The sequence below is a fragment of the Somniosus microcephalus genome, chromosome 4 (genome assembly GCF_052327205.1).
Source record: "Somniosus microcephalus isolate GS21.2 chromosome 4, FLI_Smic_1.0, whole genome shotgun sequence".
NCBI classification, from domain to species: Eukaryota; Metazoa; Chordata; class Chondrichthyes; order Squaliformes; family Somniosidae; genus Somniosus; species Somniosus microcephalus.
The window spans coordinates 122,879,233-123,167,590 of NC_140990.1; the positions used below are offsets into that span (position 1 = coordinate 122,879,233).

The 288,358-nt window shown below is 48.6% G+C and overlaps 1 long non-coding RNA gene and 5 pseudogenes across 2 annotated transcripts; 3 read left to right on the plus strand and 3 right to left on the minus strand.

Annotated features, from left to right (window-relative positions):
• The first annotated feature begins 12,041 nt into the window (after positions 1–12,041).
• Positions 12,042–190,114, plus strand: LOC147119731 (uncharacterized; annotated as a pseudogene).
• Positions 77,539–84,299, minus strand: LOC147119732 (uncharacterized; annotated as a pseudogene).
• On the plus strand, positions 173,092–187,588 carry LOC147119733 (uncharacterized). The gene is made up of 3 exons (XR_015078072.1): positions 173,092–173,336; positions 181,897–181,970; positions 185,660–187,588. It is a non-coding gene; the product is annotated as an uncharacterized LOC147119733 (long non-coding RNA).
• An 18,545-nt stretch (positions 190,115–208,659) lies between the features above and the next one.
• On the minus strand, positions 208,660–236,186 carry LOC147119734 (uncharacterized; annotated as a pseudogene). Its single transcript, XR_015078071.1, has 3 exons — positions 235,954–236,186; positions 226,218–226,841; positions 208,660–216,386 (listed from the first exon to the last, which is right to left on the minus strand). The product of XR_015078071.1 is annotated as an uncharacterized LOC147119734 (transcript).
• An 11,366-nt stretch (positions 236,187–247,552) lies between these two features.
• LOC147119735 (uncharacterized) lies at positions 247,553–248,735 on the minus strand (annotated as a pseudogene).
• Positions 248,736–260,254: 11,519 nt separating this feature from the next.
• Positions 260,255–261,332, plus strand: LOC147119736 (uncharacterized; annotated as a pseudogene).
• The last annotated feature ends 27,026 nt before the right edge of the window (positions 261,333–288,358 follow it).

Sequence of the window (288,358 nt, forward strand, 5' to 3'; positions counted from 1 at the left end):
CCTCAATCACCCCCAACAGCCCCTCCCCTCCCCATGGTACCTTACCGTGCAAGCACAGGAGATGCAACACCTGCCCTTTTACCTCCTCCCTTCCCACTGTCCAGGGCCCCAAACATTCCTTCCAGGTGAAACAGCGATTTACATGTACTTCTTGTAATTTAGTGTACTGTATTCACTGCTCACAATGTGATCTCCTCTACACTAGGGAGACCAAACGTAGATTGGGTGACCGCTTTGTGGAACACTTTGGTTCAGTCCGTAAGGATGACCCCGAGCTTCCGGTCGCTTGTCACTGTAACTCTCCACTCCGCTCCCACTCTGACCTCTCCGTCCTCGGTCTCTTACACTGCTCCAAAGAAGCTCAACGTAAGCTCGAGGAACAGCACCTGATCTTTTGTTTAGGCACATTACAGCCTTCTGGACTCAACATTGAGTTCAACAGTTTCAGACTATAACCCCTGCCCCTATTTTTTCAGGCAGCAGGTGTTGATGATTCTGCCATCCCCATTTGTAACGTTTAACCACTCCTGCCTTCCACCCAATCACAGACCGTCCCTTTTATTCTTTCCTCCCCTCCGCCTTCCCCTGCCTCAGCACCTGCTTAAAATCTGTTACATCTCTAACTTTTTCCAGTTCTGACAAAGGGTCACAGACCTGAAATGTTAACTCGGTTTCTCTCTCCACAGATGCTGCCTGACCTACTGAGTATTTCCAGCATTTTCTGTCATTATTCCAGATTTCCAGCATCCGCAGTATTTTGCTATTGTTCAGTGTATTGAATATTTGATTTCTCCATGTTTAGAGGAGACACATTGATGTTCTGTTACCGACTGTTCCTTTTTGGGGCATTTCTTACTCCAGATTATAATGATTCTCACCTGGTTCACTTTCTACCACATCTAACCCCAAGCTTGTTCTGGTTGAGTGCATGGTTTGTGGGTGTTATAGACTGAACTGCAGTGTCCACCCCTTTATAGAACTATCCTGCAAAAGATTTGAAATTCGTTATTTTCTGTATCATTTAACCCTTTTTGGATCAGATTTAGTAAAAACTCCTCCACACATATTGCATGTGATCGCCTTTGAAATGTTCTGTTCTTTGTAATTGTCATTGCTGATTTTGATGGTCTCTTTGATTTAATCTCTTGTTACTAATATACCTTGCACTATTTCTTTATTCGAGATAATTGTTTCAAATACTTCCTTTATCCGGTCTTTAGCTCCTCCATTGATCCCTGTCAGTAATCCTTGGTTAGGATTTAGGGGCTGGGGTTCGGGTTAGGATGTTAGGCTGTGAGACAGTGATTAGGGGTAGAAACCATGATTGACAACGCCAGTGTCACCAGACGTGCTCTCTTTCATTTCATGGTGTTTTAACCTCACGCAGATGAGTCAGAAAACAGCCTCATGAATTGTTCATTCAAGGAACCTTCTTTCTGGCCCGAGCCTGATTTCCTCCCTTCTTTCACATCTCTATATTTGCCACAGAAAAATAAATCAGGGTCATTAGACTTTGGACAGGAAAAGGTGGATCCAGGTGTTGCTCTGGTTACATCCAATCATCAGCCAGCCTGAAAAGGTCGTGTGAGAATAATCTGTCACCAGGCCCCACCAGTCACCATCTGATTCCACCATCATATCTTCTTCCATTACCCGCCTTTCACCCTCACTGGAGCTGATTTCACCTCCATGACCGTTCCCCATACTGAGGCTTTCTGATTCACATTTTATAGACTCAGTGTAAGTGGTCCCTGGATTTGGTGTCTCAGTGTAAGTGGTCCCTGGATTTGGATCTCAGTACAAGTTGTCCCTGGATTTGGTGTCTAAGTGTAAGTGGTCCCTGGATTTGGTGTCACACTGGAAGTGGTCCCTGGATTTGGTGTCTCACTGTAAGTTGTCCCTGGATCTGGATCTCAGTACAAGTTATCCTTGGATTTGGTGTCTCAGTGTAACTGGTCCCTGGATTTGGTGTCACACTGTAAGTGTTCCTTGGATTTGGTGTCTCAATGTAAGTTGTCCCTGGATTTGGTGTCTCAATGTAAGTTGTCCCTGGATTTGGTGTCTCGGTGTAAGTAGCCCTTTCACAGACTGGCTTCCCCAGGCCCCGCCCCCACACAGAGCGTGTTCCCCAAGCCCCGCCCACATACAGTGCATGTTCCCCAGGCCCCGCCCCCACACAGAGCGTGTCCCCTAGGCCCCGCCCACATACAGTGCATGTTCCCCAGGCCCCGCCCCCACACAGAGCGTGTTCCCCAAGCCCCGCCCACATACAGTGCATGTTTCCCAGGCCCCGCCCCCACACAGAGCGTGTTCCCCAAGCCCCGCCCACATACAGTGCATGTTCCCCAGGCCCCGCCCCCACACAGAGCGTGTCCCCTAGGCCCCGCCCACATACAGAGCGTGTTCCCCAGGCCCCAACTCCACACAGAGCGGGTTCTCCAGGCCCCGCCCCCACACAGAGCGGGTTCCCCAGGCCCCGCCCCCACACAGAGCGTGTTCCCCATGCCCCGCCCCCACACAGAGTGGGTTCCCCATGCCCCACCCCCACACAGTGCGGGTTCCCCAGGCCCCGCCCCCACACAGAGCGTCTTCCCCATGCCCCGCCCCCACACAGAGCGTGTTCCCCAGGCCCCGCCCCCACACAGTGCGGGTTCCCCAGGCCCCGCCCCCACACAGAGCGTGTTCCCCATGCCCCGCCCCCACACAGAGCGTGTTCCCCAGGCCCCGCCCCACAGTGCGGGTTCCCCAGGCCCCGCCCCCACACAGTGCGGGTTCCCCAGGCCCCGCCCCCACACAGAGCGGGTTCCCCATGCCCCGCCCCCACACAGAGCGTGTTCCCCAGGCCCTGCCCCCACACAGTGCGGGTTCCCCAGGCCCCACCACCACACAGAGCGTGTTCCCTTTGCCCCGCCCCCACACAGAGGGGGTTCCCCAGGCCCCGCCTACACACAGAGCGTGTTCCCTTTGCCCTGCCCCCACACAGAGCGGGTTCCCCAAGCCCCGCCCACATACAGAGTGGGTTCCCCAGGCCCACCACACACAGAGCAGGTTCACCCTGGGTCTAGGTATAAAGTGACCATGCGCTGTTCCTCCTCCCACTGCCAATGGGCTAGATATTTAAAGGGACAGGGACTCAGTGTAGGTGGTCCCTCAATTTGGCATCACAGTGTAAGTGGTCCCTGGATTTGGTCTCTCAGTGTAAGTGGTCCCTGGATTTGGTGTCACAGTGTAAGTGGTAGTTGGCTTCGGTGACTCAATGTAAGTTGTCAAGGAACATGGTGTCTCGATGTAAGTGGTCCCTCACAGAGCGGGTACTCCAGACCCCGCACCCACACAGAGTGGGTTCCCCAGGTCACACCCCCACACAGTGTAGGTTCTCCAGGCCCCGCCCACACACAGAGCGGGTTCCCCAGGCCCCGCCCACACACAGAGCGGGTTCCCCAGGCCCCGCCCCCACTCAGTACGGGTTCCCCAGGCCCCGCCCACACACAGAGCGGGTTCCCCAGGCCCCGCCCCCACACTGAGTGGGTTCCCCAGGCCCCGCCCCCACACAGAGCGGGTTCCCGCTGGGTCAGGATATAAAGAGACCGCGCGCTGTTCCTCCTCCCACTGCCTGGGGGAATGGGCCAGATATTTAAAGAGACAGGGACTCCCCTTTCTCTGCCTATTTATAGTTAAAGGGACAGACCCGTTTATCTTGGAGTGTCAGCGGACTTCACTAACAGAGCTCCCATTAACAGTCGCTCCCTTCTGTCCTGTGCAGTGATTGTAACCCTGTCTGTTTCAGTGACTTGAGCCTTTCTAAAATGTTTCACTATTTTTGACGAGCCATTTGACTTACTTGTTCAATATTGAAAGTCTTCCGAATTTTGCAGTGTGATGAAGGTTTTGTTTAAAGGTGGAGTGATATTTCATTCTAAATATTCTGTTCTCCCCCTCCCCTTTCCACTTTAAAACACTCTGCACTACTGACTAGGAAGGTACCAAGTTCAATCCTTGGTCTGGGCTGTTAGTTGACCTCTGACAAGGCAGCAGTTCAGGGGCTATAATTATCCTCAGTACCACTGGGCTCACTAAGGGTGAGAATCAGGCACTGCCCCTGCTCTTGATGGAGATCCAGTGACATCAACTGGGAAGTGTATGGATGTCCATTGAGGGCAGGATTGGACTGCTGTCACTGCTGACACTCACTGAGTCGGCTGATGGTGAGGCTCTAGAATCATCGAATCATAGACTCGTTAGAGCCCAGCAGGAGGCCCATCGAGCCTGTGCCGAGTTGCAAGAGCACTTCTGCTAGTCCCACTCCCCCAGTCCTTTCCTCGGAGCCCTGCCAACATTTTTCCTTCAGGTACTTATCCAATTCCCTTTTGAAAGCCACAGTTGAATCTGCCACCACCACCCTTTCAGGCAGTGAATTCCAGATCCGAACCACTCGCTGCGTAAAAAAGTTTTCCCTCATGTCACCTTTGGTTCGTCTGCCAATCACCTTAAATCTGTGTCTTCTGGTTCTCAACCCTTCTGCCAATGGGAACAGCTTCTCTCTATCTACTCTGTCTAGACCCCTCATGATGTTGAACATGATGTCTATCAAATCTCCTCTCAACCTTCTCTGCTCCAAGGAGAACAACCCCAGCTTCTCTATTCTAGCCACGTAACTGAAGTCCCTCGTCCCTGGAACCATTTTTTCTGGTACAAATGTTTTCCGCACTATCTCGAAGTCCTTCATATCTTACCTAAAGTGTGGTGCCCAGAATTGGACACAGTTGAGGTCATAAGAACATAAGAAATAAGAGCAAGAGTAGGCCATATGGTCCCTCGAGCCTGCTCCGTCATTCAATAAGATCATGGCTGATCATCGACCTCACCTCCACTTTCCCTCCCGATCTCCATATCCCTTGATTCCGCTAGAGTGCAAAAATGTATCTATCTCAGCCTTGAATACACTCAGCGACTCAGCATTCACAGCCCGCTGGGGCAGAGAATTCCAAAGATTCACAACCCTCTGAGTGAAGAAATTCCTCCTCATCTCGGTCTTAAATGGCCGACCCCTTATCCTGAGACTATGCCCCCTAGTTCTAGACACTCCAGCCAGGGGAACAACCTCTCAGCATCTACCCCGTCAATCCCCTTCAGAATCTTGTATGTTTCAATGAGATCACCTCTCATTCTTCTAAACTCCAGAGAGGTCGGACCAGTGTTTTATAAAAGTTCATCATAACTTCCTTGCTTTTGTAATCTATGCCTCTATTTTTGAAGCTCAGGATCCCATATGCTTTTTTAACCGCTTTCTCAACCTGCACTGACACCATCAATGATTTGTGCACATATACCCCCAGGTCTCTCTGTTCAGGCACCCCCTATAGATTTGTACCCTTTAGTTTATATTGACAATCCACGTTCTTCCTACCAAAATGTAGAGGTTAACTAATTGCACCCAGCCAGATTCAGTTCCTTCTGGAGAGAAGGGGAGACACAAAATCCCAGACGATGTAATGAATGTTATTTTTAGACAGTAAGGATGAAGGGTGAGTGCTTGGAATGGGAATTTACAGCATAGGAGGGACAGGAGGGGAAAGAATAGAAACATAGAAGATAGGAGCAGGAGTAGGCCATTCGACCCCTCGAGCCTGCTCCACCATTCACTGGGAGCATTGCTGATCATCCAAACTCAGTACCCTGTCCCTGCTTTCTCTCCATATCCCTTGATCCCTTTAGCCTTAAGAAATATATCCAACTCCTTCTTGAATATATTTATTGAATTGGCCTCCACTGCCTTCTGTGATAGAGAATTCCACAGGTCCACCACTCTCTGGGTGAAGAAATTCCTCCTCATCTCTGTCCTAAATGGCTTATCCCTTATCCTTAGACTGTGACCCCTGGTTCTGGACTCTCCGGCCATCAGAAACATCCTTCCTGCATCTAGTCTGTCTAGTCCTGTTAGAATTTTATAAGTTACAATGAGATCCCCTCTCATTCTTCTAAACTCCAGCGAGTATAAGCCCAATCGAATCAATCTTTCCTCATACATCATTCCTGCCATCCCAGGTATCAGCCTGGTGAATCTTCGCTGCACTCCCTCCATGGCAAGAACATCCTTCCTCAGATAAGGCAACCAAAACTGCACACAATACTCAAGGTGTGGTCTCACCAAGGCCCTGTAAAACTGCAGCAAGGCATCCTTGTTCTTATACTCGAACCCTCTCGCTACGAAGGCCAACATACCATTTGACTTCTTGACTGCCTGCTGCACCTGCATGCTTACCTTCAGTGACTGGTGCACAAGGACACCCAGGTCTCATTGCACCTCACCTTCTCCCAATCTATTGCCGTTCAGATAATAATCTGCCTTCCTGTTTTTGCCACCAAAGTGGATAACCTCGCATTTTTCCACATTATACTGCATCTGCCATGCTTCTGCCCAATCACCCAACCTGTCCAAATCATTCTGGAGTTTCTCGGCATCCACCTCACAGCACACACGCCCACCCAGCTTTGTGTCATCTGCAAACTTGGAGATATTACATCTAGTTCCCTTGTCTAGATCATTTATATATATTGTGAATAGCTGGGGTCCTAGGACCGAGCCCTGCAGTACCCCACTAGTCACTGCCTGCTACGCAGAAAAAGAGCCATTTATTCCAACTCTTTGCTTCCTGTCTGCCAACCAGTTCTTTATCCAAGTCAGTACCTTGCCCCCAATACCATGTGTCTTAACTTTACATGCTAATCTCTTATGCGGGACCTCATCAAAAGCCTTCTGAAAGTCCAAATACACCACATCCACTGCGTCTCCCTTATCTATTCTACCAGTTACAACCTCAAAAAATTCCAATAGATTAGTCAAGCATGATTTACCTTTTGTAAATCCATGTTGACTTTGTCCGATCCTGTCACTGTTTTCAAGTGCTCTGCAATTACATATTTTATAATGGACTCTAGCAGTTTCCGCTCTACCGATGTCAGGCTTACCGGTCTATAATTCCCCGTTTCCTCTCCACCACCTTTTTTGAATAGTGGGGTAACATTAGCTACCCTCCAATCCATGGGAACTGTTCCAGATTCCATCGAATGTTGGAAGATGACCAGCAATGCATCTACTATTTTTAGGGCCACTTCCTTAAGTACCCTAGGATGTAGATTATCAGGCCCTGGGGGTTTATCAGCCTTCAATCCTGTCAATTTCCCAAACACCATTTCCCTACAAATACAGATTTCATTCAATTCCTCCCTCTCATTAGACTCTATGTTCCCCGACATCTCTGAGAGGTTATTTGTGTCCTCCTTTGTGAAGACAGAACCAAAGTATGTATTTAATTGGTCTGCTATTTCTTTGTTCCCCCTTATAAATTCCCCTGATTCTGACTGCAAGGGTCCTATGCTTGACTTCACCAATCTTTTTCTCTTCACATGTCTATAAAAGCTTTTACAGTCAGTGTTTATGTTCCCTGCAAGCTTACTCTCATACTCTATTTTCCCCCTCTTAATTAATCCCTTTGTCCTCCTTTGCTGAATCCTAAACTGCTCCCAATCCTCAGGTTTACTGCTATTTCTGGCCAATTTATATGTCTTCTCCTTGGATCCTATGCTATCCCTAATTTCCCATGTTAGCCACGGTTGAGTCACCTTTTTTGTTTTATTTTATTGCCAAACAGGGATGAACAAATTCTGTAGTTCATCCATGCGATCTTTGAATGTTTGCCATTGCCTAACACCGTCAATGCTTTGAGTAACATTCCCCAATCAATTCTACCCAAATTACGACTCATACCATCGTAGTTTCCTTTATTTAAATTCAGGACCCTAGTCTCTGAGTCAAATACTTCACTCTCCATCTTAATGAAGAATTCTATCATATTATGATCGCTCCACCCCAAGGGAGGAGAGGTAGGGGAACCAGTGAGTGTAGAACTGAACCCTGCCAGAGTCAGCACCTTCAGGGGAGGAGAGGGAGGGGAACCAGTGAGTGTGGAACTGAACCCTGCCAGAGTCAGCACCTTCAGGGGAGGAGAGGGAGGGGAACCAGTGAGTGTGGAACTGAACCCAGCCAGAGTCAGCACCTTCAGGGGCGGAGAGAGAGGGGAACCAGTGAGTGTAGAACTGAACCCAGCCACTGTCAGCACCTTTATACAGTCATGACAGCACAGAGGAGGCCATTTGGCCTATCGAGTCCATGCCAGCTCTCTGTACAGCAATCCATTCAGTCCCATTCCCCTGCTCTATCCCCGTAGCCCTGCAAATTTATATCCCTCAAATGCCTATCCAGTCTCCCCTTGAAAACATTGAGTGTCTCCGCTTCCACCACTTCAGTTGGCAGCGAGTTCCAGGTCCTCACCACTCGCTGCGTAAAAATGTTTTACCTCACATCCCCCCTGTATCTCTTTCCCAAAACCTGAAATCTGTGTCCCCCAGCCCTTGTACCATCACTAGTGGGAGCAGCCTTTCCCCGTCTAGCCTATCCAAACCCGTCATAATCTTGTACACCTCTATCAAATCACCCCTCAACCTGCTTTGCTCTAATAAAAACAAATCCATCTTCTCAAACCTGTCCTTGTATCTAAGATCCTCCATCCCCGGAGCCATTCTGGTAAATCCCCTCTGCACCCTCTCAAGGGCCTTCACATCCTTCCTAAAGAGTGGTGACCAGAACTGGATGCAATATTCCAGTTGTGGCCTAACCAGCACTTTATAAATGTTCGGCATAACTTCTCTATTTTTGTACTGAATACCTCTATTTATTAAGCGCAAGATCCCATATGCTTTGTTAACCACTCTCTCAATATCTCCTGGCACCTTCAGGTACTATTGCACATTAACTCCCAGGTCCCTCTGACCCTGCACACTCTTTAGAATGGTGCCATCAAGTGTATATTGCCTCTCCCTGTTCTTTCTGCCAAAATGCATCACCTCACATTTCTCTGTATTAAATTCCATCTGCCACTTGTCTGCCCATTCTGCTAGCCCATCTGGTATTTGATTCAAACTCTCCACACTTCGGATTTCTCAACATCTCTCCTGAAGGCACTGGTAACAGCAGAGCATACGGTTAACATCCCAAACAATTGTAACAGAAGAGCCCCAGAGCTGGCCCCCCTTGTACAGTCCCAGGGTTGGGATCCCTATGTACAGTCCCAGGATAGGAATCTCCATGTACAGTCCCAGGGTTGGAATCCCCATGTACAGTCCCAGGGTTAGAATCCCCATGTACAGTCCCAGGGTTAGAATCCCCATGTACAGTCCTAGGGTTGGAATCCCCATGTACAGTCCCAGGGTTGCAATCCCCACGTACAGTCCCAGACTTGGAATCCCCATGTACACTCCCAGGGTTGGAAACCCCATGTACAGTCCCAGGTTTGGAATCCCCATGTACAGTCCCAGGGTTGGAATCCTCCTGTACAGCCCCAGGGTTAGAATCCCCATGTACAGTCCCAGGGTTAGAATCCCCATGTACAGTTCCAGGGCTGGAATCCCCATGTACAGTCCCAGGGTTGGAATCCCTCAGCAACACCGAGTGCGGGTCTCAGGCCCTGAGTCAGAGCCGGTGGACATGCGGCCAGGACCCCGGCACCATTAACCCCAGGGTGGAGCCCCTCCCCCAGACAAGAAACACAACAACTTCCATTTATACAGCAGAGAGAGCTATTCAGAGCCAGTTAGCATCAGGGTGGGCGGTGGGTGTGGAACTCGCTCCCTGGCCTCCTGTGTTGGTCTTTCTTGTTGCATCAGTTTGAGCTGGAGTGGAGAGGGTGGAGAAGCTGCTGGGTTTAACCCCCAGTACTTCTGAGCCCAGTGGGACCCAACAATTTCCAATGTGGGACTGTGAAGGGAGGTGGATTCTAGGGGAGATTAAGTTGCTAAACAGACAGTGTCCTTACAGTGTACAAGATTATCATTTTAGGAACAAGTATTTCTGTAGAGGCTTTCAATCCATTTTATATATACACATTTTTTAACTTCATTCGATATGGGTGTCACTAGCAAGGCCAGCAGATATTGCCAGTCCCCAGTTGCCCATTGAGAAGGTGATGCTGGGCCTTCTTCTTGAACCTCTGCAGTCCGTGTGGTGAAGGTACTCTCAGAATGGTGTTAGGTGAGGAGTTCCAGGATTTTCACCCAGCAACAATGTAGGAACGCGATATATGCCCAAGTCAGGATAGTGTGTGACTTGGAGGGGAACTGGGAGGTGATGCTGTTCCCATGCACCTGCTGCCCTTGTCCTTCTAGGTGGTGGAGGTCGCGTGTTTGGGAGGTTCTGTCAAAGCTCGAGTCGAGTTTTTAAAAATTTGTTCAAGGGATGTGGGAGTCACTGGCAAGGCCAGCATTTGTTGCCCATCCCTAGTTGCCCCTGAGAAGGTGATGGTGAGCTGCCTTCTTGAACCGCTGCAGTCCGTGTGGTGATGGTACTCCCACAGTGCTGTTAGGGAGGGAGTTCCAGGACTTTGACCCAGTGACGATTAAGGATCGGTGATATACTTCTAAATCAGGATAGTGTGTGACTTGGAGGGGAACTTGGAGGTGGTGGTGTTCCCATGTGCCTGCGGCCCTTGTCCTTCTAGGTGGAAGAGGTAGTGGGTTTGGGAGGTGCTGCCGAAGAAGCCTTGGCGAGTTGCTGCAGTGCATCTTGTAGATGGTACACACTGCAGCCACGGTACGCTGGTGGTGGAGGGAGCGAATGTTTCAGGTGGTTGATGGGGTGCCAATCAAGCGGGCTGCTTTGTCCTGGATGGTGTCGAGCTTCTTGAGTGTTGTTGGAGCTGCACTCATCCAGGCAAGTGGAGAGTATTCCATCACACTCCTCACTTGTGCCTTGTAGATGGTGGAAAGGCTTTGGTGAGTCAGGAGGTGAGACACTCGCTGCAGAATTCCTAGCCTCTGACCTGCTCTTGTTTTGACAGTATTTATGTGGCTGGTCCAGTTAAGTTTCTGGTAAATGGTGACCCCTAGGATGTTGCTAGTGGGGGATTCGGCGATGGGAATGCCATTGAATGACAAGGGGAGGTGGATAGACTCTCGCTTATTGGAGATAGTCATTGCCTGGCACTCCTGTGGCGCGAATGTTACCTGCCACTTATCAGCCCAAGCCTGAACGTCGTCCATGTCTTGTTGCATGCGGGCATGGACTGCTTCATTATCTGTGGAGTTGCAAAAGGCACTGAACACTGTGCAATCATCAGCGAACACCCCCATTACTGACCTTATGTTGGAGGGAAGGTCATTGATGGAGCAGCTGAAGATGGTTGGGCCTAGGACACTGCCCTGTGGAACTCCTGCAGCGATGTCCTGGAGATGCATAAAGTTGCTCTCCTTCGCCCCTCCCCCTCCCACCTCACCCTCTCTCCTCCCCTAGAGACCAGAGTTTTGTGTAGGCCCAGACCGGGTGGCGGGTTCCCTTCCCTGAAGGACATTAGTGAACGAGTTGTGTTTTTACGACAATCCGGCAGCTTTCATGTTCACTTTTTTCTAGGGCCGGCCCCACAAATTCCCAGATTCATTCAGCTCAATTTCACAACCTGTGGGTTCTCTCTCACCCTCCCTTTGTCCTGTTTTAAATTCATTTTACAGGGTATTAGAAGGGAAGGATTTTCAGACGGGAAACTCAAACCAAACATCTCCAAGATCTGACAGAGTTGCTCAATTAATCAGGAACTTTGAGCATGGAAGCAGAAAGCACCGTTCAGAGCGGGGAGAAACCGTACACATGTTTTGTGTGTGGACAACGTTTCAGCCAATCCTCTGGCCTGTCGAGACATGAGCGCCATCACACCGGGGTGAGGCCATTCACCTGCTTCGAGTGTGGGAAAGGATTCACTCGTTCATCCCACCTGCTGAGACATCAGCGAGTTCACATTGGGGAGAGGCCGTTCAACTGCTCTGAGTGTGAGAAGGGATTCTCTCAGTCATCCGACTTGGTGAAACACCAGCGAGTTCACACTGGGGAGAAGGCGTTCACCTGCTCCAAGTGTGGGAAGAGATTCAGGTGTTCTTCCCACCTGCTGACCCATCAGCGAGTTCACACTGGGGAGAGGCCATTCATCAGCTCCGAGTGTGGGAAGGGATTCATGTATTCATCCAGCCTGCTGACACACCAGCGAGTTCACACTGGGGAGAGGCTGTTTAACTGCTCTGAGTGTGGGAAGGGATTCGCTCAGTCATCCGACTTGGTGAAACACCAGCAAGTTCACACTGGGGAGAGGCCGTTCACCTGCTCCGAGTGTGGGAAGGGATATAAGTGTTCATTCAATCTACAGACACACCAGCGAGTTCACACCGGGGAGAGACCGTTCAACTGTTCTGAGTGTGTGAAGGGATTCACTCAGTCCTCCCACCTGCTGATACACCAGTGAGTTCACGCTGACGAGAGACCTTTTAAATGCCTGGACTGTAGGAAGTGCTATAAAAGTTCCGGGGAACTGATGTGTCATCAGCGTGTTCACACTGACGAGAGACGGTTCAGGTGTTTGCACTGCGGGACTGAGTTCAGGCAATCATCTCACCTCACTGTACACCAGCGCACTCACACTGGGGAGAGGCCGTTCACCTGCTCTGCATGTGGGAAGGGATTCACTCAGTCATCCCACCTACTGATACACCAGCGAGTTCACACTGGGGAGAGGCCGTTCACCTGCTCTGAGTGTAGGAAGGGATTCACTCAGTCATCCCACCTACTGATATACCAGCGAGTTCACACTGATAAGGGACCTTTTAAATGTTCTGACTGTGAGAAGAGATTTAAAAGCAAAAAGGATCTGCTGGAGCACCAGCGAGTTCACAAGTGTTGGATTCTGCTGTTAATGCTGCTGTTAATCACATCCCAGACTGAATCGTGTTCATTCTGACAGCTGGGGTTTGTTTCTGCTGATGTTAATAACCCCTGTAACTGGGCTGGAGTTTAATAATCTGGATATATGTCAAATAAATCAGCTTTGCTTTAAACACATTGTTGTGGATTTTTGACATTCCCACCTGAGTGTTTAGCATCACCTGGCTGGAGCTCAGAAAGGACAATCTGGGGGGAGGATCGTATGGTGGGAACAGAACTACAGCCTGGGCACAGTCCTTCAGGGCCACACTGAGGGGCAAATGGCACTTTGGTCTTTCTCGCCTCTCTTCACTGACAGCAATGTCCCCGTGCAGGTTAATCTTGAGGCCTGTAAGGAATGTGTCCCAGCCGCTCTCTTCCATGGGTCAGAGCTCCTGGGCACGGAACAGAGGGCGCCTTTACAACTGTGTTTAGAGTCAGGAAGAACAGCAGTGAATGCTGGAAACGTGCTGTCAAATCAGAGATTGGTGTGAAACTGCAATCTGTTCCTGACTGAAAGTGAAACGGCTGGGTTAAGTTTCCAGTCTAAAAATTACTGGTAATTATTCTATGAAGGTTTAACGTGTTCGTAGAATCATAGAATGGTTACAGCACAGAAGGCGGCCATTCGGCCCGTTGAGCTCGTGCTGGCTCTCTGCAAGAGCACTTCAGCTAGTCCCACTCCCCCACCCTTCCCTCGTAGCCCTGCAAAGTTTTGTCCTTCAGGTACTCATCCAATTCCCTTTTGAAAGCCACGATTGAATTTGCCTCCACCACCCTTTCAGGCAGTGCATTCCCGATCCTAACCACTCACTGCATATAAAGGTTTTCCCCATGTCACCTTTGATTCTTCTGCCAATCACCTTAAATCTGTGTCCTCTAGTTCTCGACCCTTCTGCCAATGGGAACAGTTTCTCTGTTTAGACCCCTCATGATTTTGAACACCTCTATCAAATCTCCTCTCAATCTTTTCTGCTCCAAGGAGAAGAACTCCAGCCTCTCTAGTCTATCCACGTAACTGAAGTCCCTCATTCCTGGAATCATTCTCGTAAATCTTTTCTGCACTTTTTCTAAGGACTTCACACAGGAGCAGGAGTAGGCCATTCGGCCCTTCGAGCCTGCTCTGCCATTCAATATGATCATGGCTGATCCTCTATCTCAATACCATATTCCCGCTTTCTCCCCATACCCCTTGATGCCTTTTGGGTCTAGAAATCCATCCATCTCCTTCTTAAATATATTCAGTGACTTGGCCTGCACAGCCTTCTGTGGTAGAGAATTCCACAGGTTCACCACCCTCTAAGCGAAGAAATTTCTCCTCATCTCGGTCCTAAATGTCCTACCCCGTATCCTCAGATTGTGACCCCTCTTTCTAGACCCCCCAGCCAGGGGAAACATCCTCCCTGCATCCAGTCTGTCTAGCCCTGTCAGAATTGTATACGTTTCAATGAGAGCCCCTCTCATTCTTCTAAACTCTAGTGAATACAGGCCTTGTCGACCCAATCTCTCCTCATACGACAGTCCTGCCATCCCAGGAATCAGTCTGGTGAACCTTCGATGCACTCCCTCTATGGCAAGTATATCATTTCTTAGGTAAGGAGACCAAAACTGCACACATTTCTCCAAGTGTGGTCTCACCAAGGCCCTGTATAACTGTAGTAAGACATCCTTGCTGCTGTACTCAAATCCTGTTGCAATGAAGGCCAACATACCATTTGCCTTCCTAACTGCTTGCTGCACCTGCATGTTTGCTTTCAGTGACTGGTGTACAAGGACACCCAGGTCCCATTGTACATCAGCATTTCCCAATCTATCACCATTTAAATAATACTCTACCTTTCTGTTTTTCTTACCGAAGTGGATAACTTCACATTTATCCACGTTATGCTGCAGCTGCCATGTATTTGCCCACTCACTCAACTTGTCTAAATCGCCTTGAAGCCTCTTTGCATCCTCCTCACAACTCACAATCCCACCTAGTTTTGTGTCCTCAGCAAACTTGGAAATATTACATTTGGTTCCCTCATCCAAATCATTGATATATACTGTGAATAGCTGGGGCCCAAGCACTGATCCCTGCGGTACCCCACTAGTCACCACCTGTCACCCCAAAAAAGACCCATTTATTCCTACTCTCTGTTTCCTGTCTGTTAACCAATTTTCAATCCATGCCAGTATATTACCCCCAATCACATGTGCTTTAATTTTGCACACTAACCTCTTATGTGGGACTTTATCAAAGGTCTTCTGAAAATCCAAATAAACCACAACCACTGGTTCTCCCTTATCTATTGTACCAGATACATCCTCAAAAAACTCCAGTAGGTTTGTCAAACACGATTTCCCTTTCATAAATTCATGTTGACTTTGTCTAATCCCGTTGATATTTTCTAAGTGTCCTGTTATCACATCCTTTATAATAGACTCTAGCATTCTCCCTACTACTGATGTTTGGCTAACCGGTCTGTAGTTCCCTGTCTTCTCTCTCCCTCCTTTTTTAAATACCTCGTCTTTATCAATTTTTATCCCATTCAGTATCTCCACCATCTCCTCCTTTACTATGTCTATGGCAGGATCCTCTTCCTTGGTGAAGACAGATGCAAAGTACTCATTTAGTACCTCAGCCATACCCTCTGCCTCCATGCATAGGCCTCCTTTATGGTCCTGAATTTGCCCCACCCCTCCTCTTACTACCCGTTTACTATTTATATGCCTATAGAAGACTTTTGGATTACCTTTTATGTTGGCTGCCATTCTATTCTCATTCCCTCTCTTTGCCCCTCTTAGTTTCTTTTTCACTTCTCCTCTGACCTTTCTATATATAGCCTGATTCTCAGATGTATTTGCAATCTGACATTTGTCATACATGGTCTTTTTCTGCTTCATCATATTCTCTATCTCTTTCGTCATCCAGGGAGACCTGACTTTAGTTGCCCGACATTCTAAAATACATTTCCTGATTCAATTACTTCGAGTCCATATAATCAATTTTAATTTCACAAACAAATTATGCCCAGACTATGTGATTTTACAAAGAAGACAAAATTAACAATTGCGTTTGGATCCGAGTCATTTATCCTCCCCTTCGAGCAATATGTCTTGGAAAATAGGATTACACAGGATATACGGCACAGAAACACACCATTCGGCTCAACCAGTCCATGCCAGCATTTATGCTCCATGAGAGCCTCCTCCCGTCTTTCCTCATCTAACTCTATCAGCATAACCCTCTATTCCCTTCTCCCTCATAGGCTTGTCTAGCCTCCCCTTAAATGCATCTATACTATTCGCCTCAACCACTCCCTGAGGTCGCGAGTTCCACATTCTCCCCACTCTCTGGGTAAAGAAGTTTCTCCTGAATTCCCTATTTGATTTCTTGGTGACTATCTTATATTGATGGCCTTTGGTTATGCTCTTCCCCACAAGTGGAAACACTCTCTCTGTATCTACTCTATCAAAACCTTTCATCATTTTAAAGACCTCTATTAGGTCACCACTCAGCCTTCTCTATTCAAGAGAAAAGAGACCCAGCCTGTCCATCCTTTCCTGACAGGTATACCCGCTCATTTCTGGTATCATCCTTGTAAATCTTCTCTGCACCCTCTCCAGTGCCTCTATATCCTTTTTATAATATGGTGACCAGAATTGTACGCAGTGCTCCAAGTGTGGTCTAACCAAGGTTCGATACAAGTTTAGCATAACTTCACTACTTTTCCATTCTATAACAATTCAATTCTATAACAATCGATCCCAATAATTTAATCCAATAGGTTAAAGTCTTAAGTCCAATTTTGTCAGCACGCTGCGACATTCGATGTCTGCAGATAACGGGAGATAAATTCTTAAAACTGCTGGATCTCTTGCTCTGCCATCAACCTCTTATCAAACTGGAGCTGGCATTGCCTAATATGGTCGTCTCTGGCTACTGCACAGTCCAGAGACACAAGTCTGCATTTTCTTCAACACACATCAACAACGTTAGAAGCAGGTAAAACACTTTGACCTTCCTGGGGCAGCACAAACCACTCGTCTCCAGACTTTTCTTATCCCAACATCATATTTCTGATTGAAACATTCTATGATGAAAATAGCCAAGGCCAGTTGGTTGTAAACACCAGCTGTTGCTCAGTGAAATCTCTCTCTCTCTAATGATACCAACCATATTTTCCCCAATATCGAATGAACTAAAGATGAACACCTTTCAGAAGCTGAATTAACCGAGGTCCATATGCCAACACCCCTCTCATCTTCCATTCACTTCAATTGAAAGGAAACCGACAGATTGGACCAGTCAGGATTTGAAAGATATCTTATGACCTACACCAGTTGCTTATGAAGCATCCTTGCCCACCCGCCAGGCCAATACTCCGCTCCTTCCGCCGACATCTTACCGATGTATCCGGAGCCCATCCCAAGGCTGTGCCATCTGCGATTACATGCACTGCACATGCTCCAAACCCAGGCGGGTCCTGCGCCTGAGCACTGGCCTCCTGTAGTCCGGGTGTGGCACATTCTCCCCCGCAGGGACTGCTGGGTAAAAGCCCCACCATTGAAGGGCCGCATTAGTGATTAGAACAGGATTTACTGGGATTGCATTGAGCACTGAATCATGTTCGTTCTGGCAGTTAGAGTGTGTTTCTGCTGATCTTAATAACCCTTATACCTGGGATGGAGATTGTTATTCTGTATAAATATTGAATAAATCAAAAAGAAAATACTGCAGATGCTGGAAATCTGAAATAAAAACAGAAAATGCTGGAGGTACTCAGCAGGTCAGGCAGCATCTGTGAAGAGTGAAACAGAGTTAATGTTTCAGGTCGATGACCTTTTGTCAGAACTGGGTCTGAATAAATCAGATTGGTTTCAAACTGACAGTGTATCGAATATTTGATTTTTCCATGATCAGAGGAAACTAATTGTTGACAACTGTTCCATTTTTTGGCAATTTTCTTACTCTAACTTGTATCATTTCTCATCTAGTTCACTTTCTCCCACATCTAACCAGAAGTTTGTTCCGTTTGAGTACATGGCTTGTGGGTGTCATAGACTGAACTGCAGTGTCTCTCTTTACACTCATCTTAAGGCCTGGCCAAAGTGGCCATTAACAGGTCCAGGCAGCGGGCGGTCATGGGGGTTGTTCGGCCCAACTGCCTGCCTCTCTTCCACTGCAACATTTGCGCCTGTGTTATCCTAGAGATGGAGCACGCAGTGTCCGCCGGCACGCTCGAGGCCTTCCGCGACCGATGGGCACTGTAGGGGCTAAAGTGCATCATCACCCCCGGCAATCAAATTTTAATTTAATGTATTAAGTTTAATTTAATGTATTTTTGTTAAGTTACAATTTATTTGTTTATGGGTTGCTCAAAAAGAGTACACTCATCTGAAATTCCTTTGAACCACTCTTTTATAGAACTGTCTTGCATAAGATTTGCAATCCGTTATTTTCTGTATCATTTATCCCTTTTTGGATCCGATTTAGTAAAAACTCCTCCACAGATACTGCATGTGATAGCCTTTGAAATGTTCTGATCTTTGTAATTGTCATTGCTGATTTTGATGGTCTCGTTGATTCAATCTCTCATTACTGACATGCTGTGCACTATTTCTTTATTCAAGATAATTGTTTCTAATACTTCCTTTATCAGGTCTTTAGCTCCTCCATTGATCCCTGTCAGTAATCCTTGGTTAGGGTTTTGGGGCTGGGGTTCAGCTTAGGATGTTAGGCTATGAGACAGTGATTAGGGGTAGAAACCACTATTGACAACGCCAGTGTCACTCGGCATGTTCTCTTTCATTTCATGGTGTTTTAACCTCACGCAGATGAGTCAGAAAACAACCTCATGAATTGTTCATTCAAGGAACCTTCTTTCTGGCCCGAGCCTGATTTCCTCCCTTCTTTCACATCTCTACATTTGCCACAAAAAAGACATCAGGGTCATTAGACTTTGGGACAAAAACAGGCAGATCCAGGTGTTGTGCTGCTTACATTCAAACTTTGGCCTGCCTGAAAAGGGCTTCTGACAATAACCTGTCACCAGGCCCCAACAGTAACCATCTGATTCCAACGTCATATCTTCATCCATTACCTGCCCTCACTGGAGCTGGTTTCACAACCATGACCATTCCCCATACTGCGGCTCTCTGATTCCCATTTATAGGCTCAGTGTAAATGATACCTGGATTTGGTGTCGCAGTGTAAGTGGTCCCTGGATTTGGGGTCAAACTTGTAAGTGTTCCCGGGATTTGATATCACAGTGTAAGTGGTCCCTCGATTTGGTGTCTCAGAGTAAGTGGTCCCCATATTTGGTGTTGCATTGTAAGTGGGCCCTGGAATTGGTGTCACAGTGCAAATACTCCCTGGATTTGGTGTCACAGTGTAAGTGGTCCCCGCATTTGGTGTCACAGTGTAAGTTGTCCCTGGATTTGGTGTCACATTGTAACTGGTCCCTGGATTTGGTGTCACAGTGTAAGTGGCCCCTGGATTTGGTGTCACACTGTAATTGTCCCTGGATCTGGAGTCACAGTGTAAGTGCTCCCTGGAATTGGTGTAACAGTGTAAATGGTCCCTGGATTTGGTGTCAAGTTGTAAGTGGTCCCTGGATTTATTGACTCGGTGTAAGTGGTCCCTGAATTTTGTGTCACAGTGTAAGTGGACCCTGGATTTGGTGTCTCAATGTAAGTGATCCACACACAGAGGGGGTTCCTATATGTGGCAGCCCATCTGACGGGGCCCATTGGATGGGCTGCCACATCCAGGCAAGTGGAGAGAGCGTATTCCATCACACTCCTTACTTGTGCCTTGTGCCTTTATGATGGTGGAAAGGCTTTGGGGAGTCAGGAGGTGAGACACTCACCGCAGAATACCCAGCCTCTGACCTGTTCTTGTTGCCACAGTATTTATGTGGCTGGTCCAGTTAAGTTTCTGGTCAATGGTGACCCCCAGGATGTTGATGGTGGGGGATTCAGCAATGGTAATGCCATTGAATGTCAAGGGGCGGTGGTTAGACTCTCGCTTGTTGGAGATAGTCATTGCATGGCACTTGTGTGGCACGAACCTACCTTCAACCAATCATCTAACCTGTGAGACTCATGTGCCCACCTGAATCACCATTGTAAATGTGGGGATTGTAGAAATGGATTCGGTTGCTCTTATGTGGTGGAAACTCATGGATACAGTCACGCCGGGGAGAGGCCATTCACCAGCTGAGTGAGGAAAGAAATTCACTCGCTCATCTCACCTATTAGCACACAAACATGTTCATAAAGGGGAGAATCCATTCAGTGGTCTGTATGTGGAAAGGGATTCAATCGATCATCCCATTTACTGACACACCAGCACAGTCACACTGGAGAGAGACGGTTTAGATACTTCACGTGTGGGAAGGGATTCACTCCATTGTCCTGCCTGTTGACACTCCAGAGTGTCCACATTGAGAACTGTTGCTGTAAACACTCTGACTGTGAGAAAAGTTTTCAAAGTTCAAAGCAGCTGATGCCTGATCAGCACATTGATACTGCAGAGAGGGAACCCTGGATGTCAAGGGATATACAAGAATGGATTAGGAAAAAAAAGGGAGGCTTTTGGCAGATACAAAGGACTAACAACAGTGGAATCCCTAGAGGAGTATAGAAAGAGCAGAAAATAAATTAGGAGAGCGAAGAGGGAGCATGAAAAAACACTGGCGGGCAAAATAAAGGAAAATCCCAAGGTGTTTTATAAGTATATTAAGGGCAAGAGGATAACCAGGGAAAGAGTAGGGCCAATTAGGGACCAAAGTGGCAATCTGTGTGTAGAGCCGGAAGATGTCGATGTGGTTTTAAATAAATATTTTGCATCTGTGTTTACTATGGAGAAGGGTGATGTAGGCATAGAAATCAGGCAGGGGGGTTGTGATATACTTGAACAAATTAGTATTGAGATGGAGGAGGTACTAGTGGTTTTAGTGAGCTTAAAAGTGAATAAATCCCCAGACCCTGACGAGATGTATCCCAGGCTGCTATGTGAGGCAAGGGAGGAGATTACAGGGGCTCTGACACAAATTTTCAGAACCCCTCTGGCCACAGGGTAGGTGCCAGAGGATGGAGGACAGTAACATATTACCAAAACAACAACAGAAAATGCTGGAAATACTCAGCAGGCCAGGCAGCATCCGTGGAGAGAGAAACAGGGTTAACGTTTCAGGTCTGGGACCCTTCATCAGAACTGGAAAAAGCTGGAGATGTAACAGATATTAAGCAGGTGCAGAGACAGGGGGGAGGGTGGGTTTAGGAGGGGAGGAAGGAATTGAAAGAACATACTGTGAAAATGTTGCAAATGGGAATGGCAAAAATCATACTGCATGAAAAATGGGAGCAGTGATTATTATCAGAAATTGTTGAACTCCATGTTGAGTCCGGCAGGCTGTAAAGTGCCCAATCGAAAGATGAGGTGCTGTTCCTCGAGCTTACGTTGAGCTTCATTGGAACAATGTATTAGGCTGAGGACAGAGAGATCAGAGTGGGAGTGAAGCGGAGAATTACAGTGACAGGCGACGGGAAGCTCAGGGTCACCCTTACGGACTGAATGGAGGTGTTCCGCAAAGTGGTCGCCCAATCTGCGTTTGGTCTCCCCAATGTAGAGGAGACCGCATTGTGAGCAGCGAATACAGTATATTAAATTGCAAGAAGTACAAGTAAATCGCTGTTTCACCTGGAAGGGGTGTTTGGGGCCCTGGACAGTGGGAAGGGAGGAGGTAAAAGGGCATGTGTTACATCTCCTGCACTTGCACGGGAAGGTGCCAGGTGAAGGAGAAGGGCTGTTGGGGGTGATTGAGGAGTGGACCAGGGTGTCGCAGAGGGAGCGGTCCCTTTGAAATGTTGAAAGGGGAGGTGAGGGGAAGATGTGTTTGGTGGTGGGATCACGTTGGAGGTGGCGGAAATGGCGGAGGATGATCCATTGAATGTGGTTCAAGAAGGGCAGTAGGGATAAACCAGACCCCAGCATCTGCAACATTTGACCCCTTGTGACCCCACCTCATTGCTCTTTGTTGTAATGTTTTCCTGACTGACGGGTTGGACACCATTTACACCTTTGATTGCTGTGATTATCTCTCTGCCGAGGTGTGATAAATGGCAGTTAGAAAGATTACCTGTAAACATCTGACATTATTCTCTGACTATATAAGCTGTGTTTTTATGCATCTCTCCACTTCACCTGACGAAGGAGCAGCGCTCTGAAAGCTTGTGATTTCAAATAAAGCTGTTGGACTATAACCTGGTGTTGTGTGATTTCTTACATTTGTCCACCCCAGTCCAACACCGGCATCTCCACACCAGGGAATTACAGGCCAGTGAACCTAACATCAGTGGTAGGGAAATTATTGGAAAAAATTCTAAGGGACAGTATTTGTCTCCACTTGGAGAGGCAGGGATTAATCAGGAATAGTCAGCATGGCTTTGTCAGGGGGAGATCATGTCTGACCAATTTGATTGAATTTTTCGAGGGGGTGTCTAGGTGTGTGGATGAGGCTAGTGCAGTTAATGTATGTAATGTATGTACCTTTAAGGGGGGGAACTACTTTCTTCAGCTCATGTATACTGTAGTACCGGCAGTGACCACACCTGTATATAACGCTGTGTAGTAATCTGTTGTTTCAGTTGCAGTTTGATCCATGTTGAGTAAACACCTGTTGTACCGTTCTCTGCAGTCCTTTTCTTATTATTACACGGACATAGCAGTGGCAATGAGCAAGTTCGAACCTACCTGCAACTCTGCATCACCTCCCAGGGATTCGCTCCTGGAGACCAGTGGAAGAAAGTCAAGTCCAGGAGCACGGGCGTCGACCACGGGCAACCGCCCAGTCATCCAGCGGAGATTTGAGCATCGCAGGGGAGGCTGTCGAGAGCCAGGCATCGCTTTCCAGTCACGGTGGTCCAGCGAAACAGGCTGGCAACAGGTACTGCGCAGACCCTTCCCGGACAGCGACGGGCTAAAGCCCGACCGAGCGGCGTCGACGGGGGAGAGAGAGAGGGCAGAGCGCACAGGGCGCAGCCGGTGCTCAGGACCGAGCGGCGTCAACGGGGGAGAGAGGCGAGAGAGAGCAGAGCACAGCCGGTGTTCAAGGGCTGAGCAGCATCAACAGGGGAGAGAGGCGCGCAGGAAAACGCGAGGCGCTGCCATTGCCACGAGGACCGCAGAGAGCGGCGTTGGCAGCAGCGCAGGAGCAGCGCACGAAAGCCACAGGGCGTCGCCATTTGCCACGAGGACCACCGAGAGTGGCGTTGGCAGTGCGCGAGACGCCATTTTAAGCCAGTCTAACCAAACCCAAAAATGCCGAAGAGTGGCAGTATCACAGCGTTCGGCAATGAAGTCGAAGATTGGACGCCATATGTCGAACGCATAGAAGTATACTGCAAGGCAAATGAAGTGCCAGATGACAAGAAAGCGCTGGTATTGTTGAATTCAATGGGTGCAAAAACGTATGGCTCACTACGAAACCTAGTAACCCCAGAGAAGCCAGTAGAAAAGGATTTTTAAAACATAGTGTCAATCCTACAGGACCACTTAAACCCCACACCGCTGCTGATAGCAGAAAGATTTAAGTTTCACAAAAGGAACCAGCATAAAGATGAAAGTAATGCTGAGTATTTAACGGAACTGCTCAAGCTATCGAAACACTGCCAGTTTGGAACGGGACTAGCAGATACCTTAAGGGACAAGTTTGTGTGTGGGCTTCAAAGTGAAGGAACCCAGAAACGGCTTTTATCTGAAAAGGACCTTACGCTGGACAAGGCTTTCAGCATTGCGGTATCATATGAAGCAGCAGCACAGGGCGCTGCAGAGATACAACAGAGACCGCAAGGATATGGCACAAACGAAATGTCATATGGAACAGAGAAGTGCTATCGCTGCGGCAGAACAACACATGACCAGATTGATTGCTGGTTCAAAGACAAAGTGTGCAGACAGTGTGGAAAAGTAGGACACATAGCACGAGTCTGCAGGTCGGGAAAGAAAACCAGCAATAAGAAACCAACCAAAGGGAAGTACAAGAAGGTACATAAGATAATGGAGAATAGTTCAGATGAACAAAAGAGTGATAATGACTCCGAAAGCAGGGAACTGAGTTGTCTGAAACTACATAATGTGATCACAACGGAGGATCACTGAACCATTTGGGTCACTCTCAAGATAGCAGAAGTCCAGGTAAAGATGGAATTGGACACAGGATCAGCTCTAACAGTCATAAACCGATGGGACTACGAGCGGCTATTCTCACACATACGCTTGAGAGACACAAAAATTATTTTGAAGACGTACACGGGGCAAAAAGTCTACCCCAAAGGAAAAATAAGGGTGACCGTTATATATAACAGTAAGGAAACACCAAAACTAGACCTGTATGTATTGCAAGATGGAGGACCACCATTACTGGGACGTGAATGGATCCGGAAAATACAACATATTGGCATTCCATACAGGCACTGACTGTGGCTGACAAAAAGGATGATGACGTCACACCTGGGCGGCTGTCAAAGATCCTAACTGATGTGAAAGAAGTGTTCCAGCAAGGACTCGGAACACTATAAGGCATGACAGCGACGATTAAAATTGAAGAAAACGCAAGCCCAAAATTTTTTAAGGCCAGCCGTCGAAGCAGAGCTGGAGAGTCTGGAACATTGAGGTGTACTGTCCAAGGTTGGCTGGAGCGAGTGGGCTACACCCATCATCCCTGTGATGAAAAAGTCATTGAGCAGCACGCCTGGGGATCCAAGGAGGTTCGCATCTGTGGGGACTTTAAGGTAACAGTGAACCCAGTCCTTCACACCGTACAATATCCACTTCCACGGATTGAAGATATTTTCGCCTCGCTATCTGGAGGGAAACGTTTCACTAAGATTGATCTAGCCCAGGCGTATCTGCAAATGGAGGTAGAAGAAGCATCAAAAAAATACCTCACAATCAACACCCATAAAGGTCTCTACCAATACAACCGGCTGGTATACGGGGTAGCATCAGCTCCGGCTATTTGGCAGAGGGCAATGGAACAAGTCCTGCAAGGGATCCCAGGGACCCAGTGTTATTTGGACGACATCCTGGTCACGGGCGAAAATGACAGTGATCACCTTGCCAACCTGGAGCAGGTGCTCACTAGATTGCAGGAATATGGGCTCCGAGCTAACCGCCCCAAATGCGAGTTTTTTAGAAAACAGATCTCGTATTGTGGCCACGTTATCGATAAAGAGGGGTTACATAAGTCCCCAGAGAAGATTGAGGCAGTAGTCAAGGCTCCAGCACCGGAAAATGTGTCACAACTGATGTCGTTCCTCGGGCTGGTAAACTACTACCATAAGTTCTTGCCAAATTTGTCTACAATACTACACCCACTGAACACCCTACTGCAAACTGGGGTGCCATGGAAGTGGAATGACGAATGTAGGCGAGCTTTCCAGAAGAGCAAAACACTAATCACATCAAAAGAGGTATTGGCCCATTACAACCCAGCGTTACCAATTCGGTTGGCTTGTGAAGCGTCACCCTACGGCATTGGAGCGGTGCTGTCGCGCAAATTCTCGGATGGCTCAGAGAGGCCAATAGCCTTTGCGTCACGATAACTAACCTCAGCCGAGCGTAACTATGCCCAGATTGACAGGGAGGCACTCAGCCTAGTGTGGGGAGTGAAAAAGTTCAATCACTATCTGCATGGGCAGAAATTCACCTTGCTGACTGATCACCAGCCTCTTGTCTCCATTTTTAATCTGAAGAAGGGCGTTCTGGTGATGACTGCGCAACGACTACAAAGATGGTCACTTTTTCTAGGGGTGCACCACTATGAGATTGAATATAAGGGCACAAAACAGCATGGAAATGCTGATGGGCTATCGCACCTGCCACTGCCTACTGCGGAGGAAGCACCAGCAGTGGATCCTGTCGAAATATTCCATTCAACTATAGTTGAATACCTACCAGTAACTAACACTTGCATCGAAAAGGAAACCCGAAATGACCCGACACTGTCTCGGGTATATGATTTGACGGTGAAGGAATGGCCAGCATATAGCGACTCACTGTTGCCAGCATTCTCGACAAGGAGAGAACAGCTGTCAGTGTGCCGGGAGACCTTGATGTGTGGATCCCGAGTGGTAATTTCACCCAAGTTAAGGGATAGAGTGCTCAATGAGCTTCATGAGGGTCATCTGGGAGGGGTAAAAATGAAAAGCCTAGCCAGGGCTTATGTGTGGTGGCCGGGAATCGATAAACAAATCGAGGACCTGACCAAGAGCTGCTCAGGATGCCAGAAAGTCCAAAATGCACCACTACAGGCCCCTCTACACCCATGGGAGTGGCCCTCATCTCCATGGCAACGGGTGCATATTGATTTTGCTGGTCCATTCATGGACTCAATGTTTTTAATAGCCGTGGATGCGCACTCGAAATGGCCTCCACCACCACAGAGAAAACTATTGCAGTCCTACGGACCATTTTTGCCAGGAATGGCTTGCCAGAACAGATTTGCTCCGACAACGGACCACAGATTGTGTCCGAAGAGTTCCAGAGGTTCTTGAAAAAGAATGGGGTAAGGCATTACACATCCGCCCCGTATCATCCAGCCATAAATGGATTGGCTGAGAGGTTCGTACAAACCTTTAAGAAGGCGATAAAGGCTATGTACAATGACAACATTCCACTGCAGCACAAGGTGGACAATTTCCTGTTTGCCTAATGGAATGCGACACATGCAGTCACCAACCAGGCCCCAGCCATGATGTTCTTTAACCGAAGGTTAAGATCTCGCCTGGATTTGCTCAGACCAAACGTACGAAGAGATGTTGAGAGTAAGCAATTCCAGCACATCCATGAGAAGCCAACAAGGAGTTTCAATGTCAGGCAACCAGTCTTGGCCCGCGACTACCGAACAGAAAAATGGCAGCCAGGAAAGATATGCACACGGCAGGGCCCACTAATGTACACAGTGGACATTGGGGAGAGCATCGTGAGACGCCATGCAGACCAGATCCTAAAGTCACAGGAACAAGTCAACCCCATGCCTCGCCCATACGTACCTGGTGATGAACCCGACGTACAGGTAGTATCTACCCAAGAAACAGTAGCATTGGAAGCTGATGAACCAACCGACGACAGGGGGCCAGAATCGCCTCCGCACCAAGAGCAAGACACTCGGGAAAGGCGCTATCCAGAAAGGATCAGGAAGCCTCCCCAAAGACTGAATTTATAAATAGACTATTTTCAGCTAATGTTGCATGTTAAAAGTGTTCATTGCAATTAGTTTGATATTTAACTGTTAAATGAGTGTTATGGTACTGTTAATCTAAAAGGGGAGGAATTGTAATGTATGTACCTTTAAGGGGGGAACTACTTTCTACAGCTCATGTATACTGTAGTACCGGTAGTGACCACATCTGTATATAATGCTGAGTAGTAATCTGTTGTTTCAGTTGCAGTTTGAACCACGTTGGGTAAACACCTGTTGTACCATTCTCTGCAGTCCTTTTCTTATTATTACATGGACGTAACAATGTACTCTACATGGACTTCAGTAAGGCTTTTGATAAAGTCCCACATGGGAGACTGATCAAGAAGGTAAGAGCCCGTGGGATCCAGGACAATTTGGCACATTGGATCCAAAATTGGCTTAGTGGCAGGAGGCAGAGGGTGATGGTCAAAGGTTGTTTTTGTGACTGGAAGCCTGTGTCCAGTGGTGTACCGCAGGGATTGGTGCTGGATCCTGTAGTGTATGTAACCTGTACTACCTTAAGAGGATACCTTAAGATGATGGACTACTTTTTGATGGCTCCTGTACATTGTAGTACCGGTGGTGACCACACCAGTATATAAACCCTGCGGAGCAAAGTGTACCTCAGTTCCGCCCTGACCCTCAATCACTAAAGACCTTTTTACTTACTTCTGTAGTCTGTGTCCTGTTATTCAGTATAACTGCATTTGTAAACACAGACTCAACAGATCCTTTGCTGTTTGTAGTGTACATGAATGATTTAGATATGAATGTAGGTATGATCAGTAAGTTCATGAAAATTGGTGGAGTGGTAAATAGTGAGGAGGGAAGCCTCAGGCTACAGGACGATATAGATGGGTTGGTCAGATGGGCAGAACAGTGGCAACTGGAATTTAACCCTGAAAAGTGTGAGGTGATGCATTTTGGGAGGACAAACAAGGCAACGAATACACAATGAATGGTAGGACCCTCGGAAGGACAGAGGATCAGAGGGAACTTGGTATGCATGTACATAGATCCCTGAAGGCAGCAGGACAGGTAGAGAAGGTGGTTAAAAAGGCATATGGGATACTTGCCTTCATTAGCCGAGGCATAGAATATAAGAGCAGGGAGGTTGTGATGGAGCTGTACAAAACGCTAGTTAGGCCACAGCTGGAATACTGTGTGCAGTTCTGATCGCCACACTATAGGAAGGATGTGATTGCATTGGAGATGGTGCACAGGAGATTCACCAGGATGTTACCTGGGCTGGAGCGCTTCAGCTATGAAGAGAGACAGGACAGGCTGGGGTTGTTTTCCTTAGAGCAGAGAAGGCTGAGGGAGGACCTGATTGAGGTGTACAAAATTATGAGGGGCATAGACAGGGCAGATAGAAAGGAATTTTTCCCCTTAGTAGAGGGGTCAATAACCAGGGGGCATAGTTTCAAGGTAAGGGGCAGGAGGTTTAGAGGGGATTTGAGGAAAAACTTTTTCACCTAGAGGGTGGTTGGAATCTGGAACACGCTACCTGAAAGGTTGGTAGAGGCAGGAACCCTCACAACATTCAAGAAACATTTAGATGAGCACTTGAAACGCCATAGCATACAAGGCTACGGACCAAGTGCTGGAAAATGGGATTAGAATACACAGGGCTTGATGGCTGGCGCGGACACGATTTGCCAAAGGGCCTATTTCTGTATAACTCTATAACCCAGAAATTCAGGTTGGGGGCTGCCCGTGGGTGCAAGCCCCCGATCTGCACTTACCTAGCGCGCCGGCCGTTGAGCTGTGGGCCCCCGTGGAATTCCGATTTGGGGTCTGGTCCAGCTGCTGGCACGCAGTGCTGGCGTATTCCAGGGGCGCAGTTAGTTCGAAGCATCCCCTGGGATCACGTGGGCCATGGGGAGCCAATCAGAGCAAGGAGTGCTCCATTCATAAGTCTGACAGGAAGTGCTGTCAAACTTAGAAATACTACGGGCCCTTTCTTCTTACAAAAATCACTAAACCTTCAAATAATTTTTTTTTTAAATCACATTTTTAAATAAACTATAAATTAAATGAAATAACTATTTTAAACAATAATTTAAATTTTTGAAAAAAATAATTTTATTTTCTAACGGGGCTAAAAATAAACTTACCTTGCTTTACAGTATTTAAAAATAATAAACCTGTGGAAAAAATGTTTTAATTTTAATTAATTCACCACTTAGCTTGTAAAAAGTAGGCCTTACGCCTGCTTTTTACATTTCTAAATTCTGCAGACTTACCTTCCCGGGAAAACCTGTAAGTTCGATACGCACGCGCAGCCTCTCCCGCGCACGCGTTCGAACTCTGAACCTCTGCTTTCAGGGGAACGGAAGTGCCGGTTTCCCGCGCATGTAGGAAACCGACACTTCCATTGGGCCTATGGGTGAGTACCCCGTGCGTACTCACCCGTGGAGACTCGAATTTCTCTGTATCCTGTGTGTAAGAAGGAATTCACCCCACCTGCTGAGACTCCAGTGAGTTCACTTGTGACTGCAGGGGTTTGGATTCGGTTCTTCTTCACATCCAGGACTGAACCATGGCAGTGTCCGTGTACTTGGGTTTCTGTGTGAATTATTGATGATTTTGTTCTCATTGGGATCACAGAAACTCATTCTCCAGTCACTAATTGGGGCTTTCAATGGCGCTGCTGTTCCCCAGCATGCCCCACGGCGGAGAATTTGCCCTATTCACACAGGAGGAGCCCAGCGCGCAGGCGCCTCTACTTGGAGCATGCGCAGTGTCAATGTGAACCGAACTCTGCGAGTGCGAAAAACGGACAAAGGTGGGAGACGAAGAAAAGTTGCAGACGCGATCTTACGCCAATTACGAATCACAGGGATGCAGAGAGGTAACGCAGCCGGCGGGTGAACTTCATAAGCACCTGATGTAGGCCGCAAGCCCCGAATGAGAACCTGCAGGTTCTGCGTTTGTAGCTCCGGGGCTTTTTCCCGGTAACAGGCCCGGGTTAACGGCCGCCATCTTTGCAAAAGAAATCTGAGGGTTTGTGCGCCGCCATTTTGGTTCACCAAGCCCTAGAGCGCATGCGCGGCCATCTTTGTAAAGCGACCTCTAGTGGGCGGGGCTTCAGGATCCCAGTGAGTTAACTGAACCCAGCCAGAGTCAGCACCTTCAGGGGAGGGGAGGAGAGGAGAGGGAGGGGGAACCAGCGAGTGTAGAACTGAACCCAGGCAGAGTCAGCACCTTCAGGGGAGGAGAGGGAGCGGAACCAGTGAGTGTATAACTGAACCCAGCCAGAGTCAACACCTTCTGGGGAGGGGAACCATTGAGTGTGGAACTGAACCCAGCCAGAGTCAGCAACTTCAGGGGAGGAGAGGGATGGGAACCAGTGAGTGTAGAACTGAACCCAGCCATATCTGCACCTTCAGGGGAGGAGACCCAGTGAGTGTAGAACTGAACCCAGCCAGAGTCAGCACCTTCAGGGGAGGAGAGGGAGGGGAACCAGCGAGTGTAGAACTGAACCCAGGCAGAGTCAGCACCTTCAGGGGAGGAGAACCAGTGAGTGTAGAACTGAACCCAGCCAGAGTCGGCACCTTCACGGGAGGAGTGGGAGGGGAACCAGTGAATGTAGAACTGAACCCAGCCAGAGTCAGCACCTTCAGGGGAGGAGAAGGAGGGGAACCAGTGAGTGTAGAACTGAACCCAGCCAGAGTCTGCAATTTCAGGGGAGGTGAGGGAGGGGAACCAGTGAGTGTGGAACTGAACCCAGCTAGAGTCAGCACCTTCAGGGGAGGAGAGGGAGGAGAACCAGTGAGTGTATAACTGAGCCCAGCCAGAGTCAGCACCTTCAGGGGAGGATTAATGTCAACAGCATAGAAGGAGGCCATTCGGCCAATTGAGTCCGTGCCAGCTCTCTGCAGAACAATCCAGTCAGTCCCATTCGCCCTCTCTATCCCCGTAGCCCTGCAAGTTTATTTCCCTCAAGTGCCTATCCAGTCTCCCCTTGAATAAATTGAGCGTCTCTGATTCCACCACTTCCATCGGCAGCGAGTACCAGGTCATCACCACTCGCTTCGTAATGAAGTTTTTCCTCACATCCCCCCCATATCTCTTGCCTAAAACCTTAATTCTGTGTCTCCTAGTCCTTGTACCATCAACTATTAGGAACAGCCTATCCCCGTCTAGCCTACCAAACCTGTCATAACCTTGTACACCTCAATCAAATCACCCCTTAACATCCTTTCCTCTGATGAAAACAAATCCAGCTTCTCCAACCTGTTCTTGTAGCTAAGATCCCCCATTTCCAGAACCATTCTGGTAAATCTCCTCTGCACCCTCTCAAGGGCCTTCTCATCCTTCCTAAAGTGTGGTGACCAGAACTGGACGCAATACTCCAGTTGTGGCCTAACCAGTGCTTTATAATGGTTCAGCATAACTTCTCTACATTTGTACTCAATACCTCTATTTATGAAGCCCAAGATCCCATATGCTTTGTTAACCACACTCTCAATGTGTCCTGCCACCTTCAGGGACCTATGCACATTAACTCCCAGGTCCCTCTGTCCCTGCACACTCTTTAAAACTGTGCCATTAAGTGTATATTGCCTCTCCCTGTTCCTTCTGCCAAAATGCACCACCTCACACTTCTCTGTATTAAATTCCATCAGCCACTTGTCTGCCCTTTCTGCCAGCCTTTCTATGTCCTGTTGCAGTCGATTGGTATCATCCTCACTGTTTACTACACCCCCCAAGTTTGGTGTCATCAGCAAATTTAGAAATTCTACTTTGTACTCCAATATCCAGGTAATTTATATATATCAAAAAAAGCAGTGGCCCCAGCACAGACCCTTGGAGAACACCACTGTCTACCATCCTCCAGTCTGAAATACAGCCATTTACCACAACTCGCTGATTTCTGTCCTTAAGCCAATTCCCTATCCAAGCTGCCACTGACCCACCTATTCCATGAGCCTCAATTTTCTTAACCAGAGGAAGCGAGGTGAACCAGCGAGTGTAGAACTGAACCCAGCCGGAGTCAGCACCTTCAGGGGAGGAGGGGGAGGGGAACCAGTGAGTGTAGAACTGAACCCAGCCAGAGTCAGCACCTTCAGGGGGGGAGGGAAACCATTGAGTGTAAAACTGAACCCAGCCAGAGTCAGCACCTTCAGGGGAGGAGAGGGAGGGGAACCAGTGAGTGTAGAACTGAACCCAGCCAGAGTTGGGGGAGAAAACTGGGAGCAGAAGACAAACTGTCTTGAGATGTGTGATAGTTTTGGATTTCAGCACAGGGAGGAGGGAGAATGTGTGGGACGGGGATTTACAGCTTTGGAGGAACGAGAGGAAAGAATGTTCTGTAGAAACTAGAATTGTCTGTTCTGAATTTCTGTCCTGTACTTACAGTGATGAGTTTTGTAAACACCTTTTACAGGGTATTAGAAGGGGAGGATTTGCAGACAGGAAACTCGAACTAAACACCACGTCAAGATTTGACAGAGTCACTCGATTCATCAGGACCTGAATATCATCGGCCTTTGAATGTGGAAGGAGAAATGTTTGTCTGTTCTGCCTGTGAGAAAAGATTGGAAAAGCACCGAGACACACACACACACACGAGTGGGAGTTTTCAAGTGCACTGCCTGTGGGAAGAGCTTTAACCAGTTACACAGCCTGAAAAAGCATCGTACCATTCACAACGGGGAGAAACCGTAAACGTGTTCTGTGTGTGGACAAGGTTTCAACTGATCGTCCAACCTGGAGAGAGACAAGGATACCCGTACCATGGAGAAACCGTGGAAATGTGAGGAATGTGGGAAGGGATTCAGTTCCCCGTCTCAGCTGGAAATTCATCGGCGCAGTCACACTGGGGAGAGGCCGTTCACCTGCTCTGAGTGTGGGAAGGGATTCACTCAGTCATTCAACCTGCTGTTACACCAGCGAGTTCACACTGGGGAGAGGCCGTTCACCTGCTCTGAGTGTGGGAAGGAATTCAGTTGTTCATCCAACCTTCTAACTCACCAGCGAGTGCACACCGGGGAGAGACCGTTCACCTGCTCTGTCTGTGGGAAGGGATTCACTCAGTCATCCCACCTGCTGTCACACCAGCGAGTTCACACTGGGGAGAGACCATTCACCTGCTCTGAGTGTGGGAAGGAATTCACTTGTTCGTCCAACCTTCTAACTCACCAGCGAGTGCACACCGGGGAGAGGCCGTTCACCTGCTCTAAGTGTGGGAAGGGATTCACTCGGTCATCCAGCCTGCTGACACACCAGCGTATTCACACTGGGGAGAGGCCGTTCACCTGCTCTGAGTGTGGGAAGGGATTCACTCTGTCATCCAGCCTGCTGAAACACCAGCGAGTTCACACTGGGGAGAGACCGTTCACCTGCTCTGAGTGTGGCAAGGGATTCACTCAGTCATTCAACCTGCTGTTACACCAGCACGTTCACACCGGGGAGAGGCCGTTCACCTGCTCTAAGTGTGGGAAGGGATTCACTCTTTCATCCACCCTGCTAAAACACCAGCGAGTCCACACTGGGGAGAGACCGTTCACCTGCTCTGTCTGTGGGAAGGGATTCACTCAGTCATCCCACCTGTTGTCACACCAGCGAGTTCACACTGGGGAAAGGCCGTTCACCTGCTCCGTGTGTGGGAAGCAATTCACTTGTTCATCCCACCTTCTAACTCACCAGCGAGTTCACACTGGGGAGAGGCCGTTCACCTGCTCTCAGTGTGGGAAAGGATTCACTCAGCCATCCCACCTTCTAACGCATCAGCGTGTTCACACTGGGGAGAGGCCATTCACCTGCTCCGAGTGTGGGAGAGGATTCACTACTTCATCCAGCCTGCTGAGACACCAGCAAGTTCACAAGTGACTGCAGGGGTTGGATTCTGCTGTCATTGCTGCTGTTAATCATATCCCGGACTGAATCATGTTCATTCTGGCATTTGAGGTTTGTTTCTTCTGATAAGCTCCAGCCCATTTATAGGGGTTATTAATATTTTCATATTTCAAATAACACAGTGTGTTGATATTTGATGTCTCCAAGATAAGAGAAGACTATTTGATGTCCTGCTACCTACTGCCCCATTTTTGGGCCTTTTCTCCTTTCTAACTTGAGATTATTTCAGTTCTCATACCTTTGGTTACACTCATGGACAAGTCCCAGCTCCCCATACCTTCCAGAGTGCCTTTCCTAGCCTTGGTATCGAGGGAAGGTCTCAGTAACATGCCCGGGATCACTAAACACAAAACCCAGTCTGTCAATCACTTTCAGCTACTGGATTTAGCGTATGTCCCACACCTTCGATGTGTGAATAGAGCATCATGCCTGCAAACCTGCTTTCAATTTAAATTTGAATCCACTCAGCAAGTGTATTTAAAACAATACATACAAATAAACAGATCACATCAAATAATTGGCAAAGATTTAGAGTCAACAAGATGAACTAGTGAACACATCACGGCCCAATACCCCAGCTGTATATTCACAGCAGAAAGTCTGTTATCTAACTCCTTGAGTGGACAGAATCGAGAAAGATCCCAATTCTAAGAACATCTAAAATCTGTTGTAAATATCTTTCAAATCCTGACTGGTCCAATCTGTCGGTTTCCTTTCAGTTGAAGTGAATGGAAGATGAGAGGTGTGTTGGCATATGGACCTCGGTTAATTCAGCTTCTGAAAGGTGTTCATCTTTAGTTCATTCTATATCGGGGAAAATGTGGTTGGTATCATAAGCGAGAAAGAGAGATTTCACTGAGCAACAGCTGGTGTTTGCAACCAACTGGCCTTGGATATTTTCATCATAGAATGTTTTGATCAGAAATATGATGTTGGGATAAGAGAAGTCTGGAGACTAGTGGTTTGTGCTGCCCCAGGAAGGCCACAGTGTTTTTACTGCTTCTAATGTTGTTGATGTGTGTTGAAGAAAATGCAGACTTGTGTCTCTGGATTGTGCAGTAGCCAGAGACGACCATATTAGGCAATGCCAGCTCCAGTTTGATAAGAGGTTGATGGCAGAGCAAGAGATCCAGCAGTTTTAAGAATTTATCTCCCGTTATCTGCAGACATCGAATGTCGCAGCGTGCTGACAAAATTGGACTTAAGACTTTAACCTATTGGGTTCAATTATTGGGATCGATTGTTGTAGAATTGAATTGTTATAGAATGGAAAAGTAGTGAAGTTATGCTAAACTTGTATCGAACCTTGGTTAGACCACACTTGAAGTACTGCGTTCAATTCTGGTCGCCATATTATAAAAAGGATATAGAGGCACTGGAGAGGGTGCAGAGAAGATTTACAAGGATGATACCAGAAACGAGAGGGTATACCTGTCAGGAAAGGATGGACAGGCTGGGTCTCTTTTCTCTTGAAAAAAGAAGGCTGAGTGGCGAACTAATAGAGGTCTTTAAAATTATGAAAGGTTTTGATAGAGTAGATACAGAGAGAGTGTTTCCACTTGTGGGGAAGAGCATAACTGGAGGCCATCAATATAAGATCGTCACCAAGAAATCAAATAGGGAATTCAGGAGAAACTTCTTTGCCCAGAGAGTGGTGAGAATGTGGAACTCGCTACCACAGGGAGTGGTTGATGGAAATAGTATAGATGCATTTAAGGGGAGGCTAGACAAGCATATGAGGGAGAAGGGAATAGAGGGTTATGCTGATAGAGTTAGATGGGGAAAGACGGGAGGAGGCTCGAGTGGAGCATAAACGCCGGCATGGACTGGTTGGGCCGAATGGTGTGTTTCTGTGCCGTATATCCTGTGTAATCCTATGTTCCTATTGCTCGAAGGGGAGGATAAATGACTCACACCCAAACGCAATTGTTACTTTTGTCTTCTTTGTAAAATCAGAAAGTCTGGGCATAATTTGTTTGTGAAATTAAAATTGATTATATGGACTAGAAGTAATTGAATCAGGGAATGTATTTTATAATGATGTGCGTTTTGAAATTGTACTTGGAACATCTCCTCATTAAAGATCACCCATTGTTCCATTACAGTTTTTCCTGTCAGTCTTTGGTTCCATTTTACCCTGGCTAGGTCCTTTCGCATCCCAATGAAGCTGGCCCTATTCCAGTTTAGAAGTTGCACTCTAGGTTGTTCCTTGCTCCTCTCCATTGCTAATCTAAATCTTATGATACGATGATCACTCGTACCCAAGTGTTCTCCCACAGACACTTGGTCGACCTGGCCCACCTCATTCCCCAGCACCAGATCCAGCAATGCCTCCTTCCTAGTTGAGCCAACAACATACTGTTCCAGGAAATTCTCCTGAACACATTTCAGAAATTTCCTACTCCTACTTTGCCTTTACCCCAGCATTATCCCAATCGATATTTGGGTAATTAAAGTCCCCCAATATCACCACTCTTTAGCTCTTGCATATCTCTTCGATTTCCCTGCAGATTTGCTCCTCTACGAGTGTTAAAAAAACAAGCCTGAAGGCTTTGTGTCTTAATGCGAGGAGCATTCGTAATAAGGTGGATGAATTAGCTGCGCAAATAGAGGTAAATGAATATGATTTGTTTGGGATTACGGAAACATGGCTCCAGGGTGGCCAATGCTGGGAACTCAACTTCCAGGGGTATTCAATATTCAGGAAAGATAGGCAAAAAGCAAAGGGAGGTGGGGTAGCATTGCTGGTTAAAGAGGGGATTAACACAATTGAAAGGAAGGATATTAGCTCTGATGATGTGGAATCTGTATGGGTAGAACTGAGAAATACCAAGGGGCAGAAAACGTTAGTGGGAGTGGCATGTAGACCTGCAAACAGTAATGTGGAGGTTGGGGGTGGCATTAAAAGGGAAATTAGAGAAGCATGCAATAAGGGCACAGCAGTCATCATGGGTGACTTTAATCTACATATAGATTGGGCTAACCAAATTAGTAACAATACTGTGGAGGAGGAATTCCTGGAGTGTTTATGGAATGGTTTCCTGAACCAATATGTCGAGGAACCAACCAGAGATCAGGCCATCTTAGACTGGGTATTATCTAATGAGAAAGGATTAATTAGCAATCTTGTTGTACGAGGCCCCTTGGGTCGGAGCGATCATAATATGATAGAATTCTTCATTAAGATGGTGAATGAAGTAGTTGACTCAGAGACTAGGGTCCTGAATTTAAAAAAAGGAAACGACGATTGTATGAGGCGCGAGTTGGGTAGGGTTGATTGGGGAAGGTCACTCAAAGGATTGACGGTGGATAGGCAATGGCAAACATTCAAAGACCGCATGGCTGAACTACAGAATTTGTTCATCCCAGTTTGGCATAACATTTTTTATAAAAGGTGACTCAGCCGTGGCTAACAAGGGAAATTAGGGATAGCATAAGATCCAAGGAGAGGACATATAAATTGGCCAGAAAAAGCAGTAAACCTGAGGATTGGGAGCAGTTTAGGATTCAACAAAGGAGGACAAAGGGATTAATTAAGAAGGGGAAAATAGAATATGAGAGCAAGCTTACAGGGAACATAAAAACTGACTGTTAAAGCTTTTATAGATATGTGAAAAGAAAAAGATTGGTGAAGTCAAGCGTAGGTCCCTTGCAGTCAGAATCAGGGGAATTTATAATGGGGAACAAAGAAATGGCAGACCAATTAAATACATATTTTTGTTCTGTCTTCACAAAGGAGGACACAAATAACCTCCCAGAGATGCCGGGGAACATAGGGTCTGATGAAAGGGAGGAACTGAAAGAAATCAGTATTTGTAGGGAAATGGTGTTAGGAAATTGACGGGATTGAAGGCAGATAAATCCCCAGGGCCTGATCATCTACATCCTAGGGTACTTAAGGAAGTGGCCCTAGAAATAGTAGATGCATTGATGATCATCTTCCAACATTCGATGGAATCTGGAACAGTACCCATGGATTGGAGGGTAGCTAATGTTACCCCATTATTCAAAAAAGGTGGTAGAGAGAAAACGGGGAATTACAGACCGCTAAGCCTGACATCGGTAGTGGGGAAAATGCTAGAGTGCATTATAAAAGATGTAATAGCAGAGCACTTGGAAAACAGTGTCAGGATCTGACAAAGTCAACATGGATTTACAAAAGGTAAATCGTGCTTGACTAATCTACTGGAATTTTTTGAGGATGTAACTGGTAAAATAGATAAGGGAGAACCAGTGGATGTGCTGTATTTGGACTTTCAGAAGGCTTTTGATAAGGTCCCGCATAAGAGATTAGCATGTAAAGTTAAGGCACATGGGATTGGGGGCAAGGTATTGACTTGGATAGAGAACTGGTTGGCAGACAGAAAGCAAAGAGTTGGAATAAACTAGTCTTTTTCCGAGTGGCAGGCAGCGACTAGTGGGGTAACGCAGGGATCGGTCCTTGGACCCCAGCTATTCACAATATATATTAATGATCTAGACAAGGGAACTAGATGTAATATCTCCAAGTTTGCAGATGACACAAAGCTGGGTGGGCGTGTGTGCTGTGAGGAGGATGCCGAGAAACTCCAGGATGATTTGGACAGGTTGGGTGATTGGGCAGAAGCATGGCAGATGCAATATAATGCGGATAAATGCGAGGTTATCCACTTTGGTGGCAAAAACAGGAAGGCAGATTATTATCTGAATGGCAATAGATTGGGAGAAGGGGAAGTGCAACAAAACCTGGGTGTTCTTGTGCACCAGTCGCTGAAGATAAGCCTGCAGGTGCAGCAGGTGGTTAAGAAGGCAAATGGTATGTTGGTCTTTGTAGTGAGAGGGTTTGAGTACAGGAACAAGGATGTCTTGCTGCAGTTGTACAGGGCCTTGGTGAGACCACATCTTGATTATTGTGTGCAGTTTTGGTCACCTTATCTGAGGAAGGATGTTCTTGCCATGGAGGGAGTTCAGCGAAGATTCACCAGGCTGATACCTGGGATGGCAGGAATGACGTATGATGAGAGATTGTGTCGATTGTGTAGTGTATGTACCTTTAAGGGGAGAACTACTTTTTACAGCTGCTGTATACTGTAGTACCGGCAGTGACCACACCTGTATATAAACCCTGAGTAGGGATCTGTACTGTTAGTTTTAGAGTAACCCTCACCCAGTAAACACCTGTTGATTGTTCCTCTGCAGTCTCTGTCTATTTATTGAAGGACATACCTCAAGATACACGGATTTAACATTGGCGACGAGTCGATTCGAACCTACCTGCAACTCTGCATCACCTCCCAGGGATTTGCTCCTGGAGAACAGTGCAAGAAGAAGGCCGAGTCCAGAAGTGCGGGCGTCGACCATCCAGAGAAGACTTGAGCATTGCAGAGGAGGCTGTTGAGAGCTGGGCTTGGTTCTCCAGTCACGACGATCCAGCGCAACAGGCTGGCAACAAGTATGGCGCAGACCCTTCCCGGAGAGCGGAACATGAAAAGGCATAACAGCGACGATCAAAATAGAGGAAAATGCAAGCCCAAAGTTTTTTAAGGCCAGACCGATACCTTATGCGATCCGCCCAGCCATCGAAGCAGAGCTGGAAGGTTTGGAACATTCAGGAGTACGATCCAAAGTGGACTGGAGCGAGTGGGCTACACCCATCGTTCCTGTAATGAAGAGGTCGTTGAGTAATACGCCTGGGGAACCAAAGAAGGTTTGCATCTGTGGGGACTTTAAGGTGACAGTGAACCCAGTCATTCACACTGTACAATATCCGCTTCCGCGGATTGAAGATATTTTTGCCTCGCTATCTGGAGGGAAATGCTTCACTAAGATTGATCTGGCCCAGGTGTACCTGCAAATGGAGGTAGAAGAAGCCTCGAAACAGTACCTCACGATCAACACTCATAAAGGTCTCTACCAATACAATCGGCTGGTGTTCGGGGTAGCATCAGCTCCGGCTATTTGGCAAAGGGCAATGGATCAAGTCCTGCAAGGGATTCCAGGGACCCAGTGTTATTTGGACGACACCCTGGTCACAGGCGAAAAGGACAGTGATCACCTCGCCAACCTGGAGCAGGTGCTCACTAGATTGAAGGAATATGGGCTCTGAGCTAATCGCCACAAATGCGAGTTTTTCCAGAAGCAGATCTCGTATTGTGGCCACGTTATTGATGAAGAGGGGTTACATAAGTCCCCTGAAAAGATTGAGGCAGTAGTCAAGGCTCCAGCACCAGAAAATGTGTCACAACTGAGGTCGTTGCTCAAGCTGGTGAACTACTACCATAAGTTCTTGCTGAATTTGTCTACAGTACTACACCCACTGAACACCCTGCTGCAAACGGGGGTACCATGGAAGTGGAATGACGAATGTAAACGAGCTTTCCAGAAGTGCAAAGAATTGATCACGTCAAAAGAGGTGTTGGCTCATTTCAACCCAGCACTACCAATTCCATTGGCGTGTGATGCATCACCCTATGGCATTGGAGCGGTGCTGTCGCACAAATTCCCGGACGGCTCGGAGAGGCCAGTAGCCTTTGCGTCTCGGTCACTAACCTCAGCCGAGCGTAACTACGCCCAGATTGACAGGGAGGCCCTCAGCCTATTGTGGGGAGTGAAAAAGTTCAACCATTATCTGCACGGGCAGAAGTTCACCTTGCTGACCGACCACCAACCACTTGTCTCCATCTTTAATCCAAAGAAGGGCGTTCCGGTGATGACTGCACAACGGCTACAAAGATGGTCCCTTTTTCTAGGGGCGAACCAATATGAAATAGAGTATAAGGGCACGAAACAGCATGGAAACACAGATGGGCTATCACGCCTGCCACTGCCTACTGCGGAGGAAGCACCAGCAGTGGACCCTGTCAAAATATTTAATTCGACTATAATTGAACGCTTGCCAGTAACTAACATGGATATAGAGAAGGAGACCCGAAATGACCCGACACTGTCTCGGGTATATGACTTGATGGTGAAGGGATGGCCAACACATGGTGACTCACTGTTACCAGTATTCTCATCCAGAAGAGAACAGCTGTCAGTATGCCAGGGGACCTTGATGTGTGGATCCCGAGTGGTAATTCCACCCAAGTTAAGGGAGAGAGTGCTCAATGAGCTTCACGAAGGCCATCTGGGAGGGGTAAAAATGAAAAGCCTTGCTAGTGCTTATGTGTGGTGGCTGGGGATCGATCAGCAAATTGAGGACCTGACAAATAGCTGCTCAGGATGCCAGAAGGTCCAAAGTGCACCACCACATGCCCCTCTACACCCATGGGAGTGGCCCTCCTCTCCATGGCAACGGGTGCATATTGATTTTGCTGGTCCATTCATGGACTCAATGTTTTTGATAGCCGTGGATGCGCACTCGAAATGGCCTGAGGTGATCAAAATGTCCTCCACCATCACGGAGAAAACGATTGCAGTCCTACAGACCATATTTGCCAGGAACGGCTTGCCAGAGCAGATTTGCTCTGATAACGGACCACAGTTTGTGTCCGAAGAATTTCGGAAATTTATGAAAAGGAATGGGGTAAGGCATTACACACCCACCCTGTATCATCCAGCCACAAATGGATTGGCTGAGAGGTTCGTACAAACCTTTAAAAAGGCAGTAAGGGCCGTGTGTGATGACGACATTCCACTGCAGCATAAGGTGGACAATTTCCTGTTAGCCTACAGACATGCGACACATGCAGTCACCAACCAGACCCCGGCCATGATGTTCTTTAACTGAAGGTCTGGATTTGCTCAGAACAAATGTGCGATGAGATGTTGAGCATAAGCAATTCCAGCACATCAATGAGAAGCCGACAAGGAGCTTCAATGTAGGGCAACCAGTCTTGGCCCACGACTACCGAACAGAGAAATGGCAACCAGGAATGTTATGCACACGGCAAGGGCCACTAATGTACACAGTGGATGTTGGGGAGAACATTGTGAGATGCCATGTCGACCAGATCCAAGAGTCACAGGAACGAGTCAACCCCAGGTCTCGCGTACCTGGTGATGAACCCAACATACAGGTAGCATCTACCCCAGAAACAGTAGCATCGGAAGCTGATGAACCAACCGACGACGGGGGGCCAGAATCGCCTCCGCACCAAGAGCAAGACACTCAGGAAAGGCGCTATCCAGAAAGGATCAGGAAGCTGCCCCAAAGACTGAATTTATAAATGGACTATTTTCAGTTAATGTTGCATGTTAAAAGTGTTAATTGTTAAATGAATGTTATAGTACTGTTAATGTAAAAGGGGAGGAATTGTAGTGTATGTACCTTTAAGGGGAGAACTACTTTTTACAGCTCCTGTATACTGTAGCACCGGCAGTGACCACACCTGTATATAAACCCTGAGTAGGGATCTGTACTGTTAGTTTTAGATTAACCCTCACCCAGTAAACACCTGTTGATTGTTCCTCTGCAGTCTCTGTCTATTTATTGAAGGACACCATACCTCAAGATACACGGATTTAACAGATTGGGCTTATACTCGCTGGAGTTTAGAAGAATGAGAGGGGATCTCATTGAAACTTATAAAGTTCTGACAGGACTGAACAGACTAGATGCAGGAAGGATGTTCCCGATGGTCGGAGAGTCCAGAACCAGGGGTCACAGTCTAAGAATAAGGAGTAGGCCATTTAGGACAGAAATGAGGAGGAATTTCTTCACCCAGAGAGTGGTGAACCTATGGAATTCTCTACCACAGAAGGCAGTAGAGGCCAATTCTTTAAATATATTCAAGAAGGAGTTAGATATATTTCTTAAGGCTAAAGGGATCAAGGGGTATGGGGAGAAAGCAGGGACAGGGAACTGAGTTTGGATGATCAGCCATGATCTCATTGAAAGGTGGAGCAGGCTCGAGGAGCTGAATGGCCTACTCCTGCACCTATCTTCTATATTTCTACCTCCCTCTCACTATTTGGAGGCCTGTAGAAAACCCACAATAGCGTGATCATACCCTTCTTGATCTTCAATTCTAACCAAATGGATTCTATCCTTGTCCCCTCGAGAACATCCTCCCTTTCCAACACTACAATGTCTTCCTTAATCAGCACTGCCACCCCACCTCCCTTTTTTCCTTCCCTATGTTTTCTGAACACCTTGTACCCTTGAATATTGTGCCCAGTTTGAAGCCACGTTTCCGTTATTGCCACAACATCATATTGCCACACAGCTAATTGTGCTCACCAACCTTATTCACCACACTTTGTGTGTTTACGTACATGCATTCTAAACCCATTTTTGAATTTTTTGTAGTCTTTCTTAGTCTGCTCCAATCTAATATGGTAATAGATCCACCTCTAGTACACAGTCAGGGTGTGTTTTTGCTGATCTTAATAACCCTGGGCTGAAGATTAATATTCTGTATCAATATTGATTAGAGCAGCTTTGTTTCAAACACAGTGTATTGAATATTTGATTTCTCCATGATCAGAGGAGACTTATTGATGTTCTGTTACCGACTGTTCCATTTTTGGGTTTTCTTACTCTTGATTATTTCACTTCTCACCTAGTTCACCTTCTACCACATCTAACCCCAAGCTGGTTCCGTTTGACTACATGACTTGTGGGTGTCATAGACTGAACTAGTTTCTCACTTTATACACATCTGAAATTCCTTTCAACCAACCATTGAAAGAACTCTCTTGCTTCAGATTTGAAATCAGTTGTTGTGTGCATGGTTTAACACTTCTTGGATGTGGTTAGTACAACTCCTCCACAGGTCCTGCATGTGACAGCCTTTGGAATGTTCTGATCTTTGTCATTGTCTTTGCTGATTGTGATGGTGTCCTTGATTTAATCTCCTGGAACTAACACACCGTGCACTATTTCCTGCATCGAGATCATTGTTTCAAATACTGAGCTTGAGCACAGAGCTTGGAGACAGAGCCGGGAGATTCGCAAACACAGTGATTCACAAGCAGAGTGGGCGCAGGAATTGGTGGAGAGGAAGAAGGCGGTGGAGACGTCTGAGTGAAAAGGAGGAGTGGAGCCACAGAACCCAAGTTAATAGGCACGAGAGCGGAGCTGTTGGACAGCGAGAGGAGCGGCCGCAGATAAAGACAGGCCCAAGAGCCTGGAGGGAGCGCCAGTGTCAGGGAGCGAGGTAAGTGACCTCAGCACAAGGGAAGGAGCAGATTGGGGAGGGATTGTTTTAAGTCTCGAGTTTATTTCTGTTAAGTTACTTAAAAAAAAGAAGTTAGTTAATGGTCGAATAATTAAAGGCACAGCAGGGCACCTCGGTTCAGCGGATGCACATCCTGTGCCTTTCCACCATCTACAAGGCACAAGTTAGGAGTGTGATGGAATACTCTCCACTTGCCTGGATGAGTGCAGCTCCAACAACACTCAAGAAGCTCGACATCATCCAGGACAAACCAGCCCGCTTGATTGGCACCCAATCCACCACCTTAAACTTTCACTCCCTCCACCACCAGTGTACCGTGGCTGCAGTGTGTACTGTCTACAAGATGCACTGCAGCAACTCGCCAAGGCTTCTTCGGCAGCACCTCCCAAACCCGTAACCTCTTCCACCTAGAAGGACAAGGGCAGCAGGCACATGGGAACAGCACCACCTCCAAGTTCCCCTCCAAGTCACACACCCTCCCGACCTCGAAGTATATCACTGATACTTCATCATCACTGGGTCAAAATCCTGGAACTCCCTCCCTAACAGCACTGTGGGAGTTCTTTCACCACACGGACTGCAGCGGTTCAAGAAGGTGGCTCACCACCACCTTCTCAAGGGCAACTAGGGATGGGCAATAAATGCTGGCCTTGCCAGCGACACCCACATCCCATGAATGAATAAAAATAAATTGTGGGAACTACAGGACGCTTCCCGTATCCTGGACAACCACGTGTGCAGGAGGTGCCGTCAGCTGGAGGAGCTTGAGCTCCGGGTTTCGGAGCTTGAGCAGGAGCTGGTGTCACTGCGGTGCATCCGCGAGGCTGAGAGCTTCGTGGATAGCACGTTTCAGGAGGAGGTCACCCCGCAGCTAATGAGTGCACAGGCAGAGAGGGAATGGTGACTGCCAGGCAGAAGAGAAGGACCAGGCAGGTAGTGCATGAGTCCGCGGAGTGCATCTCGCTCTCCAACCAGTATTCTGTGCTGAGTACTGGTGAGGGTGATGGTTCCTCTGGGGAGTACAGCCAGAGCCAAGGCCATGGCACCACGGGTGGCACAGCTGCACAGGGGTGGAGGAGGAAGACAGAGAAAGCAATAGTGGGAGGGGATTCAATAGTTAGGGGAGCAGACAGACGTTTCTGCAGCTGCAGACCTGACTCCAGGATAGTATGTTGCCTCCCTTGTGCCAGGGTTAAGGATGTCACTGAGTGGCTGCAGAATATTCTGAGGGGGGAGTGTGAACAGCCAGAGGTCACTGTCCATATCGGTACCAACAACGTAGGTAGAAAGAGGGATGAGGCCCTGCAGACAGATTTTAGGGAGCTCAGAAAGAGATTAAAAAGCAGGACCTCAAAGGTAGTAATCTCTGGATTACTCCCGGTGCCACGTGTGAGTGAGTATAGAAATAGGAGGATAGAGCAGATGAATGTGTGGCTGGAGAGATGGTGCAGGAGGGAGGGCTTCAGATTCCTGGGGAATTGGGGCCGGTTCTGGGGGGGGGTGGGATCTGTACAGGCCGGATGGGTTGCACCTCAACAGAGCCGGGACCAATATCCTCGCGGGGAGGTTTGCTCGTGCTGTTGGGGAGGGTTTAAACTAAGTTGGCAGGGGGATGGGCACCAAGATGTAACATTAGAAAGGGGAAATAAAGTGCTCAAAGGATTGGGAGAGGCAGAGAGCACTAAAGTAAGAAATAGTAAGGTATTAGGTGGGGTCAAACTAAGAGAATACAGGATGGTTTAAGATGGGTTTACAGTGTATGTATGTGAACGCACGAAGCGTAGTAAACAAGGTAAGTGAGCTGCAGGCACAAATAGCCACATGGGAATATGATGTTGTGACAATAACTGAGACCTGGCTCAAAAAAGGGCAGGATTGGGTATTAAATATTCCTGGTTATAAAGTGTTCAGGAAAGATAGGAGGTGGTGTGGCAGTATTGGTCAAGGAGAATGTTACAGTGCTGGAGAGGGGGGAGGCCCTGGAGGGGTCAAGGACAGAATCTATATGGTTAGAGTTAAGAAATATTAGAGGTACCATTACACTACTAGGAGTATTCTATAGACCACCAAATAGTGGGAAAGATATAGAGGAGCAAATTTGCAGAGAAATTACAGAGAGGTGCAAGAACTATAGAGTAGTGATAATGGGGGACTTCAACTGTCCCAATATAGACTGGGATAGTAATAGTGTTAAGGGCAGAGAAGGGGAAGAATTTCTGGTGTGTGTTCAGGAGAACTTTCTTGATCAGTACGTTTCTGACCCAATGAGGGAGGAGGCATTGCTGGATCTGGTTCTGGGGAATGAGGTAGGTCAAGCGGAGCAAGTGTCAGTAGGTGAACATTTAGGGAACAGTGATCATAGTATCATAAGGTTTAGATTAGCTATGGAAAAGGATAGGGAGCAATCTAGAGTAAAATGTTTAACTGGGGGAAGGCCAATTTCAGTGGGATGAGAACGGATCTGGCCCGGGTAAACTGGAATCAAAGATTAGCAGGCAAAACTGTAATGGAACAATGGGCTGCCTTTAAAGAGGAAGTAGTTCAGGTACAGTTGAGGTACATTCCCACTAGGGGAAAGGCAGGGCAACTAAAGTTAGGGCTCCCTGGATGAAAAAAGAGATAGAGAATATGATGAAACAGAAAAAGAGCACGTATGACAGATATCAGGTTGCAAATACATCTGAGAATCAGGCTATATAAAGAAGGTCAGAGGAGAAGTGAAAAAGAAAATAAGAGGGGCAAAGAGAGGATATGAGAATAGAATGGCAGCCAACATAAAAGGTAATCCAAAAGTCTTCTATGGGCATATAAATAGTATACGGGTAGTAAGGGGAGGGTTGGCGCCGATTAGGAACCATTAAGGAGACCTATGCATGGAGGCAGCGGGTATGGCTGAGATACTAAACGATTACTTTGCATCTGTCCTCACCAAGGAAGAGGATGCTGCCATAGACATAGTAAAGGAGGAGGCAGTGGAGATACCTGATAGGTTAAAAATTGATAAAGAGGAGGTATTAGAAAGACTGGCTGTACTTAAAGTAAATAAATCACCAGGAGTGGATGGGATGACTCCGAGGATGCTGAGCTAATTGAGGGAGGAAATCACGCAGGTACTGGCCATAATATTCCAATCCTCCTTGGATATGGGGGTGGTGCCAGAGAACTGGAGAATTGCAAATGTTACACCATTGTTCAAAAAGGGTGTAAGGATAAACTCAGCAACTACAGGCCAGTCAGTTTAACCTTGGTAGTGGGGAAGATTTTAGAAACAGTAATCAGGGACAAAATTAATAGTCACTTGGATAGGTGTGGATTAATTAAGGAAAGCCAGCATGCATTTGTTAAAGGCAAATCGTGTTTAACCAACTTGATCAAGTTTTTTGATGAGGTAACACAGAGGGTTGATGAGGGCAATGTGGTTGCAGTAGTGTACATGGATTTCCAAAAGGCGTTTGACAAAGTGCCACATAATAGGCTTGCCAGCAAAGTTGAAGCCCATGGAATAAAAGGGACAGTGACAGCATGGATACGGAACTGGCTAATTGACAGGAAACAGAGAGATGTGGTGAACGGTTGGTTTTCGGACTGGAGGAAGGTATACAGTGGTGTTCCCCAGGGGTCGGTACTAGGACCACTGCTTTCCATTGATATATATTAATGACTTGGACATGGGTGTACAGGGCATAATTTCAAAATTTGCAGCTGACACAAAGCTTGGAAGTATAGTGAGCAGTGAGGAGAGTGATAGATTTCAGGAAGACATAGACAGGCTGGTGAAATGGGTGGACATGTGGCAGATGAAATTTAACGCAGAAAAGTCTGAAGTGATAAATTTTGGTGGAACGAATGAGGAGAGGACAAATAAATGGTACAATCCTAAAGTGGGTGCACAAACAGAGAGACCTAGAGGTATGTGTGCACAAATCCTTGAAGGTGGCAGGGCAGGTTGAGAAAGCAGCTAAAAAGGCTTACGGGACCCTGGACTTAATAAATAGAGGTATAGAGTACAAAAGTGTGGAAATGATGATGAAACACTGGTTCGGCCCCAACTGGAGTACTGTGTCCAATTCTGTGCACCACACTTCAGGAAGGATGTGAAGGCCTTAGAGAAGGTGCAGAAAAAATTTACGAGAATGATTCCAGGGATGAAGGACTTCAGTTACCTTGATAGACTGGAGAAGCTAGGGTTGTTCTCCTTGGAGCAGAGAAGATTGAGAGGAGATTTGATAGAGGTGTTCAAAACCATGAAGGGTCTAGACAGAGTAGATAGAGAGAAAGTGTTCTCATTGGCAGAAGTGTCGAGAACACAGATTTAAGGTGATTGGCAGAAGAATCAAAGTTGACATGGGGAAAACCTTTTTACGCAGTGAGTGGTTATGATCGGGAATGCACTGCCTGAAAGGGTGGTGGAGGCAGATTCAATCATGGCTTTCAAAAGGGAATTGGATGAGTACCTGAAGGACAAAAATTTGCAGGGCTACGAGGGAAGGGTGGAGGAGTGAGACTAGCTGAAGTGTTCTTGCAGAGAGCCGGCACGGACTCAATGGGCTGAATGGCCACCTTCGGTGCTGTAACCATTCTATGATTCTATGAACATGTTAAACTTTCATAGAATAATTACCAGCCATTTTTGGACTGGAAACTTAACCCTGCCGTTTCACTTTCAGTCAGGAACAGATTGCAGTTTGACACAAATCTCTGATTTGACAGCACGTTTCCAGCATTCACCGCTGTTCTTCCTGACTCTAAACACAGTTGTAAAGGAGCCTTCTGTTCCGTGTCCAGGAGCTCTGACCTATGGAAGAGAGCAGCTGGGACACATTCCTTACAGGCCTCAAGATTAACCTGCACGGCGACATTGCTGTCAGTGAAGAAAGACGAGAAAGACCAAAGTGCCATTTGCCCCTCTCAGTGTGGCCCTGAAGGACTGTGTCCAGGCTGTAGTTCTGTTCCCGCCATACGATCCTCCCCCCAGATTGTCCTTTCTGAGCTCCAGCCAGGTGATGCTAAACACTCAGGTGGGAACGACAAAAATCCACAACAATGTGTTTAAAGCAAAGCTGATTTATTTGATATATATTCAGAATATTAAACTCCAGCCCAGTTACAGGGGTTATTAACATCAGCAGAAACAAACCCCAGCTGTCAGAATGAACATGATTCAGTCCGGGATGTGATTAACAGCAGCAATAACATCAGAATCCGTTCCCTGCAGTCACTTTTGAACTCGCCAGTGCTGCAGCATGTTGGATGAACAAGTGAATCCCTTCCCACACACGGAGCAGGTGAATGGCCTCTCACCAGTGGGAACTCGCTGGTGTGTCAGCAGGCTGGGTGACCAAGTGAATTCCTTCCCACACTCAGAGCAGGTGAACGGCCTCTCCCCAGTGTGAGCTCGCTGGTGTGTCAGCAGGCTGGGTGACCAAGTGAATTCCTTCCCACACTCAGAGCAGGTGAACGGCCTCTCCCCAGTGTGAGTGCGCTGGTGTACAGTGAGGTGAGATGATTGCCTGGACACAGTCCCGCAGTGCGTGCACCTGAACGGTCTCTCGTCAGAGTGAACACGTTGATGGCGCATCAGGGCCCCGGAACTTTTATAGAACTTCCCGCAATCCGGGCACTTAAAAGGTCTCTCATCAGTGTGAACTCGCCAGTGCTGCAGCAGGTTGAATGAACGAGGGGATCCCTTCCCACTCTCAGAGCAGGTGAACGGACTCTCCCCGGTGTGAACTCGCTGGTGTGTCAGCAGGCTGGATGACCAAGTGAATCCCTTCCCATACTCAGAGCAGGTGAACGGCCTCTCCCTGGTGTGAACTCGCTGGTGTCTCAGAAGGCCAGATGAACATGTGAGTCCCTTCCCACACTCGAAGCAGATGAATGGCCTCTTCCCAGTGCTAACTCGCTGGTGTTTCAGAAGGCCGGATGGAAACATGAATCCCTTACCACACTCGGTGCTGGTGAATGGCCTCTCCCCAGTGTGAACTCGTTGGTGTCTCAGAAGGCCAGATGAACACGTGAATCCCTTCCCACACTCGGAGCAGGTGAATGGGCTCTCGCCAGTGTGAACTCGCTGGTGTCTCAGAAGGTCGGATTGACATGTGAATCCCTTCCCACACTCAGAGCAGGTGACTGGCCTCTCCCGCATGTGACAGTCCAGAGGATCGGCTGAAGGCTCGTCCACACACAGAACACGTGTATGGTTTCTCCCTGTAGTGTCCGCGTATCAATAATACACGGACTGCAGGAGAACAATAATAACAGGTATTTACTGAACAGAGGGTAAGCTTAAACTGAAAGTACAGAAGCCTGCTATGGCTTTATATACCGGTGTGGTCACTGCCGGTACTACAGTATAAAGTCAGTTCTCTCTTAAAGGTACATACACAACAATTCCTCCCCTTTTAGATAAACAGTACATAACATTCATTTAATAATTAAATAATAACTAATTACAATTACAATTTTCTCTGTACTATATACATCAACTGAAATAATCATTTATAAGTTCAGTCTTTGAGGAGGCTTCCTGATCCTGACTGGATAGCACCTTTCTCGAGTATCCTGTTCTTGCGGCGGAGTTGATTCTGGCTCATTGTCATTGGTTGGTTCGTCAGCTTCCAATACCACTGATTCTGAGGTCGACGCAATCGGTACTTCGGGTTCATTACCAGGTGCACATGCTCATGGTATGGGTTTGGCTTGTTCCTGTGACTCTAGAATCTGGTCAGCATGGCATCTCACGATGCTCTCTCCAACGTCCACTGTGTACATTAGTGGTCCCTGCTGTGTGCATATTGTTCCTGGCTGCCATTTTTCTGTTCGGTAGTCGCGGGCCAAGACTGGTTGCCCTATCTTGAAGCTCCTGGTTGGTTTCTCATTGATGTGCTGGAATTGCTTATCCTCAACATCTCGTCTTATTTTTGGTTTGAGCAAATCCAGGCGACATCTTAGCCTTCGGTTGAAGAACATTATGGCTGGAGCTTGGTTGGTGACTGCATGTGTTGCATTCCGGTAAGCAAACAAGAAATTATCCACCTTGTGTTGTAGGGGTATGTCGTCGTTATCCATCGCCTATATTGCCTTTTTAAAGGTCTGAACAAACCCCTCAGCCAATCCATTTGTGGCTGGATGATATGGGGCAGATGTGTAATGTTTCACCCCATTATTCCTCAGAAACCTCCGGAAATCCTCAGACACAAACTGGCCCATTGTCGGAGCAAATCTGTTCTGGCAAGCCATTCCTGGCGAAGATGGTCCGTAGGACTGCAATAGTTTTCTCCGTGGTGGTGGAGGACATTTTGATGACCTCTGGCCATTTCGAATGGGCATCCACGGCGATTAGAAACATTGAGTCCATAAATGGACCAGCAAAATCAATGTGTACCCGTTGCCATGGAGATGAGGGCCACTCCCATGGGTGTAGCGGGGCCTGTGGTGGAGCGTTTTGGACCTTCTGGCATCCTGTGCATCTCTTGGTCATATCCTCGATTTCTTTATTGATTCCCGGCCACCACACAAACGCCCTGGCTAGGCTCTTCATTTTTACCCCTCCCAGATGATCCTCATGAAGCTCATTGAGCACTCTATCTCTCAACTTGGGTGGAATTACCACTCGGGATCCACACATCAAGGTCCCCCAGCACACTGACAGCTGTTCTCTCCTTGGTGAGAATGCTGGCAACAGTGAGTCGCCATGTGCTGGCCATCCCTTCACCGTCAAATCATAGACCCAAGAGAGTGTCGGGTCATTTCGGGTTTCCTTCTCTATACTTGAGTTTGTAACAGGTAGACATTCGACTATGGTCGAATGGAATATCTCAACAGGGTCCACTGCAGGTGCTTCCTCCACTGTAGGCAACGGTAGGCGCGACAGCCCATCAGCGTTTCCATGCTGTTTCATACCCTTGTACTCTATGTCGTACTGATGTGCCCCTAGAAAAAGTGGCCATCTTTGCAGCCGTTGCGCCGTCATCACCGGAACGCCCTTCTTTGGGTTAAAAATGGAGACCAGAGGCTGATGATCAGTCAGTAGGGTGAATTTCTGCCCGTGCAGATAGTGATTGAACTTCTTCACCCCCCACACCAGGCTGAGGGCCTCCCTGTCAATCTGGGTGTAGTTACGCTCGGCTGAGGTTAACGAGCGTGACGCAAAGGCTATTGGCCTCTCTGAACTGTCAAGGAATTTGTGTGACAGCACCGCTCCAATGCTGTAGGGAGACGCATCACATGCCAACCGAATCGGTAGTGTTGGATTGTAGTTGGCCAATACTTCTTTTGAAGTGGTTAGGCATTTACATTTCTGAAAGGCAAGCTTACACTCATCACTCCATTTCCATGTTACTCCAGTTTGCAGCAGGGCATTCAGTGGGTGCAGAATTGTAGATTAATTCGGCAAAAACTTATGGTAGTAGTTCACCAACCCAAGGAACGACCTCAGTTGCGACACATTTTGCAGTGCTGGAGCCTTGACTACTGCCTCAATCTTGTCTGCGAACTTATGCGACCCTTCCTCATCAATCATGTGGCCGCAATACGAGATTTGTCTCCTGAAGAACTCGCATTTGGGGCGGTTGGCTCATAGCCCATATTCTTGTAATCTAGTGAGCACCTGCTCCAGGTTGGCAAGGTGTTCATTGTCATTTTCGCCCGTAACCAGGATGTCGTCCAAATAACACTGGGTCCCCGGGATCCCTTGCAGGACTTGTTCCATCGCCCTCTGCCAAATAGCCAGGGCTAATGCTACCCCGAATACCAGTCGGTTGTACTGGTAAAGACCTTTGTGAGTGTTTATCGTGAGGTATTTGCTAGATGCTTCTTCCACCTCCATTTGTAGATACGCTTGGGCCAGATCAATCTTCGTAAAGCATTTCCCTCCAGATAGTGAGGCGAAAATATCTTCTATCCATGGAAGTGGATATTGTACTGTGTGCAGGACTGGGTTCACAGTTACCTTGAAGTCCCCACAGATGCGAACCTTCTTCAGCTCCCCAGGCATGCTGCTCAATGATTTCTTCATTACAGGAACGGTGGGTGTGGCCCACTCGCTCCAATCCACCTTGGACAGCACACCCGAATGCTCCAGACTCTCCAGCTCTGTTTCAACAGCTGGGCGGATCGCATACGGTACCAGTCTGGCCTTAAAAAATGTTGGGTTTGCGTTATCTTCGATTTTTATCATTGCTGTTACTCCTTTTAGACTCCCAAGTCCTTGTTGGAGCATCTCTTTTGTGTCAGTTAGAATTTTTGACAGTCGTCCAGGTGTGACGTCGTCATCCTTTTTGTCAGTCACAGTTAGCGCCTGAATGGAATGCCAATCCAATTGTATTTTTTGGATCTATTCACGTCCCAATAATGGTGGTTCTCCATCTTATAGTACATATAGATACAGTTTCTGTGTTTCCTTGCCGTTGTATTTAACTGGCACCCTTCTTTTTCCTCTGGGGTAGACTTTTTGACCCATATATGTCTTCAAGACAATGGACGTGTCCTTCAAGGGTATGTGTGAGAATAGCCGCTCATAGTCTCGTCGATTCATGACAGTTAGGGCTGATCCTGTGTCCAATTCCATCTTTACTTGGGACCCTGCTATCATGAGGATGACCCAAATGGTTCGGTGATCCTCCTTTGCGATCATGTTGTGTAACTTTAGACAACTTAGTCTCCTGCTCCCGGAGTCATTATCACTCTCCTGACCTTCTGAACTACTGTCTGTCATTTCTTTTACTTTCTTGTACTTTTCCTTAGTAGTTCTTTTAGTGTTGGTTTTCTTTCCCGACCTGCAGACTCTTGCTATATGTCCCATTTTCCCACATTGCCTGCACACTTTGTCCTTAAACCAGCAGTCCTTCTGATCATGGGTTGTTCTGCTGCAGCGATAGCGCTTTTCTGCTCCATACGCCATTTCGGTAGCACTGTATTCTTGTGGTTTCTGTTGTATTACCGCAGCTCCCCGTGCTGCTGCTTCATAGGATACTGCCACGCTGAAAGCCTGTTCTAGCGTCAGGTCCTTTTCCGAAATTAGTCGTTTCTGGGTTCCTTCACTCTGGAGCCCGCAGACAAACTTATCCCTTAAGGTGTCTGCCAGTCCTGCTCTGAACTGTCAGTGCTTCGATAACTTGCGTAGTTCTGTAAGATAGTCAGCATTGCTCTCATCTTTGTGTTGGTTTCTTTTATGGAACTTGAATCTTTCTGCTATCAGCAGCGGTGTAGGGTTTAGGTGTTCCTGTAAGATATTAACAATCTCTTCAAAACTTTTCTCCATTGGTTTAGCTGGGGTAATTAAATTCTGCAATAGGCCGTACGTTCTCGCGCCCATCAAATGTAATAATACCGATGCCTTCTTTCCATCGGCCACCTCATTTGCCTTGCAGTACACTACAATTCTTTCCACATACGTGGTCCAGTCTTCTACCTCATTGTCGAAAGCAGTGATACTGCCACTCTTCGGCATCTTGGGTGGTTTAAAATGGCGCCTCCCGCGCTTTCTCTTCTTCCCCAATGGATTAAAATGGCGCCTCCTGCGCTTTTCCTTCTTCCCCAATGGAATAAAATGGCGCCTCCCGTGCTTTTCCTTCTTCCCCTTGCTGCCACGCTGCTCCTAGCGTTCTACAGGGTAATGGTGGCGACCCACGGCTTTGGCGCGTCTCACTTTTCCTTCCCCTCATTTTATTTTCCCTACGCTGCCCGGTTCTTGAGCACCGACCGCGCCCTGAGCGCTCCACCCTCTCTCTCTCTCTTTTCCTCCCAACGACGCTGCACGGCCCCTTTGCAGAGCCGCTCGATCGAGCTCGAGCCCGCCACAGTCCGGAACGGTCAGTGTACTACCTGCTACCAGCACGATTTGCTGGAACACCTTGACTGGGGAGCCAAGCCCAGCTCTCCACAGCCTCCCTTGCAATTCTCCGAACTCCGATGGATCCCTGGGCAGTTGCCCACGGTCGACGCCCATTGCTCTGACTTCGACTTCCAAGAAGCTTCTTTTCAGGGAAAGATCCCCGTGAGGTGATGCAGTACTGCAGGTGAGTTCGAACCTGCTCATCACCAGTTTAGTGTCTGCGTGATGCGCTATCAATTACTCATAAAAGACTGAGAGTTAGAAGAGTAACCAAAGGCTTTTATTAACAACAGAATGGAGGTCTGCCTCGAGTGGTCGACCGGTCCAGGATACCAAGGGCTGGGGAGCAGTCACCTTTATACTAGGACCTGTGGGAGGAGTCAGCCGAGGCATGTCCAGGCATGTACACAGTGGAATACAAACAGGACAAACAGGAATACAAACAGTGGTTTACCACATTCACCCCTTGTTTAAAATTGAGTCCGGCGGGGTGAAGTGTATTAAAAGTTAGTGTATTGGAGTCTCTCCGGAGGTCTTGTCTGCCGCTGTGATCGGCGTGGCGACGGCAGGGGTAGTGAAGCTTCCGGCGTCGAGTCCAGCGTAGGCTGTGGCACAGGCGTGTCGTCCTCGTAGATGTCGAGCGGGTCGCGGGGCCCAGGCCTGCCGTCTGCTGGGGCTGGATATCGGATCGTGGGGGGGGGGGTGGTAGTGGGTAGTGGGTTACTGTGGTCCCCGAGGGTGCAAGGTCTCTTATGGAGACTGTGTCCTCCCGCCCGTCCGGGTATGCGATGTAAGCATACTGGGGGTTGGCGTGGAGGAGGTCGACCCTCTCGACCAGGGGGTCCGTTTTATGGGTCCTCACGTGTCTTCTCAGTAGGACCGGCCCTGGGGACGTCAGCCATGGCGGTAGCGATGTCCCTGATGTGGACTTCCTTGGGAAGACGAACATTTTCTCATGAGGGGTGGCGTTAGTGGCAGTGCAGAGCAGTGACCGAATAGAGTGGAGCGCATCGGGGAGCACATCCTGCCAGCGGGAGGTTGGAAGGCCCCTAGACTTTAAGGCTAGCAGGACGGCCTTCCAAACTGTCGCATTTTCTCTTTCCACCTGTCCGTTCCCCCGGGTGTTGTAACTGGTGGTCCTGCTTGTGGCAATACCCCTAGTTAGCAGGTACTGACGGAGTTCGTCGCTCATAAACGATGAGCCCCGGTCGCTATGGATATAGCTGGGGAAGCCGAACAGGGTGAAGAGGTTGTTCAGACATTTAATGACCGTGGCACTGGTCATGTCCGGGCAGGGGAAGGCGAACGGGAAACGGGAGTACTCATCAATAATATTGAGGAAGTACACATTGCGGTCGGAGGAGGGGAGAGGCCCTTTAAAATCAGCGCTCGAAGGGGCGAGTGGCTTTTATCAGGTGGGCCCTGTCTGGTCTATAAAAGTGTGGTTTGCACTCAGCGCAGACTTGGCAGTTCCTGGTCATGGTCCTGACCTCCTCAATAGAGTAAGGCAGGTTGCGGGCCTTGATGAGGTGGAAGAACCTGGTGACCCCCGGGTGGCAGAGGTCATTGTGGAGGACCCGTAGTCTATCGATCTGTGCGCTGGCGCAGGTGCCACGCGATAGCGCATCCGGGGGTTCATTTAGCTTCCCGGGCCGGTACAAGATCTCGTAGTTGTAGGTGGAAAGTTCGATTCTCCACCTCAAGATCTTGTCATTTTTGATTTTGCCCCTCTGCTTGTTGTTAAACATAAAAGCAACTGAACGCTGGTCAGTGAGCAGGGTAAATCGTTTTCCGGCCAGGTAGTGCCTCCAATGACGCACAGCCTCCACAATCGCCTGGGCCTCCTTCTCAACAGCGGAGTGTCTGGTCTCCGGGCCTTGGAGGGTTCGTGAAAAGAAGGCCACGGGTCTCCCCGCCTGATTGAGGGTAGCGGCCAGGGCAAAGTCGGACGCGTCGCTTTCCACCTGGAAGGGGATGGATTCGTCCACTGCGTGCATGGTGGCTTTGGCAATGTCCTCCTTGATACGGTGGAAGGCTAAGCGGGCCTCTACCGTCAAGGGAAAAGAGGTGGACTTGATCAGCGGACGGGCCTTGTCCGCATAGTAGGGGACCCACTGGGCGTAATAGGAGAAAAATCCTAGGCACCTCTTCAGGGCCTTGAGGCAGTGGGGCAGTGGAAGTTCCATAAGGGGACGCATCAGGTCGGGGTCGGGGCCGATGACCCCGTGTTCCACAACACAGCCAAGGATGGCGAGGCGGTTTGTGCGGAATATGCACTTCTCCTTGTTATATGTCAGGTTTAGGAGTTGGGCGGTGCGGAGGAATTTTTCGAGGTTTGCGTCATGGTCCTGCAAGTCACGGCCGCAGATGGTCACATTGTCCAGATATGGGAAAGTGGCCTGCAACGCATTTTGATCTACCATCCGGTCCATCTCCCTTTGGAAGATGGAGACCCCGTTGGTGACGCCAAAGGGAACCCTAAGGAAGTGATAGAGGCGGCCGTTTGCCTCAAAGGCAGTGTACTGGTGGTCCTCAGGGCGGATGGGGAGCTGGTGGTACGCTGATTTCAGGTCAATGGTCGAGAAGACGCGGTACTGCGCGATCTGGTTGACCATATCAGCTATACGGGGGAGTGGGTAGGCGTCCAGCAGGGTGTAGCGATTTATTGTCTGGCTGTAGTCGATGACCAGGCGCTGCTTCTCGCCGGTCTTAACGACCACAACCTGGGCTCGCCAGGGGCTGGTGCTGCCCTCAATAATCCCTTCTTTCAGGAGCCGCTCCACTTCGGTTTTAATGAAAACCCTGTCCCCGGCACTGTATCGCCTGCTCTTTGTGGCGATCGGCTTACAGTCAGGGGTGAGGTTAGCAAACAGTGGTGGGGGGGTGACTCTGAGTGTGGAGAGGTTGCACCTTGTGCGCGGCGGGCAATTTGGAAGCTGCTGGCTGCGGACTGTGAGTGGGGGTAGGGGTCCACCGTACGCCATCGTAACACTTTTAAGGTGGCACTGAAAATCTAACCCCAGCAGGACGGCAGCGCAGAGGTCAGGCAGGACCAGAAGTTTAAAATGATCGTACACGGTCCCGTCTACTACGAGTGTCACCACGCAGTAGCCGCCGATGTCCGCCGACTGGGACTCGGAGGCCATAGAAATCCGCTGTTGCGCAGGCAGGACTGGGAGAGAGCAACGCCGCACCGTGTCGGGGTGGATGAAGCTCTCCGTGCTCCCAGAGTCAAAAAGGCAGATTGTATCGTGACCATTTACCTTAATGTCCATTGTGGAACTGGCCAGTTGGTGCGGTCTCGCTTGGTCCAGTGTAACGGATGCCAGCGTAGGGGTCGGTGTGTCGCTGCGGGTATCAGATGAGGCGGTGTCGGGGGCCTGCTGCATCCCGGCTGTCGTCCAAGATGGCGGCGTCCATGATCCCCATGTGGCTGGAGGCGTCCAAAATGGCTGCTGTACCGGTGATTCGCACACGGCCGGGGAGGTCCAAAATGGCGGCCCGCATGGCCCACACGCGGCGCTGCTGGGGTTCGGGGTGGCTTTGGCCCTGCAGACGCTAGCGTAGTGTCCCTTCTTCCCGCAGCCCGAGCAGATCGCGTTTTTCGCCGGGCAGCGCGCTCTGGGGTGTTTTGCCTGGCCACAGAAGTAGCATTTCTGGCCTTGGGGCACTGCTGTCTGGCCTTGGGACACTGCTGCGGTAGTTGGGCCGTTGTTGGGGTGTGGCTGGGGTGGCACGGCGCTATGAGGCGGTCCTACCGTGTCCCAGGCTGTCATTCCCCGCGGCGTCCACGGTGCAGAGGAGTAGGCATCCATGCCCTGGTAGGCTGCATCCAACGATAGTGCGAGTTCAGAGGCCTTGTTGAGGTCGAGGTTACTCTGCTCCAACAGTCGCTGTCGTGTGTAATTGGATCTGTGGCCCGCTACAAAAGCGTCCCGGATAAGTTCCTCTGTGTACACGGCGGCCTTTACATCCTTACAACCACAGGCCCGGCCAAGCACAGACAGTGCCTGAAGGTATTCCACGGTCGATTCCCCAGGTTGTTGTTTACGACTCCCCAGGAAGTGCCTGGCGTACACTTCGTTCACTGGGCGCGTGTACTGGTCCTTGAGGAGCTTGATAGCATCCGCGTACGAGGTCGCGTCTTGGATGACCGAGTACACTCGGTGGTTCACTTTGGAGGTCAGGACATCCAGTTTGTCCTCGCCCGATTTGATTGCTTCGGAGGCGGTCAGGAATTTTTCAAAACACTTAAGCCAGTGAGTAAACTTGGTGGATGAGTCCGCCTCCCGATGATCTAAGTCCAGGCATGCTGGTGTGAGGATCTTCTCCATTATAAAAATGTTGTTAATAAAATTGATGCGCTATCAATTACTCATAAAAGACTGAGAGTTAGAAGAGTAACCAAAGGCTTTTATTAACAACAGAATGGAGGTCTGCCTCGAGTGGTCGACCGGTCCAGGATACCAAGGGCTGGGGAGCAGTCACCTTTATACTTGGACCTGTGGGAGGAGTCAGCCGAGGCATGTCCAGGCATGTACACAGTGGAATACAAACAGGACAAACAGGAATACAAACAGTGGTTTACCACACTGCGTATCAATAATACATGGACTGCAGGAGAACAATAATAACAGGTATTTACTGAACAGAGGGTAAGCTTAAACTGAAAGTACAGAAGCCTGCTATGGCTTTATATACTGGTGTGGTTACTGCTGGTACTACAGTATAAAGTCAGTTCTCTCTTAAAGGTACATATACAACACTCCCCACTCTGAATGGTGCTTTCTGCTTCCATGTTCAATGGTCCTGATGAATCGTGCGACTCTGTCAGATCTTGAAGTGATGTTTGTTTTGAGCTTCCCATCTGTAAATCCTCCCCTTCTAATACCCTGCAAAATTAATTTAAAACAGGAAAAAGGGAGGATGAGTGAGAACCCACAAAAACACAAAGGCAGTTGTGAAATTGAGCTGAATGAATCTGGGAATTTGTGGGGCCAGTACTAGAAAAAAGTGACCATGAAAGCTGCCGGATTGTCATAAAAACTCAACTGGTTCACTGATGTCCTTCAGGGAAGGGAACCCGCCACCCAGTCTGGGCCTACACAAGACTCTGGCCTCTATGGGAGGAGAGAGAGCGAGGTGGGAGGGGGGTGGGTGAAGGAGAGTGAATTTATACATCTGCAACTCGACTAGAACTTTGACAACACCTCCTAAACACGCGACCTCCACCACCTAGAAGGACAAGGGCAGCAGGTGCATGGGAACACCATCACCTCCTGGTTCCCCTCCAAGTCACACACTATCCTGACTTGGGCATATATCGCCGTTCCTACATCATCGCTGGGTGAAAATCCTGGAACTCCTCACCTAACAGCATTCTGAGAGTACCTTCACCACACGGACTGCAGAGGTTCAAGAAGAAGGTCCAGCATCACCTTCTCAATGGGCAACTGGGGACTGGCAATATCTGCTGGCCTTGCTAGTGGCTCCCACATCGGATGAATTAAAAAATCTGTATATATAAAATGGATTGAAAGCCTCTACATAAATACTTGTTCCTAAAACGATAATCTTGTACACTGTACAGACAGTGCCTGTTTAGCAACTTAATCTCCCCTAGAATCCACCTCCCTTCACAGTCCCACATTGGAAATTGTTGGGTCCCACTGGGCTCAGAAGTACTGGGGGTTAAACCCAGCAGCTTCTCTCCCCTCTCCACTCCAGCTCAAACTGACGCAACAAGAAAGCCCTACACAGGAGGCCAGGGACCGAGTTCCACATCCACCGCCCACCCTGATGCTAACCGGCTCTGAGTTGCTCCCTCTGCTGTGTCAAGGCCACTTGTTGTTTCTCCTGTCGGGTCACTCAGTCTCCGCCACCGCCCAACAATGAGCCTCTCCCGCGCATGCTCAGCTCACGCTGCCCGGGTGATTGACGGGAGCTCCGGACCAATAGGAAGAGTGGGGCGGGGCTGGATGGCCGAGTGGGCGGGGCTGAGCCCGGATTTCCCTCATTGGCTGAAACTCTGCCTCATTGTTGAAGCTGATTTCTCTCAAACTCCAGGAGAAAACTGGACCTTTCTGTTGTGGCTTTGAACAGATGGAACTCTGTTGGGTGGAGCAAACATTGCAACATTTGGCAGTGAAATTGATTCACTCAGGAAAGACAGCAGGGTTTATTTCCGGAATAACACAGTGTAGTGAGAGAGGAAATGCAGTGGGTGTTGTTGCTGTGTCGGTACCTTTCTACCTGGACACAATTAGAACTCAGAACTCAGAGATTCAAACATGAGGTGCTTTATTCAAAAAGGAAGGTTCTGGAGAGTACCGAACAAAGAGAACTAAACTTAACCAACAGAACAACCCCAACCATTTATCTGCTGTGACAGCGCCACCGCAGGTGGGAGGAGAACACACAATACATAACATATTCCTCCCCTCTTAAATGAGAGGTCCACATTATTCCTCAACAGGTAAGTTACTTTCAATGCACTCAACTAACCAAGGGTAGAGGTAGACTGCCTCAAACCCTGACTTTACCCTGGGGTTTATTCTGCCCCAGTCTTGTGGGTAAGTCACTAAGCCTACAGATCCAAGCGTCTTGGAGGCCGCCGCTCTCTGACAGGATACCGGCAGTCATCGCTGGCTTCCACAGCGGTAGGCATTGACACAGGTCTAGATAGAGAAGGTGCCTGTGTCAGTCGAAAGTCAGGAGTTTGCACAGGTGGAACAGTCTCTTTGACTTCCTGTGTTGGAGAAGAGCACTGTGGCAAAGGATGCTGGTTTGCGGTATCATCCGGAAACAGTTCAGGCCAACCAGCCGTTGGAGCCTCTGTGGCTGTCTCTGCTCCTAGCAACAGTTGATCTGTGTGTCTTCTCCAGACGATGTCCTCAGCAGTCTCAACCATGTAAGACACAGGGCCCGTCTGTGCGATCACCGTAGCAGGAACCCATTTCGATCCAGTGTTGTAGTTTCGAGCTAGGACGTGCTCTCCCGGATGAAACCATCTCTCCTTGGCTCTTTTCTCTCTCCTTTCAACTTGAGCTTGTTGTTGAATTTGGACAACCTGCTCTGCCCTTGGAGGTTTGAGTAAGTCAAAACTGGTCTGCAACTGCCTCTTCATCATGAGCGAAGCGGGGGAAGTTTTGGTTGTGGCATGCGGCTCGTTCCTGTAGGACAACAGGAAGCTGTTCAGATGTTGGTGGATTGAGCCCTGACCTTGCGATGCCTTCAAGGCGTGCTTCAAAGTTTGCACGAACCTTTCTGCCAGGCCGTTAGTAGAGGGATGATAGGGTGCAGACCTGATGTGTTGGACATCATTCACTTGCAGGAAGGTTGCAAACCCCTGTGATACAAATTGTGGACCGTTGTCACTTATGAGTTGTTCTGGTGAGCCATAACAGCTGAACATCTCACCAAGTTTCTCAATTGTTTTCTCTGCCTCAGATGGTAGACCTCATCACAGCAACCTCCGGCCACTTGCTATGAGCATCCACAACCACCATAAACATCTTCTCTTCAAAAGGACCGGCGAAGTCCACATGTATTCGCTGCCACACTTCTGCAGGCCAATCCCAGGGGTGTAGGGTTGCCAGCTGTGGAATATTCCGGACCCTTTGACATGGGGAACATGTTTTGGCTTTCTCCTCAATATTTCCATCGAGACCTGGCCACCAGAACTAGCTTCTTGCCATTTCCTTCATCCGAACCATCCCACTGTGGCCTGTATGAAGTTGTTGCAGTATAGGTTCCCTCAGAGGTGGCGAAATGATGACACAGTGTCCCCAAAGAAGACAACCTGCCTGGACGGAGAGCTCATTTCTTTTTGAAACATAAGGTTTCAAACTAAGAGAATCTCCTATAGCTCTCCCTTGAATTACATCGTCCATTACCTCAGACAGGACTGGATCATTGCGGGTGTACCTTCACACCTGAACTGCAGTGACAGGTGCTCCCTCCACTTGTCTAAAGTAGAAGATGTCTATCTGATGAGGCTCTGGGGGAGCAACAGGCAAGGGCAGCCTCGAGAGATCGTCTGCGTTGCCGTGCAAGTCTGATTTGCGATATTTGATGTCGTATGTGTGTCCTGAAAACAGTAAAGCCCACCTTTGCATCCTGCTTGCAGCAAGAGAAGGAATTCTGGTGTGGGACCCGAAGATTGAAGTCAATGGGTGGTGGTCCATCAGGAGTGTGAACCTTCTCCCAAACAGGTACTGATGAAATTTTCGAATTCCAAAAACGATTCCCAAGGCCTTGCGCTCAACCTGTGCATAGTTACTCTCGGCCTTGTTCAAGGTGCGTGATGCGAAGGCGATAGGTTTCTCTTCACCAGAAGGCATGATGTGGGATATGACTGCTCCCACACCATATGGTGATGCATCACATGCTAGCTGCATGGGTAGCTTTGGGTCGAAGTGTGTCAGGATCTCCGACTTCAGCAATGCTTCCTTTGCTTGGATGAAAGCTTTGTTGCACAGTTCAGTCCATTTCCATGTTTTGCCTTGACATAGCAACTGATGTAGCGGCTTCAGCAATGTTGCTAAGTCTGGAATAAACTTTCCATAGTCGTTAAGAAGCCCCAGGAATGAACGTAACTGGCTCACATTCTGGGGTGCTGGGGCCTCCACGATCGCCTTGACCTTTGACGGCGCCTTATGCAGGCCAGTAGCGTCAATCACATGCCCCAGGTATACTCAACTGAAGACTGAAAGAATTCACATTTGTCCTTACGAACTCTGAGTCCGTACTCTTTCAGTCGCTGTAGTGTCGCATCCAAGTTCAGAAGATGATCCTCCTCATTTGTCCCAGTGACAAGGATGTCATCCAGGTAGCACTGGACTCCTGGCAGTCCACTCAAAATTTGATCCATTGCCCTTTGGAATAGAGTAGGGGCCGACGTAATTCCAAATGGAAGGCGGCAGTACCTGTAGAGCCCCTTGTGTGTCACAATTGTCAGCAGCTCCTTTGATTTGTCATCGACATGCATTTGTAGATAAGCCTGGCATAAGTCTATTTTGCTGAACTTTTGCCCTCCGGCCAGGCCCGTAAAAAGATCACCAATGAGGGGAAGAGGGTACTGTTCCACAGACAGCACCAGGTTAATAGTCACTTTAAAATCCCCGCAGATTCGAACAGATCCATCCTTTTTCAGGACAGGAACAATGGGTGTGGCCCATTTGCTCACACTCACAGGCTCCAGGACTCCATTCTCGACTAAGGCCTCCAAGTTAGCCTCAACTTTTGGCCTAATTGCATAGGGTACAGGTCGGGCTTTGTGAAACTTCGGCTTGCTGTCAGGTTTAATGTCCAGTCTCACGCTGATCTTTTTCATGCTCCCAAGTTCACCATTGAAGAGTTCTGCATGTTTGTTTAAAACTGCAGTCAGACCTGACTCCCCTTTTGACATCATGCGGACTGCAGGCCAGTCCAGCGTGATTTTCTCTAGCCACGCACGTCCCAGTAGAGATAGGTAATTTCCCTTTACCACATATAGTGGCAGTTTCGCAGTCTGTCCATTCAATTTAACTGTCACCTCAATGGCGCCTCTCATGGCCACAGGTTCGCCGGTATACATCTTTAGCACAATATTTGTTGGCTGAAGGGTAAGATGCTTTAGCATTTTGTTGTAGACAGTGTCTGAAACAAGGGACACAGCCGCACCTGTGTCCACCTCCATCCGCACTGATTGTCCCTCCACCAGTGGTGACACCCAGTAGCCATTTGGACCACCTGCAACCGTCAGTATGTGCACCTCTTCCTCCTCAGAGGTGTCGCTCCCCTTTGTTTTGCTTGCTCCATCATACTGCACTGAATGAACACTCTTTTTCTTCTCTTGTCCAAATACAGACATTTTGCTTTCATGCTTCCCAGCTCTGTCTGTTCTTTTTTTACCTCTACAGGCACGTTCAATGTGACCCTTTTTGCCACAATTTCGACATTCCAGCTCTGTACACCAGCAGTCATTAGCGTGATGGCCCGTTTTCCCACAATGGTAACATGTACCGTTCCGCGCACCTTCAGGCTCAGATGACACCTTGTGAACTCTCCCTGTTGAACTAAACTGGCGAGCCTCCTTTTCTGCCATCTCCATGGAGACACTAACTTCAATGTACTTTTCAAGAGTAAGGTTGTCCTCAGTAAGAAGGCGCTTCTGTGTAGCTGCACTTAGCAGACCACACACAAGTCTGTCTCTCATGGTATCATTCAGCACCTCCTTGAACTCGCAGTGTTCTGACAACCTTTTTAAAGCAGCAATAAACATCGTCACTGATTCCCCCTCCTCTTGATTCCGTTTGTGAAATCTAAATCTCTCAGCAATAACCAGAGGTTTTGGTGAAAAATGTGCTCCAAGAATTTCCACTAGTTATTTATATGTTTTAGTTCCTGGCTTATCTGGCTGTACAAGGCTGCGAAGTAAATTGAATGCCTTTGCCCCATTATACTCAAAAAGGTAAGCACGACCTTTTCGTTTGCCACCGTATTCGCCAAAACAAAATAGTCAAAACGTTCCATATAAGCGCTCCATTGCTCCACATTTTCATCAAAATCACCGATGTTTCCTAATATAGTAGCCATCTCACGTTTCAAATTTTAATTTCTGTTTACTCACTGCACCCGTAACGTTAATGTGATGCTGCAATATCTGTTCCGAGTGTTTTGTAGTCGAAAACAAGAAAGTTCCCACAACGCAGATTCATTCGATCCTCGTCGCCACTTTGTTGTGTCGGTACCTTTATACCTAGACACAATTAGAACTCAGAACTCAGAGATTCAAACATGAGGGGCTTTATTCAAAAAGGAAGGTTCTGGAGAGTACCGAACAAAGAGAACTAAACTTAACCAAGAGAACAACCCCAACCAATTATCTGCTGTGACCGCGCCACCGCAGGTGGGAGGAGAACACACAATACATAACAGTTGTGTAGATGGATTGTCAGAAGGTGTTTGATAAGGTGCTGGACAGGAGGCTTGTTGATCAAATGAAGGCTGACAGTATTAAAGGGAGTGGGGCAGCGTGGATAGGAAGTTGGGTAAAGGGCAGAAAACAGAGAGTACTGGTTAATGGATGTTCTTCAGACTGGAGGGATGTACACAGTGGTGTCCCCCAGGGTCAGTGTTGGGAGCACTGCCCTTCTCAATATAGAGAAGTGATCTGGGCTTGGGTATGTGAGGCACAAGATCAAAATCTCCAGATGAGACCAAAATAGGGAGCCTGGCCAACTGTGAAGAGGACTGTAAGTGACTTCAGTGTGAATACACAGGTTAGTAAATGGGGCCGGGAGATGTCAGCTGAAATTTAACAGAGAAATGTGAGGTGATGCATTTTGGGAGGAAGAAAAAAGTAGGAAATCGCCATTAAATGGTAAAAGTTTAAAAGGAGTAGAGGAACAGAACAGTAAAGAGGTGTAAGATTCTAGCTGATGCCTTGTCTTATTAATAAGCAGGTTCGAGAGTCTCGTGTCAGCAACTTTAGTGCCTTATTAGAAATATAAAATGAGCAGATTCTCTGTCCTCTACCGTACCTTACATTGATCCATTAATCAGAGTAAACTTGCAAGTCCCACGTGTCCACAGTAACTTACACGAGGTCAGCCCGCTGGATGGAACCTCGGGCACCCTGAGCTTGATCTCCAGTGTCTCCAGTCCCGACTGCCCCCTTACATCAGGATCCCCTCACTTTTATACCCTGTAGTGATCCATCTCTGGCACCTGACTCTTCTTTGTCTTCTCTGCTGACTTTCGGCAGGAGGTGAGGGAAAGACAGCTGGAACTTCTCCAATCTGTGATTTAGAAGGACACTTTCCCTGGTTCCCAGCAGTTACTTTTCTTCAGTAATTTTCTCATTATCCCTAAAATACCCTGCCTGCTGTTAATGATGTTGCTTTACAGTTTCACAGTTCTAGGTTTAAACATCACACATTATAATCTAATGTATTCTTGTACTCACTGTGGTTTAAGCTGATATTAACAGACAAATTCTGTTCTTTCCCCTGATCTGATTAGAGTTCCACCCAGTGGATTTAAAGGCCCTAGAAATAGTAGATGCATTGCTGGTCATCTTCCAAAATTCGATAGAATCTGGAACAGTACCCATGGATTGGAGGGTAGCTAATATTACCCCACTATTCAAAAAAGGGGGTAGAGAGAAAACGGGGAATTATAGACCAGTAAGCCTGACATTGGTAGTGGGGAAAATGCTAGAATCCATTATCTATATATATAAAAGGATCGTGGTGTCTGTCTGTCTGTGTGTCTGTCTGTCTGTGTGTCTATCTGTCTGTGTGTAGGTCCGGGCTTCACTCAAAAGTTATAGAGTGTACCTACACATATGTTATATCAAAAGAAAGGTTATGATTAGGGGAGTGTCAAAGGCATATTTACTTTTAGGTCAGACAAAAATTGTTCTGACGGTATACAAAAAACCGACAAAATCCGCTCATTAGCAGTTGACCAATCCTACCGCTCATTAGCGTTGAGTGACGTGATGGTTGACCAATCCGCGCACTGCGTCACGGGGGGCGTTTCATGCCGTTTGTGGGCGGGGCCTAATCCTTCAAACTGCCGTTAGTGAGGTGATTGGCGGCCATTAAAGACCAGCCAGGCCTGAAGCTAAAAAAATGGTACTGCAGGTGAGTAAATTGTTCATTCATTAGTATTGATTCAGGAATTTCTCTGTCTCTCTCTCTCCTTCCCACCCCCCCTCTCTCTCTCTCTCTCTCCTTCCCCCCCTCTCTCTCTCTCTCTCTCTCTCTCCCGAAGTGGGAGCTCAGCTGAGGTGAGTCGCGGGCCGAGAGCAAGGCCGGACCTGAGGCGCTCCTTCCTCCCCTCTCTCTCCAGGCTAATCCCGGCAGGGGTCCATCGGGCCGGGCCTGAGGTGCTCATTCCCCCCCTCTCTCTCCAGGCTAATCCCAGCAGGGGTCCATCGGGCCGGACCTGAGGCGCTCCATCCCCCCCTCCCTCTCCAGGCTAATCCCGGCAGGGGTCCATCTGGCCAGGCCTGAGGTGCTCCTTCCCCCCCTCTCTCTCCAGGCTAATCCCGGCATGGGTCCATCGGGCCGGGCCTGAGCTGCTCCTTCCCCCCCTCTCTCTCCAGGATAGTCCCGGCAGGGGTCCATCGGGCCGGGCCTGAGGTGCTCCTTCCCCCCTCTCTCTCCAGGCTAATCCTGGCAGGGGTCCATCGGGCCGGGCCTGAGGCGCTCCATCCCCCCCTCTCTCTCCAGGCTAATCCCGGCAGGGGTCCATCGGGCCGGGCCTGATGCGTTCCTTCCGCCCCTCTCTCTCCAGGATAATCCCGGCAGGGGTCCAACGGGCCGGGCCTGAGGCGTTTCTTCCCCCCCTCTCTCTCCAGGCTAATCCCGGCAGGGGTCCATCGGGCCGGGCCTGAGGCGCTCCTTCCCCCCTCTCTCTCCAGGCTAATCCCGAACTAAATCCAGCAGTCTCTCTCTCTCTCTTCCCCCCAGTCTCTCTCCCTCTCTTCCCCGCAGGCTCTTTCTCCCCCCCAGTCTCTCTCTCTCTCTCTTCCCCCCAGTCTCTCTCCCCCCCCAGTCTCTCTCTCTCCCCATCTCTCTCTTCTCCCCCCAGTCTCTCTCTCTCTCTCTCTTCCCCCCAGTCTCTCTCTCTCTCTTCCCCCCAGTCTCTCTCTCCCCCAGTCTCTCTCTCCCCGCAGTCTCTCTCTCTCTTCCCCCCAGTCCCTCTCTCCCCCCAGTCTCTCTCCCCCCGTCTCTCTCTTATCCCCCCAGTCTCTCTCTTCCCCCCAGTCTCTCTCTCTCTTCCCCCCAGTCTCTCTCTCTCCCCAGTCTCTCTCTCTCTCTCTTCCCCCAGTCCCTCTCTCCCCCCAGACTCTCTCTCCCCGTCTCTCTCTTCTCCCCCGGTCTCTCTCTCTCTCTCTTCCCCCAGTCTCTCTCTCTCTCTCTCCCCATCTCTCTCTTCTCCCCCCAGTCTCTCTCTCTCTCTTCCCCGTCTCTCTCTTCTCCCCCAGTCTCTCTCTCTCTCTCCCCCCAGTCTCTCTCTCTCTCTTCTCCCCAGTCTCTCTCTCTCTCACTCCCCCATCTCTCTCTCTCTTCCAGCCAGCCTCTCTCTCTCACTCTCTCCCCCCAGTCTCTCTCTCTCCTTCCCCCTCTCTCTCCTTCCCCCTCTCTCTCTCTCTCCTGCCCCCTCTCTCCTTCCCCCTCTCTCTCTCTCTCCTTCCCCCTCTCTCTCTCTCTCTCCTTCCCCCCCCTCTCTCTCTCTCCTTCCCCCCCCTCTCTCTCTCTCTCCTTCCCCCTCTCTCTCTCTCTCCTTCCCCCTCTCAAAGCGAACAGTAAAAGCTTTTTCATAAATGTATTAAGAGGAAGAGTAATAATGGGGAATGTGGGGCCGTTAAAGACAGGTGCAGGCTCGCTCTCTCTCCCCCAGTCTCTCTCTCTCTCTCCCCCAGTCACTCTCTCTCTCCTCCAGTCTCTCTCTCCCACAGTCTCTCTCCCCCCAGTCTCTCTCTCTCCCCTCCAGTCTCTCTCTCCCCCAGTCTCTCTCTCCCCCCAGTCTCTCCCTCTCCCTACACTCTCTCCCTCTCCCCATCTCTCTCTCTCTCTCCTCAGTCTCTCTCTCTCTACCCCCCCACCCCCCGGTCTCACTCTCTCCCCCCCAGTCTCTCTCTCGCTCTCTCTCTACCTCCCCAGTCTCTCTCTCCCCCAGTCTCTCTCTCTCTCCTCCAGTCTCTCTCTCCCACAGTCTCTCTCCCCCCAGTCTCTCTCTCTCCCCTCCAGTCTCTCTCTCCCCCAGTCTCTCTCTCCCCCCAGTCTCTCCCTCTCCCTCCACTCTCTCCCTCTCCCCATCTCTCTCTCTCGCTCCTCAGTCTCTCTCTCTCTACCCCCCCCCACCCCCCGGTCTCACTCTCTCCCCCCCAGTCTCTCTCTCGCTCTCTCTCTACCTCCCCAGTCTCTCTCTCTCTCCCCAGTCTCTCTCTCCCTTCCCCCATCTCTCTCTCTCACTCTCTCCCCCCCAGTCTCTCTCTCGCTCTCTCTCTACCTCCCCAGTCTCTCTCTCTCTCCCCAGTCTCTCTCTCCCTTCCCCATCTCTCTCTCTCTCTCTCTCTCCCCCAGTCTCTCTCTCTCTCCCCGTCTCTCTCCCCCAGTCTCTCTCTCTCTCCCCCTCAATCTCTCTCTCTCTCTCTATCTCCCCATTCTCTCGCTCTCCCCAGTCTCTCTCCTCTCTCTCCCCCCAGTCTCTCTACTCTCTCTCTCTCTCCCCCATCTCTGTGTCTTGGGCCGCGCGGTTGACAGCCACCCGCTGCCGCTCCCGCGCTCTGTGTCTCGGGCCGAGCAGTTGTGATGCCTGGCCCGAGTGACCCCAACTCACCTCCCACTCCGGCGGGCCGACGCAGCTGCCCTGCTCGCTGTTGAGGAAAAGCAGGGGAAAAAATGGCGGCGACGTTTCAGGAGGCTGCAGGATTAGGTCCCACCCGTGACGCACCGATTGGTCTACCATCAGGTCACTGAACCGTATGATTGGTCAACCATCACTTCACTCAATGCTAATGAGTGGTAAGATTGGTCAACCGCCAATGAGCGGATATTTGAACGTTTTTTGTATACACTCTCCTTCCCTCTCTCTCTCTGTCTCTCCTTCCCTCTTTCTCTCTGTCTCTCCTTCCCTCTCTCTCTCTCTCTCTCTCCTTTCCTCTCTCTCTCTCTCTTTCCTTCAGTCTCTCCCTCCTCCAGTCTCTCTCTCTCCCCCAATCTCTCTCTCGCTCCACGTCTCTCTCTCTCTCTCTCTCTGTCTCCCAGTCTCTCTATCTCTCTCTCTCCCCAGTCTCTCTCTCCCTTCCCTGTCTCTCTCTCTCTCTCTCTCTCCCCCAGTCTCTCTCTCTCTCTCTCTCCCCATCACTCTCCCCCAGTCTCTCTCTCTCTCTCCCCCAGTCTCTCTCTCTCTCCCCAGTCTCTCTCCTCTCTCTCCCCCAGTCTCTCTCTCTCTCCCCCCCCCCACTCTCTCCCTCTCCCTCCACTCTCTCCCTCTCCCCCCCAGGACTCTCTCTCTCTCTCCCCCCATCTCGCTCTCTCTCTCTCTCTCCCCCCCACCCCCCCCGTCTCTCTCTCTCCCTCCCCGCCAGTCTCTCTCTCGCTCTCTCTCTCTCTCTCTCTCTATCTATCTCCCCGGTCTCTCTCTCTCTCTCCAGTCTCTCTCTCCCTTCCCCCGTCTCTCTCTCTCTCTCTCTCTCTCCCCAGTCTCTCTCTCTCTCTCTCCCGTCTCTCTCCCCAGTCTCTCTCTCACTCCCCCAGTCTCTCTCTCCCTATCTCCCCATTCTCTCTCTCTCTCCCCAGTCCCTCTCCTCTCTCTCCCCCCAGTCCCTCTACTCTCTCTCTCTCTCCCCCAGTCTCTCTCTCTCCCCCTCAGTCGCTCTCTCTCTCCCCCCTCAGTCTCTCTCTCTCTATCTCCCCAGTCTCTCTCTCTCTCTCTCCCCCAGTCTCTCCCTCTCTCTCTCTCCCCGTCTCTCTCTCTCTCTCCCCCCTCAGTCGCTCTCTTTCTCCCCCCTGGTCTCTCTCTCCCCCAGTCTCTCTCTCCCCAGTCTCTCTCCTCTCTCTCCCCAGTCTCTCTACTCTCTCTCTCCCCTGTCTCTCTCTCTCTACCCCAGTCTCTCTCTCTCCCCCCTCAGTCGCTCTCTCTCTCCCCCCTCAGTCTCTCTCTCTATCTCCCCAGTCTCTCTCTCTCTATCTCCCTGTCTCTCTCTCTCTCCCTCTCTCCCCCTAGTCTCTCTACTCTTTCTCTCTCCCTGTCTCTCTCTGTCTCTCTCTCCTTCCCTCTCTCTGTCTCTCTTCTCCCCCCAGTCTCTCTCTCTCTCTTGCATCATGGGGGGCATTTCATTCCATGTGCGGGTGGGCCTAATCCTGCAGCCTCCCGAAAAGTCACCGGGGAGCTCAGCTGGGGTCCGTCTCGGCCCAAGAGCCCGGCCGGGCCTGAAACGCTAGGCCCCGGATGGCCGATATCACAATGGCACCGGGTCTGAGGCGCTAGGCAGGGAGAGGGGAGGGAGGGACATAGACTAAAGCAGGGAAAGACAGGGGGAGGGACACAGAGAGGGGGAGGGAGAGGAGGGAGGGAGAGGAGAGGAGAGGGACAGGGGGGGACAGACAGGGGCACCGAGACAGAGGCGGGGGAGAGAGGGGACAGTGAGATGGGCAGCGACAGAGAGGGTCAGGGAGAGAAAGAGTGACACACAGCAGGGGACCGGCAGCGCCCGGCCGTAAACCGCGTGGCCCAAAATTGCCCTGGCAACGCCGGGCACCCCCAGCTAGTATGCAGTAAAAGGATCTGTCCGTCTGTCTGTCTGCATGTCTGTCTGTGTATATGTCCGGGCTTAACTCAAAAGTTATAAAGCGTACCTACACATATGTTATATCAAAAGAAAGCTTATGATTAGGGGAGTGTCATAGGAATATTTACTTTTTGCTCAGATTCAAAAAACGGACAAAATCCGCTCATTAGCATTGAGTGATGTGAAGGTTGACCAATCCTACGGGGGGAGCGCGCTGCATCACGGGGGGCGTTTCATGGCATGTGTGGGCGGGACCTAATCCTTCAAACTGCTGTTAGTGCGCGAGCGGGAAAAACCAAAGCGGGAGCTCATCATGCGTCAGCCCGCCATCATCAGGGGCCCGGAGCGGTAGCTCACCAGGGGTCAGCCCGACCGAAATCCAGCAGGTGAGCGGCGCCGGTGGTCCACAATGGCAGCCACCATGCACGGGGGCACTTCTTCCTTCCTTCGGCCGCCAGAAAAACCGAAGCGGGAGCTCATCAGGTGTTAGCCCGCCGTCGTCGGGGGCCCGCAGCCGTAGCTCTTCATGGGTCAGTCCGACCCAAATCCAGCAGGTAAGCGGTGCCAGTGGTCCACAGTGGCAGCCGCCGTGCATGGGGGCCCTTCTTCCTTCCTTCGGCCACTGCGATTCAAACTTCCCGCCCACCTCACAAAATGGTGGGTGCCCTTCTTCAACCGCCGGGTGCTGAGTCCAGCCCCTTCCCCGGGGTGTCTTCCTCTCTTCTCTATCTCCTTCCCTCACTCTCTCCTTCCCTCTCACTCTCTCTCTCTCTCTGTCTCTCCTTCACTCTCCCTCTCCTTCCCTCTCTCTCTCACTTCCCTCTCTCTCTCTGTCTCTCTCTCCTTCCTCCCCACTCTCTCTCTCTCTTTCCCTCTCTCTCTCTGTCTCCTTCCATCTCTCTCTCTCTTTGCTTCCCTCTCTCTCTCTCCTTCCCCCTCTCTCTCTCTCTCCTTCCCCCTCTCTCTCTCTTTCCCTCTCTCTCTCTCTCTCTCCTTCCCTCTCTCTCTCTCCTTCCCCCTCTCTCTCTCTCTCCTTCCCCCTCTCTCTCTCTCCCCCTCAGTTGCTCTCTCTCTCCCCCCTCAGTCTCTCTCTCTCTATCTCCCCAGTCTCTCTCTCTCTCTCTCCCCCAGTCTCTCCCTCTCTCTCTCTCCCCATCTCTCTCTCTCTCTCCCCCCTCAGTCGCTCTCTCTCCCCCCCCTGGTCTCTCTTTCCCCAGTCTCTCTCTCCCCTGTCTCTCTCTCTCTACCCCAGTCTCTCTCTCTCCCCCCTCAGTCGCTCTCTCTCCCCCCTCAGTCTCTCTCTCTATCTCCCCAGTCTCTCTCTCTCTATCTCCCTGTCTCTCTCTCTCTCCCTCTCTCCCCCTAGTCTCTCTACTCTTTCTCTCTCCCTGTCTCTCTCTGTCTCTCTCTCCTTCCCTCTCTCTGTCTCTCTCTCTTTCCCTCTCTCTCTCTCGCTCTCCTTCCCTCTCTCTCTCTCTCTTCTCCCCCCAGTCTCTCTCTCTCTCTTGCATCATGGGGGGCATTTCATTCCATGTGTGGGTGGGCCTAATCCTGCAGCCTCCCGAAAAGTCACCGGGGAGCTCAGCTGGGGTCCGTCTCGGCCCAAGAGCCCGGCCGGGCCCGGAACGCTAGGCCCCGGATGGCCGATATCACAATGGCACCGGGTCTGAGGTGCTAGGCAGGGAGAGGGGAGGGAGGGACATAGACTAAAGCAGGGAAAGACAGGGGGAGGGACACAGAGAGGGGGAGGGAGAGGAGAGGAGAGGGACAGGGGGGGACAGACAGGGGCACCGAGACAGAGGCGGGGGAGAGAGGGGACAGTGAGATGGGCAGCGACAGAGAGGGTCAGGGAGAGAAAGAGTGACACACAGCAGGGGACCGGCAGCGCCCGGCCATAAACCGCGTGGCCCAAAATTGCCCTGGCAACGCCGGGCACCCCCAGCTAGTATACAATAAAAGGATCCGTCCGTCTGTCTGTCTGCGTGTCTGTCTGTGTATATGTCCGGGCTTAACTCAAAAGTTATAAAGCGTACCTACACATATGTTATATCAAAAGAAAGCTTATGATTAGGGGAGTGTCATAGGAATATTTACTTTTTGGTCAGATTCAAAAAACGGACAAAATCCGCTCATTATCATTGAGTGATGTGAAGGTTGACCAATCCTACGGGGGGAGCGTGCTGCATCACGGGGGGCGTTTCATGGCATGTGTGGGCGGGGCCTAATCCTTCAAACTGCTGTTAGTGCGCGAGCGGGAAAAACCAAAGCGGGAGCTCATCATGCGTCAGCCCGCCATCATCAGGGGCCCGGAGCGGTAGCTCATCAGGGGTCAGCCCGACCAAAATCCAGCTGGTGAGCAGCGCCGGTGGTCCACAATGGCAGCCACCATGCACGGGGGCCCTTCTTCCTTCCTTCGGCCGCCAGAAAAACCGAAGCGGGAGCTCATCAGGCGTTAGCCCGCCGTCGTCGGGGGCCTGCAGCGGTAGCTCTTCAGGGGTCAGTCTGACCCAAATCCAGCAGGTAAGCGGTGCCAGCGGTCCACAGTGGCAGCCGCCGTGCATGGGGGCCCTTCTTCCTTCCTTCGGCCACTGCGATTCAAACTTCCCGCCCACCTCACAAAATGGTGGCTGCCCTTCTTCACCCGCCGGGTGCTGAGTCCAGCCCCTTCCCCGGGGTGTCTTCCTCTCTTCTCTATCTCCTTCCCTCACTCTCTCCTTCCCTCTCACTCTCTCTCTCTCTCTGTCTCTCCTTCACTCTCCCTCTCCTTCCCTCTCTCTCTCACTTCCCTCTCTCTCTCTGTCTCTCTCTCCTTCCTCCCCTCTCTCTTTCTCTCTCCTTCCCTCTCTCTCTCTGTCTCCTTCCATCTCTCTCTCTCTTTCCTTCCCTCTCTCTCTCCTTCCCTCTCTCTCTCTCTCCTTCCCTCTCTCTCTCTCCTTCCCCCTCTCTCTCTCTCTCCTTCCCTCTCTCTCTCTCTTTCCCTCTCTCTCTCTCTCTCTCCTTCCCTCTCTCTCTCTCTCTCCATCCCTCTCTCTCCTTCCCTCTCTCTCTCTCTCCTTCCCTCGCTCTCTCTCTCTCCTTCCCTCTCTGTCTCTCACTCTCCTTCCCTCTCTCTCTCTGTCTCACTCTCCTTCCCTCTCTCTCTCTCTCTCTCCTTCCCCCCCTCTCTCTCCTTCCCCCTCTCTCTCTCCCTCCCTCTCCTTCCCCCCTCTCTCTCTCTCTCTCCTTCCCCCTCCTCTCACTCTCTCCTTCCCCCTCTCTCTCTCTCTCCTTCCCTCTCTCTCTCTCTCTCCTTCCCTCTCTCTCTCTCCTTTCCTCTCTCTCTCTCCCTCCCCCTCTATAAAAATATTTTTTTCTTTTTTCATAACAGCATGCCCTCAAGAAGACGTAGCAGACTTGGATGCACCACTTCTGACTGGCGATCTCCATTAACAAAAAACAAAGTTAAAGAACCACCTCCTGGGTGCTTAGGAAGAGTTCTTCAATCCCAACAGTCCCATAAACTGTTTTATAAACATGGCACAGGGTCCCTGAGTTCCCTCGGCACTGCCGGGCAATCCAGCTAGTAACAGATGTAATAGCAGAGCACTTGGAAAACAATGACAGGATCGGACAAAGTCAACATGGATTTACAAAAGGTTAGTCGTGCTTGACTAATCTACTGGAATTTTTTGAGGATGTAACTGGTAGAATAGATAAGGGAGAACCAGTGGATGTGGTGTATTTGGACTTTCAGAAGGCTTTCGATAAGGTCCCACGTAAGAGATTAGCGTGTAAAGTTCAGGCACATGGGATTGGGGGCAAGGTATTGACTTGGATAGAGAACTAGTTGGCAGACAGAAAGCAAAGAGTTGGAATAAATGGGTCTTTTTCTGACTGGCAGGCAATGACTAGTGGGGTACCGCAGGGATCAGTCCTAGGACCCCAGCTATTCACAGTATATATTAATGATCTAGACAAGGGAACTAGATGTAATATCTCCAAGTTTGCAGATGACACAAAGCTGGGTGGGCATGTGTGCTGTGAGGAGGACGCTGAGAAACTCCAGGATGATTTGGACAGATTGGGTGATTGGGCAGAATCATGGCAGATGCAATATAATGTGGATAAATGCGAGGTTATCCACTTTGCTGTCAAAAACAGGAAGGCAGATTATTATCTGAATGGCAATAGATTGGGAGAAGGGGAAGTGCAACAAGACCTGGGTGTCCTTGTGAACCAGTCGCTGAAGGTAAGCATGCAGGTGCAGCAGGCGGTTAAGAAGGCAAATGGTATGTTGGCCTTCATAGCGAGAGGGTTCGAGTACAGGAACAAGGATGTCTTGCTGCAGTTGTACAGGGCCTTGGTGAGACCACATCTTGAGTATTGTGTGCAGTTTTGGTCGCCTTATCTGAGGAAGGATGTTCTTGCCATGGAGGGAGTGCAGCGAAGATTCACCAGACTGATACCTGGGATGGCAGGAATGATGTATGAGGAGAGATTGGGTCAATTGGGTTTATACTCGCTTGAATTTAGAAAAATGAGAGGGGATCTCATTGAAACTTATAAAATTCTAACAGGACTAGATAGACTAGATGCAGGAAGGATGTTCCCGATGGCCGGGGAGTCCAGAACCAGGGGTCACAGTCTAAGGTTAAGGGGTAAGCCATTTAGGACAGAGCTGAGGAGGAATTTCTTCACCCAGAGAATGGTGAACCTGTGGAACTCTCTACCACAGAAGGCAGTAGAGGCCAATTCATTAAATATATTCAAGAAGGAGTTAAATATATTTCTTAAGGCTAAAGGGATCAAGGGATATGGGGAGAAAGCAGGGACAGGGTACTGAATTTGGATGATCAGCCATGATCGCATTGAATGGCGGAGCAGGCTCGAGGGGCCGAATGGCCTACTCCTGCTCCTATCTTCTATGTTTCTATGTTCCTATGTATGTCTTATCAGTGTTGCCATGGCGACCTGTCTGCAGTGAAACATCTGTTTGAGTTTCTAACTCAGACTAAACTTCCCTCTCCTATAATACACATTCTATCAGACTTTTAATGGCAATTTGCATTTTAACCATTTTATGTTAAAACATGTTTGTCTCTGAACATTATTGCCCCAAACCCTACGTAGATTTCAGCTCCATTTGAGATAGTTGTCAGTATTTGGGAAATCCCTTTAAAGAGTATTTGGCAAAAGTAACAATAAACTCCATTGGAGGGAAACACAATCAGCAGTATTTTTACCCCCCTTTCAGGGACAAGAGTGACTCTGACCTTTCACCCTTTGATTTATTTGACAGATATCCAGAATATTGAACTCCAGCCCAGTTATAGGGTTTACTAACATCAGCAGAAACAACCCCCAACTGTCAGAATGATCGTGAATCAGTCCGGGATGTGATTAACAGCATCAATAACAGAAGAATCCAACCCCTGCAGTCACTTGTGAACTCGCTGGTGTGTCAGCAGGAGCGAGGACTGGTTAAATCCCTTCCCAGACTGGGAGCAGGTGAAGGGCCTCTCCCCAGTGTGAACTCGCTGGTGTGTCAGCAGGAGCGAGGTCTGGTTAAATCCCTTCCCAGACTGGGAGCAGGTGAAGGGCCTCTCCCCAGTGTGAACTCGCTGGTGTGTCAGCAGGAGCGAGGACTGGTTAAATCCCTTCCCAGACTGGGAGCAGGTGAACGGCCTCTCCCCAGTGTGAACTCGCTGGTGTGTCAGCAGGAGCGAGGTCTGGTTAAATCCCTTCCCAGACTGGGAGCAGGTGAAGGGCCACTCCCCAGTGTGAACTCGCTGGTGTGTCAGCAGGGAAGAGGACTGGTTAAATCCCTTCCCCACACACGGAGCATGTGAATGGTCTTTCCCCAGTGTAAACTCGCTGGTGTGTCAGCAGGAGCAAGGTCTGTTTAAATCCCTTTCCACACTGGGAGCAGGTGAAGGGCCGCTCCCCAGTGTGAACTCGCTGATGAGTCAGCAGGGAAGAGGACTGGTTAAATCCCTTCCCACACCCGGAGCAGGTGAATGGTCTCTCCCCAGTGTGAAGTCGCTGGTGTCTCAGCAAGTGGGATGACCGAGTGACTCCCTTCCCACACTCAGAGCAGGCGAACGGTCTCTCCCCAGTGTGAACTCACAGGTGTGTCAGCAGGGGTGAGGACTGGGTAAATCCTTTCCCACACCCGGAACAGGTGAACGGCCTCTCCCCAGTGTGAATAGGCAAGTGCCTCATCAGGTGGGATGAGTTTGTAAACCTCTTTGCACAGTGAGAACATGCGAACAGGCTCTGATCAGTATTAATACGCTGGTGTCTAACCAAGTGGGATCGCTGAATGAATCCCTTCCCACACATGGAAAAAGTGAATGGTCTCCCTAATGGACCCATTACCACTTCTGCTTCATTTACAGACACTCCCTGACCAGTCACCATTTCTCCTCCCTTTACACATGCTCCCTGACCACTCACCATTTCTCCCTCATTTACAGACGTTCCCTGACCAATCACCATTTCTCCATTTACAGAAGTTCCCTGACCACTCACCCTTTCTCCTCCATTTACAGGCGCTCCCTGACCACTCACCCTGCCTCCTCCATTTACAGACGCTACCTAACCACTCACCCATTCTCCTCCATTTACAGATGCTCCCTGAAAACTCATTTTTTCACCTCTATTTACAGACACTCCCTGACCAGGTACTCTTTCTCCTCCGTCTACACACGCTCCCTGACCACTCAAAGCTTCACCTACATTTACAGATGCTCCCTGACCACTCAGTTTTTCTCCTTCAGTTACAGATGCTCCCTGACCTCTCACCATTTCTCTTTCATTTACACATGCTCCCTGACCACTCAACCTTCCTCCTCCATTTACAGATGCTCCCTGACCACTCACTCTTCTCCTCCATTTACAGACGCTCCCTGACATGTCACTATTTCTCCTTCATTTACAGACGCTCCCTGACCAATCATTATTTATCCTCCATTTACATACGCTCCCTGACCACTCACTCTTTCTTCTCCATTTACAGACGCTCCCTGACCACTCACTCTTTCTCCTCAATTTGCAGACGCTCCCTGACCACGCTTTCTCCTCCATTTACAGATGCTCCCTGACCATTCACCATTTCTCATCCATTTACAGATGCTCTCTAACCGCTCACACTTTCTCCTCCATTTACACACGCTCCCTGACCACTCACTTTCTCCTTCATTTACAGACGCTCCCTGACCACTCACCTTTTATCCATCATTTACAGACGCTCCCTGATCCATCACCATTTCACCTTCATTTACTAACACTCCCTGACCACTCACCATTTCAACTTCATTTACAGACGCTCCCTGACCACTAACCATTTCACCTCCATTTACAGATGCCCCCTGCCTACTCACCATTTCTCCTGCATTTGCAGAAGCTCCCTGACCACTCACCATTTCTCCTCGATTTAAAGATGCTCCCTGACCACTCATTCGTTCTCCTCCATTTACAGACGCACCCTGACCACTCACCATTTCTCCTCCATTTTCAGATGCCCCCTGCCTACTCACCATTTCTCCTCCATTTACAGAAGTTCCCTGACCACTCACTATTTCTCCTCCATTTACAGATGCTCCCTGACCATTCATCCTTTCTCCTCCATTTACAGATGCTCCCTGACCACACATCATTTCTCCTACATTTACAGATGCTCCCTCACCACTCATCCTTTCTCCTCCATTTACAGACACTCATTGACCACGCACCATTTCTCCTCCATTTAAAGACACTCCCTGATTACGCACCATTTCTCCTCCATTTACAGACACTCCCTGGCCACTCACCATTTCTCCTCCATTTACAGAAGCCCCCTGACCACTCACCATTTCTCCTCCATTTACAGAAGCCCCCTGACCACTCACCATTTCTCCTCCATTTACAGAAGCCCCCTGACCACTCACCATTTCTCCTCCATTTACAGAAGCCCCCTGACCACTCACCATTTCTCCTCCATTTACAGAAGCTCCCTGACCACTCACCTTTTCTCCTCCATTTACAGGTGCTACCTGACCACTCTCCCTTTCTCCTCCATTTACAGACGCTCCCTGCCCACTCTCCCTTTCTCCTCCATTTACAGAAGCTCCCTGACCACTCACCATTTCTCCTCCATTTACAGAAGCCCCCTGACCACTCACCATTTCTCCTCCATTTACAGAAGCTCCCTGACCACTCACCTTTTCTCCTCCATTTACAGAAGCCCCCTGACCACTCTCCCTTTCTCCTCCATTTACAGAAGCTCCCTGACCACGCACCTTTTCTCCTCCATTTACAGACGCTCCTTGACCACTCTCTCTTTCTCCTCCATTTACAGACGCTCCCTGACCACTCTCCTTTCTCCTCCATTTACAAATGCTCCCTGACCACGCACCATTTCTCCTCCATTTACAGGTGCTACCTGACCACTCTCCCTTTCTCCTCCATTTACAGAGGCTCCCTGCCCACTCACCATTTCTCCTCCATTTACAGATGCTCCCTGACCACTCTCCCTTTCTCCTCCATTTACAGAGGCTCCCTGCCCACTCACCATTTCTCCTCCATTTACAGATGCTCCCTGACCACTCTCCCTTTCTCCTCCATTTAAAGACGCTCCCTGACCACTCTCCCTTTCTCCTCCATTTACAGATGCTCCCTGACCACGCACCATTTCTCCTCCATTTACAGATGCTCCCTGACCACTCACCATTTCTCCTCCATTTACAGACGCTCCCTGACCACTCTCCATTGCTCCTCCATTTACAGATGCTCCCTGAACACTCACTCGTTCTCCTCCATTTAGACGCTCCCTGACCACTCACCATTACTCCTCTATTTATAGACAATCCCTGACCACTCTCCATTTCTCCTCCATTTACAGATGCTCCCTGACCACTCTCTTTCTCCTGGGGTTTATTGACCTGCCTCCCTTTCCCCGCTGGAGCCGCGCATGCTCAGCTCACACTGCCCGACAATCAGCCTCTCCCGCGCCTGCACGCTGAGGTCCGCTGATCAGATAGGGCGCTTTCCACCCCCGGTGCATGCTGGGAGTGGCACTCCGCCATTGACTCCATTCACCGATTGGAAAGCCAGTCTCTCTGATAAGTTGGACCTTGGGCTCGGAAGAAGCGGGTTTGGTGAGGTGGAGCAACAAACTGAGATTGATAGAGGAAAAACCTGTTTATGTAACGAGTGGTTTGGAATACACTGCCTGATAGTTTGGTGGATAAGATTCAACAGCAGCCTTCAAAAGGGAATTGGATAAATACTTGAAGGAGAAATAATTGCAGGGATATGGGGCAAGAGCCGGGGGTGGGGAGTGGGACTAACTGGATTGCTCTTCGAAAGAGCCGGTGCATACTTGATGGGCCGAATGGCCTCCTTCTGTGCTGTACTATTTGCTGATTCTATGACAATCTCTTTCTATTTTAATATTGCTGATGTTATTGTCGACAGCACATCTCACAGCCAGAATCTGAGCATCATCCACAGGAGTGTAGACTGATGTGAAAGTCATTTCACAGCTCTGCCACAGCTTGGGCATCTGTTTCAATCTGCCCTGAACTGTGGCACTAAACCATCTTTAACAGGCTTCTGACTCCTGATGTAGCTGGAAAAGCATTTGCTATTACCACAATTGTGCACCATCTTCTTTTCTAAAGATCGCTTTGCTTCGAAAGTTTCAGAAGGTTGTGGGTTGGAGTCCCACTCCACGAACTTGAGCACAAAAATCTAAACTGACACTCCAGGGCAGTACTGAGGGAGTGCTGCACTGTCAGAGGTGCCGTCTTTCAGATTAGACATTAAAACGAGGCCCTGATGCCCTCTCAGGTGGATGTAAAAGATCTCATGACACTATTTTGAAGAAGAGCAGGGGAGTTATCCCTGGTCTCCTGGCCAATATTTAGCATTCAATCAGCATTACTAAAAGCAGATTATCTGGTCATTATCACATTGCTGTTTGTGGGAGCTTGCTGTGCACAATTTGGCTGCCACAGTTCCTACATTACAACAGTGACTACACTTCAAAAAGTATTTCATTGGTGGTAAAGCACTTTGGGACATACGGTGGTGGTGAAAGGCGCTATATAAATGCAAGTCTATATTTTCCTTTCTTCTCTAATGGCTGCTTGTGCCTCCCTCCATTGTGGATGATATTTGTCCCGATTCTCTTGTAAACTCAATTCATCTTGTTTCAAACTGGGTTCAATGTGAGACAGATCAGCGAGTCAGGAATCATTTACCACTAGACCTACGCTGGTAGATAAAACCTCAGATGGTTCCTTAGTAAGGATTCCTCTGGTTCCTCACCATATGTGTGTCAGGATACTGAAACCCAGCTTTCTCACAGTCCACTCCTGGAGGCCCCACTCCCTGAGCCTACAACCTTCAGCAGGGTCAGTGGTGGAGTTCCGCAGCGGGAGTGAGCCCGGAGTAACTGTTGGGATTGCACCCCGTGGATGTTCCAGGTCGTGTATTTTTAGTTATCCTGGTGTCTAACATGCACACATCAATAAAACAGGGAATTCCTGGAAACACGCTGCAGGTCCTTCTTTATCTGGAGATCAAATGTCTGTTGTATAATTGTACCAGCAGTTAACAGGCTCCTGTGAACTCCTCCCTCTGCTATTTTAATGCAGACTTTAACCAATTTATGTTAAACGGGTTTATTTTAAATGAGCTAACACCTGTCTTAAAATGGTAGACTCAGGACTGTCACACACACATATTAAATCTTCGTGCAATAATTACCACACATTTTTAGACTGGAAACTTAACCCTGCCATTTCACTTTCAGCCAGAGACAGATCGCAATTTGACGCCAATCTCTGATTTGACAGCACATTTCCAGCATTCGCTGTTGTTCTTCCTGACTCCTAATGCATTTGTAAAGGAGCCTTCTGTTCCGTGCCTAGGAGCTCTGACCCATGGGAGAGTGGCTGGGACACATTTCATACTCAGGTGGGAACGATAAATATCTACAACAATGCATTTAAAACAAACAGATTTATTTGACATATATCCAGAATATTAAACTCCAGCCCAGTTACAGAAGTCATTAACATCAGCAGAAACAAACACCAACTCTCAGAATGAACATGGTTCAGTCCAGGCTGCGATTAACAGCAGCAATAACAGCAGAATCAAACCCTTGCAGTCACTTGTGAACTCGTTGGTATCTCAGCAGGATGGATGACTAAATGAATCCCTTCCCACACATGGAGCAGGTGAACGGCCTCCCCCCAGCGTGAACTCGTTGGTGAGTTACAAGGTGGGATGAACAAGTGAATTCCTTCCCACACACAGAGCAGGTGAACAGTCTCTCCCTGGTGTGAACTCGCTGGTGTCTCAGCAGATGCTTTTTGCTTTTACATCTCTTCTCACAGTCAGAACATTTAAAAGGTCTCCCATCAGTGTGACCACGCTGGTGTGTCAGCAGGTCGGATGACTGAGTGAATCACATCCCATATTCAGAGCAGGTGAACGGCCTCTCCCCAGTGTGATCTCGCTGATGTGTCAGAAGGTGGGGTGACTGAGTGAATCCCTCCCCACACACAGAGCAGGTGAACGGACTCTTCCCAGTGTGAACTCGCTGGTGAGTCAGCGGGTGGGATGACTGACTGAATCCCTCCCCACACACGGAGCAGGTGAACTTCCTCTCACCAGTGTGAACTCGCTGGTGTGTCAGCAGGGTAGATGACTGAATGGATCCCTTCCCACACAAAGGAGCAGGTGAATGGCCTCTCCCTGGTGTGAACTCGCTGGTGTCTCAGCAGATGCTTTTTGCTTTTAAATCTCTTCTAACAGTCAGAACACTTAAAAGGTCTTCCATCAGTCTGAACATACTGGTGTTTCAGCAGGCTGGATGACTGAGTGAATCCCTTCCAACACTCAGAGCAGGTGAACGGCCTCTCCCCAGTGTGACTGCGCTTGTGTCTTTCCAGGTTGAATGATTGGCTGAAGCCTCATCCACACACACACAACACGTGAACAGTTTCTCCCCGCTCTGAACGGTGCTTTCTTCTTCCATGCTCAAAGGTCCTGATGAATTGAGTGACTCTGTCAGATCTTGAAGTGATGTTTGGTTTGAGTTTCCCATCTGCAAATCCTCCCCTTCGAACACCCTGTAAAATGAATTTAAAATGGGAAAAAAGGAGGGTGAGAGAAAACCCACAAAAACACAAAGACAGGTTGTAAAATTGAGCTGAATGAATCTGGGAATTTGTGGGGCCAGCACTAGAAAAAAGTGACCATGAAAGCTGCCGGGTTTTCATAAAAACCCAACTGGTTCACTAATGTCCTTCAGGGAAGGGAACCCACCACCCGGTCTGGGCCTACACAAGACTCTGGCCTCTATGGGAGGAGAGAGAGCGAGGTGGGAGGGGTGAAGGAGAGTGACTTTATACATCTCGACTAGAACTTTGACAGCACCTCCCAAACATGTGACCTCCACCACCTAGAAGGACAACCCGAAACTTCTTCACCCAGAGCCGAGAGGCGGCGGACCTGTGACGGAGCACCAGAGGTGGCGGAGAATAAAAGGAGTAGCCCAAGGCAGCGAGGCCCAGAGCCCCAAGAGTGGAGAGGCGGCGGACCTGTGAGAGAGCACCAGAGGCGGTGGAGGATAAAAGGAGCAGCCCGAGGCAGCGAGGCCCAGAGCCCCGAGTGCGGAGAGGCAGCGGACCTGCGAGGGAGCAGCAGAGGCGGTGGAGGATAAAAGGAGCAGCCCGAGGCAGTGCAGCCCAGAGCCCTGAGAGCGGAGAGGTGGTGGACCTGCGAGGGAGCACCAGAGGTGGCTGTCACGGGACCGTGCATTCACGGGGCCGTTATGCTAGGGTTTTCGGTAGTGGACCCAAGCACAGGAAACCTATCCAAGGACTCGAGACCGGGTAGAACTCGAAAGATGCTTAACTTGATACTCGAAAACACAGAGACATGGTAACACTCGAGAGATGGTTCCTTGAGACTCAAGAACATAGAGACAGGGTAACACTCGAAAGGAGATTCACTTGAGACTCGAAAACATAGAGACATAGTAACACTCGAAAGAAGATTCCTTGAAACTCGAAAGCACAGAGACTCGAGAAAGCTGCTACCTGCAGGCAGGCGAACCCAGGACTGAGCAAAGAGGACAAGAAACAGGAAGCTTAAATACAGGCCAGAGTGGTCACGTGACATAATCAAATGAGACAGGAGACAAATACATTAACAACACACAGGTGAGGCCAGAGGCACAGAGAAACAAGACAAGGGCCAAAACGAACAACTCTATTCAGTCTCTGTCTTGCTCTCTGTGGTGCTGGTCAAGCTAACAGCAGAATGGAAAGTGGTGGTCGCCTTGACCAGGGAGTGGAGGGGAAGGAGAGACCCCAGGCCACCACTGCCATCAGCCAACTTCATTTACCGAGGTGCCTGGAGAGAGAGGAGGAGAGGGGAAGAGGGGAAGAGGAGGCGAGGAGGCGGCCAGCATTTACAACTGGAGAGGGCTTTCCATCACTGCCTCCCCAAATTGGCCTCCATTCCCGGAGAGGGAGAGAGGGGAGAGGAGCTGCATTCAACACCCACTGCTTGGAAGGAGGGTAGGAGCAACTTCCTTTTCTATTTGAACTTCTGCAGGGGGGTGTCATTTGGTGCATTCCCCAAAGACTTTGTATTGTGGGTAGGGGGAGGAAAGAAGACCGGGCCGGAAGACCAAGGGGTGTCAAAAGCCCCTTCCATTGCCTGGCCTGGGTTAGCTGGAGCTGCCCAGGTGAAGCCTTTCCAGCACATCAAGAAGACCTGGTGTGGGGCTGAGCCTGGGCTTTTCTCCAGCTTCCCCAGGCGAAGGCATCTTTCTCCCCCTGCCTGAAGACCACCCGCAGAGACTTTATTTATTTTTTTCCATCGGGGAGTGCACCCCCTGCCGACACCCACCTGCCATCCTGAGTGGCGCCCCTGCCTTTGCGGTCTCCCTCCTTCCCACCACCACCCCCCCCTCTCCCTCTCTCCCTGTCTCTCTCTCTCCCTGTCTCTCAGGAGGCACCTCTTTCTCCAAACTTATATTAATTGCCACTTGAGCAGAGAGAAGAAGGCCCCTCTCCCAATTACCTTCAACAAGGGGAGAGGCGGGCCTTTAATTTAACAGCTCCCTCTGCTCAAGGGAAGACTTTAAAAACTGGAGGCCTTTTTTAACTCCTTCAGGCCTGTGATTTGGGGTGAGTGTAGCTTTTTCTTTTAAAAAAAAGAACCACCCCATAATGGCGACTACATCTTCGCTGGTGGCGGGGTCAGTCAGGAACTACATGAGAGTGGCAGCCACAGCCACAGCCGCTCTCACTTCTTCTGCTGCCCCGTCACCTTTTAAACTTATTACTAAAAAGCTTGGGGTGAAGAGCTACACCCACCCCAATATGACAATTGAGGCGTGCGTTAAGGCCATGGCTGGGGTTGTCGGCCCTTCAGCCATCCTTGCCACCTCATAAATGTACGGGAAGGCTGTGTTCTTCCTGGGGTCGGAGCGGGCGGTGTCCTTGGCCATCACAAAGGGGCTCACTGTGGGCGGGACCTTCCTGGCGGTGGATCCTCTCGAGGCCACCGTGAGGAGGATCGTTATTTCTAACGTCCCGCCCTACATTCCTGGTGAGCTCCTCCTCCCCCACTTGCACCAACTTGGGGAGGTGGGGTCGGGGATTGCGCCTATCCCGCTCGGCTGCCGGGAAGCCAGCCTTCGACACGTCTTCTCCTTCCGGCGCCAGGTTTACATCCAGCTGGCGCGGGAGGAGGACACCGATGGGGCTTTTGTCGTCCCCCATGAGGGGACCGCCTACCGCGCCTTTTGGACGTCGGACGGTGTGCGGTGCCATGCCTGTAAGGAGGTGGGGCACATTAGAAAGAACTGCCCCGCCTCCAAGGCCGCCAGATCCTCTGGCATGGCCGAGGCTGGCGCCACCACCGCTCCTCTCCCCGGGTTTGGCCGCGCCCCTCAAACAACTGATGCGCGGTCGTCGTCGGAGGCCGATGCCATCAAGGCCTCCGGCGGGGGGGAGAGAGCCCGTCCATGCGGAAAGAAGGCGTGGGGGAAATCCAAACATCTCAGGGTGGGTCCCCCTGCGGAGGGCAAGCCCTTGAACTTAGAGCCCCTGACACCCACGCTCATCGCGGAGTTGGTCGGGGCAGTCGAGGGTGGGAGGGGCCTCGTGCCCGAGCCTGTGGCCGCCGCCGCCGAGGCGGAAACGTTAATACCTGCGGCCGGGCTCGGGCCCAAGGAACCCGATGAACCTGCCCCACCGGAGGGAGCAGAGGAGGAGGCCCCTGCAGGCATGGAGTTCTCCCTCGCTCCCTCCGTGTTAAAAAGAAGGCGCGACCCCCTGGACGAGGAGGAGGACCGGGAGGAGGAAGGTCCCTCTGAACAGGGGGAGTCGTTGCCCGCTGCGGGTACTGCACCCCCCCTCCGCTGTCACCATCTCCGGCAGTCGGCAGGGGTCGCCTGTCCCTCGGGAGGCTGAGGCAGATGTGCCTGTCCAGCACGTGCCTCCCGGGGATGGGGACGAGACCCTGCCCGTGGGGGGGGGGGTCGCGGAGCAACCCACGGCTGAGGTTGATTATCTTTCGGTGCCTTTACCCCTCGACGGGGCAGGCGGCCTGGGGTCTGGGTCGGGCGAGCTCGATGAAGGTGAGTTCGCCCAAAGCGACCCGGACTTTTCCCAGGGGCTGCTCGACCTGGTCGAGGTTTCAGTCGAGGTCACCCCATCTGCTGGGTCGGAGGCCGGTGGCACGGAAGAGGAAGGCCCTCTGACTGTGTCTCCAGCGCCGGTCGACTTGCAGGAGTTCGGTTTTGTATATTCTCCGATTTCTCCAGTTGTTCCGGCGTCTGAGGCGGAGGGGGGCTCCGAACTGCCGCCGTCTTCTGGCCCGGCCCCCCCAGAGGAGCCCAGGGAGGATTCCTCTGCCACCGATCCTGGGGGTGGGGTCCAGGCAGAGGCGGGGTCGGCTGTTGTGGCCGAGCCGTTCGCTGCGCACTGCGTGACGGACGGGTTGGCCGCCAGCGACAACTCCCCGGAGGAGGATGGGGACTCGGTGATGGGCATGGAGGACGAGTTGGAGTTCATCGCCGATGAGGAGATGGATGACCTCGTGCCACTCGTCAAGTCCCCTCTCATTCCCGTCAGGGAACTCCGGGATTTTGTGGCCGGGTGCCAGGGTCATCGGAACAAGACCCAGCTGGCCCTCGCCAGGTGGTCAGAGCTGGCGCTGCTCATCGGGTCGGTCCGCGCCGCCGTCAAGGCCATGGGCGCGGGCGCGGACATGGGCCCGCTCGAGCTGCGTCAGCTCAAGTCGTTCCTCACTGGGCTCCTGAGGGAGTTGCGGTCGACTAGCGGCTGCGCTCCCTCCCCCCGTTAGTTGTAGGTAGAGGTTGCACTATGCTTCTGAGATGAAGATAACCATAGCCAGCCTCAACATCAATGGCAGCAGGGAGGCTCGCCGCAGATTTAATAACCTTTCGGTCCTTCGGGACGGGAAGTATGCGGTGTGCTTCCTGCAAGAAACCCACACTGTTCTGGGTGACGAGGCCACGTGGCTCCTGGAGTGGCAAGGAGGGGTCAGCATGAATCACCTCTCCAGCGTTTCCAGCGGGGTGGCTATCTTGCTGGCCCCGCATTTTCAGACGGAGATCTTGGGGGTCAAGGAGCTCATGCCGGGCTGCTTGCTCCAGGTCACTGTGCACCTGGGGGGTGTGCCGCTCCATCTAGTGAATGTGTACACCCCTCGGGCCGGTGCGCAGCAAGTGCGCTTCTTTGAAGAAGTGTCCGCTCTTCTGGGCTCCATCGACGCGGGCGAGTGCGTCATCCTCGGGGGGGATTTTAACTGCACCCTCGAGGCGAGGGATCATTCGGGCCCCCAGCGATGCCTGGCGGTGATGGAGAAGTTGAGGGACCTGGTTGGGTCCTTCGACTTGGTGGACGTCTGGTGACATCTCCACCCCGACTCCAGCGCCTTCACGAGCGTGAGGTCTGGCGGAGGATGGTCCAGAATCGACCGCCCTTATATTTCCCGGGCGTACGTCTCCTGCATTCCGGCAGCTTCCATGCGGCCGGTGCCGTGCACGGACCACCACCTGCTGTGGGTGGAGCTCGTTCCGCTGCGCGCACGGTGGGGGTCCGCGTACTGGCATTTTAATAACCTGCTGCTGGGAGACACGCGGTTCCAGGATTCGTTTCGTCGTTTCTGGGCCAACTGGAGAAGGAAGCGGGGGGGCTTCCCCTCCTTGAGGCTATGGTGGGATGTGGGCAAGGCTCACATCCATCTCTTCTGTCAGGAGTATGCGAGGGGGTCGACCAAGAGGCGGGAGGCCCGGGTCGGGCGGTTGGAGAAGGAGGTGCTCGACCTGGAGTCCCGTCTCGGTCAAGTCTTCAAGGACCCGGCCCTGCGGAAGGTGTACGAAGAGAAGAAGGGCGCGCTGAAGGACCTGCAGCTTGTCGGGTCCCGAGGCGCGTATGTGAGGTTGCGGATCCAGTTCCTGCGGGACCTGGACCGCGGCTCCCCCTTCTTCTACTCGCTGGAAAAAAGACAGGGGGTCCGTAAGCAGCTCTTGGGGCTGCTGGCCGACGACGGATCTCTGGTCTCAGATCCAGAGGGAATCAGCGCGGAGGCCCGTGCCTATTACGGGGCTCTGTTCTCTTCGGATCCGTCCAGCGAGGCTGCGTGTGGAGTTTTGTGGGAGGACCTGCCGAAGGTCGGCCTGGAGGGCGCCGAAAAATTGGACGCTCCTCTGAGTCTGGAGGAGCTGACCGGCGCCCTCCGCCAGCTCTCCAGGGGAAAGTCCCCAGGGTTGGACGGGCTGACCGTGGAGTTCCACAGGGCGTTCTGGGATGTCTTGGGGGGCGACTACGCGCGGGTCCTGGGGGAAAGTTTGGCGACCGGGGAGATGGCCCTCTCTTGGCGCAGGGCGGTTATTGTCCTGCTGCCTAAGAAGGGTGATCTCCACCTCCTTAAGAACTGGTGCCCGGTCTCCCTCCTCAGCACGGACTATAAAATTTTTGCCAGGGCTATGTTTGCTCGCCTAGGCGCCGTGCTGGCCCACATGATCCACCCCGACCAGTCCTATACGGTCCCGGGCTGGACCATCCATGATAACATCCATCTGGTCCGGGACCTGGTCCACCATTCCCAGAGGGCTGGACTGTCGGTCGCCTTCCTTTCCCTGGATCAGGAGAAGGCGTTCGACAGGGTGGATCACGAGTATCTCTTCGGGACTCTGCGCGCATTCGGGTTCGGGACGCATTTTGTCACCCGGATCCGACTTCTGTATGCTGCCGCAGAGTGTCTGATTAAAGTTAACGGGTCCTTGACAGCGCCCCTTTGCTTCGGGAGGGGGGTGCGTCAGGGATGCCCCATGTCCGGTCAGTTATACGCCATTTGCATAGAGGCTTTCCTGCGCCTCTTGCGGAAGAGGTTGGCGGGACTGGCTCTGCAAGGGCCGGGCGTGGAGGTGGTCCTCTCAGCTTATGCCGATGACGTGCTCCTCACGGTCACGGATCCTGCTGACTTGCGGAGGATGCGGGTATGCCAGCAGATTTACTCGGACGCATCCTCCGCCAAGATCAACTGGGAGAAATGTTCTGGACTCCTGGTGGGTCAGTAGCAGGTGGGCTCCCTGCTGGAGGAGTTCAGGCCCTTCGCCTGGAGCACCACGCACCTCCCCTACTTGGGAGTCTACCTCAGCCCTGCCAAGGACACCTGGCCGGCGAACTGGCAAGAGTTGGAGGCCAAAGTCACCACTCGCTTAGGACGCTGGACAGGATTGCTCCGAGTGTTGTCCTACAGGGGTCGAGCGATGGTCATAAATCAACTGGTGGCCACCATGTTGTGGTACCGGTTCGTCACTTTGATCCCTCCCCCTGCGTTTGTCACCAAGATACAGAAGAAGCTCGTCGACTTCTTCTGGGACAAAAGGAAGCACTGGGTCGCTGCCGCGGTTCTGAGTCTCCCGCTTAGGGAGGGCGGTCAGGCATTGGTGTGCCTCCACACCCAGGCTGCGACTTTCCGTCTTCAGATGCTGCAGAGATACCTGTACGTCGAGAATCCTCCAAGATGGTGTGCGCTGGTGACGTAATTTTTCTGCCAGCTACACGGCCTCAATTACGACATGCAGCTCCTGTTTTTGGGAGTGGGCGGCAGGTGTGTCAGCCTGCGGGAGCTGCCTGTCTTCTACCAGGAACTGCTATGGGTTTGGAACTACGTCGCCTCCAGGCGGAGCTCTCCCCGTCAGGAATGGCGGCTGTCCTTCGGGAGCCGCTGTTCAGGAATCCGCACCTCCACGTCCGCGGGTTTGGGTGGCTGGCGGAATGCAGGGCTGTGCCTGGCAAGGTGACTAGAGTCGGGGACCTGCTCGATGGCGGAGGAGCGGGCTGGATGGCGCCGGAGGAGTTGGCGCGACGCATGTCTTGGGACAACGTCCGGCTCGCGGTCGATGCCATCGAGTCGGTGAAAGCGACGCTGCACCCCGGCGCCACGAGGTGTATCGAGGCAGCTCAAGCACGTGGGGCGATCCCGCCCGAGCTTTTCCCCGTTCGGACGGAATTCCTTATCGGCGCCCTGCCCCGAAACCCCCCTCGGGAACCGGCGCCTCACAACTTGAGCCGTTTCGAGGAGATACCCTCCGTGCCTTTTCATTCCGCACAGAGGGGTTTCCTGTACGGGCTGCTCCTGCACACTTTCCACTTTGCCATCTTCGCCTGCCGTCCGGACACGCCGTGGCGTACCGTTTTGCCTTCCGGCGGAGGCGGAGGTCCTCAATGGAGGGCTCTCTATGCGGGAGTCCTCCCTTGTTCTATTGGGGACTTGGCCTGGAGGGTGTTGCATGGAGCAGTCCCGTGCAATATATTGTTAAATAGGTTCACGGACTCCCAGACCGCCTGTTTGTTCTGCGGTTTGGAGGAGTCCGTGTTTCATGTTTATGTTGAATGTGAGAGGTTGCAGCCCCTCTTCCATTTTTTGAGGGGGCTGCTCCTCGATTTTTGGTTGCACTTCAGTCCCACGCTCTTGATCTACGGTCACCCGGTGCGGAGGGGAGCGGGCAGGTTGGAGGACCTCCTCGTGGGTCTGCTCCTGGGCCTGGCAAAAAAAGCCATCAATTGGTCCAGGCAGCGGGCGGTCGAGGGGGTCGTCCAGCCAGATTGCCTCCCTCTCTTCCGTGGCCATGTTCGCGCCCGGGTGGCCCTGGAGATGGAGCACGCGGTGTCCGCCGGCGCACTCGAGCACTTTCGTGACCGGTGGGCGCCGCGGGGACTGGAGTGCATAATTGTATTGGACAACCAAATTTTAATTTGATTTACTATGGTTTATTTAAAGTTCCTTTAGAGGTTGATTTACAGTTTATTTGTTTAATTTATTTGGTTCTACCAAAAAGAGAAGGACAAAAACGAACAACTTTATTAACTAGCCTAATTACTCTGATGAGATCAATTACTCGAGAAACAGGTGAGGAGAGGGGCCCAAAAGGCACGGCAGCAGTGCACCGAGGCTTCAAAACTGCCCTCAGGCAGCGAGCAGAGGGAAGTTCCGCTGCAGCCGTTAGTGGCGGAGGATAAAAGGAGCAGCCCGAGGCAGCGAGACCCAGAGCCCCGAGAGCGGAGAGGCGGTGGACCTGCAAGGGAGCAGCAGAGGCGGCGGAGGATAAAAGGAGCAGCCCGAGGCAGCGAGGCCCAGAGCCCCAAGAGCGGAGAGGCGGCAGACCTGCGAGGGAGCAGCCGAGGTGGTGGAGGATAAAAGGAGCAGCACGAGGCATTGAGGCCCAGAGCCCCAAGAGTGGAGAGGCAGCGGACCTGTGAGGGAGCACCAGAGGTGGCTTACCAATCCAGGTTCCGGGAGAGGGAAGCAAAAAGTAATCGAAGTGCGACGTCACCAAGAAGCAGGTAAGTGATTGGTTGGTGAGTATTTTCTTTCTAAATTTTTCTAAACTTAAATTTTGTGGTTTCTAAGGTCTCTGTTGTGTAGTGGGGACTACTATTAAGCAAGGGCCTTTGAGTATATCATTTCATTGAAGTGAAATTGGTGGGATTCATTTAATTTTAATTAATGAATTAAAGGGTAAGTCATGGCAGGACAGCCCAGCCCCATAGTATGCTCCTCCTGCTCTATGTGGGAAATCAGGGATGCTTCCTGCGTCCCTGACGACCATGTGTGCAGGAAATGTGTCCAGCTGCAGCTACTGACAGACCACATTGTGGCACTGTAGCTGTGGATGGATTCATTTTGGAGCATTCGCGATGCTGAGGACATCGTGAATATCACATTTAGCAAGTTGGTCACACCGCAGGTAAAGGGTGTACAGGCAGGAAGTGAATGGGTGACCAGCAGGCAGAGTAAGAGGTGCAGGCAGGTAGTGCAGGAATCCCCTGTGGCCATCCACCTCTCAAACAGATATACCACTTTGAATACTGTTGGGGGGATGACTCATCAGGGGAAGGCAGCAGCAGCCAACTTCCTGGCACCATGGGTGGCTCTGCTGCACAGGACGGGAGGAAAAAGAGTGGAAGAGCTATAGTGATAGGGGACTCAATTGTAAGGGGAATAGATAGGCGTTTTTGCGGCCACAATTGAGACTCCAGGATGGTGTGTTGCCTCCCTGGTGCAAGGGTCAAGGACATCTTGGAGCGGCTGCAGAACATTTTGGAGGGGGAGGGTGAACAGCCAGTTGTCGTGGTGCACATAGGCACCAACGATATAGGTAAAAAACGGGATGAGGACCTAAAAGCAGAATATAGGGAGTTAGGAGGTAAATTAAAAAATAGGACCTCAAAGGTAGTAATCTCAGGATTGCTACCAGTGCCACGTGTTGTCAGAGTACAAATAGGAGGATATTTCAAATGAATACGTGGCTAGAGTAATGGTGCAAGGAGGAGGGATTCAAATTCCTTGGACATTGAAACCGATTTTGGGAGAGGTGGGACCAGTACAAACGGGACGGTTTGCACCTGGGCAGGGCCGGGACTGATGTCCTAGGTGGAGTGTTTGCGAGTGCTGTTGGGGAGGGTTTAAACTAAAGTGGCAGGTGGGTGGGAACCTGAGCAGGGAGACAGAGGAAAGGGAAACAAGGAAAAAAGCAAAAGACAGGAAAGAGAAAAACAAAATTAGAAGGCAAAGAACTCAACGGTCTAAATCAAACATGGTCACAGTAAATAATAATTCATATACGTCTGAGAGCGTTAAAAAAACAAGCCTGAAGGCTTTGTGTCTTAATGCAAGAAGCATTCGGAACAAGGTGGATGAATTAGCTGCGCAAATACAGGTAAACGAATATGATTTGATTGGGATTACAGAAACATGGCTCCAGGGTGGCCAAGGCTGGGAACTCAACATCCAGGGGTATTCAATATTTAGGAAGGATAAGCAAAAAAGAAAGGGAGGTGGGGTAGCATTGCTGGTTAAAGAGGGGATTAACACAATTGAAAGGAAGGATATTAACTCTGATGATGCGGAATCTGTATGGGTAGAACTGAGAAATATCAAGGGGCAGAAAACGTTAGTGGGAGTGGTATATAGACCTCCAAACAGTAATACGGAGGTTGGGGATGGCATTAAATGGGAAATTAGAGATGCGTGCAATAAGGGCACAACAGTCATCATGGGTGACTTTAATTTACATATAGATTGGGCTAACCAAATTAGTAAAAATACTGTGGAGGAGGAATTCCTAGAATGTTTACGGGATGGTTTTCTGGAACAATATGTCGAGGAACCAACCAGAGATCAGGCCATCTTAGACTGGGTAATTTGTAATGAGAGAGGATTAATTAGCAATCTTGTTGTACGAGGCCCCTTGGGTCAGAGCGATCATAATATGATAGAATTCTTCATTAGGATGGAGAGTGAAGTAGTTGACTCGGAGACTAGGGTCCTGAATTTAAATAAAGGAAACTACGATGGTATGAGGCGTGAATTGGGTAGGATTGATTGGGGAATGTCACTCAAAGGGTTGATGGTGGATAGGCAATGGCAAACATTCAAAGACCGCATGGATGAACTACAGAGGTTGTTCATCCCAGTTTGGGATAAGAATAAAACAAAAAGGGTGACGCAACCGTGGCTAACAAGGGAAATTAGGGATAGCATAAGATCCAAGGAGAGGGCATATAAATTGGGCAGAAAAAGCAGTAACCCTGAGGATTGGGAGCAGTTTAGGACTCAACAAAGGAGGGCAAAGGGATTAATTAAGAAGGGGAAAATAGAACATGAAAGTAAGCTTGCAGGGAACATAAAAACTGACTGTAAGAGCTTTTATAGATAGGTGAAGAGAAAAGGATTAGTGAAATCAAGTGTAGGTCCCTTGCAGTTAGAAGCAGGGGAACTTATAATGGGGAACAAAGAAATGGCAAACCAATTAAATGCATATTTTGGTTCTGTCTTCACAAAGGAGGACACAAATAACCTCCCAGAGATGTTGGAGAACATAGGGTCTGATGAGAGGGAGGAACTGAAAGGAATCAGTATTTGTAGGGAAATGGTGTTAGGGACATTGACGGGATTGAAGGCCGATAAATCCCCAGGGCCTGATCATCTACATCCTAGGGTACTTACGGAGGTGGCCCTAGAAATAGTAGATGCATTGCTGATCATCTTTCAAAATTCGCTGGAATCTGGAACTGTACCCATGGATTGGAGGGTAGCTAATGTTACCCCACTATTCAAAAAGGGTGGTAGAGAGAAAGCGGGGAATTACAGGCCGGTAAGCCTGACATCGGTAGTGGGGAAAATGCTAGAGTTCATTATAAAAGATGTAATAGCTGAGCAGTTGGAAAACAGTGACAGGATCGGACAAAGTCAACATGGATTTGCAAAAGGTAAATCGTGCTTAACTAATCTACTGGAATTTTTTGAGGATGTAACTGGGAAAATAGATAAGGGAGAACCAGTAAAAGTTGTGTATTTGGACTTTCAAAAGGCTTTCGATAAGGTCCCGCATAAGAGATTAGCGTGTAAAGTTAAGGCACATGGGATTGGGGGCAAGGTATTGACTTGGATAGAGAACTGATTGGCGGACAGAAAGCAGAGAGTAGGAATTAACGGGTCTTTTTCTGAGTGGCAGGCAGTGACTAGTGGGGTACCAAAGGGATCGGTCCTTGGACCCCAGCTATTCACAATATACATTAATGATCTAGACAAGGGAACTGGATGTAATATCTCCAAGTTTGCAGATGACACAAAGCTGGGTGGGCGTGTGTGCTGCGAGGCGGATATCGAGAAACTCCAGGATGCTTTGGACAGGTTGGGTGATTGGGCAAATGCATGGCAGATGCAATATAACAATAGCGAGGTTATCCACTTTGGTGTCAAAAACAGAAAGGCAGACTATTATCTGAATGGCAATAGATTGGGAGAAGGGGAAGTGCAACTAGACCTGGGTGTCCTTGTGCACCAGTCGCTGAAGGTAAGCATGCAGGTGCAGCAGGCGGTGAAGAAGGCAAATGGTATGTTGGCCTTCATAGTGAAAGGGTTTGAGTACAGGAGCAAGGATGTCCTGCTGCAGTTGTACAGGGCCTTGGTGAGACCACACCTTGAGTACTGTGTGCAGTTTTGGTCGCCTTAACTGAGGAAGGATGTTCTTGCCATGGAAGGTGTTGTATCCGTGTGTTAATGAAGACACGGAATGCAGGAGTTGGTTTACAGGTGTTTACTGGACAAAGTCTGGAGGTGAACTAACAGATACAAGACACTATACAGGCTTATATAGCCCGAGTGGCCACTACCGGCATTACAGTACACAGGGGCTCTTAAAGGCACATACACCACAATTCTTCCCCTTTTAGATAACCAGTACATAACATTTTAAGTAATTGTTATTAACATGTGTACAAGAACAATAATCTAAACATTTGCTGCAGTTAATCAATTATAAGTCAGTCTCTCTGGAGGCTTCCTGACTCGGTCCGGATAACGCCTCGGTGGTGTAGTAGTTTTCGGTGGTGTAGTAGGTTCTTTTGGCAAGGTCGATTCGGCTTGAATGCCAGTGTCGGGTTCATCTGGTTCCAGTATCACCGGATCGGAGGTAGATACTATGGTTATCTCTACTTCATCATTAGGCGTATAGAGTGGTGGTGTAGGTTGTCCCTTTTCGGATGACTCTATGATCTGGTCAGCATGGTGCCTTATTATGCTTTCTCCAATGTCCACGGTATACATCAGTGGTCCTAGTCATGTGCAAATAGTTCCAGACTGCCATTTCTCGGTACGGTAGTCCCGGGCCAAAATTTGTTGACCTATCTGGAAGGTTCTAGTTGGCCTTTCATTCATGCCTTGAAATTGCCGGTTCTCTACGTCCCTTCTGATGTTTGGCTTGATCAAATCCAGCCGGCATCTTAGTCTTCTATTGAAAAACATCATGGTGGGAGTTTGGTTTGTAACCATATGTGTTGCATTCCGGTAGGCAAACAAGAAGTTATCTACCTTATGCTGTAGATTAATGCCTTCATTACCCATAGCCTTTATGGCCTTCTTGAAGGTCTGGACAAACCTTTCAGCCAATCCATTGGTGGCGTGATGGTATGGGGCGGATGTATAGTGCTTAACCCCATTGTTTTTTTAAGAACTTTCTGAATTCTTCGGACACAAATTGTGGTCCATTATCAGAACAGATCTGTTCAGGCAGCCCATTCCTGGCAAATATGGTCCTTAATACTGTGATGGTTTTTTCCGTGGTGGTGGAGGACATCTTTATTACCTCTGGCCACTTGGAGTGTGCATCAACCGCGATTAAGAACATTGAGTCCATGAATGGACCAACAAAGTCGATGTGTACCATTTGCCATGGAGATGAGGGCCACTCCCATGGATGTAGAGGGGCTTGTGGTGGGGCGTTTTGGACCTTCTGGCATCCTAGACAGCTCTTGTTCATTTCTTCGATGTCTCCATCGATACCTGGCCACCACACAAACGCTCTGGCTAGGTTCTTCATTTTCACTCCACCCAGATGCCCCTCATGAAGCTCCTTTAGCACTTTATCCTGGAGTTTGGGTGGAATCACCACTCTGGATCCACACAGCAAGGTTCCTCGGCACACTGACAGCTGTTCTCTTCTTTGCGAGAATGCTGGCAACAGTGGTTCGCCATGTGCTGGCCATCCCTTCACCGTTAAATCGTAGACTCGAGAGAGAGTCAGGTCATTTCTTGTTTACTTTTCAATGGTAGAATTTGTTACTGGTAGACAGTCCACTATGGTTGAGTGGAACATGTCCACTGGGTCCACTGTAGGTGCCTCTTCTACCGTTGGCAATGGTAGGCACGATAAACCATCAGCATTTCCATGCTGTTTTGATCCTTTGTATTCTATGTCATATCGGTGTGCCCCTAGGAAAAGGGACCACCTCTGTAGCCTTTGTGCTGTCATAATGGGAATGCCCTTTTTAGGGTTGAATATGGAGACGAGGGGTTGATGATCAGTCAACAAGGTAAATTTTTGTCCGTGTAGGTAATGGTTGAATTTCTTCACTCCCCATACCAGGCTGAGTGCTTCTCTGTCGATCTGGGCATAGTTACGCTCAGCGGAGTTCCATGAGCGTGAAGCAAAAGGTATCGGCCGCTCCGAGCCATCAGGGAATCTATGCGATAATACCGCTCCGATGCCATAAGGGGATGCATCGCACACCAGTGTAATTGGAAGTGATGGGTTGTAATGAGCCAAAACTTCCTTGGACGTGATCAAGCCTTTACATTTATGGAAGGCACGTTTACAGTCCTCGCTCCATTCCCAAATTACTCCCGTTTGTAGCAGTTCATTAAGAGGGTGTAGAACAGTTGACAAGTTCGGTAAAAATTTATGATAGTAATTTATCAATCCCAGGAACGACCTTAATTGTGAGACATTTTCAGGTGCTGGGGCTTTTATGACCGCTTCAATTTTTTCAGGGGACTTATGCAACCCTTCTCATTAATTATATGGCCACAATATGATATTTGTTTCTGGAAAAATTCACACTTGGGGCGGTTTGCTCATAGGCCCCGTTCTCTCAGCCTAGTGAGCACCTGCTCCAAATTGGCAAGGTGCTCGTTGTCATTTTCTCCTGTTACAAGGATGTCGTCTAGGTAACATTGAGTCCTAGGAATCCCTTGCAGGACTTGTTCCATAGCTCTTTGCCAGATAGCTGGAGCTGATGCTACTCCGAAAACCAATCGATTGTACTGGTACAGGCCTTTGTGTGTGTTTATTGTTAGATACTTTTTAGAGGTCTCCTCAACCTTCATCTGTAGATATGCCTGTGCTAAGTCAATTTTTGTGAAACGTTTCCCTCCGGATAGTGAGGTGAAAATATCTTCTATCCTCGGAAGAGGATACTGTACCGTGTGAAGGACCGGGTTTACAGTCACCTTGAAGTCCCCACAGATGCGAATTTTTCTGTTCTTCAGATTTATCAGTATTCAAAATTTTCTTCATGACCGGGATGATGGGTGTTGCCCACTCGCTCCAATCTATCTTGGATAACATGCCTGTCTTTTCCAAATTCTCCAGCTCTGCCTCGACTGCTGGACGAATTGCGTATGGCACCGGCCTTGCCTTAAAAAACTTGGGAATTGCCGCATCTTCCACCTTTATTGAGGTGGTGACACCTTTCAAGGTTCCTAGTTCCTGTTGGAACACTTCTTTGGCGTTGGCCAAGATGTCTTTCAATCGTTCAGGTATGACGTCATCATCATTTTCTTTCTTACTGGTCACCGTCAGTGCCTGAATGGCGTGCCAGTCTAAACGTATCTTTCTGATCCATTCACGTCCCAACAGCGGTGGACCACCATTTTGCAGAACGTATAAATACAACTTCTGTATTTCCTTGCCGTTGTATACAACAGGCACCCTTATTTTCCCTCTGGGGTATACTTTCTGCCCCGTATATGTTTTTAAGATAATGGATGTGTCTTTCAAGGGTATATGCGGAAATAGCCACTCGTAATCCTGTCGACTTATGACGGTCAGAGCTGATCCTGTATCTAGCTCCATTTTAACTGGGGACCCTGCTATCGTGAGGGTAACCCAAATGGTCTGGTAATCTTCTTTGGCAATTACATTATGTAATTTGAGACAGCTTAGTCTCTTGTTTCCGGAGTTGCTATCGCTCTTCTGGTCTTCGGAGCTACTGTCCATCATCATTTGTACCTTTTTGTACTTTTCTTTATTGATTTTTTTTTTGTCAGTGGATTTTTTGTTTCCAGATCGGCATACACGTGCAATGTGTCCCGTCTTTCCGCATTGCCTGCATGCTTTGTCCTTGAACCAGCAGTCCCTTTGGTCATGGGTGGATCTGCCACAGCGATAACATCTCTCGAAACCCTGTGTCATTTCATGGGTGCCGAAATCCTGTGGCTTTTGCTGTATCTCTGCAGCTCCTCTCACTGCTGCTTCGTATGATACAGCCATACTGAAAGCCTTGTCCAGTGTTAAATCTTTCTCAGAAAGTACCCTTTTCTGTGTTCCTTCACTTAGGAGACCGCAGACGAATTTGTCTCGAAGAGAATCTGCCAGTCCTGCTCCGAATTGGCAGTGCTTTGATAGCTTCCTTAATTCGGTGAGGTAATCAGCGTTACTTTCATTCTTGTGCTGATTCCTCCTGAAGAATTTGAACCGTTCCGCTATCAGCAGCGGTGTTGGGTTTAAGTGCTCCTGTAGGGTATCAACAATTTCCTTTAAATTCTTGTCCATCGGTTTGGCTGGACAGCCCGTATGTCTTTGCGCCCATTAGATTTAGGAGTATCGATGCCTTTTTATCATCCTCTATTTCATTTGCTGTGCAATATACCTCCACTCTTTCCACATATGTGGTCCAATCCTCTACATCATTATCGAAAACAGTAATATTGCCAGTCTTAGGCATCCTGAAAAAAAATGGCGCCTCCCGCGCTTTCCTTTCTTCCTTGCTGAAAAAAAATGGTGCCTCCCGTGCTTTCCCGCCGCTGTTGCTGCTGACAACGCTGTTCTCCACGGTTTTTATTTATACAAATATTTTTAATAGTTGGAGACTTATTCCCGCCGGACTCTCTGGGACAATGCCTGCCCTCTGCGTGGTCCGAACACCGACCTGCTTTGCAGAGCTGGCCGTCTCCCGAGTGCTCCACCCCTCATCTTTGTTTGCCTGTGCCTTCACTGCTTGGCCCCGCTATAGAGCCAGCCGAACGAGCCCCAGCCTGCTGCCCAGGAAGGATTATTGCAGTACCTGCCACCAGCCCGGCTAGCTGGTGAAACCAGTTTTTTTTTCCTTTTTTTTTTTCTTCCTTCGTCTGAGGAATCGATCTCCTTGAGGTGCTGCCGAAGTGCAATTAAGTCCGTTTCCAATTCGTCGCCACTGTTGTATCCGTGTGTTAATGGAGACACGGAATGCAGGAGTTGGTTTACAGGTATTTACTGGACAAAGTCTGGAGGTGAACTAACAGATACAAGGCACTATACAGGCTTATATAGCCCGAGTGGCCACTACCGGCATTACAGTACACAGGGGCTTTTAAAGGCACATACACCACAGAAGGAGTTCAGCGAAGATTCACAAGGCTGTGTGGTAAACCACTGTTATACCTGCCTGTGTGTGTGTTTGTATTCCACTGTGTACATGTCTGTACATGCCTCGGCTGACTCCTCCCACGAGCCCAGGTATAAAGGTGACTGCTCCATAGTCCCTCTGTATTCTGGACTGGTCGACCACTCGAGGCACACCTTCATTCTCTTGTTAATAAAAGCCTGTTAGTTACTCGCTTAACCTCAGTCTTTTGAGTAATTGATAGCACATCAGGCTGATCCCTGGGATGGCAGGAATGACATATGAGGAGAGATTGGGTCGATTGGGCTTATACTCGCTGGAGTTTAGAAGAATGAGAGGGGATCTCATCGAAACTTATAAAATTCTGACAGGTCTGGACAAACTAGATGCAGGTAGAATGTTCCCGATGGTCGGAGAGTCCAGAATCAGGGGTCATAATCTAAGGATAAGGGGTAAGCCATTTAGGACAGAGATGAGGAAGAATTTCTTCACCCAGAGAGTGGTGAACCTGTGGAATTCTCTACCACAAAAGGCGGTTGAGGCCAAGTCTTTAAATATATTCAAGAAGGGGTTAGATATATTTCTTAGAGCTAAAGGTATCAAGGGATATGGGGAGAAGGCAGGTACGGGGTACTGAGTTTGGATGATCAGCCATGATCTCATCGAATGGCGGAGCAGGCTCGAGGGGCCGAATGGCCTACTCCTGCTCCTATCTTCCATGTTTCTATGTTTCTATTCATTAAGAACCATACCCACGTCTTCCGCCTTCACACGCAAGCTTCCATTTTGGTCTCTAATAGGTCCGACTCTTTAGTTATCCGCTTGCTCTTTATGTGTTTATAAAAAATCTTTGGGTTTTCCTTGATTTTACTTGCCAAAGTTTTTTCATGCCCTCTCTTTACTTTCCTTATTTCCTTTTTAATTTCACCCTGTAGGAACGGAAGTTCCTATCCAAATAACGAATTCCAACGCAGATAAACGAAGTAATCAACTTATAATAAACTCAATACTTTAACTTTTAAGCTACAGGAGCAGAGGTCAGCAGGTCTGTTAAGGTCTCCAGCCTTTCTCAGACTGCCCTTAAATACTGGAACCTGACGTCATGACGTCATCACGTTTTCCGCGCCAACTGGGGGTCACGTGATCGGCGTCATGACGTCATCACGTGAAAATACAAGAAGCTGCATAAAGCTTAAAGGTGCAGTCCACAACTGCACTACAGAGTGTTTAAAGGAATTATTACAGGTTGTTCAGTGTCTCTTGGTGGCTCTGCCACAACCCTGCACTTTCTATACTCCTCTAGGCTTTCTGCAGTATTTAGCTCTCAGTATCTGACATAAGCTTCCCTTTTTTGCCTTATCAAATCCTGTATAGATTTGGGAGCCCCACCCTTTTTCTTTGTGGGAACATATTTGCTCTGAACCCTCACTATTTCCTCCTTGAATACCTCCCACTGCTCTGACACTGATTTATCTACAAGTAGCTGTTTCCAGTCCACTTTTGCTCAATCGCATCTCAGCTTATTAAAATTGGCCTTTCCCCAATTGAGACCTTTTACTCCTGATCTATCTTTGTCCTTTTCCATAAATACACTAATTCTAACTGAATTATGATCACTACCACCAAAATGCACTCGCACTGATACCCCTTCCACCTGTTCATTCCCTAAAACTAAGTCCAGAACCACCCCCTCTCTTGTTGGGCTTGCTACGTACTGGTTAAAAAAGTTCACCTGAATGCATTTTAAGAATTCTGCACTCTCTATACCTTTTATACTGATTCTATCCCAGGTAATGTTAGGGCAGTTGGAATCTCCTACTATTACTGCCCTATTGTTTTTGCACATCTCAGAAATTAGCCTAATTATTTTCTCTTCTATCTCCCTCTGTCTATTTGGGGGTCCCAGCAGTGTAACTGCCCCTTTACGTGATGTTTGGTCTGAGCTTCCTGTCAGTAAATGATCCACTTCTAAAACTCTGTAAAATAAGTATAGAAAGGGGCAAGAGGGAGCATGTTGCCCATGTTCCCCTTTCCCAGCCCAGGGGCAGTGAAGCCGATTTTCAGGCCCCAGCTGCTGCACAGGTTGGTTGGAAGGATCAACGGTAATGGCGGCTGCAATACCCACAAGCCCCCATGCTCCAGCCGCCACGCTAAGTTGACGCTGACACCATGCATACGCCACTATCGATGGAACTTTCTCAGCGCCGCACATGCTCACCTTCGCATGGTCCATCTCCGACACTTCTCTTCATCAACTTCTCTGTCTCCATTTCTGGGGATAGGCTATCGATAAACATCCACTACAAGCCCACTGACTGCCACAGCTACCTGGACTATACTTCCTCCCACCCCGCTTCCTGTAAGGACTCTATTCCATTCTTCCAGTTTCTCTGTCTCTGTCACATCTGTTCTGACGATGCCATTTTCCTTACGAGTGCTTCGACATGTCTTCATTTTTCCTCAACCGAGGATTCCCCTCTAACGTGGTTGCCATTTTCTGCACTTCAACTCTCACCCCTTCCCCTCCCTCCATCCCAGAACCACGATAGGGTTCCCCTTGTCCTCACCTTTCACCCCACCAGCCTCCACATTCAATGGATCATCGTCCGCCATTTCCGCCACCTCCAGCGTGATCCCACCACCAATCGCATCTTCCCCTCCCCTTTCAGCATTCCAAAAGGACTGCTCCCTCCGCAATACCCGGGTCCACTCCTCAATCACCCCCAACACTCCCTCCCTTTCCCATGGCATCGTCCCGTGCAAGTGCAGGAAATGCAACACCTGCCCTTTTACTTCCTTGCTTCCCACCATCCAGGGCCCCAAACACTCCTTCCAGGTGAAACAGCGATTTACTTGTACTTCTTACAATTTAGTATACTGTGTTCGCTGCTCACGATGTGATCTCCTCTACATTGGGGAGACCAAACGCAGATTAGGTGTCCGCTTTGCAGAACACCTCCGTTCAGTCTGCAAGCGTGACCCCGAGCTTCCAGTCGCCTGTTAGTTTAATTCTCTGCTCCACTCTGACCTCTCTGTCCTCAGCCTCTTACATTGTTCCAACGAAGCTCAACGTAAGCTCGAGAAACAGCACCTTGTAGCGATTCGTGTACATCGCCACTAAATAATCGAGTTCGATGAACTATAAATAAGTTGTTTATTTACAGGAACAGGTTAAATACAACAGGTAAGGTAGCAGGTAAGATGGCTGACTGTAGGAGCACCATGGTGTAGGTCTTTCCCCAGCGGGGACACCACAAGGACTGACTAGAAGTTTCCGAGCTCAACTGCTAGCAGGTTCCGAGCTCAACTGCCCGCAGGTTCCGAGCTCTGACGTCAGGACGTCATCACGCCGAGTACAGGAATGAAGCCTGAGTGCAGTAACAGATACATTTAAAGGTAAGTTAAAGGGAATTATGTATCTCAATGTAAGGGACAACCAGTGGTACCGCCACATAGGCCCCCCCAGAATTCGCTTTAACGAAAGTCCAAGGATGAGATGGTCTGACGAGCTGGTGGTCATGGCGGTCGTGCTGTCTCGACTTGGTAGGCGAGCTCTGAAGATGCTGCTCGTGAGCGGATCCTTACGTGCGTCGTGGCGAATAAAGTATATCCGTCAGGCAAAGGACCGTGGAGACGTGCGAAACAGCAGGCCTTGTCAGAGTGACGGGCAGGTCAGGCAGACGCAGGCGATGACTCTGTTGATGTTCGAACAAGTCCTTGATCTGACGAGATCTGCAGGAACACCAAACGAGCAATCCAAAGTACTTGACAGGCGAGGTGAGTGAACTCGCCGACAGGTGAGCGAAACCTTCAGGAGGCTGGAACATGCAGAACGGTGCATGCCATAGTGCTACAACACTAACACAACAGAGGGTAAAGAGTTACTGCGTTGACCAATGATCGGTGAGGCCAGCAACTTTCACGTGGCTGATCACGGCCGCAGGATGCCCGTTGGACCCGTCCTCGGTGTGCAGCTTTAGTAGACATTTGCATTTGTTAAAGGGAAAACTGGAGAAAGGGCGGCAACGGTCCAGGTTGTTGTTGCTTTCGGGAGGGGTAAACACTGCCTGGAGGGCGGCAACACTTGTAGTTGTTGTAGATTTAGGAGAAAACAGCCATGAGGGCAGCAACGCTTTTCGTTCACGCCGAAACGTGTAGTAGGTAAAACAACCAGCAGGCTGACGGGCTGGTGCATCATCGGCGGGGAACGAGTCTTCGTGTTTCACGAGGGCAGGTTCCTCGTGGTTTGCGAGGGATAGGTCCTCGTGGTTTGTAAGGGATGGGTCCTCATGGTTCGTGGGGGTGAGTCCTCGTAGTATCCCCACAGGGCGCGCTTCGATTTTGTGGGCCCGAACATGCTGTACCCCATGCTTGGAGAGATGTATACTTGCTGTTGCTTTGGACGTAGAGGCAGACAATCCGTGTGGCAGTAGGTAAGATGAGTACGGGGACTGTAAGCAAGTGCGTGGTCGGCGCCGCATCGATGTTCTCATTGAACGGGGCTTCTACCTTTATAAAGCACGAGGGAGACTGTGGCTCCCTGGATTGCGGTAGTGACAGCAAAACGGCTGGTGCTTCCATGGCGTGCTTCTTTTGTGAAAATTGTTCACAACAAAAAACGGGGTCCGGTTGAGTTTTGTCCGTGTCAAATGGGATCTGCTCCAGGCTGCGCTTACCTTAGGAATACGTTCGCAAAGACGGGGTCACCTTTGGAGGAATCGGTGCTTGGCAGTTGCTGTTCCGTGGTTGTTCGTCGGTTGTGCGTCGGTCATCTTTTTTCAATTCAATTCAATTTTATTTGTCATATATGCAGCAGACGTGTGTACTGCACAATGAAATGTTGATTTTTACGAGTCCTCCCAACATTTGAATAAATATGGCATAACAATGATAAAAATACTAATAGAAATACTAATAGAAAGACAGTAATAATAAATAAAACAACAGTAATAATAAATAATAATAAATTAATCATTCATGAGTCTTATGGCCTGGGGGTAGAAGCTGTTTCGAAACCTGTTGGTACGAGACTGTATGCTTCGGTATCTCTTACCGGACGGGAGCAGGGTGAAGAGTTTGTGGCTGGTGTGACTCGCATCTTTAATGATTCTCGGGGCCTTCCCCGGCACCTCTCGGGGTAGATATCCTGGACAGCAGGTAGTTTAATTCCTATAGTGTGTTGTGCAGCTTTCACTATCATCTGTAGAGCCTTGCGGTCTGTGGCAGTGCAGTTGCCATACCAGGTAGTGATGCAGCCGGACAGGATACTCTCAATGGTGCACCAGTAGAAGTTGGTGAGAATCTGGGGGGCCATTCCAAATTTCTTCAGTCTCCTGAGGAAGAACAGGCGTTGGCATGCCTTCTTGGTTACCACGTCGATGTGATGGGACCACGTTAAGTCCTCCGTAATGAATACACCCAGGAATTTGAAGCTGCTGACCCTCTCCACCTCAGCCCCTTCGATGTAGATTGGGGTGTGTCCCTCCCCCTGCCGCTTCCTGTAATCCACGATCATCTCCTTTGTTTCGCTGATGTTGAGGGAGAGGTTGTTGTACTTGCACCATTCTCCTAGGGCTCTTACCTCCTCCCTGTAGCCTGTCTCGTTGCCATCTGTGATCAGGCCTACAACGGTAGTGTCATCAGCAAACTTGATGATGGAGTTGAAGTTGTGCGTGGCCATGCAGTCGTGAGTAAACAGGGAGTACAGAAGGGGGCTGAGCACACAACCCTGGGGATCTCCCGTGTTCAGGATCAGTGTGGAGGAGGTGTTTCTGCCTATTTTCTGTCTTGTGGGAAGACGAGGTTCAGGCGCGCGTTGCTACCGTGAAAATCGTTCACGGATACGGGTTCACCAATTGTAGTGTTAGAATTGATGAGCTCCCGTACTCACGTCGTTGGGTCACCAATGTAGCGATTGGTGTTCATCGATTGTTCGTCGGTCGTCTTCTGTGAAGACGAGAGTCAGGCTGCGCGTTGCTTCCGTGAAAGTCGTTCACGGATACGGGGTCACCAATTGTAGTGTAGGAATTGATGAGCTCCCGTACTCACATCGTTGGGTCACCAATGTAGCGATTCGTGTACATCGCCACTAAATAATCGAGTTTGACTTCGACGAACTATAAATAAGTTGTTTATTTACAGGAACAAGTTAAATACAACAGGTAAGGTAGCAGGTAAGATGGCTGACTGTAGGAGCACCGTGGTGTAGGTCTTTCCCCAGCGGGGACACCACAAGGACTGACTAGAAGTTTCGGAGCTCAACTGCTAGCAGGTTCCGAGCTCTGACGTCATCACGCAGAGTACAGGAATGAAGCCCGAGTGCAGAAACAGATACATTTAAAGGTAAGTTAAAGGGAATTATGTATCTCAATGTAAGGGACAACCGGTGGTACCGCCACAACCTCATCTTTCAATTAGACACGTTACAGCCTTCTGGACTCAACATAGAGTTCAACAATTTCAGACTGTAGCTGCTGGTGATTCTGCCATTCCCATTTAAACCTCTTCTAGACCATCCTTTGTTTCTTTACTTGTCCCATTACCATCTCCTTTTGCCTCGCACCATTCTCCCTTCTGTCATTATATCTCTCCTGCCTTCCACCCTATCACAGACCTTCCCTGTTGTCCTTTCTCTGCCCCACACTTGTTTAAAAGCTTTTACATCTCTAACTTTCTCCAGTTCTGATGAATGCTCATTGCCCTGACCCGTTGACTCTGCTCCTCTCTCCACAGAGGCTGCCTGACCTGCTGACACTTTCCACCATTTTCTCTCTTTGTCTCAGGAGGAAAAAACCTGTTCCACAATCCTGCGCCTGCGCGCTGGGCTCGGGTCGCCGTGGAAACGGCGCGGGGCCTCCTGGATAGAGAACTTAGCCCTGACTGACGGGAGCTCTACCCAATAGGAAGAGCGGGGCGGGTCTGGAGGTCCGTGCGGTCGGCGGGTCCTCCAACCAATGGCGGCGCAGCAAGGGGGCGGGACCTGGCGAGCAGCTCAGGTACGCTGGGGCCGATTGTGACGCGCTGTCCCCTGGTGAGCGCAGCTCAGTCAGCACAGAGCTGGGGCTGGAATCTGGGAGAGGGGCCACAGTCAGCACAGAGCTGGGGCTGGAATCTGGGAGAGGGGCCACAGTCAGCACAGAGCTGGGGCAGGAATCGGGGAGAGGGGCCACAGTCAGCACAGAGCTGTGACAGGAATCTGGGAGAGGGGCCACAGTCAGCACAGAGCTGGGGCTGGAATCTGGGAGAGGGGCCGCAGTCAGCAAGGAGCTGGGGCTGGAATCTGGGAGAGTGGCCACAGTCAGCACAGAGCTGGGGCTGGAATCTGGGAGAGGGGCCTCAGTCAGCACAGAGCTGTGGCTGGAATCTGGGAGAGGGGCCTCAGTCAGCACAGAGCTGTGGCTGGAATCTGGGAGAGGGGCCGCAGTCAGCAAGGAGCTGGGGCTGGAATCTGGGAGAGGGGCGTCAGTTAGCACAGAGCTGGGGCTGGAATCTGGGAGAGGGGCCACAGTCAGCACAGAGCTGGGGCTGGAATCTGGGAGAGGGGCCACAGTCAGCACAGAGCTGACCGAGTGTAGAGGGAACTTTGCTCTGTATCTAACTCATGCTGTACCTGCCCTGGGAGTGTTTGAAGGGACAGTGTAGAGGGAGCTTTACTCTGTATCTAACCCATGCTGTACATGCCCTGGGAGTGTTTTGATGGGACAGTGTAGAGGGAGCTTTACTCTGTATCTAACCTGTGCTGTACCTGTCTTGGGAGTGTTTGATGGGACAGTGTACAGGGATCTTTACTTTGTATCTAACCCATGTTGTAACTGTCCTGGGAGTGTTTGAAGGGACAGTATAGAGGGAGCTTTACACTGTATTTAACTCGTGGTGTACCTGCCCTGGAAGTGTTTGATGGGACAGTGTAGAGGGAGCTTAACTCTGTATCTAACTCGGGCTGTCCCTGCCCTGGGAGTGTTTGATGGGACAGTGTAGAGGGAGCTTTGCTCTGTATCTAACCCGGGCTGTACCTGCCCTGGGCATGTTTGAAAGAATAGTGTAGAGGGAGCTTTACTCTGTATCTAACCCATGCTGTACCTGCCCTGGAAGTGTTTGATGGGACAGTGTAGAGGCTGCTTTACTCTATCTAACCCGTGCTGTACCTGCCCTGGGAGTGTTTGATGAGACAGTGTAGAGGCAGCTTTACTCTGTATCTAACCTGTACTGTACCTGCCCTGGGAGTATTTGATGTGGCAGTGTAGAGGGAGCTTTACTCTGTGTCTAACCCATGCTGTACCTGCCCTGGGAGTGTTTGATGGGATAGTGTAGAGGGAGCATTGTCCGCATGTTGATACGAGACTCTCAAACAAGCCCTCTACTTGGAGATCCGGCATGGCAAGAGAGTCCCAGGTGGGCAGAAGAAACGCTTCAAGGACACCCTCAAAGCCTCCTTGAAAAAGTGTAACATCCCCATCGACACCTGGAAAAACCTGACCCAAGACCGCACAAAGTGGAGGAGAAGCATCCGGGAAGGCGCCGAACACCTCGAGTCTCTTAGCCGGAAGGAAGCGGAAGCCAAGCGCAGGCCGCACAAGGAGTGCACGTCAAACCAAGCACCCCACCCACCCCTTCAACCATGGTCTGCCCCACCTGTGACAGAGACTGTAGGTTCTGCATTGGATTCATCAGTTAACTGATAACTCATTTTTAATGTGGAAGTAAGTCATCCTCGGTTCTGAGGGACTGCCTAAGAAGAAGAGTGTAGAGGGAGCTTTACTCTGTATCTAACCCATATTGTACCTGCCCTGGGAGCATTTGATGGGATAGTGTAGAGGGAGCTTTACTCTGTTTCTAACCCGTACTGTAGCCGCCCTGGGAGTATTGATGGGATAAAGTAGAGAGAGCTTTACTCTGTATACAAACTGTGTCTTCCCTGCCCTGGGAGTGTTTGATGGGACCTGGAAGAATGAGAGGTGATCTCATTGAAACATACAAGATTACTAAGGGGATTGACAGGCTAGATTCTAAGAGGTTGTTTCCATCAGCTGGCGAGTCTATAACTATGGGGCATAGTCTCAGGATAGGGGTAGGCCATTTAAGACTAAGATGAGGAAGAATTTCTTCACTCAGGGTTGTGAATCTTTGGAATTCTCTGCCACAGAGGGTTGTGGATGCTGAGTCGTTGAGTATGTTCAAAGCTGAGATGGATATTTGGACTCTAGGGGAATCAAGGGATATGTGGATTGGGTGGGAAAGTGGAGTTGAGGTCGAAGATCAGCCATGATCTTATTGAATGGCAGAGCATCTCAAGGGGCCGTGTGACCGACTCCTGCTCCAAATTCGTATGTTCTTAAGGTGACCACTGTTTTTCTTTGTTCATACAGACATAGACTGAGAGAGGCCCTTTGGCCCATCGTTCCCCTCCCTCTCCCTCCCCTGAAGGTGCTGACTCGGGCTGGGTTGAGTTCTACAGTTGCTGGTTGCCCTCCCTCTCCTCCCCTGAAGGTGCTGACTCTGGCTGGGTTCAGTTCTACACTCACTGGTTCCCCTCCCTCTCCTCCCCTGAAGGTGCTGACTCTGGCTGGGTTCAGTTCTGCACTCACTGGTTCCCTTCCCTCTCTTCCCCTGAAGGTGCTGACACTGGCTGGGTTCAGTTCTACACTCACTGGTCCCCCTCCCTCTCCTCCCCTGAAGGTGCTGACTCTGGCTGGCTTCAGCTGTACACTCACTGGGTACCCTCCCTCTCCTCCCCTGAAGGTGCTGACTCTGGCTGAGTTCAGTTCTGCACTCACTATTTCCCCTCCCTCTCCTCCCCTGAAGGCACTGACTCTGGCTGGGTTCAGTTCTACACTCAGAGTCATAGAGTTATACAGCACAGAAAGAGGCCCTTTGGCCCATCGTGTCTGCACCGGCCATCAGGCCCTGTCTATTCTAATCCCATTTTCCAGCACTTGGTCCGTAGCCTTGTAAGCTGTGGCATATCAATGCTCATCTAAATGCTTCTTGAATGTTGTGAGGGTTCCTGCCTCTACCACCCTTTTCAGGCAGTGAGTTCAGATTCCAACCACCCTCTGGTTGAAAATGTTTTTCCTCAAATTCCCTCTAAACCTCCTGCCCCTTACCTTGAAACTATGCCCCCTGGTTATTGACCCCTCTACTAAGGGGAAAAGTTCCTTTCTATCTACCCTATCTATGCCCCTCATAATTTTGTACACCTCAGTCAGGTCCTCCCTCAGCCTTCTCTGCTCTATGGAAAACAACACCAGCCTGTCCAGTCTCTCTTCATAGCTGAAGTGCTCCAGCCCAGGTAACATCCTGGTGAATCTCCTCTGCACCCTCTCAATGCAATCACATCCTTCCTATAGTGTGGCGACCAGAACTGCACACAATATTCCAGCTGTTGCCTAACGAGCGTTTTGTACAGCTCCATCATAACCTCCATGCACTTATATTCTATGCTTTGGCTAATGAAGACAAGTATCCCCTATGCCTTTTTAACCACCTTATTTACCTGTCGTGCTGCCTTCAGGGATCAATGTACACCAAGGTCCCTCTGATCCTCTGTCCTTCCTAGGGTATTCCCTTGCCTTGTTATTCCTCCCAAAATGCATCACCTCACACTTTTTAGGGTTAAATTCCATTTGCCACTGTTCTGCCCATCTAACTGACCCGTCTGTATCGTCCTGTAGCCTGAGGCTTCCCTCCTCGCTATTTACCACTCCACCAATTTTCGTGTCATCTGCGAACTTACTGATCATACCTCCTACATTCATATCTAAATCATTAATGTACACTACAAACAGCAAAGGACCCAGCACCAATCCCTGTGGTACACCACTGGACACAGGCTTCCAGTCACAAAAACAACCTTCGACCATTACCCTCTGCCTCCTGCCACTAAACCAATTTTGGATCCAATGTGCCGAATTGCCCTGGATCCCATGGGCTCTTACCTTCTTGACCAGTCTCCCATGCGGGACTTTGTCAAAAGCCTTACTGAAGTCCATGTAGACTACATCAACTGCACTACCCGCATCCACACATCTAGTCACCCCCTCAAAAAATTCAATCAAATTGGTTAGACATGATCTCCCCCTGACAAAGCCATGCTGACTATTCTTGATTAATCCTTGCCTCTCCAAGTGGAAACTAATTCAGTCCCTCAGAATTTTTTCCAATAGTTTCCCTACCACTGATGTTAGGCTCACTGGCCTGTAATTCCCTGGTTTATCTCGACTACACTTCTTAAACAATAGTACTATGTTAGCTGTCCTCCAGTTCTCTGGCACCTCCCCTGTGGCCAGAGAGGTTCTGAAAATTTGTGTCAGAGCCCCTGCAATCTCCTCCCTTGTCTCACACAGCAGCCTGGGATACATCTCGTCTGGGCTTGGGGATTTATCCACTTTTAAGCCCACTAAAACTGCTAGTACCTCCTCCCTCTCAATACTAATTTTTCAAGTATATCACAATCCCCCTGCTTGATTTCTATGCCTACATCGTCTTTCTCCATAGTGAACACAGGTGCAAAATATTCATTTAAAACCTCACCCACATCTCCTGGCTCTACACAGATTGCCAGTTTGGTCCCTAATGGGCCCTACACTTTCCCTGGTGATCCACTTGCCCTTAATATACTTATAAAACACCTTGGGCTTCTCCTTTATTTTGCCCGCCAGTGTTTTCTCATGCCCCCTCTTTGCTCTCCTAATTTATTATTTAAGCACCCCCCTGCACTTTCTATACTCCTGTAGGGCTTCCACTGTTTATAAAACGGTCCGTCTGTCTTTCCATCTGTCTTTCCGTCTGTCTTTCCGTCTTTCCGTCTGTCTGTCCGGCTATACAATCAAAAGTTATAGAGCGTACCTACACGCATGTTATATCAAAAGAAACCTTATCATTAGGGGAGTCTAATAGGCATATTTACTTTTTGCTCAGACAAACATTATTCGGACAGTATACAAAAAACTTTTTAAAATCCTCAAAAATCCACTCATTAGCGGTTCACCAATCCTATCTCTCATTAGCATTGAGTGACGTGCTGCTTGACCAATCCTACAGTTCACTCACCTGATGGTTGACCAATCAGTGCATCACGGGCGGGTCCTAATCCTCCAGCCTCCCGAAACTTCGCCGCTATTTTCTTCATCCCCATAGCGACAGCACCAGCCAAACAAACCCACACATTGCAGCTCCGGGAGTGGGAGGTGAGTTGGGGTCACTTGGGCCATGCCTCACAACCGCTCGGCCCGAGACACACAGCGGGCGGGGGAGTGGCAGCGGCCGGCCGTCAACCACGCGATCCGTGGGGGAGCTCAGCTCGGGTCCGTCTCGGCCTGAGAGCCCGGCCGGGCCTGAAGCGCTAGGCCCCGCACGGCCGGTATCACAATGGCACCGGGCCTGAGGCGCTAGGCACAGAGAGGGGAGGGAGGGACATAGACTAAAGCAGTGACAGACAGGGGGAGGGAGACCGCACATCCCAAAATTGCCCTGGCAACGCCGGGCACCCCTAGCTAGTATACTTATAAAACACCTTAGGATTTTCCTTTATTTTGCTCACCAGTGTTATTTCATGGCCCCTCCTCGCTCTCCTAATTTCTTTTTTAAGTATCCCCCTGCACTTTTTATACTCCTCTAGGGCTTCCTCTGTCTTTAGTCCTTTGTATCTGCCAAAAGCCCTCCTTTTTTTCCTAATCCATTCTCGTATATCCCTTGACATCCAAGGTTCCCTGGGCTTGTTGGTCCCACCCTTGACCTTTATGGGAACATGTTGCCATTGTACTCTCTCAATTTCCTTTCTGAAAGACTCCCATTGCTCCGATGTGGATTTTCCTACAAGTAGCTGATCCCAGTCCACTTTGGCCAGATCCTGCCTTATCATATTAAAATCGGCCTTCCCCCAATTTATCAACACCTTCAATTCATCTGCCTTACTCGCAAGACTCCTTGTATTAAAATAAATGACATCCAGCCTTGCCATACTCCCTTGTGCCATTACATATTTGCTCTGCCTTCCAGACTGACTTGTTTTTTCCTCTATATTTGGCTGTGCATCACCCCCTACTATAGCTCCACTCCTTATCCCATCACCCTGCCAAGTTAGTTTAACCCCCCTGCAACAGTACTAGCAAACCTCCCCGCAAGGATATTGGTCCCATTCCGGTTCAGGTGCAACCCATCTGACTTGTACAGGTCCCACCTTCCCCAGAAGCAGACCCAGTGATCCAGGAAACTAACACCCTGCCTCCTGCACCAACTCTTTAGCCACACATTCATCTGCTCTATCCTCCTATTCCTATACTCACTAGCACATGGCACTGGGACTAATCCAGAGATTACAAACTTTGAGGTCCTGCTTTTTAATCTGCTACCTAGCTCCCTAAATTCTTGTTGCAGGACCTCATCCCTTTTTCTACCCATGTCATTAGTACCAATGTGAACCACGACCTCTGACTGCTCGCCCTCCCTCTTCAGAATGCCCTGCAGCCGTTCAGTGACATCTTGACCCTGGCACCAGGGAGGCAACATACCATCCTGGAGTCACATCTGTGGCCACAGAAATGTCTATCTGTTCCCCTTATGATAAAATCCTCTATCACTATTGCTCTCCCACTCTTATTCCTCCACCCCCCCCTGTGCAGCTGAGCCACTCGTAGTGCCACGGAACTTGGTTCTTGCTGCATTCCCCTGAGAAATCATCTCCCCCCGCAATATCCAAAATGGAAAATCTGTTGGAGAGGGAGATGGACCCAGGTGACTCCTGCACTACCTTACTAGTGCTTTTACTCTGTCTGGCAGTCACCCATTTCCTGTCTTCCTGTGCACTCTTTACCTGCAGTGTGACCACCTCATTAAACATGCTATCCACGAAGATCTCAGCTTCGCGGATGCTCCACAGTGACTCCAGCCGCAGCTCCAGCTCTGAAATGCAGATTTCGAGTAGCTTCAGCTGGAGACACTTCCTGCACATGTGTTCACCCATGACACCTAAAGTGTCCCTTACTTCCCACATAGCACAGGAGGAGCACTCCACGCAACCGAGCTGCCCTGCCATGTCCTACCATTAATTTTCTCCCTTTACTTCCTTTAAATTAAAGAATATACACTACAGACCTTACTTCCCTTTAAACACTACTTACTCTAAACTAGAGAACTTACTTTGACTTTAATGACTGGTCTGTAGAAATACTCACCAGCTTCTACTTACCAATCAGCTCCTTCCCTGGCTGTGATGTCACTTTAGCAGTTTCGCAGTTGTTGTTTGACTGCTCCCGCTCTCAGACTCTTTCCTTGGTGTAAAGTAAGAACCAATTCCTACAAGGTGAAAAGTTAGGAAAAACAAAGGCAAAGCAAGGGAGCACCTCCTTCCACTCCGCACCTGGCTCCCTGACTCACCCAGCTCGCAGCATTCTGTTTAATCCACACTCAGTGCAAAATCGCACTGCAAAGGCTGTTTTTATAGGCCCTGAAACAAAGGAGCTTGCTGGGTTCTGCTACAGGAGAACCAGTTTAATCTAGTTTCCCTAATTAACTGCATTCAGCTACTCTGAATTGTAGGCCTTGTATATACGATGGTATGAGGCACGAGTTGGGTAGGATGGATTGGTGAATGTTACTCAAAGGGTTGACAGTAGATAGGCAATGACAAACATTTCAAGATCGCATGGATGAACTACAGAATTTGATCATCCCTGTGTGGCATAAAAATAAAACAAAAAAGGTGACTCAACCGTGGCTAACAAGGGAAATTAGGGATAGAATAAGATCCAAGGAGAGGACATATAAATTGGCCAGGAAAAGCAGCAAACCTGAGGATTGGGAGCACTTTAGGATTCATCAAAGCAGGACAAAGGGATTAATTAAGAGGGGGAAAATAGAGGGGGAAAATAGAGAGCTTGCAGGGAACATAAAAACTGCCTGTAAAAGCTTCTATAGATATGTGAAGAGAAAAAAATTGGTGAATCAAGCGTAGGTCCCTTGCAGTCAGAATCAGGGGAATTACAAATGGGGAACAAAGAAATGGCAGACCAATTAAATACATACTTTGGTTCTGTCTTCACAAAGGAGGACACAAATAACCTCCCAGAGATGTCGGGGAACATAGGGTCTAATGAGAGGGAGGAATTGAATGAAATCAGTATTTGTAGGGAAATGGTGTTAGGGAAATTGATGGGATTGAAGGCCGCTAAATCCCCAGGGCCTGATGATCTACATCCTAGGGTACCTAAGGAAGTGGCCCTAGAAATAATAGATGCATTGCTGCTCATCTTCCAAACTTCTATAGACTCTGGAACAGTTCCCATGGATTGGAGGGTAGCTAATGTTACCCCACTATTCAAAAAAGGCGGTAGAGAGAAAATGGGGAATTACAGACTGGTAAGCCTGACATCGGTAGTGGGGAAAATGCTAGAGTCCATTACAAAAGAAGTCATAGCAGAGCACTTGGAAAACAGTGACAGGATCAGACAAAGTCAACATGGATTTACAAAAGGTAAATAGTGCTTGACTAATCTACTGGAATTTTTTGAGGATGTAACTGGTAGAATAGATAAGGGAGAACCAGTGGATGTGTTGTATTTGGACTTTCAGAAGGCTTTCGATATGGTCCTGCATAAGAGATTAGCGTGTAAAGTTAAGGCACATGGGATTGGGGGCAAGGTACTGACTTGGATAGAGAACTGGTTGGCAGACAGGAAGCAAAGAGTTGGAATAAACGGGTCTTTTTCTGAGTGGCAGACAGTGACTAGTGGGGTACCACAGTGATCAGTGCTAGGACCCCAGCTATTCACAATATATATTAATGATCTAGACGAGGGAACTAGATGTAATATCTCCAAGTTTGCAGATGACACAAAGCTGGGTGGGAGTGTGTGCTGTGAGGAGGATGCTGAGAAACTCCAGTATGATTTGGACAGGTTGGGTGATTGGGCAGATGCATGGCAGATGCAGTATAATGTGGATAAATGCAAGGTTATCCACTTTGGTGGCAAAAACAGGAAGGCAGCTTATTATTTGAACGGCAATAGATTGGGAGAAGGGGAAGTGCAACAAGACCTGGGTGTCCTTGTGCACCAGTCGCTGAAGGTAAGCATGCAGGTGCAGCAGGTGGTTAAGAAGCCAAATGGTATGTTGGCCTTCGTAGCGAGAGGATTCGAGTACAGGAACAAGGATGTCTTGCTGCAGTTGTACAGGGCCTTGGTGAGACCACACCTTGAGTAGTGAGTGCAGTTTTGGTCGCCTTATCTGAGGAAGGATGTTCTTGCCATGGAGGGAGTGCAGTGAAGATTCACCAGGCTGATACCTGGGAGGGCAGGAATAACGTATGAGGAGAGATTGTGTCGATTGGGTTTATACTCACTGGAGTTTAGAAGAATGAGAGGGGATCTCATTGAAACTTATAAAATTCTAACAGGACTGTACAGACTAGATGCAGGAAGGATGTTCCCGATGGCGGGGGAGTCCAGAACCAAGAGTCACAGTCTAAAGATAAGGGGTAAGCCATTTAGGACAGAAATGAGGAGGAATTTCTTCACCCAGAGAATGGTGAACCTGTGGAATTCTCTACCACAGAAGGCAGTTGAGGCCAATTCAGTAAATATATTCAAGAAGGAGTTAGATATATTTCTTAAGGCTAAAGGGATCAAGGGATATGGGGAGAAGGCAGGGACAGGGTAATTAGTTTGGATGATCAGCCATGATCTCATTGAATGGTGGAGCAGGCTCGAGGGGCCAAATGGCCTACCCCTGCTCCTATCTTCTATGTTTCTATCCCTTTATAACCCTGCTTAAAGCTGGGAAATTTAGACATTAAACAGATTCTGGAGCTCAGAAAGGACAATCTGGGGAGAGGATCGTACAGCAGGAACAGAACTTCAGCCTGGAGACAGTCCTTCAGGGCCACACTGAGAGGGGCAAACGGCACTTTCGTCTTTTTCGTCTCTCTTCACTGAACTAAAGTCGCCGTGCGGGTTAAACTTGAGGCCTGTAAGGTCCAAATGATTTCCACCCAAGGGTGTTAAAAGACATCGGACGGGTGCTCTGTGAGCCCCTTGCCCACGTCTTCAGCTCAGTAGAGTCAGTGATTGCTCCCTGAGATTGGAAGGTAGCTCACGTAGTTCCCATTTTCCAAATTGGGGATAAATCAGAGCCAGGGAACTAGAGGCCCATCAGAGTGATATCGATCACAGGGAAGGTGCCTGAAGGGATCCTAAGAGATGCTGTTTTCGATCATGGGGAAAGGGAAGGAGCCATTAGAGATATTCAACATGGCTTCCAGAAAACAAGGCCAACTTGCTTGAGTTTTGTGAAGAAGTTGCTGGGTTGGGGGATGAGGGGAATCTGGCTGACATTGTCTACCTCAGGGGAGTCAATCTCATTTTCCATGGTGGGCCGAATGTGATATCCTGGCCTTTGGCGAGGGCCACATTCAGCAAAAGTTATTAAAATAGGAATAAATGAAGATAAGCTATATCGATACTTTGAATCTTAGAATGGTTACAGCACAGAATGTGGCCATTCGGCCTGTCAAGCCCATGCCTGCTCTCTGGAAGAGCACCTCAGCTAGTCCCACTCCCCCGCCCTTTCCCCGGAGCCCTGACATTTTTTCTCCTTCAGGTCCTTATCCAATTGCCTTTTGAAAGCCATGATTGAATCTGCCTCCACCACCCTTTCAGGCAGTGCATTCCAAATCCTAACCACTCGCTGCGTAAAAGTTTTTTCTTACATCGCCTTAGTTTCTGTTGCAAATCACCTTAATTCTGTGTCCTCTGGTTCTCGATCCTTCCACCAATGGGAACAGTTTCTCTTTCTCGACTCTGTCCAGACCCCTCATGATTTTGAACACCTCTATCAAATCTCCTCTCAATCTTCTCTGCTATAAGGAGAACAGCCCGATCTTCTCCAGTCTATCCACGGAACTGAAGTCCCTCATCCCTGGAAGCATTCTTGTAAATTTTTTCTGCACCCTCTCTAAGGCCCTCAGATTCTACCTGAAGTGTGGTGCCCAGAATTGGACACAATACTCCAGAAATTTTCTCCAATTAAATATTGGATAGACCGAAGCCATTGTTTTCGGTCCCCACCACAAACTCCGTTCCCTCGCCACTGACTCCATCCCTCTCCCTAACATCTGTCTGAGGCTGAACCAGACTGTTCACAACCTTGGTGTCATATTTGACCCTGAAATGAGCTTCCGACCACATATGCGCAGCATAAAAAAGACCGCCTTTTTCCACCTCCGTAACATCGCCTGTTTCTGCCTTTGCCTCAGCTCATCCGCTGCTGAAACCCTCATCTGTGCCTTTGTTACCTCTAGACTTGACTATTCTAATACACTCCTGGCCGGCCTCCCACATTCCACTCTACGTAAATGTGAGGTCATCCAAAACTCGGCTGCCCCGTGTCCTAACTCGCACCAAGTCCCGTTCGCCCATCACCCCTGTGCTCACTGACCTACATTGGCTCCCGGTTAAGCAGCACCTAGATTTCAAAATTCTCATCCTTGTTTTCAAATCCCTCCAGGGCCTCGCCCCTCCCTATCTCTGTAATCTCCTTCAGCCCCACAACCACCCCACGCCCCCCCCCCGAGATATCTGTGCTCCTCTAATTCTGCCCTCTTGAGCATCCCTGAGTATAATCGCTCAACCATTGGTGGCCGTGCCTTCTGTTGCCTCGGCCCTAAGCTCTAGAATTCCCTGCCTAAACCTCTCCACCTCGCTACCTCTCCTTTAAGATGCACCTTTAAACTTACCTCTTTGACCAATCTTTTGGTCATCTGCCCTAATTTCTCTTTATGTGGCTCGGTGTCAAATTTTTTCTCTTATAATACTCCTGTGCAGCACCTTGTGACGTTTTAATATTTTAAAGGCGCTATATAAATACAAGTTGTTGTTGCACTCAGCCAGATTCAGTTCCTTCTGGAGAGAAGGGGAGAAACAAAATCACAGATGGTGTTATGAATATTGTTTTTAGACAGTAAGGATGGAGGGAGAGTTTGTAAAATGGAGAATTTACAGTTCAGGTGGGACAGGAGGGAAAAAATGTCTGTAGAAACTAGATTTGTCTGTTCTGAATTTCAATCCTCTTGTAAACTCCATTTGCAGGGTATTAGAAGGGGAGGATCTGCAGATGGAAACTCAAACCAAGCATTGCTTCAAGATCTGACAGGTTCACTGGATTCATCAGGACCTGAATATCATCGGCCTTTTGGAAAGAGAAGGAAAAAAACACCAATCACAGTGGGGAGAAACAGCACACATTTTATGTGTGTCGATCCTCCTTTAACAAATCGTCTAGCCTGTGAGATTCGTGCGCCCACCTGAATCAACAGTGTAAATGTGGCGACAGTGGGAATGAATGCAGTTGCCCGTCTGAGGTGTAAACTCATCAAAACAGTCACACCGGGGATAGACCATTCACCAGCTGAGTGTGGAAAGAGATTCACTCACTCATGTCACCTATTACCACACTAACATGTTCGTAATGGGGAGAATCTGTTCACTGCTCTGTATGTGGAAAGGGATTCAATCGATCATTCCATTTACTGACACGCCAACAGTCACACCCGAGTGAGACCGTTTAGATACTTCACGCGTGGGGAGGGATTGACTCCATTGTCCCACCTGTGGACACTCCAGAGTGTCCACATTGAGAACAGTTGCTTTAAATACTCTGAAAGTGAGAAAAACTTTACAAGTTCAAAGCAGCTGATGCACGATCAGCGCATTGATGCTGGAGAGAGGCTGATTCAATAACCTGTGTAAGGGAAGAAATTCACCCCACCTGCTGAGACTCCACTGAGTTCACCTGTGACTGCAGGGGTTTGGATACTGTTATTAATCACATCACAGAAATCACAGAAACCACACAGTGCAGATAGAGGCCATTTCGGCCCATCGAGCCTGCACCGACACATATCCCACCCGATCCCCGTAACCCCTACACCAACACATATCCCACACTATCCCCGTAACCCCACGTATTCAATCCCCCTAACACTAAGGGTCAATTTATCATAGCCAATCAACCTAACCCGCACATCTTTGGACTGTGGGAGGAAACCGGAGCACCCGGAGTAAACCCACGCAAACACGGGGAGAATGTGCAAACTCCACACAGACAGTCGCCCGAGGCTGGATTCGAACCCGGGTCCCTGGCGCTGTGAGGCAACAGTGCTAACCACTATGCCACCGTGCTGCCCAGGACTGAACCATGACAGAGTGTCCGTGCACTTGGGTTTCTGAATGAATTAATGATTAATTTCTCTCACGGGGTCACTAAAACTAATTGGGGCGTTCAATGGCGGGGCTGTTCCCCAGAATGCTCTGCGGGGGAGAATGTGCCTCAGTCACACTGGAGAAGCCCAGTGCGCAGGCGCAGCGCTCGCCCGTTTTTTTGGAGCATGCGCAGTGTCACTGATCAGAGCCTGGCGAGTGCGACAAGCGGACAAAGGCGGGTGAAACGATTTTGTCCCGATTACGAATCAGCGGGGCGCAGGGAGGTAACGCAGTCGGCGGGTGGGCTTAATAAACACCTCGTGCAGGCCGCAAGCCCCGAATGAGAACCTACTGGTTCCGCGTGTGCAGCTCGGAAGCTTGTTCCCGGTAAAAGGCCCAGGTTAACGGTGGCCATGTTTGTAAAGGAAAGCTGAAAGTTGCGTCACAGCGATACTCCATCATTGTGTACAGCGCATGTGCGGCCATCTTTGTAAAGGAACCCGTCGTGGGCGGAGCATCACGGTCCCAGTAAATGATCTGAACCCAGCCAGAGTCAGCACCTTCAGGGGAGGAGAGGGAGAGGAACCAGCGAGTGTAGAACTGAACCCAGCAAGAGTCAGCACCTTCAGGGGAGGCGAGGGAGGGGAACCAGTGAGTGTTGACCTGAGCCCAGCCAGAGTCAGCATCTTCAGGGGAGGAGAGGGAGGGGAACCAGTGAGTGTAGAACTGAACCCAGACAGTCAGCACCTTCAGGGGAGGAGAGGGAGGGGAACCAGTGAGTGTAGAACTGAACCCAGACAGTCAGCACCTTCAGGGAGGCGAGGGAGGGCAACCAGTGAGTGTTGAACTGAACGTAGCCAGAGTCAGCACCTTCAGGGGAGGGGAACCAGTGAGTGTGGAACTGAATCCAGCCAGAGTCAGCACCTTCAGGGGAGGAGAGGGATGGAAACCAGTGAGTATAGAACTGAACCCAGCCAGAGCCAGCACGTTCAGGGGAGAAGAGGGAGGGCAACCAGTTAGTGAACTGAACACAGCCAGAGTCAGCACCTTTAGGGGAGGAGAGGGAGGGGAACCAGTGTGTGTAGAACTGAGCCCAGCCAAAGTCAGCACCTTCAGGGGAGGAGAGGGAGGGGAACCAGTGAGTGTGGAACTGAACCCAGCCAGAGTTAGCACCTTCAGGGGGAAGAGGGAGGGGAACCAGTGAGTGTGGAACTGAACCCAGCCAGAGTCAGCACCTTCAGTGGAGGAGAGGGAGGAGAACCAGTGAGTGCAGAACTGAACCCAGCCAGAGTCAGCACCTTCAAGGGAGGAGAGGGAGGGGAACCAGTGAGTGTAGAACTGAGCCCAGGCAGAGTCAGCACCTTCAGCGGAGGAGAGGGAGGGGAACCAGTGAGTGTAGAACTGAACCCAGCCAGAGTCAGCACTTTTATACAGTCATGACGGCACAGAGGAGGCCATTTGTCCCATCAAGTCCGTGCCGGCTCTCTGTACAGCAATCCATTCAATCCCATTCTCCTGCTCTATCCCCATAGCCCTGCAAATTTATTTCCCTCAAATGCCTATCCAGTCTCCCCTTGAAAACATTAAGTGTCTCTGCTTCCACCACTTCCGTTGGCAGCAAGTTCCAGGTCCTCACCACTCACTGTGTAAAAAATTTTTTCCTCACATCCCCCTGTATCTCTTGCCCAAAACCTATATCTGCGTCCCCTCGTCCTTGTACCATCAACTAGTGGGAACAGCCTTTCCCCGTCTAGCCTATCCAAACACGTCATAATCTCGTACACCTCTATCAAATCACCCCTCAACCTCCTTTGCTCTAATGAAAACAAATCCAGCTTCTCCAACCTGTCCTTGTAGCTAAGATCCTCCATCCCCAGAACCATTCTGTTAAATCTCGTCTGCACCCTCTCAAGGGCCTTCACATCCTTCCTAAAGAGTGGTGACCAGAACTGGATGCAATACTCCAGTTGTGGCCTAACCAGCGCTTTATAAAGGTTCAGCATAACTTCTCTACTTTTGTACTGAATAGCTCTATTTATTAAGCCCAAGATCCCATATGCTTTGTTAACCATTCTCTCAATATGTCCTGCCACCTTCAGGGACCTATGCACAATAACTCCCAGGTCCCTCTGTCCCTGCACACTCTTTAAAACTGTGCCATTAAGTGTATATTGCCTCTCCCTGTTCCTTCTGCCAAAATACATCACCTCACACTTCTCTGTATTACATTCCATCTGCCACTTGTCTGCCCATTCTGCTAGCCTTTCTATGTCCTGTTGCAGTCGATTGATATCATCACTGTTTGCCACACCCCCAAGTTTGGTGCCATCGGCAAATTTAGAAATTCTACTCTGTATTCCAATATCCAGGTCATTTATATATATCAAAAAAAGCAGTGGCCCCAGCACTGGCCCTTGGGGAACACCACTGTCTACCATCCTCTAGTCTGAAAAACAGCCATTTACCACAACTCGCTGTTTTCTGTCCTTAAGCCAATTCCTTATCCAAGCTGCCACTGATCCACCTATTCCATGAGCCTCAATTTTGTTAACAATTCTTCTATGTGGTACTTTGACAAACGCCTTCCGAAAATCCGTGTAAACAACATCCACTGCATTCCCTTCATCAATCCTCTCTGTTACTTCATCAAAAAATTCAATTAGATTAGTCAAACACGATCTGCCTTTTCCAAACCTGTGTTGGCTCTCCTTAATTAGTTTAAATGTCTCCAAATGCCTGTTAATTTTTTTCCTCGATTATTGTTTCTAAAACTTTACCCACCACTGATGTTAAACTGACCGGCCTGTAGTTACTAGGATTGTCCTTACACACTTTCTTGAACAATGGGGTCACATTTGCCACTTTCCAATCCTCAGGCCCCTCCCCCACATCTAGGGAAGGTTGGAAAATTATGGCAAGCCCTTCTGCTATCTCCTTCCCCAATTCCCTTAGCAACCAGGGATGCAAGCCATCTGGTATTTGATTTAAACTCTCCACACTTTGAATTTCTCACCATCTCTCCTGAAGGCGCTGGTAAAAGTAAAGCATATGGTTAACATCCCGCACAATTGTAACAGAAAAGGCCCAGAGCTGGGCCACCTTGTACAGTCCCAGGGTTAGAATCCCCATGTACAGTCCCAGGGTTAGAATCCCCATGTACAGTCCCTGGGTTAGAATCCCCATGTACAGTCCCAGGGTTAGAATCTCCATGTACAGTCCCAGGGCTGGAATCCCCATGTACAGTCCCAGGGTTAGAATCCCCACGTACAGTCCCAGGATTGGAATCCCCATGTCCAGTCCCAGGGTTAGAATCCCCATGTACAGTCCCAGGGTTGGAATCCCCAGGTACAGTCCGAGGGTTGGAATCCCCTTGTACAGTCCCAGGGTTGGAATCCCCATGTGCAGTCCCAGGGTTGGAATCCCCATGTACAGTCCCAGGGTTAGAATCCCCATGTACAATCCCAGGGTTGGAATCCCCATGTACAGTCCCAGGGTTAGAATCCCAATGTACTGTCCAAGGGTTGGAATCCCCATGTACTCTCCCAGGTTTAGAATCCCCATGTATAGTCCCAGGGTTAGAATCCCCAAGTACAGTCCCAGGGTTAGAATCCCCATGTACAGTCCCAGGGTTAGAATCCCCATGTAGAGTCCCAAGGGTTGGAATCCCCATGTACTCTCCCAGGGTTGGAATCCCCAATACAATCCCAGGGTTAGAATCCGCATGTACAGTCCCAGGGTTAGAATCCCCATGTACAATCCCAGGGTTGGAATCCCCATGTACTCTCCCAGGGTTGGAATCCCCATGTACAGTCCCAGGGTTAGAATCCCCATGTACAGTCCCAGGGTTGGAATCCGCATGTACAGTCCCAGGGTTAGAATCCCCATGTACAGTCCCAGAGTTAGAATCCCCATGTACAGTCCCAGGGTTGGAATCCCCATGTACAGTCCCAGGGTTGGAATCCCCATGTACAGTCCCAGATTTGGAAACCCCATGTACAGTCCCAGGGTTGGAATCCCCATGTACAGTCCCAGGGTTAGAATCCCCATGTACAGTCCCAGATTTGGAATCCCCATGTACAGTCCCAGGGTTAGAATCCTCATGTACAGTCCCAGATTTGGAATCCACATGTACAGTCCCAGGGTTGGAATCCCCATGTACAGTCCCAGAGTTAGAATCCCCATGTACAGTCCCAGATTTGGAAACCCCATGTACGTCCCAGGGTTGGAATCCCCATGTACAGTCCCAGGGTTAGAATCCCCATATACTGTCCCAGATTTGGAATCCCCATGTACAGTCCCAGGGTTAGAATCCCCATGTACAGTCCCAGATTTGGAATCCCCATGCACAGTCCCAGGGTTTGAATCCTCATGTACAGTCCCAGATTTGGAATCCCCATGTACAGTCCCAGGGTTGGAATCCCCATGTACAGTCCCAGAGTTAGAATCCCCATGTACAGTCCCAGGGTTGGAATCCCCATGTACAGTCCCAGGGTTGGAGACCCCATGTACAGTCCCAGGGTTCAAACCCCATACACATTCCCAGGGTTAGAATCCCCATGTACAGTCCCAGGGTTGGAATCCCCATGTACAGTCCCAGGGTTCGAATCCCCATGTACAGTCCCAGGGTTAGAATCCCCATGTACAGTGCAAGGGTTAGAATCCCCATGTACAGTCCCAGGATTAGAATCCCCATGTACAGTCCCAGGGTTAGAATCCCCATGTACAGTCCCAGGGTTGGAATCCCCATGTACAGTCCCAGGGTTAGAATCCCCATGTCCAGTCCCAGGGTTGGAATCCCCATGTACAGTCCCAGGGTTAGAATCCCCATGTGCAGTCCCAGGGATGGAATCCCCATGTACAGTCCCAGAGTTAGAATCCCCACGTACAGTCCCAGGGTTGGAATCCCCATGTACAGTCCCAGGGTTGGAATCCCCATGTACAGTCCCAGGGTTGGAATCCCCGTGTACAGTCCCAGGGTTGGAATCCCCATGTACAGTCCCAGGGTTGGAATCCCCATGTACAGTCCCAGATTTGGAAACCCCATGTACAGTCCCAGGGTTGGAATCCCCATGTACAGTCCCAGGGTTAGAATCCCCATGTACAGTCCCTGATTTGGAATCCCCATGTACAGTCCCTGATTTGGAATCCCCATGTACAATCCCAGGGTTGGAATCCCCATGTACAGTCCCAGGTTTGGAATCCCCATGTACAGTCCCAGGGTTAGAATCCCCATGTACAGTCCCAGGGTTAGAACCCCCATGTACAGTCCCTGATTTGGAATCCCTATGTACAATCCCAGGGTTGGAATCCCCATGTACAATCCCAGGGTTGGAATCCCCATGTACAGTCCCAGATTTGGAATCCCCATGTACAGTCCCAGGGTTAGAATCCCCATGTACAGTCCCTGATTTGGAATCCCTATGTACAATCCCAGGGTTGGAATCCCCATGTACAATCCCAGGGTTGGAAGCCCCATGTACAGTCCCAGATTTGGAATCCCCATGTACAGTCCCAGGGTTGGAATCCCCATGTACAGTCGCAGGGTTGGAAACCCCATGTACAGTTGCAGATTTTGAATCTCCATATACAGTCCCAGGGTTGGAATCCCCATGTACATTTCCAGGGTTGGAATCCCCATGTACAGTCCCAGGGTTGGAATCCCTCAGCAACACCGAGTGCGGGTCTCAGGCCCTGAGTCAGAGCCGGTGGACGTGCGGCCAGGACCCCGGCACCATTAACCCCAGGGTGCAGCACCTCCCCCAGACAAGAAAGACGACAACTTGCATTTATACAGCAGAGGGAGCAATTCAGAGCCGGTTAGCATCAGGGTGGGCGGTGAATGTGGAACTCGATCCCTGGCCTCCTGTGTCGGGCTTTCTTGTTGCATCAGTTTGAGCTGGAGTGGAGAGGGGGGAGAAGCTGCTGGGTTTAACCCCCAGTACCTCTGAGCCCGGTGGGACCCAACAGTTTCCAATGTAGGACTGTGAAGGGAGGTGGATTCTAGGGGAGAATAAGTTACTGAACAGACACTTTACGTACAGTGGAAAAGATTATCGTTTTAGAAGCAAGTGTTTCTGTCAAGGCTTTCAATCCATTTTATATATATATATTTTGTAATTCATTTGATGTGGGTGTCACTAGCAAGGCCAGCAGATATTGCCAGTCCCCAGTTGCCCGTTGAGACGGTGATGCTGGGCCTTCTTCTTGAACCTCTGTAGTCCGTGTGGTGAAGGTACTCTCAGAATGCTGTTAGGTGAGGAGTTCCAGGATTTTCCCCCAGCGACGATGTAGAAACGGCGATATATGCCCAAGTCAGGACAGTGCGTGACTTGGAGGGAAACTGAGAGGTGATGGTGTTCCCATGCACCTGCTGCCCTTGTCCTTCTAGGTGGTGGAGGTCGTGTGTTTGGGAGGTGCTGTCAAAGTTCTAGTTGAGTTACAGATGTATAAAGTTGCTCTCCTTCACACCTCCCCCTCCCACCTCACTCTCCCTCCTCCCATAGGGGCCAGAGTCTTGTGTAGGCCCAGACCGGGTGGTGGGTTCCCTTCTCTGAAGGACATGAGTGAACCAGTTGGGTTTTCATGACAATCCGGCAGCTTTCATGGTCACTTTTTTCTAGTGCCGGCCCCACAACTTCCCAGATTTATTCAGCTCAATTTCACAACCAGCCTTTGTATTTTTGTGGGTTCTCTCTCACCCTCCCTTTTTCCTGTTTGAAATTCATTTTACAGGGTGTTCGAAGGGGAGGATTTGCAGACGGGAAACTCAAACCGAACATCACTTCAATATCTGACTGAGTCGCTCAATTCATCAGGACCTTTGAGCATGGAAGCAGAAAGCACCATTCAGAGTGGGGAGAAACCATACACGTGTTCTGTGTGTGGACGAGGCTTCAGTCGATCCTCTGACCTGTCGAGTCACAAGCGCAGTCACACCGAGGGGAGGCCGTTCACCTGCTTCGAGTGTGGGAAGGGTTTCACTCAGTCATCCCACCTGCTGACACACCAGCGAGTTCACACTGGGGAGAGGCCATTCACCTGTTCTGAATGTGGGAAGGGATTCACTCTGTCATCCGACCTGCTGACACACCAGCGAATTCACACCGGGGAGAGGCCATTCACCTGCTCTGAGTGTGGAAAGGGATTCACTCGGTCATCCAACCTGCTGATACACCAGCGAGTTCACACCGGGGAGAGACCGTTCACCTGCTTCGAATGTGGGAAGGGATTCACTAATTCATCCCACCTGTTGACACACCAGCGAGTTCACACTGACGAGAGACGTTTTAAATCCCGGTCTGTGGAAAGTGCTATAAAAGTTCCGGGGAACTGACACGCCATCAACGTGTTCACACTGACGAGAGACCGTTCAGGCGCTCTCACTGCGGGAGTGGGTTCAGGCAATCATCTCACCTCACTATACACCAGCGCACTCACACCAGGGAGATGCCGTTCACTTGCTCTGAGTGTGGAAAGGGATTCACTCGGTCATCCAGCCTGCTGAAACACCAGCGAGTTCACACCGGGGAGAGACCGTTCACCTGTTCCGAGTGTGGGATGGGATTCACTCTATCATCCCACCTGCTGACACACCAGCGAATTCACACCGGGGAGAGACCGTTCACCTGCTCTGAGTGTGGGAAGGGATTCATTTGGTCATCCAACCTGCTGAGACACCAGCGAGTTCACACCGGGGAGAGGCCGTTCACCTGCTCTGAGCATGGGAAGGGATTCAGTCGGTGATCCCACCTTCTGACACACCACCGAGTTCACAAGTGACTGCAGGGGTTGGATTCTGCTGTTATTTCTGCTGTTAATCACATCCCGGACTGAATCGTGTTCACACTGACAGTTGGGGTTTGTTTCTGCTGATGTTAATAGCCCCTGTAACTGGGCTGGAGTTTAAATTTCTGGATATGTGTCAAATAAATCAGTTTTGCTTTAAACACATTGTTGTTGATTCTTGTCATTCCCACCTGAGTGTTTAGCATCACCTGGCTGGAGCTCCGAAAGGACAATCTGGGGGGAGGATCGTACGGCGGGAACAGAACTACAGCCTGGACACAGTCCGTCAGGGCCACACTGAGAGGGGCAAACGGCACTTTGGTCTTTCTCGTCTCTCTTCACTGAAAGGAAAGTTGCCGGGCAGATTAAGAACTAAGAAAAGATCATAAGAATTAGGAGCAGGAGTGGGTCACATGGCCCCTCGAGCCTGCTCCGCCATTCAATAAGATCATGGCTGATCATCCTCCTCAACTCCACTTTCCCGCCCAGTCTCCATTTCCCTTGATTCCCCTAGAGTCCAAAAATGTATCGATCTCAGCCTTGAATATACTCAAAGACTCAGCATTCACGGCCCTCTGGGGCAGAGAATTCCAAAGATTCACAACCTTCTGAATGAAGAAATTCCTCCTCATCTCAGTCTTAAATGGCCGACCCCTTATCCTGAGACTATGCCCCCTAGTTCTAGACACTCCAGCCAGGGGAACAACCTCTCAGCATCTACCCTGTCAATCCCCTTCAGAATCGTATATGTTTCAATGAGATCACCTCTCATTCTTCTAAACTCCAGAGAGTATAGGCCCATTCTACTCAATCTCTCATCATAGGACAGCCCTCTCATCCCAGGAATAAATCTAGTCAACCTTCCTCGCACCGCCTCCAAGGAAAGTATATCCTTCCTTAGATAAGGAGACTAAAACTGTGCACAGTACTCCAGGTGTGTGGTATCACCAAGGCCCTGTACAATTGTAGCAAGACTTCCTTACTCCTATACTCCAACCCCCTTGCAATAAAGGCCAACATACCATTTGCCTTCCTTTTTGCTTGCTGTACCTGAATGCTAGATTTCTGTGTTTCTTGCACGAGGACACCCAAATCTCTCTGAACACCAACATTTGAAAGTTTCTCACCATTTAAAATATATTCTGTTTTTCTATTCTTCCTACCAAAGTGAATAACCTCACATTTCTCGACATTATACTCCATCTGCCACCTTACTGCCCACTCACTTAGTCTAGCTATATCTCTTTGCAGACCTATATCCCTTTAATCTTGAGGCCACTAAGGAATGTGTCCCAGCCGCTCTCTCCATGGGTCAGAGCTCCTAGGCACGGAACAGAAGGCTCCTTTACAACTGTGTTTAGAGTCAGGAAGAACAACGGTGAATGCTGGAAACGTGCTGTCAAATCAGAGATTGATGTCAAACTGCGATCTGTACCTCACTGAAAGTGAAACGGCAGGGTTAAGTTTCCAGTCTAAAAATGACTGGTAATTATTCCACGAAGATTTAATATGTGTGTGACAGTCCTGAGTCTACCATTTTAAGGCAGGTGTTAGCTCATTTAAAATAAACCCGTTTAAAATAAAGTTTGCATTAAAATAGCAGAGGGAGGAGTTCACAGGAGCCTGTTAACTCCTGGTACAATTACACAACGGACATTTGATCTCCAGATAAAGAAGGACCTGCAGCGTGTTTCCAGGAATTCCCTGTTTTATTGATGTGTGCATGTTAGACACCAGGATAACTCAAAATGCACGATCTGGAACATCCATGGGGTGCGATCCCGACAGTTACTCTGGGATCACTCCCGCTGTGGAACTCCACCACTGACCCTGCTGAAGGTTGTAGGCTCAGGGAGTGGGGCCTCCAGGAGTGGACTGTGAGAAAGCTGGGTTTCAGTATCCTGACACATATATGGTGAGGAACCAGAGGAATCCTTACTAAGGAACTGGCTGAGGTTTTATCCACAGGGATGAGTTGGGATTGGATGGGATGATTGATTGATTTATTTATTTAATGGTTTGAAGCATCGGTCTAGTCTTGTTAATAACTGTCAGAAGCTGTATGCAATGTCTAATTGATGAGGGATTATGTGGGTAATATCTGTGTTGAAAGGACGGGGTGAACCTTGTAACAATCCCCCAAAGATGAGCTGGGATTGAGGGGCAGGACTGAAGGTGAGCAATAGTGCTCTGCACTTTGCACTAATTAGTGACACACTCTGTGTGTTAAAGTTTACTAATTCACACTTGTGTTGTGCTGTGCCGATTGCTCCCAGTTTGTGAATGGTCAGGATTGTTTTGCTGCAGTATTTTCTATTGAGCTTTGGCGGGACCCACTGATTGGGTGAGACAGAGCCTGGAACCGTGACCTCACAGCACCGCCGGATGGGCGGCCGCAGGGTCCTAATACCCACCGGGTGCACCAGCTCTCAGCGGGTTCAGAGCAACAACTGAAAAGAGCCTCACAGTGTTTGCTGTGTGTGTACAAAGCTCGTCATTCTGAATGTGTGCAAGCACATTCCACACAGAGAAATCATTATCTTCAGACATTATTGATCAGCATTTTATTTCCTGTATTCACAGTGTAACTTCAGAGTGCTGAATCCCTTTAACATTTATTGATAACCCATTGTCTTGTGGGCTCTTGTTTAGAAAGTGATGTCACAATGACCATTCCGTTCCCAAGGTGAGCCTGTCTGTCCGCAGTATTCAGTGGAAAGGGGATTAAATCACACCGAGGATAATGAGCAGCCACCCACCAGCAGGACACAAAGAGGCTGCAAAGGGATATTGACAGGTTAAGTGAGTGGGCAAGAAGGTGGCAGATGGAGTATAATGTGGAGAAATGTGAGGTTATTCACTTTGGTAGGAAGAATAGAAAAACAATATTTTTTAAATGGTGAGAAATTATCAAATGTTGTTGTTCAGAGGGATTTGGGTTTCCTTGTACACAAATCACAGAGAGTTAGCCTGCAGGTACAGCAAGTAATTAGGAAGGCAAATGGCATGTTGGCCTTTATTGCAAGGGGGTTGGAATAGAAGAGTAAGGAAGTCTTACTACAATTGTACGGGGCTTTGGTGAGACCACACCTGGAGTTCTGTGGACAGTTTTGGTCTCTGTACCTAAGGAAGGATATACAGGCCTTAGAGAGGGTGCAACGAAGGTTGACGAGATTGATTCCTGGGATGAGAGGGCTGTCCTATGATGAGAGATTGAGTAGATTGGGCCTATACTCTCTGGAGTTTAGAAGAATGAGAGGTGATCTCATTGAAACATGTAAGATTCTGAGAGGGCTTGACAGGGTAGATGCTGAGAGGCTGCTTCCCCTGGCTGGAGAGTCTAGAACTAGGGAGCATAGTCTCAGTATAAGGGGAGGTCATTTAGGACTGAGATGAGAGGGTTGTGAATCTTTGGAATTCTCTGCCCCAGAAGGCCGTGGATGCTCAGTTGTTGAGTATATTCATGGCTGAGATCAGTAGATTTTTGGATATTAAGGGAATTAAGGGATATACGGAGTGGGTGGGAAAGTGGAGTCGAGTTCAAAGGTCAGCCATGATCTTATTGAATGGTGGAGCAGGATCAAGTGGCCGTATGGCCTACTCCTGCTCCTATCCTGTGTAGTCCCACACTCCAGCTTTTTCCCATATCATTGCAAATTACTCCTCTTCAAGTACGTGAAAATAGAATGAGAGTAAACTAGCAAGAAATATGAAAACAGGTTGTAAGTGCTTCTACAAGTATGTAAAAAGGAAGAGAGAAGCAAAAGAAAACATTGGTCCCTTAGGGGCTGAGACAAGAGAAATTATATTGGGGAACAAGGAAATGGCAGAGATTTTAAACAAATATTGTATATCTGTCTTCATAGTAGAAGACACAAAAAGCAGACCCAAAATAGTGGGGAACCAAGGGGCTAATAAGAGTGAGGAACTTAAAGTAATGAATATCAGTAGAGAAAAAGTACTTGAGAAACTAATGGGACTAAAATCTGACAAATCCCAATGAGCTGACGGCCTACATCTGAGGGTTCTAAAAGAGGTGGCTGCAGAGATAGTGGATGCATTGGTTGTGATCTTCCAAAATTTCCCAGGTTCTAGAACAGCCCCAGCAGATTGGAAGGTAGCAAATGTAACACCGCTATTCAAGAAAGGAGGGAGAGAAAAAACAGGGAACTACAGGCCAGTTAGCCTGACATCAGTCGTTGGGAAAATGCTGGAATCCACTGTTAAGGAAATGGTAACAGGACACTGAGAAAATAATAACATGATTAGGCAGAGTCAACATGGTTTTATAAGGTAAATCGTGTTTAACAAATTTATTAGAGTTTTTTGAGGATAAAGGGGAACCAGTGGATGTAGTATATTTGGATTTCCAAAAGGTATTCGATAAGGTGCGACATAAAAGGTTGCTACTCAAGATATGGGCTCGTGGGGTTGGGGGTAATATATTAGCATGGATAGAGATTGGTTAACGGGCAGAAATCAGGGAGTGGGGATAAATGGGTCATTTTCCATTTGCCAGGCTGTAACTGGTGGGGTGCTGCAAGGATCAGTGCTTGGACCTCTGCTATTTACAATCTATATCAATGACTTTGATGAAGGGACCGAGTGCAATGTATCCAAGTTTGTTGACAATACAAATCTAGGTGGGACAGTAAGCTGTGAGCAGAACACAAAGAGCCTGCAAAGGGATATAGACCGGTTAAGCGAGTGGGCAACAGGGTGGCAGATGCAGTATAATGTGGAGAAATGTGAGGTTATTCACTTTGGTTGGAACTATAGAAAAACAGAATATTTTTTATACGGTCGGAGTGATCATAATATGATCGAATTCTTCATTAAGATGGTTAAGAAGGCAAATGGCATGTTGGCCTTCGTGGCGAGAGGGTTTGAGTACAGGAACAAGGATGTCTTGCTGCACTTGTACAGGGCCTTGGTGAGACCACACCTTGAGTGTTGTGTGCAGTTTTGGTCGCCTTATCTGAGGAAGGATGTTCTTGCCATGGAAGGAGTGCAGCGAAGATTCACCAGACTGATAGCTGGGATGGCAGGAATGATGTATGAGGAGAGATTGGGTCGATTGGGCTTGTACTCACTGGAGTTTAGAAGAATGAAAGGGGATCTCATTGAAACTTATAAAATTCTGACAGGACTGGACAGACAAGATGCAGGAAGGATGTTCCCGATGGCCTGGGAGTCCAGAACCAGGGGTCACAGTCTAAGGATAAGGGGTAGGCCATTTAGGATAGAAATGAGGAGGAATTTCTTCACCCAGAGAGTGGTGAACCTGTGGAATTCTCTACCACAGAAGGCAGTAGAGACCAATACATTAAATATATTCAAGAAGGAGTTGGATATATTTCTTAAGGCTAAAGGGATCAAGGGGTATGGGGAGAAAGCAGGGACCAGGTACTGAATTTGGTTGATCAGCCATGATCGCATTGAATGGCAGAGCAGGCTCGAGGGGCTGAATGGCCTACTCCTGCTCCTATCTTCTATGTTTCTATGATTGGGAGCAGTTTAGGATTCAACAAGGGAGGACAAAGAGATTAATTAAGAAGGGGAAAATAGAATATGAGAGTAAGCTTGCAGGAACATAAAAACTGACTGTAAAAGCTTTTATAGATATGTGAAGAGAAAAAGATTGGTGAAGTCAAGTGTAGGTCCCTTGCAGTCAGAATCAGGGGAATTTATAATGGGAAACAAAGAAATGGCAGACCAATTAAATATATATTTTGGTTCTGTCTTCACAAAGGAGGACACAATTAACCTCCCAGAGATGTTGGGGAATATAGGGTCTGATGAAAGGGAGGAACTGAAAGAAATCAGTATTTGTAGGGAAATGGTGTTAGGGAAATTGATGGGATTGAAGGCCGATAAATCCCCAGGGCCTGATAATCTACATCCTAGGGTACTTAAGGAAGTGGCCCTAGAAATAGTAGATGCATTGCTGATCATCTTCCAACATTCGATGGAATCTGGAACAGTACCCATGGATTGGAGGGTAACTAATGTTACCCCACTATTCAAAAAAGGTGGTAGAGAGAAAATGGGGAACTACAGGCCGCTAAGCCTGACATCGGTAGTGGGGAAAATGCTAGAGTCCATTATAAAAGATGTAATAGCAGAGCACTTGGAAAAAAGTGACAGGATCGGACAAAGTCAACATGGATTTACAAAAGGTAAATCGTGCTTGACTAATCTACTGGAATTTTTTGAGGATGTAACTGGTAAAATAGATAAGGGAGAGCAAGTGGATGTGGTGTATTTGGACTTTCAGAAAGCTTTTGATAAGGTCCCGCATAAGAGATTAGCGAGTAAAGTTAAGGCATTTGGGATTGGGGGCAAGGTATTGACTTGGATAGAGAACTGGTTGGCAGACAGAAAGCAAAGAGTTGGAATAAACGGGTCTTTTTCCGAGTGGCAGGCAGTGACTAGTGGGGTACCGCAGGGATCAGTCCTTGGACCCCAGCTATTCACAATATATATTAATGATCTAGACAAGGGAACTAGATGTAATATCTCCAAATTTGCAGACGACACAAAGCTGGGTGGGCGTGTGTGCTCTGAGGAGGATGCCGAGAAACTCCAGGATGATTTGGACAGGTTGGGCGATTGGGCAAAAGCATGGCAGATGCAATATAACGTGGATAAATGCGAGGTTATCCAATTTGGTGGCAAAAACAGAAAGGCAGATTATTATCTGAATGGCAATAGATTGGGAGAAGGGGAAGTGCTACGAGACCTGGGTGTCCTTGTGCACCAGTCGCTGAAGGTAAGCATGCAGGTGCAGCAGGCGGTTAAGAAGGCAAATGGTATGTTGGCCTTCGTAGTGAGAGGGTTTGAGTACAGGAACAAGGATGTCTTGCTGCAGTTGTACAGGGCCTTGGTGAGACCACATCTTGAGTATTGTGTGCAGTTTTGGTCGCCTTGTCTGAGGAAGGATGTTCTTGCCATGGAAGGAGTTCAGTGAAGATTCACCAGGCTGATACCTGGGATGGCAGGAATGATGTATGAGGAGAGATTGGGACGATTGGGCTTGTACTCACTGGAGTTTAGAAGAATGAGAGGGGATCTCATTGAAACATATAAAATTCTGACAGGACTGGACAGACTAGATGCAGGAACGATGTCCCCGATGGTCGGGGAGTCCAGAACCAGGGGTCACAGTCTAAGGATAAGGGGTAGGCCATTTAGGACAGAAATTAGGAGGAATTTCTTCACCCAGAGAGTGGTGAACCTGTGGAATCCTCTACCACAGAAGGCAGTGGAGGCCAGTTCATTAAATATATTCAAGAAGGAGTTGGATATATTTCTTAAGGCTAAAGGGATCAAGGGGTATGGGGAGAAAGCAGGGACCAGGTACTGAATTTGGATGATCAGCCATGATCGCATTGAATGGCGGAGCAGGCTCGAGGGGCCGAATGGCTTACTCCTGCTCCTATCTTCTATGTTTCTATGAAGAAATTCCTCCTCATCTCGGTCTCAAATGGCCTACCCCTTATCCTGAGACTATGCCCCCTAGTTCGAGACACTCCAGCCAGGGGAAACTATCTCGCAGCATCTACCCTGTCAATCCCCCTCAGAATCTTGTATGTTTCAATGAGATCACCTCTCATTCTTCTAAACTCCAGAGAGGTCGGACCAGTGTTCAAAAAGTTATATCATAACTTCCTTGCTTTTGTACTCTATGCCTCTATTTATGAAGTCCAAGATCCCGTATGCTTTTTAACCGCTTTCTCAACCTACCCTGCCACCTTCAACAATTTGTGCACTGGTCTCCCTGTTCAGGCACCCCCTTTAGAATTGTACCCTTTACTTTATATTGCCTGCACTCGTTCTTCCTACCAAAATGTAAAGGTTAACTAATTGCACCCAGCCAGATTCAGTTCCTTCTGGAGAGAAGGGGAGACACAAAATCCCAGATGATGTAATGAATGTTGTTTTTAGACAGTAAGGATGAAGGGAGAGTGTGTAGAATGGGGAATTTACAGCTTAGGGGGGACAGGAGGGTAAAGGATGTTGTATAGAAACTAGATTTGTCTGTTCTGAAGTTCTATTCCGTTGTAAGCACCATATGAGGTTATTAGAAGCGGAGGATCTGCAGATGGAAACTGAATCCAAACATTACGTCAAGATCTGACAGATTCATCTGATTCATCAGGAGCTGAATATTATCGGCCTTTGGATATAGAAGGAAAAAGCACCAATCACAGCGGGGAGAAACAGGACAAGTGTTCTGTGCCTGGATCCACTTTTAACAAATCGTCCATCCTGTGAGACTCGTGCACCCACCTGGATTAACAGTGTAAATGTGGGGAATGTGGGAACAGATTCAGTTGCCCGTCTGAGTTGGAAACTCATCGAAACAGTCAGACCGAGGAGAGTCTGTTCACCAGCTGAGTGTGGAAAGAGAGTCATTCACTTATCTCATCTATTCCCGCACTAACATGTTCGTAAAGGGGAGAATCCATTCACTGCTCTGTATCTGGAAAGTGATTCTATCGATCATCCCATTTACTGACACACCAGCACAGTCACACCGGAGAGACAGTTTAGATACTTCATGTGTGGGAAGGGATTCACTCCGTTGTCCTACCTGTTGACACTCCAGGGTGTCCACATTGAGAACAGTTGCTTTAAATACTCCGACTGTGAGAAAAGCTTTTCAAGTTCAAAGCAGAGAGGCTGTTTCAATATCCTGCGTGTGGGAAGAAATTTACCCCACCTGCTGAGACTCCAGTGAGTTCACATGTGACTGCAGGGGTTTGGAATCTGTTATTAATCACATCCAGGACTGAACCATGGCAGAGTGCCCGTGCACTTGGGTTTCTGTGTGAATTATTGATGAATTTTCTCTCAATAGGGTGTCACAGAAACGCATTCTCCATTCACTTACTGGGGAGTTCAATGGCGGGAATATTCCCCAGCATGCACCGCGGGGGAGAATGTCCACTATTCAGACTGGACGAGACTACTGCGCATGCGCAGTCCCCGCCTTTATTTGCAGCATGCGCAGCACCACTGTGATCAGAGCCGGGCGAGTGCGACAAGCACTGAAAATTCGGAGGAACGATTTTGCGCCGATTACGAATCAGAGGGGCGCAGGAAGGTAACGCACTCCGCGGGTGGGCTTCATAATCACTTGGTGTAGGCCGCAAGCCCCGAATGAGAACCTACAGGTTCCGCGTTTGCAGCTCCCGGGAACAGACCCAAGGTAACGGGCGCCATCTTTGTAAAGGAAAGCTGTGGATTTCTGCATCACAATAATACTTAATCGACGTTCAGAGCGCATGCGCGGCCAGCTTTGTAAAAGACCCAATAGTGGGCGGGGCTTCACGGTCCCAGTAAGTGAACTGAACCCAGTCAGAGTCAGCACCTTCAGGGGAGGAGAGGGAGGGGAACCAGTGAGTGTAGAACTGAACCCATCCAGAGTCAGCACCTTCAGGGGAGGGGAACCAGTGAGTGTACAACTGAAGCCAGCCAGAGTCAGCACGTTCAGGGGAGGAGAGGGAGGGGTACCAGTGAGTGTAGAACTGAACCCAGCACCTTCAGGGGAGGAGAGGGAGGAGAACCAGTGAGTGTACAACTGAAGCCAGCCAGAGTCAGCACCTTCAGGGGAGGAGAGGGAGGGGAACCAGTGAGTGTAGAACTGAACCCAGCCAGAGTTGGTGGTGAAAACAGGGAGAGGAGGGCAAACTATCTTGAGACGTGCAATGTTTTTGGATTTTAGCACAGGGAGGAGGGACAATGTGTGGGACAGGAATTTACAGCTTTGGAGAAACAAGAGAGGAAAGAATGTTTCTTGGAAACTAAAATTGTTTGTTCTGAATTTCTGTCCTGTATTTACAGTGATGAGTTTTGTAAACTCCTTTTACAGGGTATCAGAAGGGGAGGATTTGCAGACGGGAAACTCAAACGAAACATCAAGATCTGATGGAGTCACTCGTTTTATCAGGACCTGAATATTATTGGCCTTTGAATGTAGAAGGAGAAATGTTTGTCTGTTCTGTCTGTGGGAAAAGATTTCAGACAGCAGTGTGACTGGAAAAGCACCGAGAGACACACCCGAGTGAGTGTGTTCCCGTGCACTGCCTGTGGAAAGAGCTTTAACCAGTTACACAGCCTGAAAAAACATCGCACCATTAACAGCGGGGAGAAACCGTACACGTGTTCTGTGTGTGGACGAGGCTTCAACTGATCGTCCAACCTGGAGAGACACAAGGATACCCGCTCCATGGAGAAACCGGGGAAATGTGGGGATTGTGGGAAGGAATTCAGTTCCCTGTCTCAGCTGGAAATTCATTGGTGCAGTCACAAAGGGGAGAGGCCGTTCACCTGCTCTGAGTGTGGGAAGAGATTCACTCAATCATCCAACCAGCTGAAACACCAGCGAGTTCACACCGGGGAGAGGCAGTTCACCTGCTCCGTGTGTGGGAAGGGATTCAGTTACCCATCTGAGCTGGAAATTCATTGTCGCAGTCACACTGGGGCGAGACAGTTTACCTGCTCGGAGTGTGGAAAGGGATTCACTCGGCCATCCGACCTGCTGATACACCAGCGAGTTCACACTGGGGAGAGACCGTTTAGCTGCTCCGTGTGTAGGAAGGGATTGACTCGGTCATCCATCCTGCTGGCACACCGAGTTCACAGTGGGTAGAGGCCATTCACCTGCTCCGTGTGTGGGAAAGGATTCACGCGGTCATCCCACTTGCTGAGACACCAGCGAGTTCACACTGGGGAGAGCGCGTTCACCTGCCCCGGGCGTGGGAAGGGATTCCCTCAGTCATCCGATCTGATGAGACACCAGCGAGTTCACACTGGGGAGACTGTTCAGCTGCTCTGTGTGTGGGAAAGGATTCATGCGGTCAACCCACTTGCTGAGACACCAGCGAGTTCACACTGGGGAGAGCGCGTTCACCTGCCCCGGGCGTGGGAAGAGATTCACTCAGTCATCCGACCTGCTGAAACACCAGCGAGTTCACAAGTAACCGCAGTGGTTGGATTCTGCTGTTAATGCTACTGTTAATCACATCCTGACTTAATTATGTTCATTGTGACAGTTGGAGTTATTTTCTGCTGATGTTAATAACCCCTATAACTGGGCTGGAGTTTAATATTTTCATACTTCAAATATCAACACACTGTGTTAATTGATGTCTCCAAGATAAGAGAAGACTAATTGATGTCCTGTTACTGACTGCTCCATTTTTGGGCCTTTTCTCCTTTCTAACTTGAGATTATTTCAGTTCTCATACCTTCGGTTACTCTCATGGACAAGTCCCAGCTCCCCATACCTTCCAGAGTGCCTCTCCTAGCCTTGGTATCCAGGGAAGGTCTCGGTAACAAGCCCGGAATCACTAAACACAAAACCCAGTCTGTTAATCACTTTCAGCTGCTGGACTTAGCGTGTGTCCCACAGCATCTCTCTCACCTTCGATGTGTGAATAGAGCATCACGCCTGCAAACCTGCTTTCAATTTAAATTTGAATCCACTCAGCAAGTGGATTAAAAAATATACGTACAAGTAAACAGATCACATCAAATAATTGGCAAAGGTTTAGAGTCAACAAGATGAGCAAGTGAACACATCATGGCCCAATACCCCAGCTCTATATTCATAAGAACATAAGAAGTAGGAGCAGGAGTAGGCCATACAGCCCCTCGGGCTTGCTCCGCCATTCAATAGGATCATGGCTGATCCGAACATAGACTCACGTCCACTTCCCTGCCCGCTCCCCATAACCCTTAATTCCCTTATCAGCTAGGAAACTATCTCCGTTTTAAATTTATTTAATGTCACAGCTTCCACAGCTCTCTGAGGTAGCAAATTCCATAGATTTACTACCCTCTGAGTGAAGAAGTTTCTCCTCATCTCAGTTTTGAAAGGGCAGCCCCTTATTCTAAGATTATGCCCCCTAGTTCTAGTCTCACCTATCAGTGGCAACATCCTCCCCGCATCCACCCAATCAAGCCCCCTCACAATCTTATATGTTTCGATAAGATTGCTTCTCATTCTTCTGAATTCCAATGAGTAGAGGCCCAACCTACTCAACCTTTCCTCATAAGTTAACCCCCTCATCTCCGGAATCAGCCGAGTGAACCTTCTCTGAGCTGCCTCGAGAGCAAGTATATCTTTTCTTAAATATGGAAACCAAAACTGTACGCAGTATTCCAGGTGTGGCCTCACCAGTACCCTGTATAACTGAAGCAAGACTTCCCTGTTTTTATACTCCATCCCCCTTGCAATAAAAGCCAAGATTCTATTGGCTTTCCTGATCACCTGCTGTACCTGCGTACTAACCTTCTGTGTTTCATGCACCAGGACCCCCAGATCCCTTTGTACGGTAGCACTTTGCAGTTTCTTTCCATTTAGATAATAACCTGCTCTTTGATTTTTTCTGCCAAAGTGCATAACCTCACACTTTCCAACATTATATTCCATCTGCCAAATTTCTGCCCACTCACTTAGCCTGTCTATGTCCTTTTGCCGGTTTTTTATGTCCTACTTACTGCTTTCCCTCCCATCTTTGTATTGTCGGCAAACTTGGATACGTTGCACTTGGTCCCCTCCTCCAAATCGTTAATATAGATTGTAAAGAGTTGGGGTCCCAGCACTGACCCCTGCGGAACACCACTAGTTACTGATTGCCAACCCGAGAATGAACCATTTATCCCAACTCTCTGTTTTCTGTTAAATAGCCAATCTTCCACGCATGCCAGTATATTACCCCCAATCCCGTGATTTCTTATCTTGATCAGTAATCTTTTGTGTGGAAACTTGTCAAATGCCTTTTGGAAGTTCAAATACACCACATCCACTGGTTCCCCTTTATCCACCCTGTTTGTTCCATCCTCAAAGAATTTGAGCAAATTTGTCAAACATGACTTCCCCTTCATAAAACCATGCTGACTCTGTCCGATTAAATTATGCTTATCCAAATGTCCTGTTACTGCTTCCTTAATAATGGACTCCAACATTTTACCAACCACAGATGTTAGGCTAACTGGTCTATAGTTTCCAGCCTTTTGCCTACCTCCCTTTTTAAATAAGGGCGTTACATTAGCAGTTTTCCAATCTGCTTGGACCTTTCCTGAATCCAGGGAGTTTTGGAAAATTACCACCAATGCATCCGCAATCCCTACCGCTACTTCTCACAAGACCCTACGATGTAAGCCATCAGGTCCAGGGGATTTATCCACCTTAAGTCCCATTATCTTACCGAGTACCATCTCCTTAGTGATTTTAATCGTGTTTAGCTCCTTCCCCCCCCCTATAGCACCCTGTTTGTCCAGTGTTGGGATATTTTTAGTGTCCTCTACTGTAAAGACTGATACAAAATATTTGTTCTGCATATTTGCCATCTCCATGTTCCCCACTACTAATTTCCCGGTCTCGTCCTCTAAGGGACCAACATTCACTTTAGCCACCCTTTTTCTTTTTATATAACTGTAGAAACTCTTGCTATCTGTTTTTATATTTTTTGCTGGTTTACTTTCATAATCTATCTTCTCTATCTTAATTAATCTTTTAGTTATTCTTTGCTGGCTTTTAAATGCTTCCCAATCTTCTATCCTCCCACTAGATTTGGCTACTTTATATGCCCTTGTTTTCAGTCGGATACTATCCTTTATTACTTTACTTAGCCACGGATGGCTGTCTTTTCTTTTACGCCCCTTTTTCCTCAGTGGAATATATTTTTCTTGAAAGTTGTGAAATATCTCCTTGAATGTACACCACTGCTCCTGTACCGTCTTACACCTTAATCTATTTTCCCAGTCCACTTTAGTCAACTCTGCTCTCATACCTTCATAGTCTCCTTTAGTTAAGCTTAGTACACTGGTTTGAGATCCAACTCTCTCACCCTCCAACTGAATTTGGAATTCAACCATGTTCTGGTCACTCATACCAAGGGGATCCTTTACTAGGACATTTTTTATTAATCCTGTCTCATTACACAGGACCAGATCAAAGATTGCCTGCCCCCTGGTTGGTTCAGTAACATACTGCTCAAGGAACCCGTCCCTAATGCACTCTATGAACTCTTCCTCAAGGCTGCCCTGCCCAATTTGATTTGTCCAGTTAATATGAAAGTTAAAATCTCCCATGATTATAGCTGTTCCCTTATTACAAGCCCCAACTATTTCCTGATTTATACTCCGACCAACAGAGTTGCAACTGTTAGGAGGCCTATAGACTACGCCCACTAGTGACTTTTTCCCCTTATTATTCCTTATCTCCACCCAAACCATTTCACTATCCTGATCCTTTGACCCAATATCATTTCTCACTATTGCAGTGATTCCATCCTTTATTAACATAGCCACCCCACCACCCTTTCCTTCCTGTCTATCCTTCCTAATAGTCAAATACCCCTGGATGTTTAGTTCCCAGTCATGGTCACCTTGCAGCCATGTTTCTGTAATGGCCACCAGATCATACCCATGTGTAGTTATTTGTACCGTCAACTCGTCTATTTTGTTACGAATGCTGCGTGCATTCAGATAAAGAACTTTTAAATATGTTTTGTGACAATTTATTCCTGCTTTTACCCCCTTTACTACTTTACCTTTATCATTATATATTCTGTCCCTTCCTGACACGCTCTGGTTTTTAATTTCCCCACTGCTACTTTGCTCTATTGCCTTCTCCGCTGACATTTTTATTTTTCGCTCTCTTGAAACCTCCCCCCCACTAATTAGTTTAAAGCCCTCTCTACAGCCCTAGTTATTCGATTCGCCAGGATTCTAGTCCCAGCACTGGCCAAGTGAAGTGCGTCCCAACGGAACAGCTCTCTGGTACTGGTGCCAGTGTCCCAAGAAGCAAAACCCATTTCTCCCACACCAGTCTTTGAGCCACGCATTTAACTCTCTGATTTTATTTACCCTAGCCAAATTTGCTCATGGCTCAGGAGAAAGTCTGTTATCTAACTCCTCGAGTGGGCAGAATAGAGAAAGATCCCAACTCAAAGAACATCCAGAATCTGTTGTAAATATCTTTCAAATCCTGACTGGTGCAATCGGTCGGTTTCCTTTCAATTGAAGTGAATGGAAGATGAGGGGTGTTGGCATATGGAGCTGGGTTAATTCAGCTTCTGAAAGGTGTTCATGTTTAGTTCATTCAATATCGGGGAAAATGTGGTTGGTATCATTAGAGAGAGAGAGAGAGATTTCACTGAGCAACAGCTGGTGTTTGCAACCAACTGGCCTTGGATATTTTCATCAGAGAATGTTTCGATCAGAAATATGATGTTGGGATAAGGAAAGTCTGGAGACTAGTGGTTTGTGCTGCCCCAGGAAGGTCACAGTGTTTTTACCTGCTTCTAACGTTGTTGATGTGTGTTGAAGAAAATGCAGACTTGTGTCTCTGGACTGTGCAGTAGCCAGAGACGACCATATTAGGCAATGCCAGCTCCAGTTTGATAAGAGGCTGATGGCAGAGCAAGAGATCCAGCAGTTTTAAGAATTTATCTCCCGTTATCTGCAGACATCGAATGTCGCAGCGTGCTGACAAAATTGGACTTAAGACTTTAACCTATTGGGTTCAATTATTGGGATCGATTGTTTTAGAATTGAATTGTTATAGAATGGAAAAGTAGTGAAGTTATGCTAAACTTGTATCGAACCTTGGTTAGACCACACTTGGAGCACTGCGTACAATTCTGGTCGCCATATTATAAAAAGGATATAGAGGCACTGGAGAGGGTGCAGAGAAGATTTACAAGGATGATACCAGAAACGAGAGGGTATACCTGTCAGGAAAGGATGGACAGGCTGGGTCTCTTTCCTCTTGGAAAAAGAAGGCTGAGTGGTGACCTAATAGAGGTCTTTAAAATGATGAACGGTTTTGATAGAGTAGATACAGAGAGAGTGCTTCCACTTGTGTGGAAGAGCATAACTAGAGGCCATCGATATAAGATAGTCACCAAGAAATCAAATAGGGAATTCAGGAGAAACTTCTTTACCCAGAGAGTGGTGAGAATGTGGAACTCGCTACCACAGGGAGTGGTTGAAGCGAATAGTATCGATACATTTAAGGGGAGGCTAGACAAGCCTATGAGGGAGAAGGGAATAGAGGGTTATGCTGATAGAGTTAGATGGGGAAAGACGGGAGGAGGCTCGAGTGGAGCATAAACGCCGGCATGGACTGGTTGGGCCGAATGGTGTGTTTCTGTGCCGTATATCCTGTGTAATCCTATTTTCCAAGACACATTGCTCGAAGGGGAGGATAAATGACTCGGATCCAAACACAATTGTTACTTTTGTCTTCTTTGTAAAATCACAAAGTCTGGGCATAATTTGTTTGTGAAATTAAAATTGATGCTTTAAATTGATCAGAGTTGCTGTTCCAGCACATGGGAAGGGAAATTGAGCTGAAATTTTAGGGGATAATCCAGTTTTATTTTTGAAAAGGTCCAGTCTGTGTGGCTCTGTCCAAACTCTGTCTTCAGAAAGGAGTCTCTGGGGGGAGACTGTTGTGTTAAAGGGAACTAACATCCCTTATCTCACAGACTGAATCGCTCTCTGGCATATTTCGCAGAATAGAAACATAGAAGATAGGAGCAGGAGTAGGCCATTCGGCCCCTCGAGCCTGCTCCGCCATTCAATGAGATCATGGCTGATCATCCAAATTCAGTGCCCTGTCCCTGCCTTCTCCCCATATCCCTTGATCCCTTTAGCCTTAAGAAATATATCCAACTCTTTCTTGAATACACTTAATGAACTGGCCTCCACCGCCCTCTGTGGCAGAGAATTCCACAGGTTCACCACTCTCTGGGTGAAGAAATTCCTCCTCATTTCAGTCCTAAATGGCTTACCCCTTATCCTTAGACTATGACCCCTGGTTCTGGACTCCCCGGCCATCAGAAACATCCTTCCTGCATCTAGTCTGTCCAGGCCTGACAGAATTTTATAGGTTTCGATGAGATCCCCTCTCAATCTTCTAAACTCCAGTGAGTATAAGCCCAATCAACACACTCTCTCCTCATACGTCATTCCTGCCATCCCAGGTATCAGCCTGGTGAATCTTCACTGCACTGCTTCCATGGCAAGAACGTCCTTCCTCAGGTAAGGCGACCAAAACTGCACACAATACTCAAGGTGCGGTCTCACCAAGGCCCTGTACAACTGCAGCAAGACATCCTTGTTCTTGTACTTGAACCCTCTTGCTACGAAGGCCAACATACCATTTGCCTTCTTAACTGCCTGCTGCACCTGCATGCTTACCTTCAGCGACTGGTGCACAAGAACACCCAGGTCTCTTTGCACTTCCCCTTCTCCCAATCTATTGCCATTCAAATAATAACCTGCCTTCCTGTTTTTGCCACCAAAGTGGATAACCTCACATTTATCCACATTATAGTGCATTTGCCATGTTTCTGCCCAATCACCGAACCTGTCCAAATCGTACTGGAGTTTCACGACATCCTCCTCACAGCATACCCTCCCACCCAGCTTTGTGTCGTCTGCAAATTTGGAGATATTACATCCAATTCCCTCGTCCGGATCATTAATATATATTGTGAACAGCTGGGGTCCTAGGACCGATCCTTGCGGTACCCCACTAGTCACTGCCTGCCACTTGGAAAACGACCCGTTTATTCCAACTCTTCGCTTTCTGTCCGCCAACCAGTTCTCTATCCAAGGTCCAAGAAGAGGATTGGTTAAATAAAATTAAACAAACAAAATGGGTTCAAACTTGGGTTCAAATGGCTGATGTGGCTTAGGAGAGTGAGACAACTTTTTAAATCATCAAGGCCACGACACATTCTACATAGAGAAACCAGCTCTGAAATAATCAGGAGAAAGTTAAACACATTGCCACCTGTCAGAGGCATTACAGTTAAAAGTGAAGAGAAGGCTGATCAAATTAGGATTTCCTCACAGCTAGAATGGTCGTCAGATTCAAGGCCTCCACTAAGTACTGAACAAAGAAAGCTTGTAGCGAGGCTAAAAACAGATAAAGTCAGGCTGTCTCTGTCTGGACAAGGTGGCCATGGTTGTATCCAAATCAGCTCCAAGCTGAAGGTGGGAGACAAGGAGGCCGTACCTTCCAGGCTCCAGAACAAAACATGGATCCACGTGAGAGGCCACCTCCATCAGGAAGCAGAGGACCTCAAAATGGTTGGGTTTGGAATCAGTGATAAACCGAGGTACAGCCTCGCAAAAGCATCATTTCAGTGGTAATAGAGAAAGAACCCTAAAACGGCTCCCTGGGAAAATTGGGAGTCCCGTATGTGGGAGACCAGGAAGACTCCCCTGAACCAGGTGGGATGGGACACACCCTGACCCCAAACACTAAATTGGTCACAGAATGAATAGGGTTCAGTTAAAGAGTTAGTATCACACTTGGACAATAAGTAATTCAAGGACATTGTAAAAGACTTCAATACAAACTGAAAAGGTAATGACAGCAGGTTATTTTAAAGTAAGAAATGTCTTATGTTGATCAGTAATGTTAACTATTGGTTTGCAAAGTGCAAACGCTGATGGTGATCATCATCTGTGGGACTAAAAAAGACATCCCACCTCACAAAAAGAACTCTACCTGTCCGATCCAGCAAAAGAACCCAAGTGTTAATGGACTAGAAGTAATTGAATCAGGAAATGTATTATAGAATGATGTACGTTTTGAAATTGTTAATTGAAATCGAAAGGGTTAAACATAAGCTTGAATCTGTCAACTAGATTATGTGAAGGGAGATATTCGCAATGAACAGACAACATGGTCGGAGAATTAGTAAAGGATGTGTTAGTAAAGAATAGAAAACAGGAACCAAGGGATGAGGAAGATGGGGAACAGAAGGAGAATCTGATTAAATCACAAAGAAAGCGAGAGCTGACAGGATAGCTGGGAATAGGAGCCACGGCAAGGTTAGCAGGAGTAAACAGAATAGATATAGAAAGTATGTGGGAACACGATGAGGTAATGAAGAGGCAATTAAAAAGATTATTGTCAAACAATGAGGCTAACCAGAATCAAGGCCTTACTCGAGGCATCGTGTGTAGCCTCTGTGTGACATTTGTGATGAATGTGGTACAGAAGGGACTGGACAACATGAGGGTAATCAAATCCCTTTGTTTATTCATGTAGAACAACAGAGAAAATGGTTTAAAGGAACCAAGACATAGCCGAAGATGTGAGGCAGCCAATGGGAATGGTGTTTCTGGCCCCGAGGGAAGGGGATTGAAATGAAGATATTAGACCAGTGGGATTGGTCTTGTCTTTGTTAAGGAGAAATGGAAATGAAACAAAACCTTGGAAGGTGTATCGGGTAGAATGGGTTGGAATGGGGGAAGACTCTGAGTTTGGTCCAATCCATAAACAGAATGAGGAATAGCCAAGATATCTGATTAAGAAGGGGGGAACTTGGATAGCACCAGATCTGCAGTGTTGTACTCTGAAAGGGACAACATGGGTTTGTAGATGTGACATAGTCCATCAACAGACTGTTCCAGCTTGTGGGTTCACCCTCAACAAAGAATCACCAAAATGCCAGATTGGAATAAGTAAATGGGGCGAAGACCAAACTGATAGCGTGTATAAAGGAAAAGGACAGGATTGTGTGACTACTACTGCCACTGATATGACTGTGGGTTCACCCCGATGCCCCATACTAGAACATCACTTTTGTTTGATTCCAGCGAGAAACAGGCATATCGGTGCTAAAACACTGGGACTGGTCCATCATCATAACGCCACTTATCTGCAGATGAGACTGCCTCTGGAGGATGAAGCCATTCCACATATGGGACACTATATAACTTCCCTGTCTCTGGCTTTAAAGGGCAAAATAGAGCGAATTAGCACATCCCAGAAACACACAGTGCAAATGATACAGACAAATAGAGAGACAGAACAGGCAATCCCCAGACTTGGGAATCATGAATGGTGGGAAGTAGTATCTAGTGTGGAACTACATCCTTGGGCTAGATTGTTCCCGATGGGATTGGTGAGATCACCGATAATAGCTTTAGGGATTCTGGTCATTGTGTTCTGCTGTGTAAGGAAGTCGATAAGGGACATGGAAAATATCAGGAAAGGTAAGGATCGCAATGGCACCAAGAGGAAGCCAGGATTAAAGACAAAGAAGGATATCAAACACTTTGCCAAGAGGTAACGTAACCCATAAAAAACAAAAAGTGGGACATGTTGGCATATGGACCCCGGTTAATTCAGCTTCTGAAAGGGATTCATGTTTAATTCATTCGATAGAGGGGAAAATGTGGTTTGTATCATTAGAGATGAGAGATTTCACTGAATTTGGACGATCAGCCATGATCTCATTAAATGGCGGAGCAGGCTCGAGAGGCCGAATGACCAAATGGCCTACTCCTGCTCCTATCTTCTATGTTCCTGGTGTTTTGTGACCAACCAGCCTTCGATATTCACAATAGAATGTTTGGATTAGAAATCTGATGTTAGGATAAGGAAAGTCCAGAACTCGTGGTTTCTGCTCACCGTACCAAGGCCACGATGTTTATCTGTGTTGTTGATGTGGACGTGTGTCTCTGGACTATGCAGGAGCCAGAGACGACCATATTAGTCAATGCCTGCTCCAGTTTGATCAGAAAACAGTCTATAAATGTCAGCTTTTGTGAACTCGCTGGTGTCTCAGCAGGTGGGATGAACGAGTGAATCGCTTCCCACAGTCCGAGCAGGTGAACGGTTTCTCCCCAGTGTGAACTCGCTGGTGTCTCAGGAGGTGGGATGAATGGTTGAATCCCATCCCACACTCAGAGCAGGTGAATGGCCTCTCCCCAGTGTGAGTGCGATGATGAATTTCCAGCTCAGACGAGTAATTGAATCCCTTCCCACAGTCCCCACATTTCCACCGTTTCTCCGTGGTGCGGGTGTGCTCGTGTCTCTCCAGGTTGGATGATCTGTTGTAGCCTCATCACACACAGAACACAAGTACGGTTTCTCCCCGCTGTGAATGGTGCGATGTTTTTTCAGGCTGTGTAACTAGTTAAAGCTCTCTCTGCACTGGAACACTCTCACTTGGGTGTGTGTGTCTTGCTGCTTTTCCAGTCACACTGATGTTTGAAATCTTTTCCCACAGACAGAACAGACAAACAATTCTCCTTCCACATTCAAAGGCTGATGATATTCAGGTCCTGTTGAATTGAGTGATGCTGTCACATCTTGACGTGATGTTTGGTTTGAGTTTCCCTTCTTCAAATCCTCCCCTTCTAATACCCTGTAAAAGGAGTTTACAAAACTCATCACTAAGTACAGGACAGAAATTCAGAACAGACAATTCCAGTATCTATGGAACATTCTTTCCTCTCTTGTGCCTCTAAATCCCCGCCCACACATTGTCCCTCCGCCCTGTGCTAAAATCCAAACACATTGCACGTCTCAAGACCGTTTGTTCTCCGCTCCCAGTTTCCACCACCAACTCTGGCTGGGTTCAGTTCTACACTCACTGGTTCCCCTCCCTCTCCTCCCCTGATGGTGTTGACTCTGGCTGGTTGCAGTTCTACACTCACTGGTTACCCTCTTTCTCCTCCCCTGAAGGTGCCGACTCTGGCTGGGTTCAGTTCTACACTCACTGGTTCCCCTCCCTCTCCTCCCCTGAAGGTGCTGAATCTGGTGAGTATTTCTCTCTTTTTTAAGCTTAAACTCTGTGGTTTATAGTTTCTAAGGTGTGATATTCATCATCTAGAATCGGGGCAGAGGGTACTTAAAAAATATTAATAAAATTCATTACATAGAATGGGAGATCAGGTGATGTGTTGCTGCTGCAATATGTGGGAGCTGGTGGACACCATTGATGCTCACGGTGATCACATTTGCAGTAAGTGCTGGCTGCTCGAGGAATTCCGGCTCCGTGTTGAAGAGCTGGAGTCCGAGCTTCAAACACTGAGACACATCAGGGAGGGGGAGAGTTACCTGGACTCTGTTTCAGGAGGTAGTCACACCGATTAGATTAATTCAGATGTAGTCCAGGGACAGGATGGTGTGACTAGAAGTGAGGCAGGTATGGGGATCCAGGAGGTAGTGTTGGAGGAGCCGCAGCCCTTGCTCTTGTCCAACAGGTTTGAGGCTCTTGCTCCCTGTGCGGATGGGAACGGGGACTGCAGGGAGGATGAGCAACCCGGCCACAGCACCGTGGAGCAGGGGGCCATTCAAGTGGGGGGGAGTTAAAAGAAATGTTGTAGTGGTAGGGGATAGTATTATTAGGGGGATAGATAGAGTTCTTTGCAGCCAAGAGCGAGAGTCCCGAAGGCTGTGTTGCCTGCCCGGTGCCAGGGTTAAGGACATCTCCTCTGGGCTGGAGAGAAACTTGGAGTGGGAGGGGGAGGATCCAGTTGTCGTGGTCCATGTTGGTACCAACGACATAGATAGGACAAGGAACGAGGTTCTGCTGAGGGAGTTTGAGCAGCTAGGGGCCAAATTAAAAAGCACAACCACAAGGGTAATAATCTCTGGATTACTACCTGAGCCACGTGCAAATTTGGCTAGGGTAAATAAAATTAGAGAGTTAAATGCGTGGCTCAAAAACTGGTGTGGGAGAAATGGGTTTTGCTTCCTGGGACACTGGCGTCAGTACTGGGACAGGAGAGAGCTGTTCCGTTGGGACGGACTTCACTTGGCCAGTGCTGGGACTAGAATCCTGGCGAATCGAATAACTAGGGCTGTAGAGAGGGCTTTAAACTAATTAGTGGGGGGGAGGTATTAAGAGAGCGAAAAATAAAAATGACAGCGGAGAATGCAATAGAGCAAGATAGCAGAGGGGGAATTAAAAACCAGAGCGTGTCAGGAAGGGACAGAATGTATAATGATAAAGGTAAAGTAGTAAAAGGGGTAAAAGCAGGAATAAATTGTCAGAAAACATATTTGAAAGTTCTTTATCTGAATGCACGCAGCATTCGTAACAAAATAGACAAGTTGGCGGTAGAAATAACTACACATGGGTATGATCTGGTGGCCATTACGGAAACATGGCTGCAAGATGATCATGACTGGGAACTAAACATACAAGGGTATTTGTCAATTAGGAAAGACAGACAGGAAGGAAGGGGAGGTGGGGTTGCTATGTTAATCAAGGATGGAATCACTGCAATAGTCAGAAATGATATTGGGTCAGAGGATCAAGGTAGTGAAACAGTTTGGGTGGAGATAAGGAATAATAAGGGGAAAAAGTCACTAGTGGGCGTAGTCTATAGGCCTCCTAGCCGTTGCAACTCTGTTGGTCGGAGTATAAATCAGGAAATAGTTGGGGCTTGTAATAAGGGAACAGCTATAATCATGGGGGATTTTAACTTTCATATTGACTGGACTAATCAAATTGGGCATGGCAGCCTTGAGGAAGAGTTCATAGAGTGTATTAGGGATGGGTTCCTTGAGCAGTATGTAACTGAACCAACCAGGGGGCAGGCAATCTTAGATCTGGTCCTGTGTAATGAGACAGGATTAATAAAAAATGTCCAAGTAAAGGATCCCCTTGGAATGAGTGACCATAATATGGTTGAATTCCAAATTCAGTTTGAGGGTGAGAGAGTTGGATCTCAAACCAACGTACTGAGCTTAAATAAAGGACACTATGAAGGTATGAGAATAGAATTGACTAAAGTGGACTGGGAAAACAGATTAAAGTGTAAGACGGTACAAGAGCAGTGGTCTACATTCAAGGAGATATTTCACATCTTTCAAGATAAATATATTCCACTGAGGAAAAAGGGAAGTAAAAGAAAAGACAGCCATCCGTGGCTTAGTAAAGTAATAAAGGATAGTGTCTGACTGAAAACAAGGGCATATAAAGTAGCCAAATCTAGTGGGAGGATAGAAGATTGGGAAGCATTTAAAAGCCAGCAAACAATAACTAAAAGATTAATGAAGAAAGGGAAGATAGATTATGAAAGTAAACTAGCAAAAAATATAAAAACAGATAGCAAGAGTTTCTACAGCAATATAAAAAGAAAAAGGGTGGCTAAAGTGAACGTTGGTCCCTTAGAGGATGAGACCGGGAAACTAGTGGTGGGGAACATGGAGATGGCAAAGACGCTGAACAAATATTTTGTATCAGTCTTTACAATAGAGGACACTAAAAATATCCCAACACTGGACAAACAGGGGGCAATGGGGGGGGGGGGAGGAGCTAAACACGATTAAAATCACTAAGGAGATGGTACTCGGTAAAATAATGGGACTTAAGGCGGATAAATCCCCCGGACCTGATGGCCTACATCCTAGGGTCTTGAGAGAAGTGGCGGTAGGGATTGTGGATGCATTGGTGATTATTTTCCAAAACTCCCTAGACTCAGGAAAGGTCCCGGCTGATTGGAAAACTGCTAATGTAACACCCTTATTTTAAGATGGGAAGTAGACAAAAAGCTGGAAACTATAGACCAGTTAGCCTAACATCTGTGGTTGGCAAAATGTTGGAGTCCATTATTAAGGAAACAGTAACAGAGCATTTGGATAAACATAATTTAATAGGACAGAGTCAGCATGGTTTTATGAAGGGGAAGTCATGTTTGACAAATCTGCTCGAATTCTTTGAGGATGTAACATACAGGGTGGATAAAGGGGAACCAGTGGATGTAATGTATTTGGACTTCCAAAAGGCATTTGACAAGGTTCCACACAAAAGATTACTGATCAAGATAAAAAAAATCACGGGATTGGGGGTAATATATTGGCATGGGTGGAAGATTGGCTATCTAACGGAAAAAATAGTTGGGATAAATAGTTCGTTCTTGGGCTGGCAATCAGTAACTAGTGGTGTTCCGCAGGGGTCAGTGCTGGGACCCCAACTCTTTACAATCTATATTAACGATTTGGAGGAAGGGACCGAGTGCAACATATCCAAGTTTGCCAACGATACAAAGATGGGAGAGAAAGCAGTGAGTGAGGAGGACATAAAAAACCTGCAAAAGGACATAGACAGGCTAAGTGAGTGGGCAGAGATTCGGCAGATGGAATATAATATTGGAAAGTGTGAGGTTATGCACTTTGGCAGAAAAAATCAAAGAGCAAGTTATTATCTGAATGGAGAGAAACTGCAAAGTGCTACCGTACAAAGGGATCTGGGGGTCCTGGTGCATGAAACACAAAATGTTAGTATGCAGGTGCAGCAGGTGATCAGGAAGGCCAATGGAATCTTAGCTTTTATTGCAAGGGGGAATGGAGTATAAAAACAGGGAAGTCTTGCTGCATTTACACAGGGTATTGGTGAGGCCACACCTGGAATACTGCGTGCAGTTTTGGTTTCCATATTTAAGAAAAGATATACTTGCTCTCGAGGTGGTTCAGAGAAGTTTCACTCGGTTGATTCCGGAGACAAGGGGGTTGACGTATGAGGAAAGGTTGAGTAGGTTGGGACTCTACTCATTGGAGTTCAGAAGAATGAGGCGATCTTATCGAAACATATAAGATTGTGAGGGGGCTTGATCCGGTGGATGCGGTGAGGATGTTTCCACTGATGGGTGAGACTAGAACTAGGGGGCATAATCTTAGAATAAGGGGCTGCCCTTTCAAAACTGAGATGAGGAGAAATTTCTTCACTCAGAGGGTAGTAAATCTATGGAATTTGCTACCCCAGAGAGCTGTGGAAGCTGCAACAATAAATACATTTAAAACGGAGATAGACAGTTTCCTAGCAGATAAGGGAATTAGGGGTTATGGGGAGAGGGCAGAGAAGTGGACATGAGTCTAGATTCGGATCAGCAATGATCCTATTGAATGGTGGAGCAGGCCCGAGGGGCCGTATGGCCTACTCCTGCTCCTACTACTTATGTTCTTATGTTCAGTTCTACACTCACTGGTTCCCCTCCCTCTCCTCCCCTGAGCGTGCTGACTCTGGCTGGGTTCAGTTCTACACTCACTGGTCCCCCTCCCTCTCCTCCCCTGACAGTGCTGACTCTGGCTGGGTTCAGTTCTACACTCACTGGTTCCCCCCTCTCTCCTCCCCTGAAGGTGCTGACTCTGGCTGGGTTCAGTTCTACACTCACTGGTTCCCCTCTCTCTCCTCCCCTGAAGGTGCTGACTCTGGCTGGGTTCAGTTCCACACTCACTGGTACCCCTTCCTCTCCTCCCCTGAAGGTGCTGACTCTGGCTGGGTTCAGTTCACTCACTGGGATCCTGAAACCCCGTCCATTATTGAAGCCGTTGCAAAGATGGCGGCGCAAGCGCTCTACTGCTCGATGAAGCAAGAGGGCGATGAACAAAACCTCAGCTTTCCTTTACAAAGATGGCCACCATTATCCCGGGCCTGTTCCCGGGAAAAATCCTCCGAGCTGCAAACACGGAAACCTGTAGGTTCTCATTCGGGGCTTGCAGCCTACACCAGGTGTTTATGAAGCCCAGCCACCGGGCGCGTTACCTCTTTGCGCCCCGCTGATTCGTAATCGGCGCAAAAATCGCGTCTCCAACCTCTCAGTGCTTGTCGCACTCGCCCGACCCTGATCACTTAGACACTGCGCATGCGCACGGGGCTCCTCCAGTGTCAATTGGGTACATTCTCAGCCGCGGGGCATGCTGGGCAACAGCCCCGGTATTGAAAGCCCCAATTAGCGAATGGAAAATGAGATTGTCCGTGATCCCATTGAGAGAAAATTCATCAATAATTCACACAGAAACCCAAGTGCACGGGCACTGTGCCATGGTTCAGTCCTGGATGTGATTAATAACTCAATCCAAACCCCTGCAGTGACATGTGAACTCACTGGAATCTCAGCAGGTGGGGTGAATTTCTTCCCACACACAAGATATTGAAACAGCCTCTCTCCAGTATCGATGCGCTGATCGTGCATCAGCTGCTTTGAACTTTGAAAGCTTTTCTCACAGTCAGAGTATTTAAAGCAACTGTTCTCAATGTGGACATTCTGGAGTGTCAACCGTTGGGACAACGGAGTCAATCCCTTCCCACACGTGAAGTATCTAAACGGTCTCTCTCGGGTGTGACTGTGCTGGTGTGTTAGTAAATGGGATGATTGATTGAATCCCTTTCTACATACAGCCCACTTAACGTATTCTCCCCATTGCGAACAAGTGAGTTCGGCAGTTGTTGAGATAAGCGAGTGTATCTGTTTCCATGCTCAACTGGTGAACGGTCTCTCCCTGGTGTGACTATTTTGATGAGTTTCCACCTCGGACGGGCAACTGAATCCAGTTCCACAGTCCCCACATTTACACTGTTACATAGAAACAGAAACATAGAAGATAGGAGCAGGAGTAGGCCATTTGGTACCTCGAGCCTGCTCCGCCATTTAATGAGATCATGGCTGATCATCCAAATTCAGTACCCTGTCCCTGCTTACTCCCCATATCTCTTTAGCCATAAGAAATATATCTAACTCCTTGAATATATTTAATGAATTGGCCTCAAATGCCTTCTGTGGTAGAGAATTCCACAGGTTCACCACTCTCTGGGTGAAGAAATTCCTCCTCATCTCTGTCCTAAATGGCTTACCTCTTATCCTTAGACTGTGACCCCTGGTTCTGGACTCCCCCGCCATCGGGAACATCCTTCCTGCATTTAGTCTGTCTAGTGCTGTTAGAATGTTATAAGTTTCAATGAGATCCCCTCTCATTCGTCTAAACTCCAGCGAATATAAGCCCAATCACCCCAATCTCTCCTCATATGTCATTTCTCCCATCCCAGGAATCACTCTGGTGAATCTTCGCTGCACTCCCTCCATGGCAAGAACATCCTTTCTCAGATAAGGTGACCAAAACTGCACACAATACTCAAGGTGTGCTCTCACTAAGGCCCTGTACAACTGCAGCAAGACATCTTTGCTCCTGTACTCAAATCCTCTCGCTATGAAGGCCAACATACCATTTGCCTTCTTAACCACCTGCTGCACCTGCATGCTTACCTTCAGCGACTGGTGCACAAGACATCCAGGTCTCGTTGCACTTCCCCTTCTCCCAATCTATTGCCATTCAGATAATAATCTGCCTTCCTGTTTTTGCCACCAAAGTGGATAACCTCGCATTTATCCACATTATACTGCATCTGCCATGCATCTGCCCAATCACCCAACCTGTCCAAATCATACTGGAGTTTCTTGGCTTCCTCCTCACAGCACACACGCCCGCCCAGCTTTGTATTGTCTGCAAACTTGGAGATGTTACATCTAGTTCCCTCGTCTAGATCATTAATATATATTGTTAATAGCTGGGGTCTGTGGTAAACCACTGTTATACCTGTCTGTATGTGTATGTGTATTCCACTAGGTACAGGTCTGGACATGCCTCGGCTGACTCCTCCCACTATTCCAGGTATATAAGTGACTACCTCCCAGTCCCTTAGTATTCTGGACGGGTCGACCACTCGAGACTAGACCTTCATTCTTTAGTTAATAAAAGCCTGGCTGTTACTCGCTTAACCTCAGTCTTTTGAGTAATTGATGGTGCATCAGGGTCCTAGCACCGATCCCTGCAGTAACCCATTAGTCACTGCCTGCCACTCGGAAAAAGGCCCGTTTATTCCAACTCTTTGCTTTCTGTCTGCCAACCAGTTCTCTAACCAAGTCAGCAGGATTTCCACTGTGGTAGGTTTCACAGGCGAGTCCAATCCTGTCCTCAATTGACAGCCACACACTTCCCAGTTGATGTGACTGGATTGGTATCAAGAGAAGGGGCACTGGCTGATTTTTACTCTTGATAGCCCAGTGGCACTGAGGACAATCATAGCCCCTGAACTGCTGCCTTGTCAGAGATCAACTATCAGCAGAGATTAAGGAAAAGAACTTGGGGCGTTGCCAGTCAGTAGCACAGAGTGTTCTAAAGTTTGGCGGGGGAGGTGGTGGAAAAGAGCAGAGTATTTTGAAGAAAATGCTATTTCATCTTTAAAGGAAACCTTGTTACACTGCAAAATTTTGAAGACTTTCAACATTAACCAAGCAAGTCAAATGGATCATCAAAAACAGTGAGACATTTTAGAAAGGCTCAAGTCACTGAAACAGACAGGTTTACAATCACTGCACAGTACTGAAGGGAGCGACTGTTAATGGGAGCTCTGTTAGTGAAATCTGCCAAAACTACAAGATAAACGGGTCTGTCCCTTTAACTATGAATAGGCAGAGAAAGGAGAGTCTCTGTCCCTTTAAATATCTGGCCCATTCCCCCAGGCAGTGGGAGGAGGAACAGCGCGTGGTCTCTTTATATCCTAACTCAGTTGGCCACGCAGAGACCTGCTCTGTGTAGGGGCGGTGCCTTAGGAACCTGCTCTATGTACAGACTACTTACACCGAGACACCAAATCTAGGGACCACTTACACTTTTACACTAATTCCAGAGAGCGCTTATGTTAAGTCTGTGAATTATTTAGTTAATTAAGACACAGACTAATGAGTAACAATAAAAACAGGTCTTTACTGGTTGGAGGTAGGGACTATACTGAATACAAGATTACTGCACAGTGCTTATATACCGGTGTGTTCACCCCCGGTATTACGTCTACAGCAGCCTGAGAAAGTAGTACATCTCTTAAGGTGGAACAGGCTTAAGCTCTCTTAAGGTGGAACAGGTTACATACACAACACTCCTCCCTTCTTAGCTTTATAGTCATCCCCCCCATTTAACATAACGTAATAACATATATACATATATAACTTCATGTTTAACGTAACATATCACAGATTCAGTCTCTGCGGAAAACAGTTCACAGATTCAATCTCTGTGGTGTAGTCGGTTCACGTTACTCATTCAATAGTCCTTTCATGGATTTAACAGCTTGAACTTCCGAACTGATTTGGCTCCGTTCGGAGGGACCACGTGTGTGATCTGGTAGAGGTGATAATGGTTCAGATGGGTCATCTTCTGTTTTTACTTTTCCTTTTCTGCTTCTTGGAGACTCTCTGGGCTCCATTGTCAGCTGCCACAGCTGCCAGCTGCATGCGCAGTTCCTCCTTCTCTTCCTCCTGTTTCCGTTGTAGAGCCAGCTTCTCCCGATGTTCCGTAGACTTTTGGTGCTCCTCCATGATTTCTGCACTTTGGGAGTCGAAGTTACAAGCTGGGCAGGACAGGACATCGTAATATTCGGTGTCGTCCACCAGGTCATGGTAATATTCGGTGTCGTCCTGAGCTAGACAAGTGAGAGGGTCGTCTATTTCCTCCATACCCAGCTGGACATTAGCCAGCTCTTGTTCCAAATCCAGACATCTTTCCTGAAGAGACTTCTTCATGTGTACCTCTGCAGCCAGCTTTTTCTGGGCTTTCAGCAAGTCGTTTACTAGTGACCTCATTTGTGATTTTAATACTTCAACTTCCTTTGGAGATTGATTGATCGGACTTTGCAATCCCTCTACCGGAGCAGCTGTTTCAGCGGTCTGTTGTTCTACATTGACGTGAGTCAGCGTACTTTTGGCATCCAATGGCTGCTCTGTTGCAGTCGTTTCAGTCTGTGTCGTCACATCAGCCATCTCAATGACTTTTGAGAGCTCTGAACCCTTTTCCTTTGAAGATCGCAGCTCGTGTTCAAGTTTTTCCCATTTCAGAGTCTTGTCCCTCAGCATATGAAGGAGTTGGCTGACCGTTAACTCTTCTGACACCAGATTATGGCACGCACGTTCAGAACCTGAATCAGCTTTGATTCGTTCGGCCTCCTCGCGCAGATGGTTGGTGTGCTCCTGCTCCATTTTCTCCATCAGTTGCTTCTGTTGACTTTCCAGATTCTCCCACTCTGTAACAAAGAACTTTTTTATTTCATTCATCTCTTGCTCAAAACGGCGAATCATTTGTTCTAATTGCTGTTGTAGTTTGAAATGGAGTTGAGTTCGAGCCCAGTGTCCCTCAAAAATGTGCATATCAGTAGACTTGACAGACTCAGAATTCTCTGTTAAACTATGTTGTTGTTGCTCAGTGGAATTCTGTGCTGAAACTTTGTCTTTTGCACATGGGTTGGTCTTACCATCATCAGTTCTAGAGTCTGGGCTGATTATTTGCACCGAGTTCTCACTCTTTATGGCTTTTAGCGAATGCCAGTCCATATTTATGTTTCTAAACCACTCCCGGCCTAGTAGTGGTGGACCTCCCTCCGGTAGCACATATAAGTCCATTATTTAACTTCCTTCGCCCTTGTTGGCCACTGCAACCTTTATTGTCCCGATGGGGTACACTCTCTGCCCCGTGTAGGTTGTCAATATAATCTCCGTATCCTGTAGGGGAATATGTTGGAATAACCTTCTGTAATCTTTCTTATTCATGACCGACAATGCCGATCCAGTGTCCAATTCCATTTTTACTTGGACTCCTTCTATCTGAAGAGTAACCCAAATTGTCTGGAGGTCTGCACCCTTACCAACGTTGAGTACCCTTAAGCTAGCCAGTTCAATACTGCTTAAGCCAGCCAGTTCATTACTGCTAGCGTCTGAATCGGACTCCTGTTCGGCCACCTTGTGTACCTTTGCGTATTTCCCTTGCAGTGACTTCTTGTTGCTGGTCTTCTTCCCTGACCTGCATACTCTAGCTATATGTCCAAGCCTACCACATGTTCTGCATTCTTGGTTTTTAAACCAACACTGGTTCTGATCATGTGTTGTCTTTCCACAACGATAACATTTGCCAGAACTCACACCCAATTTGTGTGCACTGAGCTCCGGTGACCGTAGCTGCATTACTGCCGTGCCTCTCGCTGCGGCTTCGTGTGCTGCTGCCATAGTGACCGCCTTCTCAAGCGTCAGCTCATTCTCCTCGAGCAGTCGCTTTTGTGTATCCTGTTTAAATAAACCACACACAAATTTGTCTCGTAGTGCATCTGTCAGTCCCGTTCCAAACTGGCAATATTTCGCTAATTTACGCAATTCCAGCAAATATTCAGCATTGCTTTCATGCTGTAGCTGCCTTCTGTCATAAAATTTAAATCATTCCGCTAGCATCAGCGGCGTGGGGTTTAGATGATCTTTCAGGACAGTAACAATCTCATCGAACGTCTTATCCGCCGGTTCATCTGGTGATAACAGGTGTTTCAATTGCCCGTATGTCTTCGCACCCATTAAATTTAATAATGTTAGAGCTTTATCTTGGTCACGAATTTTATTGGCCTTACAATAATTTTTTACTCTTTCAACATATATGGCCCAATCTTCGAGGTCACTATCAAAGGTGCTAATATTCCCGTGTTTAGGCATTGTAGATTTGCAATTTCTCAGATTTTATTTTCTTTACTTGTTATCAAAGATGGCGGCTTCCCGCTCTTGCCGTCGTCCTCCGCCCACAAAATGGCGGTTTTCCCGTGCTTGGCGGTCTTCACCCATCCCCCGACGCCGTCTCCCTTCAGCCCCCGAGTGCGGCCCTTATCTTCGCCGCGATCGCCCGAGTGCGGCCCTTATCAGCGGATGCGATCGATGGCCCGGCTGCGCCTCGCACTTGAAAGCGGCCCGGCCCTTATCAGTGCTTGCGATCGATGGCCCAGCTGCGCCTCGCACTCCAAAGCCCTTATCTCCCGATCGCGATCGATGGCCCGCGCTGTGCACCGCGGCTCTCGCGCCTTCAATTTCTGCAGCCGCTGCCCTTTCAGCCCGAGTGCGGCCCTTATCGGTGGTTGCGATCGATGGCCCGGCTGCGCCCCTCACTTCAAAGCGGCCCGGCCCTTATCTGCCGATCGCTATCGCCCTGTACCTCTGTCTTCCCCAGCCCTGTCTTCTACTCCGGTTCACAAGCTGATGGAGGCTTCAGGGTCCTAATGCCTGTCTCTTCCAGTGGGGTGGTGTGGTTTGAAACCTCTCTTCAACCGCTGTGGAATAACTGCCACAGGGTAAGAACCTGACTCGTCGCCAGTGTTAAGTCTGTGAATTATTTAGTTAATTAAGACACAGACTAATGAGTAACAATAAAAACAGGTCTTTACTGGTTGGAGGTAGGGACTATACTGAATACAAGATTACTGCACAGTGCTTATATACCGGTGTGTTCACCCCCGGTATTACGTCTACAGCAGCCTGAGAAAGTAATACATCTCTTAAGGTGGAACAGGCTTAAGCTCTCTTAAGGTGGAACAGGTTACATACACAACAGCTTACACTGTGACACCAAATCTAGGGACCACTTACATTGATACACCAAATCCAGGGACACCTTACATTGAGACACCAAATCCATGGACCACTTATATTGTGACACCAAATTAAAAATCATGTGTCGAGTGAAACTGATGTTGTAAACAGTTGTTTCTATCCCTAACCCGACCCATTAATAGGAGCTCTGTTTGTCGATTCCTCTGACACTCCAAGACAAAGAAGACTGTCCTGTTTACAATAAATACGCAGAGAAAGGGGAGTCACTGTCTCTTTAAATATCTGCCCCATTCCCCCTGGCACTGAGAGGAGGAACAATGTGCAGCCTCTTTATATCCTGACCCAGCAGGCACCACCGGATGGGCTGCCACATGTATGAACCCGCTCCGTGTGGGGATCACTTACACTGAGACACCAGATCCAGGGACCACTTACACTGTGACACCAAATCCAGGGGCCACTTACATTGAGACACCAAATCCAGGGCCCACTTACACTGAGACATCAAATCCAGCGACCACTTACAGTGGGACACCAAATCCAGGGCCCACTTACACTAAGTCTATAAATGGGAATCAGAGAGCCTCAGTATGGTGAATGGTCATGGTTGTGAAACCAGCTCTAGTGAGGGCGGGTAATGTATGAAGATATGACAGTGGAATCAGATGGTTACTGGTGGGGCCTGATGACAGGTTTTTATCAGAAGACCTTTTCAGGCAGGCCGATGATTGGATGTAACCAGAACAACATCTGGAACTGCCTTTTCCTGTCCAAAGTCTAATGACCCTGATGTCTTTTTCTGTGGCAAATGTAGAAACATAGAAATATAGAAACATAGAAGATATGGGCAGGAGTAGGCCATTCGGCCCCTTGAGCCTGCACCGCCATTCAATGAGATCATGGCTGATCATCCAACTTCAGTACCCTGTTCCTGCCTTCTCTCCATATCCCTTGATCCCTTTAGCCTTAAGAAATATATCTAACTCCTTCTTGAATGTATTTAATGAATTGGCCTCTACTGCCTTCTTTGGTAGAGAATTCCACAGGTTCACCACTCTCTGGGTGAAGAAATTCCTCCTCATCTCTGTCCTAAATGGCTTACCCCATATCGTTAGACAGTGACCCCTGGTTCTGGATGTGGTGTATGTAACCTGTTCCACCTTAAGAGAACTTAAGCCTGTTCCACCTTAAGAGATGTACTACTTTCTCTGGCTGCTGTATACGTAATACCGGTGGTGACCATCGGTATATAAGTACTGTGTAGTGATATTGCTGTTAGTATAGCCCTGACCTCCAACTAGTAAAGACCTGTTGAAACGTTATTCTTGTAGTCTGTGTCAGTAATTAATCTTAAATACAACTAGAACACACAGACTTAACAGTGGCGACGAGTCCGATTCTTACCCTGCGGCAGTTTATATCCACGGTGGCTTCGTCCACAGAACGGGCGTCGAAGAGAGGCATCCACCCTCATCACCCTGCTGGAAGACACATCGCGCGGCAGGCATTGAGAACCCGGAGTGCAGAAGATATCCTGAACTCGAAGCCTCCATCAGCGGCAGTCAGCTATCTTCCTTCTACCTCGGTGGTGGGTAAGCCGGTCAGCGACGCGAGCAGAAAGTCGGCCGCGTTGGCTGTACAGACGGGGAGGGAAGACAGAGGAATAAGGGCGGTGAGATCGATCGCGACCGGAGATAAGGGCCGGGCCGCATTCGGGCCAAAAGGCGCAGCGTGGGGACATCGATCGCGGCTGGTGATAAGGGCCGGGCCGCATTCGGGCCAAAAAGGCGCAGCGTCTGGGGCGACTGAAGGCGCGAGAGCCGCGGTGAAGGCGAACGCAGCCGGTGCTAATAACCGGGCTGCAAGAAGGGCTGCGAGGCGTGACATCGGGGAAGCGCGAATGCCCGAGGGAGCCGCAGTGAAGCGGAGACAGCGTCAGGGGAGTTACTAACTGCTGGGAAAGGGGAGCAGCAGCGGCACGCCAAACGCCATTGCAGCCAGCGGGTGAAGAAGGTGAGCGCGGGAAAGACCGCCAAGCGCGGGAAACCGCCATTTTGTAGGCGGAGGACGAAGACAAGAGCGGGAAGCCGCCATCTTGGAAAAAGGGAAATCACTAAAAAAAAAAAAAAAAATTGCAACGATGCTTAAACATGGGAACATTAATACCTTTGATAGCGACATCGAAGATTGGGCCACGTATGTAGAACGCATACAAAATTATTGTAAAGCAAATAAAATCCCAGATGATGAGAAAGCACTAACTTTATTAAACTTAATGGGTGCGAAGACATACGGGCAATTGAAACACCTTTTATCACCAGATGAACCGGTGGAGAAGACGTTCGAGGAGATTGTTACTGTCCTGAGAAATCATCTAAACCCCACGCCGCTGATGCTAGCGGAACGATTTAAATTTTACAGCAGAAAGCAGCTGAAAGATGAAAGCAATGCTGAATATTTAATGGAATTGCGTAAGCTAGCAAAGTACTGTCAGTTTGGAATGGAACTAACAGATGCGCTAAGAGATAAATTTGTGTGTGGATTATTAAAAGAAGATACACAAAAGCGACTGCTCGAGGAGAATGAGCTGATGCTTGAGAAAGCGGTCACTATGGCAGCATCACACGAAGCCGCAGCGAGAGGCACAGCAGTAATGCAGCTACGGTCACCGGAACTCAGTACAAATCAATTGGTTTTGAGTACTGTAAAATGTTATCTTTGTGGAAAGACAACGCACGATCAGAACCAGTGTTGGTTTAAAAACCAAGAATGCAGAACGTGTGGCAGGCTTGGCCACATAGCTAAAGTATGCCGGTCAGGAAAGAAGACCAGCAACAAAAAGTCACCGCAAGGAAAATACATAAAGGTACACAAGGTGACAAAGAACAGTTTGAACGAACAGAAGTCAGATTCAGACGCCAGCAGTAATGAACTGGGTAGCTTAAGAGTACACAACGTTGGTAAGGATGCAGATCTCCAGACAATTTGGATCACTCTTCAGATAGCAGGAGTCCAAGTAAAGATGGAATTGGACACTGGATCGGCATTGACGGTCATGAATAAGAAAGATTACAAAAGGTTATTCCAACATATTCCCCTACGGGATACGGAGATTATATTGAAAACATACACGGGGCAAAGAGTGTACCCCATCGGAAAGATAGAGGTAAAAGTGGTCCACAAGGGCAAAGAAAGCCAAGTAATGGACTTATATGTGCTACCTGAAGGAGGTCCACCACTACTGGGACGGGAGTGGATTAGGAAAATGAATATGGACTGGCACTCCTTAAAGGCACTAACGGTAGATTCCGGGGAAACAGATGTCAAACCTAAACGATTGTCCAGAATATTGGATGATGCTAAAGAGGTGTTCCAGCAGGGACTGGGAACACTGAGAGGAATTACGGCAAACATCAAGATTGATGAACATGCACACCCAAAATTTTTCAAAGCCAGACCGGTACCCTATGCAATACGACCTGCTGTAGAAGCGGAACTGGAAGCGCTAGAACGTTCAGGTGTACTGTCTAAGGTAGATTGGAGTGAGTGGGCTATGCCCATTGTACCCGTTATGAAACGTTCTTCGAGCAACAAGCCAGGAGAACCAGGGAAGGTTCGCATATGTGGAGACTTCAAGATCACCGTTAATCCGGTGCTTCACACGGTGCAGTATCCGCTTCCGCGGATTGAGGATATTTTTGCTTCGTTGTCTGGCGGGAAACACTTCACCAAGATAGACCTGGCGCAGGCGTACTTGCAGATGGAGGTTGAAGAAGAGTCACGCCAGTACCTCACAATCAACACGCATAGAGGTTTGTACCGGTATAATAGGCTGGTTTTTGGAGTGGCATCGGCTCCAGCAATTTGGCAGAGGGCCATGGAGCAGGTATTACAGGGAATTCCAGGCACACAATGTTACCTGGACGATATTCTGATTACAGGAGATGGTGATGAAGAACACCTCGCAAACTTGGAACTGGTGCTCAACAGACTGAAAGAGTATGGACTTCGAGTTAATCGGGAGAAATGTGAGTTCTTTCAGAAGCAGATCTCGTACTGTGGTCATGTCATTGACCGGGGGGTTGCTTCATAAGTCTCCTGACAAGATAGAGGCAGTTGTAAAGGCTCCCGCTCCGGATAATGTCTCTCAGTTGAGGTCGTTTCTAGGATTGATTAACTATTACCATAAGTTTCTACCGAATCTATCCATGGTACTGCACCTGCTGAACGCTCTTTTACAGAAGGGGGTACCATGGGAATGGAGCGAAAACTGTAAGAAGGCATTTCGCAAAAGCAAAGAATTGATCACCTCAGAGGAAGTGTTGGCTCACTTCAACCCGACACTGCCTATTTGGTTGGCTTGTGATGCTTCTCCATATGGTATTGGGGCAGTACTCTCACACAAGTTGCCAAATGGCACGGAAAGGCCAGTCACGTTTGCATCCAGATCATTGACCTCCGCTGAGCGCAACTATGCGCAGATCGATAGGGAGGCTCTCAGCCTTGTATGGGGAGTGAAGAAGTTTAATCATTACCTGCAGGGCCAAAAATTCACACTTCTGACAGACCATCAGCCGTTGGTATCCATTTTTAACCCTAAGAAGGGTGTTTCGGTGATGACAGCACAGAGACTCCAGAGATGGTCCCTTTTCCTAGGGGCACATCAATATCAAATAGAATTCAAAGGTACAAAGCAGCATGGCAATGCTGATGGGCTGTCGCGCCTGCCACTACCTGAAGAAGAAGAGACGACGAAAGTTGATCCTGTTGAGTTATTTCATTCGACCATCATCGAGTGTTTACCAGTCACCAATGCAAGTATTGAAAGAGAAACCAGGAACGACCCGACACTGTCCCGAGTCTACGAGGTGACAGTGAAGGGATGGCCAACACATGGTGATCCTCTGTTACCGGCATTCTCGGCAAGGCGAGACCAGCTGTCCGTCTGCCATGGTACTTTGATGTACGGGACAAGAGTGATTATTCCTCCCAAGTTAAGGGAAAGAGTTCTAAAGGAACTGCATGAAGGTCATCTGGGGGGTTTTAAGATGAAAAGTCTTGCTAGGGCTTATGTATGGTGGCCGGGTATTGACCAACAGATAGAGGAGTTGACGAAAAGCTGCGCTGGGTGCCAAAAAGTGCAAAATGCACCTCCGATCGCACCGCTACACCCATGGGAATGGCCTTCAGCCCCATGGCAATGCGTACATATTGACTTTGCTGGTCCATTCATGGACTCCATGTTCCTAATTGCGGTGGACGCACATTCCAAATGGCCAGAAGTGATCAAGATGAATACCACTACTTCAGAAAAGACAATTACGGTGTTAAGAACAATATTCGCAAGGAACGGATTGCCAGAACAGATATGTTCGGACAACGGACCACAGTTCGTGTCGGAAGAATTCCAAAAATTCTTAAAGAAGAATGGGGTGAAACATTATACCTCTGCCCCATATCATCCAGCGACAAACGGGTTGGCCGAGAGATTTGTCCAAACATTCAAAAAGGCAATAAAGGCCATGAATGATGATCAGATTCCGCTACAACACAAGGTGGACAATTTCCTAATGGCATATCGAAACGCCGCTCATGCAGTAACTAACCAAAGTCCTGCCATGATGTTTTATAACAGGAGGTTGCGGTCCAGGTTGGACTTGTTAAAACCAAATGTGCGGAGGGAAGTGGAAAACAAACAGTTCCGGCATATTAATAACAAGACCACTCGAAGTTTCGACGTAGGACAACCAGTGTTGGCAAGGGACTATGGAAATGAAAAATGGCAGTCCGGAACAATTCGGGCCAGACAACCACCTCTGATGTACACAGTAGATATTGGTAACAATGTGATAAGGCGTCATGCAGATCAACTGGTAGAATCGAGAGCAAGGGTCGAACCCATGGTTGCGACAGAGACAACTGTGGAAGACGTTAATGAACCTGAAGCATCTACCTCGGCAGGGAATGTACCTGATGATGACGTCCAATACATAGGAAACCAACTAGAGGAGTCACCTCAGCAACAAGAATCAGAGACCACTGAAATTCGTTATCCAACCCGAATCAGAAGGCCTCCTGAGAGACTGAATCTTTGAACTGTTTATACCTGAAGTTATATACGTATATATGTTATTATGTTATGTTAAATGGGGATATGACTGTTAAGCTAAAAAGGGAGGATTGTGGTGTATGTAACCTGTTCCACCCTAAGAGAACTTAAGCCTGTTCCACCTTAAGAGATGTACTACTATCTCTGGCTGCTGTATACGTAATACCGGTGGTGACCACCGGTATATAAGTACTGTGTAGTGATATTGCTGTTAGTATAGCCCTGACCTCCAACTAGTAAAGACCTGTTGAAACGTTATTCTTGTAGTCTGTGTCAGTAATTAATCTTAAATACAACTAGAACACACAGACTTAACACTGGACTCCCTGACCATTGGGAACATCCTTCCTGCATCTAGTCTGTCCAGTCCTGTTAGAATTTTATAAGTTTCAATGAGATCTCCTCTCATTCATCTAAACTCCAGCGAGTACAAGCCCAATCGACCCAATCTCTCCTCATACGTCATTCCTGCCATCCCAGGTATCAGCCTGGTGAATCTTCGCTGAACTCCTTCCATGGCAAGAACATCCTTCCTCAGATAAGGCAACCAAAACTGCACACAATACTCAAGATGTGGTCTCACCAAGGCCCTGTACAACTGGAGCAAAACATCCTTGTTCCTGTACTCAAACCCTCTCATTACAAAGGCCAACATAACATTTGCCTTCTTAACCACCTGCTGCACCTGCATGCTTACCTACAGCAACTGGTGCACAAGGACGCCCAGGTCTCGTTGCACTTCCCCTTCTCCCAATCTATTGCCATTTCAGATAATAATCTGCCTTCCTGTTTTTGACACCAAAGTGGATAACCTCGCATTTATCCACGTTATATTGCATTTGCCATGCTTCTGCCCAATCACCCAACCTGTCCAAATCATCCTGTAGTTTCTTGGCATCCTCCACACCGCACACACGCCCACCCAGCTTTGTGTCATCTGCAAACTTGGAGATATTATATCTAGTTCCATCGTCCAGATCATTAATATGTATTGTGAATAGCTGGGGTCCAAGGACCGATCCCTGCGGCACCCCACCAGTCACTGCCTGCCAATCAGAAAAAGAGTCGTTTATTCCAACTCTTTGCTTTCTGTCTGCCAACCAGTTCTCTATCCAAGTCAATACCTTGCCCCCAATCCCATGTGCCTTAACTTTACATGCTAATCTCTTATGCGGGACCTTATTGAAAGCCTTTTGAAAGTCCAAATACACCACATCCACTGGTTCTCCCTTATCTATTTTACCAGTTACATTCTCAAAAAATTCCAGTAGATTAGTCACGCACAATTTACCTTTTGTAAATCCAATTTGACTTTGTCTGATCCGGTCACTGTTTTCCAAGTGCTCTGCTATTACATCTTTTATAATGGACTCAAGCATTTTCCCCACTACTGATGTCAGCCTTACCGGTCTGTAATTCCCCATTTTCTCTCAACCACCTTTTTTGAATAGTGGGGTAACATTAGCTACCCTCCAATCCATGGGTACTGTTCCAGAGTCTATCGAATTTTTGAAGATGACCAGCAATGCATCTACTATTTCTAGGGCCACTTCCTTAAGTACACTAGGATGTAGATTATCAGGCCCTGGGGATTTATCGGCCTTCAAACCCGTCAATTTCCCGAACACCATTTCCCTACAAATACTGATTTCTATCAGTTCCTCCCTTTCATTAGACCCTATGTTCCCCGACATCTCTGGGAGGTTATTTGTGTCCTCCTTTGTGAAGACAGAACCAAAGTATGTATTTAATTGGTCTGCCATTTCTTTGTTCCCCATTATAAATTCCCCTGATTCTGACTAGAGATGTGAAAGAAGAGAGAAAATCAGGCTCGGGCCAGAAAGAAGGTTCCTTGAATGAACAATTCATGCGGCTGTTTTCTGACTCATCTGCGTGAGCTTAAAACACCATGAAATGAAAGAGAGCACGTCTGGTGACACTGGCGTTGTCAATAGTGGTTTCTACCCCTAATCACTGTCTCATAGCCTAACATCCTAACCCCCCGAACCCCAGCCCCTAATGCCAACCCCTAAACCCTAACTAAGGATTATGGAGGAGCTAAGGACGTGATAAAGGAAGTATTAGAACAATTATCTTGCTTAAAGAAATAGTGCAAGGTATGTTAATAACAAAAGATTAAATCAATGAGACCATCAAAATCAGCAATGACAATTGTAAAGATCAGAACATTTTAAAGGCGATCACATGCAGTATGTGTGAAGGAGTTTTTACTAAATCGAATCCAAAAAGGGTTAAATGATGCAGAAAATAACAGACTTCAAATCTCATGCAAGATAATTCTTTTAAGGGGTGGTTCAAAGGAATTTCAGATCAGTGCACTCTTTTGTATGGACCATAAACAAATAAACTGTAACTTAAAAAACCATTAAATGAAACTTAACAATTAAATTAAAATTTGGTTGTCCGGGTGATGATGCATTCCAGTCCCTGCAGTGCCCACCAGCCACGGAAGGCCTTGAGCGTGCCGCCGGACACCACGTGCTCCATTTCCAGGGCTTCAGATGAGTGTACTCTTTTTGAAGTACACTAAACCAAATAAACTGTAACCAATAAACAATTAAATGAAACCTAACAAATTAAATTGAAATTTGATTGGCCGGGGTGATGATGCACTCCAGTCCCCGTGGTGCCCAGTGGTCGCGGAAGGCCTGAAGCATGCCGGCAGACACCGCATGCTCCATCTCCAGGGCCACCCGGGCTCGAACATGGCCGTGGAAGAGAGGCAGGAAGTTCGGCTGAACGACCGCTGCCTGGACAAGTTAATGGCCACTTTGGCCAGGCCTTAAGATGAGTGTAAAGTGAGGCAGCACAGTTCAGTCTATGACACCCACAAGCCCATAACCACATAAGAGGTTAATGTACAAAATTAAAGCACATGGGATTGGGGGTAATATACTGGCATGGATTGAAAATTGGTTAACAGACAGGAAACAGAGTCGGAGTAAATGGGTCTTCTTTGAGGTGGTAGGTGGTGACTAGTGGGGTACCGCAGGGATCAGTGCTTGGGCCCCAGCTATTCACAATGTATATCAATGATTTGGAGGAGGGACCCAAATGTAATATTTCCAAGTTTGCTGATGACACGAAACTAGGTGGGATTGTAAGTTCTGAGGAGGATGTAAAGAGGCTTCAAGGTGATTTAGACAAGTTGAGTGAGTGGGCAAATACATGGCAGATGCAGGATAATGAGGATAAATGTGAAGTTATCCATTTCATTAGGAAAAACAGAAAGGTAGAGTATTATTTAAATGGTGCTAGATTGGGAAATGCTGATGTACAGAGGGACCTGGGTGTCCTTATACACCAGTCACTGAAAGTAAACATGCAGGTGCAGCAAGCAGTTAGGAAGGCAAATGGTATGTTGGCCTTCATTGCAAGAGGATTTGAGTACAGGAGCAAGGATGTCTTACTACAGTTGTACAGGGCCTTGGTGAGACCACACCTAGAGTACTGTGTGCAGTTTTGGTCTCCTTACCTAAGAAAGGATATACTTGCCATACAGCAAAGGTTCACCAGACTGATTCCTGGGATGGCAGGACTGGCGTGTGAGGAGAGATTGAATCAACTAGGCCTGTATTCACTAGAGTTTAGAAGAATGAGAGGGGATCTCATTGAAACATATAAAATTCTGACAGGGCTAGACAGACTGGATGCAGGGCAGATGTTTCCCCTGGCTGGAGGTCTAGAACGAGGGCTCACAGTCTCAGGATACATGGTAGGACATTTAGGACTGAGATGAGGAGAAATTTCTTCACTCAGAGGGTGGTGATCCTGTGGAATTCTCTACCACAGAAGGCTGTGGAGGCCAAGTCACTGAATATATTGAAGGAGATAAATAGATTTCTAGACCCAAAAGGCATCAAAGGGTATGGGGAGAGAGCGGGAATATGGTAGTGAGACAGAGGATCAGCCATGATCATACTGAATAGTGGAGCAGGCTCGAAAGTCCGAATGGCCTATTCCTGCTCCTATTTTTCTATGTTTTTATGTTTAAGCCATTTACTCAAACTGAACAAGCTTTGGGATAGATGTTGTAGAAGGCAAACAAAGTGAGAAGTGATAAAAGTTAGAGTAAGAAAGGGCCCAAAAATGGAACAGTCGGTAACAGAACAGAAGATTAGTCTCCTCTGATCAAGGAGAAATCAAATATTCACTACACTGTGTGTTTGAAACGAAGCTGATTTATTCAATATTTATACAGAATATGAATCTCCAGCCCAGGTATAGGGGTTACTAAGATCAACAGAAACACACTCTAACTGCCAGAATGAATATGGTTCAGTGCTCAAAGCAATCCCAGTAAATACTGTTCTATTCACTGATGTGGTCTTTCAATGGCGGGGATTTTACCCAGCATTCACCACGGGTGAGAATGTGCCACACCCGGACTACAGGAGGCCAGTGCGCAGGCGCAGGCGCGGAACCGACTGGGTTCGGAGCATGCGTGGTGTGTATGATTGGTGAAATGGGCGCTACCGAGCAGCTGTGGTTAATCAGTGAGAAGCGGCCGAATAGAGCGGTGTAATGGACCGGCGGGTGGGCGGGCAGGCTTCATAAACAACTGCTGTAGGCCGCAAGCCCCGAATAATAATCCGAAGGTCCCGCGTTTGCAGCTTCGAGGCTTCTCCCGGTCACAGGCCCAGGATAACGGCCGCCATCTTGATTCAGTGAGTAGCAAAGCGCATGCGCAGACATTTCGGTCTGCAACAAAGAGTGGGCGGGGCTTCAGTGTCTGTTCCCAACCGGGTCCTAGTGCCCGGGAGAATAAATCATCGAGTCAGTTATTTGATTCACTCTCTCCACACTTCGGATTTCTCACCATCTCTCCTGAAGGCGCTGGTCAAAGCAGTGCATACGGTTAATATCCCACACAATTGTAACAGAAGAGCCCCAGAGCTGGGTCCCCCATGTACAGGCCCAGGATAGGATTCCCCATGTACAGTCCCAGAGTTAGAACCCCACGTACAGTCCCAGGGATGGAATCCCCATGTACAGTCCCAGGGATGGAATCCCCATGTACAGTCCCAGGGTTAGAATCCCCATGTACAGTCCCAGAGTTGGAATCCCCATGTACAGTCCCAGGGTTGGAATCCCCATGTACAGTCCCAGGGTTGGAATCCCCATGTACAGTCCCAGGGTTGGAATCCCCATGTACAGTCCCAGGGTTGGAATCCCCATGTACAGTCCCAGAGTTAGAATCCCCATGTACAGTCCCAGGGTTGGAATCCCCATGTACAGTCCCAGGGTTAGAATCCCCATGTACAGTCCCAGAGTTAGAATCCCTATGTACAGTCCCAGGGTTGGAATCCCCATGTACAGTCCCAGGGTTGGAATCCCCATGTACAGTCCCAGGGTTGGAATCCCCATGTACAGTCCCAGGGTTAGAATCCCCATGTACAGTCACAGGGTTGGAATCCCCATGTACAGTCACAGGGTTGGAATCCCCATGTACAGTCCCAGGGTTGGAATCCCCATGTACAGTCACAGGGTTGGAATCCCCATGTACAGTCCCAGGGTTAGAATCCCCATGTACAGTCCCAGGGTTGGAATCCCCATGTACAGTCCCAGAGTTAGAATCCCCATGTACAGTCCCAGGGTTAGAATCCCCATAGAAACATAGAAGATAGGAGCAGGAGTAGGCCATTCGGCCCCTTGAGCCTGCTCCGCCATTTAATGAGATCATGGCTGATCATCCAAACTCAGTACCCTGTCCATGCCTTCTCCCCATATCCCGTGATCCCTTTAGCCTTAAGAAATATATCTAACTCCTACTTGAATATATTTAATGAATTGGCCTCAACTGCCTTCTGTGGTAGAGAATTCAACACGTCCACCACTCTCTGGGTGAAGAAATTCCTCCTCATCTCTGTCCTAAATGGCTTACCCCTTATCCTTAGACTGCGACCCCTGGTTCTGGACTCCCCTGCCATCGGGAACATCCTTCCTGCATCAAGTCTGTCCAGTGCTGTTAGAATGTTATAAGTTTCAATGAGATCCCCGCTCATTCTTCTAAACTCCAGTGAGTATAAGCCAAATCGACCCAATCTCTCCTCATACGTCATTCCTGCCATCCCAGGTATCAGTCTGGTGAATCTTCGCTGCGCTCCCTCCATGGCAAGAACATCCTTCCTCAGATAAGGCGACCAAAAACTGCACACAATACTCAAGGTGTGGTCTCACCAAGGTCCTGTACAACTGCAGCAAGACATCCTTGTACCTGTACTCAAACCCTCACGCTACGAAGGCCAACATACCATTTGCCTTCTTTTTATTTAAGCCGTAAAAAATACAGCTTTAAGATTAACAGTACAAATACAATAATCAATTTTTTCAGATACATTTGCTGCCTTAACCGCCTGCTGCACCTGCATGCTTACCTTCAGCGACTGGTGCACAAGGACGCCCAGGTCTCGTTGCACTTCCCCTTCTCCTAATCTATTGCTGTTCAGATAATAATCTGCCTTCCTGTTTTTGCCACCAAAGTGGATAACCTCGCATTTATCCACATTATACTGCATCTGCCCAATCACCCAACCTGTCCAAATCATACTGGAGTTTCTCAGCATCCTCCTCACAGCACACACTCCCACCCAGCTTTGTGTCGTCTGCAAACTGGGAGATATTACATCTAGTTCCCTCGTCTAGATCATTAATATATATTTTGAATAGCTGGGGTCCTAGGACTGATCCCTGCGGTACCCCACTAGTCATTGCCTGCCACTCGGAAAAAGACCCGTTTAGTCCAACTCCTTGCTTCCTGTCTGCCAACCAGTCTTCTATCAAAGTTAGTACCTTGCCCACAAACCCATGTGCCTTAAAATTACACGATAATCTCTTATGCAGGACCTTATCGAAAGCCTTCTGAAAGTCCAAAAATACCACATCCACTGGTTCTCCCTTATCTATTCTACCAGTTACATCCTCAAAAAGTTCCAGTAGATTAGTCAAGCACGATTTACCTTTTGTAAATCCATGTTGACTTTGTCCGATCCTGTCACTGTTTTCCAAGTGCTCTGCTATTACATCTTTTATAATGGACTCTAGCATTTTCCCCACTACCGATATGAGGCTTACCACTCTGTAATTCCCCGTTTTCTCTCTACCACCTTTTTTGAACAGTGGGGTAATATTAGCTACCCTCCAATCCATGGGAACTGTTCCAGAGACGATGGAATTTTGGAAGATGACCAGCAATGCATCTACTATTTCTAGGGCCACTTCCTTAAGTACCCTAGGATGTAGATTATAGATTATCAGGCCCTGGGGATTTATTGGCCTTCAATCCCGTCAATTTCCATAACACCATTTCCCTACAAATACTGATTTCATTCAATTCCTCCCTCTCATTAGGCCCTATGTTCCCCGACATCTGTGGGAGGTTATTTGTGTCCTCGTTTGTGAAGACAGAACCAAAGTATGTATTTAATTGGTCTGCCATTTCTTTGTTCCCCATTATAAATTCCCCTGATTCTGACTGCAAGGGACCTATGCCTGACTTCACCAATCTTTTTCTCTTCACATATCTATAAAAGCTTTTACAGTCACTTTTTATGTTCTATTTCCCCCCTCTTAATTAATCCCTTTGTCCTCCTTTGCTGAATCCTAAACTGCTCCCAATCCTCAGGCTTACTGCTTTTTCTGGCCAATTTATATGTCCTCTCCTTGGATCTTATGCTATCCCTAATTTCCCTTGAGTCACCTTCTTTGTTTTATTTTTATGCCAAACAGGGATGAACAAATTCTGTAGCTCATCCATGCGATCTTTGAATGTTTGCCATTGCCTATCCACCGTCAACCCTTTGAGTAACATTCCCCAATCAATCCTACCCAACTCGCGCCTCATATCATCGTAGTTTCCTTTATTTAAATTCAGGACCCTAGTCTCTGAGTCAACTACTTCACTCTCCATCTTAATGAAGAATTCTATCATATTATGATCGCTCCGCCCCAAGGGGCCTCGCACAACAAGATTGCTAATTAATCCTTTCTCATTACATAATACCCAGTCTAAGATGGCCTGATCTCTAGTTGGTTCCTCGACATATTGGTCCAGGAAACCATCCCGGATACACTCCAGGAATTCCTCCTCCACAGTATTGTTACTAATTTGGTTAGCCCAATCTATATGTAGATTAAAGTCACCCATGATAACTGCTGTGCCCTTATTGCACGCTTCTCTAATCTCCCGTTTAATTACATCCCCAACCTCCATCTTACTGTTTGGAGGTCTATATACCACTCCCACTAACGTTTTCTGCCCCTTGGTATTTCTCAGTTCTACCCATACAGATTCCACATCATCAGAGCTAATATCCTTCCTTTCAATTGTGTTAATCCCCTCTTTAACCAGCAATGCTTCCCCACCTCCTTTTCCTTTTTGCCTGTCTTTCCTGAATATTGAATACCCCTGGATGCTGAGTTCCCAGCCTTGGTCACCCTGGAGCCATGTTTCTGTAATCCCAATCATATATCCGTTTACCTCTATTTGCACAGCTAATTCATCCACCTTATTACGAATGCTCCTTGCATTAAGACACAAAGTCTTCAGGCTTGTTTTTTTAACACTCTTAGACCTTTCAGAATTATTATTTACTGTGGCCATGTTTGATTTAAACCCTTGATTTCTCTGACTGCCACCTTTGCTTTTCTCCTTCCTGTCTTTTGCTTCTATCCTTGTTTCCATTTCCTCTGTCTCTCTGCTCAGGTTCCCAACCCCCTGCCATTTTAGTTTAAACCCTCCCCCAGAGCACGAGCAAACACTCCCCCTAGGACATTGGTCCCAGTCCTGCCCAGGTGCAAACCATCCAGTTTGTACTGGTCCCACCTCCCCCAGATCTGGTTCCAATGACCCAGGAATTTGAATCCCTCCCCCTTGCACCATTCCTCTAGCCACGTATTTAGCTGAAATATCCTTCTATTTCTACTCTGACTAGCACGTGGCACTGGTAGCAATCCTGAGATTACTACCTTTGAGGTCCTATTCTTTAATTTACCTCCTAACTCCCTATATTCCGCTTTTAGGACCTCATCCTGTTTTTTACCTATATCATTGGCACCTATATGCATCACGACAACTGGCTGTTCACCCTCCCCTTCCGAAATGTTCTGCAGCCGCTCTGAGACATCCTTGATCCTTGCACCAGGGAGGGAACATACCATCCTGGAGTCTCATTTGCGGCCACAGAAACGCCTATCTATTCCCCTTACAATAGAATCCCCTATTACTATCGCTCTACCCCTCTTTTTCCTGCCGTCCTGTGCAGCAGAACCACCCATGGTGCCAGGATGTTGGCTGATGCTGCCTTCCCCCGATAAGCCGTCCTCCCCAACAATATCCAAAGCGGTATATCTGTTTGAGAGGGGGATGGTCACAGGGGACCCCTGCACTCCCTGCCTGTACCTACTACTCTACCTGGCGGTCACCCATTCCCTTCCTGCCTGTGCAGCCTTTACCAGTGGTGTGACCAACTCATTAAACGTGATATCCATGATGTTCTCAGCATCGCTATTGCTCCAGTATGTATCCATTCGCAGCTCCAGCGCCGCAATGCAGTCTGCCAGTAGCTGCAGCTGGATACACTTCCTGCACACATGGTCGTCAGGGACACAGGAAGTGTCCCTGATTTCCCACATAGTGCAGGAGGAGCATACCACAGTGTTGAGCTGTCCTGCCATGACTTACCCTTTAATTAATTCAAATTAAATTAACTCAAATCAATCCCACCAATTACACTATAATTAAATGACATACTCAAGGGCCCTTGTTTACCAGCAGTCCCCGCTACACCACAGAGACCCTAGAAACTATAAACCACAAAATTTAAGTTAGGAAAAAAGCGAGAAAGAGAGAAATACTCACCAACCAATCACTTACCTGCTTTCTGCTGACGTCACACTTCGATTACTTTTTACTTCTCTCTCTCCTCTCGCAGGTCCGCCTCTCCCGCTCTTGGAGCTCGGTTTAAATCAGCCTCTCCCACCTCTCCTCTCGCAGGTCCGCTTCTCCCGCTCTCGGAGCTCAGTTTAAATCAGCCTCTCCCACCTCTCCTCTCGCAGGGCCGCCTCTCCCACTCTCAGAGCTCAGTTTAAATCAGCCTCTCCCGCCTCTCCTCTCGCAGGTCCGCCTCTCCCGCTCTCGGAGGTCGGTTTAAATCAGCCTCTCCCGCCTCTCCTCTCGCAGGTCTGCCTCTCCCGCTCTCGGAGCTTGGTTTAAATCAGCCTCTCCCGTCTCTCCTCTCGCAGGTCTGCCTCTCCCGCTCTCGGAGCTTGGTTTAAATCAGCCTCTCCCACCTCTCCTCTCACAGGTCCACCTCTCCCACTCTCGGTGCTCAGTTTAAATCAGCCTCTGCCGCATCTCCTCTCGCAGGTCAACCTCTCCCGCTCTCGGAGCTCAGTTTAAATCAGCCTCTCCTGCCTCTCCTCTCACAGGTCCGCATCTCCCGCTCTCAGAGCTCGGTTTAAATCAGCCTCTCCCACCTCTCCTCTCACAGGTATGCCTCTCCCGCTCTCGGAGCTCGGTTTAAATCAGCCTTTCCCACCTCTCCTCTCGCAGGTCCACCTCTCCCGCTCTCAGAGCTCGCTTTAAATCAGCCTCTCCCACCTCTCCTCTCGTAGGTCCGCCTCTCCCGCTCTCGGAGCTCGGTTTAAATCAGCCTCTCCTGCCTCTCCTCTCGCAGGTCCGCCTCCCCTGCTCTCAGAGCTCGGTTCAAATCAGACTCTCCTGCCTCTCCTCTCGCAAGTCCACCTCTCCCGCTCTTGGAGCTTGGTATAAATCAGCCTCTCCTGTCTCTCCTCTCACAGGTCTACCATGTACAGTCCCAGGGTTGGAATCCCCCTCTACAGCCCCAGGGTTGGAATCCCCCTGTAAAGTCCCAGCATTAGAATCTCCATGTACAGTCCCAGGGTTAGAATCCCCAGGTACTGTCCCAGGGTTGGAATCCCCATGTACAGCCCCAGGGTTAAAATCCCCATGTACAGTTCCAGGGTTGGAATCCCCATGTACAGTCCCATAGTTGGAATCCCCATGTACAGTCCCAGGGTTGGAATCCACATGTACCGTCCCAAGGTTAGAATCCCCATGTACAGCCCCAGGGTTGGAATCCCCATGTACAGTCCCAGGTTTGGAATCCCCATGTACAGTCCCAGGGCTGGCAACCCCATGTACAGTCTCAGGGTTGGAATCCCCATGTACAGTCCCAGGGTTGGAATCCCCATGTACAGTCCCAGGGTTGGAATCCCCATGTACAGTCCCAGGGTTAGAATCCCCATGTACAGTCCCAGGGTTGGAATCCCCATGTACAATCCCAGTGTTTGGAATCCCCATGTACAGTCCCATGAATGGAATCCCCATGTACAGTCCCAGGGATGGAATCGCCATGTACAGTCCCAGGGTTGGAATTCCCATGTACAGTTCCAGGGATGGTATCCCCATGTACAGTCCCAGGGTTGGAATCCCCACGTACAGTCCCAGGGTTGGAATCCCCACGTACTGTCCCAGGGTAGGACACCCCATGTACTGTCCCAGGGTTGGAATCCCCATGTACAGTCCCAGGGTTAGAATCCCCATGTAGAGTCCCAGGGTTGGAATCCACATGTACAGTCCCAGGGTTAGAATCCCCATGTACAGTCCCAGGGTTGGAATCCCCATGTACAGTCCCAGGGCTGGAATCTCCATGTACAATCCCAGGGTTGGAATCCCCATGTACAGTCCCAGGATTAGAATCCCCATGTTAAGTCCCAGGGTTGGAATCCCCATGTACAATCCCAGGGTTGGAATCCCCATGTACAGTCCGAGGGTTGGAATCCCCATGTACAGTCCCAGGGCTGGTATCCCCATGTGCAGTCCCAGGGTTGGAATCCCCATGTGCAGTCCCAGGGTTGGAATCCCCATGTACAGTCCCAGGGTAGGAATCCCCATGTCCAGTCCCAGGGTTAGAATTGCCATGTACAGCACCAGGGTTGGAATCCCCATGTACAGTCCCAGGGTTGGAATCCCCATGTACAGTCCCAGGGTTGGAATCCCCACGTACAGTCCCAGGGTTGGAATCCCCATGTACAGTCCCAGGGTTGGAATCCCCATGTACAGTCCCAGGGTTGGAATCCCCATGTACAGTCCCAGTGTTTGGAATCCCCATGTACAGTCCCATGAATGGAATCCCCATGTACAGTCCCAGGGATGGAATCCCCATGTACAGTCCCAGGGTTGGAATCCCCATGTACAGTTCCAGGGATGGTATCCCCATGTACAGTCCCAGGGTTGGAATCCCCATGTACAGTCCCAGGGTTGGAATCCCCACGTACAGTCCCAGGGTTGGAATCCCCACGTACAGTCCCAGGGTTGGAATCCCCACGTACTGTCCCAGGGTAGGACACCCCATGTACTGTCCCAGGGTTGGAATCCCCATGTACAGTCTGAGGAAATCTACATGATATAAGGGGTTAATTTCAAGTGCTTGCTGGGTAAAAGTTTTCAGACTTGACACTGGGCAAGTGTCGATGTGTAACTAGAGCTATTGTAAGTACTCGGACTGCAGCCAGGAACAGATGCCTGCCCACCTAATGAGAATGTAGAAGTGAAATAATGAGTTTCTTTGATGTACCAATGACCTGATAACTTGTGACCGAAAGCAAAGCTAGCCTCCCTATATATATGATTAAAGAGGACCTCCGGTTACACGATTCATGCCCTGTTATAGATTAACGGTTGACTTATGTGTCCAGGATCCTTCTGTCAATATGTTATTTCTACCTGATGATTAATCTAAAATGTATCCTGATAGAGGAACAAAGGAATGTCAATCAAACTTGTTTGTTACACTGTATAAATATGGAACACTTACGCTGTATCATTGGAATAGTAGCCTCACCCCTTGAGTGGAGGTGCTGATTCCCCTTGCAAGTGAAGTAAAATAAAAGGCCTGTCCGTCTGACGAATCCAAGTGTGTATTGAGTCATTACCCAGAGCTAAGAAGTAAGGCACTTCTACAATTTGGAGGTCCCACCGAGATGGCTTGCTGTACCAATTGGTGAGTTAACAGACGCCGAGTACGTTGCTCGGTTGGGAAAATCCCATCGGCCGAAGGTGGTGTTTTGCCACATTTTTGGGACTTTCCCTGCCAGAAGCATAGCTGCGCACAGTCTGTTTATTCCATTGGACAGTACTGCCATCGGGTAATTGACTCACAAGGTTCGGAGGTTAAATTGCCGTTGTGACTGCTTCCCTTTCAGAAACGGAACAGAGGACCAGCCATGAGGCGCTGACGCCCCGCGAACAGGATCGTGCAGAAAAGGACTGTATAAAGGTACCAGAGAGAGAAGGTTAAGTCAGGAATTTGATTAACTAAGGAGCTAGCGATTTATTGGAAATTGAACTAGCAAGGTTCCAGCTTGCTGAGAGAGAAGGTTAAGTCAGGAATTTGATTAACTAAGGAACTAGCGATTTATTGGAAATTGAACTAGCAAGGTTCCAGCTTGCTGAGAGAGAAGGTTAAGTCAGGAATTTGATTAACTAAGGAGCTAGCGATTTACTGGAAATTGAACTAGCAAGGTTCCAGCTTGAAGTTAGCTGGGACAAATTGAAGGCCCTTTTTGCTAAAGATTTGGCTAAAGGGAGTAGGGTAGAAGGAGAGAAGAGCTTGAAGTTAGCTGGGACAAATTGAAGGCCCTTTTTGCTAAAGATTTGGCTAAAGGGAGTAGGGTAGAAGGAGAGAAGAGCTTGAAGTTAGCTGGGACAAATTGAAGGCCCTTTTTGCTAAAGATTTGGCTAAAGGGAATAGGGTAAAAAAAAGAGAGAAGAGTGGGCGGTTGTCTGAAACACAGTGTCAATGTTTAATGTTTATGAGAGTGAGTATTTAACTACTTGTTATTATCAATCAACTTTGCAGCTTTGTCCAGTAAGGCTGCATAGGTTGGGGATTTAGTAACACTTTGGTTGTTGTTTAACAAGTGTATTGTTTATTGTTTATTGTTATATGTATTAATGTTTAGTCATGTCTGATCTGTAGAGGCGTCCCACGCAGATCATAGAGTGTTACGGAATTGTTGTATGTTTTAACTAAAATATTTAAGCTGAAAAAAAAACTGCAGAAGGGGTTGGAAAAGACCCAAGCCGGGGAAGTGAGTCCCGCGGCGGAATGTATGGTTGAGAAAATAGTGATGTCTTTTACATGATCCACTAAGCTATTGTGGATTCAGTATTTTCCCCAGTTAGAAACACCTTCCACGAGGGTTGAGAACCCTCGAGTTTTATACGTATGTATAGTTTATTAATCTGATCTGTAGGGGCGTACAACGCAGATCATGGATTGTCACGGGAGTTTAGATTGTTTTAAGTGAACCATTTAAGCTGCTAAAATGGGTGCTAGCACCAGTAAGCCACCCGAGAAAGGCACGCCAGCAGCCTTTATGTTAAAGAACTGTGGTCAATCATCCATTGATCACCTACCAAATTGGTCCAAATGGACTGTAAATAAGACTAGACCCTTTCCCTCAGATGGTTCATTTAACATAGAAAGAATTACTTGCCTCGAGGAATGTTTAACGGACAAGAGAGAAATAGAGAACAGCCAGATAAAAAGACTGCCTCTATGTTTGTTGAGTCAGAAAAAAAAAATTAATTACCCCGAAGAAACACCTTTCTCCTCTATTATGGTAGGATAACAAGGTAACTATAGAAGGATGAATAGAGGGGAATATAGAGGAAGACGTGGTAGAGTAAGAGGGTATGGACGATCTGGTAATTGTTACAATTGCGGACAACCCGGACATTGGGCAAACCAATGCCCTGCGAAAAATTGTCAGAACCAAACCTCCAATAATGGACCTCCGTTAGAGAATAAAGGTCCTAATTTCACTGTCCATAACCCTTTTTCGGACCAGTCAGGAGGTTACCCTACAAACGGACAGGGATTTAGGAGAAATAGAGATCAGAATTACTGACTGACACCAGCAGCCCCAGGCGCCACAGACCACCAAATGCCGGTTGTTTCTTTAAATTCACGCAGCGAACCTGAAATTAAAATGCAAATAGCTGGGAGACCTATGTCATTTTTAGTAGATACAGGAGCAACCTTTTCGGTGTTAGGGAAAGGATATTCTGAAGGAATGCCTATTAATGGGAAAAAGACCCCGATAGCTGGATTGGCTGGAATACTACAATGCTTGAATCAATTGACTCCCCTCACAGTAAAAGTAGAAGAATTTGAGGAAGAACACTCCTTTCTGTTATCAGGAGATGTCTCTATGAATTTATGTGGAAGAGACTTGCTGTGCAAAATGAATGCTACAATCATTTGCTCCCCATCAGGAGTAACGGTAGAAATCCAAGTAGATAAGGCATATGCGTACCCAGTAACAGAAATAAAACACCCTGTTCTTTACGCATGGGAAATTGCCGACCCAAGTTTGAGTCCCAAACTTGTCAGTCTGTTAGGAGCGTGGGGATTCATTACAAGCTCCATAAAACAATACCAGGAATCCCTGAAACTAGGGTTGTTAATCCAAAATTGCACTGCACGGCCTGCTATGACAAAACAGGACAAGATTATCAGCCGTTTTTTAATTTAAAATACCTCCTAACTATTAGACTGCACAGCCCTATAAAGTTACAATTAATCCAGCTGCACCATTACCCAAAAGGTCACAGTATCCATTGTCAGAGAAAGCAGAAAAAGGAATTGAGCCAGTGATGGAATCATTGTTAAAACAGGGAGTTAACGCCGGATAGAATAAAGGTCGTTTGCAACATATCGTTGCCAAAAACTAAAAGAGAAATGAAGCATTTTCTAGGAATGACTGGCTATTGTAGACAATGGATATTGAACTATTCAGAAATAACCAGACATGAGCATGACAAATTTGGAAAATTCGCGGTTACCTGACTTCCTCGGGAACCCAGATTAAAAATGCACGTAAACAGATTGCAATTACTAAGTGCCAAGCGCACACGGGGCATTTGGACAAGGTTGCGCTTGGAAACGCTGCTGCAGATAGCGCTGCTAAGTCAGTAGCTATATCAAGTACTGAACGACAAGTTTCAGCCTTCCCTGTTAGGGAAAAGCCAGAGATACCGCAGCCCCCGTCCTTAGATGATGTGCTGACCCATCAAGATAGGGCCAGTTCTGATGAAGTAAAGGAATGGGTTGTTAATCATTGTTTTAAAAAACACTGACGGCTTATAGGTTCATCATGACGGCCGCATGGTGGCACCCAAATCATTACTATCACCAATTGCCCGATGTGTTCATAAATTCACCCATGCGGGCAAAGGGGGGATGGCGGACTATATCCTTAAGACCTGGTATGCACCAGGAATCTCAAAATTGGCAAAACAAATTTGTGAAAATTGTATTATCTGCCAGAACATGAATGCAAAAAAAAAAATAAAGAAGGTACAGCCCGCATCCCATCCAAACCCCATGGGTCCTTTTGTACACTTGCAAATGGATTTTATTGAACTACCTGTATGTATGAGCTTTAAATATGTATTAGTTATTATTGATATGTTTTCAAGATGGATTGAAGCTTTTCCTTGCAGAAAGAATGACGCTACCACTGTTGCTAAATGTTTATTGAAGGACATTGTACCTCGCTTTGGGATACCAGCAAAACTGTCAAGTGACAATGGGTCCCATTTTACGGGAACAGTGATTAAGGAACTATGCAAAGCCTTACAGATTAACCAGCACCTCCATTGCCGTTATCATCCACAGTCGGCTGGACTAGTGGAAAGATATAACGGGATGCTGAAAAACAAGCTTGCAAAACTGTGTAAAGAAACTGGACTTAAATGGGTTGATTTGTTACCCATAGCTTTAATGACAATGCGGTCTGCTACCAACAGAACTACAGGATTGTCGCCTCACGAGATCGTCATGGGAAGACCACAAAGATTGCCTTTTTCGGCACCTTTAACAGCTAAACAAATGGACATTCATAAAATGGAGGAAGATATGTTGAGTTATTGCATTGCACTAACCAAATGCATTTCTAGTTTCCATCAACAGGTGAAGGAAGCCCAGGTCGATCCCGCTGAAGGAAAGTGCTATACTTTCGAGCCAGGAGATAACGTCTATATAAAAATCTTCAAGTGAAAGAATAGCCTTCAACCCAGATTTGAGGGACCCTTCCAAGTACTCCTGACCACAAACACCGCTGTAAAAGTAAAGGAGCGACCAACATGGATACACGCGTCCCATTGTAAGAAGGCATCAGTCGAAGATAATACACTGCCAAGATGAACTGGATTTGGACTTTAACAAGACTGTTCTCTTTGTCAACGATAATTGAAACTGCCATATTGATTTATCAGATCCCCTGAAGGGCAAACCATGCATAGAAGAATGTGTACTTTTAAACAGTGATTTCTTTTATATTATATGCTATAACGAGACTATGAAGGTTCAGCTTCAGGATCACACTATGCAGGTACCCCCGTATCAACCCCTGAGTCTTAGGATTAGGCAGGATAAGATAGTAGAAGAAGATAGATGGAGTAAGTGCAAATGTAACTACACTTTGACTAAAACTACTACTAAACCACCGGGCGCAGTCGAATGGCCCTATTGGGGATGGTGGAACCTGTCCACAGTACAAAATTTGACTAGTAAAAAAATCTGGAAAGGAGAACACGGAATAGGAATGATGCACCAGATATGGAACAAATTTGAAGCCTATAATAACACCTATTTCATCTGTGGGCATAGAGCATACCCTTGGTTACCACAAAATTGGACTGGGTCATGTTACTTGGGATATGTAGTGCCCTATATACATCATATTTCATCTTTGGATAGCCACCCTGGGACACGAGTAAAACGAGCCATTACAGAAACTGAAAGGTTCTTTGCTATAGCATTTCCCTGGTATGGAACAGGGAAGCTGGCAAGAGAATCTATAAACATGGCAGCAGTGCTGGAACAAATAGCCAATGATAAACGCAGAAATGGTGGCTTTGCGCACTGTTGCTTTACAAAACCGCATGGCTCTGGACTAATTGTTGGCAAAAGGGGGCACATGTGCAATCATAAAAACCGAATGTTGCACCTATACCCCAGATAGCTCAGAAAATATCACCAACCTGGTAAACCACATAAAGGAGGCTGTAGAGAAACTACGTCAACCTGAACCATGGTCCATGTGGGATTGGATTTCAGGATGGGGAGGAGCATTGGGAAAGCAAATTTTGGAAGCTTTTATCGCAATTGTGATGATAATAATTTTAATTAGTTTATTGATTGGTTGTTTAAAATTATTGTGTACAAAAGTCCTTTCCTTATTAGCGTCAACTCCTCCAGTACCAATGATGTCTGAATATGAGGATATTAAGGGTGAGACCTTTGATGTAGAGTTTTTTAAACTTAGCGAAATAGATTGTCCTTAGAAAGGACAAAAGGGGGGAATGAGGAAATCTACATGATATAAGGGGTTAATTTCAAGTGCTTGCTGGGTAAAAGTTTTCAGACTTGACACTGGGCAAGTGTCGATGTGTAACTAGAGCTATTGTAAGTACTCGGACTGCAGCCAGGAACAGATGCCTGCCCACCTAATGAGAATGTAGAAGTGAAATAATGAGTTTCTTTGATGTACCAATGACCTGATAACTTGTGACCGAAAGCAAAGCTAGCCTCCCTATATATATGATTAAAGAGGACCTCCGGTTACACGATTCATGCCCTGTTATAGATTAACGGTTGACTTATGTGTCCAGGATCCTTCTGTCAATATGTTATTTCTACCTGATGATTAATCTAAAATGTATCCTGATAGAGGAACAAAGGAATGTCAATCAAACTTGTTTGTTACACTGTATAAATATGGAACACTTACGCTGTATCATTGGAATAGTAGCCTCACCCCTTGAGTGGAGGTGCTGATTCCCCTTGCAAGTGAAGTAAAATAAAAGGCCTGTCCGTCTGACGAATCCAAGTGTGTATTGAGTCATTACCCAGAGCTAAGAAGTAAGGCACTTCTACAATTCCCAGGGTTAGAATCCCCATGTACAGTCCCAGGGTTAGAATCCCCATGTACAGTCCCAGGGTTGGAATCCCCATGTACAATCCCAGGGTTGGAATCCCCATGTACAGTCCCAGGATTAGAATCCCCATGTTAAGTCCCAGGTTTGGAATCCCCATGTACAATCCCAGGGTTGGAATCCCCATGTACAGTCCGAGGGTTGGAATCCCCATGTTAAGTCCCAGGTTTGGAATCCCCATGTACAATCCCAGGGCTGGTATCCCCATGTGCAGTCCCAGGGTTGGAATCCCCATGTGTAGTCCCAGGGTTGGAATCCCCATGTACAGTCCCAGGGTTAGAATCCCCATGTACAGTCCCAGGGTTAGAATCCCCATGTACAGTCCCAGGGTTAGAATCGCCATGTACAGTCCCAGGGTTGGAATCCCCATGTCAAGTCCCAGGGTTGGAATCCCCATGTACAGTCCCAGGGTTGGAATCCCCATGTCCAGTCCCAGGGTTAGAATCGCCATGTACAGTCCCAGGGTTGGAATCCCTCAGCAACACCGAGTGTGGGTCTCAGGCCCCGAGTCAGAGCCGGCGGACGTGTGCCCAGGACCCCGGCACCATTAACCCCCGGGTGCAGCCCCTCCCCCAGACAAGAAACACAACAGCTTGCATTTATACAGCAGAGGGAGCAACTCAGAGCCGGTTAGCATCAGGGTGGGCGGTGGACGTAGGACTCGGTCCCTGGCCTCCTGTGTAGGGCTTTCTTGTTGCATCAGTTTGAGCTGGAGTGGAGAGGGGGGAGAAGCTGCTGGGTTTAACCCCCAGTACTTCTGAGCCAACAATTTCCAATGTGAGACTGTGAAGGGAGATGGATTCTCGGGGTGATTAAGTTGCTAAACAGACACTGTCTGTACAGTGTCAAAGATTATCGTTTTTCTGTCGAGGCTTTCAATCCATTTTATATATACAGATGTTTTAAATTCATTCGATGTGGGTGTCAGTAGCAAGGCCAGCATATATTGCCAGTCCCCAGTTGCCCGTTGAGAAGGTTGTGCTGGGCCTCCTTCTTGAACCTCTGCAGTCTGTGTGGTGAAGGAAATTAGTGAATCAGTTGGGTTTTTATGACAATCCGGCAGCTTTCATGGTCACTTTTTTCTAGTGCCGGCCCCACAAATTCCCAGATTCATTCAGCTCAATTTCACAACCTGCCTTTATGTTTTTATGAGTTCTCTCTCACCCTCCCTTTTTCCTGTTTTATATTAATTTTGCAGGGTGTTAGAAGGGGAGGATTTTCAGACGGGAAACTCAAACCAAACATCACTTCAAGATCTGACAGAGTCACTCGATTCATCAGGACTTTTGAGCATGGAAGCAGAAAGCACTGTTCAGAGCGGGGAGAGACATACACATGTTCTCTGTGTGAACGAGGCTTCAGCCGATCCTCTGGCCTGTCGAGACACAAGCACAGTCACACCGGGGAGAAACCGTGTGGGAAGGGATACTCCGATTCATCCGACCTGCTGACACACCCAGCGAGTTCAAACCGGGGAGAGGCCGTTCACCTGCTCCGAGTGTGGGAAGGGATTCACGTGTTCGTCCCACCTGCTGATGCACCAGCGAGTTCACACTGACGAGAGACCTTTTAAATGCCAGGAATCCGGGATGTGCTTTAAAAATTCCAGGGAATGAACGCGCCATCAATGTGTTCACTCTGACGAGAGACCGTTCAGGTGCTCTCACTGCGGGCCTGGCTTCAGGCGATCATCTCACCTCACTGTACACCAGCGCACTCACACTGGAGAGAGAATGTTCACCTGCTCCGAGTGTGGGAAGGGATTCAGTAATTCATCCAACCCGCTGACACACCAGCGAGTTCACACTGGGGAGAGGCCGTTCACCTGCTCTGAGTGTGGGAAGGGATTCAGTAATTCATCCAACCCGCTGACACACCAGTGAGTTCACACTGACGAGAGACCTTTTAAATGCCCGGACTGCGGGAAGTGCTATAAAAGTTCCAGGGAAGTGATGCGCCATCAACGTGTTCACACTGACAAGAGACCATTCAGGTGCTCGCACTGTGGGCATGGGTTCAGGCAATCATCTGAACTCACTGTACACCAGCGCACTCATACCGGGGAGAGACCGTTCACCTGCACTGCGTGTGGGAAGGGATTCACTCATTCAGCCGACCTTCTGCAACACGATCGAGTTCACCCTGGGGAGAGGCCGTTCACCTGCTCTGAGTGTGGGAACGGATTCACTCAGTAATCCCACCTGCTGAGACACCAGCGAGTTCACAAGTGACTGCAGGTGTTGGATTCTGATGTTATTGCTGGTGTTAATCACATCCTGGACAGAATCGTGTTCACTCTGACAGTTGGGCTTTGTTTCTGCTGATGTTAATAACCCCTGTAACTGGGCTGGAGTTTAATATTTTGGATATATCTATCTTCTATCTATATATATAAAAAGGATACATCTGTCTGTCTGTCCTTCGGTGTGCGTCTGTCCGACTATACACTCGAAAGTTATAGAGCGTACCTACGCGTGCGTTACATCAAAAGAAAGCTTACCATTCCAAAACGGTCGTAAGCATATTTACATTTCGGCCGGGCAAAAATTGCGCCCGCGGTATCCAAAAAACGTTCAAAATTCCGCTCATTAGCATCTTATTATCCGCTCATTAGCAATAGAGTGACGTCGACGTCGACCAATCGTACGCCGGGTTCCTGGCGCGTGCAGGCGGGCCCTCCTACAGTCGAGTGACGGGACAATTGACCAATCCTATGCTTCGGTGACCTGACGGTCAACCAATCGGTGTGTGTTAGGGCGGGCCTTATCGTTCTGAACCGAGGTGAATGTCAGCCATCTTGATTCCATTCTTTTTCCCGCTTTCTGTGTTTTTCTTTTCAAACCTACATTTCCAGCAAAAAAAAATTGCTTTTATTAAATTGTTTTTAAAAAAACTTCATTCATTTGTAAATATTTTCTCTAACCTGAAGATTCTTTTTCCTACCTTTCCCCGTTTTTGTAAGGCCTCAGAACCTAGGCCTCAAAGCCTGGGCCTCTCCTGCCCAGCCACGCCTGAGCTAGGTAATTGTCCCACGGCTTCTGCTAAGCTCCCCCCCCCGCCCCCGTCACGGGGCTCCGGAGAGCGGGAGGGCGGGGCTCCGGCGAGCGGGAGGCCGGTGCTCGGGAGGGCGGGGCTCGGGACATCGGGCGGCGGGGCTCGGGACATCGGGGGCGGGGCTCGCGACATCGGGAGGTCGGGGGACGGGAGATCGGGGGGCGGGAGATTGGGAGGCGGGACATCGGGGGGCGGGACATCGGGAGATCGCGGGGCGGGACATCGGGGGGCGGGACATCGGGAGATCGGGGGGCGGGACATCGGGAGATCGTGGGCGGGACATCGGGAGATCGGGGGGGCGGGAGATCGGGGGATGGGAGATCGGGGGGGCGAGACATCGGGAGATCAGGGGGCGGGACATCAGGAGATCGGGGGGCGGGACATCGCGAGATCGGGGCCGGGGCTCGGGGACTCCCCCTCTCCTCCCCCCACCCCCCCTCCCTCCTCCACCTCCCCCCCTTCCCCCCTCTTTCCCCACCTCCTTCCCCCTCCTCCCCTCCTCCCTTCCCCCCTCCCCTTTCCCCCCTTCCCCCCCTCTTTTCCCCCCTCCTCCACTCCCTTCCCCCCCTCCCCTTCCCCCCCTTCCCCCCAGTCGCGCTCTCTCTTCCCCGTCGCTCTCTCTTTTCCCCCAGTCGCTCTCTCTCTTCCCCCAGTCGCTCTCTCTCTTCCCCAGTCGCTCTCTCTCTTCCCCCCAGTTGCTCTCTCTCTTCCCCCCAGTCGCTCTCGCTGTTCCCCCCGTCGCTCTCTCTCTTCCCCCCAGTCGCTCTCTCTCTCTCTTCCAACAACAACATGCCCTCAAAAGACCCTCGGCACCGCCGGGCACTTCAGCTATCTATCTATATATATAAAAGGATACATCTGTCTGTCTGTCTGTCTGTCCTTCGGTGAGTCTGTCCGGCTATACACTCTAAAGTTATAGAGCTTACCTACATGTGCGTTACATCAAAAGAAACCTTACGATTCCGGAACGGTCATAAGCGTATTTACGTTTCGGCGAGACAAAAATTGCGGCCCGCGGTATCTAAAAAACGTTCAAAATTCCGCTCATTATCCGCTCATTAGCATAGAAGTGACAGCATAGAGTGACATTAAGGTCGACCAATCATACGGTCAGAGCGACCCGACGGTCGACCAATCGCTGTGTGGCGGGGGGCGGGTTCGTCTTGCGTGCGGGCGGGCCCTCCTAGAGTCGAGCAACAGGACGATTGAGCAATCCTACGCTTCGGTGACATGACGGTCAACCAATCGGTGCGTGTGTGGGCGGGCCTTATCGTTCTGAACCGAGGTGAGCGGCCGCCATCTTGATTCCAAACTGTTCATTTCTTTTTCCCGCTTTCTGCGTGTTTCTTTTCAAATATACATTTCCAGCAAAAAAAAAGTTGCTTTTAAAACACAAATTGTTTTTTAAAAAAGTTAATTAATTTGTACATCTTTTCTCTAACCTCTATAATTTTCCTACCTTTCACCGTTTTTGTAGGCCTCGAAGCCTCGGCCTCTCCTCTGCACCCATGCCCGAGCTAGGCATCTCCCGGCCCCAGTCAACAAGCGGCCCCCGATCGCCGCCATCTTTGTGAAGGCTGGAGGGGCGGGCCTCAGCTGAGCGTCGCAACTGCCGCCATCTTAGTAAAGGCTGGTGCGGCGGTGGTGGCACGGAGCTCTGCGGAGCAGGTGCACGGCGGCATCTCACTCTCTCCCCCAGTCTCTCTCTCTCTCTTCCCCGCGCCTCCTGAATGCACGGGGGAAGAGGCCCGGGGCACCATGGCCGTTTCAGAAACTTCAACTCCATGACAGGTGAGGAGGGTGTTTGTTGTTCACGTTGGGCGGTGGGAGGGTTCCCCGGGTGCTGATCCCTGGTGGTGTTGGTGTGGGGCTGGAGCCCGGCTCTTACCTTGCCCCGGAGAGCGGGCGGACGGCGGGGCCTGGAGTAGCAGAGGGGAACAGTCAACAGACAGACGTCAGAGAAACAGAGAAATAGGAAGGGAGGAGAGGGAGAGGACAGGGAGAGAGGGGGAGGGGAGAGGAGGAGAGTGAGGAGAGGGGCAAGGAGGAGAGAGAGGAGGGGGGCAAGGAGGGAGAGGGGAGAGAGAGAGAGGGTGGGGAGAGGGTGAGGGAGGGAGAGGACAAGGGGGGGGAGGGAGAGAGAGTAAAGCAGGGAGAGACAGGGAGAGGGAGAGAGAGGGTGAGGGAGGGAGAGGGTGAGGAGAGGGGGAGGGAGAGGACAGGGGGAGAGGGGGAGGGGAGAGAGAGTAAAGCAGGGAGAGATGGGAGGGAGAGAGAGGGTGAGGGAGGGAAAGAGTGAGGGGACGGGACAGGGAGGGAGAGCTTACCTTCTTCCTTCCTTCGCAGGGGTCCATCGGGCCACCTTCCCCCCGTCTCTCTCTCTCTCTTCCCCCGTCTCTCTCTCTCTTCCCCCCCAGTCGCTCTCTCTCTCTCTTCCCCCCTAGTCGCTCGCTCTCTTCCTCCCCAGTCGCTCTCTCTCTTCCCCCCAGTCGCATTCTCTCTTCCCCCCCAGTCGCTCTCTCTCTCTCTTCCCCCCTAGTCGCTCGCTCTCTTCCTCCCCAGTCGCTCTCTCTCTACCCCCCAGTTGCTCTCTCTCTTCCCCCCCAGTCGCTCTCTCTGTTCCCCCCCAGTCGCTCGCTATCTTCCCCCCCAGTCGCTCGCTCTCTTCCCCCAGTCGCTCTCTCTCTCTCTTCCCCCCCAGTCGCTCGCTCTCTCTCTTCCTCCCCAGTCGCTCTCTCTCTCTCTTCCCCCCCAGTCGCTCGCTCTCTCTCTTCCTCCCCAGTCGCTCTCTCTCTCTCTTCCCCCCAGTCGCTCTCTCTCTCTCTTCCCCCCCAGTCGCTCTCTCTCTCTCTTTTCCCCCCAGTCGCTCTCTCTCTCTCTCTTCCCCCCCAGTTGCTCTCTCTCTCTCTTCCAACAACGACATGCCCTCAAAAAAGCCTCGGCACCGCCGGGCACTCCAGCTAGTGTGAAATAAATCAGCTTTGCTTTAAACACGTTGTTGTGGATTTTTGACGTTCCCACCTGAATGTTTAGCATCACCTGGCTGGAGCTCAGAAAGGACAATCTGGGGGAGGATCGTACGGCCGGAACAGAACTACAGCCTGGACACAGTCCTTCAGGGCCACACTGAGAGGGGCAAATGGCACTTTGGTCTTTCTCGTCTCTCTTCATGACAGCAATGTCCCCTTGCAGGTTAATCTTGAGGCCTGTAAGTAATGTGTCCCAGACGCTCTCTTCCATGGGTCAGAGCTTCTAGGCATGGAACAGAAGGCTCCTTTACAACTGTGTTTAGAGTCAGGAAGAACAATGGTGAATGCTGGAAGCGTGCTGTCAAATCAGAGATTGGTGTCAAACTGCGATCTGATCCTGACTGAAAGTGAAACGGCAGGGTTAAGATTCCAGTCCAAAAATGACTGGTAATTATTCTATGAAGGTTTAACGTGTTCATAGAATCATAGAATGGTTACAGCACAGAATGTGGCCATTCGGCCCATTGAGCCCGTGCCGGCTCTCTGCAAGAGCACTTCAGCTAGTCCCACTCCCCCACCCTTCCCTCGTAGCCCTGCAAATTTTTGTTCTTCAGGTACTCATCCAATTCCCTTTTGAAAGCCACGATTGAATCTGCCTCCACCACCCTTTCAGGCAGTGCATTCCAGATTCTAACCACTCACTGCGTAAAAAGTTTTTCCCCATGTCACCTTTGGTTCTTCTGCCAATCACCTTAAATCTGTGTCCTCTGGTTCTCGACCCTTCCACCAATGGGGACAGCTTCTCTCTATCTACTCTGTCTAGACCCCTCATGATTTTGAACACCTCTATCAAATCTCCTCTCAATCTTCTCTGCTCCAAGGAGAACAACCCCAGCTTCTCCAGTCTATCAAGGTAACTGAAGTCCCTCATTCCTGGAATCACTCTCATAAATCTTTTCTGCACCTTCTCTAAGGCCTTCACATCCTTCCTGAAGTGTGGTGCCCAGAATTGGACACAGTACTCCAGTTGGGGCCGAACCAGTGTTTCATCATCATTTCCACACTTTTGTACTCGATACCTCTATTTATTAAGACCAGGGTCCCGTAAGCCTTTTTAACTGCTTTCTCAACCTGCCCTGCCACCTTCAATGATTTGTGCACACATACCCCTAGGTCTCTCTGTTTGTGCACCCACTTTAGGATTGTACCATTTAGTTTACATGTCCTCTCCTCATTCTTTCCACCAAAATGTATCACTTCACACTTTTCTGCGTTAAATTTCATCTGCCACATGTCCGCCTATTTCACCAGCCTGTCTATGTCTTCCTGAAGTCTATCACTCTCCTCCTCACTGTTCACTGTACTTCCAAGTTTTGTGTCATCTGCAAATTTTGAAATTGTGCTCTGTACACCCAAGTCAAAGTCATTAATATATATCAAGAAAAGCAGTGGTCCTAGAACCGACCCCTGGGGAACACTACTGTATACCTTCCTCCAGTCTGATAAACAACCATTCACCACTACTCTCTGTTTCCTGTCACTTAGCCAATTTCATATCCATGCTGCCACTGTTCCTTTTATTCCATGGGCTTCAACTTTACTGGTTAGCCTATTATGTGGCACTTTGTCAAACGCCTTTTGGAAACCCATGTACCCCACGGCAACCACATTGCCCTCATCAACCCTCTCTGTTACCTCATCAAAAAACTTGATCAAGTTGGTTAAACACGATTTGCCTTTAACAAACCTGTGCTGGCTTTCCTTAACTAATCCATACCTATCCAAGTGACTATTAATGTTGTCCCTGATTACTGTTTCTAAAAGCTTCCCCACTACTGAAGTTAAACTGACTGGACTGTAGTTGCTGGGTTTATCCTTACATGCTTTTTTGAACAATGGCATAACATTTGCAATTCACCAGTCCTCTGGCACCACCCCTGTATCCAAGAAGGATTGGAATATTATGGCCAGTACCTCCGCGATTTCCTCCCTCAATTCCCTCAGCATCCTAGGATGCATCCCATCCACTCCTGGTGATTTATCTACTTTAAGTACAGCCAGTCTTTCTAATACCTCATCTTTAACCATTTTTATCCTATCAAATATCTCCACTACCTCCTCCTTCACTATGTCTGTGGCAGCATCCTCTTCCTAGGTGAAGACAGATGCAAAGTACTCATTTAGTACCTCAGCCATACCCTCTGCCTTCATGCATAGGTCTCCTTTATTTTATTTATTTATTTATTTTTCTTCATTGATGGGATGTGGGCGTCGCTGGCTAGGCCTGCATTTAGTGCCCATCCCTAATTGCCCTTGAGAAGATGGTGGTGAGCTGCCTTCTTGAACCGCTGCAGTCCATATGGTGTAGGTACACCCACAATGCTGTTAGGAAGGGAGTTCCAGGATTTTGGCCCAGCGACAGTGAAGGAACGGCGATACAGGTCCAAGTCAGGATGGTGTGTGGCTTGGAGGGGAATTGTAGGTGGTGATGTTCCCATGCATCTGCTGCCCTTGTCCTTCTAAGTGGTAGAGGTCGCGGGTTTGGAAGGTGCTGTTGAAGGAGCTTTGGCGAGTTGCTGCAGTGCATCTTGTAGATGGTACACACTGCAGCCACAGTGTGCCGGTGGTGGAGGGAGTGAATGTTGAAGGTGGTGGATGGAGTGCCAATCAAGCAGGCTGCTTTGTCCTGAATGGTGTCGAGCTTCTTGAGTGTTGTTGGAGCTGCACTCATCCAGGCAAGTGGAGAGCATTCCATCACACTCCTGACTTGTGCCTTGTAGATGGTGGAAAGGCTTTGGGGAGTCAGGAGGTGAGACACTCGCCGCAGAATTCCCAGCCTCTGGCCTGCTCTTGTAGCCACAGTATTTATATGGCTGGTCCAGTTCAGTTTCTGATCAATGGTAACCCCCAGGATGTTGATAGTGGTAATGCCATTGAATGTCAAGGGGAGATGGTTAGAGTCTCGCTTGTTGGAGATGGTCATTGCCTGGCACTTGTGTGGTGCGAATGTTACTTGCCACTTGTCAGCCCAAGTCTGAATGTTGTCCAGGTCTTGCTGCATATGGACACGGACTGCGTCAGTATCTGACGAGTCTTGAATGGTGCTGAACAGTGTGCAATCATCAGCGAACATCCCCACTTCTGACCTTATGATGGAGGGAAGGTCATTGATGAAACAGCTGAAGATGGTTGGGCCTAGGACACTGCCCTGAGGAACTCCTGCAGTGATGTCATGTGATTGAGATGAATGACCTCCAACAACCACAGCCAACTTCCTTTGTGCTAGGTATGATTCCAACCAATGGAGAGTTTTCCCCTTGATTCCCATTGACTTCAGTTTTGCTACGGCTCCTTGATGCCACACTCGATCAAATGCTGCCTTGATGTCAAGGACAGTCACTCTCACCTCACCTCTTGAGTTCAGCACTTTTGTCCATGTTTGGACCAAGGCTGTAATGAGGTCAGGAGCTGAGTGGCCCTGGCAGAACCCAAACTGGGCGTCAGTTAGCAGGTTATTGCTGAGTAAGTGCCGCTTGATAGCGCTGTCGACGACACCTTCCATCACTTTGCTGGTGATTGAGAGTAGACTGATGGGACGGTAATTGTCTGGGTCGGATTTGTCCTGCTTTTTGTAGACATGACATACTTGGGCAATTTTCCACATTGCCAGGTAGATGCCAGTGTTGTAGCTGTACTGGAGCAGCTTGGCTAGGGGCGCAGCTAGTTCTGGAGCACAAGTCTTCAGTACTATTGCCGGAATGTTGTCAGGGCCCATAGCCTTTGCAGTATCCAGTGTCCCTAATCAGCCCTCTTACTACCCATTTATTATTTATATATGCCTATAGAAGACTTTTGGATTACCTTTTATGTTGGCTGCCATTCTATTTTCATTCCCTCTCTTTGCCCCTCTTAGTTTCTTTTTCACTTCTCCTCTGACCTTTCTATATTTAGCCTGATTCTCAGATGTATTTGCAACCTGACATCTGTCATACGCGCTCTTTTTCTGCTTCATCATATTCTCTATCTCTTTCATCATCCAGGGAGCCCTGACTTTAGTTGCCCTGCCTTTCCCCCTTGTGGGAATGTACCTCAACTGTACCTGAACTATTTCCTCTTTAAAGGCAGCCCATTGTTCCATCACAGTTTTGCTGCTAATCTTTGATTCCAGTTTAACCGGGCCAGATCCGTTCTCATCCCACTGAAATTGGCCGTCCCCCAGTTAAACATTTTTACTCTAGATTGCTCCCTGTCCTTTTCCATAGCTTATCTAAACCTTATGATACTATGATCACTGATCCCTAAATGTTCACCTACTGACACTTGCTCCACTTGACCTACCTCATTCCCCAGAACCAGATCCATCAATGCCTCCTCCCTCGTTGGGCCGGAAACCTACTGATCAAGAAAGTTCTCCTGAACACACTTCAGAAATTCTTCCCCTTCTCTGTCATTAACACTATTACTATCCCAGTCTATATTAGGATAGTTGAATTCCCCCATTATCATTTCTCTATAGTTCTTGCACCTCTGTGTAATTTCTCTCCAAATTTGCTCCTCCATATCTTTCCCACTATTTGTTGGTCAATAGAATACACCTAGTAGTGTAATGGCACCTCTATTATTTCTTAACCCTAGCCATATAGATTCTGTCCTTGACCCCTCCAGGACATCCTCTCTCTCCAGCACTGTAACATTCTCCTTAACCAAAACTGCCACACCACCTCCTATCTTTCCTTCCCTATCTTTCCTGAACACTTTATAACCAGGAATATGTAATACCCAATCCTGCCTTTTTTTGAGCCAGGTCTCCGTTATTGCCACAATATCATATTCCTGTTATAAATCTCATTATCATCAAGAAACTACTCATGAAATAATGCTGGACGGCCAGCTGGTGGCGCCGTCCAAGGAGTATAAATACTCGGGCGTGGGCCCAGCTTTTCAGGGACATTTTGTAAGACAGGAACTAGTGAAGTACAACTAGACCTCCATGTTCTGAAACAAGTTGATTTAAAGCCTTGCTTTATACTCAAACCAAGTGCGTAGTGAGTTTTATTATGTCAATTTAATCAACTTCATATTGACTCCACGCTCTGAGGGATTTCGGGAACAGCCAGCTATGACTTCAACTGCAGAAGTGAACTCCAGCGTAGAAATCAATCCATCATGGACAAACTGCTCAGACCCGCCCATCTTGACCTGGACCCAAATTCACCTACAACTGCTAAGGTATGGAAACACTGGTATTGCATCTTCAGCAACTTCCTCAGGGTGTGTGGTGAGAATGTTCCTGTTAAATTAGAGATACTTACCAATTATGTATCTCCTCATGTGTTTGACTATATTGAAGACTGTGTAGACTATGACTCTGCTATCCTAATATTACAGCGACTATATGTTAAGGTCCCAAACAACATTTTTGCTCGGCATCTATTGGCCACAACTCGACAATAACCCGGGGAATCACTTGACGAATTCCTTCAAAAGCTTCGCAGGCTCAGCAAGGATTGTAACCTTAAAGCTGTCATGGCTGAGCAGTACCAGAAGGAGCTAATTCGCAATTCCTTTATTAATGGAATTACATCTCCCTTCATAGGCCAGCGCCTATTGGAGAATAAAACCCTCGAGTTACAGGCTGCCTATGACCAGGCATGTTCCCTGGACTTAGCAAAGAGGAATGCAGATACATATCTTTTACCTCATGCACGGGCTGCTGCTATCACTTTTAATGACTCCTTCGATAGGTCTCGGGTGGAAGCCCTCACTGATGATGACTCTAACTTAGCAGATGACAATCCTACCCTAGAAGCCTTCACTGATGATGACCCTGCCCTAGCGGCATCTTGGCAATCTGGAAGGAAGTGTTTCTTCTGTGGAGGTGCGTTCCATTTTAGGAAATTTTGTCCTGCTCATAACACAACCTGCAATCATTGCAGCAAGAAAGGTCACTTTTTTAAGGTATGCCAGTCAGGAGCCACTGTTTGTAAGAAAGGCCCCCTTTCTAAGGTATACTGGTCGAGAGCTCCTGTTAGTTTTGCAGCTACTATCTATAAAACTGCTCCTCCCCCAAGAGCCACTACTAAGGTTACAGCTGCTACCTATGAAACTGCTCCTCCCCCTAGAACCACTACTAAGGTTACAGCTGCTATCTATGAAAGTGCTCCTCCCCCAAGAACCACTACTAAGGTTACAACTGTCAAGGGTAAAACTGCCCCTCCTCCCATCACAGCTGTTTTTCCCCAAAGTCTGTCCCATGCAGCCACGAAGGTTTTGGTAAATGGACACATTTTGAGCGCACCAATCAACTCATGCAGCTCTGACAGCTTCATTAGTGAGCGGGCTGTCAGTAAGTTAAAACTGCATATTTACCCCTCGGACAGGGAAATTGCAATGGCTCTGACGACACTGACCGCCAATTCTTCCGGCTTTTGTCTTGTTGACCTTATTCTCAATGGCCGCACTTACTTCTCCACCCGGCTTGGGGTGCTCAAAGACCTATGCAGTGATGTACTCCTGGGACAGGATTTCCAGAAACAACACAAAAGTCTCACTTTCGAGTTTGGAGGGTCAAAGCCGGAGCTTACTATTTCCAAAGTACCATTTTGTGCGCTTTCGGCAGCTTCGCTCGACGAGCCCTCCTTGTTTGCCAATCTTTCCTCCCGATGTAAGCCCATAGTCACTAAATCACGATGTTTCAGCCAAGGTGATCGATCCTTTTCAAGACAGAAATCTCTCACCTTCTAGCTGATGGTGTAGCGGTACCACCGAGTGTCCCTTACTTACCTGTACATAATTCCCTTTAACTATGTTTATATACAGTTTGCATGCACGGGGCGTTGCCCCTTTAAGAACGCGACCTAACGCAATGACATCACGTCACGCATCACGTGACTCACCCAAATGCAGGCTAACGTGATGACGTCACGTCGCGCATCACATGACCGCCCTAAGCGCGGGCAAATGCGATGACGCGGGTAAACGCGAGCCGGCCCAGCTTGGCCTCCCGCTCCTGCGATAATCGCCGGCCTAGCTCGGCCTCCCGCTCCCACGGCAATCGCCGGCCTAGCTCGGCCTCCCGCTCCCACGGAAATTTCCGGCCTAGCTCGGCCTCCCGCTCCCGCGACTTCGGCCGCAACGGCCAGCTGCAGTGCCGGGTGCCGGGAAAATGCGATGATGTCATCACGCAATCCACGGGACTGCCGACTCAGTCCTCGTGGCATCCCCGCTGGGTTAAGACCTACCTACTGGCTCTCCTGTACCGACATGCTGGAATTCGATTATTCTTGCATTAAAAACCTTTTTGTTGTTTTCCTGGAGTCGAACGCGATTATTAAGTAGGAATTCGTCCAGTACCTATATAGGTGACCCCGAATACCTACAATTGGTGACCCATCGACGTGAGGATGGGACATCATCAGTACCTACAATTGGTGACCCCGTCTCCGTGAACGTTTTTCATGGAAGGAGTGCACAGCCTGAACCTTTCACAGACGAAGAGCCCGACGAACAACAACCGACCAAGAACAACTGACAAACACCAATTCCTACAATTGCTGACCAACAACGTGAGGACCCCGTTTTTCGTGAATGTTTTTCACGAAAGCGGCGCAGCCGGACCCCGAGTAGTGTGAACGATTTTCACGAGAAGCACGCATGGAAGCTAAAGCCGTTTCGCTCAGCTACCGCAACACTGGGAGCAACAACCGCCCTCCTGCTTTATCCTGGTAGAAGCCCCGTTCACCCTGTGCAACATCGGTACGGCGCAGACCATGTACCTGGATACGGTCTCCGTACTCAACGGCTCTACCGACCTTCGGAGCGTCCGCCTTTTCGACAACCCCACGACGGAACAGCAAGTATAAAACCTTTACAGCACGGGTACAGCAGGTTTTCGGGCCCACAAGATCGGAGCGCGCCCCCGCGGAGATGCCACGAGGACTCACCCCCACAAACCACGAGGATGCACCCCTTGTGAACCACAAGGACCCATCCCTCGTGAACCACGAGGACCCATCTCTCGCAAACCGCGAGGACCCATCCCTCGCGAACCACGAGGACCCATCCCTCGTGAACCACGAGGACACATCCCTCACGAACCATGAGGACCCATCCCTCATGAACCATGAGGACCCATCCCTCGCGAACCATGAGGACCCATCCCTCACGAACCACGAAGACTCATCTCCCGCCGACGCCGCACCAGCTCATCAGTCCGCTGGTTTTTGTTTGCCACCATGCGCAAGTCGGCGCGAGGGAGAAGCGTTGCCGCCCTCCAGGCAGTTTTCCCCCTAACGAAATCAACATCTTCTGACTCTGCCACCATCGAGGACCGGGTCTAATGGGCATCCCACAGCCGCGACCAGCCACGCGAAACTTGCTGTCATCACCGATCACTGATTAACGCAGCAACGGTTCACTCTCTGCTGTGTTACCGTAGTAGCACTACGGCACGCACCGTTCCATGCGTTCCCGACTGCCGAAGAGTTCACTCGCCTGTCGGCGAGTTCACCGACCTGCCAAGACCCACGTTTATTTCCTCCTGGATCGCCCGTTCGGCGTTCCTGCAGATTTCGTCAGACTGGGGACTTTCTTTCCAGCTTTGACACAGCCATGGTCCGCGTCTGCTCAACCTGCCAGTCACCGAGGCGGCCAGATTTTTCACACCGGTGCCCGCTTCGAACCACGGGATGCAGAGGTCACACGTCTATGGTCCTTCACGTGGCTGAATACGTCTTATTCGCCATGGCACATGTAAGGATCCGCTCCAGTCCAGCACATTTAGACCTCCACCGCCCCGGCGGAACAGCACAGCCGCCGCGATGAGGTCGGACACCCATCGGCGTTACGGCAGGCCAAGTGCGACCGCCCACCGGACCGCCAGCCGCCCGGCAGCCTCCGCCTCGAGACTACACGGCACACCACGTGCGACCGCCCGCCAGACCGCCAGCCACCCAACAGTCTCCGTCTTGAGACTACAGGAGTCCTTTGGACAGGCGCGTCAGACCACCTCGTCGTTTGACTTTGTCCGTTAAAGCGAATTCTGGGGGGGTGCATGTAGCGGTACCACCGAGTGTCCCTTACTTACCTGTACATAATTCCCTTTAACTATGTTTATATACAGTTTGCATGCACAGGGCATTGCCCCTTTAAGAACGCGACCTAACACAATGACGTCACGTCGCGCATCACGTGACTCACCCAAATGCGGGCTAACGCGATGACGTCACGTCGCGCATCACATGACCGCCCTAAGCGCAGGCAAACGCGATGACGTGGGTAAACACGAGCCGGCCCAGCTCGGCCTCCCGCTCCCACGACAATCGCCAGCCTAGCTCGGCCTCCCGCTCCCGCGGCAATCGCCGGCCTAGCTCGGCCTCCCGCTCCCGTGACTTCAGCCGCAATGGCCAGCTGCAGTGCCGGGTGCTGGGAAAACGCGATGACGTCATCGCGCCATTCACGTGACTGCCCAAGCGCGGGAAAACGCAATGACATCATCACGCAATCCACGGGACTGTCGACTCAGTCCTCGTAGCGTCCCCGCTGGGTTAAGACCTACCTACTGGCTCTCCTGTACCGACCTGTTGGAATTCGATTATTCTTGCATTAAAAACCTTTTTGTTGTTCTCCTGGAGTCGAACTTGATTATTAAGTAGGAATTCATCCAGTACCTACATAGGTGACCCCAAATACCTACAATGGTATCATTGAGCCATGTTCATCATCCTGGCGGGCTCAAGTCATCGTTGTTAAAAGTCCTCTGAAGCAACACAAGAAACGTCTTTGCATTGATTACTCGCAAACTATTAACCAGTATATCGACCTGGATGCCTACCCACTACCATGCATCGATGACATGGTCAATAACCTTGCCAACTACAAGGTATTTTCAACTTTTGATTTAGAGCACATATCATCAAGTACCGTTAAAGGACTCTGACAAAAAGTATACGGCCTTTGAGGCCAATGGTCGGCTTTACCAGTTTTGTCGCCTTCCATTTGGGGTCACCAATGGGGTGGCCCTCTTTCAACGGGCAATGGATAGCCTAGTCAAACAGGAGAGCTTAACGGACACTTTTCCATATCTAGATAATATCACCATTGCTGGTCATGACCAGAAGGAGCATGATGCCAATCTCCAGAAATTTTTTGACGTTCTGCGTCATCGCAACTTAACCTTAAATGAGTCCAAATCTGTGAAATCAGTACCATCAGTCAACATCCTTGGCTACTGGGTGGGCAATGGTGTCATCAAACCGGATCCGGAGTGACTTCGTCCGCTTCAGGAGCTCCCTCCCCCTATGAATCTCGGCTCTCTTCTTCAGGCATTCGGCATGTTCACCTATTATGCAAAATGGATACCCCACTTCTCCAACAAGATCCAGCCCCTGCTTCATGCAAAGTCTTTTCCATTGGAGGCGACAGCTATTTCAGCTTTCAACCTCCTCAAGCGACAACTGGATAAAGCCACACTTCGTTCCATTGATGAAAATCTTCCTTTCGTGGTCAAGTGCGAGGCATCGGATGTGGCGATCTCTGCTACCTTGAATCAAGGTAGTCGACCTGTTGCATTTCTGTCCAGAACTTTGCAGGATAGCGAGCTCCATTATCCTCCTGTCGAGAAGGAGGCTACGGCCATCATCAAAGCTGTACGTAAATGGAGTCATTTTCTCGCTCGTCACCATTTCACACTTATAACCGATCAGCGCTCCATAGCCTTTATGCTGGATAACTGGAAACGCACTAAGATTAAGAATAACAAAATACAACTCTGGAGGATGGAATTGGCTGCCTTTGGATACACCATACATTATCGACCCAGCAAAGAGAATGTGGCCCCAGATACCCTCACGCGGGCATTCTGCTCTTCTATGTCAACTTCGACTCTGGCGGATCTTCATACTGACTTATGCCATCCTGGCGTTACCCGTATGTTGCACTTTGTGCGATCTAAAAATCTCCCATTTTCTACGGAAGATGTGAAAATAACATGCTCCTCCTGTAGAATTTGAGTGGAATTAAAACCGCAATTCTTCCGTCCATTGGGTGGCTATCTCATACACACTATGCAGCGACTCAGCATTGACTTTAAAGGGCCACCGCTTTCCTCAACATGAAACACCTACTTACTTACTATGGTGGATGAATATTCACGCTTTCCCTTTGCTTTCCCCTGTCCCAATATGTTTACTTCCACTGTGATCAAATGCCTTGATCAAGTCTTTTCCCTTTGCAGTACGACCAATTTCATCGACTCTGATCGGAGTCCCTCCTTCATGTCAAGTGAACTCAAAAGTTATCTCTCCCAACGGGGAATTGCCACAAGTAAAACGACACCATACCATCCCATCGGTAACGGACAGGTTGAGAGATACGCTATCATTTGGAACACTGTTCGTCTTGCGCTGAGGTCACGCAACCTACCAGGCCAGCAGTGGGAAACTGTGCTCCCTGACGTGTTGCATTCCATCAGGTCTCTCCTTTCTACATCTACCAATGTCACACCTCAGGAGCGATTCTTCAGCTTCCAGTGTTGCTCCACCCATGGGAAAGGTTGGCAGCTCCCGGCCCCTTGCTGCTCTGAAGATTCGTCCGATCGTCTAAAAACGATCCTCTCGTCGACGAGTTAGAACTCACGCACATCAATCCCACGTACACGCACGTGCAGTACCCTGATGGCCGGGAGTCCACCGTTTCACTCCGGGACCTGGCTCCCTGTCCAGCCGGTTCCACAGACCCAACTGATAGAGGGACTCACGGTGATGATGCCGACGCTCTGCGCTCCCCCGAAGATGACGCCCTACCTGGGACAGCGAGAGATCTGCCAGCTGCCCCACCGGATCCACTCAGGGAGCCGAGCGCTCCCCGTGGGATGGCCAACCGAGGCCAGGACGCTGGTCAATCTCTGGCTATCAAACAGGATGAAGCCAGTTCTGTGCCTGTGGGGACCCGCACCCGGAGTCATGATCTCCCCAGCCTCCCTCGGGTCAATCAGGGCAACACGGGCCCTGTTGATCCACCGGTATGGATCAAGTGGCCCAGGGACCAAGGCACGGTCCAGGGAGACGTGCCTTCTAGCCATAAACAAAAACCTAAAAGACTGCGGCTATTGGTGGTCCGCCTGATCCGCTAAGAGGACGTCGTCGGACTTCGAAACCTTTTAGGTACGAAGAATGTTATAAATCTCATCATCAAGAAACTACTCATGAAATAACGCTGGATGGTCAGCTGGTGGCGCCGTCCAAGGAGTATAAATACTCGGGCGTGGGGTCAGCTATCCAGGGACATTTTGTAAGACAGGAACTAGTGAAGTACAACTAGACCTCCATGTTTTGAAACAAGTTGATTAAAGCCTTGCTTTATACTCAAACCAAGTGCGTAGTGAGTTTTATTACGTCATTTCCCATGTGACTATTTGTGCCTGCAACTCACTGACCTTGTTTACTACGCTTCGTGCGTTCACAAACATACACTGTAAACCCATCATAGACCATCCTGTATTCTCTCTTAGTTTGACCCCACCTAATACTTTACTATTTCTTAATTTAGTGCTCTCTGCCTCTCCCAGTCCTTTGAGCACTTTCTTCCCCCTTTCTAATGTTACATCCTGGTGACAATCACCCTGCCAACTTAGTTTAAACCCTCCCCAACAGCACGAGCAAACCTCCCCGCGAGGATATTGGTACCGGCTCTGTTGAGGTGCAACCCGTCCGGCCTGTACAGGTCCCACCTCCCCCAGAACCGGCCCCAATTCCCCAGGAATCTGAAGCCCTCCCTCCTGCACCATCTCTCCAGCCACACACGTTCATCTGCTCTATCCTCCTCTTTCTATACTCACTCGCACATGGCACCGGGAGTAATCCAGAGATTACTACCTTTGAGGTCCTGCTTTTTAATCTCTTTCCCAGCTCCCTAAAATCTGTCTGCAGGACCTCATCCCCCTTTCTACCTACGTTGTTGGTACCGATATGGACCACGACCTCTGGCTGCTCACGCTCCCCGCTCAGAATATTCTGCAGCCACTTGGTGACATCCGTAACCCTGGCACCAGGGAGGCAACATACCAACCTGGAGTCAGGTCTGCAGCTGCAGAAACGCCTGTCTGCTCCCCTAACTATTGAATCCCCAACCACTATTGCTTTCCCTGTCTTCCTCCTCCACCCCTGTACAGCTGACACACCCGTGGTGCCATGGTCTTGGCTCTGGCTGTACTCCCCAGAGGAACCATCACCATCAGCAGTACTCAGCACAGAATACTGGTTGGAGAGATGCACTCCAGGGACCCCTGCACTACCTGCTTGGTCCTCCTCTTCTGTCTGGCAGTCACCCATTCCCTCTCTCCCTGCGCACTCATTAGCTGCGGGGTGACCACCTCCTGAAACGTGCTATCCATGTAGCTCTCAGCCTCGCGGATGCACCGCAGTGACGCCAGCTGCTGCTCAAGCTCCGAAACCCGGAGCTCGAGCTCCTCCAGCTGACACCTCCTGCACACGTGGTTGTCCAGGACACAGGAAGCGTCCTGGGGTTCCCACAATTTTTTTTTATTCATTCATGGGATGTGGGCGTTGCTGGCAAGGCCAGCATTTATTGCCCATCCCTAGTTGCCCTTGAGAAGGTGGTGGTGAACCGCCTTCTTGAACCGCTGCAGTCCGTGTGGTGCAGGTACTCCCACAGTGCTGTTAGGGAGGGAGTTCCAGGATTTTGATCCAGTGACGATGAAGGAATGGCGATATACTTATAAGTCAGGATGGTGTGTGACTTGGAGGGGAACTTGGAGATGGTGATCCCAAGTGTCTGCTGCCCTTGTCCTTCTAGGTGGAAGAGGTCGCGGGTTTGGGAGGTGCTGCCGAAGAAGCCTTGGCGAGTTGCTGCAGTGCATCTTGTAGATGGTACACACTGTAGCCATGGTACGCCAGTGGTGGAGGAAGTGAATGTTTAAGGTGGTGGATAGGGTGCCAATCAAGTGGGCTGCTTTGTCCTGGATGGTGTCGAGCTTCTTGAGTGTTGTTGGAGCTGCACTCATCCAGGCAACTGGAGAGTATTCCATCACACTCCTGACTTGTGCCTTGTAGATGGTGGAAAGGCACAGGATGTGCATCCGCTGGACCCAGTTACCCTGCTGTGCCTTTAATTATTAGACTATTAACTAACTTCTTTTTTTTAAGTAACTTAACAGAAATAAACTCGAGACTTAAAAACAATCCCTCCCCAATCTGCTCCTTCCCTTGTGCTGAGGTCACTTACCTCGCTCCCTGACACTGGCGCTCCCTCCTGTCTTTATCTGCGGCCGCTCCTCTCGCTGTCCCACAGCTCTGCTCTCGTGCCTATTAACTTGGGTTCTGTGGCTCCACTCCTCCTTTTCACTCAGACGTCTCCACCACCTTCTTCCTCTCCACCAATTCCTGCACCCACTCTGCTTGTGAATCACTGTGTTTGTGAATCTCCCGGCTCTGTCTCCAAGCTCTGTGCTGAAGCTCAGTATTTGAAACAATGATCTCGATGCAGGAAATAGTGCACGGTGTGTTAGTTCCAGGAGATTAAATCAAGGACACCATCACAATCAGCAAAGACAATGACAAAGATCAGAACATTCCAAAGGCTGTCACATGCAGGACCTGTGGAGGAGTTGTACTAACCACATCCAAGAAGTGTTAAACCATGCACACAACAACTGATTTCAAATCTGAAGCAAGAGAGTTCTTTCAATGGTTGGTTGAAAGGAATTTCTGATGAGTATAAAGTGAGAAACTAGTTCAGTCTATGACACCCACAAGCCATATAGTCAAACGGAACCAGCTTGGGGTTAGATGTGGTAGAAGGTGAACTAGGTGAGAAGTGATATAATCAAGAGTAAGAAAAGCCCAAAAATGGAACAGTGGGTAACAGAACATCAATAAGTCTCCTCTGATCATGGAGAAATCAAATATTCAATACACTGTGTTTGAAACAAAGCTGCTTTATTCGATATTTATACAGAATATTAATCTTCAGCCCAGGTATAGGGGTTATTAAGACCCGCAAAAACACACTCTGACTGTGTGCTAGAGGTGGAAGTAGTACCATATTAGATAGGAGCAGATTAAGAAAGACTACGAAAAATTCAAAAATGGGTTTAGAATGCATGTACGTAAACACACAAAGAGTGGTGAATAAGGTTGGTGAGCTACAAGCACAATTAGCCGTGTGGCAATATGATGTTGTGGCAATAACGGAAACGTGGCTTAAAAACAGTGAGGACTGGGCACTTAATATTCAAGGGTACAAGGTGTTCAGAAAGCATAGGGAAGGAAAAAAGGGAGGTGGGGTGACAGTGCTGATTAAGGAAGACATTGTAGTGTTGGAAAGGGAGGATGTTCTTGAGGGGACAAGGACAGAATCCATTTGGTTACAGTTGAGGAGCAAAAAAAGTATGATCACACTATTGGGGGTATTCTACAGGCCTCCAAATAGTGAGAGGGAGGTAGAGGAGCAAATCTGCAAGGAAATCACAGAGATATGCAAGAGCTGGAGTGGTGATATTGGGGGACTTTAATTACCCAAATATCGATTGGGATAATGCTAGGGTAAAGGCAAAGGAGGGGGAAGGATTTTTTGAAATGTGTTCATGAGAATTTCCTTGACCAATATGTTGTTGGCCCAACTAGGAAGGAGGCATCGCTGGATCTGGTACTGGGGAATGAGGTGGGCCAGGTCGACCAAGTGTCTGTGGGAGAACACTTGGGTACAAGTGATCATCGTATCATAAGATTTAGATTAGCAATGGAGAGGAGCAAGGAACAAAGACTGACAGGAAAAACTGTAACGGAACAATGGGTGATCTTTAAGGAGGAGTTGTTCCAAGTACAATTTCAAAACGCACATCATCATAAAATACATTTCCTGATTCAATTACTTCTAGTCCAGATAATCAATTTTAATTTCACAAAAAAATTATGCCCACACTTAGTGATTTTACAAAGAAAACAAAAGTAACAATTGCGTTTGGATGTGAGTCATTTATCCTCCCCTTCGAGCAATGTGTCTTCCATTGACTTCTGTTTTGAATATACCCAATGACTGAACCTCCACAGCCCTCTGGGGTAGAAAATTCCAAAGATTTACCACCCTCTGTGTGAAGAAATTTCTTCTCATCTCAGTCCTGAATGGCCTACCCTTTCTCCTGAGACTGTGGCCCCTGGTTCTAGACTCCCCAGCCAAGGGATACATTCTCCCAGCATCCACCCTATCAAGCCCTGTAATAATTTTGTATGCTTCAATGAGATCCCCTCTCATTCTTCTGAATTCAAGAGAATACGGGCCTAGTTTACTCAATCTCTTCTCATACAACAGTCCCACCATCCCAGGAATCAATCTCGTGAACCTACGTTGCACTCCCTCTATGGCAAGTATATCCTTCCTTAGGTAAGGAGACCAAAATTGTACACAGTACTCCAGGTGTGGTCTCACCAAGACCCTATATAATTGAAGTAAGACTTCTTTACTCCTGTACTCAAATCCTCTTGTAATGAAGGCCAGCATACCATTTGCCTTCCTGTGGCTTGCTGCATCTGCACATTCACTTTCAGTGACTCATGTACAAGGACACCCAGGTCCCTTTGAGCATCTGCATTCCCCAATCTTTCACCATTTAGGAAATACTCGGCCTTTCTGTTTTTTCCACCAAAGTGGATAACTTCACATTTATCCTCATTATAATCCATCTGCCATGTTCTCGCCCACTCACCAAACCTGTCGAGATCTCCTTGAAGCCTCTTCACATCCTCTTCACAACTGACACTGCTACCTAGCTTTGTGTCATCAGCAAATTTGGAAATGTTACATTTAGTCCCTTCATCCAAATCATTGATATAGATTGTGAATATCTGGGGCCCAAGCACCGATCCTTGCGGTACCCCACTAGTCACAGCCTGCCATCCTGAAAAAGACCCGTTTATCCCTACTCTTTGTTTTCTGTCTGTTAACCAATTCTCAATCCATGCTAATATATTACCCCCAATTCCATGTGCCCTAATTTTGTTCACCACCCTCTTGTGTGGGACCTTATCGAAGGCCTTCTGAAAATCCAAATACACCACATCTACCGGTTCCCCTTTGTCTACTCCACTAGTTACATCCTCAAAAAACTCCAATAGCTTTGTCAAACAGGACTTCCCTTACATAAATCCATGTTGACTCTGCCCAATCTTACTATTAGTTTCTAAGTGCCCAGTTATTGCATCCTTTAAAATAGATTCCAGCATTTTCCCAACTACTGATGTGAGGCTAACAGGTCTGTAGTTACCCGTTTCCTCGCTCCCTTTCTTAAATAGCAGGGTTACATTTGCTATCCTCCAATCTGCAGGAATCGTTCCATAATCTATAGAATTTTGGAAGATGACAACCAATGTGTCCACTATCCCAATGGCCACCTCTTTCAAAACCCAAGGATGTAGGTCATCCGGTCCTTGAGATTTATCGACTTTTCGTCCCATTAATTTTGCCAGTACTGTTTTTTTACTAATAATAATTTCTTTACGTTCCTCATTCTCGCCACACCCTTCGTTTTCTCGTATTTCTGGGAGGTTTTTTGTGTCTTCCTCCGTGAAGACAGAAATAAAGTATTTATTTAATTTCTCTGCCATTTCCTCATTCCCCATTATAAATTCTCCCATCTCTGACTGTATAGGACCTACATTTACCTTCGCCAGTCTTTTCCTTTTCACATACCTATAGAAGCTTTTACAATCTGTTTTAATATTTTTCGCTAGTTTGTGCTCATGTTCCATTTTCCCTTTCTTTATCAATTTCTTGGCCCCCCTTTGCTGTTTTCTAAAAAGATCCCAATCCTCAGGCTGACCGCTTTTTCTGGCAACTTTATAAGCTGCCTCCTTTGACTTAATACTAGCTTTAATTTCTTTTGTTAGCCATGGTTGGATCACTTTTCCTTTTGGGTTTTTATGCCCTTGAATGTTAGCCATTGTATGTCCAGCTTCATACCTTTTAGTGTAGTCTCCCAATCTACCATGGCCAACTTGTCCCTCATACCCTTGTAGTTTCCTCTGTTTAGATTGAAGACTTTAGTTTCAGATTGGACTACATCACTCTGAAACTTAATGTAAAATTCAATCATATTATGGTCACTTGTCCCTAAAGGCCTCTTTACCACAAGATTATTGATTAGCCCTTTCTCATTACACAGTACCAGATCCAGAATAGCCTGTTCCCTGGTTGGTTCCTCCACATACTGATACAGGAAACCATCTTGCATGCATTCCAAGAATTCGTCCTCCACACCATTAGTGGTAATTTGATTTGCCCAGTCAATATATAGATTAAAGTCCCCCATGGCAAACATTCAAAGATCGCATGGATGAACGACAGAATTTGTTCATCCCAATTTGGCATAAAAATAAAACAAAAAGGGTGACTCAACCGTGGCTAACAAGGGAAATTAGGGATAGCATAAGGTCCAAGGAGAGAACATATAAATTGGCCAGAAAAAGCAGTAAACCTGAGGATTGGGAGCAGTTTAGGATTCAACAAAGGAGGACAAAGGGATTAATTAAGAGGGGGGAATAGAGTATGAGAGTAAGCTTGCAGGGAACATAAAAATTGACTGTAAAAGCTTTTATAGATATGTGAAGAGAAAAAGATTGGTGAAGTCAAGCGTAGGTCCCTTGCAGTCAGAATCAGGGGAATTTATAATGGGGAACAAAGAAATGGCTGACCAGTTAAATACATACTTTGGTTCTGTCTTCACAAAGGAGGACACAAATAACCTCCCAGAGATGTCAGGGAACATAGGGTCTAATGAGAGGGAGGAATTGAATGAAATCAGTATTTGAAGGGAAATGGTGTTAGGGAAATTGATGGGATTGAGGGCCGATAAATCCCCAGGGCCTGATAATCTACATCCTAGGGTACTTAAGGAAGTGGCCCTAGAAATAGTAGATGCATTGCTGGTCATCTTCCAAAATTCGATAGACTCTGGAATAGTACCCATGGATTGGCGGGTAGCTAATGTTACCCCACTGTTCAAAAAGGGTGGTAGAGAGAAAACGGGGAATTACAGTAAGCCTGACATCGGTAGTGGGGAAATGCTAGAGTCCATTATAAAGGATGTAATAGCAGAGCACTTGGAAAAAAGTGACTGGATCGGACAAAGTCAACATGGATTTACAAAAGGTAAATCGTGCTTGACTAATCCACTGGAATTTTTTGAGGATGTAACTGGTAAAATAGATAAGGGAGAACCAGTGGATGTGGTGTATTTGGATTTTCAAAAGGCTTTCGATAAGGTCCCACGTAAGAGATTAGCGTGTAAAATTAAGGCACATGGGATTGGGAGCAAGGTATTGACTTGGATAGAGAACTGGTTGGCAGACAGAAAGCAAAGAGTTGGAATAAACGGCTCTTTTTCCGAGTGGCAGGCAGTGACTAGTGGGGTACCGCAGGGATCGGTCCTTGGACCCCAGCTATTCACAATATATATTAATGATCTGGACGAGGGAACTAGATGTAATATCTCCAAGTTTGCAGACGACACAAAGCTGGGTGGGCGTGTGTGCTGTGAGGAGGATACCGAGAAACTCCAGTATGATTTGGACAGGTTGGGTGATTGGGCAGAAGTTGGGCAGAAGCATGGCAGATGCAATATAACGTGGATAAATGCGAGGTTATCCACTTTGGTGTCAAAAACAGGAAGGCAGATTATTATCTGAATGCCAATAGATTGGGAGAAGGGGAAGTGCAACGAGACCTGGGCGTCCTTGTGCACCAGTCGCTGAAAGTAAGCATGCAGGTGCAGCAGGCGGTTAAGAAGGCAAATGGTATGTTGGCCTTCGTAGCGAGAAGGTTTGAGTACCAGAACAAGGATATCTTGCTGCAGTTGTACAGGGCCTTGGTGAGACCACATCTGGAGTATTGTGTGCAGTTTTGGTCGCCTTATCTGAGGAAGGATGTTCTTGCCATGGAAGGAGTGCAGGGAAGATTCACCAGGCTGATACCTGGGATGGCAGGAATGACGTATGAGGAGAGATTGTGTCGATTGGGCTTATACTCACTGGAGTTTAGAAGACTGAGAGGGGATCTCATCGAAACCTATAAAATTCTGTCAGGCCTGGACAGACTAGATGCAGGAAGGATGTTTCTGATGGCCGGGGAGTCCAGAACCAGGGGTCATAGTCTAAGGATAAGGGGTAAGCCATTTAGGACTGAAATGAGGAGGAATTTCTTCACCCAGAGAGTGGTGAACCTGTGGAATTCTCTGCCACAGAGAGCGGTGGAGGCCAGTTCATTAAATATATTCAAGAAAGAGTTGGATATATTTCTTAAGGCTAAAGCGATCAAGGGATATGGGGAGAAGGCAGGAACAGGGTACTGAATTTGGACGATCAGCCATGATCTCATTGAATGGCAGAGCAGGCTCGAGGGGCCGAATGGCCTACTCCTGCTCCTATCTTCTATGTTTCTATGATTACCGTATTGCCCTTGTTACATGCACTTTTAATCTCTTGATTGATACTGTGCCCTACATTACCATTACTGTTTGGTGGCCTATACACAACTCCCACCAATGTTTTCTGCCCTTTGCTGTTTCTTAGCTCCACCCAAACTGATTCCAGTTCTACATCACGATCTGCCAAGCCAAGATCTTTTATCTCTACCGTACCGTACTCATCCCTTAACAGTGCTACGCCACCTCCTTTTCCTTTTTGTCTGTCCTTCCTAAATGTTGAGTACCCTGGAACATTCAGTTCCCAGCTTTGGTTACCCTGCAAACATGTCTCTGTAATGGCAATTACATCATACCCATTTACTTCTATTAGTGCCATTAATTCATCCACCTTGTTGCGAACGCTACATGCATTTAGATAAAGTGCCTTCAACTTTGCCTGTTTAATATTTTTCTGCACTTTGACTCTCTTTGCTGTTGGTCTTTGTTTCTGCTCCCGACTAGTTTTGCTGACTACTTTTCTAACTTTCACTTCCAGCTTTGTTTCTCTCTGTTCTGGGCCCACACTCAGGTTCCCAGCCCCCTGACAAACTAGTTTAAATCCTTCCCAACAGCACTAGCAAACCCCACTGCGAGGATATTGGTCCCGGTTCTGCAGAGGTGTTACCCGTCCAGCTTGTACAGGTCCCACCCTCCCCAGAATCGGTCCCAATGCCTCAGGAATTTAAATCCCTCCCTCCTACAGCATCTCTCCAGCCACGCATTCATCTAGTCTATTCTCCTATTTCTGCTCTCGCTAGCACGTGGCACTGGGAGTAATCCTGAGATTACTACTTTTGAGGTCCTGCTTTTTAATTTATTTCCTAGCTCCCTATATTCTGCTTGCAGGATCTCGTCCCTCTTTCTACCTATGTCATTGGTACCGATATGGACCACGACCTCTGGCTGTTCACCCTCCCCCTTCAGAATGTCCTGCAGCCGAGAAAAGGCCCAAAAATGGAGCAGTTGGTAACAGGCCATCAATTAGTCTCCTCTTATCTCAGAGACATCAAATATCGACACACTGTGTTATTTGAAATATGAAAATATTAAACTCCAGCCCGGTTACAGGAGTTATTAACATCAGCAGAAACAAACTCCAACTGTCAGAATGAACATGATGTGATTAACAGCAGCAATAACAGCAGAATCAAACCCCTGCTGTCACTTGTGAACTCGCTGGTGTTTCAGCAGGTGGGATGACTGAGTGAATCCCTTCCCACACATGGAGCAGGTGAACGGTCTCTCCCCAGTGTGAACTCGCTGGTGTGTCAGCAGGTGGGATGACCGAGTGAATCCCTTCCCACACTCAGAGCAGGTGAACAGCCTCTCCCCAGTGTGAATTCGATGGTGTGTCAGCAGTTCGGATGACCGAGTGAATCCCTTCCCACACACGGAGCAGGTGAACGGTCTCTCCCCAGTGTGAACTCGCTGGTGTGTCAGCAGGTGGGATGACCGAGTGAATCCCTTCCCACACTCAGAGCAGGTGAACAGCCTCTCCCCAGTGTGAATTCGCTGGTGTGTCAGCAGGTCGGATGACCGAGTGAATCCCTTCCCACACACGGAGCAGGTGAATGGTCTCTCCCCAGTGTGAACTCGCTGGTGTGTCAGCAGGCGGATTGACTGATTGAATCCCTTCCCACACTCAGAGCAGTTGAACGGCTTCTCCACAGTGTGAACTCCCTGGTGTGTCAGCAGGTTGGATGACTGAGCGAATCCCTTCCCACACACGGAGCAGGTGAACGGGCTCTCCCCAGTGTGAACTCGCTGGTGTGCCAGCAGTTGGAATTTCTGATTGAATCCCTTCCCACACTCAGAGCAGGTGAATGGCCTTTCCGCAGCGTGAACTCGCTGGTGTATCAGCAGGTAGGATGACCGAGCGAATCCCTTCCCACACTCAGAGCAGGAGAACGGCCTCTCCCCAGTGTGAATTCGCTGGTGTGTCAGCAGGGTGGATGACCGAGTGAATCCCTCCCCACACACAGAGCAGGTGAACGGTCTCTCCCCAGTGTGAACTCGCTGGTGTGTCAGCAGGTTGGATGAATCAGTGAATCCCTTCCCACACTCAGAGCAGGAGAACGGTCTCTCCCCGGTGTGACTGCGTCGATGAATTTCCAGCTTAGACGGCGAACTGAATCCCTTCCCACAGCTTCCACATTTCCACGGTTTCTCCGTGGTGCGGGTGTCCTTGTGTCTCTCCAGGTTGGACGATCAGTTGAAGCCTCGTCCACACACAGAACACGTGTACAGTTTCTCCCCGCTGTGAATGGTGTGATTTTTTCAGGCTGTGTAACTGATTAAAGCTCGTTCCACAGGCAGTGCACTGGAACACTCTCACTCGGGTGTGTGTGTCTCAGTGCTTTTCCAGTCACACTGATGTTTGAAATCGTTTCCCACAGACAGAACAGACAAACATTTCTCCTTCCACATTCAAAGCCTGATGATATTCAGGTCCTGTTGAATCGAGTGACGCGGTCAGATCTTGACGTGATGTTTGGTTTGAGTTTCCCAAATCTTCCCCTTCTAATACCCTGTAAAAGGAGTTTACAAAATTCATCACTGTAAACACAGGACAGAAATTCAGAACAGATAATTCTAGTTTCTAAAGAACATTCTTTCCTCTCTCGTTCCTCCAAAGCTGAAAATCCCCGTCCCACACATTGTCCCCCCTCCCTGTGTTAAAATCCAAACAAATCGCACTTCTGAAGACAGTTTTTCTTCCTCTCCCTGTTTTCATCACCAACTCTGGCTGGGTTCAGTTCTACACTCACTGGTTCCCCTCCCTCTCCTCCCCTGAAGGTGCTGACTCTGGCTGGGTTCAGTTCACTCACTGGTTCACCTCCCTCTCCTCCCCTGAAGGTGCTGACTCTGGCTGGGTTCAGTTCTACACTCGCTGGTTCCCCTCCCTCTCCTCCCCTGAAGGTGCTGACTCTGGCTGGGTTCAGTTCTACACTCGCTGGTTCCCCTCCCTCTCCTCCCCTGAAGGTGCTGACTCTGGCTGGGTTCAGTTCACTCACTGGTTCACCTCCCTCTCCTCCCCTGAAGGTGCTGACTCTGGCTGGGTTCAGTTCTACACTCGCTGGTTCCCCTCCCTCTCCTCCTCTGAAGGTGCTGACTCTGGCTGGGTTCAGATCACTCACTGGTTCCCCTCTCTCTCTTTCCCAGAAGGCCGCTAACCTATACAAGCCGGACGGGTTACACCTCAACTTGGCCGGGACCAATTTTCTCGCGGGGAGGTTTGGCCGTGCTGTTGGGGAGGGTTTAACGTAGCTTGGCAGGGGGATGGGCACCAGCATGTAGAGTAGAAAAGAGGAATAAGGTGCATAAAAGAGTGAGTGTGTTGGATAGTACTCGAGAAGAAAGTAGTCCTAGAGGCGGAAGTAGTACCATATTAGATAGGAGCAGACTAGGAAAGATCATGAAAAATTCAAAAATGGGTTTAGAATGCATGTACGTAAACACACAAAGAGTGGTGAATAAGGTTGGTGAGCTACAAGCACAATTAGCCGTGCGGCAATATGATGTTGTGGCAATAACGGAAACGTGGCTTAAAAACAGTGAGGACTGGGCACTTAATATTCAAGGGTACAAGGTGTTCAGAGAGGATAGGGAAGGACAAAAGGGAGGTGGGGTGGCAGTGCTGATTAAGAAGACATTGTAGTGTTGGAAAGGGAGGATGTTCTTGAGGGAACAAGGACAGAATCCATTTGGTTAGAGTTCAGGAGCAAAAAGAGTAAGATCACGCTATTGGGGTATTCTATAGGCCTCCAAATAGGGAGAGGGAGGTGGAGGAGCAAATCTGCACGGAAATCGCAGAGGTATGCCAGAGCTATAGAGTGGTGATATTGGGGAACTTTAATTACCCAAATATCGATTGAGATAATGCGCGGGTAAAGGCAAAGGAGGGGGTGGAATTTCTGAAATGTGTTCAGGAGAATTTCCTTGACCAATATGTTGTTGGCCCAACTAGGAAGGAGGCATTGCTGGATCTGGTGCTGGGGGATGAGGTGGGCCAGGTCGACCAAGTGTCTGTGGGAGAACACTTGGGTACGAGTGATCATCGTATCATAAGATTTAGATTAGCAATGGAGAGGGGCAAGGAACAACCTAGAGTGGAACTTCTAAACTGGAATAGGGCTAACTTCAATGGGATGCGAAAGGATCTAGCCAGGGTAAAATGGAACCAAAGACTGACAGGAAAAACTGTAACAGAACAATGGGTGATCTTTAAGGAGATGTTCCAAATGCAGGCTAGGTACATTCCAGCAAGAGGGAAGGGTAAAGGAACCAAAGCAAGGGCTCCTTGGATGATGAGGGAGATAGAGAAGATGATGAAACAAAAAAAGAGGGTGTATGATGAATGTCAGGTGAATTCTTCAAGGGAGAACCAGACCAAATACAATAAGTTGAGTGGGGAAGTGAAGCTGAAAATAAGATTGGCAAAGACAGAATATGAGTGCAGAATGGCGGTTAACATAAAGGGAACCCAAAAATCTACTGTCGGCATGTAAACAGTAAGCGGACAGCAAGAGGCGGGGTGGGGCCTATTACGGACAAAGAAGGTGATATATACTGAGAGGGGCAGGGCAAGGCTAGAATACTCAATGAGTACTTTGTATCGGTGTTTACTAAGGAGGTGGATGCTGACAAAATATCGGTAGAAGTGGAAAAGATAGAAGCAATGGAAGGGGTGAAAATTGATAGACAGGATGTACTAGAAAGGCTGGGTATGCTTAGAGTGGATAAGTTACCTGGTCCAGATGGGTTGCATCCCAGGTTGCCAAGGGAATTGGGGGAGGAGGTAACGGAAGGGCAAGCCATAATTTTCCAACCTTCCCTAGATGCGGGGGGAGGTGCCTGAGGATTGGAAAGTGGCAAATGTGACACCATTGTTCAAAAAAGGGTGTAAGGACAATCCCAGTAACTATAGGCCGGTCAGTTTAACATCAGTGGTGGGTAAAGTTTTAGAAACAATAATCAAGGAAAAAAATTAATGGAAATTAAGGAGAGCTAACACGGATTTGTAAAAGGCAGATCGTGTTTGACTAATCTAATTCAATTTTTTGATGAAGTAACAGGGAGGATTGATGAAGGGAATGCAATGGATGTTGTCTACATGGATTTTAGGAAGGCATTTGACAAAGTACCACATAGAAGGCTGGTTAACAAAATTGAGGCTCATGGAATAGGTGGGTCAGTGGCAGCTTGAATAAAGAATTGGCTTAAGGATAGAAAACAGCGAGTTGTGATAAATGGCTGTTTTTCAGACTGGAGGATGGTAGACAGTGGTGTTCCCCAAGGGTCAGTGCTGGGGCCACTGCTTTTTTGTTTTATATAAATGACCTGGATATTGGAATACAAAGTAGAATTTCCAAATTTGCAGATGACACCAAACTTTGATTTGATAGAGGTGTACAAGATTATGACGGGTTTGGATAGGCTAGACAGGGAAAGGCTGTTCCTACTAGATGATGATACAAGGACCAGGGAACATAAATTTAAGGTTTTGGGCAAGAGATACCGGGGTATGTGAGCAAAAACTTTTTTACGCAGCGAGTGGTGAGGACCTGGAACTCGCTGCGGATGGAAGTGGTGGAAGCAGAAACACTCAATGTTTTCAAGGGGAGACAGGATAGGCACTTGAGGGAAATAAACTTGCAGGGCTACGGGGATAGAGCGGGGGAATAGGACTCAATGGATTGCTCTACAGAGAGCTGGCACGGACTCGATGGGCCAAATGGCCTCCTCTGTGCTGTCATGTCTCTATAAAGCTGCTGACACTGGCTGGATTCAGTTGTACACTCACTGGTTCTCCTCCCTCTCCTCCCGTGAAGGTACTGACTCTGGCTGGGTTCAGTTCACTCACTGGTTCACCTCCCTCTCCTCTCCTGAAGGTGCTGACTCTGGCTGGGTTCAGTTCACTCACTGGTTCACCTCTCTCTCCTCTCCTGAAGGTGCTGACTCTGGCTGGGTTCAGTTCACTCACTGGTTCACCTCTCTCTCCTCCCCTGAAGGTGCTGACTCTGGCTGGGTTCAGTTCTACACTCACTGGTTCCCCTCCCTCTCCTCCCCTGAAGGTGCTGACTCTGACTGGGTTCAGTTCACTCACTGGTTCACCTCTCTCTCCTCCCCTGAAGGTGCTGACTCTGGCTGGGTTCAATTCTACACTCACTGGTTCCCCTCCCTCTCCTCCCCTGAAGGTGCTGACTCTGACTGGGTTCAGTTCACTCACTGGTTCACCTCTCTCTCCTCCCCTGAAGGTGCTGACTCTGGCTGGGTTCAATTCTACACTCACTGGTTCCCCTCCCTCTCCTCCCCTGAAGGTGCTGACTCTGGCTGGGTTCAGTTTACTCATTGGGACCCGGAAGCCGCGCCTTCTCGTGGATCCTTTACATAGATGGCTGCGCATGCGCTGTACCGCTCGATGACGCAAGATGGCGGCGCACAAACCCACAGTTTTCCTTTGCAAATATGGCTGCCGTTAGCCTGGGCCTGTTACCGGGGAAAAGCCCAGGAGCTGCAAACGCGGAACTTGTAGGTTCTCATTCGCGGCTTGCGGCCTGCAGCAGGTGTTTTTGAAGCCCACCCGCCGAGTGCGTTACCGTCCTGCGCCTCGCTGATTCGTCATCGGCGTAAAATTTCTTCACCGACCTTTCTGCGCTTGTCCCACTCGCCCGGCTCGGATCTAAGTGACACTGCGCATGCTCCAAATACAGGCGGACACTGCGCCTGCGCACTGGGCTCCAGTGTGAACAGGCACATTCTCCCCCGCGGGGCATGCTGGGCAACAGCCCGCCATTGAAAGCCCCAATTAGTGAATGGAGAATGATTTTCTGTGATCGCATTGAGAGAAAATTCATCAATAATTCACACAGAATCCCAAGTGCACGGGCACTCTGCCATGTTTCAGTCCTGGATGTGATTAATAACAGAATCCAAACCCCTGCAGTCACATGTGAACTCACTGGAGTCTCAGCAGGTGGGGTGAATTTCTTCCCACACACAGGATATTGAAGCAGCCTCTCTCCAGTATCAATGCGGGGATCGTGCATCAGCTACTTTGAACTTTGAAAGCTTTTCTTACAGTCAGAGTACAGCAACAGTTCTCAATGTGGACACTCTGGAGTGTCAACAGTTGGGACAACGGAGTGAATCCCTTCCCACACGTGAAGTATCTAAACTGTCTCTCTCTGGTGTGACCGTGCTGGTGTGTCAGTAAATGGGATGAGCGATTGAATCACTTTCCACATACAGAGCAGCGAATGGATTCTCCACTTTATGGACATGTTAGTGTGGGAATAGATGAGTGAGTGACTCTCTTTCCACACTCAGCTGGTGAACAGCCTCTCCCCGGTCTGACTGTTTCGATGAGTTTCCACCTCAGACGGGCAACTGAATGAGTTCCCACATTCCCCACATTTACACTAATACAAAAAGAAAATAGTGCAGATGCTGGAAATCCGAAATAAAAACAGAAAATGCTGGAGATGCTCAATGGGTCAGGCAGCATCTGTGAGAGAAACAGCATTAACGTTTCAGGTCAATGACCCTTCGTCAGAACTGGATAAAAGCAGGAAATGGAACAGATTTTTAAGGAAGTGTCGGGGCTGGGAAAGGGGGGAGGGGATGAAAGAACAAAAGGGAATGTCTGTGATAGGATGGAAGGCAGGAGAGATATTCAAGGCAAAAGGAGATGGTAATGGGACAGGTTAAGAAACAAATGGTGGCTCCAGACTGCTGAGCATCTCCAGCATTTTCTGTTTTTACCCCACATTTACACTGTTGATTCAGGTGGGTGCACGTGTCTCACAGGCTAGATGATTTGTGAAAAGTGGATCGAGGCTGTTGTGGAGTATTTTAAACGAACACTCGACACAAGGTTTTAGATCGATAGTCAAGTTGTCTTTATTGCACCGGTGGGGAAACAGTCTGCTCTGTCTTAGCCAGACTTTTTCCAAATTGGTACAGCAAACACTACATTTTTATACATTACAATACACATGTCAAAATTCATTCCCGCCACCTGATTGGACCTTGGCCCACATGCATCTTCACTGATTGGTTGCCTATGCCGCGTTACATTAAAGTGCTGCCTTTATTATCGGCCGTTAACCCTCAGGCTGTTGTTGCACCTCTGACCTGTGTTTATGCCAGATGGGGCACTCATTGTCCTCCTTTCCTGCCTCTCTCGGCCTCTTTTACTTCCAACTCATTGTTTTACTTTCCTGCCAGAACAGAACTTACATCCTCTTAGGGTTCCCACATCCGACTATGTTATCAACTTAGAAAAAGCTTACTACTGCAAAGTATGGTCTTTATTACACCATTCAGTGAAACTGCCAGCGATGTCAGTTTAACTCTTTCCCCACTGCAGAGGCACAGAACACGTGTCCTGTTTCTCTCCGCTGTGATTGGTGCTTTTTCCTTCTATATCCAAAGTCCGATGATATTCAGGTCCTGATAATCCGGTGAATCTGTCATATCTTTACGCAATGTTTGGATTCAGTTTCTATCTGCAGATCCTCCCCTTCTAATACCCTCAAATGGTGTTTACAACAGAATAGACCTTCAGAACAGACAAATCTAGTTTCTATACAACATTCTTTCCCCTCCTGTCGCCCCTAAGCTGTAAATTCCCCATTATACTCACTCTCCCTTCATCCTTACTGTCTAAAAACAACATTCATTACATTGTCTGGGATTTTGTGTCTCCCCTTCTCTCCAGAAGGAACTGAATCTGGCTGGGTGCAATTAGTTAACCTCTACATTCTGGTAGGAAGAACGAGGGGAGGCAATATAAACTAAAGGCTACAATTCTATAGGGGGTGCCTGAACAGAGAGACCTGGGGGTTTATGTGTACAAATCGTTGAAGGTGGCAGGGCAGGTTGAGAAAGCAGTTAAAAAAGCTTACAGGATCCTGGGCTTCATAAATAGAGGCATGGAGTACAAAAGCAAGGAAGTTATGATTAACTTTTATAAAACACTGCTCCGACCTCTCTGGAGTTTAGAAGAATGAGAGGTGATCTCATTGAAACATACAAGATTCTGAGGGGGATTGACAGGGTAGATGCTGAGAAGTTGTTTCCCCTGGCTGGAGTGTCTAGAACTAGGGGGCATAGTCTCAGGATAGGGGGTAGGCCATTTAAGACCGAGATGAGGAGGAATTTCTTCAGCGGGTTGTAAATCTTTGTAATTCTCTGCCCCAGAGGGCTGTGAATGCTGAGACTTTGAGTATATTCAAGGCTGAGATCGATAGATTTTTGGACTCTAGGGGAATCAAGGGATATGGAGATCGGGCGGGAAAGTGGAGTTGAGGTGGATGATCAGCCATGATCTTATTGAATGGCGGTGCAGGCTTGAGGGGCCGTGTGACCTACTCCTGCTCTTATTTATTATGTTCTTATGACCTCAGCTGGAGTATTGTGTCCAATTCTGGGCACCGCACTTTAGGAAGGATGTGAAGGCCTGCGAGATAGTGCGGAAAAGATTTGTTCCAGAAAAAATGGTTCCAGGGACGAGGGACTTCAGTTACGTGGATAGACTAGAGAAGCTGGAGTTGTTCTCCTTGGAGCAGAGAAGGTTGAGAGGAGATTTGATAGAGGTGTTCAACATCATGAGGTGTCTAGACAGAGTAGATAGAGAGAAGCTGTTCCCATTGGCAGAAGGGTTGTGAACTAGAGGACACAGATTTAAGATGATTGGCAGACGAACTAAAGGTGACATGAGGGAAAACTTCTTTACGCAGCGAGTGGTTAGGATCTGGAATTCACTGCCTGAAAGGGTGGTGGAGGCAGATTCAACTGTGGCTTTCAAAAGGGAATTGGATAAGTACCTGAAGGAAACATGTTGGCAGGGCTCCGAGGAATGGGCGGGGGAGTGGGACTGGCTGAAGTGCTCTTGTAGAGAGCCGGCACGGGCTCGATGGGCCTCCTGCTGGGCTCTAACGAGTCTATGATTCTATGATTCTCGAGCCTCACCATCAGCCGACTCAGTGAGTGACAGCAGTCCAATCCTGCCCTCAATTGACATCCATACACTTCCCAGTTGATGTCACTGGATCTCCATCAAGAGCAGGGGCAGTGGCTGATTCTCACTCTTAGTTAGCCCAGTGGTACTGAGGATAATTATAGCCCCTGAACTGCTGCCTTGTTAGAGATCAACTAACAGCCCAGATCAAGGATTGAAATTGGTACCTTCTTAGTCAGTAGTGCAGAGTGTTTTAAAGTGGAAAGGGTGAGGGTTAGAACAGAATATTTAGAAAGAAATGTCACTCTATCTTTCAACAAAACCTTCATTACACTGCAAAATTCTGAAGACTTTCAATATTAAACAAACAAGTCAAATGGATCGTCAAAAACAGTGAGACATTTTAAGTCACTGAAACAGACAGGTTTACAATCACTGCACAGTACAGAAGGGAGCGACTGTTAATGGGAGCTCTGTTAGTGAAGTCCACCGACACTCCAAGATAAACGGGTCTGTCCCTTTAGCTATAAATATGCAGAGAAAGGGGAGTCCCTGTCCCTTTAAATATCTGGCCCATTCCCTCAGGCAGTGGGAGGAGGAACAGCGCGCGGTCTCTTCATATCCTGACCCAGCGGGCCCCGCCGGATGGGCTGCCGCAGGGTCCTAAAGGCCACAGAAAGTTAAATCCATCGGGTTAAACAGAACAACTGAAAAGAGCCTCGCACAAAGTGTTTGTTATATGTGTGAGTGTGTAAACAAAACACATCATCCTTAATGTGTGCGAGTGAACTCCACAGAGATAAATTATCTTCACCAATTATTTTTCAGCATTTTATTCCCTTTTATTTAAAATGTAACTTCCGAGCGTTGAATCCCTTTAACATTTATTGATAACCCATTGTCTTGTGGGCTCTTGTTTAGAAAGTGATGTCACACTGACCATTCCGTTCCCAAGGTGAGCCTGTCTGTCCGCAGTATTCAGTGGGAAAAGGGATTAAATCACACCGAGGATAATGAGCAGCCACCCACCAGTCTCTGCACTTTATTGTCCAGTGATCACCTCACCATCACACAGAAGCTCCTGATATAAACCTCCAGTGTGTGATGATTGGTGCAGGGTCAGTGGTGGAGTTCTGCAGCGGGAGTGATCCTGGAGTAACCCCGTGGATGTTCCGGGTCGTGTATTTTTAGTTATTCTGGTGTCTAACACGTACACATCAATAAAACAGGGAATTCCTGGAAACACGCTGCAGGTCCTTCTTTATCTGGAGATCAAATGACTGTTGTATAATTGTACCAGCAGTTAACAGGCTCCTGTGAACTCCTCCCTCTGCTATTTTAATGCAAACTTTAACCAATTTATTTTAAATGGGTTTATTTTAAATGAGCTAACACCTGCCTTAAAATGGGAGACTCAGGACTGTCACACACACATATTAAATCTTTGTGGAATAATTACCAGTCATTTTTAGACTGGAAACTTAACCCTGCCGTTTCACTTTCAGTCAGGAACAGATCGCAGTTTGACACCAATCTCTGATTTGACAGCACGTTTCCAGCATTCACCGTTGTTCTTCCTGACACTAAACACAGTTGTAAAGGAGCCTTCTGTTCTGTGCCCAGGAGCTCTGACCCATGGAAGAGAGCGGCTGGGACACATTCCTTACAGGCCTCAAGATTAACCTGCACGGGGACATTGCTGTCAGTGAAGAGAGACGAGAAAGACCAAAGTGCCGTTTGCCCCTCTCAGTGTGGCCCTGAAGGACTGTGTCCAGGCTGTAGTTCTGTTCCCGCCGTATGATCCTCCCCCCAGATTGTCCTTTCTGAGCTCCAGCCAGGTGATGCTAAATACTCAGGTGGGAATGACAAAAATCCACAACAATGTGTTTAAAGCAAAGCTGATTTATTTCACATAATATCCAGAATATTAAACTCCAGCCCAGTTACAGGGGATTTTAACATCAGCAGAAACAAACCTCAACTGTCAGAATGATCATAGTTCAGTCCTGGAATTGATTAACAGCAACAATAACATCAGAATCCAATCTCTGCAGTCACATGTGAACTCGCTGGTGTCTCAGCAGGTTGGATGAACAAGTGTATCTCTTCCCACACTCGGAGCAGGTGAAAGGTCTCTCCCCAGTGTGAACTCGCTGGTGTTTCAGCAGGCTGGATGAACAAGTGTATCTCTTCCCACACTCGGAGCAGGTGAAAGGTCTCTCCCCAGTGTGAACTCGCTGGTGTGTCAGCAGGTCGGATGACTGAGTGAATCCCTTCCCACACTCGGAGCAGGTGAACTGCCTCTCCCCAGTGTGAACTCGCTGGTGTGTCAGCAGGGTGGATGACTGAATGAATCCCTTCCCACACTCGAAGCAGGTGAATGGTCTCTCCCCAGTGTGAACTCATCGATGTGTTTCCAGCTCACACGGGTAGTTGAATCCCTTCCCACAGTCCCCACATTTGCACGGTTTCTCCCCGTTGTGACTGCGCTTGTGTCTCGACAGGCTAGAGGATCGGCTGAAGCCTCGTCCACACACAGAACACGTGTATGGTTTCTCCCCGCTCTGAACGGTGCTTTGTACTTCCATGTTCAAAGGCCCTGATGAATCGAGTGACTCTGTCAGATCATGAAGTGATGTTTGGTTTGAGATTCCCATCTGCAAATCCTCCCCTTCTAACACCCTGCAAAATGAATTTGAAACAGGAAAAAGGGAGGGTGAGAGAGAACCCACAAAAACACAAAGGCAGGTTGTGAAATTGAGATGAATGAATCTGGGAAGTTGTGGGGCCGGCACTAGAGAAAAGTGACCATGAAAGCTGCCGGATTGTCGTAAAAACCCAACTGGTTCACTAATGTCCTTCAGGGAAGGGAACCCGCCTCCCGGTCTGGGCCTACACAAGACTCTGGCCTCTATGGGAGGAGAGAGAGCGAGGTGGGAGGGGGAGGGTGAAGGAGAGTGAATTTATACATCTGCAACTCAACTAGAACTTTGACAGCACCTCCCAAACACGTGACCTCCACCACCTAGAAGGACAAGGGCAGCAGGTGCATGGGAACACCATCACCTCCCAGTTCCCCTCCAAGTCACACACTATCTTGACTTGGAAATATATCACTGTTCCTTCATTGTTGCTGGATCAAAATACCTGGAACTCTTCACCTAACAGCATTCTGAGAATACTAAAACTGGCAACAGTACTCCAGGTGTGGTCTCACCAAGGCCCTTTATAATTGCAGTAAGACTCCTTCACTCTTATACCCTAATGCATTTGTAATAAAGGCTAACTTACCATATGCTTGCTGTACCTGCATGTTAACTTTCTGTGATTCGTGTACAAGGACACGCAGGTCCCTCTGAATACCAACATTTCCGAGTCTCTCACCATTTAAAAAATATTCTGCTTTTCTATTTTTCCCAGGAAAGTGGATAACTTCACATTTCTCCACATTATATTCCATCTGCCATGTTGTTGCCCACTCACTTAACCTGTCTATATCCCTTTGCAGGCTCTTTGTGTCTCCTCACAGCTTACTGTCCCACCTGGCTTTGTATCATCAGCAAACTTGGATACATTACACTCGGTCCCCTCATCGAAGTCATTGATATAGATTGTAAATAGCTGAGGCCCAAGCACTGATCCTTGCTGTACCCGACTAGTTACAGCCTGCCAACCCGAAAGTCACCCGTTTATCCCTACTCTCTGTTTTCTGCCCATTAACCAATCCTTAATCCATGCTAATATTTTACCCCCAACCCCATGAGCCCTAATTTTGTGTAATAACCTCTTGTGTATCATTCTGTGATTCTATGAAATCTGCGTTCTTCCCACTCACTGGGCTCCACCATTGGCAGCCGTGCCTTCAGTTACCTCGGCCCCAAGATCTTTGACCAAGCTTTTGGTCACCTGTCCGAATCTCTCCTTCTTTGGCTCAGTGTCAGTTTTTGACAGATTTCGCTCTTGTGAAGGACCTTGGAACATTTTACTATGTTAAAGGCGCTATGTAAATGCAAGTTCTTGTTGGTGTGCTGCCATTGGCCTCAGCTTCGCCAGACAGAATCAGCCAGGGGCGGCGGCTGTGCTGCTCCCCATGGTCGAGGAGGGTTGGGAGGACTCGTAAAAATCAACATTTCATTGTGCAGTACACACGTCTGCTGCATATATGACAAATAAAATAAAATTGAATTAAATTGAATTGAATTGAAATGCTGGCCACTCGCTGTATCAGCTCAAAGCTCAGAATTGGCAATGTACTGGAGGGCAAACAGTGACTGGTGCCGAACCCCACCATCACACAGCACCTTCAGTATAGACTCACAGCTCAGAATTACCACTCGGCAAGGTACTGGAGGGTAAACAGTGACTGGGGCCGAACCCCACCATCACACAGCACCTTCAGTATAGACTCACAGCTCAGAATTACCACTCGGCAAAGTACTGGAGGGTAAACAGTGACTGGGGCCGGACCCCACCATCACACAGCACCTTCAGGAGAGAAAGGGAGAAAAATCCGAGCCTGCGATGAATCTGGATTTCAAACAGCGAGGATGTGGGGAGGAGGGGGAGTGTGTGGGATGGGGTTTTACAGATTACGAGGGGCAAGAGAGGAAAGAATGTTCCAGAGATACTAGAACTGTCTGTTCAGAATTTCTATCCTGTACCGACAGTGATGACTTCTGTAAATTATGAAGACAGGTTGCACAGACTAGGCGTCTATTCCCTTGAATATTGAAGATTAAGCGGTGATCTAATTGAGGTGTTTAAGATGATTAAAGGAGTTGATCGGGTAAACAGAGAGAAACTATTTCCTCTGGTGGGGGAATCCACAGCAAGGGGACATAACCTTAAAATCAGAGCCAGGCCGTTCAGGGGTGATGTCAGGAAGCACTTCTTCACACAAAGGGTACTGGAAATCAAGAACTATCTCCCCCAAAAACTGCACGCGGCTGGGGTCAATTGAAAATCTCAAAACTGAGTGTGCTAGTTTTTTGTTAGTCAAGGGTACTAAGGGTTACAGAACCAAGGCGGGTAGATGGAGCTAAGATAGAGATCAGCCAGGACCTAATTGAATGAGGGAACAGGCTCGATGGGCTGAATGGCCTCCTCCTGTTCCCACTTATGATGATCACTTTTGTAAACAGCTTTTACAGGGTATTAGGAGGGGAGGATACGCAGACGGGATTAATCCTGGGCCACTCCTGTTCCTATGACAGACTGAACCAATCACACAGCTCAGTGTCAGATTGAATTATTCCTCTCCAGCCTGTAACCAAGGAAACTTGTTACACTGAGGCTGAAATTCCACTTCTGTGAGCCGGGGGTGGAGGCAGTGCTGGGTACAGAGGGAGCAGGAAACCGGGTTCAGAGTGGGCACGCTGGGATTGCCCTTGACCTGGGTTTTACAGTGAGCATGTGCTGGGGACCAAGCTCATTGGCAAATGGATGGATTGCAACCCCTGGGACAGTACATGGGGATTCCAACCCTGGGACTGTAAATGGGGATTCTAACCCTGGGACTGTACATGGGGATTCCAACCCTGGGACTGTACATGGGGATTCTAACACTGGGACTGTACATGGGGATTCCAACCCTGGGACTGTACATGGGGATTCCAACCCTGGGACTGTAAATGGGGATTCCAACCCTGGGACTGTAAATGGGGATTCCAACCCTGGGACTGTACATGGGGATTCCAACCCTGAGACTGTACATGGGGATTCCAACCCTGGGACTGTACATGGGGATTCCAACCCTGGGACTGTACATGGGGATTCCAACCTTGGGACTGTAAATGGGGATTCCAACCCTGGGACTGTACATGGGGATTCCAACCCTGGGACTGTACATGGGGATTCCAACCCTGGGACTCTACATGGGGATTCCAACCCTGGGACTGTACATGGTGATTCTACCGCTGGGATTGTACATGGGGATTCCAGCCTGGAACTGTACATGTGATTTCCAACCCTGAGACTGTACATGGGGATTCCAACCTTGGGATTGTTCATGGGGATTCCAGTCCTGGAACTGCACATGGGGATTCTAATCCTGGGACTGTACATGGGCATTCCAACCCTGGGACTGTACATGGGGATTCCTACCCTGGGACTGTACATGGTGATTCAAACCCTGGGACTGTACATGGAGATTCTACCCCTGGGACTGTACATGGGGATTCTAACATTGGTGTTACGTCCGTGTATAAGAAGACACAGACTGCGGAGAACGGTACAATAGGTGTTTACTCAACGTGGTTCACACTGCAACTGATATGTACAGATTACTACTCAGCATTATATACAGGTGTGGTCACTGCCGGTACTACAGTATACACGAGCTGTAAAAAGTAGTTCCCCCCCTTAAAGTTACATACATTACAATTCCTCCCCTTTTAGATTAACAGTACCATTACACTCATTTAACAATTAAATATCAAACTAATTACAATTAACACTTTTAACATGCAACATTAGCTGAAAATAGTCTATTTATAAATTCAGTCTTTGGGGAGGCTTCCTGACCCTTTCTGGATAGCGCCTTTCCCGAGTGTCTTGCTCTTGGTGCGGAGGCGATTCTGGCCCCCTGTCGTCGGTTGGTTCATCAGCTTCCGATACTACTGTTTCTGGGGTAGATGTGACCTGTACATCGGGTTCATCACCAGGTACGTATGGGCGAGGCATGGGGTTGACTTGTTCCTGTGACTCTAGGATCTGGTCAGCATGGCGTCTCACGATGCTCTCCCCAACGGCCACTGTGTACATTAGTGGGCCCTGCCGTGTGCATATCATTCCTGGCTGCCATTTTTCTGTTCGGTAGTCACGGGCCAAGACTGGTTGCCCTACATCGAAGCTCCTTGTTGGCTTCTCATGGATGTGCTGGAATTGCTTACTCTCAACATCTCTTCGTACGTTTGGTCTGAGCAAATCCAGGCGAGATCTTAACCTTCGGTTAAAGAACATCATGGCTGGGGCCTGGTTGGTGACTGCATGTGTCGAACAGGAAATTGTCCACCTTGTGCTGCAGCGGAATGTTGTCATTGTACATAGCCTTTATTGCCTTCTTAAAGGTTTGTACGGTCCTCTCAGCCAATCCATTTGTGGCTGGATGATATGGGGCGGATGTGTAATGCCTTACCCCATTCTTTTTCAAGAACCTCCGGAACTCTTCGGACACAAACTGTGGTCCGTTGTCGGAGCAAATCTGTTCTGGCAAGCCATTCCTGGCAAAAATGGTCCGTAGGACTGCAATAGTTTTCTCCGTGGTGGTGGAGGACATTTTGATGACCTCAGGCCATTTCGAGTGCGCATCCACGGCTATTAAAAACATTGAGTCCATGAATGGACCAGCAAAATCAATATGCACCCATTAACATGGAGATGAGGGCCACTCCCATGGGTGTAGAGGGGACTGTGGTGGTGCATTTTGGACTTTCTGGCATCCTGAGCAGCTCTTGGTCAGGTCCTCGATTTGTTTATCGATTCCCGGCCACCACACATAAGCCCTGGCTAGGCTTTTAGAAACATAGAAACATAGAACTAGGAGCAGGAGTAGGCCATTCGGCCCTTTGAGCCTGCTCCGCCATTCAACGAGATCATGGCTGATCATCCAAACCCTAGCACCCGGTCCCTACACCGACAGCCATCCCACCCAAGCCCTATCCCCGTAACCCCACATATTTAATCCCCCCTAACACTAAGGGCCAATTTTTGATCATGGCCAATCAACCTAACCCGCACATCTTTGGACTGTGGGAGGAAACCGGAGCACCCGGAGAAAACCCACGCAAACACGGGGAGAATGTGCAAACTCCACACAGACAGTCACCCGAGGCCGGATTTGAACCCGGGTCCCTGGCGCTGTGAGGCAACAGTGCTAACCACTATGCCACCGTTTCATTTTTACCCCTCCCAGATGACCCTCATGAAGCTCATTGAGCACTCTATCCCTTAACTTGGGTGGAATTACCACTCGGGATCCACACATCAAGGTCCCCCGGCACACTGACAGCTGTTCTCTCCTTGTCGAGAATGCTGGCAACAGTGAGTCGCCATGTGCTGGCCACCCCTTCACCATCAAATCATATACCCGAGACAGTGTCGGGTCATTTCGGGTTTCCTTTTCGATACAAGCGTTAGTTACCGGTAGGTATTCAACTATAGTCGAATGGAATATTTTGACAGGATCCACTGCTGGTGCTTCCTCCGCAGTAGGCAGTGGCAGGCGTGATAGCCCATCAGCATTTCCATGCTGTTTCGTGCCCTTATATTCAATCTCATAGTGGTGCGCCCCTAGAAAAAGTGACCATCTTTGTAGTCGTTGCGCAGTCATCACCGAAACGCCCTTCTTCAGATTAAAAATGGAGACAAGAGGCTGGTGATCAGTCAGCAAGGTGAATTTCTGCCCGTGCAGATAGTGATTGAACTTTTTCACTCCCCACACTAGGCTGAGGGCCTCCCTGTCAATCTGGGCATAGTTACGCTTGGCTGAGGTTAGTGATCATGACGCAAAGGCTATTGGCCTCTCTGAGCCGTCCGAGAATTTGTGCGACAGCACCACTCCAATGCCGTAGGGTGATGCATCACATGCCAACCGAATTGGTAATGCCGGGTTGTAATGGGCCAATACCTCTTTCGATGTGATTAGTGTTTTGCTCTTCTGGAAAGCTCGTCTACATTCGTCACTCCACTTCCATGGCACCCCAGTTTGCAGTAGGGTGTTCAGTGGGTGTAGTATTGTAGACAAATTTGGCAAGAACTTATGGTAGTAGTTTACCAGCCCGAGGAACGACCTCAGTTGTGACACATTTTCCAGTGCTGGAGCCTTGGCTACTGCCTCAATCTTCTCTGGGGACTTATGTAACCCCTCTTTATCGATAACGTGGCCACAATACGAGATCTGTTTTCTAAAAAACTCGCATTGGAGCGGTTAGCTCGGAGCCCATAATCCTGCAATCTAGTGAGCACCTGCTCCAGGTTGGCAAGGTGATCACTGTCATTTTCGCCCGTGACCAGGATGTCGTCCAAATAACACTGGGTCCCTGGGATCCCTTGCAGGACTTGTTCCATTGCCCTCTGCCAAATAGCCGGAGCTGATGCTACCTCGAATACCAGCCAGTTGTATTGGTAGAGACCTTTATGGGTGTTGATTGTGAGGTATTTTTTTGATGCTTCTTCTACCTCCATTTGCAGATACGCCTGGGCCAGATCAATCTTAGTGAAGCATTTCCCTCCAGATAGCGAGGCGAAAATATCTTCAATCCGCGGAAGTGGGTATTGTACGGTGTGAAGGACCGGGTTCACTGTTACTTTAAAGTCCCCACAGATGCGAACCTTCCTTGGTTCCCCAGGCGTGCTGCTCAATGACTTTTTCATCACAGGGATGATGGGTGTAGCCCACTCGCTCCAGTCTACCTTGGACAGTACACCTCAATGTTCCAGACTCTCCAGCTCTGCTTCGATGGAGTCATGCCTTTTAGTGTTCCGAGTCCTTGCTGGAACACTTCTTTTGTGTCAGTTAGGATCTTTGACAGTCGCCCAGGTGTGACGTCGTCATCCTTTTTGTCAGCCACAGTCAGTGCCTGTATGGAATGCCAATCCAGTTGTATTTTCCGGACCCATTTACGTCCCAGTAATGGTGGTCCTCCATCTTGCAATACATACAGGTCTAATTTTGGTGTTTCCTTACGTTATATATAACGGTCACCCTTATTTTTCCTTTGGGGTAGACTTTTTGCCCCGTGTACGTCTTCAAAATAATTTCTGTGTCTCTCAAGGGTATGTGTGAGAATAGCCGCTCGTAGTCCCATCAGTTTATGACTGTTAGGGCTGATCCTGTGTCCAATGCCATCTTTACCTGGACTCCTGCTATCTTGAGAGTGACCCAAATGGTTCGGTGATCCTCCGTTGTGATCACATTATGTAGTTTCAGACAACTCAGTTCCCTGCTTTCGGAGTCGTTATCACTCTTTTGTTCGTCTGAACTATTCTCCGTCATCTTATGTACCTTCTGGTACTTTCCTTTGGTCGGTTTCTTATTGCTGGTTTTCTTTCCCGACCTGCAGACTCATGCTATGTGTCCTACTTTTCCACACTGTCTGCACACTTTGTCTTTGAACCAGCAATCATTCTGGTTGTGTGTTGTTCTGCCGCAGCGATAGCACTTCTCTGTTCCATATGACATTTCGTTTGTGCCATATTCTTGCGGTCTCTGTTGTATCTCTGCAGTGCCCCGTGCTGCTGCTTCATATGATACCGCAATGCTGAAAGCCTTTTCCAGCGTAAGGTCCTTTTCAGATAAAAGCTGTTTCTGGGTTCCTTCACTTTGAAGCCCACACACAAACTTGTCCCTTAAGGTATCTGCCAGTCCCGCTCCAAACTGGCAGTGTTTCGATAGTTTGTGCAGTTCTGTTAAATAATCAGCATTGCTTTCATCCTTATGCTGGTTCCGTTTGTGAAACTTGAATCTTTCTGCTATCAGCAGCGGTGTGGGGTTTAAATGTTCGTTTAATATCATTACTATGTCTTCAAAACTCTTTTCCATTGGCTTCGTTGGGGTTACTAGATTTTGTAATAAACCATACGTCTTTGCACCCATTAAATTTAACAATACTGACGCTTTCTTGTCATCTGACACCTCATTTGCCTTGCAGTACACCTCTATTCGTTTGACATATGTAGTCCAATCTTCGACTTCATTGTCAAATGCGGTGATACTGCCACTCTTCGGCATTTTGGGTGTGGTTTAAAGTGGCGTCTCCCAATGGCTTAAAATGGCGTCTCCCGCGCTTTCCTTCCTCCCCCGCTGCTGCCGACGCCGCTCCCGGCGGTTCTCGTAGCAATGGCGGTGCCTCGCGGGTTTCTGCGCATCTCTCTCTCCCTCTCTCCAACGCTGCTCGGCCCCTGAACACCGGCTGCGCCCTGTGCGCTCTGCCCTCTCTCTCTCTCTCTCCCGTCGACGCTGCTCGGCCCTTTGCTGTGCCGCTTGGTCAGGCTCTAGCCTGCTGCTGTCCGGGAAGGGTCTGCGCACTACCTGTTGCCAGCCCGTTTCGCTGGACCACCTTGAGTGGAAAGCCAAGCCTGGCTCTCGACAGCCTCCCCCGCAATTCTCGAGTCTCTGCTGGATGACTGGGCGGTTGCCCGTGGTCGACGCCCGAGTCTCTGGCCTTAACCTCCAATCCACTGATCTCCAGGAACAAATCCCCGGGAGGTGATGCAGAGTTGCAGGTAGGTTCGAACCTGCCTCGTCACCAATGTTACGTCCGTGTATAAGAAGACACAGACTGCGGAGAACGGCACAATAGGTGTTTACTCAACGTGGCTCACACTGCAACTGATATGTAGATTACTACTCAGCTTTATATACAGGTGTGGTCACTGCCAGTACTACAGTATACATGAGCTGTAAAAAGTAGTTCCCCCCTTAAAGGTACATACATTACACTTGGGACTGTACATGGGGATTCCAGCCCTGGGACTGTACATGGGCTTTCCAACCCTGGGACTGTACATGGAATTCCAACCCTGGGATTGAACATGGGGATTCCAACCCTGGGACTGTGCATGGGGATTCTAACCCTAGGACTGTACAAGGGGATTCTAACCCTGGGACTGTTCATGTGGATTCAGCCCCTTCAGGAGAGATGATGAGAAATCTGAAGTGTGGCGAGTCTGAATCAAATAACTGAGTCAATGATATACTCTCCCGGGCACTAGGACCCGGTTGGGAACAGACACTGAAGCCCCGCCCACACAATGTTCCTCACCAAAATAGCTGCGCATGCGCTTTGCTACTCACTGGATCAAGATGGCGGCCGTTAGCCTTGGCCTGTGACCGGGAGAAGCCCCGAAACTGCAAACGTGGGATCTTCTGGGTATTATTCGGGGCTTGCGGCCAACACCAGTTGTTTATGAAGCGTATCCGCCCACCGCCTGTTTATTACTCCGCTCCGTTCGGCCACATCTCACTGATTTATGTGGCCCTGGTTTGCAGCCTCACTTCACCAGCCATGCGGTGCATGCATGCTCCAAACCCAGGCGTGTCCCGTGCCTGCGCACTGGGCACCTGTTGTCCGGGAGCCGCACATTCTCCCCCGCGGTGAATGTTGGGTACGAACCCCGCCATTGAAAAGCCTCCTTAGTGAATAAACAGGACTTCATGGGATTGTATTGAGCACTGAACCATGTTCATTCTGGCAGTTAGAGTGTGTTTCTGCTGATCTTAATAACCCCTATACCTGGGCTGCAGATTAATATTCTGTACAAATATTGAATAAATCTGCTTTGTTTCAAAAACATTGTATCGAATATTTGATTTCTCCATGATAAGAGACTAATTGATGTTCTGTGATCGACTGTTCCTTTTTTGGGCCCTTTCTTACTCTAACTTATATCACTTCTCACCTAGTTCATCCTCTACCACATCTAACCCGAAGCTTGTTCAGTTTGAGTACATGGCTTCTGGGTGTCATAGACCGAACTGCAGTGTCTCACTTTACACTCATCTGAATTGCCTGCCTCTCTTCCGCAGCCACATCCGCGCCTGGATGGCCCTGGAGATGGAGCACGCAGTGTCCGCCGGCACGCTCGAGGCCTTCCGCGACTCTACATACTGCTTCCCACCATTCATGATTCCCAAGTCTGGGGATTGCCTGTTCTGTCTCTCTATTTGTCCGTATCATTTGCACTGTGTGTTTCTGGGATGCCCTAATTCACTCAATTATGCCCTTTAAAGCCAGAGACAGGGGAGGTATATAGTGTCCCATATGTGGACATAGTCCTCCAGAGGCAGTCTCATCTGCAGATAAGTGGCGTTATGATGATGGACCAGTCCCAGCGTTTTAGCACCGATACGCCTGTTTCTCGCTGGGATCAAACAAAAGTGATGTTCTAGTATGGGGCATCGGGGTGAACCCACAGTCATATCAGTGGCAGTAGTAGTCACACAATCCTGTCCTTTTCCTTTATACATGCTATCAGTTTGGTCTTCACCCCATTTACTTATTCCAATCTGGCATTTTGGTGATTCTTTGTCGAGGGTGAACCCACAAGCTGGAACAGTCTGTTGATGGACTACGTCGCATCTACAAACCCATGTTGTCCCTTTCAGAGTGCAACACTGCATATCTGGTGCTATCCAAATTCCTCCCTTAATCAGATATCTTGGCTATTCCTCATTCTGTTTATGGATCGGACCAAATTCAGAGTCTTCCCCCATTCCAGCCGATTCTACCCGATATACCATCCAAGGTTTGGTTTCATTTCCATTTCTCCTTAACAAAGACAAGACCGATCCCACTGGTCTAATATCTTCATTTCAATCCCCTTCCCTCGGGGCCAGAAACACCATTCCCATTGGCTGCCTCACATCATCGGCTATGTCTTGGTTCCTTTAAACCATTTTCTCTGTTGTTCTTCATGAATAAACAAAGGGATTTGATTACCCTCGATGTTGTCCAGTCCCTTCTGTACCACATTCATCACAAATGTCACACAGAGGCTACACACGATGCCTCGAGTAAGGCCTTGATTCTGGTTAGCCTCATTGTTTGACAATAATCTTTTTAATTGCCTCTTCATTACCTCATCGTGTTCCCACATACTTTCTATATCTATTCTGTTTACTCCTGCTAACCTTGCCATGGCTCCTATTTCCAGCTATCCTGTCAGCTCTCAATTTCTTTGTGATTTAAACTGATTCTCCTTATGTTCCCCATCTTCCTCATCCCTTGGTTCCTATTTTCTATTCTTTACTAACACATCCTTTACTAATTCTCTTACCATGTTGTCTATTCATTGTGAATATCTCCCTTCACATAATCTAGTTGACAAATTCAAGCTCATGTTTAACACTTTTGACTTCAATTAACAATTTCAAAATGCACATCGTTCTATAATACTTTTCCTGATTCAATTACTTCTAGTCCATTAACACTTGGGTTCTTTTGCTGGATCGGACAGGTAGAGTTCTTTTTGTGAGGTGGGATGTCTTTTTTAGTCCCACAGATGATGATCACCATCAGTGTTTGTACTTGGCAAACCAATAGTTAACATTACTGATCAACATAAGACATTTCTTACTTTAAAATAACCTGCTGTCATTACCTTTTCAGTTTGTATTGAAGTCTTTTACAATGTCCTTGACTAACTTATTATCCCAGTGTGATACTAACTCTTTAACTGAACCCTATTAATTCCATGACCAATTTAGTGTTTGGGGTCAGGGTGTGTCCCATTCCACCTGGTTCAGGGGAGTCTTCCTGGTCTCCCACATACGGGACTCCCAATCTTCCCAGGGAGCCGCTTTAGGGTTCTTTCTCTATTACCACCAAAATGATGCTTTTGTGAGGCTGTACCTCGGTTTATCACTGATTCCAAACCCAACCGTTTTGGGGTCCTCTGCTTCCTGATGGAGGTGGCCTCTCACGTGGATCCATGTTTTGTTCTGGAGTCTGGAAGGTATGGCCTCCTTATCTCCCACCTTCAGCTTGGAGCTGGTTTGGATACAACCATGGCCACCTTGTCCAGACAGAGACGGCCTAACTTTATCTGTTTTTAGCCTCCCTACAAGTTTTCTTTGTTCAGTACTTAGTGGAGGCCTTGAAACTGACGACCATTCTAGCTGTGAGGAAATCCTAATTTGATCAGCCTTCTCTTCACTTTTAATTGTAATGCCTCTGACAAGTAGCAGTGTGTTTAACTCTCTCCTGATTATTTCAGAGCCGGTTTCTTTGTGGAGAATGTGTCATGGCCTTGATGATTTAAAAAGTTGTCTCACTCTCCTGAGCCACATCAGCCATTTCATGTTGTGCTGTTGTCGATAACTGAGCATGTCTGAGACTCATTCGTTCACACACACACACCGGTATCCCAATATCACGCCACATGTGACATCTGATCCAAGCTATTCTCGGGCTTTCAGGTGTCTGGAGATCTTTGCTCATCTCCCTCTGCATGGTCCCAATGTCTCGGGTAGTGGCCAGCCTATCAAATTCAGTTTTCTTATTGTTCAGTACAGGCAATGACACAAACATCTTGAAGAGAAAGCTGATCAATTTATTACACTTCCCTGACTTTCACAAGGATTGACATTAATACCAGATTGCACCCAGGTGATTTATATCAATTCACCCAAGAACAATGATTGAAGAAAAATTCCCATTCGGTGGTGTAATTTTCCTGTTTTCATCTTCTATCATCACTCACTTCCTCTCATTAAATTTTAGACAGTGTTCACCATTTCATTCATGAGCCCCAGTGGAACGCTACTGTCTAATTCAATATTATCAGAATATCTTTCAAACAGGATCGGACAAAGCCAACATGGATTTACAAAAGGTAAATCGTGCTTGACTAAACAACTGGAAATTTTTGAGGATGTAACTGGTAAAATAGATAAGGGAGAACCAGTGGATGTGGTGTATTTGGACTTTCAGAAGGCTTTCGATAAGGTCCCGCCTTAGAGATTAGCGTGTAAAGTTAAGGCACATGGGATAGGGGACAAGGTATTGACTTGGATAGAGAACTGGTTGGCAGACAGGAAGCAAAGACTTGGAATAAATGGGTCTTTTTCCGAGTGGCAGGCAGTGACTAGTGAGGTATCACAGGGTTCGGTCCTTGGACCCCAGCTATTCACAATATATATTAATGATCTAGACAAGGGAACTAGACGTAATATCTCCAAGTTTGCAGATGACACAAAGCTGGGTGGGCGTGTGTGCTGTGAGGAGGATGCTGAGAAACTCCAGGATGATTTGGACAGGTTGGGTGATTGGGCAGAAGCATGGCAGATGCAATATAACGTGGATAAATGTGAGGTTATCAACTTTGGTGGTAAAAACAGGAAGGCAGATTATTATCTGAATGGCAATAGATTGGGAGAAGGGGAAGTGCAACGAGACCTGGGTGTCCTTGTGCACCAGTTGCTGAAGGTAAACATGCAGGTGCAGCAGGCGGTTAAGAAGGCAAATGGTATGTTGGCCTTCATAGTGAGAAGGTTTGAGTACAGGAACAAGGATGTTTTGCTACAGTTGTACAGGGCCTTGGTGAGACCACATCTTGAGCATTGTGTGCAGTTTTGGTCGCCTTATCTGAGGAAGGATGTTCTTGCCATGGAGGGAGTGCAGCGAAGATTCACCAGACTGATACCTGGGATGGCAGGAATGACGTATGAGGAGATATTGGGTCGATTGGGCTTGTACTCGCTGGAGTTTAGAAGAATGAGAGGAGATCTCATTGAAACTTATAAAATTCTGACAGGACTGGACAGACTAGATGCAGGAAGGATGTTCCCGATGGTCGAGGAGTCCAGAACCAGGGGTCACAGTCTAAGGATAAGGGGTTAGCCATTTAGGACAGAAATTAGGAGGAATTTCTTCACCCAGAGAGTAGTGAACCTGTGGAATTCTCTGCCACAGAGGGCGGTGGAAGCCAGTTCATTAAGTATATTCAAGAAGGAGTTGGATATATTTCTTAAGGCTAAAGGGATCAAGTGGTATGGGGAGAAAGCAGGAATAGGGTACTGAGCTTGGATGATCAGCCATGACCTCATTGAATGGCGGAGCAGGCTCAAGGGGCCGAATGGCCGACTCCTGCTCCTATCTTCTATGTTTCTATGCATCAAACATTCCCACTTGGCCCAAGTTTGAACCCATTTTGTTTGTTTAATTTTAATTAACCAAACCTCTTCTTGGACCTTTTATTCCCCAAAATATGCCAGAGAGCGATTCAGTCCGTGAGATGAGGGATGTTAGCTCCCTTTAACACAACAGTCTCCACCCAGAGACTCCTTTCTGAAGACAGAGTTTGGACGGAACCACACAGACTGGACCTTTTCAAAAATAAAACTGGATTATCCCCTGAAATTTCAGCTCAATTTCCCTTCCCATGTGCTTGAACAGCAACTCTGATCAATTTAAATCGTCAATTTTAATTTCACAAACAAATTATGCCCAGACTTTGTGATTTTACAAAGAAGACAAAAGTAACAATTGTGTTTGAACATAAGAACATAAGAACATAAGAAATAGGAGCAGGAGTAGGCCAATCGGCCCCTCGAGCCTGCTCCACCATTCAATAAGATCATGGCTGATCTGATCCTAACCTCAAATCTTCTATCACTCTCCATCCCACCCGAACCCATGTGATCTCCCGGGAGAGGCGAGAAACCAGATAAAAGACCCAATGGCCAATTTGGGAGAAAAAAATCTGGGAAATTCCTCTCCGACCCATCTAGACGATCGAAACTCTTCCAGGAGATCACTCTGTCCCTATATTTTCTACAGTACTTACCTTCTGTAAAGGCGATCTCCACCCCAGCCAGGAACAGCAATAAAACCATCTCCTGAAATCTAACACAGAATTAGAACACAGTAGGAGCAGAACCAGGCTACACGGCCCCTGGGCCCACTCCACTACCCACAGGGCCATGATCATTCCGAACCTAGACTCATGTCCAATTTCCTGCCCACTCCCCATAACCCTTAAATCCCTTTACTTCCAGGAAACTATCTATTTCTGTTTTAAATTTATTTAATGATGTAGCTTCCACAGCTTTCTGGGGCAGCAAATTCCACAAACCTACCACCCTCTGAGTGAAGAAGTTTCTCCTTATCTCAGTTTTGAAAGAGCAGCCCCTTATTCTAAGATTATGCCCCCTAGTTCTAGTTTCACCCATCATTGGGAACATCCTCACCGCATCCACCCGATCCAACCCCTTCACAATCTTATATGTTTCAATAAGATCGCCTTTCATTCTTCTGAACTCCAATGAGTAGAGTCCCAATCTACTCAACCTCTCCTCATATGACCACCCCCTCATCCCCGGGATTAACCGAGTGAACCTTCTTTGTACTGACTCGGGAGCAAGTATGTCTTTTCTTAAGTATGGACACCAAAACTATATGCAGTATTCCAGGTGCGGTCTCACCAATACCTTGTACAACTGCAGCAATACCTCCCTGTTTTTATATTCCATCCCCCTAGCAATAAAAGCCAACATTCCATTGGCCTTCTTGATCACTTGCTGCACCTGCATACTAACTTTTTGAGTTTCGTGCACCAGGACCCCCAGATCCCTTTGTACTACAGTACTTTCCAGTTTCTTGCCATTAAGATAATAACTTGCTCTATGATTTTTCCTGCCAAAGTGCATAACCTCACACTTTCCAGTATTGTATTCCATCTGCCAAATTTCTGCCCACTTACTTAGCCTGTCTATGTCCCTTTGCAGGTTTTTTATGTCCTCCTCACTCACTACTTTTTGTCCCATCTTTGTATCATCTGCAAACTTTGATATGTTACACTCGGTCCCCTCCTCCAAATCGTTAATATAGATTGTAAAGAGCTGGGGACCCAGCACTGACCCCTGCGGAACACCACTAGTTACTGGTTGCCAATCAGAGAACAAACCATTTATCCCAACTCTCTGCTTTCTGTTAGAGAGACAATCCTCCACCCACACCAGAATATTACCCCCAGTCCCGTGATTTTTTATCTTGAGCAATAATCTTTTGTGTGGCACCTTGTCAAATGCCTTTTGGAAGTCTAAATACACTACGTCCACTGGTTCCCCTTTATCCACCCTGTATGTTACTTCCTCAAAAAACTCCAGCAAATTTGTCAAACATGACTTCCCCTTCATGAAACCATGCTGAGTTTGTCCTATTAAATTATGTTTATCCAAATGTCCCATTACTGTCTCCTTAATAATGGACTCTAACATTTTACCAACCACAGATGTTAGGCTAACAGGTCTATAGATTCCTGCCTTCTGCCTACTACCCTTTTTAAATAAGGGTGTTACATTAGCAGTTTTCCAATCTGCAGGGACCTTTGCTGAGTCCAGGGAGTTTTGGAAAATTATTACCAATGCATCCACAATCCCTACCGCCACTTCCCTCAAGACCCTAGGATGCAAGCAATCAGGTCCAGGGGATTTATCCGCCTTGAGTCCCATTATTTTACCAAGTACCACTTCCTTAGTGATTTTAATCATATTTAGTTCCTCCCCCCCTAGAGCCCCCTGTTTGTCCAGTGTTGGGATATTCTTAGTGTCCTCTACTGTAAAGACTGATACAAAATAATTGTTCAGCGTTTTTGCCATCTCCATCTTTCCCACCATTATGTGAGTCATTTATCCTCCCCTTTGAGCAATGTGTCTTGGAAAATAGGATTACACAGGATATATGGTACAGAAACACACCATTCGGCCCAACCAGTCCATGCCGGCGTTTATGCTCCACTCGAGCCTCCTGCCATCTTTCCTCATCTAACTCTATTAGCATAACCCTCTATTCCCTTCTCCCTCATATGCTTGTCTAGCCTCCCCTTAAATGTATCTATACTATTCGCCTCAACCACTCCCTGTGGTAGCGAGTTCCACATTCTCACCACTCTCTGGGTAAAGAAGTTTCTCCTGAATTCCCTATTTGATTTCTTGGTAACTATATTATATTGATGGCCTCTAGTTATGCTCTTCCCTACAAGTGGAAATACTCTCTCTGTATCCACTCTATCAAAATCTTTCATAATTTTAAAGACCTCTATTAGGTCACCAATCAGCCTTCTTTTTTCAAGAGAAAAGAGACCCAGCCTGTCCATCCTTTCCTGACAGGTATACCCTCTCATTTCTGGTATCATCCTTGTAAATCTTCACTGCACCCTCTCCAGTGCCTCTATATCCTTTTTATAATATGGCAACCAGAATTGTATGCAGTACTCCAAAACTGAGATGAGGAGGAACTACTTCACTCAGAGGGTGGTAGGTCCATGGAATATGCTGCCCCAAAAAGCTGTAGAAGCTACATCATTACATAAATTTAAAACAGAAATAGACAGTTTCCTAGAAGTAAAGGGAATTAAGGGTTATGGGGAGCGGGTAGGAATTTGGACATGAGTCTAGGTTCGGATCGGTCATGGCCCTGTGGGTAGCGGAGCGGGCCCAGGGGCCGTGTAGCCTGATCCTGCCCCTATTTCGTGTGTCTAATTCTGTTAGATTCAGGAGATGGTTCTGTGATAGTGGATTGGCGGTTAGGATCAGATCAGCCATGATCTTATTGAATGGCGGAGCAGGCTGGAGGGGCTGTATGGCCTACTCCTGCTCTTATTTCTCATGTACTTATGACCTCAACTGGAGTATTGTGTCCAATTCTGGGCACCACACTTTAGGAAGGATGTGAAGGCCTTCGAGATAATGCGGAAAAGATTTGTTCTGGAAAAAATGGATCCAGGGACGAAGGACTTCAGCTACCTTGATAGACTGGAAAAGCTGGGGTTGTTCTCCTTGGAGCAGAGAAGGTTGAGAGGAGATTTGATATAAGTGTTCAACATCATGAGGGGTCCAGACAGAGTAGATAGAGAGAAGTTGTTCCCATTGGCGGAAGGGTCGAGAACCAGAGGACACAGATTTAAGATGATTGGCAGACGAACCAAAGGTGACATGAGGGAAAAACTTTTTTATGCAGCGAGTGGTTAGGATCTGGAATTCACTGCCTGAAAGGGTGGTGGGGGCAGATTCAACTGTGGCCTTCAAAAGGGAATTGGATAAGTACCTGAAGGAAAAATGTTGGCAGGGCTACGAGGAAAGGGCGGGGCAGTGGGACTATCTGAAGTGCTCTTGCAGAGAGCTGGCACGGGCTCGATGGGCCTCCTGCTGGGCTCGAACGAGTCTATGATTCGATGATTCTAGAGCCTCACCATCAGCCGACTCAGTGAGTGTCAGCAGTCCAATCCTGCCCTCAATGGACATCCATACACTTTCCAGTTGATGTCGCTGGATCTCCATCAAGAGCAGGGGCAGTGGCTGATTCTTACTCTTAGTTAAATGTAAGAAATCACACAACACCAGGTTATAGTCCAACAGCTTTATTTGAAATCACAAGCTTTCGGAGCACTGCTCCTTCGTCAGCTGTTGGACTATAACCTGGTGTTGTGTGATTTCTTACATTTGTCCACCCCAGTCCAACACCGGCATCTCCACACCATACTCTTAGTTAGCCCAGTGGTACTGAGGATAATTATAGCCCCTGAACTGCTGCCTTGTCAGAGGTCAACTAACAGCCCAGATCAAGGATTGAACTTGGTACCTTCCTAGTCAGTAGCGCATTGTTTTAAAGTGGAAGGGGGACGGTGAGAACAAAACCTTCATTACACTGCAAAATTCTGAAGACTTTCAATATGAAACAAGCAAGCCAAATGGATCATCAAAAGCAGTGAGACATTTTAGAAAGGCTCAAGTCACTGAAACAGACAGGTTTACAATCACTGCACAGTACAGAAGGGGGCGACTGTTAATGGGAGCTCTGTGAGTGAAGTCCGTCGACACTCCAAGATAAACGGGTCTGTCCCTTTAACTATAAATAGGCAGAGAAAGGGGAGTCCCTGTCCCTTTAAATATCTGGCCCATTCCCCCAGGCAGTGGGAGGAGGAACAGCGCACGGTCTCTTTATATCCTGACCCGCGGGCCCCGCCGGATGGGCTGCCGCAGGGTCCTAAAGGCCACAGATGTAATGTCCATCGGGTTAAACAGAACAACTGAAAAGAGCCTCGCACAAAGTGTTTGTTATATGTGTGAGTGTGTAAACAAAACACATCATTCTTAATGTTTGCTCGTGCATTCCACAGAGAGAAATTAGCTTCACCAATTATTTTTCAGCATTTTATTTCCTTTATTCACAGTGTAACTTCAGGGCGTTGAGTCCCTTTAACATTTATTGATAACCCATTGTCGTGGGCTCTTGTTTAGAAAGTGATGTCACAATGACCATTCCGTTCCCAAGGTGAGCCTGTCTGTCCGCAGTATTCAGTGGGAAAGGGGATTAAATCACACCGAGGATAATGAGCAGCCACCCACCAGTCTCTGCACTTTATTGTCCAGTGATCACCTCACCATCACACAGAAGCTCCTGATATAAACCTCCAGTGTGTGATGATTGGTGCAGGGTCAGTGGTGGAGTTCCACAGTGGGAGTGATCCTGGAGTAACCCCGTGGATGTTCCGGGTCATGTATTTTCAATTATCCTGGTGCCTAACATGCACACATCAATAAAACAGGGAATTCCTGGAAACACGCTGCAGTTCCTTCTTTATCTGGAGATCAAATGTCTGTTGTGTAATTGTACCAGCAGTTAACAGGCTCCCCTGAACTCCTCCCTCTGCTATTTTAATGCAGACTTCAACCAATTTATTTTAAACGGGTTTATTTTAAATGAGCTAACACCTGCCTTAAAATGGGAGACTCAGGACTGTCACACACACATATTAAATCTTCATAGAATAATTACCAGTCATGTTTAGACTGGAAAATTAACCCTGCTGTTTTACTTTCAGTCAGGAACAGATTGCAGTTTGACACCAATCTCTGATTTGACAGCACGTTTCCAGCATTCACCATTGTTCTTCCTGACTCTAAACACAGTTGTAAACGATCCTTCTGTTCCGTGCCTAGGAGCTGTGACCCATGGAAGAGAGCGGCTGGGACACATTCCTTACAGGCCTCAAGATTAAAGGGATATAGGTCTCTAAAGGGATATAGATAGACTAAGTAGTGGGCAGTAAGGTGGCAAATGGAGTATAATGTAGGGAAATGTGAGGTTATTCACTTTGGTAGGAAGAATAGAAAAACAGACTATTTTTTAAATGGTAAGAAACTTTCAAATGTTGGTGTTCAGAGAGATTTTGGTGTCCTCGTGCAAGAAACGCAGAAAGCTAGCATGCAGGTCAGGAGGGGATTGACAGGTTAGATGCTGAGAGGTTGTTTCCCCCTGGCTGGAGTCTAGAACTAGGGGTCACAGTCTCAGGATAAGGGGTCGGCCATTGAAGACTGAGATGAGGAGGAATTTCTTCATTCAGAAGGTTGTGAATCTTTGGAATTCTCTGCCCCAGAGGACGGTGAATGCTGAGTCTTTGAGTATATTCAAGGCTGAGATCGATAGATTTTTGGACTCTAGGGGAATCAAGGGATATGGAGACCGGGCGGGAAAGTGGAGTTGAGGAGGATGATCAGCCATGATCTTATTAAATGGTGGAGCAGGCTCGAGGGGCCGTGTAACTGACTCCTGCTCCTAATTCTTATGATCTTTTCTTATATTCTTAACCAGCCCGGCAACTTTCCTTCCAGTGAAAAGAGACGAGAAAGACCAAAGTGCCATTTGCCCCTCTCAGTGTGGCCCTGAAGGACTGTGTCCAGGCTGTAGTTCTGTTCCCGCCGTACGATCCTCCCCCAGATTGTCCTTTCTGAGCCCCAGCCAGGTGATGCTAAACACTCAGGTGGGAACGTCAAAAATCCACAACAATGTGTTTAAAGCAAACTGATTTATTTGACATATATCCAGAAATTTAAACTCCAGCCCAGTTACAGGGGTTATTAACATCAGCGGAAACAAACCCCAGCTGTCAGTGTGAACATGATTCAGTCCGGGATGTGATTAACAGCAGCAATAACATCAGAATCCAACCCCTGCAGTCACTTGTGAACTTGCTGGTGTTTCAGCAGGTTGAATGACTGAGTGAATCCCTTCCCACACTCAGAGCAGGTGAATGGTCTCTCCCCAGTGCGAGCTCTCTGGTGTTTCAGCAGGTGGGATGACCGAGTGAATCCCGTCCCACACTCAGAGCAGGTGAACGGTCTCTCCCCAGTGCGAGCTCTCTGGTGTGTCAGCAGGTTGGATGACTGAGTGAATCCCGTCCCACACTCAGAGCAGGTGAACGGCCTCTCCCCAGTGTGAACTCGCTGGTGTACAGTGAGGTGAGATGATCATCTGAACCCAGTCCCGCAGTGAGAGCACCTGAACGGTCTCTCGTCAGTGTGAACATGCTGATGACACATCAGTTCCCCGGATCTTTTATAACACTTTCCACAGACCGGGCATTTAAAAGGACTCTCCCCAGTTTGAACTCGCTGGTGTGTCAGCAGGTGGGATGACTGAGTGAATCCCTTCCCACACTCATAGCAGGTGAACGGCCTCTCCCCGGTGTGAGGTCACTGGTGATTCAGCAGGTGGGATGACCGAGTGAATCCCTCTACCAACTTATAGCAGGTGAACGGCCTCTCCCCAGTGTGAAGTCGCTGGTGATTCAGCAGGTTGGATGACTGAGTGAATCCCTTCCCACACTCAGAGCAGGTGAACGGTCTCTCCCTAGTGTGAGTGCGCTGGTGTACAGTGAGGTCAGTTGATCTCCTGAACCCAGTCCCGCAGTGAGAGCACCTGAACGGTCTCTCGTCAGTGTGAACACGTTGATGGGACGTCAGTTCCCTGGAACTTTTATAGCACTTCCCACAGTCCGGGCATTTAACAGGTCACTCATCAGTGTGAACTCGCTGGTTTCTCAGCAGGTTGAACATGTGAATCCCTTCCCACACTCAGTGCAGGTGAACCGCCTCTCTCCAGTGTGAACTTGTTGATCAGTTTCCAGCTCACACAGGTAGTTGAATCCCTTCCCACAGTCCCCACATTTACACGGTTTCTCCCCGGTGTGACTGCACTTGTGTCTCGACAGGCCAGAGGATCAACTGAAGCCTTGTCCACACACAGAACACGTGTACGGTTTCTCCTCGCTCTGAACAGTGCTTTCTGCTTCCATGTTCAAAGGTCCTGATGAATCGAGTGACTCTGTCCGATCTTGAAGTGATGTTTGGTTTGAGTTTCCAGTCTGCAAATCCTCCCCTTCTAACACCCTGTAAAATGAATTTAAAACAGGAAAAAGGGAGGGTGAGACAGAACCCACAAAAACACAAAGGCAGGTTGTGAAATTGAGCTGAATGAATCTGGAAACCTGTGGGGCCGGCACTAGAAAAAAATGACCATGAAAGCTGCCGGATTGTTGTAAAACCCAACTAGTTCACTAATGTCCTTCAGGGAAGGGAACCCGCCACCCGGTCTGGGCCTACACAAGACTCTGGCCTCTATGGGAGGAGGGAGAGTGAGGTGGGAGGGGGAGGGGTGAAGGTGAGTGACTTTGTACATCTGCAACTCGACTAGAACTTTGACAGCACCTCCCAAACACGCGACCTCCACCACCTAGAAGGACAAGGGCAGCAGGTGCATGGGAACACCATCACCTCCCAGTTCACCTCCAAGTCACACACTACCCTGACTTGGGCATATATCGCCATTCCTACTCGGTGTTGCTGAGGCCCGGCAGCTCTGACTCAGGGCCTGAGAACCGCACTCGGTGTTGCTGAGGGTTCCAGCCCTGGGGCTGGAAATGGGGATTCTAACCCTGAGACTGTACATGGGGAATCCAGCCCTAGGACTGTACATGGGGATTGCAACCCCAGGACTGCACATGGGGATTCTAGCCTGGGACTGTACATGGGGATTCCAACCCTGGGACTGCACATGGGGATTCTAGCCTGGGACTGTACATGGGGATTCCAACCCTGGGACTGTACATGGGGATTCTAACCCTGGGACTGTACATGGGGATTCCTATCCTGGGACGGTACAAGGGGGCCCAGTTCTGGGGCTCTTTTGTTACAGTTGTGTGGGATGTTAACCGTATGCTCTGCTTATACCAGCGCCTTCAGGAGAGCTGGTGAGAAATCTGAAGTGTGGGGAGTCTGAATCAAATAACTGTGTCAATTTACTCTCCCGGGCACTAGGACCCGGTTGGGAACAGACACTGAAGCCCCGCTCACTCTCTGTTCCTGACCAAAATGTCTGCGCATGCGCTTTGCTACTCACTGAATCAAGATGGCGGCCGTTCGCCTGGGCCTGTGACCGGGAGAAGCCTCGAAGTTGCAAATGCGGGACCTTCAGGTTATAATTCCGGGCTTGCGGCCTACACTTGTTGTTTATAAAGCCCACCGCCGGTCCAGTACTCTGCTCCGTCCGGCCTCTTCTCAGTAATTTATCAGGACCTGATCCGTATCCAAAGCCTTCCGCGATGACACGCAGTGCGCATGCTGGAAACCCTGGCGGTCCCGCGCCTGCGCACTGTGCTCCTGTAGTCTGGGTGTGGCACATTCTCCCCCGCGGGGAATGCTGGGTAAAAGCCCCACCATTGAAAGACCGCATTAGTGAATAGAACAGGATTTGCTGGGATTGCATTGAGCACTGAACCATGTTCAGTCTAGCAGTTAGAATGTGTTTCTGCTGATCTTTATAACTCTATATCTGGACTGGAGATTAATATTCTGTATAAATAAATCTTATATATATAAAAGGATACTTCTGTCTGTCATTCCGTCTGTCTGTCTGTCTTGAATTAACTCGAAAGTTATAGAGCGTACCTACACATGTGTTACGTTGAAAGAAAGCTGACGATTCCAGAACCGTCCTAAGCGTATTTACGTTTCAGCCGGACAAAAATTGTTCGCGCGTTATGCAAAAAACCTTCAAAATTAAACTCATTATTGATTGACTGACGTCAAGGTCGACCAATCCTGTGCCGGCACGATTGACCAATCCTACAGTTCAGTCGCCTGATGGTTGGCCAATCGCTGCGTCTGTGGGCGGGACTAATGCTTTTCAACTCAGGCATTGGGCAGCCATTGCTTCACTACTTCCAGCTCAAACTACTCTGCTAATCCAGCTTCGAAAAAGTTAGTATCTCTTTTAAAAATTACATAACATTTACCAAAAACGTTTTATAAGTACTTTCATTTTCATCTTTGAAGCTATTAAAAGGTAGAAATGTTGCCCGGCAGCAGATTCACACAGGGACAGACAGACAGGCCCCAAAGCCTGGGACTTGATTTAAACCGCCCGGCCCAAAACAGCCCTGACAAAGCCGGGCTCCCCCAGCTAGTATTGAATAAATCAGCTTTGTTTCAAACACAGTGTATTCAGTAACAATAGAAAATGCTGGAAATACTCAGCAGGTCAGGCAGCATCTGTGGAGAGAGAGACAGAGTAAACGTTTCAGGTCTGTGACCCATCGTCAGAACTGGAAAAAGTTAGAGATGTAACAGGTTTTAAGCAGCTGCAGAGGCAGGGGAAGGTGGAGGGGAGGAAAGAATAAAAGGGACGGTCTGTGATTGGGTGGAAGGCAGGAGTGGTTCAACGTTACAAATGGGGATGGCAGAATCATCAACACCTGCTGCCTGAAAAAATACGGGCAGAGCTTATAGTCTGAAACTGTTGAACTCAATGTTGAACCACTGCTCTCACCGTATCCTGAGATCCACGCTCAACGCCATGCATTGCCACATGAACACTCTCAACCTCTCTCTTCAGCAGCACCAACTCACTCTATCTCAGAGCTGTCCTGGTCCACAGTTCCATTTCATCCTTTGCCTCATCTGGTGCTTCAATAAGAAACTTTTTTTCTTCCTTTCAGCTGTCAAGGATCGCAAGCTTCAACAACTCTTGGACACCAACGCCCCTCCAGAACCTTCTTCCCCTTCACGTTCTTCTGACACCATCCCTTCTTCCAATTTCACCCCCTGCTGTATTTTCACTATCAGCTCTGACCTTCTCCTCTCTGCTGATGAACAATAAGTCCTCAGCAAAGGCCTGAGCTTCATCCCCTTACGCCCCCACCTCAATGAACTTCGAGCTCGGCATGATGCTGAGCTCCTTTTCCATCGCCTTTCTCTCCGTGCCCACTTCTTTGGCCAGGAGTCTTCCCTCTGCACAGCGGACCCTTTCTCCCACTTTCAGAATTCACGTTCTACCTGGACCCCTCCCTCTGGCCTCTTACCCTCTCTAGATCTTTTCATTGTTGGTGTGACATCGGCCCTCTCAATTTCTATGTACCCCTCACTCACTCCAACCTACCTCCCTCTGAACTTGCAGCACTCCGTTCTCACTGATCCAACCCTAACATTGTCATTAAACCTGCTGACAAGGGTGGCACTGTTGCTGTTTGGCAAATCGACCTCTACTGTGTGGAGGCTAAACGCCAACTCTGACATCTCCTTCTACCTCCCCCTGGACCATGACCCCACTACCAAAGGTCAAGCCATTGTTTCCAAGACTGTCACTGACCTCATCTCCTCTGGAAATCTTCCCTCCATGGCCGTCAACCTCATAGTCCCCCAACCCCCCACTGCCCACTTCTATCTCCTTCCCAAGATCCACAAACCGGGCTGCCCTGGTAGACCCATTGTTTCAGCCTGTTCTTGCCCCACGGAACTGATTTCTTCCTATCTTGACTCTATTTTTGCTCCCCTTGTCCAGTCTCTTCCCACCTACATTTGCGACTCTTCCAATGCCCTCCACCATTTGAACAGTTTCCGGTTTCCTGGCCCCACCATTTTCACTTTGGACGTCCAATCCCTATCCACCTCCATCCCCCACCAGGACAGCCTGAGTGTACTCCACTTCTTCTTTGAACAGAGGCCCAACCAGTCCCCAACCACCACCACCCTCCTCAGCCAGGCATGTGAACTTGTTCTCACATTGAACAACTTCTCCTTTGACTCCACTCACTTCCTTCAAATTAAAGGTGTTGCTATGGGAACCCGCATGGGCCCTAGCTATGCCTGCCTTTTCATGGGATAAGTGGAACATTCTTTGTTCCAGTCCTACTCAGGTCCCCTCCCTCACCTCTTTTTCTGGTACATTGATGACTGTCTTGGTGCCGTTTCCTGCTCTCGACCTGAACTAGAAAATTTCATTCACTTTGCTTCCAATTTCTACTCTTCACTCACCTTCACATGGTCCATCTCTGACTCTTCCCTTCCCTTCCTTGACTTCATTGTCTCCATTTTTGAGGCTCAGCTAGCGACAAACATCCGCTGTAAGCCCACAGCTAACTGGACTACACTTCCTCCCACCCCACTTCCTGTAAAGTGTCTATTCCATTCTCACAGTTTCTTCATCTCCGCCGCATCTGTTCTGACAATGCCACCTTCCATACTAGTGCTTATAATATGCCTTCCTTTTTCCTCAACTGAGGATTCCCCTCTACCATGGTTGACATGGCCCACAACTGTGTCCGTTCCATTTCCAGCACTTCCGGTCTCACCCTATCCCCTCCCTCCCAGAACCACAATAGGGTTCCCCTTGTCCTCAGTTTCACCCCACCAGTCTCCACATTCAAAGGATTATCCTCCGCCATTTCTGCCACCTCCAGCGTGATCCCACCACCAAACGCATCTTTCCCTCCCCTTTCAGCATTCCGAAGGGACCGCTTCCTCTGCAGCAGCCTGGTCCACTCCTCAATCACCCCCAACAGCCCCTCCCCTCCCCACAGTACCTTCCCGTACAAGTGCAGGAGATGCAACACCTGCCCTTTTACCTCCTCCCTTCCCACTGTCCAGGGCCCCAATCACCCCTTCCTGGTGAAACAGCGATTTACATGTACTTCTTGCAATTTAGTATAATGTATTCACTGCTCACAATGTGATCTCCTCTACACCAGGGAGACCAAATGCAGATTGGGTGACCGCTTTGTGGAACGCTTCGGTTCAGTCCGTAAGGGTGACCCCGAGCTTCCGGTCACTTGTCACTTTAACTCACCACTCCACTCCCACTCTGACCTCTCCGTCCTCGGTCTCTCACACTGTTCCAAAGAAGCTCAACATAAGCTGGAGGAACATCACCTCATCTTTTGTTTAGGCACATTACAGCCTTCTGGACTCAACATTGGGTTCAACAGTTTCAGACTATAACCTCTGCCTGTATTTATTCAGGCAGCAGGTGTTGATGATTCTGCCATCCCCATTTGTAACGTTGAACCACGCCTGCCTTCCACCCAATCACAGACCGTCCCTTTTATTCTTTCCTCCCCTCCGCCTTCCCCTGCCTCTGCACCTGCTTAAAGTCTGTTACATCTCTAACTTTTTCCAGTTCTGACAAAGGGTCACAGACCTGAAATGTTAACTCTGTTTCTCTCTCCACGGATGCTGCCTGACCTACTGAGTATTTCCAGCATTTTCTCTCATTATTTCAGATTTCCAGCATCCGCAGTATTTTGCTATTGTTCAGTGTATTGAATATTTGATTTCTCCATGTTTAGAGGAGACACATTGATGTTCTGTTACCGACTGTTCCATTTTGGGGCATTTCTTACTCTAGATTATAACTATTCTCACCTAGTTCACTTTCTATCACATCTAACCCCAAGCTTGTTCCGTTTGAGTACATGGTTTGTGGGTGTCATAGACTGAACTGCAGTGTCCACCACTTTATAGAAATATCCTGCATAAGATTTGAAATCCGTTATTTTCTGTATCATTTAACCCTTTTTGGATCTGATTTAGTAAAAACTCACCCACACATACTGCATGTGATCGCCTTTAAAATGTTCTGATCTTTGTAATTGTCATTGCTGATTTTGATGGTCTCTTTGATTTAATCTCTTGTTACAAACATACCTTGCACTATTTCTTTATTCGAGATAATTGTTTCAAACACTTCCTTTATCGGGTCTTTAGCTCCTCCATTGATCCCTGTCAGTAATCCTTGGTTAGGGTTTAGGGGCTGGGGTTCGGGTTAGGATGTTAGGCTATGAGACAGTGATTAGGGATAGAAACCACTATTGACAACGCCAGTGTCACTAGACATGTTCTCTTTCATTTCATGGTGTTTTAACCTCATGCAGATGAGTCAGAAAACAGCCTCATGAATTGTTTATTCAAGGAAATTTCTTTCTGGCCCGAGCCTGATTGCCTCCCTTCTTTCACATCTCTACATTTGCCACAGAAAAATACATCAGGATCATTAGATTTTGGGATTTTGCGACATGAACAGGCAGATCCAGGTGTTGTTCTGGTTACATCCAATCATCAGCCTGCCTGAAAAAAGCTTGTGAGAATAACCTGACACCGGGCCCCACCAGTCACCATCTGATTCCACCATCATATCTTCATCCATTACCCGCCTTTCACCCTCACTGGAGCTGATTTCACCTCCATGCCCATTCCCCAGACTGAGGCTTTCTGATTCACATTTTATAGACTCAGTGTAAGTGGTCCCTGGATTTGGTGTCTCAGTGTCAGTGGTCCCTGGATTTGGTCTCTCAGAGTAAGTAGTCACTGGATTTGGTGTCACAGTGTAAGTGGTCCCTGGATTTGGTGTCACAGTGTAAGTGGTCCCTGGATTTGGTCTCTCAGAGTAAGTAGTCACTGGATTTGGTGCTACAGTGTAAGTGGTCCCTGGATTTGGTGTCACAGTGTAAGTGCTAGTTGGATTTGGTGTCTCAATGTAAATTGTCCCAGGATTGGTGTCTCGATGTAAGTGGACCCTTCACAGTGCGGGTTCCCCAGGCCCCGCCCCCCACAGAGCGGGTTCCCCAGGTCCCGCCCCCACACAGGGCGTGTTCCCCAGGTCCCGCCCCCAAACATAGCGGGGGCCCCGCCCCGACACAGAGGTGATTCCCCAGGTCCCGCCCCCACAGAGAGCGGCTTCCCCAGGCCCCACCCCCACACAGAGCAGGTTCCCCAGGCCCCGCCCCCACGCAGTGCAGGTTCCCCAGGCCCCGCCCCCACACAGAGGTGGTTCCCCAGGCCCCGCCCCCACACAGAGCGGGTTCCCCAGGCCCCGCCCCCACAAAGAGCGGGTTCTCCAGGCTCCGCCCCCACACAGAGCGGGTTCCCCAGGCCCCGCCCCCACAGAGCGGGTTCCCCAGGCCCCGCCCCCACACAGCGCGCTGTTCCTCCTCCCACTGCCTGGGGGAATGGGCCAGATATTTAAAGGGACAGGGACTCCCTTTTCTCTGCCTATTTATAGTTAAAGGGACAGACCCGTTTATCTTGGACTGTCTGTGGACTTCACTCACAGAGCTCCCATTAACAGTCGCTCCCTTCTGCACTGTGCAGTGATTGTAAACCTGTCTGTTTCAGTGACTTGAGCCTTTCTAAAATGTCTCACTGTTTTTGACGATCCATTTGACTTGTTTGTTTAATATTGAAAGTTTTTAGAATTTTGTAATGTAATGAAGGTTTTGTTCAAAGGTGGAGAATTATTTCTTTCTAAATATTCTGTGCTCACCCTCCCCCTTCCACTTTAAAACACGCTGCACTACTGACTCGGAAGGTACCAAGTTCAATCGTTGATCTGTGCTGATAGTTGATCTCTGACAAGGCAGCAATTCAGGGGCTATAATTATCCTCAGTACCACTGGGCTAACTAAGAGTAAGAATCAGCCACTGCTCCTGCTCTTGATGGAGATCCAGTGACATCAACTGGGAAGTGTATGGATGTCCATTGAGGGCAGGATTGGACTGCTGACACTCACTGAGTCGGCTGATGGTGAGGCTCTAGAATCATCGAATCATAGACTCGTTCGAGCCCAGCAGGAGGCCCATCGAGCCCGTGCCGGCTCTCTGCAAGAGCACTTCAGCTAGTCCCGCTCCCCCGCCCGTTCTTCGGAGCCCTGCCAACATTTTTCCTTCAGGTACTGATCCAATTCCCTTTTGAAAGCCACAGTTGAATCTGCCCCCACCACCCTTTCAGGCAGTGAATTCCAGATCCTAACCACTCGCTGCGTAAAAAAGTTTTTCCTCATGTCACCTTTGGTTCATCTGCCAAACACCTTAAATCTGTGTCCTCTGGTTCTCGACCCTTCCGTCAATGGGAACAGCTTCTCTCTATCTACTCTGTCTAGACCCCTCATGATGCTGAGCACCTCTATCAGATCTCCTCTCAACCTTCTCTGCTCCAAGGAGAACAACCCCAGCTTCTCTGGACTATCCACGCAACTGAAGACCCTCATCCCTGGGGCCATTTTTGCTGGAATAAATCCTTTCTACACCCTCTTGAAGGCCTTCACATCCTTCCTAAAGTATGGTGCCCAGAATTGGACACAATACTCCTGTTGAGGTCATCAGAACATATGAACATAAGAAATAAGAGCAGGAGTAGGCCACATGGTCCCTCAAGCCTGCTCTGCCATTCAGTAAGATCATGGCTGATCATCGAGTCAACTCCACTTTCCCGCCCGATCTCCATATCCTTTGATTCCCCTAGAGTCCAAAAATCTATCTATCTCAGCCTTGAATATACTTAAAGTCTCAGCATTCACAGCCCTCTGGGGCAGAGAATTCCAAAGATTCACAACCCTCTGAGTGAAGAAATTCCTCCTCCTCTCAGTCTTAAATATCCTAACCCTTATCCTGAGACTATGCCCCCTAGTTCTAGACACTCCAGCCAGGGGAAACAACCTCTCAGCATCTACCCTCTCAATCCCCTTCAAAATCTTGTATGTTTCAATGCGATCACCTCTCATTCTTCTAAACTCCAGAGAGGTCGGACCAGTGTTTTATAAAAGGTCATCATATCTTCCTTGCTTCTGTACTCTATGCTTCTATTTATGAAGGCCTGGATCCCGTAGGCTTTTTAAACCGCTTTCTCAACCTGCCCTGACACCTTCAGTGATTTGTGCACATATACCCGCAGGTCTCTCTGTTCAGGCAGCTCCTTTAGAATTGTACCCTATAGTTTATATTGCCTCTCCTCGTTCTTCCTACCAAAATGTAGAGGTTAACTAATTGCACCCAGCCAGATTCAGTTCCTCTGGAGAGAAGGGGAGACACAAAATCCCAGATGATGTGATGAATGTTGTTTTTAGACAGTAAAGATGAAGGGAGAGTGTGTAGAATGGGGAATTTACAGCTTATGAGGGACAGGAGGGGAAAGAATGTTGTTTAGAAACTAGATTTGCCTGTTCTGAAGATCTATCCTGTTGTAAACACCATTTGCAGGGTATTAGAAGGGGAGGATCAGCAGTGGAAACTGAATCCAAACATTGCATCAAGATCTGACAGATTCACTGGATTTATCTGGACCTGAATATCATCAGACTTTGGATATAGAAGGAAAAAGCACCAGTCACAGCGGGGAGAAACAGGACAAGTGTTCTGTGTGTGGATCCACTTTTAACAAATTGTCTAGCCCATGAGACTCGTGCACCCACCTGAATCAACGGTGTAAATGTGGGGACTGTGGGAATGGATTCAGTTGCCCGTCTGAGGTGCAAACTCATCGAAACAGTCAGACCAGGGAGAGGCTGTTCACCAGCTGAGTGTGGAAAGAGAGTCACTCGCTTATCTCATCTATTCCCACACTAACATGTTCGTAAGGAGGAGAATCCATTCACTGCTCTGTATGTGGAAAATGATTCAATCGACCGACCATCCCATTTACTGACACACCAGCACAGTCACACCGGAGAGAGACCGTTTAGATACTTCATGTGTGGGAAGTGATTCACTCCGTTGTTCCAACTGTTGACACTCCAGAGTGTCCACATTGAGAACTGTTGCTGTAAATACTCTGACTGTGAGAAAAGCGTTCAAAGTTCAAAGCAGCTGATGCACGATCAGCGCATTGATACTGGAGAGAGGCTGTTTCAATATCCTGTGTGTGGGAAGAAATTCACCCCACCTGCTGAGACTCCAGTGAGTTCACATGTCACTGCAGGGGTTTGGAATCTGTTATTAATCACATCCAGAACTGAACCATGGCAGAGTGCTCGTGCACTTGGGTTTCTGTGTGAATTATTGATGAATTTTCTCTCAATGGGATTACAGAAACTCATTCTCCATTCACTAATTGGGGCTGTCAATGTTCCCAGCATGCCACGCGGGGGAAAATGTGCCCTATTCACACTGGGGAGCCCAGAGCGCAGGCGCAGTGCCTGCTTGTATTTGGAGCATGTGCAGTGTCACTGTGATCAGAGTGGTGCAAGTGCGACAAGCGGACAAAAGTCGGAGTCACGATTTTTGCACCGATTACGAATCAGGGGGCGCAGGAAGATAACGCACCCAGCGGGTGGGCTTCGTAAACAACTGGTGTAGGCCGCAAGCCCCGGATGAGAACCTAAAGGTTCCGCAATTGCAGCTCCGGGGCTTTTTCCCGTTAAAAGGCCCTTGTTAACGGTGGCCAGGTTTGTAAAGGGAAGCGGAGGTTTTTGTGCGCTGCCACCTTGCGTCATTTCGCATGCGCAGCCATCTTTGTAAAGAACCCACTGGTGGTCGGGGCTTCAGGGTCCCAGTGAGTAAACTGAACCCAGCCAGAGTCAGCACTTTCAGGGGAGGAAAGAGAGGGGAACAAGTGAGTGTAGAACTGAACCCAGCCAGAGTCAGCACCTTCAGGGGAGGAGAGGGAGGGGAGCCAGTGAGTAGAACTGAACCCAGCCAGAGTCAGCACCTTCAGGGGAGGAGAGGGAGGGGAGCCAGTGAGTGTAGAACTGAATCCAGCCAGAGTCAGCACCTTCAGGGGAGGAGAGGGAAGGGAACCAGTGAGTGTAGAACTGTGGCATAGTGGTTAGCACTGTTGCCTCACAGCGCCAGGGACCCGGGTTCGAATCCGGCCTCGGGCGACTGTCTGTGTGGAGTTTGCACATTCTCCCCGTGTTTGCGTGGGTTTCCTCCAGGTGCTCCGGTTTCCTCCCACAGTCCAAAGATGTGCGGGTTAGGTTGATTGGCTATGATAAATTGACCGTTAGTGCTAGGGGGATTAAATACGTGGGGTTACGGGGATAGGGTGGGATATGCATCAGTGCAGGCTCGATCGGCCGAAATGGCCTCTATCTGCACTGTGGGGTTTCTGTGATTTCTGTGATTCTGTGAACCCAGCCCAGAGTTAGCACCTTCAGGGGAGGAGAGGGAGGGGAACCAGTGAGTGTGGAACTGAACCCAGCCCAGAGTCAGCACCTTCAGGGGAGGAGAAGGAGGGGAACCAGTGAATGTAGAACTGAACCCAGCCCAGAGTCAGCACCTTCAGGGGAGGAGAGGGAAGGGAACCAGTGAGTGTAGAACTGAACCCAGCCAGAGTCAGCACCTTCAGGGGAGGAGAGGGAAGGGAACCAATGAGTGTGGAACTGAACCCAGCCAGAGTCAGCACCTTCAGGGGAGAGGAGTGAGGGGAACCGAACCAGAGTTGGTGGAGAAAACTGGGAGCGGAGGGGAAACTATCTTGAGACGTGCGATGTGTTTGTCCCTCCTTCCTGGGCTAAAATCCAATGTGCAGGACGGGGATTTACAGCTTTGGAGGAACAAGAGAGGAAATAATGTTCAGAAACTAGAATTGTCGGTTCTGAATTTCTGTCCTGTACTTACAGTGATGCGTTTTGTAAACTCCTTTTACAGGGTATTAGAAAGGGAGGATTTGCAGGTGGAAAGCTCAAACCAACCATCACGTCAAGATCTGACCGAGCCATTCGATTCCTCAGGGCCCGAATATCATCGACCTTTGAATGTGGAAGGAGAAATGTTTGTCTGTTCGGTCTGTGGGAAAATATTTCAGACAGCAGTGTGACTGGAAAAGCACCGAGACACACACACCCGAGTGAGAGTGTTCCAGTGCACTGACTGTGGAAAGAGCTTTAACCAGTTACACAGCCTGAAAAAACATCGCACCATTCACAGCAGGGAGAAACAGTACACGTGTTCTGTGTGTGACGAGGCTTCAACTGATCGTCCAACCTGGAGGTACACAAGGACACCCGCACCACGGAGAAACCGTGGAAATGTGGGGACTGTGGGAAGGGATTCAGTTCCCCACCTGAGCTGGAAATTCATTGGCGCAATCACACCGGGGAGAGACCGTTCACCTGCTCTGAGTGTGGGAAGGGATTCACTCTGTCATCCCACCTGCTGACACATCAGCAAGTTCACACTGGGGAGAAACCGTTCACCTGTGTAGGAAGGGATTCATTCAGTCATTCAACCTGCTGATACACCAGCGAGTTCACATTGGGGAGAAGTTGTTCACCTGCTCCGTGTATGGGAAGGGATTCATTTTTTCATCCGACCTTCTGACACACCAGTGAGTTCACACAGTGGAGAGACCGTTCACCTGCTCCGAATGTGGGAAGGGATTCACTCAGTCATTCAGCCTGCTGACACACCAGCGAGTTCACATTGGGGAGAGGCTGTTCACTTGCTCCATGTGTGGGAAGGGATTCACTTTGTCATCTGACCTTCTGGCATACCAGCGAGTTCACACTGGGGAGAGACCATTCACCTGCTCCGTGTGTGGGAAGGGATTCACTCAGTCATCCCACCTTGTAACTCACCAGCAAATTCACACTGGGGAGAGACCGTTCACCTGCTCGGTGTGTGGGAAGGGATTCACTTGTTCATCCCACCTTCTACCTCAGCAGCGAGTTCACACCAGGGAGAAGACGTTCACCTGCTCAGTGTGTGGGAAGGGATTCACTCAGTCATCCTGCCTGTTGAGACACCAGCATGTTCACACTGGGGAGAGACCGTTCATCTGCTCTGAGTGTGGGAAAGGATTCACTCAGTCAGCCACCCTGCTGAGACACCAGCGAATTCACAAGTGACTGCAAGGGTTTGATTCTGTTCTTTTTGCTGCTGTTAATTACATCCAGGAGTGAATCATGTTCATTCTGACAGTTGGAGTTTGTTTCTGCTGCTGATAATAACCCCTGTAACTGGGCTGGAGTTTAATATTTTGATATTTCAAATAACACAGTGTGTCGATATTTGATGTCTCCAAGATAAGAGGAGACTAATTGATGTCCTGTTACCAACTTTCCATTTTTGGGCCTTTTCTCCTTTCTAACTCGAGACTATTTCAGTTCTCGTACCTTCGGTTACTCTCATGGACAAGCCCCAGGTCCCCATACCTTCCAGAGTGCCTCTCCTAGCCTTGGTATCCAGAGAAGGTCTCGGTAACAAGCCCGGAATCACTAAACACAAAACCCAGTCTGTTAATCACTTTCAGCTACTGGACTTAGTGTGTGTCCCACAGCATCTTTCTCACCTTCGATGTGTGAATAGAGCATCACGCCTGCAAACCTGCTTTCAATTTCAATTTGAATCCACTGAGCAAGTGTATTAAAAAAAATAAGTACAAGTAAACAGATCACATCAAATAATTGGCAAAGGTTCAGAGTCAACAAGATAAACAAGTGAGCACATCACGGCCTAATACCCCAGCTCTATGTTCACAGGAGAAAGTCTGTTATCAAATTCCTCGAATGGACAGAATAGAGAAAGATCCCAACTCCAAGAACATCTAGAATCTGTTGTAAATATCTTTCAAATCCTGACTGGTCCAATCTGTCGGTTTCCTTTCAATTGAAGTGAATGGAAGATGAGAGGGGTGTTGGCATATGGACCTCGGTTAATTCAGCTTCTGAAAGGTGTTCATCTTTAGTTCATTCTATATCGGGGAAAATGTGGTTGGTATCATTAGAGAGAGAGATTTCACTGAGCAACAGCTGGTGTTTGCAACCAACTGGCCTTGGGTATTTTCATCATAGAATATTTCGATCAGAAATATGATGTTAGGATAAGAAAAGTCGGGAGACCAGTGGTTTGTGATGCCCCAGGAAGGCCACAGTGTTTTTACTGCTTCTAACGTTGTTGATGTGTGTTGAAGAAAATGCAGACTTGTGTCTCTGGACTGTGCAGTAGCCAGAGATGACAATATTAGGCAATGCCAGCTCCAGTTTGATAAGGGGTTGAGGGGAGAGCAAGAGATCCAGCAGTTTTAAGAATTTATCTCCCGTTATTTGCAGACATCGAATGTAGCAGCGTGCTGGCAAAATTGGACTTAAGACTTTAACCTATTGGGTTAAATTATTGGGATCGATTGTTATAGAATTGAATTGTTATAGAATGGAAAAGTAGTGAAGTTATGCTAAACTTGTATCGAACCTTGGTTAGTCCACACTTGGAGTACTGCGTACAATTCTGGTCGCCATATTATAAAAAGGATATAGAGGCACTGGAGAGGGTGCAGAGAAGATTTACAAGGATGATACCAGAAACGAGAGGGTATACCTATCAGGAAAGGATGGACAGGCTGGGTCTCTTTTCTCTTGAAAAAAGAAGGCTGAATGGTGACCTAATAGAGGTCTTTAAAATGATGAAAGGTTTTGATAGAGTAGATACAGAGAGAGCGTTTCCACTTGTGGGGTAGATCATAACTATAGGCCATCGATATAAGATAGTCACCAAGAAATCCAATAGGGAATTCAGGAGAAACTTCTTTACCCAGAGAGTGGTGAGAATGTGGAACTCACTACCACAGGGAGTGGTTGAAGCGAATAGTATCGATACATTTAAGGGGAGGCTAGACAAGCCTATGAGGGAGAAGGGAATAGAGGGTTATGCTGATAGAGTGAGATGAGGAAAGACGGGAGGAGGCTCGAGTGGAGCATAAACGCTGGCATGGACTGGTTGGGCCGAATGGTGTGTTTCTGTGCCGTATATCCTGTGTAAACCTATTTTCCAAGACACATTGCTCGAAGGGGGGATAAATGACTCACATCCAAACGTAATTGTTACTTTTGTCTTCTTTGTAAAATCACATAGTCTGGGCATAATTTGTTTGTGAAATTAAAATTGATTATATGGACTAGAAGTAATTGAATCAGGAAATGTATTTTATAATGATGTGCATTTTGAAATTGTACTTGGAACAACTCCTCCTTAAAGATCACCCATTGTTCCATTAGTTTTTCCTGTCAGTCTTTGGTTCCATTTGACCCTGGCTAGATCCTTTCACATCCCATTGAAGTTAGCCCTATTCCAGTTCAGAAGTTACTCTCTAGATTGTTCCTTGCTCCTCTCCATTGCTAATCTAAATCTTATGATACGATGATCACTCATACTTAAGTGTTCTCCCACAGACACTTGGTCGACCTGGCCCACCTCATTCCCCAGCACCAGATCCAGCAATGCCTCCTTCCTAGTTAGGCCAAGAACATACTGGTCAAGGAAATTCTCCTGAACACGTTTCAGAAATTCCTTCCTGTCCTTTCCCTTTACCCGAGCATTATCCAAATCGATATTTGGGTAATTAATGTCCCCCAATATCACCACTCCAGCTCTTGCATATCTCTGTGATTTCCCTGCAGATTTGCTCCTCTACCTCCCTCTCCCTATTTGGAGGCCTGTAGAATACCCCCAATAGTGTGATCATACCCTTTTTGCTCCTCAACTGTAACCAAATGGATTCTGTCCTTGTCCCCTCAAGAACATCCTCCCTTTCCAACACTACAATGTCTTCCTTAATCAGCACTGCCACCCCACCTCCCTTTTTTCCTTCCCTATGTTTTTTGAACACCTTGTACCCTTGAATATTAAGTGCCCAGTCCTCACCATTTCTAAGCCATGTTTCCGTTATTACCAGAACATCATATTGCCGCATGGCTAATTGTGCTTGTAGCTCACAAACCTTATTCACCACACTTTGTGTGTTTACGTACATGCATTCTGAACCCATTTTGAATTTTTCGTAGTCTTTCTTAGTCTGCTCCTATCTAATATGGTACTTCTTCCACCTCTAGTACACAGTCAGGGTGTGTTTTTGCTGATCTTAATAACCCCTATACCTGGGCTGGAGATTAATATTCTGTATCAATAGTGAATAAAGCAGCTTTGTTTCAAACACAGTGTATTGAATATTTGCTTTCTCCATGATCAGAGGAGACTAATTGATATTCTGTTACCGACTGTTCCATTTTTGGGTTTTCTTACTCTTGATTATATCACTTCTCACCTAGTTCACCTTCAACCACATCCAACCCCAAGCTCGTTCCGTTTGACTACATGGCTTGTGGGTGTCATAGACTGAACTACAGTTTCTCACTTTATACTCATCTGAAGTTCCTTTCAACCAAACCTTGAAAGAACTCTCTTGCTTTAGATTTGAAATCAGTTATTGTGTGCCTGGTTTAACACTTCTTGGATGTGGTTAGTACAACTCCTCCACAGGTCCTGCATGTGACAGCCTTTGGAATGTTCTGATCTTTGTCATTGTCTTTGCTGATTGTGATGGTGTCCTTGATTTAATCTCCTGGAACTAACACACCGTGCACTATTTCCTGCATCGAGATCATTGTTTCAAATACTGAGCTTGAGCACAGAGCTTGGAGACAGAGCCGGGAGATTCACAAATGCAGTGATTCACAAGCAGAGTGGGTGCAGGAATTGGTGGAGAGGAAGAAGGCGGTGGAGACGTCTGAGTGAAAAGGAGGAGTGGAGCCACAGAACCCAAGGTAATAGGCACGAGAGCGGAGCTGTGGGACAGCGAGAGGAGCGGCCGCAGATAAAGACAGGCCCAAGAGCCCGGAGGGAGCGCCAGTGTCAGGGAGCGAGGTAAGTGACCTCAGCACAAGGGAAGGAGCAGATTGGGGAGGATTGTTTTTAAGTTTCCAGTTTATTTCTGTTAAGTTACTTTAAAAAAATGTTCGTTAATAGTTGAATAATTAAAGGCACGGCAGGGCAACTCGGTCCAGCGGATGCACATCCTGTGCCTTTCCACCATCTACAAGGCACAAGTCAGGAGTGTGATGGAATACTCTCCACTTGCCTGGATGAGTGCAGCTCCAACAACACTCAAGAAGCTCGACACCATCCAGGACAAAGCAGCCCGCTTGATTGGCACCCCATCCACCTTAAACATTCACTCCATCCACCACCGGTGTCCCGTGGCTGCAGTGTGTACCATTTACAAGATGCAGTGTGTACCATTTACAAGATGCAGTGTGTACCATTTACAAGATGCACTGCAGCAACTCACCAAGGCTTCTTCGGCAGCACCTCCCAAACCCGCACCTCTTCCACCTAGAAGGACAAGGGCAGCAGGCGCATGGGAACACCACCACCTCCAAGTTTCCCTCCAAGTCACACACCATCCTGATTTAGAAGTATACCTGCCATTCCTTCATCATCGCTGGGTCAAAATCCTGGAACTCCCTACCTAACAGCACTGTGGGAGTACCTTCAACACACGGACTGCAGTGGTTCAAGAAGGCGGCTCACCACCACCTTCTCAAGGGCAACTAGGGATGGGCAATAAATGCTGGCCTTGCCAGTGACACCTACATCCCATGGATGAATAAAAAAATTGTGGGAACTCCAGGATGCTTCCCGTGTCCTGGACAACCATGTGTGCAGGAGGTGTCATCAGCTGGAGGAGCTCGAGCTCCGGGTTTCGGAGCTTGAGCAGCAGCTGGTGTCACTGCGGTGCATCCGCGAGGCTGAGAGCTACATGGATAGCATGTTTCAGCAGGTGGTCACCCCGCAGCTAATGAGTGCGCAGGCAGAGAGGGAATGGGTGACTGCCAGACAGAAGAGGAGGACCAGGCAGGTAGTGCAGGAGTCCCCGGAGTGCATCTTGCTCTCCAACCAGTATTCTGTGCTGAGTACTGGTGAGGATGATGGTTCCTCTGGGGAGTACAGCCAGAGCCAAGTCCATGGCCCCACGGGTGGCTCAACTGCACAGGGGTGGAGGAGGAAGACAGGGAAAGCAATAGTGGGAGGGCATTCAATAATTAGGGGAGCAGACAGGTGTTTCTGCAGCTGCAGACCTGACTCCAGGATGGTATGTTGCCTTCCTGGTGCCAGGGTTAAGATGTCACTGAGTGGCTGCAGAATATTCTGAGGGGGGAGTGTGAACAGCCAGAGTTCGTGGTCTATATCGGTACCAACAACATAGGTAGAAAGAGGGATGAGGTGCTGCAGACAGATTTTAGGGAGCTGGGAAAGAGATTAAAAAGCAGGACCTCAAAGGTAGTAATCTCTGAATTACTCCCGGTGCCACGCGCGAGTGAGTATAGAAATAGGAGGATAGAGCAGATGAATGTGTGGCTGAAGAGATGGTGCAGGAGGGAGGGCTTCAGATTCCTGGGGAATTGGGGCCGGTTCTGGGGGAGATGGGACCTGTACGGGTTGCACCTCAACAGAGCCGGTGCCAATATCCTCGCGGGGAGGTTTGCTCGTGCTGTTGGGGAGGGTTTAAACTAAGTTGGCAGGGGGATGGGCACCAGAATGTAACATTAGAAAGGGGAAATAAAGTGCTCAAAGGATTGGGAGAGGCAGAGAGCACTAAAGTAAGAAATAGTAAGGTATTAGGTGGGGTCAAACTAAGAGAATACAGGATGGTCTAAGATTTGTTCCTCTCGTAGTGTAGAGGAACAAAAGGACCTTGGAGTGCATATCCAAAGAACCCTGAAGGTAGCAGGTCAGGTAGATAAGGTGGTTAAGTCGGCATACGGAATGCTTGCCTTTATTAGCCATGGCATAGAATACAAGAGCAGGGAGGTTATGCTTCAACTGTATAAAACATTAGTTAGGCCTCAGCTAGAGTACTGCGTGCAGTTCTGGTCACCACATTGCAGGAAAGATGTGATTGCACTAGAGAGGGGACAGAGGAGATTTACAAGGATGTTGCCGGGAGTAGAGAATCTTAGTTATGAGGAAAGACTGGATAGGCTGGGTTTGTTTCCCTTGGAACAGAGGAGGCTGAGGGGAGACCTTATTGAGGTGTATAAAATTATGAGGGGCCTAGATAAAGTGGATAGAAAGGACCTATTTCCCTTAGCAGAGGGGTCAAAAACCAGGGGGCACAGATTTAATGTAATTGGTGGAAGGTTTAGAGGGGATTTGAGAGGAAATTTCTTCACCCAGAGTGTTGTGGGGGTTTGGAACTCACTGCCTGAAAGGGTGGGAGAGGCAGGAACCCTAACCATAAAAAGTACTTGGATGTGCTCTTGGGATGCGGTAACCTGCAGGGCTACGGACCAAGAGCTGGCAAATGGAATTCGGCTGGATAGCTCTTTGTTGGTCGGTGTGGACATGATGGGCTGAAATGGCCTCCTTCCGTGCTGTAACTTTCTATGATTCTATGGGTTTACAGTGTATGTATGTGAACGCACGAAGCATAGTAAACAAGGTAAGTGAGCTGCAGGCACAAATAGCCACATGGGAATATGATGTTGTGGCAATAACTGAGACCTGGCTCAAAAAGGGCAGGATTGGGTATTAAATATTCCTGGTTATAAAGTGTTCAGGAAAGATATGGAAGGAAAGATAGGAGGTGGTGTGGCAGTATTGGTCATGGAAAATGTTACAGTGTTGGAGAGGGGGGCTGGCCTGGAGGGGTCAAGGACAGAATTTACATGGCTAGTTAAGAAATAATAGAGGTTACACTACTAGGTGTATTCTATAGACCACCACTTCGTGGGAAAGATATGGAGGAGCAAATTTACAGGGAAATTACAGAGGTGCAAGAACGATAGAGTAGTAATAATGGGGGACTTCAACTATCCTAATATAGACTGGGATCATAGTAGTGTTAAGGGCAGAGAAGGGGAATCATTTCTGAAGAGTGTTCAGGAGAACTTTCTTGATCAGTATATTTCTGGCCCAACGAGGGAGGAGGCATTGCTGGATCTGGTTCTGGGGAATGAGGTAGGTCGAGTGGAGCAAGTGTCAGTAGGTGAACATTTAGGGAACAGTGATCATAGTATCATAAGGTTTAGATTAACTATTGAAAAGGACAGGGAGCAATCTAGAATAAAAATGTTTAACTGAGGGAAGGCCTATTTCAGTGGGATGAGAACGGATCTGGCTCAGGTAAACTGGAATCAAAGATTAGCAGCAAAACTGTAATGGAACAATGGGCTGCCTTTAAAGAGGAAATAGTTCAGGTACAGTTGAGGTACATTCTCACTTTCAGTCAGGAAGAGATCGTAGTTTGACACGAATCTCTGATTTGACAGCACATTTCCAGCATTCACCGTTGTTCTTCCTGACTCTAAACACAGTTGTAAAGGAGCCTTCTGTTCCGTGCCCAGGAGCTCTGACCCATGGAAGAGTGCAGCTGGGACACGTTCCTTACAGGCCTCAAGATTAACCTGCACGGGGACATTGCTGTCAGCGAAGAGAGATGAGAAAGACCAAAGTGCCATTTGCCCCTCTCAGTGTGGCCCTGAAGGACTGTGTCCAGGCTGTAGTTCTGTTCCCGCCGTACAATCCTCCCCCCCAGATTGTCCTTTCTGAGCTCCAGCCAGGTGATGCTAAAAACTCAGGTGGGAATGACAAAAACCCACAACAATGTGTTTAAAGCAAAGCTGATTTATTTGATATATATCCAGAATATTAAACTCCAGCCCAGTTACAGGGGTTATTAACATCAGCAGAAACAAACCCCAGCTGTCAGAATGAACATGATTCAGTCCTGGATGTAATTAACAGCAGCAACAACAGCAGAATCCACCATCTGCAGTCACTTGTGAACTCACTGGTGTGTCAGCAGGTGGGAAGCCTGAGTGAATCCCTTCTCACACTCGGAGCAGGTGAACGGCCTCTCCCCAGGATGAACTCACTGGTGTGTCAGCAGATCCTTTATGCTTTTAAATTTCTTCTCACAGACAGAACATTTAAAAGGTCTATCATCAGTGTGAACTGGCTGGTGTGTCAGCAGCCTGGATGACTGAGTGAATCCCTTCCCACAATCGGAGCAGGTGAATGGTCTCTCCCCAGTGTGAACTCACTGGTGTGTCAGCAGGTTTGATGAATTAGTGATTCCCTTCCCACACTCGGAGCAGGTGAATGGCCTCTTCCTGGTGTGACTGCGCTTGTGTCTCGACAGGCCAGAGGATCGGTTGAAGCCTCGTCCACACACAAAACATGTGTACGGTTTCTCCCCGCTCTGAATGGTGCTTTCTGCTTCCATGTTCAAAGGTCCTGATGAATCGAGCGACTCTGTCAGATCCTTACATGATGTTTGGTTTGAGCTACCCATCTGGATATCCTCCCCTTCTAATACCCTGTAAAATTAATTTAAAACAGGAAAAAGGGAGGGTGAGAGAGAACCCACAAAAACACAAAGGCAGGTTGTGAAATTGAGCTGAATGAACCTGGAAATTTGTGGGGCCGGCACTAGAAAAAAGTGACCATGAAAGCTGCCGGATTGTCGTAAAAACCCAACTGGTTCACTAATGTCCTTCAGGGAAGGGAACCCGCCACCCAGTCTGGGCCTACACAAGACTCTGGCCTCTATGGGAGGAGAGAGAGTGAGGTGGGAGGGGGAGGGGTGAAGGAGTGACTTTATACATCTGTAACTCGACTAGAACTTTGACAGCACCTCCCAAACACGTGACCTCCACCACCTAGAAGGACAAGGGCAGCAGGTGCATGAGAACACCATCACCTCCCAGGTCCCCTCCAAGTCACACACTATCCTGACTTGGGCATATATCGCCGTTCCTACATCGTCGCTGGGTGAAAATCCTGGAACTCCTCACCTAACAGCATTCTGAGAGTACCTTCACCACACGGACTGCAGAGGTTCAAGAAGAAGGCCCAGCGTCACCTTCTCAAATGGGAAGCTGGGGACTGGCAATTTCTGCTGGCTTTCCTAGTGACACCCACATCGAATGAATTTTAAAAATCTGTATATATAAAATGGATTGAAAGCCTCTACAGAAATACTTGTTCCTAAGACGACAATCTTTTACACTGTATGGACGGTGTCTGTTAAGCAACTTAATCTCCCCTAGAATCCACCTCCTTTCACAGTCCCACATTGGAAATTCTTGGGTCTCACTGGGCTCCGAAGTACTGGGGGTTAAACCCAGCAGCTTCGCCCCCCTCTCCACTCCAGCTCAAACTGATGCAACAAGAAAGCCCTACACAGGAGGCCAGGGACCGAATTCCACATCCACCGCCCACCCTGATGCTAACTGGCCCTGAATTGCTCCCTCTGCTGTATAAATGCAAGTTGTTGTGTTTCTTGTCTGGGGGAGGTGCTGCACCCTGGGGTTAATGGTGCCGGGGTCCTGGTCACACGTCTGCTGGCTCTGACTCGGGTCCTGAGACCCGCATTCGGTGTTGCTGAGGGATTCCAACCCTGGGACTGTACATGGGGATTTTAACCCTGGGACTGTATATGGGGATTCCAACCCTGGGACTGAACAAGGGGATTCTAACGCTGGGACTGTACATGGGGATTCCAACCCTGGGACTGTACATGGGGATTCTAAGCCTGGGACTGTACATGGAGATTCCAACCCTGGGGCTGTACAAGGGGATTCCAACCCTGGGACTGGACATGGGGATTCCAACCTTGGGAGTGTACATGGGGATTCCAACCCTGGGACTGTACATGGGGATTCCAACCTTGGGAGTGTACATGGAGATTCCAACCCTGGGGCTGTACATGGGGATTCCAACCCTGGGACTGTACATGGGGATTCCAACCTTGGGAGTGTACATGGAGATTCCAACCCTGGGGCTGTACATGGGGATTCCAACCCTGGGGCTGTACAAGGGGATTCCAACCCTGGGACAGTACATGGGGATTCTAACCCTGGGACTGTACATGGGGATTCTGACCCTGGGACTGTACATGGAGATTCCAACCCTGGGGCTGTACAAGGGGATTCCAACCCTGGGACAGTACATGGGGATTCTAACCCTGGGACTGTACATGGGGATTCTGACCCTGGGAATGTACATGGGGATTCCAACCCTGGGACAGTACATGGAGATTCCAACCCTGGGACTGTACAAGGGAATTCTAACCCTGGTACTGTACATGGGGATTCCAACCCTGAGAAAGGACATGGGGATTCCAACCCTGGGACTGTACATGGGGATTCTGACCCTGGGACTGTACATGGGGATTCCAACCCTGGGACTGTACAAGGGAATTCTAACCCTGGTACTGTACATGGGGATTCCAACCCTGAGAAAGTACATGGGGATTCCAACCCTGGGACTGTACATGGGAATTCTGACCCTGGGACGGTACATGGGGATTCCAAACCTGGGATGGTACATGGGGATTCCAACCCTGGGACTGTACATGGGAATTCAACCATGGGACTGTACATGGCTTTTCCAAACCTGGGACTGTACATGGGGATTCCAACCCTGGGACTGTACATGGGGATTCCAACCCTGGGACAGTAAATAGGGATTCCAACCCTGGGACTGTACATGCGGATTCCAACCCTGGGACTGTACATGGGGATTCTAACCCTGGTAATGTACATGGCGATTCCAACCCTGGGACTGTACAGGGGGATTCAACCCCTGGGAATGTACTTGGGGATACTAACCCTGGGACTGTACATGGGGATTCTAACCCTGGGCCTGCACATGGGGATTCAAACCGTGGGAATGTACTTGGGGATTCTAACCCTGGGACTGTACATGGGGATTCTAACCCTGGGACTGTACATGAGGATTCCAACCCTGGGACTGTAAATGGGGATTCAACCCCTGGGAATGTACTTGGGGATTCTAACCCCGGGACTGTTCATTGGGATTCAACCCCTGGGAATGTACTTGGGGATTCTAACCCTGGGACTGTGCATGGGGATTCTAACCCTGGGACTGTAGATGCGGATTCCAACCCTGGGACTGTACATGGGGATTCCAGCGCAAGATTGTACATGCGGATTCGAACCTCAGTACTGTACATGGGGATTCCAAACCTGGGACTGTACTTGGGGATTCCAGCCCTCGGACTGTGCTTGTGGATTCTAACACTGGGACTGTACATGGGGATTCCAGCCCTGGGACGATACATGGGGATTCCAAACCTGGAACTGGACATGGGGATTCTGACCCTGGGACTCTACATGGGGATTCCAACCCTGGGACTGCACATGGGGATTCTAACCATGGGATTGTACATGCGGATTCCAAACCTGGGATGGTACATGGGGATTCCAACCCTGGGACTGTACATGGGAATTCAACCATGGGACTGTACATGGCTTTTCCAAACCTGGGACTGTTCATGGGGACTCCAACCCTGGGACAGTAAATAGGGATTCCAACCCTGGGACTGTACATGCGGATTCCAACCCTGGGACTGTACATGGGGATTCTAACCCTTGTACTGTACATGGCGATTCCAACCCTGGGACTGTACAGGGGGATTCAACCCCTGGGAATGTACTTGGGGATTCTAACCCTGGGACTGCACATGGGGATACTAACCCTGGGACTGTACATGGGGATTCAACCCCTGGGAATGTACTTGGGGATTCTAACCCTGGGACTGCACATGGGGATTCTAACCCTAGGACTGCACATGAGAATTCCAACCCTGGGACTGTAAATGGGGATTCAACCCCAGGGAATGTACTTGGGGATTCTAACCCTGGGACTGTTCATTGGGATTCAACCCCTGGGAATGTACTTGGGGATTCTAACCCTTGGACTGTACATGGGGATTCTAACCCTGGGACTGCGCATGCGGATTCCAACCCTGGGACTGTAAATGGGGATTCCAGCGCAAGATTGTACATCGGGATTCGAACCTCAGTGCTGTACATGGGGATTCCAACCCTGGGACTGTACTTGGGGATTCCAGCCCTCGGACTGTACTTGTGGATTCTAACACTGGGACTGGACATGGGGATTCCAGCCCTGGGACTATACATGGGGATTCCAACCCTGGGACTGGACATGGAGATTCTGACCCTGGGACTCTACAAGGGGATTCCAACCCTGGCACTGTACATGGGGATTCCAACCCTGGGACTGGACATGGGGATTCTGACATTGGGACTGTACATGGGGATTCCCACCCCGGGGTTTTAAGTGGGGATTCAACCCCTGGGAATGTACTTGGGGATTCTAACCCTGGGACTGAACATGGGGATTCAACCCCTGGGAATGTACTTGGGGATTCCAACCCTGGGACTGTACACGGGGATTCCAGCCCTGGGATTGTACATGGGGATTCCAGCCCTGGGATTGGACATGGGAATTCAACCATGGGACTGTACATGGCTTTTCCAAACCTGGGACTGTACATGGGGATTCCAACCCTGGGACTGTACATGGGGATTCCAACCCTGGGACAGTAAATAGGGATTCCAACCCTGGGACTGTACATGCGGATTCCAACCCTGGGACTGTACATGGGTATTCTAACCCTGGTAATGTACATGGCGATTCCAACCCTGGGACTGTACAGGAGGATTCAACCCCTGGGAATGTACTTGGGGATTCTAACCCTGGGCCTGCACATGGGGATTCAAACCGTGGGAATGTACTTGGGGATTCTAACCCTGGGACTGTACATGGGGATTCTAACCCTGGGACTGTACATGAGGATTCCAACCCTGGGACTGTAAATGGGGATTCAACCCCTGGGAATGTACTTGGGGATTCTAACCCCGGGACTGTTCATTGGGATTCAACCCCTGGGAATGTACTTGGGGATTCTAACCCTGGGACTGTGCATGGGGATTCTAACCCTGGGACTGTAGATGCGGATTCCAACCCTGGGACTGTACATGGGGATTCCAGCGCAAGATTGTACATGCGGATTCGAACCTCAGTACTGTACATGGGGATTCCAAACCTGGGACTGTACTTGGGGATTCCAGCCCTCGGACTGTACTTGTGGATTCTAACACTGGGACTGTACATGGGGATTCCAGCCCTGGGACGATACATGGGGATTCCAAACCTGGAACTGGACATGGGGATTCTGACCCTGGGACTCTACATGGGGATTCCAACCCTGGGACTGCACATGGGGATTCTAACCATGGGATTGTACATGCGGATTCCAAACCTGGGATGGTACATGGGGATTCCAACCCTGGGACTGTACATGGGAATTCAACCATGGGACTGTACATGGCTTTTCCAAACCTGGGACTGTTCATGGGGACTCCAACCCTGGGACAGTAAATAGGGATTCCAACCCTGGGACTGTACATGCGGATTCCAACCCTGGGACTGTACATGGGGATTCTAACCCTTGTACTGTACATGGCGATTCCAACCCTGGGACTGTACAGGGGGATTCAACCCCTGGGAATGTACTTGGGGATTCTAACCCTGGGACTGCACATGGGGATACTAAACCTGGGACTGTACATGGGGATTCAACCCCTGGGAATGTACTTGGGGATTCTAACCCTGGGACTGCACATGGGGATTCTAACCCTAGGACTGCACATGAGAATTCCAACCCTGGGACTGTAAATGGGGATTCAACCCCAGGGAATGTACTTGGGGATTCTAACCCTGGGACTGTTCATTGGGATTCAACCCCTGGGAATGTACTTGGGGATTCTAACCCTTGGACTGTACATGGGGATTCTAACCCTGGGACTGCGCATGCGGATTCCAACCCTGGGACTGTAAATGGGGATTCCAGCGCAAGATTGTACATCGGGATTCGAACCTCAGTGCTGTACATGGGGATTCCAACCCTGGGACTGTACTTGGGGATTCCAGCCCTCGGACTGTACTTGTGGATTCTAACACTGGGACTGGACATGGGGATTCCAGCCCTGGGACTATACATGGGGATTCCAACCCTGGGACTGGACATGGAGATTCTGACCCTGGGACTCTACAAGGGGATTCCAACCCTGGCACTGTACATGGGGATTCCAACCCTGGGACTGGACATGGGGATTCTGACATTGGGACTGTACATGGGGATTCCCACCCCGGGGTTTTAAGTGGGGATTCAACCCCTGGGAATGTACTTGGGGATTCTAACCCTGGGACTGAACATGGGGATTCAACCCCTGGGAATGTACTTGGGGATTCCAACCCTGGGACTGTACACGGGGATTCCAGCCCTGGGATTGTACATGGGGATTCCAGCCCTGGGATTGGACATGGGAATTCAACCATGGGACTGTACATGGCTTTTCCAAACCTGGGACTGTACATGGGGATTCCAACCCTGGGACAGTAAATAGGGATTCCAACCCTGGGACTGTACATGCGGATTCCAACCCTGGGACTGTACATGGGGATTCTAACCCTGGTAATGTACATGGCGATTCCAACCCTGGGACTGTACAGGGGGATTCAACCCCTGGGAATGTACTTGGGGATACTAACCCTGGGACTGTACATGGGGATTCTAACCCTGGGCCTGCACATGGGGATTCAAACCGTGGGAATGTACTTGGGGATTCTAACCCAGGGACTGTACATGGGGATTCTAACCCTGGGACTGTACATGGGGATTCCAACCCTGGGACTGTAAATGGGGATTCAACCCCTGGGAATGTACTTGGGGATTCTAACCCTTGGACTGTACATGGGGATTCTAACCCTGGGACTGCGCATGCGGATTCCAACCCTGGGACTGTAAATGGGGATTCCAGCGCAAGATTGTACATCGGGATTCGAACCTCAGTGCTGTACATGGGGATTCCAACCCTGGGACTGTACTTGGGGATTCCAGCCCTCGGACTGTACTTGTGGATTCTAACACTGGGACTGGACATGGGGATTCCAGCCCTGGGACTATACATGGGGATTCCAAACCTGGAACTGGACATGGGGATTCTGACCCTGGGACTCTACATGGGGATTCCAACCCTGGCACTGCACATGGGGATTCTAACCATGGGATTGTACATGCGGATTCCAAACCTGGGATGGTACATGGGGATTCCAACCCTGGGACTGTACATGGGAATTCAACCATGGGACTGTACATGGCTTTTCCAAACCTGGGACTGTACACGGGGATTCCAGCCCTGGGATTGTACATGGGGATTCCAGCCCTGGGATTGGACATGGGAATTCAACCATGGGACTGTACATGGCTTTTCCAAACCTGGGACTGTACATGGGGATTCCAACCCTGGGACTGTACATGGGGATTCCAACCCTGGGACAGTAAATAGGGATTCCAACCCTGGGACTGTACATGCGGATTCCAACCCTGGGACTGTACATGGGTATTCTAACCCTGGTAATGTACATGGCGATTCCAACCCTGGGACTGTACAGGGGGATTCAACCCCTGGGAATGTACTTGGGGATACTAACCCTGGGACTGTACATGGGGATTCTAACCCTGGGCCTGCACATGGGGATTCAAACCGTGGGAATGTACTTGGGGATTCTAACCCTGGGACTGTACATGGGGATTCTAACCCTGGGACTGTACATGAGGATTCCAACCCTGGGACTGTAAATGGGGATTCAACCCCTGGGAATGTACTTGGGGATTCTAACCCCGGGACTGTTCATTGGGATTCAACCCCTGGGAATGTACTTGGGGATTCTAACCCTGGGACTGTGCATGGGGATTCTAACCCTGGGACTGTAGATGCGGATTCCAACCCTGGGACTGTACATGGGGATTCCAGCGCAAGATTGTACATGCGGATTCGAACCTCAGTACTGTACATGGGGATTCCAAACCTGGGACTGTACTTGGGGATTCCAGCCCTCGGACTGTACTTGTGGATTCTAACACTGGGACTGTACATGGGGATTCCAGCCCTGGGACGATACATGGGGATTCCAAACCTGGAACTGGACATGGGGATTCTGACCCTGGGACTCTACATGGGGATTCCAACCCTGGGACTGCACATGGGGATTCTAACCATGGGATTGTACATGCGGATTCCAAACCTGGGATGGTACATGGGGATTCCAACCCTGGGACTGTACATGGGAATTCAACCATGGGACTGTACATGGCTTTTCCAAACCTGGGACTGTTCATGGGGACTCCAACCCTGGGACAGTAAATAGGGATTCCAACCCTGGGACTGTACATGCGGATTCCAACCCTGGGACTGTACATGGGGATTCTAACCCTTGTACTGTACATGGCGATTCCAACCCTGGGACTGTACAGGGGGATTCAACCCCTGGGAATGTACTTGGGGATTCTAACCCTGGGACTGCACATGGGGATACTAACCCTGGGACTGTACATGGGGATTCAACCCCTGGGAATGTACTTGGGGATTCTAACCCTGGGACTGCACATGGGGATTCTAACCCTAGGACTGCACATGAGAATTCCAACCCTGGGACTGTAAATGGGGATTCAACCCCAGGGAATGTACTTGGGGATTCTAACCCTGGGACTGTTCATTGGGATTCAACCCCTGGGAATGTACTTGGGGATTCTAACCCTTGGACTGTACATGGGGATTCTAACCCTGGGACTGCGCATGCGGATTCCAACCCTGGGACTGTAAATGGGGATTCCAGCGCAAGATTGTACATCGGGATTCGAACCTCAGTGCTGTACATGGGGATTCCAACCCTGGGACTGTACTTGGGGATTCCAGCCCTCGGACTGTACTTGTGGATTCTAACACTGGGACTGGACATGGGGATTCCAGCCCTGGGACTATACATGGGGATTCCAACCCTGGGACTGGACATGGAGATTCTGACCCTGGGACTCTACAAGGGGATTCCAACCCTGGCACTGTACATGGGGATTCCAACCCTGGGACTGGACATGGGGATTCTGACATTGGGACTGTACATGGGGATTCCCACCCCGGGGTTTTAAGTGGGGATTCAACCCCTGGGAATGTACTTGGGGATTCTAACCCTGGGACTGAACATGGGGATTCAACCCCTGGGAATGTACTTGGGGATTCCAACCCTGGGACTGTACACGGGGATTCCAGCCCTGGGATTGTACATGGGGATTCCAGCCCTGGGATTGGACATGGGAATTCAACCATGGGACTGTACATGGCTTTTCCAAACCTGGGACTGTACATGGGGATTCCAACCCTGGGACTGTACATGGGGATTCCAACCCTGGGACAGTAAATAGGGATTCCAACCCTGGGACTGTACATGCGGATTCCAACCCTGGGACTGTACATGGGGATTCTAACCCTGGTAATGTACATGGCGATTCCAACCCTTGGACTGTACAGGGGGATTCAACCCCTGGGAATGTACTTGGGGATACTAACCCTGGGACTGTACATGGGGATTCTAACCCTGGGCCTGCACATGGGGATTCAAACCGTGGGAATGTACTTGGGGATTCTAACCCAGGGACTGTACATGGGGATTCTAACCCTGGGACTGTACATGGGGATTCCAACCCTGGGACTGTAAATGGGGATTCAACCCCTGGGAATGTACTTGGGGATTCTAACCCCGGGACTGTTCATTGGGATTCAACCCCTGGGAATGTACTTGGGGATTCTAACCCTGGGACTGTGCATGGGGATTCTAACCCTGGGACTGTAGATGCGGATTCCAACCCTGGGACTGTACATGGGGATTCCAGCGCAAGATTGTACATGCGGATTCGAACCTCAGTACTGTACATGGGGATTCCAAACCTGGGACTGTACTTGGGGATTCCAGCCCTCGGACTGTACTTGTGGATTTTAACACTGGGACTGTACATGGGGATTCCAGCCCTGGGACGATACATGGGGATTCCAAACCTGGAACTGCACATGGGGATTCTGACCCTGGGACTCTACATGGGGATTCCAACCCTGGGACTGCACATGGGGATTCTAACCATGGGATTGTACATGCGGATTCCAAACCTGGGATGGTACATGGGGATTCCAACCCTGGGACTGTACATGGGAATTCAACCATGGGACTGTACATGGCTTTTCCAAACCTGGGACTGTTCATGGGGACTCCAACCCTGGGACAGTAAATAGGGATTCCAACCCTGGGACTGTACATGCGGATTCCAACCCTGGGACTGTACATGGGGATTCTAACCCTTGTACTGTACATGGCGATTCCAACCCTGGGACTGTACAGGGGGATTCAACCCCTGGGAATGTACTTGGGGATTCTAACCCTGGGACTGCACATGGGGATTCTAACCCTAGGACTGCACATGAGAATTCCAACCCTGGGACTGTAAATGGGGATTCAACCCCAGGGAATGTACTTGGGGATTCTAACCCTGGGACTGTTCATTGGGATTCAACCCCTGGGAATGTACTTGGGGATTCTAACCCTTGGACTGTACATGGGGATTCTAACCCTGGGACTGCGCATGCGGATTCCAACCCTGGGACTGTAAATGGGGATTCCAGCGCAAGATTGTACATCGGGATTCGAACCTCAGTGCTGTACATGGGGATTCCAACCCTGGGACTGTACTTGGGGATTCCAGCCCTCGGACTGTACTTGTGGATTCTAACACTGGGACTGGACATGGGGATGCCAGCCCTGGGACTATACATGGGGATTCCAACCCTGGGACTGGACATGGAGATTCTGGCCCTGGGACTCTACAAGGGGATTCCAACCCTGGCACTGTACATGGGGATTCCAACCCTGGGACTGGACATGGGGATTCTGACATTGGGACTGTACATGGGGATTCCCACCCCGGGGTTTTAAGTGGGGATTCAACCCCTGGGAATGTACTTGGGGATTCTAACCCTGGGACTGAACATGGGGATTCAACCCCTGGGAATGTACTTGGGGATTCCAACCCTGGGACTGTACACGGGGATTCCAGCCCTGGGATTGTACATGGGGATTCCAGCCCTGGGATTGGACATGGGGATTCGAACCTCAGTACTGTACATGGGGAATCCAACCCTGGGACTGTACTTGGGGATTCCAGCCCTCGGACTGTACTTGTGGATTCTAACACTGGGGCTGAACATGGGGATTCCAACTCTGTGACTGCACATGGGGATACTAACACTGAGGCTGTACATGGAGTTTCTAACCCTGGGACTGTACATGGGGATTCCAGCCCTGGGACTGTACATGGGGATTCCAACCCTGGGACTGGACATTGGGATTCTGACCCTGGGACTGTACGTGGGGATTCCAAACCTGGGACTGTACATGGGGATTCCAACCCTGGGACTGGACATGGGGATTCTGACACTGGGACTGTACATGGGGATTCCCACCCTGGGACTGTAGATGGGGATTCCAACCGTGGGACTGCACATGGGGATTCCAACCCTGGGACTGTACATGGGGATTCCAACTCTGGGACTGTACATGGGTATTCAAACCCTGGGACTGGACATGGGGATTCCAGCCATGGGACTGTGCATGGGGATTCCAACCCTGGGACTGGACATGGGGATTCCAACCTTGGGACTGTACATGGGGATTACAGGCCTGGGACTGTACATGGGGATTCCAACACTGGGACTGTACATGGGGATTCCAACCCTGGGACTGGACATGGGGATTCCAACCCTGGGACTGTACATGGGGTTTCCAGCCCTGGGACTGTACATGGGGATTCCAACCCTGGGACTGTACATGGGGATTCCAACCCTGGGACTGGACATGGGGTTTCTGATCCTGGGACTGTACATGGGGATTCTAACCCTGGGACTGTGGGTGGGGTTCCAACCGTGGGACTGTACATGGGGATTCTAACCCTGGGACTGTACTTGGTGATTCCAACCCACAGACTGCACATGGGGTTTCCAACCCTGGGTATGGACATGGGGATTCTGACCCTGGGACTGTAGATGGGGATTCCAAACGTGGGACTGTACATGGGGATTCCAACCCTGGGACTGTACTTGGGGATTCCGCCCCTGGGACTGCACATGGGGATTCCAACCCTGGGACTGTGCATAGGCATTCCAGCCCTGGGACTATACATGGGGATTCTAACCCTGGGGCTGTATATGGGGATTCTAACCCTGGGACTGTACATGCGGATTCCAGCCCTGGGACTGTACATGGGGATTCCAGCCCTGGGACTGTACATGCGGATTCCAACCCTGGGACTGTAGATGGGGATTCCAAACCTGGGATTGTACATGGGGATTCTAACCCTGTGACTGCACATGGGCATTATAACACTGGGACTGTACATGGGGATTCCAACCCTGGGATTGTACATGGGGATTCTACCCTTGGGACTGTAATTGGGAATTCCAACCCTGGGACTGTATATGGGGATAACAGCCCTGGGACCACACATGGGGATTCCATCCCTGGGACTGTACATGGGGATTCCAACCCTGGGTCTGTGCATCATAATTCTAACCCTGGGACTGTACATGGGGATAGCAGCCCTGGGACCGCACATGGGGATTCCAGCCCTGGGAATGTACATGGGGATTCCAAACCTGGGACTGTACATGGGGATTCCAACACTGGGACTTTACATGGGGATTCCAGCCCTGGGACTGTACATGAGGATTCCAACCCTGGGACTGTACATGGGGATTCCAACCCTGGGTCTGTGCATCATAATTCTAACCCTGGTACTGTACATGGGGATTCCAACCCTGGGACTGTACATGGGGATTACAGGCCTGGGACTGTACATGGGGATTCCAACCCTGGGACTGTACATGTGGATTCCAACCCTGGGACTGGACATGGGGATTCCAACCCTGGGACTGTACATGGGGATTCCAGCCCTGGGACTGTACATGGGGATTCCAACCCTGGGACTGTACATGGGGATTCCAACCCTGGGACTGGACATGGGGATTCTGATCCTGGGACTGTACATGGGGATTCTAACCCTGGGACTGTGGGTGGGGTTCCAACCGTGGGACTGTACATGGGGATTCTAACCCTGGGACTGTACTTGGTGATTCCAACCCACAGACTGTACATGGGGTTTCCAACCCTGGGACTGGATATGGGGATTCCAACCCTGGGACTGTAGATGGGGATTCCAAACGTGGGACTGTACATGGGGATTCCAACCCTGGGACTGTACTTGGGGATTCCGCCCCTGGGACTGCACATGGGGATTCCAACCCTGGGACTGTACATAGGCATTCCAGCCCTGGGACTGTACATGGGGATTCTAACCGTGGGGCTGTATATGGGGATTCTAACCCTGGGACTGTACATGCGGATTCCAGCCCTGGGACTGTACATGGGGATTCCAGCCCTGGGACTGTACATGCGGATTCCAACCCTGGGACTGTAGATGGGGATTCCAAACCTGGGATTGTACATGGGGATTCTAACCCTGTGACTGTACATGGGGATTATAACCCTGGGACTGTACATGGGGATTCCAACCCTGGGATTGTACATGGGGATTCTACCCTTGCGACTGTAATTGGGGATTGCAACTCTGGGACTGTACATGGGGATACCAGACCTGGGACCGCACATGGGGATACCAGCCCTGGGACCGCACATGGGGATTCCAACCCTGGGTCTGTGCATCATAATTCTAACCCTGGGACTGTACATGGGGATAGCAGCCCTGGGACCGCACATGGGGATTCCAGCCCTGGGAATGTACATGGGGATTCCAAACCTGGGACTGGACATGGGGATTCTGACCCTGGGACTCTACATGGGGATTCCAACCCTGGCACTGTACATGGGGATTCCAACCCTGGGACTGGACATGGGGATTCTGACCCTGGGACTGTACATGGGGATTCCCAACCCGGGGTTTTAAGTGGGGATTCAACCCCTGTGAATGTACTTGGGGATTCTAACCCTGGGACTAAACATGGGGATTCAACCCCTGGGAATGTACTTGGGGATTCCAACCCTGGGACTGTACACGGGGATTCCAGCCCTGGGATTGTACATGGGGATTCCAGCCCTGGGATTGTACATGGGGATTCCAACCCTGGGACTGTACTTGGGGATTCCAGCCCTCGGACTGTACTTGTGGATTCTAACACTGGGGCTGTACATGGGGATTCCAACTCTGTGACTGCACATGGGGATACTAACACTGAGGCTGTACATGGAGTTTCTAACCCTGGGACTGTACATGGGGATTCCAGCCCTGGGACTGTACATGGGGATTCCAACCCTGGGACTGGACATGGGGATTCTGACCCTGGGACTGTACATGGGGATTCCAAACCTGGGACTGTACATGGGGATTCCAACCCTGGGACTGGAGAAGGGGATTCTGACCCTGGGACTGTACATGGGGATTCCCACCCTGGGACTGTAGATGGGGATTCCAACCCTGGGACTGTACATGGGTATTCCAACCCTGGGACTGTACATGGGTATTCAAACCCTGGGACTGGACATGGGGATTCCAGCCATGGGACTGTGCATGGGGATTCCAACCCTGGGACTGTACATGGGGATTCCCACCCTGGGACTTTAGATGGGGATTCCAACCCTGGGACTGTACATGGGTATTCCAACCCTGGGACTGTACATGGGTATTCAAACCCTGGGACTGTGCATGGGGATTCCAACCCTGGGACTGTACATGGGGATTACAGGTCTGGTACTGTACATGGGGATTCCAACCCTGGGACTGTACATGGGGATTCCAACCCTGGGACTGGACATGGGGATTCCAACCCTGGAACTGTACATGGGGATTCCAGCCCTGGAACTGTACATGGGGATTCCAACCCTGGGACTGTACATGGGGATTCCAACCCTGGGACTGGACATGGGGATTCTGATCCTGGGACTGTACATGGGGATTCTAACCCTGGGACTGTGGGTGGGGTTCCAACCGTGGGACTGTACATGGGGATTCTAACCCTGGGACTGTACTTGGTGATTCCAACCCACAGACTGTACATGGGGTTTCCAACCCTGGGACTGGACATGGGGATTCTGACCATGGGACTGTAGATGGGGATTCCAAACGTGGGACTGTACATGGGAATTCCAACCCTGGGACTGTACTTGGGGATTCCGTCCCTGGGACTGCACATGGGGATTCCAACCCTGGGACTGTACATAGGCATTCCAGCCCTGGGACTGTACATGGGGATTCTAACCCTGGGGCTGTATATGGGGATTCTAACCCTGGGACTGTACATGCGGATTCCAGCCCTGGGACTGTACATGGGGATTCCAGCCCTGGGACTGTACATGCGGATTCCAGCCCTGAGACTGTAGATGCGGATTCCAAACCTGGGATTGTTCATGGGGATTCTAACGCTGTGACTGTACATGGGGATTATAACTCTGGGACTGTACATGGGGATTTAAACCCTGGGATTGTACATGGGGATTCTACCCTTGGGACTGTAATTGGGGATTCCAACCCTGGGACTGTACATGGGGATACCAGCCCTGTGACCGCACATGGGGATTCCATCCCTGGGACTGTACATGGGTATTCCAACCCTGGGTCTGTGCATCATAATTCTAACCCTGGGACTGTACATTGGGATAGCAGTCCTGGGACCGCACATGGGGATTCCAGCCCTGGGAATGTACATGGGGATTCCAAACCTGGGAATGTACATGGGGATTCCAACACTGGGACTGTACATGGGTATTCCAGCCTTGGGACTGTACATGAGGATTCCAACCCTGGGACTGTACATGGGGATCCCAACCCTGGGTCTGTGCATCATAATTCTAACCCTGGTACTGTACATGGGGATTCCAACCCTGGGACTGTACATGGGGATTACAGGCCTGGGACTGTACATGGGGATTCCAACCCTGGGACTGTACATGTGGATTCCAACCCTGGGACTGGACATGGGGATTCCAACCCTGGGACTGTACATGGGGATTCCAGCCCTGGGACTGTACATGGGGATTCCAAACCTGGGACTGTACATGGGGATTCCAACCCTGGGACTGGACATGGGGATTCTGATCCTGGGACTGTACATGGGGATTCTAACCCTGGGACTGTGGGTGGGGTTCCAACCGTGGGACTGTACATGGGGATTCTAACCCTGGGACTGTACTTGGTGATTCCAACCCACAGACTGTACATGGGGTTTCCAACCCTGGGACTGGACATGGGGATTCTGACCCTGGGACTGTAGATGGGGATTCCAAACGTGGGACTGTACATGGGGATTCCAACCCTGGGACTGTACTTGGGGATTCCGCCCCTGGGACTGCACATGGGGATTCCAACCCTAGAACTGAACATAGGCATTCCAGCCCTGGGACTGTACATGGGGATTCTAACCCTGGGCTGTATATGGGGATTCTAACCCTGGGACAGTACATGCGGATTCCAGCCCTTGGACTGTACATGATATTCCAGCCCTGGGACTGTACATGCGGATTCCAACCCTGGGACTGTAGATGGGGATTCCAAACCTGGGATTGTACATGGGGATTCTAACCCTGTGACTGTACATGGGGATTATAACCCTGGGACTGTACATGGGGATTCCAACCCTGGGATTGTACATGGGGATTCTACCCTTGGGACTGTAATTGGGGTTTCCAACCCTGGGACTGTACATGGGGATACCAGCCCTGGGAACGCACATGGGGATTCCATCCCTGGGACTGTACATGGGGATTCTAACCCTGGGTCTGTGCATCATAGTTCTAACCGTGGGACTGTACATGGGGATAGCAGCCCTGGGACCGCACATGGGGATTCCAGCCCTGGGAATGTACATGTGGATTCCAAACCTGGGACTGTACATGGGGATTCCAACACTGGGACTGTACATGGGGATTCCAGCCCTGGGACTGTACATGAGGATTCCAACCCTGGGACTGTACATGGGGATTCCAACCCTGGGTCTGTGCATCATAATTCTAACCCTGGTACTGTACGTGGGGATTCCAACCATGGGATTGTTCAGGGGGATTCTAACCCTGGGACTGCACATGGGGATTCTAACCCTGGGACAATATATGGGGATTCCAACCCTGGGATCGGACATGGGGATACCAGACCCGGGAATGTACATGGGGATTCCAGCCCGAGGACGAAACATGGGAATTCTAACCCTGGGACTGGACATGGGAATACCAATCCTGGGACTGTACATGAGGATTCCAAACCATGGACTGTACCTGGGGATTCCAACACTGGGACTATACATGGGGATTCAACCCCTGGGAATGTACTTGGGGATTCTAACCCTGGGATTGTACATGGTGATTCTAACCCTGGGACTGTACATGAGGATTCCAGCCCTGGGACTGTAAATGGGGATTCAAATCCTGGGAATGTACTTGGGGATTCTAACCCTGGGACTGTACATTGGGATTCAACCCCTGGGAATGTACTTGGGGATTCTAACCCTGGGACTGTACATGGGGATTCCAGCCCGGGGATTGTACATGGGGATTCGAACCTCAGTACTGTACATGGGGAATCCAACCCTGGGACTGTACTTGGGGATTTCAGCCCTCGGACTGTACTTGTGGATTCTAACACTGGGGCTGTGTATGGGGATCCCAACCCTTTGATTGCACATGGGGACACTAATACTGGGGCTGTACATAGAATTTCTAACCCTGGGACTGTACATGTGGATTCCAGCCCTGGGACTGTACATGGTGATTCCAACCCTGGGACTGGACATGGGGATTCTGACCCTGGGACTCTACTTGGGGATTCCAACCCTGGGACTGTACATGGGGATTACAACACTGGGACTGGACATGGGGATTCTGACCCTGGGACTGTACATGGGGATTTCCACCCTGGGACTGTAAGTGGGGATTCAACCCCTGGGAATGTACTTGGGGATTCTAAACCTGGGACTGATCATGGGGAGTCAACCCCTGGGAATGTACTTGGGGATTCCAACCCTGGGACTGTACATGGGGATTCCAGCCCTGGGACTGGACATGGAGATTCTGACCCTGGGACTCTACAAGGGGATTCCAACCCTGGCACTGTACATGGGGATTCCAACCCTGGGACTGGACATGGGGATTCTGACATTGGGACTGTACATGGGGATTCCCACCCCGGGGTTTTAAGTGGGGATTCAACCCCTGGGAATGTACTTGGGGATTCCAACCCTGGGACTGTACACGGGGATTCCAGCCCTGGGATTGTACATGGGGATTCCAGCCCTGGGATTGGACATGGGGATTCGAACCTCAGTACTGTACATGGGGAATCCAACCCTGGGACTGTACTTGGGGATTCCAGCCCTCGGACTGTACTTGTGGATTCTAACACTGGGGCTGAACATGGGGATTCCAACTCTGTGACTGCACATGGGGATACTAACACTGAGGCTGTACATGGAGTTTCTAACCCTGGGACTGTACATGGGGATTCCAGCCCTGGGACTGTACATGGGGATTCCAACCCTGGGACTGGACATTGGGATTCTGACCCTGGGACTGTACGTGGGGATTCCAAACCTGGGACTGTACATGGGGATTCCAACCCTGGGACTGGACATGGGGATTCTGACACTGGGACTGTACATGGGGATTCCCACCCTGGGACTGTAGATGGGGATTCCAACCGTGGGACTGCACATGGGGATTCCAACCCTGGGACTGTACATGGGGATTCCAACTCTGGGACTGTACATGGGTATTCAAACCCTGGGACTGGACATGGGGATTCCAGCCATGGGACTGTGCATGGGGATTCCAACCCTGGGACTGGACATGGGGATTCCAACCTTGGGACTGTACATGGGGATTACAGGCCTGGGACTGTACATGGGGATTCCAACACTGGGACTGTACATGGGGATTCCAACCCTGGGACTGGACATGGGGATTCCAACCCTGGGACTGTACATGGGGTTTCCAGCCCTGGGACTGTACATGGGGATTCCAACCCTGGGACTGTACATGGGGATTCCAACCCTGGGACTGGACATGGGGTTTCTGATCCTGGGACTGTACATGGGGATTCTAACCCTGGGACTGTGGGTGGGGTTCCAACCGTGGGACTGTACATGGGGATTCTAACCCTGGGACTGTACTTGGTGATTCCAACCCACAGACTGCACATGGGGTTTCCAACCCTGGGTATGGACATGGGGATTCTGACCCTGGGACTGTAGATGGGGATTCCAAACGTGGGACTGTACATGGGGATTCCAACCCTGGGACTGTACTTGGGGATTCCGCCCCTGGGACTGCACATGGGGATTCCAACCCTGGGACTGTGCATAGGCATTCCAGCCCTGGGACTATA